Source organism: Conger conger, chromosome 5 (genome assembly GCF_963514075.1).
Source record: "Conger conger chromosome 5, fConCon1.1, whole genome shotgun sequence".
NCBI lineage: Eukaryota > Metazoa > Chordata > Actinopteri > Anguilliformes > Congridae > Conger > Conger conger.
In genome coordinates this window covers 21,118,774-21,347,820 of record NC_083764.1, presented here as the reverse complement: position 1 = coordinate 21,347,820, position 229,047 = coordinate 21,118,774, and the positions used below count along the sequence as shown (strand labels likewise).

Genomic DNA, 229,047 nt, shown 5'->3' with positions numbered 1-229,047 from the left:
AGAAATAGACTGACAGAGAATGCGAAAGACACAAAGAAGATGAGAAGAGAGTCCAAGAGAGAAAGGAAGAAATTAAATGAAAGAAATGAAAGGACACACGGTATCACTGAAGCTGTTGAAGCAAAAAGCTTTTTGCCCAAGAAATAAAAAAGCTAAGATGAAGGTAGAACATATGGATTTTCATGTAATCACAAAATTATTTGAATGCTAAAGTGTGGGAACATAGAAGTACAAATTTAAAGTCATAGAATACAAGTAAAGTGAATATGAAACTATATGTTCAATGCTTACTTGTGTGGGTTAGTTTGGGTTAGTTACAGAAATATTAAAGGTAAACTATATTCAGTTTTACTTCCTGTCTTTCGCATCCAAACATGAATTGGGTGCAAGACAAGTAAGAGTTCTATAGCCAAACCATTGGCAAATATAGGACAGGCCTATTATATCAATTACATCAAACATATCCACTTCAAGGTTGTTCACATTACAATTAAATAAATAATTTACAATGCAGATGGCAAACACTGTTCATGAAATGATCTGTTCTCTGAGAGCAGTTTTGTCTTTTTTTCTAATAATGTATAACGACTGCTGGGAAACTTATCTGTGTATGGTGTTGTTTTCCAATGCCAAGTGTCTATTTTTGGTGATAATGCATGATGATGAAGCTAACCATATAGCTAGTTTTTGCCATGAGGTTTGAACATCAGCAACAGGCCAGTAGTTGGCTGGAAAATTGAAGGGGGATTCAAAATGTTCAATATCTGCCTCCAAGTAAGAGTTGTTGGTCTGTTATTATTGTTAGCTAAAGCTTATCGACTTTTTTTCTTTTTCTTTTCTTTTTTTAAAATAATTGAAATATTTTGTGCTGTAGGACTCTTGGAACCACTTCACATGAGGTGGTTCTCATCCCCACAGAAGAATTGTGCAAAGGAGACCCTGTCCACTTCATGTGGAATCAACAAGTTCACAGGGAATTATTCAGCTTGGACACACAAATGAAATAACATTTGGATTAAAGACAGTATCTCAGGACTATACTCCAATTTTTTATGTTAAGTTCTGGCAAGCTATTTGTTGACAGAGACAGTGCATAACAACCAAAATATCCTTATAGCGTCAGCATAAAGGTACAGCCGTTTGCTTGTTGGCTTCCCATGTAACATCACAGTAATTCTGCAATGAGTTTGTTCTGGATTTACAGTTTGGCATCTCATGTCTAACAGTTTAGTTTTTCAGTTTTCACAGAATAGCTCACCTTTGCCCCTCACTAATCTGGAGAGCATACTCTATTTTTGAATCATGGCAAGAATCTAGAAATGAAAAATGCAGGTATGAATGGTTGTATTGCATGGTACTGTATTTAAGTTAATTTCTGTATATTTAATTTCACAATGAAAGACTGTGCTCTGTCTACAGATCTGCGGAAGTGTCTCCATTAGGGCTCTAAAAGAAAAACTATACAGAGGACAGCACAGAAAACACCTTTAAGTGTGAGAGTTTATCAGACCCTGTAATAATGATGTGCTTTTGCTTGTGCACAGTAAAGGAAGCACGCATACACTATAACATTAATACATGATCACTGCAAAATATGGCCTCAAATGGATTACACTTTGGGACTGGCAATGCAAGCCCATTCCCTTCAAACATGATACAGCCACTGGCATTCTTGCACTGTGCCACCTCCAGGAGTCAGCTATACTGTAGCCCTGGGAGCATGGCCGTCCTTAAAACTTGGCACCAGGACTGCAGTTCACTGAACAAGCGGTTCTGCAAGCCAATGGGAGCATTCCTTGGGCACCGAAACAGGCGTAGAGGCACTGTGGCGTATTTTTGAGGGGCACGCTTTAGCCATGACCCTTTCTGGGTGATCACAACGTCTCTGCACCGTTTCCATGCTTCTTCAGTAAAAAGGTTTTGGACTCACTCAGCACGTCCTCAGCCAGCAGAACTTATTTCCTGCTGAGTCCTGACCTACTCCCACGCTCGCTATCATTTTCTCACACAAAGAGAACACAAGAACCCTACCTGGGTATTCTGACTTCGCTAACACACGCTTAGGGCTATTTTTTATCTGATACCACCCGCCCCTGCAAATAACCGTTAAAATCTTCAAAGATGTGTGTTTGCCACCAGCCAGTTGGAACCCAAACTTTTTTATAATCTTACATTAAATCAGAGAGAAAATTGGACATATTCCCCCCCAAACAGCTGTTTATGTGATGCTGTTAGACTGGCAATTTATTTCTTGCTCAAATCCCCAAAACCTAAAAAAAGATTCTGTATAGTCAGTGCAGAGGGGCTCTGCTGACTGGCAAGACCTTTCGCACTTAAGTTCTGTGGAGCTAGAGGAACTGACACAACCCTGATGTTGTCTTATTGCTTTTTTAATAAAATACCTTATTACATCATTGATTTACAGCAATATCTATTGATTCACGTAGGACACAGCAGATTGCTGATGATGGTCGAAGAAACATCTATTTTCATCAATAGTCAAAATGAAATTAATATGACATGTAACATTATATGACATATAATATGATGTACATTCAAGCAAGTAACTAATGTTGTTGAACTTTCTTATGGATAAACTGTGATTTTTTAAAATGTTACCAACAACTAAATGAATGGTAGCGTTTCATTTTCGTATGTGACCCTGGGCTAATGGAAATACACAATACGCATTAAATCCTGTTTTATATTAGTGGATGGAGCGTTACTACAGAAGACATCACTGCCGTATTGGAAGAAATATGGCCACTTTTCTCATTGATTGAGGAGAAGGTTGAAAATAATAAACACAACCACTCAAGAACAGAACATCAATACAACAAGATGTAATGCACCATCTAACTCTGACCCTCTAAATCAGAAAGGATTTTTTTGCCCCGTGTGGAACAGCAGTGATGGACGTCTGGCATCCGCTAAAACAAATGGCCAATAATTCAAACTACAAGCTAAGCACAGATCAATCACAAAGAGTAAAAGAACGTGCAGGCAACTGGACCTTCTTGTTGTGCGAGCCACAGTAGCAATACTGTACATCACTCACGTGTGACCAAATCTGTTTACTCAAGTACAGCAAATGCACGTTCAGCACTATTTCTTGATTCATGGAGGTTGTGTGCCAGAGAGTTCAGTAGCAGCCTCACTGCTCTGAATAAACATGCTGGTGGATGGCATGACACATTTAGGGTGCTTAGATCACACCTAACTTTACATGGAGGAATCAAAGTACTGGAAATGGCTCATTATCTACAGAGGGAAGACATAAGCTCACTGGTTGTTAGCAAAGGTCTTTGTGGTGCTAACACCTCAGAGGAAAGGTGTGTGGTGTGCAGCAGTTGTATTTCTGCTATGTTGTGCTCTGGAGACAAAGGGTGCAGATATCTCAGCAAACTCAGCCCATTTCCGGACAAATAGAGGAGAAACATATTGCTTCCATCTCCATACTCTATGCATAGTACAAAAAGACGGTTTGCTAATGTATTGAATTTTTGTATTGAATTATTGCCTGTCATCTGAAATTCTAAATACATTCATTACAGTCAGTGAAGTAATCATCCAGAAAAAGGACTCGGCAAAAGATGTTTAGTCCATAAAATTTGTTGTCAGTTTACAAACATGGGAAAACAGATTGAAATTGAACTTGCAGGCAAAATAGCCAAATCAAATTTTCTCTTTGAACATTTCACAGGCAGGGAAGGATTTTAATTTAAGTTATTAACTGATCATTTTGAAATATTGCTGCATGATCTATTCAGCATTCTGTAATATATTTTTTTACGCACAGTACTATTTCATCAGAACATGCAATATGTAGTTAAATGGGTGGATTTACGTGCAGTAAACAAGTTTGTCTTAATGGTTTATATACACAAAACTTGTTGGTTTAAGTTTGGTTTGTTTTACCTTTCCAATCTGTAGTATGAGCCAACCTTCAGTGGCTTCATTTGAAGTATGATACCCAGAAATGAGTAAATATCTAGCTACGCTCTGAAATAGCAAAAAAACAGTAAAAAAAAACAACATGAACAAATACATGATTAATGTTTCATTTAAATGATTCACTTTAAACTGGCATTACAATAGTTTTTCAACTTTGGTACAGAATGTGTCATTACCCTTTGTGTTGTGCATTAGATTACTTGTTTGTGAAAAAATATGTGCAGAACTCCACACCTCTAAAACAAGTGTTCCAATTATTCTTGCCAAAGACTAACGGGACTACCTGGCCTGCTCAGTCAACCAAGTGAACGGCAGCTAGTCTGGCAAGAAGGCTGTCCCTGACAGCTATCTACTGGTGCATGCCCACAGGAATTTTTGGACCTGATAAGAGTTTCTTGTGGGGTGGGACAATTTCATCATCTCCCGCCCACACTACTGCAACTCCCTGCTTGCCGGCCGACCTGCCTCCGGCGTCAGTAGATCATTCAGAATGCGTCTTACTCACCAACCAAACCTCTCTGTTCTGCTACCTCTGCCTCCTGTCTGTTCTGGCCCACCAGTGGTGGAATTAGCTTCCCACTGCAGTCAGGACAGAAGAAACCCAAATTCTGACAAAGACTGACCTCTTCAGACTCACCTGGCCACCTTTAGATGTCCTTCCTCTTTCTCTTTCCTCCTCTGGATCCTCCTTTAGGATAATGTTATATGTATAGCTGCATGCAGATAGATTATCTGTTTAGGCAGTCCTTCTTTCATTACGATTCAGATTGTGTGTTAGGTTAACATGCCCCTTAGTGCTGGGGTCTCAAACTAAGTTCCCTGCTGGTTTTTGTGGTTTCTTATCAAGCAGTAGCTAATTTCTGCTATTTTCTTCACTCTGGAAACAAGGTTTGCATGCAGACTCTAGCCAATTGATGAATTAAATTAAGCACTTAAGAGCAGGAACACATCAAAAAAACAGCAGAGAAAGCAGCCCTCCAGGATTTGAGTTTGAGATCCCTGCTAAATGGGTCTCTGCCTTGGTAATAATGCTTTTTGTATTCCTGAGAGTATCACGGATGTTCTCCGTTGTGCATCGCTCTGGATGAGAGTGCATGCCAAGCGATTGTAACAGAATGTAATAAAATGAACTGAATCCCCAAAAGTGTGGGGGGGGGGGGGATTTGTATGTGGCTTTAACCTCGGCCATCCTACTGGCTGTCACAGATCTTGTTTCAGGAACTCCTTTAAAAACAATTACTGTATAATAATAAATCTTTGTCAGATATGCAGTAGTAAAAAAAAGAATTTGAAAATTATATTTGAAAGATGTTTTCCAAAACTGTACAATTTATTTGTTGTGACAAATGGTCCAAAATTGAGTTCAAAGCAGAAATTGAATGATTGGGAATGTTGAATAGTGGCAAACTAAAACAGTCATTTTAAATTCAAATGCGTTGTTATTTTTCCTGTGTATTTGCTACAGTATTTCTGATGTGAAAAATGCAATTTTCTTTTAAATAGAAAGGAGCCAATCTAAGTGATTTCAACCGATGGGCATCCCATTTTTTATTCCTAAGGAAACCGCACTTTGGGGATAAGCAGAATATTATAAAGTTTGTGGGTGGGTGTGGGATGAACAGGAGAAGCATTATGAAAATAGACCTGCAGACCTCTACTATCCACAGCCCATAAAGGAAGGAAATTGAACTTTTCATGACTGCAACAATCCTATTTAAATATTTCGAGGTCACAGCAGAGGCGTCTCTGGTCGTGAGCATAAGCCCTGGTGCAGCGTTTCTGGTTCTGGTTCGGTTGGGATAATAGCGATGCGTCCTTGAACAGCCGAGCAGCTCCCTTTGTCTGCGGTACTTCTGTTGAAGTGGCTTTTAAATCCCGCTTTCAGCTCTGATGGCTTTCTTTGCATCAGTCACACATGACTTCTTATAATAATCGCGGGAAGGTGAGAACACGGTAGCACAGCCTCAAAGAAAGCAACCAGCACACATTTTATCAGATTGCAAGGCCCGTGTATTCTTCCTAATACTGAACCAGGATGTGGTTTTTCCTACTGCTGCAGATGTCGTACCTGATTTCACCGTATTATATTACCGAAAACGTGGGAAGAATGTTCTGTCCAATCAGAACACTCCTGCCAAGCAGGAGTCAGAGGTCATGTTCCTGGGTACCTGACTGTACCTGAGCAAGGCTAGGCTCTCGAGTCCAAACTATGATTAAATTGGTAACCGTGGTAACGGGGTCGTTCTCTGACGGCGTCGCGGCAATGCCCCGTGCCCGCAGATTGGCTGTGGGGAGGAGGTGGAGCAGCGAATGCACACGCTCACCTGGCCATGAATGAGTTAAGGCTGCAATCAAGACATCTCTGGTGAAGAACACTAGAAGCCCTCGGCAATCCCATGCTGGCCTTCGCTGAATTCAGCGGAGTGATTGCTCACTGCAAGGTGCAATTATCAGATAGTTACCGTGGAGAATTCGCAACCATCTGCCAGCCAGATGAAAAAAAAATAAATAAATAAAAATTTTCTGGAGGACAGCAGAATCTAATGTGAAATTTGCAGACAAAAAAGCACAAATCTGTGCAAAGAAGGGTTCTAATGAAAAACACAGACCTCACAATAAGTTGTCCTAAAAGCATATAAATTAATTTATTGATCTAGTGAGCAATGGCAGTAAACACCTCATATCTGACAGCAAGCAAAAACTTGTCTGTTGACCACATGTCAAAAATTACAGCACCTCAGTCTTTTTTTTAAGAACCATTAATACTGTGATCACTTCAAATGTATTCTTTTTTTTTAACCTCTACATCTTACAAAAAATGTAATAGAATATGTAAACAATACTTCATTAATTATATTCTTTTAAATGCACATATCATTCAAACAAGATTTTTGAAAGACATATTCACTTGGGAGAAAGATACAGGTAACACACCCAACGTCGCGGTTTAATATGCATCACAAACAGGAAGCAGCAGTCCTGTCTACATTGTCCAATCAGTAGCAGACGTTTCTGAAACCACACTGAGGCCACTACTACTTAGAAGAGGAAAACTGAATTAAAACTGCAACAGCTGAAGTTTCTTTTCTACCTAATCGTAATAATCATTTGTACAAAATATACCATGTGCAAATAAAATTCAACTGAAAAAATAAACATTCACATTTTAAGTCTTAAAGGCAGAGTTATCTAGCAAACAGAACAAACAATTAAAACAAATAATAAGCATGTTCGCCGAGAATCAACAAAGCTCAATTTCACTAAAAACAAATACAACTCACTTGTGTGAAATAGGACTACTATTCATGGGAATTCAATTATTTATTTATTCACACTTTACAGAAAGACAATTTGAAATGAAAAGAGAAATAAAACAAATATTTGCTAATATTACATGGCTGTTGGAAAATCAAACATAGGATACTAGTGACCCGGAGTTTTCTTTTGGCTAACTGAAAAGTGTTGACTTGGCCCTGTAAAGTGTGCATTCAACCTTCTGAAAAGTGTTCACTTGATCTTTAGAAGTGTGCACTCAATCCTCTGAAAAGTGTTCACAAGACCCTCTTGATTTGTCATGACAGCAATATGAAAACAGGAAAAGGGTTCTCCCATCTCTCATGATTCTTAAAACAGAACCAGTATTCATACCTTGGCTTAAAACCTGTCCATTTTATATCCCAGACTTGGACAGAATTTCAAAGAAATTGAAAAAATTGCTAACTTCTTCATCTTAATAAATATTCGACCATGACGCTCACGCACGATATACCATAAACTTGGACGCTATGAATTTCACAGCATGCTGTTCAACCAACAAGCGTATAAAGCCTTGATTAACCATGGAAATTCAATTATGTGCTGACTACTTAATCACTCCATTGGCCAGAAGTAATGGGGGAACTGAAAAACACCAGAACGTCACAATATTTACAATGAACTTAAAAGTCGTGTGACAGGCCACTAGGATGAAATGCTGTGAGTTTTAGCCATTGAGGAGTTACACAGCATTGCCTTGTGGCCCTATCAGGCCTACCTGAGCCATTTCACATAGTCAATCCGACAGCCACACCGTGTCGCGTAACTGCAAGCACTGGCCCAACTGCAGCCTCTCAGAAACCAGAAACCTGGCTATGTTTCCTCAGCAATGACATATCTCATGAATATTAGATGCCCCAACATTTGTTCTTTGCATTTTAATGCCGACTGTTCGAGTCCATTTATTTTCCAGTAGAAGTTTCAAAGTTCTCTCTTTAGAAATGTAATGGCAGTAATTTGACACCACGGGGCATAAAACATGCATGAGCAGGTGGTTCATCCTGGGTTAGAACAGAAGCGCTGAACAGAGTCAGAGGAGACCCTGACGGGACAGCTCTACGTAAGACTGACGTAGATGCTGTGTCGCACTCTGGCAGAGGGAGCGTGGAGGTAGTTTGTCCATTGAGAAGATGTTGCAGCTACTTTGGTTATGGAATCAGAGTTGTGTCAAAAATAAAGGAAACGTCATACTTTTGTCACATATTTGTGTCAATATTGTCAAGCAAAACTAGGAAATAAATATTGCAAGGAAAAATTTTGAGTTTGAGACAAACAGGGAAAACATTGCAGGTAATTTTGTTTTGCAAAGAAAAAAAATCAGTTTTGTTTAGTACTTGTTTAATATAATGTTTTCTGTGATACTTCCCACTGGTCAAACTATCTCCATATGATGGCAAACCTCCCACAGACAAAAAGCAACAGGGCACCTGCATCGGCCTTATGTAGCAGTTATCAGTGTGCTGTCTGGGGATACCAGAGAACCTTTGCCTGGACGATTCACAGCCAATCTTGGATCAATCGGCTCTCATATGAATGTGGATCGGATCGGTGCAGACTGATTTTGACTAGTGTCATGTCTGATAATCAACGCTAGATGGCCCTGTAGCTACACAACAGAAGGCTAAGAATCGGGCACCGCAACCACAAGCTATACAAATACCAAAAAAAAACATTCAACTCAATAATTATTTTTAAAAAACTAAAATGGCTACTGAAATCAAGACTAACCCTTCTAAATGAACTAGAACTATACAGAGAATTTAGCTGTGGTGAACGTGTAGGACAACTTGGAATTATATATTATACAAAGAAATAAATTAATCTGAAACTATCCACACATCATTGCTCAATAAATTCACATTCTTGGAGATGGCCAGGCAGAGGGAGGTCTCTCCTCAGTACCCTATACCACAGACTGAAGATGTCAGATTGCTTACATTGGAGTCAATAGCCTTGTACAGATACTCCACTTTTGGAATTAAAACACACCTAGGAGCTCTTTTCCCTTTTTAAAGGTACTATTTCATTACCTATTACATTTGATTATCAACATTCAGTACTGCCTTGTGGCATCCCAGAACAATGTGTTTTTCCACACGATTAGGTATGACGTCTGACTGGAATGTCCATGTCATTATTATTCCGTGTGACATCACAGCACAGAGCTGCATTGACGAAATGCACTCTGGAACTAAACTATTGTAAGTCAGGTATGTCACCACATATACAGGTAGCTGCCATCTCTCTCAGGGAGGCTAGCCCCCAACACACCCCTCCCTTCTGAAGTCTCCTAATGAACCGACAGAGACAATTACCAATCAGGTCTCCACATCAAGGACCGATCTTCAAACTGTACACCTTCAGGAATATGAAAGAGAGAGAGAGTGAGAGAGAGAGGCAAAGAGAGAGAGAGCAAGAGAGGCAGAGAGAGAAAGAAAAATAGAGACTTGATTGTCAGTTGGAGAGTAACACATGGGATGATTCCGTATGAAGCCTGTTCCAAAGTGTTCCTGCACTCTGGCAGCCTAGTAGAACACCTCTTAGGTTGGGATTTAAGAGTAGACTGGTTCTGAAGTCCGGCATTTTCCACAGTATTAAGCACAGGCTGTCCGTGGTAACAAGAGCTGGCTGGATCAAAAGCCTAGAAGTTTCCATGGTAGTAAGAGAATGATGGAAGTGCCTATGGCAAGACAGAACAGGTCATTTTTCCGGGCCAGGAAGGAAGAAAACAACGGAAGAAAACAACAGAAGGAAAAGAAAGAGGGGAAAACAAGTCAGGAAGATGGAAGTAAGGCCCCAGGTGTTTGAGGCAGGTCAGTCTTCATTAAAATGTCCCAACCACTCGATTGATTCTGGAATAATCATTGCTTTGAAATGACCGTGCAGGAACCACAACCAGGCAGCAAGACCTAGTCAACAAGGTTCACCTCCTGAGAAATAAGAAAATGAGAGAATATTCGTCAGTGACAGCCACAGTGGCTAACGCTCTAGGGGACGGGCAGAGTGGGGCTGGATAGGTAACCCAGACAAGACACAGTGGAACAAAATGGCTGCTCTCCAATCCTCTTCCTCCTCCCTCTGCTCTTACTCCTCCTCAGGGGGGCCGTGGGCCACGGGGTTCAGTTCATGTCGATGGTGTTGAAGACCCACTCGGTGAACTTCTTGAGTTTGGCGGCAGCGTTCTGGGCCTCCTCCTGTAGCCGCTGGTTATCCTCCCACAGGGTCTGAATCTGGGCCTGCAGTTTAGCCTTCTCCTCACGCTCCTATAGAAAGAGGTGAGAGAAAGAGAGAGAGAGAGAGTGTGTGCAACTGAACAACAACTGGCAACAATATGCACAAAACAGAGCTAAGCAAATTAGATTATAACCAAACTTAAAAATCTATTAAGAAATTTACACTGGGGTGAACTATTAACTATTTTAGCCTCAACACAACGGAACACCTTGTTTAGCTTATGTAGCTGGACTAGGTTTTGCAATGACATGAATAGCAGTCCAAACTTCCATAGGGAGATATATAATAGAAATATTATCCAAACACAGGAGACAAGAGATTTTCAAGACATGGCCACAGATGGCCCATCCCTCCCCCTATCACATTTCATCTCAAATTCAATTTCCCTTATTGTCATGCTGAGAATACACTTACATTGCTGAAGCAATGTAACAGGGTAACAGAAACTAAAAATAAGTGAAGAGTTCAACTCTGAAGCATCTTTACTTCACTGTTCCTGAGTTTGCGTAGACACACTTGAGCTGCCAAAGCCATATTTTTTCTTTCTTACCTTCTTCAGATCCTCTTGCAGCATCTTCACCAAGGCCTCCAGCTGGGTGACCTTCCCTGCCAAGCCACCAGAGGGCTCACTTCCAGGAAAAACAACATGTAACAGGAACCATGAGAGAGCATGACAACAAGAGCGTGTAACGCAACTTCTATGCTCCCTGTTCTATTCAGTCTTATAAACAAATTATGATTATTACTATTATTATTATTATTATTATTATTATTATTATATTTTCTACAGTTAGCACTTGTTTTTATCCAGAGTGACTTACAGGGCCAAGAAGACAAGTACTCAAGAAAAATGTGGCGTCATATTACATTATTGGCATTTGGCATTCTTAAGGCATAATATAAGAATGGAACAGGACAGTAAAGTACAGTCTATTCTGTAGCAATAAACATAGTCACACCAGCCTGTACTTAATAATGGAAGAAGCCTTTGCTCACTGGAGGTGGTGGTGAATACTCACCCATGGGAATGGGAAGGACGGGAGGGCATGGTGGGCAGCAGCTCGGCCTGCTGGGAGATGGCGGCAGCACTTCCTCTTCTCTGGCTCAGGTCTCGGGTAGAGAAGAATGATGTACTTCGGCCTGAGGGAAATATATTATTATTATTATTATTATTATCACGTTAATTAGTTAAGCTCTTTTCACAGTTACAACTGCATTGACATTTTGACACTTAGGTATAACACTAGGAATTGGCCCATTTTATTTGCAGTGTTTTTTTTTGAGCTAATAAGCTGTTTTCAGGTTTAAGTTAGCTATAAATAAAATAACTATAACGATCATTGAAGTAATGACTGAAAATCATTTTAGCTAATGATTGTTTCCAACGGTATATAGTTTGGTAGGCTTGTATGTAACAAAGCACAGTAGCACATTCAAAACGCACGCTGAGACTGTTGCGCTTTGGAAAAAATAGTTATTGATTTTATGGCAGAAAAGGTTGCCTAAATAGAGGATTTCCTTTGGAGGACTTCGAAGGTATTTTACACCTCATAAGACCCATATTATCATTAAATTATGTGTCCATTTGCAGTCTCCAAATGTCCTCCAAACCACCTAGACACAGTTGTGGCTCCATCCATGTGATGTGGCTGTAGCTCCATTGTGTTTCTAAGTGCACCAGCTACAGCCACAATAATCTGTATCCAGTCAAAAACAGAAAATATTTTCTGAGAAAAAAAGCTTCTATTTTCACTGTATTTAAGCACCTGTAACTTTGTTTTCATAATATTTGGAGTCTTGAAAACAATTAATTTTCTCTCTCTTCTTCTCCCCTCTCACTCCTTCTCTCACCTTCAAAGGCCTTGGCCACGTCCACCAGGTGTGTCCAGTCCAGACCGCTGTCCATGTCGGAGTCTGGAAGGGGCATGAGGTTCAGGTCCTTTGGCGGTTGCCTACGGCGATCATGCAGGTCAGCCAGGGAGGTGTCGGAAGCCGAGAGGTCACCTGAGGGTACGGGGGGTAGGCGGGCAGTGAGAAATGTCATTCTCATTTAAAGCTCTCACTACTATTGAAGCTGATACACTGATGCCATTAAAATGCCATTAAAAGTTCCAGCCACAGTTGGATACAACTGTGACAAATAAAGGGGTAAGCTGACACATTACATTACAGTTATTTAGCTGACACTTTTTTTGAAGTACATTGATTAGACTAAGCAGGGGCCAATCCGCCCTGAAAGCAATGTGGTGATTAAGGGCCTTGTTCAAGGGCCAGTTTTAACCACCAAGCTTCCAGATCCCAGTAGCCCCTAGACAATATGCTGCCCACAAATCTTACTGTAATGTAATGCTAACAAACTGCTAAGGCTTATCTACATACTGTACACAGCATTAACCCTTTCAGTTCCAAGCCCAATATTAAGTTCCTCAACCTAAATCTCAAGGGGTTTTGGCTTTGGTGGAAACATTTTAGAAAGTTGAGAAAATTCAGTAGGGTTTTAATAGGGGCTCAAAACAGTAGTATAGCAGCCATTTTGAAAATGTATAAGGTGGAGACATATGGCACTCTTGGGACTGAAAGAGCTAAAATGTAAGACCTCTCAAACTGTCGGCGGCAAGTTTTTATGGCGATTGCCGTGGCGACAGCGCGCCTCACCGTGCAGGGCAACGCCCAGCTTGTAGGAGGGCCGGCGGAGGGGAACGCCGCGAGTGGTGGGCGAGCGGGGCACGGTGGAGCAGCCGAACAGCATGTCGCTGCCCAGGGCCTCCTCCAGCACAGAGTCCGCCATGGAGGGCAGCCGCTGGCCGCGGTAGATACTCTCATCCGACAGGGTGCGGTGGAGCGAGCGGCGGGTAGGCCCGGGGCCTGGAGAGGAAATCTGAGGGATGAAGGTGGGAGAGAGAGAGAATTAAATAATATATAACAGCGGGAGATTCTAACCAAATATCGTGTCAGTGACCACAGCCTGTCCATTCAAAAGGGACACATGCAAACCTGGCCAGGGTACAGGCTCTGGAATCCGTGTACAAGCAATAATAATTATCTATATATGTTATATTTCACGTTTCAAGTTTTTTATTTTTTTATTTATCTCATTTCTTCTGAAAATCACAGGTGTCAAAATTATTGGCACTCCAATAATATCAAAAAAGTAAAATAGGCAACACAATTTAACTTTCAAATTGCAATGACAATACAATTTGTCATTCCATCACTTCCTGTTTCACTAGAGTATTAAAAAAATCCCTTTGTCAACCATCAGCATGGGAAACACTAAAGAACTGTCAATTCTGAAGTTCCATAGGTATTCTAGGCAGGGAACCCTCGTTTTTGTAAAATAATGAAAAAATACTACAACGATCTATGAAGAACTGCCCTGCATTTCAGTTTCGCTGTGTTCGAATGTAAAAGCTTTGAACCTCAATCTGAAAACTACTCAGAATGCAGACAGAACCTTAAAAGTCCAAGGTCAGAAGAAGGTCACGCTAGCATACCTCGGTCTCCACCCTGATGGTGGTGGGGGTGTCCACCGTGATGAGCTTCCTCAGTTTCTCCTCGGCGGGGGCCTTGCCCTTGTGCTGGGGCGAATGCCCCTCCCTGTCCGTGTCCCTGGCTCTATGCTGGTGGTGCCCTCCCTCAGGCCCCTCCCCCTGGTGCCTCCTATTGGACAGAAGAGCCACAACGAGTCATCCCTAAGCCTGTTCTATAGGCCGCTGCCTGAAACCGACTTACAAAGCTGTGCGTGTTCTAAAGTAGAGGACATTAGCGTGTTAAGGTTTTTTGCCCTCCTCCATGGAAACACATGCACGGACAACTTCTCTTGAGATAATTAGGTTTATTACAATGCACAAGAGAAATGAGAGCAGTCTGTTCTCAGAATATCTCAGAAGACTTGAGTGTGTGGAGTGCAGTCCATGGTCATACACAGCAAAGAGTTGATGTTGGCTGGTCGGAGCCAAGTGGGTTCACCTCTCCATGGGAGACCCTGACTGAGCCATTCAGCAAGGATGTGCTACATAATACTGTATATGTGTGGTACTGGTGAAAGCTTGTGATGAACTGGGAAACTATCAAATTCCAGGTGAGACCACACCATTATACTTGACCTTATGCGTTCCAGCTACCCATGAAAACACATGACCTTGGGCAGGTATTGCCTCAGCAAATGAACAGAAGTTCACATATTAGTGGGTGCTGTACACCACCAGGCCAGCAGGTGGCGATCATGAATTTTGTGCAAAAGCTGGTTTACTCCCAGCGCTATTCATGCGGACCACTTTCCAAAACAGACACGAATTATGACTCAGATCAGACGGGCCCGGGATACAGGGTGTGTGCGTGCGGCTGTCTGTACGGAGGAGAGACTCCTGACCGAACGGAGAGCCTTACTTGCGCGTGTCGCCGAAGTCCACGGAGTTGATGGTGCTACCGGGTTTCCTCCAGCCGATCAGGTACTTGCTGGTGGCCCCCTGGCGGGGGTAGAAGCTCTTGGGGCCAGGGGGCAGGGAGGACTGGGAGGAGGGAGACGTAGCGCTCTCCTCCCGCGGGGAACTGCGACGGGAGCTGTGGCCGCTGCAGGACAGACAGACAAGCTGGTCTGCACAGACGTTAAACACACGCACGCACACATACTCACACGCACGCACACACTTAAATGGGCCTTAAAAGGTTTACAGCTTAACCAGCTCCCTGTCCTGTATGAGAAGGGTAAGCTGGGACCCACCCTCCAATCATATGCTTCACTGGTGTGTGTGTGTGTGTGTGTGTGTGTGCGTGTGTGTGTGTGAGTGTGTGGCCATGCATGCATAGGCATTTGTAAGTGCAGGAGAGTCCTAGGCAACTACTGCAGCTGGAGTTACTCAGATAAGAGATGTGAAAGGACGACTCAGAGCAATGGAGTCTGAGCTTCAGGGAGCACTAAATGCCTGCCTGCATTTCTTTTCTTCCCTGTCCTTCCACTTTAGTGCTGCAGGGGGCACTCTCGCAGAAGATGCTGGAATAGGAAATAAAGGTAGCACGGGGGAGTGAAGCATGCTGGGAGGGAAGGCACAAAGAGAGTGTGGGGGCGGGAGGATGCAGCGATGAGCCACTGGGGATTTAACGAGAGCTTATGTAACCGTCCAATCGGGCAGCTTGGCTTCTCAACAAACCTGTTTCTCCGAAATCCACCGGACCCGGGCTGCTCGTTCTGACCCGGTCTGCCCTAACCCAAAAAAAGACTTCTACTGTATTTTTGTTAAGTACACCCCATCTTGTGCTTATATCTCTAAGAAGCTCAGATCCTTCGCTGTGAACTGAATGAACAGCTTCAATGAAAACGTTTCATTTTTAACCCTCTTCACAGTGTTTTTGAGGAGATTTAATGTATGGGTTTGAAATGGAGGAGCGTGCGGTCACAGAGAGAGATCGACATTCAGGGCAGAGTGGAGAGAGAGAGAGAGGGTGGAATGCAGATATCCACATCTAGGTTTCCATGTATGCAATGAATTACAACCAAGTATCTAACCGAATATTGAGGACACAATATAATTGAATGGGGTTTAATCAGATTTGATCAGATTTATCTTCAGACACACAAAACTCTCAAATGCAGGAGAGGGAGGGTGATTTTCAGGGCTAACAGTCCGGGAGAACTTTAGCTCTGCAAAAACCCAAAATAAGTCCATCTTAAATTTTTCAGTCATATATTTAGACTTGACTTAGATCTTATTTCTATTACTGAGGTGAGTTTAACATTTTAAGATTTTCCAAGAGGATAAGAACATTTGTCTTGAAAAAAATAAATGATATGAAGAATTACAAGTATAACACTTTTTTTTTGCAGGAAGGTCACTTTTAGTAAGTAAACTAAAGTGTATTGTGATTGAGTCCTGGCTGTTTGAAATCTGACTGAATATGATAATAAAACAAAATTAAAACATATTTTCAACGTAAATGGGAAATGAAGCAGAGAGCACGAAGTGGGCAGCCTTTCCACGCATCCCAGAAGTCTGTGCGGCAGAAGTACCTGGCATGCGCAGCTTCCCCGATGCTGTAGGAGCTGCTGTCCCTCATCAGGGGGTGTGCCGATTTGGGGCGGGTGGGCCCTTCGGCGGCCCCTGGGGGCACGGGGGACTCGGCGGCCGGGGGGGACCTCTCCAGCATGCGCCGGCCCCCCTCCGTGGGGCTGTGCCAGGGGGAGGGGGCCCTCTCTCTCGGCCCCGGGGCCCCGGGGGCCAGCAGGGAGCTGGTGCTGCTGTGCGAGGCCCCGTACGAGGCCGCGTCGATGCCGCTGTCGGCGGACGCCCCCTGCAGGATCCCGCCGCCGAAACCGTTTATCTCCGAGTCAGGCTGCTCCGAGGGCCCCGCCCCGCCGCCCATGTCGTACCACTTATCCTCGCTGTGCGCCGAGCTGGAGCTGGACAGGGTGTTGCTGCTGGAGTGAGCCGAGTACGTGGAGTCCTGTGTGGGGACAGGGAGAGGGTTGGCAGCCAGGGCTACTACAAAAGGGTTTGGACCGACTGTGATGTATTCACACATTCGGCAGCCTGTAGCCTAGTGGCTAAGGTCCTTGACTGGGATCCAAAAGGTTGGTGGCTCAAGCCCCGGTTTAGCCACAATAGGATCCGCACACCTGTTGCACCTTTGAGCAAGGCCCTTCACCCCACATTGCTCCAGTGGGGATTGTCCTCAGCTTTGTCTAATCACGGTCTCTTTGGATAAAAGTGTCAGCTAAATGACACATTATTATTACTAAATATTGGTACCAAACCTTAAGTAAACCAGCCTCGCAAACAAACAGCCGCTAGGTTGCGGTATGCTGCATCAGACCCTCCTAATCCTAAACCTTGCTCTGAAGTGTATGAAGGGGACATTTCTCACCTGGCTGCTCTTCTTTGGGGAGATGTGAATCACCTGTTCCTGCCTCTGAATGCGGGGACCACCGGAGTATGGGGGTCCAGACTTGGAGACAGGGGCGTCTGAAACAAAGAGAGGGGGATTTTTTTTTGTATCAAGCTTTTATGTTATGTAAACCTGGAGCCGTTGCAGGGAAAGGAGCCGTGTATCTTCTAAGGTGTTATGTAAAGCAAACAGCATGCAGACACAGATGGTCCTGGAACATTCCAGAACATTCCATTCTGTTGCAGAGGCCTAAAGAGGGCAGAGAGTGGTGTTAATAACATGGCTCCTCTGTTCTCACAGATATGGTCCAAAAAGCTCTGTTTCTAGGCCTGACCTGCACCTTTCTCTCACACACCTGCTCTGAGACCTCTGACCCCCACACACTGTAGATACAGCAAACTGCCGGCAGGTAGTGGCTTCCCACCACACACTAGTCTGTATTTTTATAAGAAAAAAGGCTTTAGCACCTATAGCAGGCATGCGCATAGGAGCTGTCATGGTCTGAGAATACAGATTTAAAGGGTAAATAATGTACTTATTTTTATTATTGGTCACACTTTACAATAAGGGTACATGAATTGGCATTAATAATGTACAAATACATTCAAGTAAGCATGAAATTAACTTTTCCAGGTAATGTATTTGTTCACTACTAATATATTAGTTACATTAATATTTATACATTAGCAAATCATAGGAACGACAAACCCATAATTAGCTAATTACGAGCAAATACATTAGCCATTTTTTTCATTCAAATTCAAATTGCCACAAACTAATGTAGTTGTTAACATGAATTGATGATTTCCACATACATAAACAAAACAGGTACATTTCTCAATAGTTGGTTCACATGAGTCCATGCCAATGAATGTAACCTTATTGTATTATTATAATATATGTTTTACTGTATCAAACTAGAGATAGGAAGATCATCAGCTCAGAAGGAGAGACACCCTCACTAAAAGGGCAGGTCCTTATTTGTGAGGAGAATTTAAAGGTGGTGGGAGGGAAGAGAGGTGCAAGCAGACAGCCTGGTCAGGGGTCACATGATCTGCATGTGTTCGCCAGATGGACACAGCAGCACATAAAAAATGGAATGAGAGAAATAAAGAGGGAAGAAGAGAAGGAAAGGCTGTGCAGAATGAAAACAAGAGTGAGGCTTCGGAGGAAAACCTTATAGACATCCCTGTACACCAGCTGTAGCAGGGACTCAGGAAAACTCATTTGTTGACAGTTGTGCCACCACATTCTACCAATTAACCCACCCAGTGTGCCCCAATGTCCCTCCCACGAAGAATCAACCATGTTCTGAAGGCATCTCTGCCCCTGAGGCAGAGGGCATTCTATTTGTTTTTGCTAAGAGGGCGGAGCTATTTTTCTAATTCATGCGCTCCTTTCATCCAAGCTTCCGCCATGATGCTGGAATTTCTCTACTGTACTGCCCTCGTCTCTGCATCAAGCCCTTTAACCAGTTCAAATAATCGACTGGAAAGTGGTTTATTTTTTATATTAATTTATTTAATTATTCTTTGCATCTACCACAAGGAGTATCCTTGAAAGACAACATGATGCTGCTAAAGTTAGCTGACAGCCTACCTAGCTAGCTTGCTAACAGCATACAACTCCTACCAAATTTGCGAGCTAGCTAATGTTACTTGTTTGTCTATCTTGCTTGCAGATAAATCATAATTCTTTGCCTCTTCCATGAAGAATATCAGTGAAAGACTGAACCTGATGTATCTACTTAAGCTATCTGACAAACTACCAAGCTTGCTAACGTTAGCATACAAATTATACTAAATTAGCAAGCTAGCTAATATTACTTGTTTGTCGCTATATATTTTAACATAAGCTAGTTATTACTAAAGTTACTGAAGTTAGCCAACAAACTAACCTAGCTAGCTAGGAGGATACAAACCATACTAGCTATATTAGCAAGCTAACTACCTACACCCCATTCCCACCTTCTCATTTTGTGGGGGCCTTCCTCACCTGCTGAGCCTCTGTCTCCTCCACCCCTGGCTCCCCCCCCATCCTCTGTCTTAGGCCAGCTGGGTGTAGACTTGCCGCTTCCACTGGTCTCCCCAATGCCAGGTCGATCCACAGAGAGAGGAGAGTGTCTGCTACCCCCAAATCTAAGACACAGAGAGCAGGGAGACGGTTAGCCCAAATCTAAGAGAAACAACAGAGAATATTTGTTTCCCCCAGAGATATACAGCACAGTTTGTCTGGCTGCTACTTTTAAAGTTTTAAAGTTTAAGAGAAATACAGAACACACACAGGCATTTGCCGCACGCATACAGACATTCACTGACACACAAATGCACAAGCACACATACACACACAGCAAGTGATTAAACGGCATTATCTGAAAGGCCTTTTTTTTGGTGTTTTTTAGCTTTTTATATGATCCTGGAACTTTTGATTTGTGTTCCATACTGATTCAAGTAAAATAATTGCAATTTTGGTAGAAGTATGCATATTTTATAGTCTAACTACTATTTGCCCAAGCTGTTTGTAAAACAATGACATGACATATGTTTTTGCATAGTTTGCATAGTCAAATGACGTTGCTGAATGTTAACACAGAGAGCTGACCAAAGGAGGCGGGGGGGGAATTTTGCTCTTGGGGCAGGGACTTTGCAAAAATATCTATGTCACTGTTCTTTGTGATTAATTTGTGGACGTTTTATACTAAAACCAGGAAGAGAGCGCTGAGGCATGTGAGCCTTTAAGAGGATTCAGTTGTTGTCAACACGTTTTCACCTCAGTGCTTTTTGAAGTTTAGAGAGAAGCGTTTTTAATAAGACACGCATTTCACAAAGGATCCTCATCAAAACCAATGTTCTTCAAACACAAAAAGCCATTGAGACTTATTTAATGAGTCTCCATAATAAACATGACACTTTAATGAAGTGCTTTACTTGGTTTAAAGCCTTAATTCACATGTGTAATTGCACCATGCACAACATACACATACCATCAAATGGAAGATTAAATCAATTTCTTGTTATAATTTCTATAGCAATTACTTCTCACTAAGCTCATTAGATTCTGTTTCTCATTAATATACATAACGACTGCACAACATTGTATTGCACTGCAACAAAATTAAAATATAAATCTAATAAATAATGCAAAAGAACAATATGCGGTATCTGTGGGCGGCTAAAACCTTTAACCCTAATAAAAACAGCTACAGGACATAACAATTATAATCACCTAATTGCAATTCCTTGCAATTAAATACCACATTTCTCCCACTAAAATTGCTTACAGTGATGAGGGAGGAACTTGCCTCAACCACCACCAATGTGCAGTGCCCACCTGAGCAATGCTTGGCAGACATTTTGCACCGGAACACTCACCACACATTAGCTGAGGTGGAGAGGGAGAGAACCATTTTTAGCCTATTTAACTGGGGCATGATTTAGTAGCAGGTAAGAGTCATGTTGGGAATTTAACCAGGACACAGGGAAAGCCCCCTACTATTTGCGATGAGTGAGCTGTGTCCCAATACCTTTCACTTCTCACCTCCATTCCTCCACCCCCCACTACCACTTGGTTCCTACCCAGAAGTATGTGAAGGAAAAGAGAGGAGGGGGGGGTTAAGACAACTGGGACAGCGTATCGGCTTCTCCGTCAAAGTCTATATGGAATATAGATGGAGTAGCCCTATCATAACTTTGCCTGATGCCGAGTTCACAAATAGTTCCATAGCCGATCCCAGATCCTACACATGGGCAGTTAATGTAAAACTTGTAGGTTTCAAGTAGTTGCATGTACAGTATACAAAAATGTACATTCATATTGAGACACTAATTAATCCAACATCAATATTAGATTAAAGGAAAAACATCTCAGTATACACAAACTTAACAATTTACTATAATTCCGGATCCTGATGTGCCCAATGTCCGAACATACAGAGCGCTAATTGACCTCCCATACTGTAACTAAACTGTGACAGCTTACATTCTGTTGCCAGTTCATTGCATCTCACGTGGCTAATTCAGAAACATTTCTGTTGATTAGTGTTGTCGCTTCATATTATCGAGTTAATGTTTTGCAATATTCACATTATAGCACTGTTCACACTGTAGAACAATTATTTTCCACTGTAACATCTGAAATCAAATTTGTTGGTCATAAATATGTCCTTTGAAAATGGTTAGAAATGCAGGAATCCTTTTTAAACAAGAAACATTGTTTTTGGAGAAGTTAGATGCACCTTCTGAAGGTAGTTTTTACAATTTTGCTCCTGCCCGTGTATTTCAAATACACATGATGACTGACTCCGATGGCCTATAAGTCTTTATGCTAAGCTAATGTGTTTTTCTACAAAAAAATGAAGAAAATGAAAAACAGCTAGTCTAAGTCTGGGTAAGTTGGAAAAAGGTATATTTCCCAAAATGTTGGCGTTTTCCTTTAAATTGGCAAATTTGTCTAGTAATTAAGCCACAAAAATGAACTGCCATTTTGTTATCCGTGGTAGACAATCTAGACTAAAAGTTTTGGTGTATTCGCAAATCTTACCCTTCAGGCATGGACTTCTGCCGCCAGTGGGCAGAGCCTGTGTCGCTGGAACAGGAGAGGCTGCTGGGAGAGCTGCGGTTGTGCGGAGAACGGCCAATCAGAATGGAAGAGGCCAGCGCATAGTTCTCTGAGCCGGGAGAGATCCTGAGGGAGGATAAAAGAGAAATATAACAGAACAACAGAGAGAAATAAAAGAGGGCGCGGTTAAGCCATCCCATTCCCTCCAGCTAAGCTGAGCTGTGACAGCCCAACAAGTTATGACCTTGAAATTATATGGTTCTATCTGCGCTCCGAGCAGTTTTGAGTTTCAAGGATTCCAAAGTGAATGGGCTCCAAGCAGATGTGACCTTCAAAATTTTGAGATGTTTATGACTCAACCTCATTTTTGGTAAAAATGTCAGTTAGAACCTTATAATTCTCAGGCCGGGAAGTGGTTCTGGGCGTACCTCTTGGGGTCGAGCGGTCGGCCGTCGCTGGAAACGCTGCGGGGGATGGCGGGCCGCTCAGCGGACAGGGTCTTTCCCATGCTGCCTCCCAGGCTGACGGCCCGGTTGGGCGTGCCTGCGTGGCTCTGCGGAGAGGCGGTGAGGGACTGCTGTGGGCTGGACGACGTGCGCTGCCACTTGTTGTTGTTGTTGCGGAAAGGGAACTTGTATTCGAACGAGACGCTCTCCGAGCCCGACTTGAAGTCCGAGCCCGGCATGTTTTTCAACTCCGAGCATCCCCTGCAAGAGGGGAAGGTTGCACAATGAATTTACTACATCTTCCAGCAGTCCTTGCAAGAGACCCCTAGATGTCTGTAAAAAGACTGAGGTTAGCTACACCACAAATTCCATAGACACAGTTCTACTCAAAACTCAGATATTTCAACATTGAAGGTGAAAGAACACAATGGTGAGAAAAGGTCATTCATCCCAGCAATGCTCACCTTTTCCTATCACTAAAGTGTACCTACTCCTTAGTTTGCCTGAAAGCTAAAAGTACCGTGTCAAGCCAGAGGTGCGTTCAAGACAGAGAACGTTCACGCCAAACTATTTGCAGCAAACAGTTACTGTGGAATGATTTTAAATGAGCCTTCCATTTAGTTTGCCACCAGCCAATACTAGAATTTCAGACTGTTGCTTCTACACATCCTCCCCCATTCCCTCACTCCCTGCTGTCCCAAGGCGCTACCCTAAGCATACGTTGACCCAATGCAAAAGTTCCCCATCAGGTGCAGCCCATCACACTTGGACAGCTTACCCCTGTCCCAAAAGGAGTCCTAATGGCCCATAAATCTGTACCCCTCTCTCCTACAAAATGTTTGTAGCCATGTGTTAAACGTCCAGATAAATTCTGCTTGCCACTGCTTGCACGTGGTACAGGTATAATTCTGGAGAAGACGACCGTGGAGGTTCTGCTCCTAATCTTTTCTGCTAATTCCAAAAATGTGTCTTGCAGAACCTCATACCTGCCCTTGTCTACGTCATTGGTCCCTAGCTGGACCATGACCATGGGATCCGTCTCTGCTCAGGCCAGAAGCTTGTCTGTGCACTCCAGGAGATCTCCTGCCTGAGTACCAGGCAGGCAACAAACCGAGAGATATTCCTTTTCCTGCAGATTATGCTGTCAACACCTCTAATAATCAAGTCCTCCACTATCATGAACTTCCTTTTCTTAGAGGATGTGGCCATCGATGTCACCTGAGGCTCATCAGTCCTCCCATTCTAGGGGCTAGGTCCAATTCCTGCAAGGAATCGGTTGGACACCACCACCTCTGGAGATGCTGCTCCTATGTGGAGTGCACACCCTTTTCTGTGCTTACACCCTACTGTCACCCGACTCTCACCCTGCCAAAAATGTGACGTACCTGCGGGGCGTGGCGTCCTCGTGCGGGGGGATTATCACCACCTTGACGGAGACGGAGGTGCGCAGCAGGTCGATCATCTGCTCGTGCGTCAGCGTCGCCACAGAGACCTTGCAGATCTCCACCAGGCGGCTGCCCTGCCGCAGCCCCGCCTGCCAGGCGTAGCCGTACGGCTCCACCTCCGCCACGATGCCCTCGTAGTTGATGTGGAAGCCCAGCTGGCCCAGGCCGTTCCGCCGAAGCGTCATCTCCGACGTCTCGCAGCCCTTCGTCAGGAGCTAATAAATATAAAGTGGTCACTGAGTGTATCAGAGATGTGATTATTTTCATCTTAAGATGGAAGTACCTATTTTCTGGTCTAAAACTTTATTAACTTCTTGAACCTGGATAAATCACACCCTCAGTCGCATAACTCTATTATTTATCAAACTACATCTTCCTTTTTGTCATACAGCGGAGACTTTCCACTGAAATATATAGAAATGACCTACAATGAAATGCAATAAAGTTGCATTTGAAAACCAGGCGTACATTTTGATCAAGCCATATTTCATTCTGTTATGAAGATGATGTTTCAGGAAGTGAAAGTAAAAGTGCTTTTTCTGCAGATGAGGATTTCTATTTCCATACTGGACGACGTGATTTAAATAGGCTACGTTTGTTTAATAAAATAAAATATAAATGTCATGTGCTATTTATGTATTATATATTATATATTTATATGTCCGCTATATTTGCCATTATAACAACTGGAATGTAACCAATGTAAGCAATTTCTGGTACTCTGCTGATATATTTTATTTACAGAGCTCTGTTAATGTGCGATTAAAGTACAGAGTAACATGCATTAAATTTACTCATTGTTAGACAACAGTATAAAAAAATGCCATACCTTGAGATATGGTAAGGGTTAACATTGAAACAATGTAGGAACAGTGTGATCATGAATAATTACAAAACGTGTTACACAGATGTATTGCGTTGGGGTCAGAGCAATATAATGTTAAGTGTTACCTCATTCTTTTCTCTTCCTCAACATTTTGGAGTCTTAATACTTTGTATAATAACACAAAATGATATCGTTACTACTAATGTACCCATCGACTGCTTGATATTTTCAGAATACCAAATTTACCCAATTGGTCAAAGTGATTATTACTTGTAACTTTTTATTTGTAACTAATATTTAATACTTGTAACTAATAATTATATGTCAATTTTGTGTCCCTACATGTAAATACAAAGTTATGGAGGTCAGGAGTGATTGGCCACAACATTCACATGACAATTTTGAACATCTCGAGCTAAATGTTTTGATCTCAAATAATAATAAAAAACAATGGAGTGAAATGCTCATGTATTTTGGGTGATTATAGCATAGTAGAGGTGTGCTACACTTAGACAAAACAAAACACCCTATCACTTCAATATAGCATCGACACCTTCAAATGTCAATGTGCTGCTCAAAACTCTCTTCCAAATATGCTAATTGTCATAAATACATTTCATAGAATTGTGGGAAATTAGTTTAAAAAGTGTCAATATTTTCGGCTTTTTTTCTGGGCCAATCACATCTCTGGTGTATATAAAGGGTTTCTCAGATGCAAGTCACCAGCTAATTTCTGTTTTATCAGGCAACTACATATTTGGAATAGAACAGGGCGGGTAGTGACCTGCCAAAGTGGCTGATAGAGTAGAAAAGCTATCCAGCCACAGATAAAATTTGCTAGCATTTGGCTGGTGGCTGATGTTAATTACAGAGCACAGGGTGAGGACAGTTTTTGTGTTTGGCAGTCTATTCCAGTGTGGAGCCTTTGAGCGTGGATGTCCATTACAGAATGCAGTATCTGAACCTTTTGACCATGTCTGCATGCTTTTATGCATTGAGGTGGTGCCACATGACTGGCTCATTAGATATTTGTCTGTTACAGAATGCAGTATCAGTATGTTTCCCGTGTGTGGAGTCTGTTAGAGTTTGGAGGTCAATGACAGTGTATGGGATCTGTTTTCATGTTTTTTAGTCAGTTCAAGTGTGTTCACCATCTGAGAAATCTCCCATGATTATATTACCAAGACACAAATAAAATATTTACAGTATTATAGTGAGCGTGGTAGCACTATACCAGAAACCAGGCTATTTAATTTACTGTATTTTGAGACTTTCAGCAAATGCAAACATTTCACTTAAAATATACATTTTTGTGATTAATCTATATGTAGCCCAGCCATATCCGAGAGGGAGACTAGCATTAACCTTGACAGTTTATACAATGAAACGTACTACATTGGTTAGTGTTTTTAGATTCACTATACTGTGTATTGCATGGATTAGCTGATAAACTAGGCAGTGCACTGAGTGAGTCATCCATATGACTACAGACCAGAGCATCAGTGCATCACGCAGGATATCCTAATATAAGCCAAGTAAAACTCTCGTATGAAAAGAGTCTTCAAGAGCCACTAAGTAATGCCTCTTCCATTACCGGTCCAAAGCTAGCCATTATTATCATCATTGTTGTCATGTTCTGTTCTTCGAAACACTGAATCACCGATGGTCTAAAGAACAAATGGATATGTTCATAGAGTCGTATTAAAAACTGTGGACACCCCAGTCAAAAAAGACTTTTACAAATAAAATCTTGGTGAACAGAAGCAAACCTGAACTGTAAATGCCACAGTTAAAATTTTAAAGCAAGACTGCTTTTTATTTTCATTTCATTCTTTTTTTTTTGTAAAAAAGGGCAAAAGTTGGGGAGCCCTTTTGGATTATTCTTTGTTACTTTTTTCAAAAGATGATTACTAAGGTCCAGACAGCTTCAATGAGGCTGAACTTTTCATTCTGAAGTAAGTCAATGACTTCTAAAGTATCCAACTGCAGCGGCTGTTCTGTCTGGTGTTAGGAACCATGGGTTCCTCTAAACAGTTGTCGAAGGATGTCAGAATGAAGATGGTTCATTTCCACCAAGAAGGAGAAGGCTACAAAAAAACTCTGGAAACTGACAAAACCAAAATTGAACTTTTTGGCCACCTTTCTTTTGGAGAAAAAAGGGTGAAGCCTTTGTAGAGAAGAACACCTTGCCAACTGTTCCAGTAATCGTGCTTTTTTTGCATACGACTATATGGATGGACAAATAATAATTAGTATAATGTCTGCTTGTAGCACTTACACTCTGTACCTTTCTAAAGCCAGACATGATTGGATGATGGATTTTAATGTGGTTCATGGGATTATGATTTCTTATGCATCATCAAAAGAAGGGCTTGGGTCATTCTTATGAGTCTGACCAACTTTAACAACAAATGCATAAAATATCTCAAAAACCCTTTATATACACTCAGTGACCGCTTTATTCTGTATTTATTCAGATACATTTTTATGACTTTTTGAGTTTATGCTGCAGAGATGGTCTTCTGCATACCACTATTGTAACCTATGTTTCTTTGAGTTAGTCTCGTTCCTGTCAGCTTGAACCAGTCTGGCTATTCTACTCTGCACTCACTGCACTCACACGCAACATTTCTGCTCTTCGCCGACCGCCACCCAAACGCTTTCGAGCCTCACCTCAAGACGCTTGACGACTTCACGGAAGTCCTCGGTGTTGTTGTTGATGGAGCGCAGCGCCACGCTCTCCCCGCGCTCATAGAAGATCTTCATGGAGGCGGGGCTCCCCAGCGTCCAGCCTATGACATCGCGCACGGCGCAGTTGAACACCACCGCCTTGGCCTCCTGGTCCACCAGGATGAGGAACTCGTTGGAGATGGCCAAAAGCGCCTCCAGCTCGCTGCCTGCCCCGTGGTCCTCGGCGTGAACGGGCCAGGTGACGGCCCCCAGACTGCGTAGCTCGGCCCCCGTGTACGGCCGGCTCTTCTCCTTGCGCTTGTGCGCCAGCGAGATGAAGGGGAACTTGCCCGAGGGGTCTATGGGTGTGTTGGTCACGTGACGCTCCGCCAGGTCGCGCAGGTACTCCTGGCGTGTGCGCGTCGCCATGGCGCGGAACTTCTCCGACTTGTGGGCGGCGTTCTCGCCGTTGATCACCTTGGCCAGCAGGAAGTCCCGGAACACGGTAGACTTGGGAAAGGTGACGTCCTTGGGGATGGGCGGCCCGAAAGAAGGGACATCTCGAGACCTAGCGACCGCCACGCTGCGGAGAGACCACAGTAAACCAGGGCATGGCAGTTACAGGAAAAATAAGTGAGCGGGGTACAGAATAAGCTCGGTCCCGGACTAAATTGAGGCTTGTACAGAATATCTCCATTCAAAATTGGATTTAGTCTAGGACTAGGCTTGATCTGTGATTGCAAAAGTGGCCCTTGAATCAGTTAAACTGAAATTATTAGATTAAGAGAGCCAGGTTTTTTCCAAGGACATTGTTTAATAGGCATCTAGACATGGTGTCAGCTGAACAACTGATCTGAAAAACTTTTGCACTGCACTTAACTGCTGTATTATGCTTGAGAAGGCAGCCCCCTATTGGCCCCATCAAAACTGCTTCCAACACCAACCTGGTTTTCCCCAGGTCTCCCATCCAATCAAACAAGCCCAGCTCTTCCTAGCTTTAGTACCCTGACCTGCTTAGTCCAGGGCTAACTGAGCCCAACCTTGCCAGCTTCAGCCATAATGGAGCCATCTCTATTCATAAGAAAGCAGCAAGGTGGTGAGATAGCTCAACATATTATTAATGAAATTAATAATGCATGATGACACCCTGTTATTCATGCAATTAGTAATGTTCACAATAAAAAAGGAATCATCTACTTCCTTCATTTGTTTCGTGAACTAATGGACTAATGTTGCGGAATAATACACATTTTTAAATGAATTAACACATTTAAAAAGTTTTTCTTGGTGCGTGGGTTGTATATTCTCAAGTTTGAACAGAAAAGGTTTTTTTTTTTTTTTTACTGTCTCAAAGGGATTGCAGTAGGAGTTGGCTTAAATAGCATCCCTTCTTGAAAACACATGATATTTCTAGCCAGAGGTTTTAACTTCAACATCCTGTCTCTATACATCTCACCCCTGCAGCACATGCAGTGTACAGAAGCACTTGTTCTGTCTCTAACTTCTCTTCTTCCCTTCTTTTTCAGTAATCTACTGGAACGGACACCGAAGCTTCCTGTTCTGTCTGGAATGTGAGGAACTTCGGTGGTTGCCGCAGTTACGAGGGGTGAGACGCGGTTTGTTCCAACCGCATTCTTCCCAGATGTAGGGGGAAGGGAACACCAGCACTGGCATGAGGGGCCAGGCTTGAAACAGGCAACATCTCTCTCACCATGGATACATCTTTCCACCTTTTGTGTGTGTGTGTGTGTGTGCGTGCGTGTATGCACAATTGCGTACGTCTGTGCATGCGTGTGCCTGTCTGTGTGTGTGTGTGTGTGTCCAGGTGCGCACATGTGTGTGTCTATGCACGCTTGTGTGTGAGTGTGTGGGTGTGTGCATGTGCATTTCTCAAAATGTGTTTCTGGAATTTCACCACCCGTATGAGAAACACTGCAACTGAAGCATGTGCATCCCTCTGATGCTCTGACCAGCAGACAAGCTATTTTACACACCATAGCTGCCACAGTACAGCGGGAAAGCAGTGGTGGAATTGCATCATTTCCCCTGGGAGAAGGTCGCTTCTGAGCTCTGTATTTTTAGACCCCCTTTAACACCAAGTCAGGCTCGGTGAAGCACTTTGGATCTCTAAAACACACAATCGAGCATTGTGTGGGTGGACTCCGCTGAATGTGCTGCTCACACAAGCCCACTCAAGCTCAAACCAACGGGACCAGAACCTTATGAACCTTTTAAATAATACGCCGATCCTCTGCACTGGCAGCCATTTCCATATCCCCACTGTGGCTGTTAAAGAAACATCAGAGGTTCCTTGAACAGAAGCTACTCACCTCTAAAAGCATATCTATGGTTTCTACGGTCCCTATCAAATGGTTAATCCAGTGTGTATTAGTCCATTAAACAGTGGGGGCCTGTGGTAAAGGGCTTGAGGACTTATGCCAATATAACAGCCACTTAAATCCTCCTTCAAGTTTCCCACCTTGAAGCCATTAGGAAGCAATCATCTGAAATAAAAGGAACTGCATGCTCACGCCTCCCAGCAGCACCACACTTAGGTCCAGTTTGCGGTCAGAGCTCACACAGTCCATAAAACAACAGGGGAACGTGCTAAGAAACGCAAAGTGCTCAGATGAATGCACTGGTTTTCTATGACCCACCAGACTTGTTCCAAGAAAAACCCCTCATAATGGAGGCAGAGGTGTCAGGACCCGCCTCAAGGCTGAACTTGAGGGCATCTGCTCAGGTGCCTGCAAATTGTGTGAGGGTGGGGAACAGATTGAGGCTGTCCCTGACGATGCCTAAGGAGAGGTGTGTGACATTGACAGAATGACCGCAACCAGAAGCACCCTGGGTCCTGCCTGCGAGGAGGGGTACAGTTGGTTAAAGGCTGATCCCTGCCATTTTAGGACCTTCAGTTTGCTGCTCAGCATGGAAGACAGCATGCGACAGTACTGTGTCTCTCCCGAATGCAACCCGGTACAGTACATTCTGTATGTATGGGAATTAGGCTGTCCCTGGGGAACAATTAAAACAGCTTGCGATAAACCCGATTAGCAATTAGTACATCCATTTGTGCTATGTTCAGGGGTGAGATTGAGCGAGGGAAGGACAGGAGGCAGAGAGAGAGATGAGGTCTTAGCCTTATTCTGCTTCTTCCAGAAGAGAGAATACAAATATCCCCCTTCCTCCTCCTTTTTCCTCTGTGCTTGGTGCAGGGTAAGACCATTAGCATTAAACAGTAGCCCCTGAAGCTAAAAAGCCCTCAGGCAAAGAAGAAGCTCCCAATAACTAAGCCTGAGGAAATCCTGACCATTCCAGTGCCGACTGTGGACGGTAGCTCCATAGGGAGATGCGCGATTGGTGATTGCGTCGTCCAGGGAGTTCAGTCAGCTAGGGGTCCATGCTTCATCGCTCTCCAGTGACCAATCCGGTTGAATTTGCATTTTAAAGCTGAATATGAAAGGTTTACCTCCACTCTATGTGAGCATAGCTGTATGTGAAAAGCTGTGTTGTGAAAAGAAACAAGAAAAGTATTCGGAGCAGAGTTGTGGCTGCACACACTCTCCAGAATCGGTATTCTCATACCTACCCCATAATGTTCAAATAATGTGTTCATAATGTCTCCCCTTAACATTGAAGGATTTTGGTGTTTAAGTGACTGAAAATGGGTTAACGAGGCCGAGAGAGTGGAGGGGAGGATGATTAGAATCCAGTGTTAACTTTTCTGTGGTCCAGAAGGGCAAATCTAACGACAAAAAGACAGGGTATGGCCAATGCTTTAACAACAGAATGACAGGGAATAGCCCATATTGTACCTGAGTGCATCTGTAAATGATTCATGGTGTATGTGCAGTGCACTGTCTCTCACCTGTAGCAGGTGTTTTCAGAGCAAGGGTTGTGCACCTGCACCACAACGAATACATGCTGGAAGTGGGAGCGGATGTTCTTCGGGGTGAAGGGCTGGGCACCAGGCTCCTGGAACACGATGGTGACAATGTCGTTGCCGATGTGCCGCTTCCTTAGCAACTGTGGAAGAGGATGGAGAAGGGCAGAGAGAGGCTTAGAGCACTGTGGTAAAACTCCCCACAGACAACTGCTTTCATTCTCTTAACTAGTCAACTTTCCCAGGAGGACACAATCGCCAATAAGTAATCAGCCAACTAACCAATCACGCTACCAAACTACCAGCCAATCACTAAACTAATCAGCCAATAAAAAAGTCAAGCAAGCAATATGCCCACCAATCAACAAATTCATTGGTCAAAATCCATATGTTATTTTCAAAATCAGAAAAGTTCATTTGGGGCAAACATGAGATATTGTCCCTTGGCCCCAAAAAAGGCAGTTGAAGGCACTGCAAGAAAATGGTTAAAAAGAATGGTAAATGGTTGGCATTTATATAGCGCCTTTATCCAAAGCGCTGTACAATTGATGATTCTCATTCAACCATTCATACACACACTCACACACCAACGGCAACTGGCTGCCATGCAGCTGGCTGACCAGCTCGTCAGGAGCATTTAGGGGTTAGGTGTCTTGCTCAGGGACACTTCGACACAGCCCGGGCGGGGGATCGAACCGGCAACCCTCCAACTGCCAAACGACTGCTCTTACTGCCTGAGCCAGGTCGCCCCAAGAAGAACAAGTAAGCACTCTATATTTCCAGGGAGTGGTCAGTGCTTTACCAATAGAGTAGCAGAGAGTGGCCAATGCTTTACCTATAGAGTAGCAGGGACTGGTCAGTGCTTTACCTATATAATAACAGAGAGTGGTCAGTGTTTTACCTACAGAGTAGCAGGGAGTGGTCAGCGCTTTACCTATAGAGTAGCAGGGAGTGGTCAGTGCTTTACCTATGGAATAACAGGGAGTGGTCAGTGCTTTACCTATGGAATAACAGGGAGTGGTCAGTGCTTTACCTACACGGTAGCAGGGACTGGTCAGTGCTTTACCTATAGAATAGCAGGGAGTGGTCAGTGTTTTACCTCTTGAGCAGCAGTGTTTTACCTAGAGTAGCAGAGAGAGCAGTGTTTTACCTGCTGCTTGTTGTTGGGTGTGTACGGCAGCATGGTGGACACATGGAACATGATCTCGTAGTCCTTGTAAGTGGTGAACAGGGAGTGGGTCCCCGTAGAATCAGCTGCAAGGAAAACAACCTTACATTATCAAGATACATCACTGCACAGAAATTTACATGGCAGGGGATTAAGCCCGAAACCTCACATGTATGCTTGTTTAAGTCAGTTGCCTAATGGACTGCATCACACATCTCCCCAAACCCCCTTCATTAGCGAGATACCCCAAACCCCAGAGCCTTACAAAGGTTAGAGATCATTTATTAGCAGCATTGATCCATAATGATATATTCAGGCAGCAGTGAGCGATGTGCATATTGTCTGACTTTCTCTACTTATGGTAATGAAACATCAATAGGAGCCGATGCCTTCAAAGAACCCGAATTAAGAGCTTGGCTCATGTCCACTTCTGGCTGCTAATGGTATTTGACACCCAGTGCCCTGACTGACCAAATGCATCTTAGCCTTCTTACTTTCTCTGTCAATTTAGAGCTTTAATAGAGCAGCATTCATGCGGGGGGAGGATATTGAATACAATTAAGTGTGTGATTTCATTAATGGAAGATTTCCTGGTCTCGTTACGTCCATAGCGGTGTAACAGGGCGTAGCATCAACTGCACTATATGGTTCATTGACCCCCTCACCCAGAGTGAGAAAGAAAAACAAGTGCGATTTGAAAAAGGATGGAGAGAGAGAGCTGTGGATGGGAAGAGATAACAAAAGAGGAGGAAGCAGCTTGTGGTGCAGTGCCTGTGGCAAGGGTGAGGTTTGCCGGAAGGCAGCAGGGCAATCCGAGGACCACGCCTACTGGTTAATTAGGCACACATCTGGAATACGTTTCAAATTAGTCCAGGCTGTTCTACGCATGGTCTTTTCCGCAGTAGATGGCTGAGACCTGGGAACCACGAAACACAAGACTGGAGCTATGTTGGTAGAGACAGAGCAAAGGCTACTGAGCTGAGAGGCTACAGTTTGGTTTGGTTTATTTTTACTTTATTTCACCTTTTTTATTTTCAAGTTCACTCTCGCCCTCTCGTTCTCTCCCCGGTTCAGTGCAATCTGGACTTTCCATATCTCCCTGTGACCGGCTCGTCCATCCTCCCTGGGGTGTGTCACAGTGTGTGACATTTTGCAGAAACCCGGTATAGACAAGTCTCTGAGGATGGAGGCCTCTCTGCTATTGTAGCTGGTCATGCTGCTGGCACATCTCCAGTATTCCCAGCGTCAAGCGCTCCACAGCGTGCAGGAATCCCAGCAACAGGCTATGCAGGCTATAGTGGTGTCGCAGATCGAGCTATCCTGAAGGAGTTGCTGAAGGGGTGAACATCTGGTCATGAGGGCAGGTCATTAGGGACTTCCCTACACCTTTTCTCCTGCAGACAGATGCCTTGGATAGAGGGCTGTGGGCAGTGTTGTTCCAGGAGGTGGGAGGAGTGACCGGTCCTCTACATCAGCCACAAGCTCAGCCCCAGGGAGAGCAGGGACAGTAACAGTGAGAAGGAATGTCTCACAATAAAATAGGCGGTACTGACTCTGTTACTACCTCATGGAAAAACGCTTTGTCCTCTGTTTGGACCATGCCCCGCTCCAGTGGCTCCACCGGATGAGGGACACCAACGCCAGGATTACCTGGTGGTATCTGTCCCTCCAACGCCAGGATTACCTGGTGGTATCTGTCCCTCCAACAGCAGGATTACCTGGTGGTGTCTGTCCCTCCAACGCCAGGATTACCTGGTGGTATCTGTCCCTCCAACGGCAGGATTACCTGGTGGTGTCTGTCCCTCCAGCCATTCCACTTCCACATCCTGCAGCCATCTAAACAGTCAGCACGTCCACATGATGTAAAAGAAAATGGGACTCATTGGACCAGGTGACCTTCTTCCATTGCTCCAAGGTCAATTTCCGACCCTTGCGTGCCCTTTTGTAGGCACTTTTGCTGGTGAACAGGGGTTAACACAGGCACTCTGACCAGTCTGCGCATCACCAAACACAGCAGGCTGTGTTGCACTGTGTGTTGTGACGCTTCCCTCCCGTAATCATCATTAAAACTCTCTGCGACTTGTGCCACTATAGCCCTTCTGTTGGTTCCAACCAGGCAGGATAGCCTTTATCGCCCTCGATGAGCCTTGGGGTCCAAACACCGGTTTGTGGTTTGTCCCTTTTTGGACCACTGTTGGTTTCGGAGATGCTCCAACCCAGTCGTCTAGAAATAACAATTTGGCCCTTGTCAAATTCAACGAGGTCTTTACACCTGCCCATTTCTCCTGCATCCAACATGTTGACTATGAGTGCCAACCGTTCACTTACCATCTAATATATCCCAGGCCTTGACATGGGCCCTTGTTCTGAGATAATCAACATTATTTGAGTGGTCATAATGCTTTGGCTCATCTGTGTATATTAATTAGCAGGTTGTAGAGTTAAGTTTTTTTATTATTTTTATTATTATTGCTGTTGTTAGTAACATTTGGTTTGGCTACATAGAGCATGTCATGCCAATATTTTTAAATAGAAAGATAGAGAGGAAGAGGAAGATGGAGAGACAGAAAGAACGAGAGAGAGAGAGAGAGAGAGAGAGGCACAGGAAAGGAGAGTGTTGCTAGACAGTCCAGACCCAAGGCTACTCAGTTCCAGGTTTGTGCTCTGAATATTATAGCAACACATGCACTCTCCATATTAATCTCAGCACTGCGTCCTCGTGGTCAGACTATAAACATGACCAATAGGCAGCTGGGCCTTTTCTCACTGCTGTCGAACTAGGCAGAAATCCATAGCCAAGACTGTTGATTTCAAAGGTGGTTCACTGGACAAATTGGCCAAACACCTACGTCTTATGAATGAAGATGTCCCCTTTTTTCATGTTAATTTTGACCTTGCCATGTAGATCAACTGAAGCCTCAGTCAATGAGCCAACGTAAGCAGGGAATGTGTTGCCAATCAGATATAGGGGATCATTATATGGAGAGATGCATAGAGACAGTTTTTGTGGGAATTTAGTCAAGACTATAGGGTCAACACCTGGACTCAAAAAGCACATTTAAAGATTATAGCAAGTCTGGGCCTCAGTTATCATCTCAGGCACCCGCCCTGTGTTGGGATATTGGATTGCTATTTGGTCCAGTGGGAAAAATGCCCTCTACTGGCCAACCATCTCCTCCAAAAGCAACAGAATTTTCCCACCTGCCATCAAAGTGCTAACCAAACCTACACCCACCCACCAGTAAAGACCCACCCTTCCATTACAGGATTACAGTTATGTAGCTGACACTTTTCATCCAAGGCAACTGACAGTTGATTAACTAAGCAGGGGCTAGGAGCAATGTGAGGTTAAGGTTCTTGCTCAAAGGCCCAACAGCTGCACAGATCTTACTGTGCTACACTGAGGCTTGAACCATCAATCTTTGGGTCCCAGTCAAGCACCTTGGCCACTAGGCTACAGGCTGCCTCCAAGGGCACCCTGCTGCAAGTACAACCCCCCCTCCCTGAAAGCGGGACATACTCTTGGTGTCCAGCTGGGCGCGGTACTTGGAGAAGCCCTTGAGGCGCACACGGTCCCCCAGGAGCTGCAGGAACTCCTCCAAGGCTGGGCCGGCCGACTCGTTGTTGTACATCTCCTCCTCGCTGCTCTGGCCCGCCTGGCAGTACATCACCCCCACCTTCAGCTGGAAGCTGAGCTGCAGGAGGAACACAGGAACAACAGGTGTGATGATGTATGATGAGGAGTGATGACGTATGAAAGGGTGTGATGAGGTGCGATGATGCATGATGGTGTATGATGATTACATTACATAACATTACATGGCATTTAGCAGACGCTCTTATCCAGAGCGACCTAGTCCTACTGTAAACATACAGATAATCAGAACCCTTGAAGGGTACAATCAACTTCCAAACTAGCATACCACAGTTAACAGCTAGAATACCCTGCTGTATGGTGTGTTGTGTGTTGTGGTGTGTTGTGGTGTGTTGTGGTGTGTTGCGGTGTGTTGCGGTGTGTTGCGGTGTGTTATGTTGTGTTGTGTTGTGTTGAGGTGTGTTGATATGTGTTGATATGTGTTGATGTGTGTTGATCTGTGTTGATGTATTTTGATGTGTGTTGATGTGTGTTCATCTGTGTTGATGTGTGTTGATCTGTGTTGATGTATTTTGATGTGTGTTGATGTGTATTAATGTGCTTGAGGTCTGATGAGGTGTGAGCGGTTGTGATGAGATGTGATGAAGTGTGAGCTTTGTTATGAGGTGTGATAAGGTATGAGCTGGTGTCATGAAGTGTGGGCGGTTGTGATAATGATTGAGCAGGTGTTTAGAGGTGATGAGGTCACGGCAAGTGCCTGTGAGGCGGCAGCAGGGGAACACACCCCCTGTTCGTCCAGCTTCATCAGCTGCTCGGTGACCTTGGGCGTGTTGAGGGCGAGCCGCAGGCAGTGGGCATTGAGCTCGGGCACCAGGTACTCCAGCACCTCTTTCAGAGGCAGGCCACGGGGAGTGCCGTGTTTGGAGGTGGCCGGCACGGCGTCCTCCAAGATGGACCCACGGAGTGTGGTCAGCTGTGGATGGAAAACGGGGGGGAATGGGTCACCTGACTGCAGTCTGACCTCACAAGGTATGCCAGGTCTAAGTCTCTGTTCTGGGAGACAGCAGAACCACTGCTTCCAACAACAGAGGTCATATTTGTAGACAAATAATTATTAAATCTGGGCAGTCACAATCTCCAAATACATATTCCACATAATAAAACCGCTGTTTCCGCTTGAATCTGGAACTGCTTCGAACAGTCGTGTAGATTTTAACCTACTAAGGGATTGCAGATGAAATCTGTTACATCTGGTACAATATATTAAAGGACAACAAAGAGGTTTCATATTTTACAGTACATCAGGGGTACCCAACCCTTTTCCTGGAGATCTACTGTACCATCCTGTAGCTTTTCATTTCAACTCAATTTGGCACACCCAATTCTAATATTTATCAGCTCAAGGAGATCTCTAACTTTTGAATGAGTTATGCATTAGAGTGAAAACCCATAGGACGGTAAATCTCCAGGAACAGTGTTGAAAAGGCATGTTTTACAACATAATGTTATTCATCCTCTACTACTACTTCTTGTTGATGCTGATAATAATAATAATAATAACAACAACAACAACAACGACAACAACAACAACAACAACAATAATATGTTGCAGAAGTCAACAAGCAAGTATTTTATATAACAATTGGAATATGAAATCAATGTGCAATCTCTCTCTTTCTTTCCCTCTCTCCATCATTCTCTCTCACTCTCACACAGTAGTGTTAAACTGCCCACACCTACCCACACCTGCCCACTCCTTGGCTCTCTGAATCAGAAGGAGCTCTCTTTTATAGGAGCATAATACGGTTCGGATTCTGTATTCACAGGAGCGCTGGGTCTCGGTCGAGAGCCGGCAGCCGGCAGCTAAACCGGAATGGCAATGAGCCCCACGGGAGGTGCAATATTTAGCGCGGGACGAGCTCTGTCAGGGAACGCAAGCGTTGCGTAACCGCGCGGTGGGTGTCAGAGATGGATATTACCCTCGGCTGTCTCTTAAAGACGTGCTTGACAACGGCAGCTTTTTGGGAACTGGAAGAAAGTGAGGGGAAAAGGGGGCGGTATGTTTGGTTTGGGTTGAGGCTGCTCACCTCGCTGGTGCGGAAGATGACCCGGTAGTTGTACTGTGGGCCGTGCTCTTTGTGGTCCTCCAGCTTCTCGCGCCGGAGGCTCACAGCTACCGGACCGAGGGTCTCGTCAACGCCCAGGTAGTTCCAGTGCTCTGAGAGAGAGGAAGGGAGAGAGAGAAACCGAGAGAGAAAAAGAGAGAGAGGGGGGCGGTGAAGACAGAGGCAATCAGAGAGACATAGACATTCAAGCACTTGAGGATATTGAACCTGTGAATTAACAAGGCAAGGGAGTTAGGCCTGCAGAGACAATGGTAGAGGGTAAGATCCCCTCAGATCCACCCATAAAGTAGACGTGCAGACTCCACCATGAGAGAGACTACACCATTGCTGCCTCTGCTATAGCAGTCAAGATTAAGCAAATTTAAGGCTAACTGGCCAGCTTGCCTTGCTGTGAAATCCAACTATGCCAGCTTGGCCAGCTTGAAAATTGAGCTGGTCAAGCTGGTCATAAGCTGGTCTAGCTGGGTATCAGCAGGTCATCCATTATAACCAAGCCGGTCATAAAGCTGGTCTAACTGGGTATGAGCTGGTCTCCCAGCTACCAGCTGCTTCAAAACATAGCTTGAGCTGGTCAAACCATGTCAAGCTGGGACCTGGTCTCAACTGGGCAACCAGCTAAATCATGTCTAGCAGGGAGCTGATCTGAACTGGTCAACCAGCTACCAGCTGTTGTCAAGATGGGACCTGGTCTCAACTGGGCAACCAGCTAAATCATGTCTAGCTGGGAGCTGATCTTAACTGGTCAACCAGCTACCAGCTGTTGCAAAACTAAGCTTGAGCCATTTTTTCCAGCAGAGCGGGCCTTCACATCCAGGCAGGGCTCAGGGGCACAGGCGACAGTGCAGCATGAGCTGCCCAGCTGGAGGTCGAGTGCCCATTTTCCCTCCATTTTCATTCCGCAATTATCGTTGCGCATCGGCATTGGCCGTAGACATTTTTCCAGCAAGAGATGTTTACTTTCATCATAGAAATACACAAATTTGTTTTCCACAAATTGTGTTAATGACTCTGTGAAGTCATCCATTACAGTTTAAAATGACAAGAATCGCAATTCCCCACACCCAACACCCGCAATACAGCAAGCCACACAGAGAACCAGCCAGCCAGTACACCAGTGGACGAGCGTGTGTTGACTAATCACATTTTAATGCTGCAAAGCTGCTGCTCCTGTCAAAATTCTGCCTCATCATCTACGGCAGTCTGGATTATGACACACATTTCAGAAACAAACGATGGTGGCAGACAGCTTTCATCCTCCCATTTAAATCCAAAAAAATTTTTATCACGCCTGACAGAACCAAGCGAGTGTGCGCTCGCCGATTTCACGGTGACACTGACATCACATCAGTGCATCCAGGTGGGGAATGCAGATTTGAGGTGTGTGTGTGCGGGAAATGGAGAGAATGTTTGACAGAAACAGAAATCGATTTATAGATTTGCCGATAAATGTGTGTTTGCGTTTGTAAAAGATTGAGTGTGTGATAGAAATGGTCATAGATTTTTCTTATATTTGTGTGACAGAGAGAGGAGAGTAAGAGAGAGAGTGAGAGAGAGGAGAGAGCCAAGTGACAGTGAAATGTGAGGAATGTGTTCAGTGTTTATGAGGCAGAACCTGGCTTACTCCATGAGGATTATTTTGATCCAGAGCTAAACGTTCCTCCTCTGTACTATTCACAGGATTTTATATCTTCCCATGAAGGACACTGCTTCAGCCAGCAGCCCACGGTGCTTAGTCTCACTCTTTATTCAACAGTGAATACATATTTATTATTTCAAAAAGCCTAGTTATGAAAGTGAATATCTGGCTAAAAAAATAATCTCTTCACATTCAACCAACTAAAACAAAAAGACAGAATAAGAAAATGAGAGAAAATAAATCTGGTTCTGGCTGATGATGCTTCCTGCAGGACCCTGAGCAAATTCATCACTGACTAAATACTGAGTGTTTAAATCTTGTGCCCACCAATATCCCTTGATTAAGGAATGAATTGTGGAGATCATAGCAAAAGTAAATATTTGGCAGCAGGTGTCCTGGGAGTGAATGACTAGAGAAAGGAAAAGTATGTGAGCAAGGCCCTCCCTCCAGGAAGTCCAGGTCCACGTGCAAATAAATACTGCCTGTCTGATTGATCCACTGACCACAGCCACTAAAATTAAATCACAGCTCTATATATTTAATGGAACTGTGTAAAATTAGCATAATGGAAAAGGTTCATTCATAGAAACATTAGCAGAATAAATATTAGTATTATCATTTCTACGTTGCAGGGGGAAACCAATCAAGGTCTGTCATTGTTCATACTGCTACCCCCGAAATTTGCAGAGCTACAGTTGATGAGTATGGCGTGAGTGAAGAAAAACCCAAATATGAGCAAAATGACTGAAAAAACAGGAAGTTCTCACCTCTCAGGTAGAAGTACTTCCTGTAGTAGCAGGAGCCCAGGTCCACGTGCTCCACGATGTACTGTTTTCCGCGGTCGCTGTGCAGGCCTTGGCCATCGCGGGGGGCCTCCAGCATGGCCACGCCCGCGTTGGTGAAGTGGTGGCTGGCGGGGGCCTCCAGGGGCCCCTCCTCACCCTCAGCCCCTGCCGAGCCTCCGCTGCCGATACTGCCCAGCGTGGAGGGCCTGAGGGTCCGCTCTCCCTCGCCTCCGACCTCGTTGCGGAAGCAGGGGCAGCTGAGCACCAGTTCGTTGGACTTGTCGTCTCCGGGGTCCAGGCCCGGGCCGTCCTTGGCGCTCAGCTCCTCCTGGCTGCCGCAGGGGGAACTGCAGCCGCCTCCGCTCCCGCCCTGGGAGGAGAGGGAGGGCGAGGCGGAGGCAGCCGAGGCGGCGGACGCCCCCGTGGTGATGTTCTTCCGCTTGACAGCGGTCTGTCGGCTGTGCGCCGCCTGGTTCAGGTCGAACAGGACGCTCTGGACGTCGAAGTGGGCGAAGCCCTTCTGGCAGGTCCACGGCTTGGGAGGGGGCCCCCCGCCGTCCTCAGAGCGGTTGTCCTCGGCGTCCGACCCGGCCCTGGAGTCGGCACCCTCCGCCCGGACGCTTCGCAGCTTGCGGAAGATGAACTCCCCGCCCGTCTCCGACTTGGAGCGCCTCTTGGGCGGCTTCTCGCGCTCCTTCAGCCGGCTGGAGGGGCTCCCTCGCTGGGACCCGGCGGGCCCGCTGTCGGGCAGGTCCAGGGCCGACTGCTTGTGGGCGACGGTCAGGAGCTCGCCCAGCTTCTCCGGGGCCTGGCTGCGCTGGTCCGGGGAGCCCCCGCGGTAGCCCTTGATCATGTCGAAGAAGCTCTCCCCAGAGACGCCGTGCTTGTCGATGGACGAGGTGCTGCCGTACTCGCGGTGCACAGGCGACCAGCCGGAGAAGGACCAGTGCTCGCCCCCGTCACCGTCCAGCTCGCTGATGGTGATGTCGCTGTTGCTGCGTTGACGGATGCGTCTCATGCCCTTGCGCGGCGACCCCATGTACCCATCGGGCGAGAGGAAGCGGTTGTCCTTGCCGCGGCTGGCCGCGTGCATCTTGTTCTTCAGCGTGTTCTGGATGTTCCTCAGCATGGACGAGTCCTGGGGGCTGATGAGGTGACCCAGCTTTGACGAGAGGTTGCTCTGCGTCCCCCCGCTGCCGCCCACCGTGCTGGGTGAGTCCGTCTCCACGGTGATGTGCCACACCCCGCCCCCGTCCTTCCGCGGGGGCCAGTCGGCCACGCGGGCGCGGACGCCCATTTTGGGCACGCCGGGCGTGCTCCCGGACAGGTGGGCGCTCTCGCTGCGGGGCGGGGGCGCCCCCCCGTTGGGCAGGCGCAAGCGGCGGGTGTAGAACTCGTCAGTGGCGGGGACCGAGCCCCCGACCGACCGCTCCGTTTGCGAGCGCTTCAGGCTGGTCATGGTCCCGAGTCACCGCGCTCGGTCCTGCCGCTCGGGCTCAGAGACGCCCCCAGGGAGCATGGGCCGGGGATCGGCTCCGCGGCGACAGAGGTGGGGGGCGGGGCCGGGGCGGGGATGAGCGGATTTCCTCCTCCCTCAAGGCTCGGACCAAGCACTGCTCAGGACCTCACAGACAAGCCCTCTTCATCCTGTTCCCGCACTCGATCCCTAAAACAGGAAGACAAGCATTTTTGTCTATTACTTTGCAGGAGGTAATGCTGCCCAGACTAGGTCAGAACTGACCAATCAGGAATTACTACATAAATGGCAGATGATATATCAACAACCATTACAGAGAAGGTGGAATAGCATTGCAGTACACCAAGCAAAAAAGAAGGAAAAATAAGTATATGTGATAGTAAAGCACAATCTCCATTAACTGTTCCTTGTGAGTATCTGCAAATGAATGCCTTGAATGTTAATATTCTACGAGGAACAGAATTATTTCAGGAAGCTTTAAGTTGCCTTGTTACCTAGGAAACCCATCTCCAGACATTGCACCCTGTGGAGAGTCTTTTTTGAATGGATGGAAAACGCTACGGCGACAGCTCACATTCTGCACAGAAAGAGCTGAGAGAGTCCATCTGGTCCACGCATAGCCACGGCAGCCCGCACACTGTTCACAAACAGCCAGATCAGTGTGCTTTTCACACAGCTAGACCAGCTCACTGCTCACACATAGTCACACCAGCTTGCCATCTACACAGAGCCAAGCCAAGCCAAGCCAGACCAAGCCAGACCAAGCCAAACCAAGCCAAACCAAGCCAGGCCAAACCAGGACAGCACACTACTAGGACCAGGAGGCAGAGAAAGGCAGCAAATTACCCCAACATGGAGTGCAGAGTCCTTAAGGGACCCACACCAGCCAACCGGCAATGCTGGGCATCACGCCCAGTGGACAGACTGGCACTTCCTGGCTGGGGACTCATCTAATTTGTCCCGTTTAATGCCGTCGTCTCAGTTGCGATTTCTGCCCAGATTTTCAGATGTTTCTGCACAAGTCTGGGGGGAACTGGAGAATTATCCTTTTTGTCTCAGGCTTCCTAGAAGCTCACAAATCATCTATGACTTCTTGAAAAACTAGACTGCACAAAACGATATGAATATTCAGAAATGTTCATGATTCATTTACAACTTGAGTATAAATGGGGATATTCTTGTGTCAGCAGAAATTGTGGAGCACAAAATATCATTAATTAAACATTAATCTTGAACAATCTTATTTGTAAAAAGGAAAACTCCTCTAGATTTTGTAAAGTGGCCTTGAAATGTATTCAGACCTATAACAATTAGTTTGCTCTTGCTAGAATACACAAGCTTGATTTAAGGTCAAAATGCAAGTGTGCAATCTTACTCCCAAAATAAAAATACAATTATAATATTTTAATAAAGCCTGAACAACAGTTAGTAAAAGCACCTTTTGTCAGCAATTTCCATGCTTTATAAATATATTTAATCCATTCATGAACATTGCCAAAAATACTATTTTGTGCATCAATGTGCAATTCTAATAACACTAATAGAGAAATTATTATTACAGCACTTCTTTGACATTTGCACATTTCATGGTTCTTATGTGAGAACCACAAACAGTCAAGGATTGTGACTGAGGTCTGTAGATTCCAAAGGGCAGACCAGAACATTTTTTCTTCCTTTCAGCATTTCCTTTCAGTCTTGGATGTATGATTTTAATTATGATGCTGGAAGGTCGATTTTCGACAAGATTTCAACTTCTTATAAGGGGTAATCTCATCTGTCACAACCCAGTTGGTTTTGACTCATATCAGGTACCAGTTGTAACAATAGATGTACTATATCCTAAACACAAGCCCACTACATGCACTCCATTCTGTGTAATTATTCCATGGCATCTTGTTGCTAGAGTACAGGAAGACCAGGTTAAAAATAGTGCCATCTACTGGCATTATGTGAACAGCCATGAGTGTGCTTGTTATCAAAAACCTCCTCCTCTCCTACCCCATTTTGCTAATCCGTGCAATGGCAGAACTGCAGTACGTGTCACTAAAATGGGAAACACAGGTACTGTAATACAAGACAGACGCGCACTTCGCACATTCACATAAAGAGGAAAACATGATGCTTTTCTGGAACATTCCGTAGTACATCCCGGAACATTCGGCCAGCCTTCCCCATGCCTCTGCCTCTGAATTATTATTTATAATAATTTCCCCATGCCTAGTACTTCAGCAGTTTAAAGGACCATGAAAACACTGTCTGGACGTTTTGTCCTTATTATTTCAAAGCTGGTGGGAGATGTAAATTGTCAAATGAAATTAGCCATGACCAAAGCAAAGCTATAAAATTGCAGTACTTTTCAAATGGAATTCCTGCAAATGGCATGTCGGAGGAGCATTAGCGCTGGTGTAAGCGGCAGGGACTCATCGTTGATATATCAGCTTTTCACATATTTGCCTGGAGAGACAGAACTGTTTTTAATTCAGCAAAGAATCGCCCACTTGTTTAGTTTCAGATAAAACACACTGCTTCAAAAGGATAAAGCGAATGGGAGCAGTCAGAGATGACATGAAAGGATTGCTGAATCAAATAAAAAAATCTAATTTCATACTTTTCAACCCTGTTTTTTTACCCACTTCCGTTTCTTTAATGCTGTAACCACTGTGCTTCAAATAAAAGAAGCTTCTAATGGGGTCGTGTTTGAATTGAAATTTAAGACCATCTTACCACGTGGACAGTTTTTTACGTTGGTGTATTGTGATTATTGCCTTCAGGTTAAATAGGCAGGTCAGCTTTGGTCAATGGGTAAATTAACAGCAGTACGGCATTAAACTGGTTTTCTGTGAGACAAAAGGACTGTGATAGGTTTGCTTCAGTTGCTCAATGTGTGCTCATGCAAACTAACCCACTCACTTGCCAAACCCTGTTTATTTACAAACAGCCTGGAAAACCACATTAAATAGCTCCATATCGAACCAAACTAACCACAGAATACAGTCTCTCATTGGTAAACTCCTGTTATTTGATTTTAGGCTTCCACTTCTTCCATCAAAGTCCCGGTGTTTTGCTCAGCAACAACACAGGGCTGATTTATTTTGCTGAAGCTAGCTTTGCTCATTCCACAGAGAGTTCCACAGGCGTAAACACCGTTATGAAATTAATGCAGCAGTGGTGGAGTAAAGACTCACAATTCTGCTTCCAGTCACCGGGGAGGGATTTGATTGGACGGCTAGCATTTGGAAATGGGATCAGGACTGCCAAATACCAATGCCTATATCCTCAAAAAGATAATGTCACAATGTATTACATAATAGTTAATACAGATTATAAATCATCATACATTCATATTAAAGGTACAATAGGTAATTTCGGACTTCTAACGGTCAAGAGAGGAATTGCGGCAACAAACACGTTCAAACCACAACACTGTTCATCCCACCCCTTCTCTGTGAACGCGCTGACATTGAAACGCTATTGGCTGTGGCAATTAGAACCAATTTTCAACCAATGAGCTTGAATTATAGTCCAGTGCCGACCTGTCACTGCATATTTTGAAAGCCGAATTTAAGGACTATAAACACAGGCAGAGGGTGAGTCAGTGAGCCTTTTTCAATGACAGAAGGGGATTTACAATGGTCTTGTAACAATGTCTTAACACAAAAATACCTACCTACCTAAAAATACGTACCTATTGTACCTTTAAATATAGAATTGATATAAAATATACAATATAGAGTTGTCAGGTGAGCCCAAGTGCCGCTACCAGGTTGCTCGGGTGCAAGATTAAAAAGTAAACTCATGGTTAGCTCATGAGCAAGTCTGTAGGTATGGCCATGGGTATGTTGAAAGTCAGCTCAGGATTAGCTCATGAATATGTCTGTAGGTATGACCAAGGGTGTGTTGAAAGTCAGCTCAGGGTTAGCTCATGAATATGTCTGTAGGTATGACCAAGCGTGTGTTGAAAGTCAGCTCAGGTTTAGCTCATGGACATATATGTAGGCATGTTCACAGGTGTGTTGAAAGTCAGCTCAGGGTTAGCTCATGGAGATGTCTGTAGGCATGTCCATGGGTATGTACAGAGAGTGTTGGTATTGGCTAGCTCTATCCCAGCTTATTTACTCTCCTGGTGTTCAATTCTGGGTGGCAGATCTTTTGAGGTTTTCACAACATAATCTGTTTAAACACTCCAAATCTCACCCAATCCTGATGGCTGAAAGGCCTTAAGAACAAACAGGCTCACGGCCACAAATCGGCGTTTGACAATTTGTGGAGATTTGTTCTCCTGGCCAACATGCTTTCAGTTATCTCTTAATCAAACTCAGCTGTGAGTCGTAAATGTTCGATGCTTCAGGTCGACCTTTAAAAACTGTGAAAGAATGACTTACTGTCTACATTAAGTGGCCCTGCAATGAATCAAAGCCATAAAAACGATAAAATACCTGACTTGACTCAATACTGCGCAAAAGTACGTGGATAACACAGGGTTTTCTGGCCTTTAGAGAATACTACGTGGGCTGAGATGAGAGCCATTACAATTAAGAGGTTATTACCCAGCACGCAGTAATGTTGCACAGTACAATCAAGCATAGATACTATACAGTACCATCAGACAGCGGTGTGATACAATATCATTAAAAAGCACCAATCCATTTACTTTGATTCGTTTTTCTGTTTTCAATAAAGAATCAAATTTACAGTTTCAGCTGAATTACTGTAAGCACATATATATAAAACATATTGGATTTAGATGAGCAACCATATTCTCCAAGCTGAATAAATGATCGCCTAGCCCTAAAAACACCTACCCACAAATTATAGATATCCAGAAATATACTCTATCATATACAGCTATAATTGTTGTGAAAACATCAAATTAACAATCACAATTTATCAGGAACTCAGCTAGAGCCCAACATGGATCAATATTTGGCCCTCTTCTATTCTGACCACCACCTTCCTGTAGCACTGGGGCTGGAATTTCTACTCTGTGCAGATAGAATAAACATAAATGACAATGTTAATAACAGGCTGCTCATAAAGATACTATCTGAAGTCTTACCTGGATATTTATAAATTGAAATGATAATACAGGGTGCATTTATGTATCCAAAAATACATTCATAAAAGACAGTGAAATCAAGGCAGTACACATCTTATTCTTAGGGGTTCAGGTATAGCGCTTCCTCTTATTGAAGCACCTGGGAGAGATCACACCTGAACATCATGTGAACCTCCTGGTCACAATCACACTTAGTATGTGCTACAGGTACATGACTTCAGCAGAACTGATTTGGGATCTCAATAGGCACAAGCATTCACTGAGACTAACTATAATACACAGACAGAAGGTGTAGGGATCTTGGAGTGGGTGGCTGTGGATCAGTGTGGGTGTCTGTGGGCAAATGTGGGTCAGTATGGGTGTTGGTGGGTCAGTGTAGGTGTCTGTAAGTGTCTGTGGCTAGTGTGGGTGTCTGTGGGTAAGTCTGAGTGCACGTGGGTCAGTGTGGGTGTCTGTAAATGTCTGTGGGTGAGTGTGGGTGTATATAGATCAGTGTGGGTGTCTGTGGGTCAGTGTGGGTGTCTGTAAGTGTCTGTGGGTCAGTGTGGGTGTATGTGGGTCAGTACGAGTGTCTGTGGGTTAGTGTAGGTGTCTATGGATCAGTGTGGGTGTATGTGGGTCAGTGTGGGTGTATGTGGGTCAGTGTAAGTGTCTGTGGGTCAGTGTAAATGTCTGTGGGTCAGTGTGGGTGTATGTGGGTCAGTGTGGGAGTCTGTAAGTGTCTGTGAGTCAGTGTGGGTGTCTATGGGTCAGTGTAGGTGTCTGTAAGTTTCTGTGGGTGTGTGTGGGTGTATGTGGGTCCGTGTGGTTGTCTGTGGGTCAGTGTGAGTGTCTGTGGGTCAGTGTGGGTGTATGTGGGTCAGTGTGAGTTTCTGTGGGTCAGTATGGGTGTATGCGGGTCAGTGTGGGAGTCTGTGATGATCAGTGTGCGTCTGTGTGAGTATCTGTGGGTCCGTGTGAGTGTCTGTGGATGAGTGTAGGTGTCTGTGGCTCAGTGTGGTTGTCTGTGGGTCAGTGTGAGTGTCTGTGGGTCCGTGTGGGTGTATGTGGGTCAGTGTGGGTGTCTGTGGGTCCGTGTGGGTGTCTGTGATGATCAGTGTGCATCCGTGTGAGTTTCTGTGGGTGAGTGTGAGTGTCTGTGGGTCAGTGTGGGTGTATGTGGGTCAGTGTGAGTGTCTGTGGGTCTGTGTGAGTGTCTGTGACTCAGTGTGGGTGTATGTGCATCAGTGTGAGTGTCTGTGGATTAGTGTGGGTGTATGTGGGTCAGTGTGAGTGTCTGTAAGTGTCTGTGGCTCAGTGTGGGTGTATGTGGGTCAGTGTGGGTGTCTGTGGCTCAGTGTTAGTGTCTGTGGGTCAGTGTGGGTGTATGTGGGTCAGTGTGAGTGTCTGTAAGGGTCTGTGGCTCAGTGTGGGTGTTTGTGGGTCAGTGTGGGTGTCTGTGGGTCAGTGTGAGTGTCTGTGGGTCAGTGTGAGTGTCTGTGGCCCAGTGTGGGTGTATGTGGGTCAGTGCAGGAGTCTGTGGCTCAGTGTGGGTGTATGTGGGTCAGTGCGGGAGTCTGTGGGTCAGTGTGAGTGTCTGTGGCTCAGTGTGGGTGTCTGTGGGTTAGTGTAGGTGTCTAAGTGTCTGTGGCTCAGTGTGGGTGTATGTGGGTCAGTGCGGGAGTCAGGCTGTTAAAGGGCCCTGTGCCTGAGAGACTTCCCTCCACCCCGCCCTCCGCAGCTGAACAAGCACTCAAGAAAGTCGCTTAAGAAGATGGACGAGCTGTCTGCCGCTTGGCAAAGGGGTCAAAAAGCACTTAAGAGGGCCTCTCTCCAACTCTCGCCCCCTTCTTATCCTCCCCTCTCTCCCCCCATCATGCTCGCCCTCCTCTCTCCCCCACTACTTTTCCTCCTCTTATGCCTCCTTCTGTACTCCTCCACTACCTCCTCCCTCTCCTCTCAATCTGTCCTCAGCCCATCTCCATCACTCTCCCGGCTCGGTACAAACTGTCCTCGAAGGCCGGAATGACAGAGCAGGAAAGGAGTGTGGGAGACCAGGAAAGTAGAGAGGGAGAAAATAGGCAGAGAGCAAGAGAGGGAATTGGGGAGAGAGGTAGGGATTTCGATCCGGCTTTGTGCTCCATCGTCGTGGTGAGAAACACTCTACAACACGCTGGTCGGCACTCACACAAACGCCTCCCGCAATGAGCATTCCAGCAGAATCGGACCCGTGCAGAGAGCGTGCGGACACAAACAAAACCTGTCCCCATCCTCGCCTAATCCGGTTAAAAGGAACAGAATGTGGCGGCGTTTCAAAGAGCTCAGGAAAACGAACGTTTGGGCTCATAACGATTTTAACTCCTACGTATCAGTCGGACGGTTGGTTTTGTACTGCAATATGACTCCGTCTTCACATCGTCCTTTGCGGTAAAATAACCGGGGGAATGGTGGCGTGGTGGGGAGACGCCATCAGCCCTGAGGTGTACGCTTCTTTCACCAGTGAAGCACTTTGACATCAATCATGTCTGAAATCAAACGCAATCAAGATGTAATCAGCCCGTGAATGCCTTTTAATGTGCGTTTCTGTTGCACGAATGGCGAGAGAAGACCCTTTTTTAGACAGAGACCAAAGGTGCTGCTCTTCCAAGCTGATAGAGGCTAGACATAAAAATTTTCCCCTCCTCAAATACAGACCTGTAGGCCAAGAAGCAAGACCCTGTTCCTTGTGAAGGATTTGAAAGCACTCTCACAGAATGCCTGGACTTGGGTAGCACTGCACTGCTCACACACAGCGTACATATGCGTTCACACATACACCACCCTCACATATTTCCATATTTGCATGAGGAGGTGGAAGCAAAAAAGCTCACAGGGAGGGTATATGGACTGTACCACTTTGACTGCAGGGGTACATATTCTACATGTACTGGGCAGATAGAAAATGAGTCCTTCCGTAAACATTGAAGCTCCCTGTTAAGGTCACGGAAAAAGCATGGACCTCTGATATTGATACTGATATTTAACCCTGTAATGAACTGCATAGTATGACAGCATAAACAACACATTGAGGAAGAAAAAACTGCCCTTCATGTCCTACACAAGGACATGGACACAGATACAGGCACATGCAGACACACGCGTGCACACAAGCGCAAAAACACACACATACACAAACGCACGCACATACCAAATGGAGCTTCACTGCAGCTCAGTGAGTCATGCCTTCTCTCAGTAGGAGGTGTTGCTAGAGGCTGCGTCAGAGGTCTGCAAGTGTGTACTGTGAGTGTGCGAGTATGGCGCATTCTGACTCACTTCAATCCAGAAGAGCCCTCTCTCCTAAATATTCCCCTGAACGTCTCCTGTTTTTACATACCGCGACGGCGTTGCTCCCTGATCTCATCTGCGCTGCAGCTGGTTGAAAAACAAATTTGCAGAAACGGCCATAAAAAAAGGAAAAAAAGGCAGGATCGATTTACTTCAACAGCGGTCAGGTTCGCAAACTTTAAATTGGTTAGGAATAAAAGAGCACCGTAGCACCCTATTGAGCAACAGGAAACACCTGGGACTCGTTTCGAGGCAAAAGGGCATTTTGGCGTTAACCCCCTTCTTTCCCCCCTGCTGATTGGGCAACACTGTGCCATTCTCCCCCCAGAGGAATCCTTGCATTGGAGTTGATCACAATATCTGCATGGACAGCTTAGCAGGAGAGAACCCAGGGAATATCCAGAGTCTACACTGGAATGCAACAACATGAGTCTAGTGCGATATGGATCCCACAGACACCCACACTGACCCAACATGTGGCTAGGACTATGATTCAAATCACACAATAACCGAAACGATAACAGCAAGCCATTTAGCCTGCGGTATCGTATGACTGAATTCTAATATGGAGCAGAACTGGGCTAAATACATGTTTGAAAATACTGCAAGTTTAAGAGATATATTCATTTATTCATGTTCATTAATATGCACATCACATTCTTACGTCGAATAATTGCACATTTCAGTTAGTAAGCTTAATTGGTATTTTAGGATTTTCTGGCATTTAAACAGTTAAGTACAGTGCCATGAAAAAGTATTTGCCCCCTTCCTGATTTTCTCTATTATTGCTTATTGAATGGTTTCAAATATTTCGACAAAATGTAATATTTGACAAAGCTACAAAGCGAACCTGAGTTAAAAAAAAAAAAGTTATTATGAAACACCCAAATACTTTTCACAGCACTGTCATTTCAGATGACCATTTCTTATAGGTCGGGTATGGAGCCAGGGAATATTTATGAAGCAAAATTAAGTTTTTAGAGCTCCCATCTCCAGCAGGTAGACAAGAGAAGGTGGTAGACTGTTGATAGAGGTGTGATCCAGGTAATGGATCACACCTCTATCCTCAGCTTTTAAGAAGAAAGCTCAGGAATCTCTGTGACAAACACAAGAGTGAGTAAAGTTAAGGGGTGCCCCTCATAGTACTTTTATTATTCCTGGGAATAATCCATCACTACATTACTTTACATATAGCCACTTCATTACAGCAGGCATGGATGTTCTACAGATTTGGATTCAAATACTTTACTACCCTTTACTGAGCTTGTCTGGTGTATTGGAACCTATGAAATACTCTCAAAAAGTGCAAGCCACGCCTTCTGGTACTCTTGGTTGGCTCATTTCCACCAGGCAAGATCAATCAAGCAAAGAAAAGAATTAGAATCCAAAACAATTACGTATTATACCCAGGTCTGCTTTTTATAGGATTTAGATTGCAAAATGCATAATAAGAAGAAGGAATATTTGCGATAATTGTTTTTTAAACTTGAGATTGGGTTATTTTGCTAGGTTATGGGATGAGTCAGTGGGTAGAAGAGTGCAGATTGTTTTAGGAAAAAGTTTATTTTGAATTTGATAATACAGTTTCATGGCTGATAATGCGAAATAGTTTTCAAAACTGAGGGAGTCTGAGTTCTACAGTACTATACAATGATGAGTCCATGGTGTTTCAGATGAGCGCATTTTATGGGCTTTAATAAAGGAGCGAATAATGGCATCGGGGGTATCTTTTTCTTTAAAGACCATACTGATAGGCAGTAAGCGATATGAGAAAGAATAATTGAGTTTAAGTAGGTATATGAGGCTGAATGTGTACGATAAGGCATTATTATTCTAATGAAAAAAAAAGTTTTTTTGATTGAGTTATTTTGTCTTTGTTTAGTTTCTTAATATGCGGTTTAAAATACAGTTGAGTGTTAAGAGGATGTCCTAGATATTTGCACGAATTAGTAACTGTAAGGGGATCATTTGCTATAGTGATGGGATCAGGTGGAGAAAACTGCTTGCGTGGAGAGTAGAAAAACATGCATTCCATTTTCTTCACATTTAAAGTCAGATGACTATGGAGAGTTTTGAGTTTTCATGTGACTGTTGAGTTTTGTAATGATTTGTGTTGGGGGCTCATCAGATGTGTATAAACTGTATCATCAGCATACAGAAACTAATATATAAAATAAATTAATATATAAAAGAAAATAATCAGCCCTAATATAGAACCTTGTGGGACTCCAGGAGTGCAGAGGGATGCGTTTGAGTGGGTTGCGGATATTTTTACCGACTGATAAGTTAAAATGTTGTAGTTTTGACACAAGGAGTGAGTGGTTCACCATGTCAAAGCTTTCCTTAAGTCTATGAATATTGCTTTGACCGGTCATTTGACCATTGATAAGAGCTGTACGGATATGTTCAGTGAAGAGCAAAGCGGTGGATAAAGTTGAGCGTTTCTGTTGAAATCCAAATTGGAAATTGTTTAGAAGCTGTTTCAAGAGTTGTATGGTAAGAATGTTTTACAGCACCTTTGATAGAACTGCCAAAATGCAGATGAGTCTGTAATTAGGCACTAACCATGCATCACCAGATTTAAAAACTGGAGAAATTAGGGTAAATTTCCAATACTGAGGAAGATTTCTGAATGCAAAAGTTAATCAACCGATGAAATAATGGGAGGAAAACATAATCATTTTTCTTTTAGGAACATGGTTGTTTGACCATAGCTTTACAGTTGTTTAGTGACATGTTTTCTGAACTGTAGATATTGGTACTTCAGAGAAACACAAGTGTGTAGAATGTGTTTCAGAATTATTTTCATAGTTAAGTGGAGATTTAAATTAATTTGCAAGCTCAAGGACTGAAGAGATGAAATATTTACATTATTGGCATTTGGCAGACACTCTTATCCAGAGCGACGTACAACAAAGTGCATATCCATAACCAGGGATAAGTTCGCTGAAAGACCCTAGAGGGAAGTACAATTTGAACTGCTACCTGTACAACAAAGATAACAAGAGACAAACAAACAGAGCAAAAGTGACCAAAGTTAACTATCAAAACACTGCTTACCTAGCCAACTAAAAAACACCGATACACAAAGCAAGTCACAGAGACAACAATTAAGGTTCACAGGGAGGTAGGGAGGGATGGGGAGAGGTGCTGCTTGAAGAGGTGTGTCTTCAGCTTGCGTTTGAAGGTGGGGAGAGATTCTACAGTTCTGACCTCAACGGGGAGTTCGTTCCACCACCGTGGAGCCAGAACAGACAGCAGTCGTGAGCGTGAGGTGGAGGTTCGGAGAGGGGGAGGTGCCAAGCAGCCTGTGGAGGCTGAACGAAGAGGTCTGGCAGGGGTGTAGGGTCTGATGATTTTTTGTAGATAAGCTGGGGAAGACCCCTTAACTGCTTGGAAGGCTAGCACCAATGTTTTGAATTTGATGCGAGCCATGACAGGCAGCCAGTGGAGGGTAGTAAGCAGGGGGGTGACGTGCAAGTATTTGGGAAGGTTGAAGACCAGATGAGCTGCTGCATTCTGGATAAGTTGGAAGGGTCTGATGGCGGATGCTGGGAGGCCAGCCAAGAGGGAATTGCAGTAGTCCAGGCGGGACAGAACCATCGCTTGGACCAGGAGCTGGGTCGAGTAGGGGGTGAGAAAGGGGCGGATTCTCCGTATGTTGTATAGGAAGAACCTGCAAGACCGGGTCACCGCCGCAATGTTCTCGGAAAGGGACAGTCTGCTGTCCATCACCACGCCGAGGTTCCTTGCACTGGGTGACGGCGTGAGTGTGGTATCCCCGAGGGAAATGGAGAGATCCAGATGGGGAGAGGTATTAGCAGGGATGAATATAATTTCAGTCTTGCCTGGGTTGAGCTTTAGATGGTGGTTGTCCATCCAGCTCTGGATGTCCCTCAGGCAAGCAGAGATACGGGCTGAAACCTGCGTATCAGACGGCGGGAACGAGACGAAGAGTTGGGTATCGTCCGCGTAGCAGTGATAGGATAGCCCATGTGCAGTGATCACAGGGCCAAGGGAGCGAGTGTAAAGAGAAAAAAGAAGCGGGCCTAGGACTGAGCCCTTGTTGAACTCAATAGCAACAAATAATGGCTCAGCCATTATGGTATCTTGTTTTTTTTTTAAATTACATTTTGACACTTTTTTGTGTTCCCAGTGATTGAGGTTAATACCTGGTAGAGATTCTTTGGATGTGTAGCTGCATTGGCTATAAGTGATTGATAGAATTAGATTTAGGTTCTGTTTTTAGGATCTCAGTTGAACATTTGTTTTTCTGTCTCTTGTATATTTCATCGTCTAAGTTACATAGTAACTAGTTTTATAGTAAATGCAAAATATTTTTTTCTTCAGTTGGAGCATTCATATGATGTGAGAATTAATCCAGGGAAGAGTGAAGTGTCATTTAAGAACTTCTGAGGTTTTTGTATACCTTTACCGATACTGTCAATCATAAAAGGTTGCAAGTATCTCATCAGTATTTTCACTGTTTGCTTTCTCCAACCAATTAATATAGGAAGACAGTTTCTTTTTTGGTATTCTAGTACATTCTTGTAAGGGTTACCTTTTAGCTTAATAACCAATCACAGTGATCGCATGTCCCAACACATCTAACATCACAAGTTAGTGCTGTTGATTCTGGCACGACACTGCCCAAAATCAACCCGACACCCTCTGTACCTTCACCGAAAGCTGAGTTCAATGACAGCACAAAAAAGACCTCCAAAAAGAGCAGGTACATTTGCACCTGAGGGTTTGCAGGTAAAGTACATTAAGGGATCTGTCGGTTCCCTGGAACTCAGTGACTCAAAAGATCAGACAGCAGCACTGTAGGGAATGCAGGCCAGACGTCAGCAGGTTATACAGTTAAATACAGAGATCTTGAGTTTGGGGTTTCTCAGTGGTTTGGGGATAAAAGCTTACGTTATCCTTATGGAAGTCTGTATTAGTGCCATTAAAGAAGGAACATTAATCTTGCTGTGGCTTCTGCGGTCTGTTCCTATTCTCTCGATGCGCACCCGATGAAAACACAAATGCGCGTATGCGCACACACACAAACCACATGCACACACGCGTACACCGACACACGTGACTCAAACTGGAAGGGAAAACGCACACCCACACGCGCACACACACCACATGGGCGCGCATGCTGACATGAGCACACACAGAAACACACGTGACTTAAACTGGAAAGAAAAGAAAAAAACCACACACCCACACATGCACGCACATACCCCCCCCCTCCCATTACTACTTCCCTGCTGAGACCATAGAGCAGAAAGGGCAGTATGTGCATACCTGCTTTAAAAGAAAGGCTCTGGACACCTACACAGTACATCACAGAAGCGCAAAGTATCTGCACAGAAAACGCATTATGCCTGTTATACACAGACATGCATTATGCAAGTGCATTAACACAAAAACGCATGACTTGTGCATAGTAAAACACAAGAACACGGAGCATCGTCTGCACCTCCACTAACAGCTTGCAGAGAGCGTGCCGTCTTCATCCAACCTGACGCCACGCTTCACAGACTCCTGAACTGCATGCCTAATGAGACAGACCCTAGTCTTACCTGCATATCCAGATCCGCTCACCCGACACCTGCTATTCCTCCAGTCCTCCTGACCCCGGCTTCCGCGCCGGATCCTTCCGGAAGAGCCTTTCTTTTGTTGTGATGTCAGGGTGAACGGTGCTGATTATATGCAGATGCCATGCACAGCACGGAAGGTTCCGCAGCAAGAACTATCGAGCGAAGTCTACGCGAGACTATCAAAGACGGACATGAAGGCATTCTCGGAATGATCTTTAACGATCCCTGCAAACGCATGCCACGGAGTGGCAAATGAAAACGCCTAAAGAAAGGGGTTCTCGCTGGTGATATTTAATATTCGAGAGGATTCCTGGCTGCCACCTGCGCTCTCAGGTGTCAATAAAAGACGGGTACGGCTCTGCAGAGCGGGAAAGGAGAACGGCACGACCGTCAGGCGGGATATTAAATGTTTCATCGCTGTATCAGTCATTTATACAGGCTAAACCTGAAATAAGGCTAAACCTGACACCGGGCAAGTAGCGGCTGGTGTTAAACAAAAGGACTGCGCGGTCGCGGCTGCTAAAATGCTCCTCTAGCCTGACTATTCCCCGCTTAGGCCTGCATAGGCATGCAGGAGAGTCAACGGCACTTAGGGTGATTAGTTAATTAACCTTCTGAAATAGCACGTAAGGTATGCCCTTAATTTAAAGTTTCTGCAAAAAAAAGAGAAAAAAAAAACAAAACAGTTGAAATACAAACCACATTGCACAAATAGATTGAGCTAATCTAGCTGGCTGGAGATTTAGAAACACGCGGTGCATTCGATCGGATGATTTCCACTGACGGTATATTCACATTTAGCCCAAACCGAGCACTCTTTACACAGCGTGGGCTAGGGCATACCGTAGATTAGGCTACTGATGCAAAGACGCTTACATAAGCATTAAGAATGGAGATGAAGGGTTTCACTCTCTCCATAATGGCTTATTTATAGCCCTTAGACAGCGATGTAATTAGCTGTTACTTTTGGAACCCGGTACATTGCCGCCTGCATGCTAAGGAGCCAGGCTACTTGAATAGCTTCGGTAGTGGGAGCAAGGTGTCAGCGTTATGAAATGTTTGCGTTGGTAGGCTGACGTTAAAAGTCACTTAGCGGCAAGCTTTCCCTCATGAAGACTCCCACATCAGCGAGCTTTTGATTTAATGTGAAGGGAAAATTGTGTGTGACTTCAAGGTACATTTTTAGAAATCCTTATTGCACAAAGCAATCTGATCCAGGTCTGGACATTTATAGACATGCCTATTTCCACCTCACAATGCATTCCCGTACCGTCAAATCAAGGGTGAAGACCACTCATATGCTTTGAAACTAGCTTCCATCCTGTGACGCCCAAAGGCATGAGAATTGCACTGGAACCGCAGTGTTCAGCAGACTGATTGGCAGTGGATGATTCTATTGAAATTGACTACAAGACATTTTTGGAAATACTTAACAGTGGGGCTTATTAGCATCGGTCGTCAGTCTCTGAATCCTTTATTCTAAGCTAGAGGAGAGACGTACAGGTTGGGGTTATGATCTCAGTACCAGCAGGAATATTTATGAGAGCTTGCATTCTCCCTCTTGTGCACTAAGATATTCAACAATAACACAAAAAATAAATGAAATGCAGCATTTTCAGCACTACTTGGCCTCTTGCACAGCATTTACAAAAACCCAGGACATAGACAGGCAACCCCTTTTGATCGACAACTCTGTCCCCAAAATCCGAATCCAGACCTGTCTTTCTTTTCTCCTGGGTAATTAATGCTACCGATTGCCCAGTCTTCACACCTGACTCCCAGCTAAATGTAGGGTAGAAAACCAGCAGTTGCTGATCCCTACTCTAGCGAGTCGTCTCCAGAATTTTCCCCGCTCATCCAGGGCTGCACCCTCCCTCATACAGAGAAGCACACACCTCTCTTCCCCAAAGAAATGGTTGGTAGGAAGGCACCCAGAGAGAACTCCCGACAAGCACCTCCCTGGGTACTCTGGTTGACAGAGCATTTTATGAAGTGCTGGGTCACCGTAGCTGAGACAGGTGTAGAACAAGCTTCTCCACCCTGTATGCCTGTGTGGGCTTGCAGTGCGACATTAGCTCAGACCGTACCAATGAGGCACAGTTTGTCCGCCACCGCCCACACGCCAACAATCGCTAATAGCTCCCCAACATTAAACGCTAAACGGGCGTTTGTAATCATGCAGCTTGGTACCCCTCGACAACCGCTGCCTCATTAACATTTACGCCCTAGCAACACTGACACAGCAACAAGAAGGCTCAATTCCCAAAATAGCAAGACAGTATAATTAACAGAGTGGCAGAGATGCAGATCGTAACATGTAATTCCCGGCTTTTTGGATGCAAGGACTTGGTTTGGAGCCAAAGACCAGGATTTTCTTGAAGCTGCTATCAAATCCCTTTATCGTGGCATGTCATTTGCTAGGAAAACAAAGCAAATCCCCCATTTTAATTCTGGCCAGGAGTCAAATATCTGGACCAATGCCAACTCTATAATGGAAAACAAGCTGGACTTTGGAAAGATAAAAGTACTCTCTTTTTTGCTTGTTTTCTGTTAAGGCCAATACATAAAATCTATATTTCTGAAATATAAATTTCAGATCTTCTCTATTAAATGAGTGTTTCCTAAGGGCTAAACCAGGTTGGACTACGAAAGGCGACAGACAGTTTGAGGGAGTGATATTTATTTTTTCTCAAGTTTTTAATGAACCACATGAATCCCCTAATTAATGAGACATTGAAGCCAGGTTAGTGCCAGAGTTTGTGTGTGACTGTAAGAGAGATGGAGAAAGAGATATTGATATCTGTAGCCTTCAACAAGATTACAATGATACAGAAGAAAGGTATGCCATAACTGCCAGCAGATGAAGCAACCAAATGTCTCTCGCCTCATTTTACACCTGCGAGACACAACAAAATGAAAATCAGTGATTCCAGTGTGTGCTGCAAGAATTCCAAGTAGTTTTGCTTTACTAGGCAATTCGATTATTCAGTCAGAGCCTAAATCAAACGACCGTTAAAACCGAAGTGAAGCAAAAAAAAAGCCAGCTTTCTTAATTCTTTGTCTTCCCTTCTCCTTTCGATAAAGCACCCTGAAATGCCTTACAGAGTCCACAGTACATTCCTCAACCTTTAGGAACACCCCCAAATTTGGCCAACCTTTGGATAAAATGCTGTGAATTCAGCATACCCTTTTGCCAGAGCGAGAGAGACAGCGACTACACCTGGCAAGCTGCAGTAGCACATTATGTACAATTAGAATAGAGCAACGTGACCAATGAAAAGAGCTTAGTTTACGCCTCCGCTGTGTTCGTCCCATACAGTATACCACATGTTTGCAATCCCCTGTGGGACCGGGTTGAGAAGGTTCTGGAACGACGCCTGCCCAAAGCCCTCTACAATTTATGCCTGTAAACTTCCCACCACAGAAGGGGCATCAGGACGCACCCCATCTGACCCAAATGCAGAACAGATGACTGGGGGAAGGGGCGTCATATTAGGGGAAGCGCTGAAGTGGTCCTATACCCTCGCAACAGTATGTACAAGTTCATATAACAAGCTGTCTGGAACAGTTTTGCCGAACTACGCTACGAGCGAGCTGTGAAACGGTAAACGTTAGCCATTAACGGGCTGTTGTGGGCCTTCGCTGTAGTCCAGCCCTGGATTCTGCAGAAAGCCGGCACACATTAGCAGAAATAATAGAGGCTCAGTGTCCAGCAGTATGTAGAGAACAGCACTGTAGTAGCCCAGTACTACAGACTGATTGATGGAATCCAGTCTCTCTCTCCTCTCCCATCCTCAGTATTTCTGGGCTATGGAGGCTGTCACTGAGCTGTTTATCAGACAACCGTTTAAACACTCAGACCAGGGTAGGCAGGCCAGCTGCCTGGACCCTGGCCAGTGCGGTCTATTTATCTGCTGAGAGCAATGAGTAACCAGGAGGCTAACAACAGTAAGCACAACAGGACCAGGCCACTTCCAGTGTGGGAATGATGTAAGGGAAGCGTCAGCTGTAGACACTGTACACTCCAGCGGCGCTTTTCAATCACTTATTTTTCCCCTCCTTATTTCTTTCCTTGCTCCTTTTCTTGTTCCTAGCTCCACCCGTCTAGAGATGCAAGAAAAAGAGGTGAGAAAAGGAAGTGAAATCAAGAAAACATGAATTCAATGTTCAACATGCTGCTTCTTCAACGTCAGTTACAGATGTCACATATGCGTGCCAGATGGGTAGAGGTGGATCCACAGGTCAATCATTTATATGTCACGCATTCCAAAAAAAAAAACTTCTGCAAAGGATGTGCTCATGTTTCCTGTTAGCCTCCTAACTTGTAGCTTCTAGCTCTTATAAGGAAAATTTAACGGGTTGGAATTCCCTGAAAGATGGTGGACCTCGATTTCCAGATGAGACAAAGAACAAGGAGATAGGAGGTGAAAAATAAGCAATTGGAAACACAGCCCCAGGATTACCCACACTAGGCCACACCTCCAACCAGGAGTGTGTGACTTGTGGTAAAGTCTGTGGTTTCAGCCTGCACCCAAGGCAAGGCGGATCACCTTTTAAAGCATTGCTGAATACACAGTGTTGAAAACAGTGTCTAGACTCATTGTGTGAAAAATATACATTCCAAACTTGGTAGTCACGTCTGAACGCATCATAGAATTACAAGATTTGGACAGGAAAACCAGCCTTTAATTTCACCCTGGAGCACATGATCATCTAAGAAACTCCATCAGGCAAGATTATGTTTTTTTTCACCAAGATAAGGCAAGCATAATTCCATTGTAAGTACAGGCTTGTGCACCAGACCTGGGTCAAATACATCATTGTTTTCGATTCAAATACTTTTTAATGCTTGATTGATCTTGCCAGGTGTAATTCAGCCAACCAAGAGGACCAGAAGGCGAGGCATGCACTTTTTAAGAGCATTTCATAGGTTCCAATACACCAGGCAGTTACTGGGATCACCAAGTTCAGTAAAGCGCAGAAAAATATTTGAAAACGATATTCCAAAACAATTACAATTCAACCCAAGTCTGTTGTGTACAACCAGCGTAGACAAATCGATGACAGACAGATCAATTGATGTCAATGGAGACTATTAGGTCAACGGAAACGGCACATTCATGTGTGAATGAGGCACTGTGGACAGATGATCCGGCGAGTTGGTATGAGGACAGTCACCTTTCCCCACATCCTTTTCTCTCCATAGTCAGGGAGCTCCTCAACATCTGGGCTAGTTTAGAGTTTAAAAAATCATTTGTAATGTGGCTCTGGTCAAACAGGAACAAAAGCGATTCTGACATATTAAGACATCAAATTCGAACACAAATGCCTCTTAGCTTCAATACTGCACACAAGGGACGATGGGGTGACACAAAGCCTTCCACAATGGTCACAGATTAAAAAGGTTTCCATCCCAAAATATTCCCACAGCATATAATGCCCACACTTGGGCCATACAAAGTTAATTGTGCCCAATTAACACAACTGCCATCCATGATTAAGGGACAAAAATTCAGAAATGTTCCCTTTATACAGTACAGAAAGCCTCTGTACGTCATGTTATTATCAGCTATGCAGAGTTGCATCACAGCTGCCAAAATATTAATGGAATCAAGGATTCATAGGTTTATTCATGTGCAACTCGGATCCTGACACACATGAGACAAACAGGGTTTCAAAAATAGATTAGCTTTCTTCCCCTCAGACGAGACGCACTACTTTTCAAGAACACAGTAATTACCTGGCAACTTTCACTGCTTATTTTTACTCCTTAAATAAACACAAAGGTAATAAGACTGTTTTGGTTGAAGCGACAGTGTTGTTTTTATTGTGCAAAACCTTATTAACCTGGGGTTGGAATCGAGAGGAGAATCCAACTCCCACTTAAGAGATATACCCATAAGAGCAGCAAAACACCCCACATTGGTTCACAAACACTAAGAACTGGAGCCCAATATCCTAGCCAAATACTGACAGGTGGAGCCCAACTGTCCACCACCACCATAGAGATCAGACACAGAACAGGTCCAGTAACAATGCACAGAGAAGTCCAAGCTAATTCCATGCCCCAGTTGAGGAGCTTGCAATTGTCTACACCAGCTTGCTTTGTCCGGTCATGGAACATCATGCATCTCTCCAATCGCACCCTAAACACCCTAAACACCCCAAACAATCACTAGTCCCAACTGCTCTTACAATGAGCCAGGCTGCATAGCTCTCAGCCTACAGACCTTTGAAACCCGCTGCTGTACACCTCTGCATGAGTTTGTCAAATCCCCAGTGAAGGGGCTCAGTAATTGGCTGATTCACACAATCAAGATGAAAGAAGATGGAGCTCATTCAAGCACACACAGACACAATTAAGACAGCCAATCCCATTCCTGGCCAGACTTCAGAACGCTGTATTAATGAGAAGAGACTCAAAGGACATTGGTCATTTTTTTCCACAGAAATTGTGCACCCTTTGCAATTACCTGCTCATATGATAATGTAATACAGCCCTATGTTCATTATAATAACGCTATGGTGTTATATAATGTCTTTTCCTGCTGAATTTCCTCTTGCATTTATGCAGTTTACACTGTAAAACATTTTTTTAATAAAAAATAGTGCAGATGCACACCATCCGAATGAACATGCAATGAATAATTCACAGATTTTTTCAGGAATGAGAAAAATTTTAGTGTTTGAGGTTGATGGAGTGTGGGCTCAAAGCAGGGGGAGGTAGACTGATATAACGCACAAGAGCCCAGCTCTCCAAGACAATAACCTGGAGAAAAATTATGTATTAATTAATATGCATCTTCCAACTCACAAATAACTGAACTGCTTATGGGAGACATTCCTTAAATCTCTGTGACACAATGAAAGAAATGTATTGTAATTACTCTGCAGCCACAGGTAATTAAACTGGGGGTGAGCGAGGGGGTGTTCTCTGACAGAAAAATTGAATGTTTCAAAAAGAGCCATTTACGTACTTTGTTACGCATGAATGGATTCGCAAATTGCTTTTTGTTGTTTTCATCAGTTATCAACATTACGGACTATTTGTTGGGCTTGTCCAGTCGATAGAATTTCTGTTTAGTAGCATTACAGGGAGTGGAGGCACTCAAGCAATTGGTCAATTGGCCAGTCGAAAAATGGTCCATTGCACGAAAAATCAGTTGTGCTTAAGTGCCGTGATGCACATTTTTACATACAGTCCATACAGGCACACACATACAAACACACATTCGTATTTGACAGACGTTTCGGAAGAAGGCCAGGGTTAATGGATTGAACCTTGCCTTACATGAGTCCAAAGGAATTAATTCACCTTCCAGACACAAGTATTATGTATAATGTTTGTAACCGCAGACTCCAATGGAGGCAAAATGCGCAGATCCTTTATCTGGCTTTCTATCGCGGAGTGTCCTTCAGCAGCAGTTCGGAAGCTTGAATGAGCATGGAAAAATTGACTACAAAGAGTGATGTCACTCCTAGAACGAGGGCACAATCAACTCCCTTTCTGTTCCCTTAGTCCCCAGGAGACTGTGGTCTATCTCAGCAAGACAATAATATCTCCTACTATGCTGTGTGCATTGCAAGGGCTGCGATACGAATGCTCATAACACACCTACCCCCATTGCACACGGGTCTATGCGAACATAGTTCATCTAAAGAAATCCAGGGAAGTTCATTTGTGCGTTTGTTTTGTTACTGGGTTATTATTGCACCGAGTGCCTTCTTCAAGTGTCCAGCACCTGAAATTTTAAACAAACCTGCACCTTTCTATTTACATAATCCTTATCTGAACACATCACCACCACCACTGCCATCTGATTAACAAAGAGATACACAGAGATGGTCTTGCCCGCCAACACTATAAAGTCCCTGAAAAAATATATATAACCTGGCAAGAGCATGCATATGCTTACCATGTCAACTTCATGTTCATGGTTGTAGACAACTGATACTTTATGTGAATTGTACCTCATCCGATTGTATCTGTTCTGTAGTTGCTCCAATGACCTTCGGTATGCACTTATTGTACATTGCTTTGAATAAAAGCTTCTGTTAAATAATTGTAATGTAATTTAACGCTTTATTGACGTTGTACTTATACTGGCTGGTCTGGGATGCCCCTACTGCTCACATAACTCACATATGTTCCTTTTCACGGTACATTGAAGTAGTTAAAAAGCACTGATGAAATGACAATAGTATAATTACTGTAATGCATACATTTCATTGGACTGAGGAAAATGAAAGTGTTGATACTCCAGTTATGGGTGATTTAAGGAAAGTGAATCAGAGTGATTTATGGAAAGTGAATCAGAGTAATTTAAGGAAAGTGATTTAGTGCTCCACAAACTTGGCCCCACCCCCACAGATTTGTAGCATCGCATTGTGAAAAGCCCCATTGAAGCGCTGAAGAGGTCGGCCACACAAACAGCCATTGTTACGCTGGCATTTTCCACAACCGTCCCTTTTGTTCGTGCTAACTTTTGAAAATTAGGACAGCACATTAACATATGCCCATGCCCATTGCTACCCCCCCCCCATCCCAGGGCACGCCCCTCTCTCTCTGTCTCCCGCCCCCACACTCATCTTCCCCGGCTCCACCAGCCCGCTTGACGCTCTCCGCAATCACTTCACAACACAAGTGTTAATCTAAAAACATGAGGGCGGAGGGAGGGAGAGAGAGAGAGAGGGAGAGAGGGGGGTGAGAGAGTGAGAGAGGGAGAGAGAGGGGGGAGAGACTGAGAAAGAGAAGGGGGAGAGAGCGAGAAAGTGAGGGGGAGAGAGTGAGAGAGTGAGAGAGGGAGGGTGAGAGAGTGAGAGAGGGAGAGGGAGGGTGAGAGAGTGAGAGAGGGGGAGAGAGAGAGAGACGGGGAGAGTGAGAGAGAGAGAAAGAGAGGGAGAGAGATGGAGAGTGGGGGGAGAGTGAGAGAGGGAGAGGAGGGAGAGAGTGAGAGAAAAAGAGGGTCAGAGAGTGAGAGAGAAAGAGAGAAGGGAGAGAGGGAGAAGGAGAGGGAGAGAGAAAGAGAGAGGGAAGAGTGAGAGAGGGAGAGAGGGGGGAGAGAGTGAGCGAAAGAGAGGGTCAGAGAGTGAGAGAGAGAGGGGGGAGAAAGAGAGAGGGAGAGAGAAAGAGAGAAGGGAGAGAGAGAAAGAGAGGGAGGGAGGCAGGAGGGGGCAGAAGGTTTTCTGGAGAGTAGTGTGTCTGCCAATTTTCTGAAGAGCGAAGGGTCGCCTACCCAATGTTTCAAAATGTTATTGGGAGAAATCGGTTGGTAGACTGCAGAACTGTGAGACAGCAGGACTGGAGCGTATGTAGGGATCATTCCTGGAGCTCCAGCCTTCAGCAACAAAAGAGGCACAGAATAAAAGGCCCTTTTGCCTCCCACCTCTGATGTTCACAAGGAACCCAAACATGCAGAAAGAATCCAATCGAAAAAAAAAAAAATTCTTCAGGATTCCCGACACGCATAACCCACACTGGGGCTGGACCCAGCCTGTCTCACATATACAGACCCACACTGGACCCAGCCTGTCTCACATCTACAGACCCACACTGGACCCAGCCTTTCTCACATATACAGACCCACACTGGACCCAGCCTTTCTCACATATACAGACCCACACTGGACCCAGACTGTCTCACATATACAGACCCACACTGCAGCTAAGCCTGTCTCACATACACAGACCCACACTGCAGCTCAGCCTGTCACAGATATACAGACCCACACTGGACCCAGCCTGTCACAGATATACAGACCCACACTGGACCCATCCTGTCTCACATATACAGACCCACTCTGGAGCTCAGCCTGTCTCACATATACAGACCCACACTGCAGCTAAGCCCGTCTCACATACACAGACCCACACTGCAGCTCAGCCTGTCACAGATATACAGACCCACACTGGACCCAGCCTGTCTCACATATACAGACCCACTCTGGAGCTCAGCCTGTCTCACATATACAGACCCACACTGCAGCTAAGCCGGACTTCACATACACAGACCCACACTGCAGCTCAGCCTGTCACAGATATACAGACCCATACTGGACCCAGCCTGTCTCACATATACAGACCCACACTGGAGCGCAGCCTGTCTTACATATACAGACCATATACAGTACACTGAACTCATACACTAATGCAGATCTAATTTGAAGTTCAGCCTGTAACACTAATGCAGATTTAATATGGAGTTACAGCACACTACACTGAGGCTGCGACACTCATACACACTTAGCTGGTTGTTCTCTACTGGAAAAGGCAGCATTGGTCCCATGGAAGGCTCAGACCCATTTCTGTCAGCACACATCCGGGAGCTTCACCATCTGCTCGGTGGGAAAGTGTACCTCACTGACAGCCATTAGGGAATGATTTTCAGCCTGTGGTGGCAATACAACAGAGACTTCCCAAAGCAGTACAGTTTAAAGAAATGAATGAATAAAATGACTCAAGCAGTACTTGTAAGCAGCACTTACAGGGACGTTAGAGTTTTATGACAGGTCCTCGGTCAGGTCCCTTAGCCGTCTGTTTCACCTGAAAGGAAAGCAAACAAATGTAGAAACAAGCTATCAAAAGGGTGAAAAACCTGGATGTCCATACAACGCCTAGATTAAAATAAGAATAAGACCAAAATCAAGACCAAAATTATTAACAATAACAGATCATAGAGAGGTGGACATTAAGAACACAGAAGTCTGCAAAGCTAATCTGATCTTTGATTCAGGTCTTAACTTTGTGTACCATCTTAACAATGCTGCTAAGCTGTGTACTACCATCTGAGAAAGTGAGGCCATCACTCTCTGTTTCTTAATGTATGTAGACCACTACATACTGGAACGAGTGGTTGACCAAGTATCAGCCACAATGAATGCTCTGTAAACATTACCATGTTAGAGAGGGGAGGCTGCGATCTGTCTTTAAGCACTAAATGTATCCTAGCCACAGTAGCAAAGAGATTGTCAGTCCTTCAGTAGTTCTAAAGATCATCTTAAATGAATAATTATCCAATTACCAATCCAAAGGGGCCACTGAAGTATGATAGCTATTACATGCCTCATTTCCAATTGACCACGTCTAATATTGAAACTCATGAATGAACAAAAGGCCACATTGTATATTATGAAACCTCAACATATGAATTAACAAACCACCACATCCCGTGCAAACTCAACACATGAATTCATAAAAGATCGTATCCGATTTGATTAAAGCGATGTTAATTCGATTGAAAAAACAGCCACCTTTTATCATTCATCACCACCATTTATCACTCCATTTATCATTCATTGCAACGGCATACAGATGTCAATCAGAAGCCACGCCCATGGATACAGATCCATGTTTCGGCTCTCAATCATTTTCTTTATCGCAGCCTCGTGGGCGGTTTTTCTCTGCAGTCTGCTTAAGCAATTTTGCACAGTGACACTTGCAGGCTTGCACTGACACTGAGGTTGACCCAGGAGTAGGACCCTAGGAGTGACAGATTTACTACACTTACACTTATACTACTCCTAATTTAAATTTATTACAGCTAATCATAAATATGGTATCCACGTTTTATCACTGTAGATGAATAAATGAGAAATTACTTCCAGAAAAGCTTTGTTTTTTTATGTGTGTAAAGTCTAATTCCTTCTGTTTTCATACAAACTTGAAACGAGTCACATATGCTATCCATTCCAGCATATTGACATGCTAATGGTGCTGTTGCTAACGAGAGACTACGAACCAGGCAGGCTTATACGGCCCACCAAAAGTGTTGGTGGTAGTAGTGCTTCAGTGCTTCGTGACCGAACGCAGGGACATTGTGTAGTTATTTGTTGTTTTCTCTATAATTATTGGTCCAATTCACAATAATCCAAGTGTTTTAATGTCTGGGATAGCAAATAAGCAACTATAATTATAAACCACATTCCTTAGGATAAAAACTACCATTGAACGAATGTTAACTTCTGGCAGAAGCGGCCACTTCCCTGTGTTCGGTTCGGAACACAATGAGTCTCCGTTATATGAGATGCAGCTTCTTCCAGACCTATTAGCTAGATGTACTACTAGCTATGAGGTTAGCTATGAGATTGCTAGTCATGAGGTATTTGAATGGCACTGTTTTCTGCATTTAGCTGAAGCTACTAGGAAAGACTCATGCAATTTGAGGTCAAAGAACATAGTCATTAGACTGGCTGACTGCAAATGCAAAATTTTCGAAAAAGGATTTCACTCAGACATCTAGTTGCCCTTCTCCATCTGGAGCTTGTGACAATTAAAATTAGTGGCCTGTGATTCGATCAGTTCTCAGTAGGCCTTGAAAACAGAAAACGTGGATGTACTTGGGCGGCATGGCTTTTGATTGACATTTGTATGCCACTGTGAATGATAATTGGAACAATAAATGGCAAATGTGGTGGTGGTGAATAATAAAATCTGCCTCTGTTTTTAAATCAAATAAATACCGCTTTAATCAAATCGCATAGAGGATTTTGTTCAAGTGGTTGAGTTTGCATGCAATGGTGTTGCTTGTTAATTCTCCTGTCGAGTTTTCATTATTAGACGTGGTCATTGATAACTGTAAATGAGACACAGAATAGTCACCCCAATATTGGAAAATGTCACCGCTATTCTGCGGAAATTTCATGTTGACCCAAGAATAAACCCAATTAGTTTTGTCTTCATAGAGCTAACAAATACATTTCCAAAGAATATCATATTCGTAAATTGGATGTACATTAACATACAGTTGTTCACCAGCCTGTAATAGTAATAAAGAAGCTATTAGCCATAAATTTCCAAATTTCCCCAGTGGCACTAATAGCACTGTGACTGAGATGTCAAAGCTGCTCTGGAACTAGACAATGCCGTGTGAGCACTGCATTGCTTAATATGACTCAATTTTATTCATATTAGCTAGAATTATCATTCGTATTAGTATTATCAGAATCAGATTTAGTAGCCAGGTATGTTTGTACAAGCAAGGAATTTGTCTGTTTGGCTCACATTTAGTAACATGCAACAGCAAACACAGCTACAATATTAGGAGTAATGGTCTATAAAAAAGCACACAAAATACAAATAAAATAAATTGTTGTTACACAGACTTGATTGTGATTGTGCATCTCTCAAACAAACCACTTGTGGATGGGCAGAATCACCAATGGTAATTCAACCGAGCACAAAAATTAACGTTCACTAACATTTTAATCTACACAGATCACATCAGATGAAATATACCTCATCTCACCAACTGTTTCAAAAATACATTTGAGTAGGTGTTTTTTCCCCGTGATTTTTATAGTTTGGATTTTGTTTTGTGACTCACATGTTGGATGTTCTGAGAGATGTCAACATCTTCCTTTATTGAATCCTTTAATGAATCACAAAAGTCTGTGTTTGACAGATAATGCTCTCTGGATAGGAAAGTGGGGCTTCATTGACCCCCTAAATAGTGGAGCTACCATGTTCTGGCAGTCACTGGATCATATGAACCAATCAAAAAGCCTTTTCTCACTGATGTAATGGGGTCATTTGTTCAAAATTGTGATCACATACAGTAGCTCTGCTTAATTAGCAGTTTGCGAAGCCCCAGTCTCCCATCATCTTTGTCCTTGAGACACAAATCAATCGACCAAATCGAGAAAATAACCGGATATGAAGCAAAAAGTGGTGGGAAGTTTAAGACTGCTGTTCTGTGGGTTTTGCCATGTTCCGTGTGATTGTCATTTTTTCTCCAGGTCATCAATCAGCATTATATTTACATACACAAGAGACATGTCTTATGACCATCAGAATATGGCGCATTGTCGATAAATCTCACAGTTTTCACAAAGGAGTATCGACTACTGTGCCATCTTAATCAACAGTTAATTTATCATTACACACCAGTCATGCTGCACTGCTCTAGCAGGGGAAAATTCCCTGCCGAGTTCAACCATATTCATGAAAGTTAAAGGTCAAATAATAATAAGATAAATTCTTACGGCCCAATAAACAGCATTATTAGCTTGTCTTCACTAGAAGTGACCAGAAAAAAGAAATTCACGGTTCCTTTATTGCTGGAAAGCCCTTGCCATTTTAAGAGGATGTTAACATTTAAACCGAGCACAGGGTGAATCTGCTTTCCAGATTTCACACCCACAAAGTCACGGCTCAAAGGCAAAAAACAATCCTTTTCTAAACTTTCTCTGAGAATCTCTGACAGACGGCAAAGACTCAACTGCCTGGTGAGGGATGAGTCATGCTCAGTCATATGCAGGTGAAGGTCAATTTTTTTAACCAGTTTTTAATAACCTGTCCACCTTTTCATTTAATCGGAGCGACCAATCATGTTTGAAGACACGTCCCTGCAGTGTGTGTCACTGCATGAAGGGCAAGCACTATGGTTGGACACGCAACCCATGAGTCACATGTGTGCCCACTGTTTTTATTGTGTCTTTAATATTGCCACTGACAGCATAGATTTTTCAGCTTATGTGCTCGACTAGATCTCGAAATATTCCCTGCGGCATACTGTGACAGCACCTTTGTTAAGAGCATTACATGAAATTTAACTTGACCGATTACGCTTTCATCCAAGTGGCTGGATGTAATTTTTCAGGCAGATTTTTTCAAGCTTCTCAAGGTTCAAAGCTACAGAAGTGATCTCTACATGGCACAATTCATGACTCTAACTCTCTGGAAGAAAAAAACAAAGAACAGTAACACCTTAGCAGACCCGTACCCTGCTGTAAATCCAGCCATGCCAGCTTGAAAATTGAGCAACCTGGTCATAATGCTGGTCTAACTGGCTATGAGCTGGTCAACCAGCTAGTGCTGGTAGCTTGTCGGAGCTGGTTGACTGTTTTTTTCAGCAGGAAACTCACAGTGGCTCTTCACTGGATGCTAATACAGTGCAGGTTCAAGTGAGAGCAATACACCAAACTGAAAAGGTTCTTTCAGTCCCTAAGGTGTGAAAGGACAGGAATGGTCGATGTTAATATTCTCTTCCTCTCTATTGTGTACCTGGGTTTCTCGGGGGGACCTCTGGGTTAGGAGGCCCCTCTCCCTAATGCGCACAACACCATCCCCAGCGCTCCTAACCCCCCACAAACCCACCGCAAGGGTGGGCTTCAGCTGCTCCCTCCCTCTTCCTGCTTCACTCCATTCTGCCTGTCGTTTGGAAACCTTGAGAGAGGGATGGAGGGATTGGCACAGGAACTGCATTCTAATTCAGATGGACCCAGATTTAATTTACCGCAGATGATCGGTATTCAGAGTAGAGGGGACGGCCAGGACATTAATATCTTTATGGTCGAGGCAAAGGTGGAAATGAGAAAGGATAAAGGTTCTTAGTCATGAGCCTGAGGGACACTGGATAAAACCATGGCTGTCACAGTGTCATTACACTGCTTACTTCCCCCTCTCTGGCTCCAGTGAAGATCACCAGCGGTATATTTGGGAATATGTTAAGATGTAAAATCATATGCAATGCTTCTTGCCCTGAACAAGAGCATCTGCTTAGCATATAAATACCGTAATACATTTTCTATTTGTTTGAGCCGAGATGACGCATCTCAAAATTTGAAAGTACGGTTTGGTTTAAATTGGGTTTCGAACGCGTTTATACAACAGTCAAAATATTCATCCATTTTAAGTTGTGTTAACACTTTATAAATGATACACATGAATAAAAAGCTGAAGTGTCAAATGAATCAGTCCAAACAACAGTCAACCATGTGGGTAGACGGACTCAAGAGAGACAGATGCATTGTTATTTTTGCATTGGAGAGAAAAATCTTAGACATATCTCCTGTAAAATGCCTGTAAATTCTGATGCATTTAATCTACTGTATATAACAGTAGGAAGAAGGCTAATATCTAACTTTCATTACTGTGTGCGCAGAGAAAAATGATATTTTTGCACTTGGCCACAACCCACAACCCACTCTGCATTTTATTTTTGTCGAGGTCCTGTCGAGGTCGACCCAAAACAGTCACGTCCACCATCTGCCCAAACAATATAAATGACCTCGCAACCACCTTCCAACCAGGCTGTCTGAATGATATGCATGACCTCACACCTCTGTGCTGTCCGCCACCACCATCTCACCTTCACCCCATAGGGTTTTCACCATGCCCTGAACCTGCCATAGCACTCATGGGGGCTCTCAATAAGCTATCCTCTTTCATTCAGCCCCTTTAAAACTGCTAATTTTAAGTATTTGTTGAAGGACTGTTGAGAAGGGAGATGATGAATGAACCGCATTACCGTTTTAGTAGTACGAACACACCTCCGACAGCAAAGTTCATTCACAACTTATCGAATGATTGAACACAAAGAACCCAGACGCAGACGCAATTAACACCTCAATCAAGTATAATTAACGCATAACTGGAACAAATTGGCTACATACACACAGAGTCCCGCCTGGATACCCAGGGTTGGGGGAGCTCTAATCTAAACACACGGTTTGAATTCTAGGACCCCCCCCCCACTTCCCACCCACTCCCATTTCCCACTCCCAGGGCCTCCACACCAGAGATGAGAACATCTTCATCCGGAATCAGAGGAGAAACAATCTGTAAACCTCCATAAAACTCAATGGTATGACAAGCTATGATGTAGGCTACAAGGCTGAAGTAAGAGGCCTAGTAGTGTTATGATAACCCTGTGAAGGTCATAAGGTGGCTAAGAGTAGCAGATGTGGCTGAAATAAGAAATTGTTTTGGATTCAGGTACATTTTTTACACTTTACTGAGCTTGGCTGGTGTATTGGAACCTATGGAATACTCTCAAAGAATGCAAACCTTACCTTCTGGTCCTCCTGGTTGGCTCAAGTGCATGGGTTCAATCGAGCAAAGAAAAGTATTTGAATCCAAAACAATTACGTATTTGACCTGTATTTACATATTTATTTGAAGTATGTTCTCCCCCATGGAACATTCTTTGTCCTGGCCTTTAATTCAGTCCCAGCGGGCTCCTGCCTCTTATCTTTTCATTCTTTCTTACCCTCAAAGATGGACATTTTAATTACAACTACCTTAGAATGGATCACTCCCATACCTTTTCCCATTGCGTAAAATGCAAAATGAGTCTCTCAGAGGTTTTGGTGAGAAGAGTTGAACAGTCAACTCAAGGGCTTTGACCACAGAGAGACTGGTCTTTCGCCCTTCAGTGGTAAAAAGTATCACTGCTGTTACTTTGGTGGGGAGCCTTTCATTGAAGGAAGGAGGGTGGAAATGAGACATTGGGTATGTTTCAATACTCCTCCCTCCACCTGTCTCCTCCCCCCATATTTCCAAATAGGAGGAGGAGATGAGTGAAGGAAAAGAGGATACATTTTTTTGAGCATTGGGACGCACCCAGTGAGAGAGGGACAGGGCCATTTCCTGAAATTGCTGGTGAAGAGCGCCCATGGTGAACTGTAGGCATGCAAATATGGGCCTCATGTTGCCAACCTCACAATAGTATCACCCTATAACAAGCCTGAATGCAACGCCTAGACGCCAGTCAGTATAGAGCTATTCCTCTGTTGTCTCACCTCAACAAAGGTCAAAACATACTTAAAATGACTTTGCATCACCTCCGATGCAAACATCACAGAGAGGTAATGCTGGTCAAAAGCATCATTCAAGCTTCCTTCTCTTGTGAATATAAGCACCATGTCCATTAGAGCTCTATTCTCCTGTGGATATAATAACCATGTTTATTACAGATCTATTATCTAGTGGAAATAACAAAGCGTATCTGAATTTGCCTCTTATGGAAGCTATGTATATAACCAGCAGGTTTATTAGAGCTATCCACTCATGGAACTAACCTCCTTGTTTATTGGAACTTTCCTCTCTTTTCTCAATGTCCTCCCGTGATATAAACATCATGTAAGAGCTCTCTGGAGGACATAAACATGATGTTTATTAGAGTCCTCCTCTTCTGCAGATAAAACCAGCAGGTTTATTGGTGCAAGAGGTAGACAGAAGGGACCATTTCTTAAAACAAGCTCATGGAATTTAAGCTTTCAAGTGACCATTTTTCCATTTCTGTGAGCAAGTAATTCCAGGATGAACTCAAGTCTGGACTGTAGGAGGAAGAGCTCTTTTCTTTGATGGACAGCAGACAAGCACTGCATTTTTCACAAAGTGAAGCATTTTGTTAAAAGTAGCTCCTTTTTCTCTGTCTGTTATATGCTACAGTTCTCTTGCTGTCTATACCTGCTAAACTGCAGACACCAAGTGAAAAAGATAAAAGCCATTCACTTTTACCACTGGAAAATTACCACAATTATCATTTTAACAAGCATGTTCTCTTTGAAAGTTGAAATAATTGCAGCTTTTACAGGGGAAAGTGTCTCAAAAAGAACCTGAGGGAAAGCGCTTAGGGCACATCAAGACAATTGTACACACAATTTATTAAATACTTTGCACATATTGTATGCCCAAACAAACAAAGAATAGAACTGTGTCAATAGCCGTAATTAAGCATGGCAAATTCCAGAACAAATGCGGAATCTAATGCCATGTAGGCCGTCAAGCTCCAACAGCTGCCTTCAATTCTATGTAAACAGCAGAATATGATCATCACCTTTCAGTGCCTAAAAAGTATTAATGTCAGAATTTCTTTGGGAAATGAATTCCAGTTAAGAGAATAAAAGGCCAGATTTTCAATGATCCAACACTTCCACTGGTATAGAAAAATTAAGCAAGAACTCTGCTATGAAATGTCTCATTTGGTTCCTGAACCTAAGTAGCCTATGCTGTGTGACAGTTAATTTATGACAGGACTGCTACATTATGGTTCCAAACCAGAAACAACTTTCGACAGTCTTCACACAACAGTGAGAAAGTTTTGTGGCTGAAAAGAAATGGTTGAAACAGACCACTATCCCCGGCAGTCTGGAGTAACGTTCACTGCTGACCGAGCACATGAAAGCTTATGAATATACTCCTTAGGTAAGAAATGGCACCAATAATTACAAATTACAGGGTTTTGTGTGGCTACCTAAATCTAGCCAGTAGAGGTAATGTAGAATGTAGCTAAGAATTATGGTACAATAAGCCTGTGCATTTAAATGTAGGGATGAGTGCCTTGCCTTTAGTGACAAAGGACATTCGGCAACATTCAGTGGTTTGCGTACTAAAACAGACCATTTTTTGGTTAAACAATGCGGACATGCTGCATGACAAATATCCCCACCTTATCCATGGCATTCAGCAAAAGACAAGCTTAAATTAGCATTTCCTTCCATGGTCTTCTTCCATTCCTATCAAGCCTGTCAGTTTGACATTCAACTGAGCGACACCTCCAATTATACACACATTTTAATCAAAGCAGCGCCTTTGTTTAATGAAGATTAACAGAATGTGCTCGTGCCACACTTTAAATGGTAACAAACGAAAGACAAGCTCAAACGTGTGGAGCATGTCCCGAGTCAGGCGACAGCCATGGGAGAGAGAGGTATAAAGACTGCAGCTACAATTAGCTGTCAATCACTGAACTTTCCAAACAAGGAAATTCCGGAAAGACGTTCTCAATGGATTGGGTAAAATCAGTGAGCCATTGATAACACGTAATAGCCCTCTCTTTATTGAACCAAATTTTTGGTTCAATAAAGCCATATTCTCTCTTCTCTTTGACAGGAAGGATTAGATCGGCTGAGCTCACGACCATGACATTTGTGTGTGTGTGTGTGTGTGTGTGTGTTGGTGTGTGTGTGCGTGCACACGCGTGCATCTGTGCCTGACTGTGTGTGTTCTGTACATGGATCAGTTTACACATTTGTATTTGTACATTTTGCTTTATTCAGACAGGCAGAAAGCAGACAGGGTGATGGATAGAGAAGGGATCACAGCTCAGAAGCTTGGAACCCCGATTTGGCCAGGAGGACTTGAATCCGGCTTGAGAGTCGGCCACCCAACAGACCATGCCACACGTCATGCCAAAAACAGTGTGTATTCCTAAAGCTGCTTTCATCATTAGCATGACTGCTCCACCATGTTATTTTCGCAGTGCAGTCACCAAGCCTCCCACCCCCCGCTCGCTGCTATCTCTAACACCAGCTTGAAACCCACACACTGCACTGCTACCGACCGCCGCTTGAAGAGCCAAAAAATCTGGAACCTCCGGGAATTCATCGCTGGTGCGGTGTATCATTATTCTGCTGCCGTTGTCAAGGAAACGAGAAGGCACTCGACTGCGCATCGCATGCCTGGGAAACGGTCGCATGCGACGCGCGCAGGCGAGCTGCAGCCAAGGCGGAGAGGAATAAATCAGCCCTAATGCAGAAAACAGGCCGGGAGCAGGCCTTTAGCATTATTCACCCCCAGCGTCTGACAGACAGACACATAACAGGCCAAACTAAACCTACGCTGGAGACAGACAGACCAATCTATAAATGCAAGAGGTCAGGATAAACTTAAATGCGACTTCTCCGCTTTTGTGTTTGTTTTATTAAAGGAGTTGATCAGTGTAGTCTGGGGTCCACCACATCAAGGCTACTGAAGATTTATTTCAAGGGTCCTTGCCATAACCTTTTGGGGGGGGGGGGGGAGTGGAGGAAGTCCCTTTTCTACACACACGCTACCAGAATCTCCAAGAACACCACATCCACAGAGTAATCTAGCTTGCATTGCACAAACTATGCCTGTGACAAAGGGTTGGTCTGTGCGTGTGTATGTGCGTGTGTGTGGGTGTGTGTTTGGGGTGGAGTCTGTCCCAGCACCCCATTTCTGCATCTGTGCCTGTAAGCAGACTAATATAATATAATATTCAATGAGGCGAGCATGGAAGCACAGCCGTGTGGTTGTCTGTTTGTTGCACACCCCTTAACCCACCCTCCTGGTGTGTGTGCGTGTGTGTGTGAGCCCCGCTTGCCCCTCCTGGTGTGTGTGAGCACTTATGACAATGAATTATTCTTTGGTTTTGCAGATATAAACACACTTGACCTGAAAGAAAGTTCCTGTCACGTTTCAGGTCTGTTTTGCCATGTTTTATGTTTATTCATTTTGTCTCAGTCTCGTATTGTCTTATCATGTATTATGTTAGTCTAGGTTCGTCATGTTGTTTAGTTTATTTCTTGTTACGATTAATTTTCTCGTCATGTCTAGTTATGTTTCGTTACGATTATATTACCTTGTTATGTTGAGTGGTTATCGTCTTAGTTTCGTTTTGTGTTATGTTTTGATCTATGTTTATTGTTATGTAGACTGGTTACTGTTTAAACATACACTTTTACATGTCTTTCCGCAAACCTTGTGTTCCGCCTTTTCTCTCTCTCTCTCTTCCTGTCATTCACACCCTAATTGTTTCCATTTGTCTATTTACTAAAACTACTAACGCTAGATCAGGATTGGGTAGAACTAACAAACTAATCATGTGTTCATGTAACCTTATGTTTCTCGTGCATATCATTTACTAATTTGCTAGGGCAGGATTGGTTTATTACTAACAATTACTAATTACCTTGTTGGAATTGTCATCCATGAGAGCCATGGTGGCGCAACAGGCTAAGACGCAGAAGACTTGCGGTTACAGTTTGCTGCACTTGCACACCGGGGACCGGGGTTCGATTCTCGGTCCTGCCAAAAGCCAAGTTTGGCCGGCTCACGTGGGGCAGCAATAATTGGCTCGCTGCTCCAGAGGGAGGGACTTGGCAGGGTTATTAGATCGGCGCACAATAAGCGCCTCGGAATCACGGCAACGGGCACGAGACGAGATGGCTTGAAGAAGGCGTGTCGCTCTCATTCAGGCCGCCGAGGGACGGGGTACGGTCGGTACATCTAATACGACTACCTCCAATTGAATCAGACGAGGTACAATTGGCTACCAAAAAGGGAAAAATCTGGAAAAATAAATAAATACATTTTTAAAAAGAATTGTCATCCATCGCACCTGTTTTCTATTTCCTTGCTGCGCTCAAACTAATTGTCTACACCTGTCTACACCTGCATTTATATCCCAGTCGCGCTACTGTTTGTTGCGAAATTGTCTGCCTCTTGTTTTCAAAGCAACTCTTGAGCATTATTACTGATTGATTCACGTTAAGATCCAAGCCTGTTTTACCAACCATTGTCTATTGATTTCTGTTTCGTTGACCATCGTTTGTTTTTTGACCTCGTCTTCGCCTACCGTTTTTGTACATTTGCCTCGCTGATTGTTTCTTGGTTTCGACTTCCGCATCGCCCTCGACCACGACCCTGCCTGCCGTCCGCCTGTACTTCTGCCCCGCTGACAGCTCTCCTGCTACCGGACCTTCCTGCACGTCTACCGACTACGAGTTTGCCTCTTCCCTCGGCACCGTGCTTTTTGTTTGTTTATTGTTTGTTTGGCTGAATCTACGTGTATGGACTTTGCTTGTGTTGACTACGCTCCTGGGATTCGTCCCGAATAAAGCCCTGACGGGACTTTATCTTATCATTGTTTCTGAGTCGTGCATTTTGGGTCCAACCCCCACGCACCCGTCTCAGTTCCCCACTGTACAGGGAATTTCCTCCCAATCCAGGATTTCCCAGAAATGTTCTCGCATGGCCAAGGATAAGATTTAGCCCTGAACAGCATCTCAACATGCTTTTCATCCACTGTCCAGCAATATGACTGTCCATTCTGCTATGGCATTGAACACTGAACCCACGCCTCTCCAATCACAGAACACCCAGACTCTGCATATCTCCAAACACCAAAGGCCCCCTCACTATTCAGGCCTAGACACAATCTCATAGCCAACTGGATTTGGACAACCAGCCAAAAAAAAAAAGAAAAAAAAAAAAGAAAAAACCTGGAACCTTCCAGCCAGCCATTTTGTTGTCTGTTTGAGAGAGAAAAGGAGAAAAGGTGGAAAAGGTAAGTTTGTGCTGGCAGGAAGAAAGGGAAAATGGAGTAAGCCGTTAAAGCTCATTGTTAATAATTCAGCACAAACCTTTTCATACGGCCACTCTTCAGGTTATACTGGTTCCTCTTAACCCAGTATGAAATACCCAAGATCCCCCAAGTGTAATTCATGGTTTTTCCTCAGACTGCGTTCCACACAACTTGCTTATTTCTTAATAAACTGTATATCCCAACCATATTAAAATTACAGTCCTGCTGCTTTCCAATGCCAGATGTTATGCATCCATATCTGTTATTATTATTGGAGATGGTTAATCAACACTGAGTTCTTGTCCTGTTATGTCATCATGGACAGAAATGCAAGGAGGAAATTAATGGATTTGTTCAAAGATATTTATATCACACATCACCCACAGACGTGGAGCTCAACATATCGACCCAGCGCTGACTTGACACTGTGGAGTCCTGAGAGAGAAGTCCAACTAAGCCTCCTGCTTATTCCTCCTGCTGAGGTGAGTGGGTGATGCAGCCATCCACCATTTTGCACTTTGACAACTCTAAGACTCTACCCCCAGTGTGGGGCTTCCCATAAAACCTTTCACTCAACTCAGTTCAATTCAGAAGCTTTATGGCACAGAAGGAACAGAACTGCGTTGGCAAATAATTTAAAAATATTTCAAAAATGACATATTTTAAAATACTTTTTAATTTATCCTAAAACATATGTAGATTCCATAGGAAAATGCGTAGTAAGGATGAAATAGGTAAAAAGAAGAACCTGGATTTGCTCATACCTTGCAGACAAATCTCTCATCTCCCTCCTCACCTTAAAAATACAGGATAAAAGGAAAAAGCTTAACTTAGGTCACGCTTAAGAGCATTTTATAAAAATACACAAAGTTTAAATGTAAAAGCTGGGAAGGATAAGTGATGGTCATGCTTTCTGCTGGTAGCATTTAGCTGGTAGTAACTTAAAAAAAGATTATTATTTATATATAATGTGTATAATGTAATGAGATTATTGTAAATGTGCAGCTAACCATTCCTGTTTCTGTCTGTGTCTGTACAAGCCCTGCAGATGTGATTTGACAGATTTCTTTGGTAGTTCATGTTTACTTCTGTTGATTTTATCTTCGTGAATGGAGAAAGCAGTACCTGTACCTTTTCTCTCCATTACTTAATTCCAAGCATAAGCACAAATTGAGCAAATCGCTAAGATTCTAACTGACAAAAATTTGTTAGTGTCATAAATATATTCTACACAACATACTCTAAAAATATTAGAGTATACTTTAAAAGTATAAATATGCAAATATGCTTTAAAATATGCACTAATTAAAAGGTATCTGTTCACAGCCCATTCACTTTGGTATCTTTTAAGCTCAATATCCCAAAACCATTCAGACCAAACCCTATAATTACAAGGTCACAAAATGTTCCTCAACTTGCACCATCCTGCTCTCTGATTGGATCATTGTAGTTCTTAGGACTACGACATCAGTGAACAACTGGCCGATCTCCTGAGCTGACCTTCAAGCCCAATCAACGAAGAGCCGGGAGACAGAGCCAACTCAGAAACAGGCAACCAGGCAACCATTCCAGCGGCCCTCTTTGCACAATACTGCGGTGTCAAAATGTATGACGCAGGGTTACCCAGGCCACCCGCACTCATAATCAAAGCCCGGTCACCTGGAGCGCTCGTTTATTCTCACGAACGCTCCTCCTTTCTTCCTTTCCCACGAGGATGGAAAATTGCATTATATAACCACCGCAGCGTCAAACCCGAGCTGTCTAAAACACACCTCCATTGTTTTCCGCGCAGCACAATACCGCCCACAGTCGTTGGCTGGAACAGCTCTGCCTCTGTCCCTTTCAAAAATAAAACGGTGTTTTTCTGCCCACCATCACGCCACTTGAGCTTGCGGAAATTATGAGTCCAGTTCCTGCGGGAATCGCGTTCGGAGAGCAATTGTGGCCGAAGGGGGTCAATGCTGCAATTATCATGGACGTTGGCTATATCTGTGCCTCGCCTCGCCTCGTTTGTCGGAAATGGAAGGAAAATGCTCCTCTACTGTTTGCACACGTATTTGCACAACAATAATTCAAGCTTCGGTTTGATATGTGGAAGACGTTGTGAATTGTGCCCCCCTCCCACATGTTCTACAGTATACAAATCTGCTGGACATGGGGGCGGCCTGTAGCGTAGTGGTTAATGTACATGACCACTCGATCCCCGGTGTAGCCACAATAAGATCTGCACAGCCGTCGAGCCCTTGAGCAAGGCCCTTAACCCTACATTGCTCCAGGGGAGGACTGTCTCCTGCTTAGTCTAATCAACAGTACATCGCTCTCGATAAGAGTGTCTGCCAAATGCCATTAATGTAATGTAACATAAGAAGGTATGAATGGAATGACTTTCAATCACAATTATCAAATTAATACATGAAATTAACTGAAAACATTAACAACTGAAGAGCAGGACGATGCTGGTCTTTGACATATCAGACTGTTTGACATACCAGATGGCCTTGAAGGCATGCCTGGACAGTCTCTTTTCATATTCATATTTAAATAAATCAGATATTTAGCTGACGCTTTTATCCAAAGTTGGTTAGACTAAGCATGGGACAATCCCCCTGGAGCAATGTGGGCTTAATGCTCTTGCTGAAGGGCCCAACAGCTATGCAGATCTTATCATGGCTACACCGGTGCATGAACCACCAACCATATGGGTCCCAGTCATATACGTTAGCCGCTAGGCCTGCAGACCGTCTCTCAGAGCCCAGCGTGTGAGTGTACAGGGTGATGGGAGGCAAGGTCATGTTCCTCCCAATGTAGGGACACATTCTCTTTCCTTATAGGGCTTTTGCAAAGGATCTTTAGGACACACAGAAGAGGAGTGAGCTTACAACCACTCATCAAAACAGTGAGTTTTGTGAGTGAGTATACCAGCCCATCACCAGCCACTCATCAATGAGTCTGGCACTGGCCTGGCGCACATTAACAATAATGACGTCCTCAACCCAAGCAGGCCATTTTGTTGGGAAATTGCTTTGAAACCTCGGGGAGGTCTGAACCAAGCAGGTACCTACACGAATTGATACAAACACCTTGTATGTCAGGGGCAGGTGGCGGGCTCTTATAAGAGCATGAGGTTGGGGAATGAGGTTGGGGAGCGGTGTGTGCCCGTGGGAGCTCCCTTCCTGCGCACAGCGCAAGCAGAAGAACCTGAATGCCCACCGGGGCGGGCGTGGCTGAGACCCAGCTTCGTCCCGGCGCGGTGCGTGCCCAAACAGGCCTGGGATGAGACAGCGGTATCGCCTCATCCTCTCCACAGCTGCTGCTGCTATACATCTCCACACCCCACACCTCGCTGGGGAGAAGGACCGAAACAACAACCCTTGTGTGCCTGCCCTTACTGTGAACCTTCCGGAACCTCCCCATACACTCCGCAGCACACCTGAATCGCTGGTTAAATCCAGTCATTGGATTTGAATCACTGGTTGAACAGACTGTAAACCAAGCCGCTCTTTCACACTGCAAACGAGACCACACCTATATTGTCACCGTTGATGTGTTCAAAAGTGTACACGCATCCGTGCTTCAGGTTAACGATCGACAACAGATGATTTCAAACCCCTCTCACCTCTCGTTGTCATAACACCAGTGTTCATTAGAAGGCAATTTAAGAGATTGGTTACAATAACAATAGTAATCCTCTGGTGTCTACGGGCGACGACAGCAATGTTTAACTTGCGTTTTTATGGGGGCTGCGTTGTGTTCGCAGATGTGGTGTCAATGTGAGATAACAGCACAATCGCACAACAGAGGAGGAAGAATCCAAACGCTGAGACACCTCTGTTAATGAGCCCATTGTGAAGGAAGCTTCCGTATAACAACGTCTTGACGAGCACAGATGTTCGAATGCCCCTCTAAACTGGGGTAATTAGACATGAGCTACATTGGCAGAGAGCTTTCACCTCTCAGTTTCCCTCTTCCCGCCTCTCGTACATAATTTCCATACCATTCCATCCTTGTATAGGAAGCCAAGACCACAATCAAAGACCATAAGCAGGGTACAGGCTGGAGAGAACAAAAGTGGAGTGGCTTGTTAGTTTGAGCAAGGTCAGTGGCATTTTACAACCAAATGGACCCATCGAGAGCTTCAATGCACCAGTCTAGTGACATTAGTGCTGTTGAATTAAGATGGACGCACTAACTTTACACAGAACAGCCAGGCAGTTAAGCTTTAATGCTCTTTAAAACAGACCTTATTACCTGCGGTCACTAGGGGCACAGCCTCAAAGCAGCCTCCTCCATTAAAAACATGCAGATTAGATGGAGCAGATCCAGAGTTAAAGCTACAGTGTCCAGCTAGCTTATACAATTACTTATGATGAGCTTTAAAATTGTGCAAATAAACACTGAATTGATATTTTAAATGTATATGTCATGTTACCAGTCAGAGGCACTTGCATGTATGTGTGTCAGTGTACTGTACGACAAAGCCCACAGCACCCTTGGTTGTCTTTTTATGTGTCTGTGCAATCGGATTTTAAACAGCACAATATCAGCAGGATAAAAGCGCAGGAGGTTCATCCGATTACAGAAATATTCCCTGCACTGCATGCAAGCGAAAGGAACTACAAATCCCAGCTATCAAGTCACCACACTCCATTATAGCATTTAGCTGTCAGAATCGTTCTACAAACCTCAGCACAAGAGGCAGGATAAATGAACGCGTTCCACGCTAATAAAGCCGGCACACCGGCATTATGCAACCCCTCCACACCCCCGCGGCCACTTAACCCCTCTCCCCCTCCATCCCCGGGTCTCCTGGGGCAGACTGTTAGAGCCCGTCCTCTCTGTTCTACAAGAACATAAGAATACATAATGACAGGAACAGGCCATTCTGCCCATCTAGGCATGTCATTTACTCGGGTAAAGTGCCCGACACCGTCTATCTCTTCCTCTGCAGATAAAAGTAGCACATTCCTCCAACCAGCTAGGACCACAGCGGTCACACACGTAGACGCCCACACAAAGACAGCCGTTTTCGCTCTCTCTTCTCCACACACATATACAGACAATAGCACAGACACACACACACACACACACACACACACACACACACACACACACACATACACCTGTTAATGGCGTGCAGCCCTTTTGGCAATAATAAAACTCTGATTATACTGCATTTCCAGCACATAAGCCACCGATTTCACACTCAAATCACAAGAGCCGTAAACAAATCGCAGGAAGTCGATCGGAGGACACGACACGACTGCATTTGTTTCAAAAGGTTTTTAACAATTCCTGCACGAAGACGATTGGTCTCGAGAGAATACACGTTTCCCAGTTCGAGGACTAGGCAGCTGCTCCTTCCCGGATGGAAACAACACTGCTCGGCCAGGAGAATGTTCCAGAAGACATTTCATTCAAATAAGGCTTCCATTAAAGACAGGTGTGCAAACATCCCTCCCAAGATCTAAAACATAAACGACAGAGGAGGAAAAAAACGACAGAGGGAGGATGAACGGGGGCACGCCACGCATGCGGAAGAGGGGATCAGCAGGCGGTGGGGGGGGGGGGGGGTCTCGAGGGGCACGGACAGACGGGGTAGATGGGGGTAAACGCTTCGCTGGGATTGGCCGATGCTTTGCGGGCATGATTCAGGGCAGCACGGAGCGTCTCAGCCACCCCACGCGCCTCCCTGGACACCGGGCACGTGTCGCTCTCACGGCTAGTCGTCCGCTTCTGACAGCAGGTGACAAAACAGAGAAAGGACCCTTAAGCAATGGAGGGCCCTCGACTAGTTTCACCATGGAGACGCCAACGTGGTCGGCAGAGACGGACACACTGACAAATGCCTGCCCTAACAAGCATTTTGTTTGTTGTAATAAGATTTTCTCAAGTGAAATTCTCATCCCATTGGCGAATCCTTGTTTTTTTGTGTCATGTAGCAACATAAGCAATATAAATAAGTCTAAATATAAGACTAAGATAATTATTTGTCAGACTGACATTTTTGTTTTTTTTGCAGTGCAGGCTGTTGATGACTGACAGCAGGATTACGCAGGGAGCTGGGATCAGGCTAACATTTGCATCCGTGGTTACGAGCCACAAGCACTCGGGGGCCAACCAGATGTGCGCTTGGCCGCCATAGTAATTGGACCAGTCAGGGCCTTCCTGCTGTGCAATGCAGTTCAGTGACAATATACTCTGATCTTCGGCTACATCTTTAATAATGCTGCCCTTTGTCATTATGGTTATATCACTCTTACTATAGTCCTGCATTCATAGTTCCCTTTCAGTATTTGCTATTTTCACAATTATGTTTCTGGGGTGTCAGTCAATTCTTGTAGAACACTAGTGCTATTCTTACTTCATTGCATGCACTATGGTTTGAGAGTTGCAGGATTAGAGCATCTAAGCATCTATTAAATATGAATATAAATATAAATATAAATGTGTTCTTATGTGATTTGCTTTTACATTATGTATTCAATTTCTCCATTAATCACTAAGTGCAATCAGCAATGCAAATAGCAAATTAGACTTATTTTGTTTTCCAAATAGCCTTACATCCAAAGTAATAAAATGAATAAAATGACAGTCAGGAGAGACCAACATTTAAAAAGAACTGCTTTCAGCTAAGCCTTTGTTCAAAATATCCAAATGCTGATCTGCTCTAGAGGGAAATGTAAAAACAGAAAATAACAACAATTAACTGCTCTCAGCAGTCAAGGTCAAATGTTGTTTAATTTCCAAGCATCAGAAATTACACAGTTGTGGAACATAAGACCAAGATAACCCCTTTAAGGCGAAAATAACACCTTTAAAAGCGCAGATTATAACCAATAAATATCCCAAAATCAATCAAAAATAAGCAATAAACTGCCTTCAAAGCTAATCTGCTACACAGTCTTTGTTACTCGTTGCAGCCACACCGAAATTCAAATATGAGCCTGCTCGAAGCTACCACATACTATAAGGCGTGGGTTCAAAACCACTTGTTCCTGTCTCGCAGAATTAGAGTGAGCCAAATTAGCAAGATGTGCCCAAACAGTACAGTCAGTCAGGTCTTACTGCCGCATTGGTGAAGCTAAGGGCGGCTCTGACTCACAACACCATGGAGACACTGTTCCCTGTTCCCTGTTCATCCTCATGAGAAAAACGCCACCCATAACCCACTCAATTCCACAGCCATGGAATTGGATATAAAAATTCATTTTATAAACCACAGATCATTTCTGTTTACCCCTATCAAATACGCAGTGAAGTGAAACAAACAAAAAAAAATACATGTTGCTTATTAACACTTGTTGTCTTAAGGGTCAAAAATGACCTGCCACTATGTTTAACAACAGAGAAAACCCCCTAAATTATATTTTTTCAACATGAAATTTGTTGACAGGTTGTTTCTTCATGCAAAATAAATTGAGTATACAAAATTTTATACACAAGGATTAACCAGACATTGCTATGCTCTGGAATCTCCCAGAGGTTCAAGGAGGCAACCTCCAAGTTGATCATATTTCTTTATGATAACCAAGAGCACAATTCAGGTGCAATTCAGACTTGCATCACAATCAACAATTACCCTGCGGCATGTTATAATTTCCCTTTGAGGATGTGTCTAAACAAGATGCTGAATGTGCAGGGAGGTGATGGGAATGAAAAGGCAAAACAATTGCACATATTTTGCATGATCTGTTGAAATACACAGCATTAACCACACCCAAAGCCTTCCAGTAAATGTTTATTTAGCTTCTTTGTAAATTGAGGGGTAAGACACAGGTGTGCAAGTGTATGTGTTTTGGTGTGCATGTGTGCCTGTGTATTGGTGTGTGTGAGTGTGTGTGTGCGCCTGTGTGTGCACGTGTGTGTGTGTGTGTGTGTGTGCGTGTGTGTGCATGTGTGCGTGCGTGTGTGCCAGTGTGTGCATGTGTGTGTGCATGTGCGTGAGTGTGTGCGCGTGTGCGCGTGCGTGCGTGAGTGTTTGCTTGGTCAATCATACAAAATCATTGGATGCTGACTTCGCTGTCTGTCACCCAGAGGAAAGAGGTGACCTCGTCTCTATTGTACGCACTTTCTCCCTTGTTCCATTAGCGGGGACTCTCCAGCCAGCCCCGCCCACCAGGAGTGTGTTCGAATGGCAGAAGAGGGAACGCTGTCCCTGGAATGGTAATGCTACCATGGCAACCAGCTCAAGTCCCATGTACTTTTCATGAGTCACCAACCCTGGCATTAAAATTTGATAAAATGATCAAATTACGTTGTGCTGTATGTACATATGACAAACGTCATACAGATTCACGTTTGTCACAGAGTGCTTTGCCGCAAATACAGCTTACTTACACTAAATTCATAGTATAATATTTATATAACTCAAAGTTCCTAGCAATGTCTGGATAATAAGGGAGGAAAAGAACTTCAAATACTAAAAAACTTGGCAGGCACACCAAACTTCTAATATGCCAAGGACGGTTTTGGTCCTATGATCCGGGTCTCCGTTTTCCAAATATCAGAGACCAAACTTCCGCTTTGCTTACCTTTCAAAACAATTTTATTATGCTCCTAAGATTTCGAAAGCACAGAACCAGAGAGGCAGCATGGGCGCTCTAAGACACACATGCAACATCTGCCTATGACGTTGGCTCAACAGTCTGCGCGCTAGCAGGGTCTGCACGCTAGCAGGGTCTGCGTGTGCTGCCAGCTAGCCGTAAACTTCCAGCACGGTCCTCAGCCGGTCCGGGCTGAAGCACGCAAATCTGAACGGCTGACGACAACTGCCTTTGGAGTAAACCCAGCCCTTTTTTTTCAGGGACTCGTTTCATGCAAATCTTGTCAATGTGTCCTCTCCCAACAGGAAGAAGGTTTGGGGTCAGCCAAAAGTAATTGCTGGGATCAGCAAGCCATAAATATAATATGATATATTAGAAACTCTGGCAAACAACAGCAGTTTCCTTTCAAAGCATCATTCCAGCTAAAATTATTTCAGTCGTATAACGCTCTAAATAAGAGGTTTATATGCGGCCACTGCTTCTCCAGAAGCAGGCAGGGTTCTGACTGTAATTAAACTCTGAACTCCACAAACAGCCTCAGGACCTTGAAGTACTCAGGTGAGAAAATAACTCCAATATGTTAGTTATGCTACTAATTTTAATCACTCAGTACGATACCCTATGGGGGAAAAATGTACTTTCTGTTTCGGAAATGCATCGTGCTCAGCTTGCCTCGAAAAATTACAGCTGGTAGAGCGAGATTGATTTTGCTGAACATGTTCACAGTTGGTGAAAAACTCAAGGCAGGCACCTCAGCATGGGTAACATAAGAATGGGTTTAAAGAGATTAAAATACCTTGAAGCAGCCGAGAAATGAAGAGTGAAAAAGCAACGGCAAATCATTCACGTCATGCAGATCTGCAATAATTAAACCAGGGCCCTACAGAGTATAAAATCCTAACACCTAGCCTACGCTTTCTGAAGAAAGGTCTTCCCTCACAACCATTTGGCCTCTAAAAGCTGAGTCAGATACAGGCTAGCCCAAAACAGGTGAGGAAGAGGAAGAGGAAGAAGAAGAAGAAGAAGATGAAGACGAAGACGAAGACGAAGAAGAAGAATAAAATACAACAGAATTAAATGAATATCAAAACATAATGAAAAGTAAAGAAATGCAATAAGAGGTATTCAACTTCAATTACACAAATAATACAGGAACAATGCACAATAGAAGTGTAGATGAATCTAAGACTTGAATGTCATTTAAAAGCAAATCATGAAAATGTGTGTTTTGCGTTGCTTTTGAAAACTTTCATTAGAGGATGCCTGTCTGGGGACACCGACACACATTCCACAGTTTAGGGCCATAAAAACAAAATTAATCCTCCCCACGTCTCCAATTATGATCATGAAAAAAGCCTGCAGCTTGGCGAACATGTCAGCTAAACTGTATATTTCAGTGCTGAACTGCTTTGAAAACAAGAAAGCTTGAAAAACATTTCTGAAATGACTTGAGTGGGGTATGTGGACTTGTTTTAGTTTTAAAAAACTAAAAACTGCTATGTTTAGAATAAAATGGTCAATAGTTTTTTGGGGGACCAGAAAAGGAGCATTACAATACGGGGCTATAGGTTTATTTATTTAAGATTTATTTGGCAGGGACAGTATACATCAATCAACATTTTAGTTCACCCTCAATGAATCAGAGTTAGCCACGAGGCCAGTTTACATCTGTAGTCTCCAGGCAGCTCAAGATAACAATTACAATAAAATTACATTATATTGTAAAAAACATTAACAATACAGCAGCAATAAAAAGAATCAGTGAATGCAATGTTCACACTTTGAATAGATGGAGGTGGTACACACAGCAGCTGGAGATTTAGTTATGGGTACAGCTCTGGTCCACAGTCCAAGGGTAGTGCAGGTCTTTATATTTGTAGGCAGACTGTTCCTGTTCCGGTTCCCGAACCTAATTTTGAACCGGCCAGCGCGTTCAGGCCGAAAATAAATTGGTTCGGAACCTGAAAAGTTGGTTCTCAGCTGGAACCAAAAAATAGTTGGTTTTTCCTTGCGAACAGTGATGTCATCAGTGGGCGTGTCATATTCCGCCTGCCTTGTGCATTGAGCAACGCCCAACGTTGATGATGGAGGGTGGTGGAAATGCTTAAACTGGCATGGACGCGGGCTGGTTCGCCAGACAGGAACCAAGGTTCTGAGACTCCAGAACGTAACCAAAGCCAGAACCAGAACCGTGTCTGTCTGAAAGCAGTAAGAGAAGGCTGAACGACCATAAATACAGCCTCTCGTTTGACATAGTTATGCTGACATCCACTCAGATTGAAAGGGCTACCTGGCATTTCCTCAAAAACAAATTCATCTTACTGCCATCCGTCTCCTCGTTGGCTCTAATCAGCAACGGCAGGACATGTTTCTCTCACGCATTAGCCTCCGCAGTTATGACACGCACGGAAGCAATGTGACATAATTATGAATCTTTTCCTCTGCACCCACTTGCCACTCAAGGCAGCCCAAGCAACTTCATGCTGGTAGGTCAGCGTGACAAAAATGTTATGGAAACCAAGCAGAGGCTGAAATGATGAAACGGGACTAAGTGCAGAATAGCAGAACTATCATTTCCATATGATTTCTGTAAATTAAGCACGGATGGCTTCATCTTAAGCTATTAAACAAGTAATACCATAACTGCATGACTGACTGTGTTATGAAATACGAAAAACTAAAAATTCATACTGTGTTTTATGACTACTAATGTACCACATAGGGAGGGATAACTTCTAAAATTATTTAAACAGAGCTGTAGCTCAAAATCTGTATGGGAGAGCTCTGTACAGCTACAATATGAGACGGCTGCATTTCTAGGACCACGCCAATCAGCAAACATGTGCAAAAACTGTAACCGGCTTAAGTGCAACTCTGCAAAACCACTGCCGCGGGCAGTCTGTTAGAACACTTTAGCGGATCACAGCAGTCGCCAGACCAAACAAAAATGAGAAACGCTTTCGGCAGCAGGTGTCCGCCACCCTTCGCCCTAATTACAGCGTGGGGCAGCGATGCTAAAATGGCTGCTTTTGGTCATGCCTGTGACCACGTTCCTCCTGGCAACTATGAATGAAGGTAGCTGGCTCCACTGCAGAGCTCAGAACGTTCTCATTTCCAGACACTTCAGCCCCCTCAGTCAAGTTTGCCCACGGCTCATCTGCATTTCACAGAACGGCTATTCAAGAGGAAAAATGGATTCCAAAATAGACGCTTTTGTGCCTGTTTCTTAACTGTATGACAAGCAGCCAGACAACTTACTGACTCTGTGAAGGCGACGTCATTCAAAATCAGTGAATCAACATATTAATTAAACAACTCAGCAACAGCTATAATACAATGGTTATACTGCCAATGATGAATGACTGCAAAGGTCACAGACAAAAATCCTAATCAGACAGTTGTACTCAAACTCTCAACACAGATGTACGGTAGAAGTAGGTATTTAGCTCCGAGCAGGGCAAAAAAAGTCAAAGGGCAGGTGTACATTGCATAGGCTACATATTCTGAGGGCATTTTCAAAGGTTCTTTATGTAATTAGCATGCAGGTAATTTCAAATACTGCATATTGTAAATTAAGTTGTGTTCCTGTACCCACATACAGTACAGGTGGCCTGCATTCTAAACCGTCTAACAGTCTAAACCTTTACAAAACCTCAAAACACTTGCAACAAATAACCTTTAAAACTAACCCGACTGGAGCTTTCAAGAAATACAAAGATCGTACCGTTCCGTACTTACATTGCCCTCAAATGGTTCAAAATCAGAGGCAGAGCTAAAATTGGAATAGAACAGAAATGACAATATGCATGATCATTTGGAAAGCCATGATCTTTGACTGAGGCTGTTAGCATTTTGCGAGAGGCGGACTCACGGTGAAGAAATGTCTGAGACAAATGATTTTCTGCCTAATGCTTGCATAAATTTCCAGCCACAGATCGTTCCGAGATTTCACCCAGAATTGAATAGGAGAGACAGGCCTGTAATTACTGGGTCGGAAGGAAGCCTCAACAACACCAACTACAGTGAGAATCGCTAATTCATGTTGTTAGCTCAAAAACAGTCTATCCTTACAGCACAGCTATGACAAAATAAGGTCCACAGAATTCGGAAGTATATGTTATTCATGGGTGTTGTTCAGTACAACAAGTGAGGAGGACATAAATTCAGTGCAACACAGGTAGGCTTTTAAAAGGTAGTTGTACTGCTGTGGCTACGTTAAGCATTCCCACAGATAAATTCCTGGGTTTGTCGTCTTTTCAGGAAGAGAAATGCAGGGACTGAGATCCTGGGCTTTGGCCAGCAGAGCTGAGCTGCTAGAAGCCAAGAGACATCGAGAGGATCTGGCAGAGCTTTCAGACTTTGTTCCCGAAAACTGTACAAAAACAGCCCTCCACCAGCAACGTCTTTCCAAAGCAATGAATTTAAGATCAAATAACATCTACTTAAACAATAAGGCAGTCTCCTTGAAAAATGGAAAACAAAATCAATATATGTGCTGTACTCTACTTATTTGCTGAGCTCCCCACAGTCCCCAAAGGTACAGAGATAAAGAGAGATTAACTTGGTTTGAAGTTGAACTATTCCACCTGACTTCCGCAGGGTTCCTCTAGGAGACGACCCCACAAATGTTGGGGTCAGTTCAATTTCAATTCACTCGGTTCAAGGAATGGATTTCAATTCAAGCCATTCGTTAAAATATGATTGACAAACATAATGGGCAATTCAAGAACTGAGGCAATAGAAACCCTGAAGCTCACTGCATTCTACAGTACAGATTGGAATTAGTTATAACCTAGCCCAATTTCTGTGGAGCAACATCTAATTTTACACACAAAGGTCCATATTGAGTGATTTGCACTAGTTGCGTGTGCACTTCCAGGCATTACCCCAGATAATTTGGACCCAATTCATTCTGGTTTGACTCTGCGGGAGATCCAAGTGGCACGAATAACACACCGAAAATAAGCCTTCAACCAAAATATGACAAGATCCTCCCTCGTTTCCATTATTCAAGTCAAATGGCCCGTTTATGCCCCCTAATGTACGGTCATTTTCTTGTCCCCCCTGAGGAACCTCTCATGAGGAATGAAGTGAAAAGCACAATCCTGCTCAGGACTATCACACCTTGTTGAGTAAGGCAGAAGCACATCTCCAGGATTCTGTAATATAACCGACTACATTCTAGAACGCTCTGCAACTCTTCGCAACAAACAATTGTCATGGTTTCTTTTTATTGGTGTCTCAAGGACCAGGGGTCCACTTCAACTTGGCTGTAGTGAACAGAAGTGTAATTATTATGCGAGATGTAGGTCAAATCTTCAAAAAAGATAACATATTTGACATGTGTTTTATAGTTTTGATGACTGTTCTACATACACTTTATTAGGTATTTATTAAACTTATTGTTTATACGTATTGGTCTTCTGCTGCTGTAGCTTATCGACTTAAGAGGTTTGAGGTGTTGTGTGTTCTGAGATGCTCTTCTCCGTACCACTGTTGTTATCTGCATTACTGTCACCTACAACCAGTCTACCCCTTCTCCTCTGACCTCTCTCATTAACATCACATTTTTCCCTGCAGAACTGCTGCTCACTGGATGCTTTTTTATTGTTCACACCATACTCTGCAAACTCTAGAGACCATTCTGACATTTGGCCTGAACAACAGCTGAACTTCTTGACAACGTCTGCTTTTATGCATTTAGTTGCTGCCACATGATTGGCTGATTAAATATTTAGATTAACAGGTTTATCTAATAAATTGCAGCAATACAAGAAATTCAGCATCATGGTTGACAGTACATGACTATTGTGGACACAGCTTCTACTTTAATAATGGGAATTTGGAAGGGAGTTCACACAGGATACATTTTTAGGACAGCAATACACTGAAGATGGTCACACTCTCTGCCATACTGGGAGCATTTTATTCAATTCAATTCAGCATTGTCTGCATTTTTAGAACACTTGACCCAGCTGTTTCTTGTGCAGAAAGCACTCCAGCTATGCAGAGGGCAGTCAGGAATGATGCTACAGCAAACCAGACTTGCCACACTTCCCAGAATTCCGAATGAGGGATTAAACAGTTCCAACAGGAGCAGTCATTAGCATGCACTGCCAGCACCCAACCATGGACCAGTCCAATTTGTGAGAGCGATTATCATGTACAGTCAATCAGGAAGATGTTCAAATGTACTAATTATCTCAGGTCTTTCAACTAATAATTGTGCAATTTTACACTTGTTAGCAGTAACGTGTTGTATTTTTTGTGTGATTTGTGCAAGCGCAGTATCAATTCTTGTTGTCAATGTCCAAAATTTTACACAAACGTTTTACCTTACGTTAAAATTCAGGCTTGTCAACCTGCCACTGTGGCTAGAAAATACAAATGTACTCCAAAAAAAATCTAGGAAAATGTATGCAATTCCACAAACAACTTGAGCTTCTGTGAAGTAACACAGCAAAGCATGATTACTGAGTGATTTCAACAAAGCAAAAGATTCCCTTGAATTAGGGGAAATTGTGGAATAAACATTATGTATTTCTATATGTAAACATACATATTGAAAAAAGTTTCAGTACAGTTTACAGGAACTAACTGATTGGCTGAAGAGAAGTCTATTGTCATTAATGGTTTCACTTGATTGTCTTCCATGGATTGAACGTGGGTTGAATTATTGGGACTAAGACTCTGGCAAATCAACCAATGAGAAGGAATTAGAGCATCAAGACTGTGGCATGCAAAATAACATTATCATAAGGCATATCATATGATAAAACTCAAACACATAGAAAACAATCAAAATTCTTCTTATTAGCCAAATTTCAAGTTTAGTTTACCCCAGGCAGCCTCTTTTTATTCTTTATACATGAATATTGCTATTAGGATAGTTATGCTTATTTTAAAATTAAGACTGGTTTATCCGGGAAGGGTATAAAACAGACCTGCATTGTGATTCAGGCACAGTACTCATCACATGAAGACCCTCAAGAGCTATTTTTTATTATCTGCAACAGCGAGAGTGAACCAAGGCTGCAAATAACAATGTCTCATGGGAATAACAGTATATCACAAGCATTTTACCAGAGGAGAGGCAGAATATTACAACAGGAATAGTACCACAGCCAGCATGGAACAAACACCATTACCGGTGAAGACAGAGGGCAGGTTTGTGCCTCTGATGCTCTCCTCTGTCCTCCTTAGATAGGTCTCAGAGAGTAACACTGAACAAATATGCAACATTTGGTCAGCGAGTCATTGCTCCCTTAAATGAGAACTTATTTCATACCCACGCCCACGGTCTCGCACATACAGCAACACGGCACCAAAATGTCCACTGTGGTCATGCGGGCACATTATCGTTCTCTGAAAAATTATCAGAACCCATGCAACGTGCTGCCGGCATGCGGTCGCGTGGCATGTGACTGGCATCACCCTGCTTCCACTTGATTCTGAAACATCTATAGAATGTGCAGCCAATCTGCATATGAAAAGTGATCGTTAAGCCTTCAGCCGCCAATCGTGAACCCCCGCCCCCCATTTATTTTTTTCCCGCATGTGTTACGCAACGTGCACGCAGCCACCCACACGCTGCCTCTCTCCGCGAGCCGTGTAGCGCTCAAACGCTCTCCTCCTCGTCCGCGCCGTTCTCGCGCTGTGGGTTGATGTGACTCTCGCTGGCAATTGTGCCCAATTAGATATGGCCACCGGAGCTGTTTCTGCAGCAGTTGGTACCACGCGTATGTGGTTCTTGCGATAGCAGGGTGCAGGTTTTTAGAGATAATCCTCCTCCTCCCTGTGCCTCCCTTGTTGTGAAGATTAAGTGGTCTACCTGAGGCTACCAAATAAATTGGAGACCACCTACCGCCCTGCAGACTGCTCCTTACCTGGCAACAATGAGGCTGGCCAGGGTAATTAACTCTCCAAAGAAGTGCTAAATTATCAACTAGGTGGGTGATGACCACCACAATGATTCACTAGTAGGCTACCTGCTCTGAGCGACTTCCCCACGGGCTAACAGGTTGACAGCAGATCAAGGTGAGAGAGGAAGCGGTTATGGACTTGAATATTTCCTGCCTCCCTCCCTTTGCCGTTGGATTTATAGATGGATTCTTAGTCACTGACCCACAAGGGCAACTTCTCACAAAAGCACCCATCCTCCTCTCTCATCTCCACTGCCTGTACCGCACTGTGAACACACCGCCCACACGCCAGAGCACAGCACCGGAGAGCGCCATGATGTAACCGACCCAAAGAGAGCGCGCGCTCTTGCCGCTCCTCACGCCGCGTCTCTGCATCCCACCTGACACCTGCGTGGAGCACCCGGTGGGCCATCACAAGAATTTCTAGCCACATTTATTTTTTGGCCATTTAGCAGACTATTTTATTAAGAGCGATTGACACAGCTTATATATATTTTTTGCAAACAGCCACACAGCTGGATATTTTTAGTGATTCAGACTACCTCGTTCAATGGTAGCCTACGGCAACAGCAGCTCACCAGGGAATCAAGCCTGCAATTTGGAGTTGCAAACCTGATTCACGAAGTATTAAGCTACAATACACTTCCACGTAGATGCTGTGTGTACTTGAATGCTGCCTTGAACTTCCACTGCATTTCCAAAGCCTATGGTGTTCAAGTAACTAAAGACCGAAGGCTTCCCCAAAGCGGTTTTCTAAAAACAAAATTAAAATCAAATTCATACACCCGTATTCACGACATGTTGCCAAGAGTTAGGACATGGGAATTGTCGAAACGAAACACAAATATTTACATTATTTAAGACGTTATTTTATATTTTCCGCTGTCTGAAAAGTTGTGGAAAGCTTGTTATTCACAGGCTCTTGTGAAAAACTGAGTGGGTAGTAACGGTAGAATGTGCTTCGTCCAATGTCCAAGGTTATGTACGCTATTAGTGATGTTGGAAAATTAATTAATTAATTTTTACAAAAAGCATGTTATGCATATGTTAAGTAAAAAACTATCATTAACCCAATTACCCATACACATAATTTAATAACACCCAATAGCATGTTCCCAATACAGATTTCCACATTAAACTCCTGACTCATTCTATGGACGGGAACACTATTATTGAGTTGACCAGCTGGTTGGCCACTTCTCCACAAGGGCTATCTGCGCGTTTTCGTGTAAAGGTGTGATCTGCATAATCTATATAGGCTACGCTACTTTACCTGTATCAGAACACGACAAACAACCATGCGAAGGCTATATCCATTTTGGATAGTTGTTTTAAGCAACATAGTTTGTGGTTCGCGCTGCATTTCGCCGTCTTTGTATCTTCCCATGGACTGCTGAAAGTTGATCGATATATCGCTACCTGTCAATCATTTATGATAAATAATTCAGCCAACTGCCGGCAGGTAACAAACACCAAATTTCAAACATCCGTCAATATCTCCCAGATAGCCGACACATTAACAAAACAATGCAGAAATCTCCAGGACATTGCAATCGCAGTGTTTTCAACTCACCTCTCCCTCCCGCGGGGGTTCTGATCTAATAGCTCGATAGCTGCAGAATTCCGAGCCTCTCCTCCTCCTCTCGCAATTTCCACTCGAGCAAAAATACAGCACAGGACCCCTGGCTTATTCGGGGTTCAGTTTTTCATCGCGACTGCTCAAATTGTCCACTGCGGCGGCAGTCCAGTCCATCCCCGTGTCTCCTTGGCAATAATTGTAACTTGGAAGTTCATACAAAGTTGCAGCTCCGCCTCGCTTTGCAGCCGATGGAGAGATGAGGTCACCGCAATCCGGCTCCCCCCACACCCCCATGGAATCTCGCGAGAAGGATGGAGTGAATGAAAATGGGTAAAGAGAACAATACGAGACGAAAATGGATAAACAAGTCAACGGGGACAAAAGCCCTTCCAAAGCGTTGCTCTGGCAACAGGAAAATTGCAACGCTGTAGTCTTAGTATGCAACAGGTGATTTACCAATGAGACTAGCTTCAGCCATGAGAGCTGGCGGATTCCGGAATGTTGTGAGAAAAAAATCACATCTGTCAACCAACTGCCACAATACATCGTCTTGAAGAGGCTGCTTGCACATGTATGCATGTGTGTCTCTTCTGTTATCCTTATTATTTCCTGAAATTTGCCTTCAGGTAATTGCTTTATTCAAGCCAATAATTAAATCATTGGTTGACAAAATATGAGCATATACCCGCAAATGAGACATAATACTGTTTTATTGTTTATACATCAAATCAAAAGAAGGTTTCTACCTTGTCAGACTCAAAGGGAACATCTGCTTGAAATTGTTTATACCTTGAAATTGCAAACAGATTAAGCATTACAAATATTTGCACAAATAAAAGTAAGTTATTGTGGAATGTGAACCAAAAGCAAAATACAAAACAAAAGAAACTTGTAGACCTACTAAACATTCCAGCCCATGAGTGAGAGGTGATAGCCAATAGCCCATAGGCTGTATCTGCACATACACTAGTGATCACTTTATCAGGCATGCCTTTATAGTACTTGGTAGGACCTCCCCTTGAACAGAACAGCCTGAATTATTTTTTGGCATGGATTCAGCAAGGTGCTGGAAAATCTTTTTAGAGATTGTGGTCCATATTGACATGATTGCATCATACAGTTGCTGCAGATTTGTCAGCTGCACAATAATGCTGTTAATCTCTCATTCCACTACATCCCAGGGTGGTCTATTGGATTAAGATCTAGTAACTGTGGAAGCCATTGGAGTACACTGAACTCATTATTCATTCATTATTCATTATTACTCATATTCATGGAACCAGCTTGAGATGAGAATATAGGTAGACTGTGACCATAAAGGGATGCACATGGTCAGGAACAATACACAGGTAGGCTTTGGCATTTAAACAATGCTCAATTTGTATTAAGAGGCCTAATGCATGCCAAGAAAACATTCCTAACACCATTGCACCACTGCCACCAGCATGAACCATTCACACAAGGCAGGATGGATTCATGGAATCACATTGTCTATGTCAAATTCCAACCATACCATCTGCACTTCGTGCAGAAATTGAGATTTGTCATAGTAAGCTATGTTTTTTCCAATCTTAACTGTCCAGTATTATTAGCCTGTGCCTACTGCATCTTCGGTTTCTTCATTAGCTGACAGTTGTGATCTTCTGCTGCTGTAGCCCACCCACTTCAAGGTTTTATGTGTTGTGTGTTCAGAGATACTCTTATGCATCCCACTGTTGGAATGTGTGGTTATTTGAATTAGCCGCCGTCCTCTCAGCTTCAACCAGTTTGGCCATTCTCCTCTGACCTTTCTCATTTACAAGGCATTTTCAGCAACAGAACTGCCATTCACTAGATGCTTTTTGTATTTTGCACCATTCTCTCTAAACTCTAGAGACCATTGTATGTGGAAATCCCACGAGAGCAGCAGTTTCTGAGATACTCAAACCACTCCACCCGGCACCAACAATCATTACACAGTGAAAGTTATTTAGATCACATAGGCCTAGATCACATTTCTTCCCCATTGAGCTGCTGCCACATGATTGGCTGATTAGATATGCAAGCCTATTAAAATGCAGTGTCTAGCCTACCCATTACTGGGGCCTTCCTGTCACTGCAGCTCATTTCACAAATGTCCCACATTGTGAATAGGCCTAAAAGTGTAACACTATAAAAACAGTGAATACATTTGCAATGATCACATTGCAGTGTCAATCTAATGTAACCTATTTCTCTAGGCTAGTGAAAGTAGCCTGACCAACTAGAACGAATATTCTACAGAACAGCATAGGCCATAGATTTAATATTTTTCTAATTAAGGATCTGGCAGATGATAAAATCAGGAAGCATGCTGTATAAGAACGTGGACCTACAGAACGGCAAAACCTACTGTAGACATAAGCTTCGTTGTGTAGGCTACTGAGATTGAAAAGCCAGTTAGACTGATTTCAGGAGCAAAAGCTTACTTACTGGACACATATTGGTTGGAAAAAAATACTCTCAATTTATTAGTCTATGTCCTGCTATTGCATTAGTGTATGCATCCCCTGCTGTAAAATCAAGGTATGCCAGTTGGTCATAAGCTGGTCCAGCTGGGTATGAGCTGGTCAACTAGTATGGCCAAGCTGGTCATAAGCTGGTCTAGCTGGGTATGAGCTGGTCAACCAGCTAGTGCCGGTAGCTTGTCAGAGCTGGTAGCTGTTCAACCAGCTACCAGCTGTTTCAAAACATAGCTTGAGCTGGACAAGCCATGTCAAGCTGAGAGCTGGTCTAAACTGGTCAACCAGCTAAACCATGTTGAGCTAAGAGCTGGTCTGAACTGGTCAACCAGCTACCAACTGTTTCAATACTTTAACTGTGTTTTTTTCAGCAGGGTTCACTTAGTGGAAGTATTTATCAGTGGGAAAAAAAGAAAACCTTTGCTCATGCTGTTGCCACAACAACAGTAATAATAAAAAATGAAAATAAACAAAAATTGACCCATGTCTGACAACCTGCTACTATCCATCAACATCAACTGCAGAAGAAGAGTGGGCAGTGAGTAAACATGTGGGAAAGCTCCTCGCCCCCTCTAGTGCATGACCACGGTACTGTAGCTCTGACCTCTTTCCGTGGATGCTATCATGCGGATGGATGCAGAGGACTGAGAAGAATAGCCCCTTTCACAATCATTTGCAGGCGCTGTCAGACTAATACGAAATGACAGCAAAAAATTAAAAAGTTGTTTTGGTACACGCACACACACAGGGCCTTTGTTCAGCTCACAGAGTGGCTTAATGCAACATGGTTGCCTGTAATGAATCACGCTTAATGTTCTGCACCCACACAGCGCAGGTGATAAATATTGTCTTTTGTATGGGATGACATACAGTGAGATGTGAGTAAAATCATTAAATAAATAGTGGTGCATTATGCTTAAGGCCTGTTGAAAATCTCTAGTACGCAGCCATCTGGAATGTTAAGAAGTTATCCTCCAGATGTTCCTATGTACCACAGTTCAGACTATCTGAATATGATATTTTAATTTTGTCTTTAAATAATGAAGGTGTGTGTGTGCGTTCGCGTTTGTGCATTTCTGTGTGTATTACAATCATTTGACAGATGCCCGTATTCAGAGCAATGGGCAGTATTTAAGAATATCATATCATCACCAAGAAGAAACGGAGGCTCATGTATCATTGAGTGTAATATTAACTGAGCAAACAGCAATTTCTATTGTAACAAGGCACAATTAGACAGAAAACAGCTATATCTATAACATTATCTGAAAGGAAGTCCAAGGAAAGAAAGAAAAAAAGAACGGATATCTAAACGGTCTTCCTCGGCATGGAAGGAGGAAATGGAAATATGAGAGGTGAGAGAGATTACGATATGACTTTATGGCTGATACCATTCTTTTCTTTCTGTCTGTGATCCTTGGTCTATATTGCATTACCATACTGCCCTCTCTCTCTCTCTCTCTCTCTCTCTCTCTCTATCTCTCTCTCTCTCTCTCTGTCTCTCACTCTCACTCAATCAACCCCTAGGTATGTTGGAATTCACAACAAGCATTGTTGCTGCATCACACAATCGGGTCAATCAGTGGAATTATCATACTGATATAGTGGAGACATATGCACATGGATATTCATGCCTAATAACTGAATGGTAGTTTATGGCCACATAATTATGTTAGATGAGCCCCACAGTTAACTCTTTGCATGTGACTGATCTGAGGGTGGCATTCATGTGTAGGAGGCATAATGACAGCAGCAGCTAAACATCAAGAACTTAATTTACATACAATCTAGTTGTGAGGTCAAGGCCAATATCATTTGCAAGTTCATTAGCATGATAATGGACATGTCATAGCCACACAGAACCCAGAGCTTGTTAGAGGGTGAAATGTTTTATTTGGGCAGCGTCAAGTCTTTAGACTGTCATCAGTGCTTGTCAGGCTCCAGAATAAAAAGTGACACTTCCTAAATGATGGGCACAGATTCTCTCTCTTTTTTTATCATGATCTGATAAAGTTGTGTCTGACTTCATGTTTCTGTGATCATGCAGTCAGAGCAGGGATCCTGGATCAATTTTGGGTCCGTTAAGAATAGACCCAAAGAAAGGCTGCTTTTGTTCTCTTTTATGGAGATAGGTCACCAAGAGTGTATGGGGAGGGCAAGAAAGGTTGCGGTGTATTTAAATAGACTAGGACAGTGATAATCAACTTTGGCCCTCAAATCCAAATCCGGCTCTGGCCCAGGTAATTAGTGTTGCTGATTGCCCAGAATGTCTTCACACCTGACTTTCCCAGGTAAAGGCAGGGGGGAGAACAAGCAGTTCTCTGCCCTCGAGGACTGTGGTTTGCTAATCCCTGGTCTAGGAGATGTTTTAATTGTATCCATGTTGATTATATTAATCTGGAATTCCATAATAAAAGGAGTTAGTGCCCTTCTCTTTCCTGGGCATAGTTTTCTGACAGCACCTATCTTTGTGTAGTCACATTATGTAGTCCAAAGGCGTGCAGGTTTGGTTACTTGGGGGGCATTAATAGGGCATTGCTGCAAAAAAGCATGCATGCTTCAGTCAACTTACCCTGTATGAATAATGGTTAATAAAACTTTTCTGGGGTGCAAGACAGTCTGTTTAATATTTAGAAAGTGGGCTCTGGCATTTCTCCAAATAGAACACCAACTGAGTTCACCTGGGGCAGCAGTCAGGTCAATCACCCGTTGTGGGGTGCAGTGCTAGAATGTAACTGTTCAAATACTGAACTGTATAAAATGTTGTAGTAAGCCACTGTTATGCATTTGAAATAATCACTTTTAATTTAATCAAATTTCAGAATTCTTTTAGATTCCATGTATTTGTATCAGCCAAGGGTATATTTTTTATATATTTTATCCCCCTTTCTCCTCCACTTTGTTTTAAATTATTAATGCTATATGCTGGTGTCTAACTAAAATGTCCATTGGGGATTATACAAATTTAAGATGCATATTCCATGTTACTTCCATGTTTTCCAGTTGATTAGTTTGCTGTTTATTTGAAAAGCCTATTGGTTGAGTTATTCACTTGGATGGCTTGTTTGGACAAGAATGGCAAAAGCAGGGATCAGCATCCTCAAGGGCTGAGAACTGTTGGTTTTCTACCTTCCATTGACCTGGGAGGTGTGAAGACAGTCTGGCCAATTAGCAGCACTAATTAGCCAGGAGAAAAGAAAACCAGGACTGGATTTGTATTTGAGGGTTAATGATACCTGGGTTATAGCTTGATTTAACTTAGCACCAGTGCCTGCTTATATTTTCTCACTGCCTCCCACATGACACCCAAGAATTCACCCAATCAGAGGAGGGAAATGGTGGCTACGCTTTTAGAATTTGTTCAGTAAAACAGAAAATCGAGAATTATAAGGTTCTAACTGACATTTTTCACAAAAATGAGTTAGTGCCATAAATATTTTCTTTACAGGGCACTAAATACAGTATATATATGAAGTTTTACACAAATACTGCATAAAAAATGTAAAAGATCTTTGAATCTCAAAACCACATTATTGGCATTTGGCAGATGCTCTTATCCAGAGCGACATACAGTTGATTAGACTAAGCAGGAGACAATCCTCCCCTGGAGCAATGCAGGGTTATGGGCCTTGCTCAAGGGCCCAATGGCTATGCGGATCTTATGGTGGCTACACAGGGATTAGAACCACCAACCTTGCGTGTCCCAGTCATTTACCTTAACCACTATGCTACAGGCCGCCCAGAATGCAGATAGGACCTCATAATTCCAAGGACACAAAATGCTGTGGGGTTCGCAACCGGTGCGCAAGGGTCGCCTCAGCAAGAGATCAAGGGTAAACCCACCCAGCACTGGCCAGGCCAATAGCAATTGGATCATTTTAGGAGCTGTGATCATGAAGCCATACTCCTAAGATCAGCTCTCTTTAGCAGTGGAATAACACACTGCCTGTTCTGGAGAGGCTTCTGCTGAAACTATTTTACATTCTGCTCTGCAAACCTGAAGAGCTTAGCGGCGGTATGACTCACTCGAGTGTGAAAGCGCAACGTGGGTGGAGGATGACATCACCACACCGGGCACAAGCGCCTAGAAGCTGGACCCCCCCCCCCCCCCCCCCCCACCCACCCACCCACGCAGACACCCCCGCTGCATGTACCTGCCTAAAATACCACAGAACAGTGTTTTTTTTACCGATTGCCCTCGAAAAATCAGTCTCTTGATTCGTCTCTTGATTCTTCTGTCAAACTATAGGTGTTGGGGGGCGGGGGTGATCGACCAATGGCGTGGCAGGATTCTGTCTCAGTGTGACTGGATTTTAAGAGTGGGGTAGGCTGCAGTCACTGGGAAATCACGATGGTACTGGGGACCAAATAATCTGCGACCTCCTCCCTGCGGTTTCTAATTGCGATAGAACAGAGTTAAATAAATTGATTAGACCGTGTCATTCACGGTCTTTTAATGCTTCAAAGATTGCGTTTGATATATTAGTCAATTTTCTGATAATATGTAAACATATCTCGGTTCGCGCAGAGAAGCTGTGCAGATACTGTATTTGTGATGCCATGCTTTCCTGAGATACTCATTGTCTGTATCTGGCACCATCTTTCCACGTCTCCAACACCAGGATGGGGCAGTGACTTAGAGACATGAAGGCATGCAAAGAGGCTTCGTCAGCCAGCCATTTTACAAATTACAATCACAGCAGAAGGAGATGGAAGTTGTGTATATCTGAAGCAGGACCTCCTTCCTGTTGCTCCCTTCAGCACATACACACACCCACAAGAACATACCCACAAGCACACACACCCATACACACACCCACAAACACGCACACACACATATACACACAAGCACACACACACCCACAAGAACATACCCACAAGCACACACACCCATACACACACCCAGAAACACGCACACACACATATACACACAAGCACAAGCACACATACACCCACAAGAACATACCCACAAGCACACACACCCACAAACACGCACACAAACACGCACACACAAATATACACACAAGCACAAGCACACACACACGCCCACAAGCACACACACACACGCACACACACAAGCACACACACACACCCACACACACAAGCACACACACACACACACACACAAGCACACACAAACACACACACACACACACACACACACGCACGTGCACACACACACCGCACATCAGTAAAAGCAACAGGCAGAAGGTTCATGCCCCTTGATGAGGGATCGGGCAGACAGCTGCCCCAGATGCCCAAAGCCACTGGCATCAACTCTAGTGTGGACACAGATGGCTTGTTGTCAGTCACACTGCTGGCAGAGACAGCGGTTGACAGGAACGGGAGGAATCAGCTCTTTTTAGCATTGTGAGGAAGGGGCGGGTGGAGAAACACATTAGTTAGAAGTACTGGCAAATTGCGATGAAAAAAGAATCAAGGTTACCTTTAATCACCAGAATAGTGATATGCCTGAAAGTAGCTATGCAACCTTCTCATATATAATAATAATAATAATAATAATAATAATAATAATAATAATAATAATAATAATAATAATAGCTGATTTTAAATAACTGTGACTTTCCCGCCGACCTTATATTTATCAGAAAAGAAAAAATAACATTCACCTGAGATCATCTGAACCTGGAACCTGCTAAATGTAGATTTGCTTTTAAGCTTGCATAAATTCCAAACCTTAAAATATCTTACATATTTGTGAATTCAGAACCTATAATATTATCCAAGTGAATTTGAACAGAATCATCACTTAACCTCTACCCAACTCTTTATATTATGTTTCAGACCCTAGTTTTAAGTCTAACAAGTCAAATGTAATTTATAAAGCTGACAGTTATTAGAATGAAAACAATGAATATGACATAAAAGGTGAAACAATAGTTCCATGCATATGTTTACATGCATGCTAACTGACATTTAAAAAGTTGCAATCCCAGTCAAAATTGCATTGTATTTAAAAATATTATTTAGTTGTGTAGTAGTAATGGAAGCAAACCTATAACATTGTTGAATGGGTGTCATTTTTTTCATCCTTCTCACACGACATGTTTTTACTAATTGACAGTTGAGCTGCCAGCGACTGAAATTAAAACTTATCATTGTACGTTCAGTTGTCTCTTCATGATGCAATGCACCAGGAAGCTGGCTGAACTGACAGTCAAATGAGTCATATCAACGCCACATTCTACTGCACTGCAGCGCGGGCTTAGCTTTTTAAAAACACTTCAATATAGTGTTGAATTTTGGGATATACAAATTCTACAATCGTGCCAAGAACTAATGCGGTCAAAATATGTCCCAGTAATAAAAAGTGACACTTTCTTAAAGACTTTTTTTAAAGTTCCGGGCAAGCCGCAATGCGGTAGGTTTGAATCAGAGCTAGGAAGACCGGAGTTTAAAATTTGACCACCATCTACTGGACAGAAAGGGTACTTAAAGGGAAAAAAAAAACCTATGAATGTGCCAGGCCTAATTCAGTTATGCTGGGAATTCCTTTAATAGAGTTAAAGGAACGAGCATTTTCAAAATCATTAAATGACTCAGATGAAGTGTTAAATGTACCCTAAAGGCCTCATTTTCATAACCCGGCGTTGACTTGACGTAATGGCCATGTTTGTAATGCAGTAATTAATTGGTATCTCTACTTCCTATTCTGTTCTGAAAAAGCCAGCAATTTGGCATGGTTGTGTGGCATTAATATGCAAGGCTATCCTAAGAAGCAAAATGTGAGTCATTTCAAAAATAGTTGTAGATTAGCACACGCTTTGTCTGATAAAGCTGTTATATTTACTTCCTATACTCCTCCAATAAAGCACGCTGGAGTATGAAAAATACTTTAACATTGGAGTACTAAATTTGGAATAAAACATGAATTCATAATTTTTTACAAAGACGTATTCTTCATTCGAATACTTCAGCAGCAGAATGGACCCATTTGTCAGAGTGTATGCCCTTAATACCCACCATCTGCAGCCTGTTGTACAGGGTAAGAATGGCTTTGCAGGGGACATACATTCACTATATTGTTGCCAGTTCTCCAGCTGTGTCGATATAAATTTAGTTCAATGATTTTTATGCCAATAACCCAGCATGTACAGTAAAGGGAATAGAATAGAAAAGGGAATTCTAAAATCAAGGCTATGTCTCATACCTCATACATATTTCATCAGAGCTAATACTAATTTCCCATTATCATAAATATAGATTGGAGTCACAGAAGGACCCATGTCTCAATGAACATAAAACAACTGTAATGCTTCTTCAGTGAGGCAGGCTTTTGGTTGGCTTATATTAAAATATGGTATATTACTGTATGGAAGATGCACTTTCTTTGAAGGGCATTTCATTTTCATTTTCATTTTCATTTTTATGACTGAATGTGTTATATATGTAGTAAGTTGAGATTCAGAAATGTGATTATTATTATTATTATTATTATTATTATTATTATTATTATTATTATTAAATGTGATATGATAAAACATTGCTGAATGATAGAGGTCATTGCTGAATGATAGAGGCTTGACAGGCTTGTGCTTCTGAGTTCAATTCCATGGATTTTCTAGACTAAGGATACAAAATGGAGAACTGGATTTTTAATGGTCTCATTGGGTCTCATGCAAAAACATTTTAAGATTCTTATTTCCAATTTCTCATACTGCATACCACATCCCATAAATACCATATAAGTCTAGGCCTTTGCAGAAACTTCATTCATAAAAATGGCATTGAACCCCAAAGATGTCCGTTATAATACAGTGTATATGGTACTGTAGGTGGGTTCTGTCAAATAGAGGGCCAATGGGATTAACACGAACAAGAGACATAGTCTACCATGTAGTCAATACCCAATTGGGTAGATTGGTTTTGGCAAAACATAAGCATATGTTGGACCTTTGATAAACTTCCTCTTATTCCTCCTACACAGTCCACTAAAATGTTTCTGAAAACATTTGAGGTAAAAATAAGCAATGCAATTGCTGAATCATGATTCATATTTGAAAGAATGATATTTTCCTTTATCTGAGTTCTGAGCCAGGTGAGCTGCACTGACATGCACAGCAAGCCTCTCCATAGAAAATGAATGGAATGCATTGTTTACATGATTCATACGAAAGGTCACAACCACTAGTACATTTTGTTCCTACCTAAGAGAAAAGTCTAAGTTTGCCCTTACGAGTGGTTCCTGCATGAGACCCATTGTATTTCAGGCTGCGCCTACTAGCCGCTGTGCACCCTGGGACTGCCGCCTGGTAACCCCCACCCCCTCTACCCCACCTCAATGGAGCCCGTGTCCCAGCACCCCACAATTCCCCCAACACAGCCTCGTAATCCGGCATAAACGCACAGCTTTGCTAAGATATGCTGTGACTCCGCCCCCCAGTCACATCTTATTGCTCAAAGTCACACAGAACAACTGGCACCTTCTCTGTGTACTCCTCCAAACCCCAGAGACCGTTCTTCTGCAACTGTGACTGAATGTACATTCACCCTGTTGGCCGTCTCTGCCTGCTCCCCACTGCCTGTAGCGTAGTGGTTATGGTACATGACTGGGACCCAAAAGGTCAGTGGTTCGATCCCCAGTGTGGGCACAATAAGATGCGCTCAGCCGTTGGGCCCTTGAGCAAGGCCCTTGAGCAAGGCCCTTAACCCTGCGTTGCTCCAGGGGAGGATTGTCTCCTGCTTAGTCTAATCAACTGTACGTCGCTCTGGATAAGAGCGTTGGCCAAATGCCAATAAAGTAATGTAATGTAATTTCAGTTGAAGTTATCTGAACCTCGGTTGTAATTTTCTATACGTGTTGCGACCTCTTGTGGTAATGTTTGAGTATTACAGCTTTGATTTGAACATGGCTGCACTCCAGCCCCCATAATGCCCTCTTGTCTTATCCTTGGAGGCATACAGATCAGTATACAACCATTATTAAATAACTGAGCATTTATTTTTCTGCAAATCAAATTTGAAAAAGTCAGAATTCTTCAGCACATTTTATATCTTCACAATAAAATTCAAGTAATCTTTAGAAGCAAAGTACTTTTTCTTTTAGAAATCAGAGACAAGCTGGAACAACACAAAGTACATTTTCCTTCATTAAAATTCAGTTTTTGACTGAATACAACATACCCATAATATAACTTGCACATATACAAGTTTCAAAGAGGTTTTTCTTGGGGTTTTACCGGTCTGAAAAGCTATGGATTTCTTATTTGCGTAACATATCAAAGCCATCAGTACAAATGTAAACACACACATTATATCAATGATTACCACTTTCAAAAACTTTGTTCCAACATACGTATTGGTCTTCTCCAAAGATACATACATGGTACATACATTTTAAAACAGGGTTTTGGAATATTTTTAGTCAGCAGGCTAATTTCTATCAAAGATACACTGACTTTTTCGCGAACAGATGAAAGACAAATAAACAGGATTTTGCAGGCATAAAATCTGATTTCATTGTTTCCTGAAAAAATGTACCTCTGTAAAAGTACCCTTAGCATATTTTGCATGTTTTTGTAATTAGAGTATAGACTTTGACAGGCTATTTTTTGTTGAAGAAAAGAAAATGAATACATTTCTGCATCGCTGTAGGTTCCTGTCCACTGGGCATTACTGACATGCTTGAACTGTCACCTGACTGACATGCCATCTGTACGCCTTCCACAAGAGCAAAGTCAAAGAGAACAAAATAATAAAAATAATAAATAAACAAATTAAGTAACACCCAGCAAAATAGTGTGGTAAACAATCAACTAATGTTGGTGTGTCCTTGATGCACACAGAGTGTGCCTTTTATCAACTTTTAATAGAAAACCTCCCAACACCATTGAGGTACAAGTATATGGATGAGGTACAGTCATAGATGAATTCATATACAGTCCCCAATTCACTGCAGAAAACCCCTCGCAATAACAGAACAGGATCAGGGGTTTTTCAAGTAAAAGTAACGTGCATCAAAGGCAAAGTAAACATGACAAATGTGACATTTAGACCATGTATGACAACTTGTGGAATTATTTGTGGTAAAAAAGTATGGTATCAAATAGAAACACAATTGAATCCCTTCAATAGCACTGCTTTGTGCCAGAACTGTCAGAGCTAGCTCACAACCACACACCTTTATTCGATTAAATGGGAGAATGGAGAATGGATTAGTGCCCTCTACTGGATAAGCTACACTTATCAAAGAAACACATCGAATGAAAATAATGTTGTCAAAAACTGTTGTGCAACTACGACATAATGTACATTTTCTAAAAACAATTTTTAAAAACCTGATGCCTTTCAGCAGACTGAAAATGAAAGCCAACAAGGATGGTGAGGAAAATTATTCTAGAGGCATTTTTACACTGTAAAAGTTTCAGCATTAATTCAATTCTGAAAGAGTACATTTTACTCAGGCAAGGGTACATTTTGCTGTAGAGTACATATAATTGAGGGGTGTACAATCTTATTCAAAAAGGCCCAGTTTTTTTTCAAGCCAAACACCAAGACACATAATTGTACTTAGCAAGGGCTTGATTGTAGGCCATGATTAGTTCATCAGTTGAATCGTTTTAAGGTACAATAGGTAATTTCAGACTAACGGTCAAGAGAGGAATTGCAGCAACAAACAACCTCAAACCACAACAGTGTTTATGCCTCCACTCTTCTCTGTGAATACGCTGATGTAACCCCCATTGGCTGAAACCCCCGTTGAAACCCCCACGCCATTGGCTGTGGCAATTAGAACCAATTTTCAACCAATGAGCTTGAATTATTGAGCTGTGCAATGTTTTGGTACAGAATGTCGGTCTGTCAACTGTATATTTTGAAACCTAATTTAAAGACTATAAACACAGGCAGGGGGTGAGTCAACATGTCATTTGCCATGAGCCTTTTTTAGTGATAGGAAGGGATTTACAATGGCATTATAATAATGTTTTAACAATCTTACCTATTGTACCTTTAACTGGCACTGCAGTGCTTGGCTAAAATAAAAGTCTGCAGCCACACTGGCCCTTTTAAGATTTGACACTCAAATCCCTTTTAGCCTCTGCAAACTCTATTAGAGCTGAATTAACACTGAGTATTTTACTTAGCCAGCAGTCCCCAGGGCAGTGGCCATTTTCCACACTAACACCAGCAGGCTTTCTGTGAGGTTCCACTGGCGTCACATTCACCACTTTCCTCCTCCTCCAGGGCGGCGATATTGAGCTCATCATTGAGGGACACACGCAGGATGTCCAGCTCTTTCTGATTGGTTTGCAGTACCAGCTCCGTCAGACGAAAGAATGACTGGGGAGATAAATGAAACACTGCAATTGCTACGTGCTGGATGCTGCTCAATATGTTAAACTATAATAGGCATGCAATAGTGTCATACTGGCATACAATAGTGTGTAAAAATTTGGGCACCTCAGGTCAAAAAGCCTTTAAAAATGAAGTGAACAAAAGCAAACCTTACCTCTAAATGGTTAAACATGACACATTTCTTCAAAGTTTAAAGCAAGATTACTTTATTTACTTATTTTTATTTTTTACAGTTTCAAAGTAATAAAAAAGGAAAAAGGCCCAGTGCAAATATTTGGGAACCCTGTCAGTTAGTACTTTGCATCTTCTCCTCGGGCAGCTTGTAAACACTTCCTGTAGCCAGCGAAGAGTCTTTAAATTCTCGCTTTTGGAATTTTTTCCCATTCTTCCTGGTAGACATAAGAACAATATTCTTCAGCCTCCTTGCATGTACAGAGTATTTTTGAGATTTTCAGTAATATTCAAGTCTGGGGACTGTGGTGGCTATTCATCCGTCTTTTCTAGAGGTACATGGTTGATTTCAAGGATCATCGTCTTGCTGGAATGCTTGTAAGCCCCGCGCTAACCCAAAGATGGAATTTAGCAAGGGTGAAGGTATCTGCACGCTTGTCCTTCAGATGTTGGTGAAAAGAAGTTAGTATGGTTAGTATTAAACCAAATGACAGAGTCTTAAGGTCATACCTAAGGTCATAAAAACTACACGCTCTATGCTCATTTCTGGCTGCAAAAGCTCCCAGATTCTTAGTTTCCCCTGCTTAAGAACACAAAATAGGCCTTTGATCTCAATCTAAAAATGGTCAAAATACAAATTTAGACATTTCAGATTTCGAGACATAGTTCCCCGATGGTCATGGGGTAAGGACAGGTGGCTTCACAGGGGCAGGCTTCCACACTTTTCCCTAGGCTCCTGGATGGTTACCAAGTCCTAGGTATACTGCTGTGGACAATTGCACCAATCGCACTGAGACAAGCAAAATGATGCTGAACATCTGAACCTGCTTTGTCATAAAAACATCCCATGCTTTATGCATTTTAGTGACCTGAGAGAAATGTGACAGGGTAGGGGTGATTCGAGAGAACAGATCAGAACAGAACAGAACAGTCTGAGGTTCAACCCTTCTCGCAACCTAAAAAGGTTGTAAACTTGACACCAATACCCAAGGAAGGTCACTTTACCTGGTCACTGCAGTGTGTAAAAGTGCATTTATTAAAGGGTATTACAGTGAGTACCAACCTCTCTTCAACCTCAATGTCAGGACTGACCTTTGAACATTAGCCTCTAGAATTTCTTGATATTTGGTGGAATCCATTCTTCCTTCCACTCGCACAATATTTGATGTGCCTCCAGCTGCCACACAGCCCCAAAGCATAATGGATCCACCTCCATGTTCACAGTTGGCAAGGTGTTGGTTTCTCCAAACATACCTTCTTTGGTGGTGGCCAAAAGGTTCAATTTCAAAAGTACATTGTTCCAAAAGGCTTCAGGCTTCTCCATGTTTTCTTTTGCAACTCTGCCATGTAGGTCTTTATTATTTAAAGTATGTTATATTGTTGTCCCAGAAAATTCAGGTTCAAGTCCTGAATTTGTTCCTGGATTTGCTCATTAGCACAATTACTTAGCCAAAAGGTAGAACTAATTAGTGAAATCACCTGGCTGAGTTCATGGGTGGAAAAAAACCCACAACTTTACACCTCTGCTTAACACAACATGGCACCTGGTACACACACACAAAAAAAGATCTATTCACTCGACGCCACTCACCTCCTTGATATTGTGATTGGTAAAGGCACTGGTCTCAAAGAAGTCCATTCCGTAGGCCTTGGCGAGCTGTGGGTGTGACATCCGTATGTAAGGTTAATTTAAAAACATAAGAGTGGGTCTCTCTGTGAGGGAGGAGGGTGCTACTTCACCTTGTCTCCCTGCTCCGGTGCTACCTGCCTCTTCTGGTCCTCATCACACTTGTTCCCAATAAGGATCTTCTGCACCTTGTCTGGAGCGTACTGAAGCACAACGAGTAAGCAAGAAAGTTTCAAATTATTTTTTGGCAGCTTTTTTTAATAGCTTTTTACAGTTCTATGTCTTTTTGTGACCTTGCTTTGGTAGTAATGTGCTTTTCACAGTTGTGCCAGTAAAATTTGAATTTGAATTTGAATGAGTAAATTCCCTTCCTGAAAAGATGATAGTTACCCAATTGATGAACAAGCTGGCTCAAAAGACTGTGTGTGTGTGTGTGTGTGTGTGTGTGTGTGTGTGTGTGGGTATATGTATGTTTTGTAACTGCATTTTCACCTCGTCAATGTCAGTGACCCACTTCATGATATGCTGAAAGGAAAGCTCACTGGTGATGTCATAGACCAGGAAGATCCCCTGGAAAGAGAAAAGGGATTCTGGGATCCATTATGACCACAAGGGACTATGTACCCATTACGCTCCACCTTAAGGCACCTTATTCCTCCTTGGGTTCCTTGTGACAAACAGCAGGAACACAAGGGACTGGGTTGGGCATACAATAATAACTCAATACCCATTCATGAACCACAAAATGTGGAATCTTTACAGAGTGGTAATGGAATTGAATTGGAATTACACACATTGTCAATCTTTGGAATATGAATTGAATTGTAACAATAACATTGCAAATCTTTGGAATTGAATCGGCCATATTTAATTACTATTCTGTCCAACCATATTCATCGGGCATTGTGTATAGTTTTCTGTAAAAGAGGCAATAAACACTGTTACCATAGTACTATAGAAATGAAATAAACTTCTATGTCATTTGAATAATTTATTTTGAATAGATTATCATTTGAATCTGTACGGATTATGCAGTATATCAAATAACTGCATCTATTTGGAAATGGAAAGGTCATGGGTGTAAGGGGATTGAGTTAATTAATTAAATAACTGATTTTGAATAGGAACTAATTGAGTGTAAAATATTAAATTGGTATTGTGTGTGCTGAATTCACTCGGAATTGAAACTTAATTTAGATGACTGCTTTGGAAAAGCAGTTGAATTGATGGAATAGAATTTCATGGGAGAATAAATTGAAGTGTTAATTGAATTAGTGTAGTTAGTCTATTGAGGGGTAAAATAGTTTAAAGATATGCACATCGACCAGGGTGCAAGCTAATATGGGGCAGTAGTAAAATTGAAGTAGAGCCTGCACACCTGAACTCAATATAATTCTTTATTAGTATCAAACACCATTTCGACCCATATTGGATCTTTGTCAGGTCAAACTGAAGAGTAACTGACCTGTGCTCGTCTGTAGTACTGTTTTGTGATAGTCTGGTATCGCTCCTGTCCCGCTGTATCCCTGCAGAGAGACACAGAGCAGTGGAGCAAGGTTTAGAGCACAAGGTGGTGGGGCATCTTCAATGGTAAGGTTTACATAGAAGTATTCAAATTTACCCAAAGAACCAACATAACAGGTTGTCCTGCAACTTAGTAGTTCCCAAGTCCACAACCAAAATGTATTCAGCAAATATACTTTATGTGACCCAACCCATATTGAAATACATGTCATATGTTTCAGGCTAACATTTCCCACTTACCATATCTGTATCCTTACTTTGATTCCATCCATTTCTAATGTCTTCATTTTGAAATCAATCCCTGCAGGACAAGAGAAGAGGCATCCAATTTATCCTACTGGGAAACCTGGGAAAAAGGACTGGTAAAACCACTGGGTTTGACTGTGACTTGATTTTAAGTGAGATCCTGTAAAATTATACAGTACCCAGAATGCAGTATTACACTTCTGTCATGATATTCCCTAACATACAACTTAAGTTCAAATAAAATAATTAAAAAGGACACATGGTGGATTCTGATTTACTATCAGTTATCACTTTAACCCTTTTCTGTGTGGCTTGGCAAGATCCCACAAAGGCCTATGCTTTACCGGTTTCCATGGAGATAATTTGATTAATCTTTCTTGGGAATCAAAAAATCTTGGTTGTGATATGTTGGCTTAGAGATTATGGCCCTGATTAGTTCTATCCTAGCCAGTACCCGTTTGAGTTTGACATACCTACCCAAGTCATATTCTGTGACCTTTTCCAAATAAGGGTCTATTGCCCCGCTTTTTACCTGAAATACCTTATGGAATGAGGACAGAGATAATTCATTACACAAATTTCCCTGAAATCAAGTGCACCATCAGCAGGGACCATTCAACCAAATTGAATTTATTTCTTTGCAGTTGAACTCACCTTTTGTAGATGTTGAGTGAATCAGAAATATTGATTGCTATTTTGAAGGTATCAGCGAGAGTCAAGAAGATAGGAGCAAAAGATCTGAAAACTTCTCTAGACATTGTATATACACAAAATAAACACATCTCCAATCTACACATACCATATATCCCTGCATGAATGCATAAATAAGAGAATGTTTGACAATTTGGTGGATCCCAACACAATAAAGGCTAATGACCCCATTACACTGGGGGATACACTCTTTACCAACGGGCAGCCAATGGTATCATAAATTACAGTGCTGCATTATTTTATTTGTTAATGCTTCTTTAGATACAAGCATATTTGAATATTTGCATATATTTTGTCAAGAGTTGGGATCTATCTGGGCACAACTAACCTTAAAGAACCAAATTTCATAAACCAACAGCAACATCAAAATCATCTTTGGCTAGACCCTTGGCTGGAAATAACTTTAATAACAACTGAAGTGACAGAAATGTACAGAGACCATATTTACCTAAGAACAAAACACGCTGACAAACCCTGAGTGGATTCAACAGGCACCAGAGCAGGCAAAAGGGCTATAGACCTGCAGCAGAAATTAACAGTCGACACTCAAACATACCAGGAACAGGAACTGACTCATTGTATGGACAGCTTGAAGCACGTCCTCAAGAGCATCGAGAGCCCATTGTCATGCTAATCTGACCTTTGCTCACATTAGAGGATCACATCGGAGCTGCGACACACTGAGAGTCCATCGCGTCACCCATTTCATCACGGCCTGGATGCACACTGACCCGTGTCGAACACAATAACCTGCCCTTTCGGTCATGGCCAATCCAACCTGTACATGAAGCGCAGCTTGGATTCGGAAACCATGAAAGGCAAAACAAAATCCAGCACGAGAATAAAGTACAAACAGTCATGGCACTGACACCCAACACTCTCAGCAACAGCTCTCTAAAGGGAGTGGAGCTGAGTCAGCCGCACAAGATGCAGGGGAAGGGAAAAAGGAGACGTACTGCCACGCTGGTGCGCACAGAGCTAGCGGGTGGTCATGGTGCTTGACTTTACAATAGGTCTATACTAGATATGCTTCCTCCGGTATTCCTTCTGCAGTCCGAGTGGCTGTCCACAGAAACTATAAAGCAGCCAAGACGGTGAGACAGCTGGTGCCATGTTTGAGGATAGGAAGGGGAGTCACAACAGCACAGAACATAAAAGGAAAGTCTGCAAAAGCACTGTAGCAACGTCTCACCAACGGCTGTGATAGGATGGTGTTTGTAATTTCATGCTGTGCTGAGGCTAACAGGTTCACACTAAAAGGGAACACATCTAATCACCTGATAAACACTGTATTCGGAAGTCAGTGCGATTAACAAATGTCAAGCAGGCTCCTGCAGGGACAGGGAGAGGGACTGCATTTATAAAATTCAGGATTCAAAGGAGAATGAGCTGTTCAGGATGGGCCTCATGATCACTAAAGTGTGGCCTACTCTGTGTCACAGGGCAAGATCAACTGTTACTCCTCATTGGACCGTGTTCTCACTGTGTACCATTCAAAGGTCAATATAGATAATTGACAGAACATCACCACACATCACAAACTGAATGTAACGGGAGAGGTGTAGGGGCAGAAGATTTATGCTACATCATTCCCCCAATGTATGCAGATGTCAGAACTTTGGAAAGTACTGAAGATTCCTGTTAAATGTTAAAACCAAGATATATTTGGATATAAGCTATATTTACGTAATAATTACATGTGTGCATTACTCATCTGCTAATCTTTCAGGTTTGAAGGCAATGAAATGTAATTTTATAATAATAATAATAATAATTATTATTATTATTATTATTATTATTATTATTATTATTATCATCATTATCATTATTATTATTATTATTATTATTATTATTATTATTATTATTATTATGTCATCATGTATTATCATCATCATTGTGGGTTAATGGAAGACAATATTTGATCAATTTCTCTGAGCCTATGTCAAAATAATAACAAAATTAATTCAATAAGGCTCTGCCTGCATATGGCTTCACATCAATTATTGTATAGATTGCCATTGATACCTGAACTTAAAATGTACATGAGCATGTCTCACTTTATGAAATCCTCTTGTCTATGCATAAGAACAGTTGTGCTTCAATCTGAGCCAGACTGAACTGTGTTCACTGACTTAGGTATGACACCCATAAATTACTGTGACAGCTTCTCCATCACTGCAGAGAAAACAATATTCCTTCGTTTTTATCACTCGCCTATGGTACATAGATCACAGACAGCCACAGGATCGGCCTTGCCTCTTTTGAAACTAGCTGCATCAGTCTATATGCAAAGGCTTACTTCCTTTCCAGGTATAGTCAGAGTGCTTTTAAAATGCATGTCAGACCTCTTATGACTGTTTTCAGCTAGAACTAAAAATGGTTTTATATCCTTTATATCCAAGGGCAGGAGTGTATTTGAAAACGTTCCATCACTTTTCCAAATGGTTTAACATTAGGTAAATGTTTTCAAGGACTGAAACAGGTCTGTATAGTAAGTTGATTCCAGAATTATACTGTGAATTATTCTATGAGAATAATTTCCTATGATGTGGGGGAAATGTGAACCATTATAGCAACTTCATAGATTAGAAAAAGCCTCAGTTTATTATGTACACTTTATTAAGTATACCAAAGTGTTCACAGCATTCTGAATTGATGAATATAGCTAAAACCCACTGGATAAGAAGTGCAGCTTCACTTTATTCTTCAGAAGAGAAAATAACATTTACTGTAGACCTGCTGACTGACAGTATGATAAAAATATAATAAATGTAAGCACGCACACCCATTTTAGTGTGAATATATGCAATGTACTGCATATATGCCACCAACAAAAGTTTAAATACAATATTCTACACTGCAAAATGGATTGTCATTATCGATGCTTGCTAAACTGATATTACAAATATAGCTATACATAACTGTCAGACATGTAATGTATGGTGTGTGAAATGAATCACCAAATTACATATATTGCTTTTTCACTGGATGTCACTCGCCTACTGGGTTATAGACACGAGCGTGGTCCAATTACAAAAGGATAATGTTCATATTTCTTAGAAATGTTTCACAAAATTCAGTCTACCTAAATAGACAACATTATTAAATGACGAACGTCTCATAGCTATAAGCCCATTAAAAAAGTATTGCCTACATTTTTCTTCCATTTTTGCAGAACTACCCAGATGCTTGGAATGTCTGCAAATCCAAAATTGGGCAGGCTATTCGTGATTTTTAAAATAAAAAATCTTTATAATTTTAGGCTACCAAAATTCAAAAGGATAGGCTACGCTGGGTAATGTGCAGAAGACTATAAATTAGCTGCCTTACCTATTGTGGAAATATGAGACGGGTGATATTCATTGTCCGTGAACCTGCACAACAAACAGGTTTTCCCGACCCCGGAATCTCCCAGAAGAAGCAGTCTGAACAGCACATCATACTGCTTGGCCATAGTGTCATATAGGGTACTAGATGTTAACTCTGCAACGAATCTCCGAACCTAGCATGTATATATCCCATATCTGCCGGGATGCAAACAGCACAGATCTCTGTTTCCTTAACCGCTTCTGAAAGCGTTGGTTTCGTCTATTACAGACTAAATATCGCGGTGTTTTCCTGTTGGTTGCAGTAAAGGGTGGATCCGGTGTTTTCGTCTAGGGCTGAAGAGGCAGGGTGGCTGCTCGCTCCGGCCGCTCCACGACATCACTGTTAGTGTCAGCACAGAAATGGGTGGGGAATTGGGAGGGAGGGGAGGACTAACCCTGAGCAATATCATTCATAATTTCACGAGGGTAATGTGTGGTCTTTAAATATTTAAACGTTTGCATTCAAGATTTGGTATACCTAAAATAAACAAATAAATAAATAGCTGAATTAAATAAAGAAATGAATACAGTCCCCTCCAAAAGTATTGGAACAGCAAGGCCAATTCCTTTGTTTTTGCCAAGACAATTGAGTTTGAGGTCAAAAGATGTACATGAGATGACAGATCCAAATTCCTGCTTTTATTTCCTGGTATTTCTTATCTAGATTTATTAAACAACTGAGACCTTTTGTATCAGACCACATAATTTTTAGGTTGGCAAAATAATTGGAACATGTGACTCACAGGTCTCTCTTGTTGTCCAGATGTGTCCTATTAGATTTATTGGTAAAACAATAAATAGTTCTAAATGTCTACTCTTGTTTTAGCCTTGGGTTTTACCTGTGAAGACTGCATTTGTGTTAGAAAAGATAAACCAACATGAAGACCAGAGAACTGTCTTTGGGAGAAAAGCAAGGCATTTTCAATCTTAGACAAGAGGGGAAACCGATCAGAGACATTGCAAAAGAATTGGGGATAGCTTGTACAACAACTTGGAATGTCCTGAAAAAGAAGGAAACTGCTGGTGTATAGGTCAACCAAGGAAAACAGCAACAGTTGTTGTGAGAAGCATTGTGAGAGCTGTGAAGAAAAACTACAAAACATCAGTCAGTGACATCACAAACAATCCATAGGGCAGGGGTGAAGGTATCTCAATCAACTGTTAGAAAGAAGACATAGAGAGTAGCAATACAGAGGTTATACCAGATGCAAACCACTCATCATCGAGAAGAAGGCGTGATTACAGTTTGCAAAGAAGTACAGAGATGAGCCACAAAAGTTCTGGAACAATGTTTTATGGACTGATGAGACCAAGATTAACCTCTACCAGTGATGGAAAGGCCAATGTGTGAAGAATGGGATCTGCTTATGATCCAAAACATACAAGCTCATCTGTGAAGCACAGTGGATGAAGTTTAATGGATTGGCCTTGCCTGACTGCTTCTAGGGTGGGCTCACTAATCTTTATTGATGATGTACAGTAACTCAGGATGGTAGCAGCAGGATGAATTCCGAAGTCTAAAAAAACTTCAAAAACAACAAAAACAATCTTTGTCTGCCAACTTACAGAGAAATGTGTCCAAACTAATTGGGAGGAACTTCATCATGCAAAACAAAACCAGAAATGACCCAAAACACACTGACAACACAGCAAAAGACTTAATTAGGGAGAAAAGGTGAAAGGTTTTAGACTGGCCAAGTCAATCACGAGACCTTAACACAATTGAGCATGCATTTCACCTCCTAAAGAGGAGATTGAAGGGAAAAATACCCCGAAACAAATAACAATTGAAAGAGGCTGCATTAAAAGCCTGGAAAAGCATCACAAATTAAGAATCCAGCAGTTTGGTGATGTCAATGGGTCGCAGGCTTCATGCAGTTACTGCAGCAAGTGATATTTATTTATAAAATGTTATTTACTTTCATTTACTTAAATACTCTGTTCCAATACTTTTACTCTCACCGAATAATTGGGTGGCCTGATACCAAAGGTGCTATGTTCTAAGTAGTTTAATACATTTAGGTTTAAATACCAGGAAATAAAAGCTTCAATTCTGAACTGTTGTGTTCATCTTTTTATCTCAAGCCCCAAATGTATTCAATGTATTGCAAAAACAAAGGAATTGGCCTTGCTGTTCCATTACTTTTGGAGGGAACTGTACATAAACTGTGCTTAGCAAGTAAAATGCATCAACCAAATATCAAGGATACTATTCTCGTAAAATTCAAAACCGAGCTGCCTAGGCCTTTCTGTCCAAGAACAGACAACGCACGCTTGTTCAGCTATGTATTTGAGGAATGGAAAGGGATTCTTTTGTCTTTTGTCTTTATTTTACTTTTTGGCTACGATATCCTCCTGAGACATGCACTTAAATAAATGTTCCATGTTTGACATAGGCTAATATGTGTCTTGGATGACAAAACAGGCTGCAGTGAAAATATATTTTTTAAATTATGTATATATTGTAGGTTTCACCACAGTAGCCTTCAATAATTGTTTTTTGAGATTACCAGAGTGGGGTGTCGTGAAATGAATTTCCATTTTAGGAGCACAATATGCAAGGATAGCTATATGCAAGGAAATACTTTCATGAATGATACAAATAGTGATTAAACATTTCATCCTCTAATTACGGAAATTGATTTTCAGGAAGTGTTGATTTATCTATTAAAGATTAAAAAAATTATAATCGGACCATTTACAATTCTGGAGCCAGTTCTGTAGTTCGGATTGCATCACACATCCATGAACTTCGATACATTTCGTAAATACGTTCCAATGACATTATTTGTGCCAATAGGGTTGCCGTATCTGCAGTCTCACGTATCTCCGCCTGCTCGAGTTTACGCGAAAACTGCCAGGGCATGGGGAGGTAGCGAACGATTAGCCTCTTCAGGACTTGGAAAAAAATATTTCACCCGGTGTTGGTAATCAGTAGCTTGGTGGTTAACGTTTGCTGCATATAGTAAATGTTAATTAATTTTGTTTTGTAATGGATAGCTTATTCACGCCTTTACGTTGTTTAAGTGAACAACATGCTTTAGAATTATATAAGGACGACAATGTGGAAACCGTGACTTCAGTAGAACAGGTGAGTTTGCTAACTTGCTAGCTAGCTTTCCTTCCACACTAACGATTAACGTTGGCTGAATAGGCTACCTGGCTACTTAGCCTTACTTTCACTTTTCACTTTACTCGAGCTTAGTTAGTTAGTTAGCTCTAAGCTAGCTTAGCTTTTAGCTACCAAAATCAAATGCACTGTATTTTGCTGGCTGGACTAAACATGCTTGCCAAGGACTGGTGTGGTTAGTAACCTAAGGTTAGTTTACTTGGGAGGCTACGTTGTTAGCTTTTAGCTTGCTTCCTTGCTAGCTTGCTAGCTAATATTTTGTTTCCTTGAGATTGAGAGTTGGTTTGTCAGCTATAAAACGTTAGCTGTAATGTTGTGTGATTTTAGCTAATGCCACCTAGTCTTATTGCACGTTCCGTAGGAAAAGTGATGTTATGTGTTTGCTAGCTAACGTTAGCTAGAGCATGTTACAAGCAAAGACCACCGCGCCTTCTTCTGAGCTTCCTTGCTATGCTAACGTTAACTGTCTTGTTCAGAAGACATCGAAGCTAGCGAAATTAGCGAGAGGTTATTTTTTATTTGGTGAGCTCACTTGCTGTCATAGTTTGGACGACATTTTAGGCTGGCTGACTGAATAAATTAACTTGTATAGTTAGCTAGCTCATTCACTCCTTGTACGTTACTTAGTTAGCCGGCATTGCCTAAGCTGTTAGCTTAGATTTATAATGGCTGCCTTATTGTCCATACATATATGTGTGTGTGTGTGTGTGTGTGTGTGTGTGTGTGTGTGTGTGTGTGTGGGTGGTTAATTATGCTTGCAATTCATCAGATATGGGGATATAACGTTAACTTTGGCCTCATTTTCGTCGAGGTTCCCCAAGCAGTCGAGGCTCTTTATAATGACAGTTAGCGTCATCTGGTCTGTTGTTCAATGTCTTCATTCAATCAATAGTGGTCTCATTTGTCCGGTCCAATGAAAAGTTCCATTTCCTACCTGATCCGCTATTGTGTTTTCATTTTTAAGAATAAAGGCTCCTTCTTACGTTTTGTGAACGTTAGTTGCATGTTCGAGGAATTGAAATGAATCATTCTACCATAACTGCATGCTACAGATCTCATATTCACTATTAAAAGTTTGCATTTTATGTTTTGTCTGACTCACTTCCACGTCTGTTTGTTATCCAGAAAAAAGTGGAACGCAGTGTCCGAGAGGTTTTCAGTGTTTACCAGCAAAATCACACATTACCACAGTAAGTAAAGTTCGGATGCAAAACCGCTACAGTTTCATCTCCTCGCTTTGGTATTGCAGAGCCAGTGGATTTGACCACCTCTCAACAGGGTGCCCTACATCCACCCAAGCCAGTGTTTTGTCATGTCTGCATTGCGTTATATGCTCTGTTGCACTATATGAAATATTTTCAGCATGGCATAATTATTCCTGGATTTATGAAGTGGCTTCAAAGATATTTGACTCCGTCACTTTGTTGACCGTTTAGTTTGAGGATTTTGTGCCTATCTCCTGTGAGCTTAGCGAAATCAAACACTTGCGTTATCTAAGATGAGTTGACTTAAAAATGATAAAATACATCTAAATACAGGAAAAACACATTCAAAATTATTTAGGAAGCTTCTCAATATTGTTTTTAAACGGTGTGTTCACTGTGCCAGGTTAACCTATCATATACTGCTTTTGCATAACTAGTTATGGATATCTCTGCAGATTGTTTTACACTTTGTTGGGTTGAAATACAAGTTATTCGCTGGTGTTCCTGAAAACCTTTTTTTTTTTCTTTTTCTTTTTTTCTGTCTTCAAAGGGGCATTTATGGCATCATTCATCCATAAGGATAAACATTGTCAGATTTCATTGATCAATCCACTTTACGAGTAAACAGTGACACACTGTAAAATAACCCAAAGCCACATTCTTAAGGCCGTCGATACCTGTGCTTCTCAGTGGAATTGAGGTGAATTAATTCTACTTGTAATGACCTTCAGTTTGCTGAACTGGTGTCTGTAGAACAAATAACCTTTACCGAACAGGTGCATGTCCCTGTTGAATTGCAAGGTACAGTGCCTTCACTGACCTTTTATAATTGGTCATCCACTTTCCATTCAGTCTTAATCTCCCTCTGTCCCTTGAGGTTTCCATGGCAACACTTATGTGTAATGATTGGGATGCAGAACATGAGTAATGGCATAGTAGAGTTATTAGTCTGTGTTTATTTGTTCTCTTAGACCAGGAAATACTGCAGAAAGTGTTTTTTCCTTGTGGTTCTCTGGCCACTTCTTAGATATTTCAGCGTTTTGTTCCGTCACTGTATGGGATTAAGTCCAGCCTCTACAACAGTAGAGGAATAATTATATTGATTTATTTTTAAAGGATTAAAGTATTTTATTACTTTAATCTATTAAATGTAACCTTAAATGTTATTTCATTCCTAAGCAAAATGAGCAGGAACATCCCCAAGAGGAAGGCTTTGCTGAGGCATTCGGTTGTGTGCTGGGCTTTTTTCCAGTGAGAGAAAATATGATGAAATAATACTTTAATAACGTTTCTTCCCTCAAGGTTTTTTTAATGCTCCCCATCGACTTTGTCCATCTGCAAACTTATCTTTAATGAGATATTTTAGGTCAGTAGGCACTGCAGGAATAACTGTTAATTAAAGCCATGCTTGTTGCAAGGATCTTTTGCTCTCCTTGTAGATTGCAGGGAAAGCTCTGAATATTGTTTCTTTATAATAATGACCGCAAGATTTATTATACATTTATTTCATAATTTGTGGGCGTGCAGGATGGCCGAATTGGAATTTGGAGTTTGTGCTGAGCTGCTGACTTATGTGAATATGAATATGAAATGTGTTCTGAATCTGAATGTATGCAGTGCATTAGATATTAAAAAGAAAAACAATTTCACCTCTCCTCCCCTATGATGGTCTTGGAAGTAGGAAGGGCAGCGTTTAGCCTAGTGGATAAGGAACATGACTGGGTGGTCAAGCCCCAATGTAGCCATGATAAGATCCACACAGCCATTGGGCCCTTGAGCAAGGCCATTAACCCTGCATTGCTCCAGGGGGATTGTCCCCTGCTTAGTCTTTGGATAAAACTGTCAGCTAAATAACATTATTATTATTATTATTATTATTATTATTATTATTATTATTATAACAACAACAACAATTATAATTCTTATGTTCATCATCATTATTATTGCTATAGAATGATAAGGATAACAATATAATTAAGAATAAGGATAAGAATGATAATTGTTCTTATAATAACAATAATAATAATAATAATAATACTAATGATTACTATTATGTATTGAGTACAGAACCTGAGTGCAGAATGACCAGATTCGTAGCTGTGACTGTTACACAGGGCCATATTTGTGACTCACTCTTTCTTGGCCCTGGCCTCATCCCCCCCCCTAGTTGGGAGGTAATTGTGTTGGAGATTTAGCCCTGTGAGGGGTACTGCTAATGATGCAAGAGGCTGGTCCCTGACCACACACTGCCAGCATGTCCACCTTGCGCCAATTAAGAGAATCCCTGCTCTCCAGCCTGAAATTAACAGGAAGGTTATGGAACAGTCAAAGTAATTATGATTGGGACTCGCTGACTCACTTTATGGATTGAGTAGCCTTGGAGAAATATTCCCTCAAATCTACTCAATATGTGTGTGATATGCTTGGAACAGATACATTTATGGATATTTGAAGGTAAGTCTGCTAAAAAAGAAATATTGAACAATGACAAAACATTTTCTAGTTTTAGGGAAGATTCATGCCTGTTTTTACCTCGTATTGAAGCGCAGAGTTTTATAAAGGCTTCCAAAACTGAACAAATTGATATTCTAAGTGATTCTTTTCTTGAGTAGTCTGTAGATTTTCTAAGGCTTTCAAAGTCAAAGCTTTTCTTCACCTTAGAAGCAGGATATGAGGATATTGGTTTTGACAGACTCACTAGTGTCAGGACACGGGGCCCCTCTCAATCAACAGAGCTGGAGTTCGGCACTCGGCAGTACACAGCCATTTGTACAGCGCGAAGGGTTGAGTATGGAGGCAGGAGCTTATCCACTTTATAGATTTCTCTGCACTTTTTCCCAAACCAAGAACGAGGGGGTAAATTACAGGTTATTTTCAACAACTTGCAGCCATTGTTACTGTAAATTCTTAATCATGAATTAAATGTATTTGTACTCCATAAATATTGTGGCATAAAAATCGATTTAGTCAGAAATGCAAATATAGTTACAAACCCTACAAGTGTAGTGTTACAAACTAATTTGTTACTGCTTCTAAGGATATGAATACTGTAGTGTGAATGCAAATATAAATATCCACATATTGTGAGGTAGCTACTCCTCCAGGTATATAGTAATAATACTATAGCTCATTGGGTTTGCTGAGCTGTACCTCTTGGTAAAGGCATTTCTTTTTCCCCAGGCCTACGTTACTGAGGGATCAGCATTACGCCTATCTGAAGAAGGGGCTACGACATCTTTCGGACGCGTATGAGGTAGGCCCTGCGGCAAACGCGAGTGTGATAGTTACAGACCGGGAACCCGTCGCTAGGAAAGGCGTGTTGCGTGAGCGTGTTGGGGTCTCCTCTCTGTGCAGTGCCTGGACGCCAGCCGGCCCTGGCTCTGCTACTGGATCCTGCACAGCCTGGAGCTGCTGGAGGAACCCGTCCCTGCCTCCATCTGCTCAGAGTGAGTACCGCCGCAAAGCGGCTCGCCACCAAACGCCACTTTTCTGGTGCTCTGCCTTGTTATGGGTACTGTACCGCCACTAGTGTGTTTGGGTCAGTGATGGTTATACAGCATTTAATATTGAATGCTGGGGCAACATTGGCTCAGGCAGCAAGAGTGGTCGCCTGGCAGTCGGAGGGTCGCCGGTTCAATCCCACCCTGGGTGTGTCGAAGTGACCCTGAGCAAGACGACAAACCCCTAAATGCTCCTGACGAGCTGGTTGGTGCCTTACATGGCAGCCAATCGCCGTTGGTGTGTGTGTATTAATGGGTGAATGAGAAACTTCAATTGTACAGCGCTTCGGATAAAGGCACTATGTAAATGCTCGCCATTTACCATTTTTTTGCTGGGTAGATACCCGACTGCAGTGTTGAGCATTAGCGGTGAAGTGGCTGATGAGGCACAGCTTGTTGTTGCCTGGAGGGTCAAGGTAGGCCCTGAGGGCCCTGCTGGGGGAAGCTGAGCAGGAGCTGAGGTCTTCCCTTGTTTAACGAGCGCCTCTCTCCCCCGTACCTCAGCGTGTGCCGGTTCCTGGCCCACTGTCAGTCCCCGACGGGAGGCTTCAGCGGAGGCCCGGGGCAGCACCCGCACCTGGCGCCCACCTACGCCGCCGTCAACGCCCTCTGCATCATCGGCACGCAGGAGGCCTACGACGTCATCGACAGGTGCGGCCCGCGCGCGTCCCCCCCCCACCCCGGCGTGCACCCTCGCTCGCTCTAACCTCCTCCCCTCTCCACCCTCCCGCTCTAACCTCCTCCCCTCTCCACCCTCCCGCTCTAACCTCCTCCCCTCTCCACCCTCCCGCTCTAACCTCCTCCCCTCTCCACCCTCGCCCGCTCTAACCTCCTCCCCTCTCCCGCTCTAACCTCCTCCCCTCTCCCGCTCTAACCTCCTCCCCTCTCCACCCTCGCCCTCTCTAACCTCCTCCTCTGTCCACCCTCCTCCTCTCTCCACCCTCTCCCACTCTAACCTCCTCCCCTCTCACCCCCTCGCCTGCTTTAACCTCCTCCCCTCTCCACCCTCGCCCTCTCTAACCTCCTCCCGCTCTAACCTCCTCCCGCTCTAACCTCCTCCCCTCTCACCCCCTCGCCTGCTTTAACCTCCTCCCCTCTCCACCCTCGCCTGCTCTAACCTCCTCCCCTCTCACCCCCTCGCAGACGGAAGCTTCTGGACTTCCTGTACTCGGTGAAGCAGCCCGACGGCTCCTTCGTGATGCACGTGGGCGGGGAGGTCGACATCAGGTGAGCGCCGTCGCCGCAGTCGCGCCTGTGACGATCCGGGGAAGCGGGTGGCACGGCTGTTAGTAATAACTCTTGAGCTTGTTGTTATTATTAGCCTTTATTTATACAGGGTAGATTGACTGAGCATGCATGCTCTTTTGCAGCAATGCCCTGTTAACGCCCTGTTAGCCTAATCTACCCGTTTGTGTAATGGTTGTGCATGGCCGTTTGCGGTCGCTCTGGTCTAAGTTGTTTGCGGTCCCTCAGGAGCGCGTACTGCGCTGCGTCGGTCGCCTCGTTGACTAACATAATGACCCCCAAGCTGTTCGAGGACACACCCAGCTGGATCCTCAGGTAAGGGTATGGTGTCAACATTACACCTTTACACAAGAATTCAAATGTCATTTCCTTTTTTGAGTATGTGTGTGTTAGGGCTGCGCTATATATATCGCATGTTTATCGTCATCGCAATATGTGCAATAAACGCATCACAACAGACTGTTTGAACTGTGACGAATACTATTTAATTAAATTGGTTGGCTAGTCATGTACAATTTGTTCAATAAAATTGGATGTATTTTTTCTATTAGTTTTTTATTCAGTGGGCATAGGCTGTTCATTGTCTGGGGTCTACATTAGCCATGTACCTGAAGCAGAAAGTCAGTAGAACTCAGCTCACTTCAATAAGTCATATCATCGTTGCAATATTCATCAGCGTTATTGCATATTTCACTCATATTGCTCAGCCCTAGTTTTTGTGTGAAATGCGTTGTAATCACGGTGGTGTCAGTGACGGCGGCCTCTTTCAGGTGTCAGAACTGGGAAGGGGGTCTGGGCGGGGTGCCGGGCCTGGAGGCCCACGGGGGATACACATTCTGCGGCACGGCGGCCATGGTGATCTTGAACAAGGAGCACATGCTGGACCTCAGAACTCTACTAGTGAGTCCTGCCGGCACGCCTTATTTTATACCCACATACCTTTCACTCCACACCTGTCGATGCGCCCTGTTGGGTCCCGTGGTGCTACTGAGTACTGCGATGTGATACACTAGCAGTATGTTGCAGCTCATGATGCATGCGTGTGTGTTTCTGTCGTGTGTGTGCGTGCATACATTCCTGTTGTGTGTGTGTGTGTGTGTGTGTGTGTGTGTGTGTGTGTGTTTGTGTGTGTGTTTCTGTCGTTTGTGTGTATGTGCATGTTTGTGCCTGTGTGTTTCTGTCGTGTGTGTGTATGTGCATGTTTGTGCCCGTGTGTTTCTGTCGTGTGTGTGTGCATGTTTGTGCCCGTGTGTTTCTGTTGTGTGTGTGTGTGTGTATGTGTATGTTTGCACCCGTGTGTTTCTGTCCTGTGCAGCGCTGGGTGACCAGCAGGCAGATGCGCTTTGAGGGAGGGTTTCAAGGACGCAGTAATAAGCTGGTGGATGGCTGCTACTCATTCTGGCAGGCAGGCCTGCTCCCCCTGCTCCACCGAGCCCTTTTCAAAGAAGGTGCGCCACAGCCGAACTGTCTCCTGTACACACACACACACACACACACACCCACACACTTACTCACTCCCCGGTCCTCACTTCTAGGGAGAACCCTGAACCTTTTTCTTGTACTCAAATACACACACCTCACTGTTACCTGTATAAACATACACTTCATTGTAATGTGTAGACAGACTACCGTAATCTTTACAAATACACACATCCCATGTACATGCATGTAATGGATTTATTGTCATTAATTGGCCTGTTAGTCACTGTAATTTGAATGTATTCATTGCAGTTCAAACTGATGTAGGTAATGGAGAGTAATTGTCTGGGTGTAGTCATGACTGTGGTTGTTTGACAGTAATGGTAATTGTGAGATGGTGGTGTGGTTGCAGGGGACCCGACACTCAGCATGAGTAGCTGGATGTTTGATCAGCAGGCCCTGCAAGAGTACATCCTGCTCTGCTGCCAGAACCCTGCAGGGGGTCTGCTCGACAAGCCCGGCAAGTAAGTGTCGTTATACAGTTAGCGCTCCACGCAAACACTCGACTCACTCAACGCACGCACGCACACGAACGTACGCACACACACACACACACCAGTACTACTCATACTGCAATGGTAGTATTTTAGCAGTGTTCATAGATTTGTTGATGCAGAGGGACACTATTTATCTTGCCCTTGCTGAGTATTTAGTGTGTATTAAAGGAAGAAAAAGTATTGCTGCTATGTGCCGGTGGTAATTCATTAATTCCCTGCTTTATAAGATAGACCTCCCAGAAGATAGATGGATTATTTCTAATGGTGAAGTTGGGAATAAGTTATGAGATCTTAGTTGATGTTTCCATTTTGAAATACAGTGTATAGAGCCAACTATAGACTCCCATAGTTCATTGCAAAGTCTTTGTTAAGTTTAGCAGATGTCTGTGATGCGCTGGATAGGAATTGTATCATGATGCCAAAACAGGAAACCAGTTTTCCAACACATGTCAAAATGAGTCAGGATGATAAATTAATACAGACACCGCTGTCGGTGGAATTAGGATGAAACTTGTCACTATGAAATGGAAAACGTGATGGGAGACTGAGTTTTATATCGCCCATCTCCGTGATCTCAAAACGCAAAACAGGATGCTAAATCCAATCATATTCAGCACATAGCTATGCATTTAAACCATGAAACACATACTTTGAACCCAGACTTCAAGGCTACGTAGTTTGCTTATATTTAGCTTTTGCTGCTCTATTTAATAGGGAGCAGTATATGGGAAGTATCGTTCCCGAAACATCCACTACCTCCCTGTTCAGTGAATTATTCCTCATTATTGGTCATTGGTGTCCCACTGGGAGTTAGTTAGTGCCCGTTTGCCTTGGCCTCAGACTGCTGTGCACCTTGGGAGCTCTGTAGATAAAAGGGTTCCCCTGCATTTCTGCAGGTCGAGGGACTTTTATCACACCTGTTACTGCCTGAGCGGGCTGTCCATCGCTCAGCACTTCGGGAGCCGGGACTTCCATCACGAGCTCATCCTGGGCAAAGACGAGAACAGACTGGTGAGCTCCGGAAAAACCTGTGTAATTTTACCCTGGCTCAAATGTGCTCGTCGGTGTGCACTTTAACCACTCATTAGAGCAGGGATACTCAATCTTATCGAGAAAGGGACGGTGTGGTTGCAGGCTTTTGTTTCAACCAAGTAGTAACACACCTGATTCTACTAAGGTCTTTAGGAAAGGCTAATGGTTGATTCGTAGAATCAGGTGTGTAACATTTTCTATATAAAATAGAAAATAATAACATTTGGGTTGCTAATCTTCACAAATTGCCAAAATGGGTTGAGCTTAACTGAACCAGCCATGGTGTATTTGGAGAGAAAATATATTGTATTGCCTGAAACAAGTCTTACAATCCACCAGGGGGCCATGAAGCTTACACATCATTTGGTCACACAATTGTGAATACGTAATGGGACTGGGGAGGGACAGTGAAATGCATATTCCAGTAAGCTACCGCAACGGAAGGAAATGGTGTCTGATGCTCTCTTTTCCTTTTATTTTGTTAGGCACCAACTCACCCTGTCTACAACATTTGCCCTGAAAAAGTCGCTCAAGCAATCGAGCATTTCCATCAGCTGCCCGTCCCAGCGCAGAAGGAGGAATCCGCTAGCGCTCCAGAGCTCTCATAGATTCCAAAGGAAAAGCGCTCCCCTTCGACCTGTATACATGTATTGTATACTGCCCTCTAGAGGTGTGGAGGGAGAGACTTGTATCACTAATGAAGCTGGACCCTCCACAGCCCCAGCTGGATTTCTGAAGCCGGTGTAGTGACCGCCTCTTTTCTCTCTGTCCAATCAGCTGCTGAATGCCCCTCTGACAGATTAGCCGCTAAAATAATGGCTTGTGTTGCACTCCATTTTTAGTAAACGTCAAATAAAAGAAAAAAGTGTCCTGAACATTTTTATTTATTTTGTCTTTGGGCACTTCCTTTTACATACACTTTGAGACATTAGCCGGTTAATGTTTAATTTGATGTTCCATCACACCACGTGGCATCTCAAACATTTCCACTGTATAAAGCAGCCAAGGGTTGGACTGAAACCAACGTTTTCTAATTTGTTAATTCCCTTCCCTTGGCCCTAGTTCTATTTATTCATGATCTCAACAGGTGTTGAAACTAAAGCCTTTCACCATTTAGTGTTGGTGGTTTGGAGAGCGTGTTTGCATACCGTTGGGCCTTAGTCAGCCATCAGGCTCATCTGTTAGTTATCACACCAGCAGGGACTTAGCTATTAGTTAAGGAAGGTCTATCAGCATTTCCGGTCTGCTCGTTTAAACTGCCTCCCTTCACACTTCTTTCAGCTCCTGCTTAACTGCATCACAAGGGGTCTGCATTTTCTGCACTCTTACTATCAGTTACTACTGTCATGGTGTGGTAAATGCGCTACCCTAAACAGTCCATGGCTCTTAATACGATGCTGAACTTTATTGCCAAGATTTCCAGTAAAATCCATGTTAAAACAAGTTAAAAACACTTGTCAGACCATACTGTTAGATTTTCAAGTCTGAATAAAGCCTCGATGGGGAAAATGAGAAATTCAAAGGTTTCATAAAGCTTGTTTCCAGAATACAAAGCAGCATATCTTCATAGTGTAAACAGTCCCCACACATTTCCAGTCTCCGGTGTGAAGCTTATATTTCAGTACAGCCTGACCAAGCAGACTTTGCTCTGACTCAGTTCTACTTTCTGTTTTATCTATAGCTTGCGGTTAGATACGCTATCTATCTACAGCTGTACAAAAAAGAAGAAAAAACACAATGTAATCATAATATAAATAGTGAATATTGTGCTCGGAAATGTCTGTATTTGTGTCCATTAAGTAGATATGCGAAACGTACACTTCCAAGTTTCCCTACATAATTGGTCTGCTGAGCTAATGGTAACACTTGCACTCAATGCAGACAGGCAGCAGAGTAGGACACAGGTGTCAAACTCCAGTCCTGGAGGGCCGTTGTGTCTGCTGGTTTTTGGGGTGTTCTGGGTTCATTCAATTGGTTAAAGTATCCACACGCCTTGTTCTCAAGGCCTTAATTGGCCTTAATTGAAACTGATTGAAAGGAAAACCACTAAAACCCGCAGACACTGCGGCCCCCTGGGAATTCAGTTTGACACCCCTGGAGTAGGATTATGGTTAGAGAACTGAGCTTGCCACAAAGGCTGTTGGTTCGATTGTCAGCTTGGTCAAGTACCACTGTATGCTTGTGCAAGGTTCATTTGAACTGATTCAGTAAAATATCTAGCTCTGAATGGATTGTATGTAAATACAAGCTTGGAAATCTGGAAAGGAATGCTTAATGTCTAAAATGTTGATCTGTCAAATCAATGAAGACTTTTTTTCAAGCAGAGGTGGAAAGTCCTGTCTTGTATTTCATGCACCCATGAACTCAGCCAGCAAATTGCACTAATTAGCAAATACAGGTGATTGTAACAAAACACTGGGGAAGCATTGTACTTTCCGAACCTGGATTTTACACCAGATTTTTATAACACCAGCTCAACTAAATCTCTTAAAAAGAGAGAGCCAAGACCCAAGGCGCTTTCAGTTAAATATCTGTCCCACTGCTTCTCCTGCCGGTATCATTCTGTACCTGATAGAGAATGCAAAGTGCAACTAAATCTGGATGCATTTAAAGTTTACCCATCCAGCTTACTGCAATTAGTTCTCAAAAGTTATGCTGACTGAACTGACCTACCAGCTATAATCAACATTGCCCTCTAGTGCATGCAATTCTGTCAGACGGCAACCATATTAAACATTCCAGTTATGTCAAACATACCTGTGAAACGCATGCAATCTGTCACCAACTGTAAAGCAGCCACCTCTCAAAACTTGTCAGCACTTGCATAGGCTTGCACTGAACACCCATTCGCACTATGCAATTACAGGATCCACACAACAGGAGCTACATTTCGGTCCAGAATTGTCCAAAACAGGAGTCCATGTGTACCCCCATCACTGTGATTCTCACCTGGCTTAGGTTTCAACACGCATCACGACTTTCCCATATGTCCCCTGCTGCTTTCTTCTCATGTTTCGAAGTGAAATAAGGATTTGAAGGACTGCATTTAATCAACCGATGGACTTTCATCGAACCGCGGACAATCCAAAACACTGATAGACGCACATTTTGCACTGCCAAAGAGCCACAAAATATTCTATAGCGAAAAAGAACATTCGATAGTTTGAGACATTCAGTGGCCATATACTTAATCACAAGACACCTCAAAAGGATAAAATAGTTTTATTTATAGTCTCATTGTAAAGGTAGGCCTCAACTTGCAAGACAATTGTTGGCAGTATGTACAACATACCTGTAACTTCCATGGAATGGACACAGACAAACGAAAATCTATTCCGTACACACTAATCGATGTTGTAATAATGGAGGGAAAGAAATGATGCGCACATCCCCAGCACCTGCAAAATGCTTCACGGGGACTCGTTCGGTAGAAATGAAATCTGCAACATTTAAGTGTACAGTGTATGCACAAAACACTGACCTGGACAATTATTCTTTACTGAAAAAATAAAATAAAGGTAACTACCTTCAATCATATTGATATAACATTCAGCATTCTTATTTTGTGTCTTGGGAAAACTACATGTAGCATATTAGTATATTCCCATATGGTATGAGAAACGCAATATACAAAACATTTTCAAATATGCAATTGATGCTTTAAAAAATAAATCAGAACCCTAAATTATTCAGCCATCTAACTTCCTTCACTAGATCAAGCTAAAGGACAGCACAGTACGTAAAGTACAATTTGGAAGTTCTATCAATACATCACCTTCAATATAGGGAATTTAATTTTTCTTAAGAAACAATTTAAAAATGAAAAACTTCAGCCGTATACAGGGCCTGAGGTGATTTGCTTACACGTTTACATTTGTTTCAAAGTAACTTCACATTCTTTTGTGGAAAAGTATAAATATTAAAAACTGCTCATCTGGACAATTTTTCTAAGGTAAGCAAGTAAAGTTCTAAACACTTGACAGGTTTTGTTTGTGGGGTCTTAAAATAAAAACCCGCACGGCTGTTTTTGTTCTTGCAGTATCTGTAGCTGTAGTCTTCTACTGTATGTGACTGGGTAGGGTGCCTACTGGGGTACAAATGCACAAAGTCCTTAAATAGCAAAGCTGCCTCACTTGGATTTTTTTTTCTTTTTTTTTGGATAGTTGTCATTTCTGACAAATGATTGCTGGAACACCAGGGAGAGAGGGATAAAGAGAGAGAGAGAGAGAGAGAGAGAGGCAAAAGAAAAACAGAAGAGTAACGCGTATTTCTACAGTGGTCGTTCTTCTGTCACACAGTCGTCCCTCCCTCTCCTGTACCAGCGTGAGGAGGTCGGAGCGACTGAGAAACGGGAGGGGTAGCAAGAGTCTAGTCGAAGCACACGGTGGGGTGGACTTTCCAGGGAGGGGGGGCGGGAGGGGTCACCGGACCGGACCTAGCTGGGCTCCACCCGTAGCTTCTTTCTGTTGGGGGGCTCCTCGGGCTCGGACTCGGAGCTGGAGTCGGACCCCCCGTCGAAGGCGGACACGGCGCTGCCCTTGGGGTTGGTGTACAGGCTGCTGTCGGAGGAGGAGTAGCTGGCCTGGAGCTGTGTGGAGCCCTTCACCTTCTCCAGAGCGCGCACTGAGACCCAGACAGGAGAATCAGGTGACCCACCCTCCCCTCCAATCAGCATTTACTGTACCGTTCATAGTCTCCACAAGCCTGGCTTTAAAAATCACAATTATAATTAGGCTTCCTGTAGAGGAAAACGAGATCCTTTGTCCCGCTGAGGAAAGTATTCACGATCTCCAAACAGACTGCGTTTAAATAGCATAGCAGTTACGGGACCAGAGTCATCCTTAAATATGATTCAAATTCATCACCAAAAGATAGAGACAAAGTACTGGCTTTGTTTTACCTCTAAAGGGTTGCAAATGGCAAGATACAAAATAAAGCTTGATTGACTACCTTCTAATACACAGAATTACGAAGCCTGCTCGTGGCTTTGTAGTGTAAAATACGCACCTTAGTCAGAATGCTTACCAGTACATCAAAGTGGCACGTTTAGATTCAACGAAGCCCTAACCGTATGATCCTGGCACGGCTTGCACCACCCACTGACTCTGACGGGCGTAGCAGGCTTCCCAAACCCTCACCTTGCTGCTCCAGCAGTGCGTTCTGCCTCTTCAGGTCGTCGATGTCCTGTTGGTGCGTGTGGTTTTTCCGTCGCATGTACTGGATATACTCTGTGGCTTTGTCTAGGATTTGGGCTCGGGAGGCCTGTTTGATAGATTGCTGTCAGCGACAAATGATAAACTAAAATATGACGCAAGGTTACATCATCACATCACATTGCTTAACATTTACAAAAGCATTTGCAATTTCTCAATCTTCCTTAGCACACTGCTCAACATTTAACCATGGTCTTTATTATTATTATGGCAGATATTTATGCGATAAAAGTTCTATGCAGCTACATAAGAGACTGATATTAGTTTCTATACCCATCAGCAGCAATAGCCCAGTCGGGTCTCTTACATAGCTCTACTGGACTTTAACCATGCAGATATAATGCATTTGTAATGTTGGTTACAATCTAATTTCCCATCATAATCACAGGGCTGAACAAATGCCATGGTACAATACTACACTTATAAAGATTAACCATGTCTGACCACCATTCTTATATTAAACATTTACCATGGTTACACTGTCCTTGTAACAATACTAAGCCAAACACTTTGCCATACTGGAACTAAACATTGATATAATTCCATGGACGTAGTTACACTGGAACAAAAATTTGTGAATCTTCATCTAGAGTTTTCCCAATTAAACACTTTATATGGAGCTTTTTGCCCCAGCAATGAATCTTTGGACCATTTCTGGAGCGCCTGCAAGACGGAAATGCAGTGGACTTTGTTCTTGATCAGATGCACTCCACGGTGTAACAGTATTCAACAGCTTTACTATTAACAAGCTAGTCACAACAAAGAAAACACTTTCTAAATACAACTGGTCACCCAGTCTGTCCGCTATCCTCAATTGCGAACATCACTAAATCCCATTCATACAACAACCCCTTGTTGTTAACTTCGTTTCAAACCATCGATTCAATCAATTTCAGATGACCGCAAAGTTCAGCATTTTGATGACATGTTTCCTGTGATAACCCCACCCATGACCTTGACCCTTTACCCAAACTGGCCCAAGTGAGGACTAATGGGATTAGAAGGGCCAAAAGAGCCACCCTTGAGGAAGTGAGATCGTACAACTGAGGCACCACTGAAGCCTGGAAGTGTCCGTGGAAAAGATAAGCGCTGACAGGCACAAGGCCTACCATTAGTGCGACTATGGAAATGTGTTGGTGCATGTGAGTGCTTAAAGCATTTTTTTCACTTTCTGGAGTTTTTGAGGATTAAACTTTTGTTGGCCCAGACAGTTTTTACATGCAATTAAAGTTATTTTAGATATTTAGAGATGTTTTGGATGACCTCCTGGCTTTAGAAAGGCTGGATTGCTTTACATTGCTTTTAGCAATGGCACGTTGGCGGCTTAAAGCAAAAGTACACTTCAAGTAACTTCAAAGCAGCTTGTATCGCTACTTCATGTCTCCAGATGCTGTACGTGCACGTATCACCTCAGTATTTATTTAAATTCTGGCTTTAATAAGTACGGTTAGACAGTGTAGCTGAAACTAACTGGTTTTACAGTCAAACACGAGTGAGTCAATTTTCATTTGTAAGTCATTTGGCTAACATGACACATGGAATGGCAGGCAGTTGACCTTTGTAAAAAGAGCTACATCAACAGTCATACAGAACAGACGTGCAAGCCTATTTTATGAATTGTACTAAAGGAGCTTCCTTCAAGGGTGCTTGACCACTGTAGTGATTTTCAGCAGCGCAAACTGCAAACCACTGTAATTTGAGCTGGAGTCTAAGCAGTGAGGTCATTACACGTCACCTCTCCCTGACACTAAAAACCTAGTGCTGCTGGAAGAAAAATCTGAGAGCTGTGTGGAAAATGAGCAGAATACCCTGTCATTAGGTTTGATAATTCCCAGGACCATGAAAGAAAGGGCAACAAACTATCCCAGAATGCCTTATGGCCACACCAGTTACACCCATGCACCCGATCTCCATGGCTTCTTCTCTCGTGCTTGTACTTCTCTCACTGAGAAGCCCCGGTTTAGGGGAGCTCGTATCTCAGAAGCCTCAGGTTTCGGGCCTACTCTTCCAGGCCTCATTGTCTACATGACAACGTGTACACTGCATGTGTTTTTCTATGACATTTAGTGCTCTGTTAAAAAGGTTCACAATCTCTGGCCAAAGTTGGATAATTACTTTCCCATATTTCATTCTTCAGTGAACTAACATTCAACAATGTTTTTTTATTCTATTAAGTGACATTTTTATGCAACTAATACTTTTGTATAATACATTTATCAGTTGTACATAATTACTGAGCAAAGCAACAGTGAAAGGAACAGAGTGTATTAACAATTTAGGAATTTGCATTAATGCCAAAGCAGCTATTCTCAAAGGAGACCTGTTATGGTAATTTACTATCCTTAACATTTCAGATAAATATAAATCCAGCTCATTAAAACAGGTTACATGCAAACATACCATGTGCTAACTCTCGATCGCAAAAACAACATTGCTAAGAGTGAATGAAGACGGGCAAGTAACAAACAGGTCTTCCATATATTCCTAACTCGCTGTAAAGTCACGCGAGCGACGGGTTTGACTAACCTTCTCCCCTTGCAGTGCAGGCACAGAGTCCCGTAGACTGTGGAAGCTGTCTTTGATGTGGTCCCTACGTTTGCGCTCCAGTGCATTGTGATGTGCTCGTTTGTCTGCCTGTAACAAGAGAAACAGAGTTCCTTCAGTCCCAGTCAACCGCAGTGTCCTTCGTGAGATCCTGACCACGGCGTGTGCTCTGCCACGGCTAGCTCCAGTTCAACAACAGCATATCGCTCAAGTGAAAGCTCATCATAAAGCGCTGGACTTGGATCAAATGCCTGCAGGTGATTTCATACAGCTTCCGTTCACGTTGAAGGCCAGAGTCTGTCCAATCCTTAAAATAACCCATTTCACTTTCAACAATAAATCTGGTGCATGGAATCGCATTCGTTTTAAGATTTTTTTCTTACACCACCGAACGTTTGCTATGGCTTGTTTCAGTGGCTGCTGAAGCTAGGAAATGTTACCAGATGTAATGGCTCTCAGGGATTAAGGCATTTAAGAATGCACTGTGGAAGGACTGAATCTGGCCCCAGAGCAGAGCCACTTTTACTGGCTGGGTCGCAGGATGAGGGCACAGCTTGCATTCCAAAACGTGACACGGATGCATGCAACGGCATTCGCTATGGTTGTCCAGGCACAGCAGAGAGACCTGGCCAATTCAACATCAACACAGGGAACCGGGAAGCCGTGACAAACACCGCACACGCACGCACGCCCACCCACGATATCATCACACGGGGTTGCCTTTTAGGAAGGCTGTGTAATCCTGGTTTGTGTCACTGTTTGGAGTCATTTAGGCGACTGTGACTGGGTTTAAGGACCTTCTGTATGGTCCCTCCCAGGAGAAGCCACGTGAAATGAAGGCACTGCTACTTTTAGATATATGGAGGTTTTAAACAGCCTTAAATTTACTGCTACAATATTTACCTATTTTAACATACAGCACTGCAATGAGACTCTGAGTTGTAACTATCCTCGTAATAAACGGTAGGGAGCAATAGAGTGGTATGACGGAGGGCTATGCACTTATGCACCGAAAACACATAGGTCTACAGCTACAGAACTCTTGCTAAACTCGAACATCATAGCTTTGTGCGAACGAACGTTAACTTTCAGAAAGCCAGCAGAAACATACTACCAGGCAAGCTAATGGGTTGAGTTTAGTAAGTAGCATGCTTGCTTTCCATTTTTTCCCCCCACCAAGCTAGCTAAAACAGTAACTAACTAGCTAGCAAGCAACACAGAAGCAGGAAAATGTCACCAACACTAGATGCAACTATTTAGCTGGGTTGCTATCACAATCTCCTGATATGCACTGTTTCTTAATCCTTATCCCCTTTAATCGGTTTTTCATAACTTCTAAACACAGGGGAGTTAATTACAAACAATCAAAAGCTACCATTGAAGCCTGATGATGGTTTCCCCTAGGTATTAATAGTGGAGAATTAACATCAATTCCACTGAATTCACAAGCGCCTCTGCAAGCAGAAAAATCAATTAAGCATCAGACCAAGATCTCCACGGAAAGGGCGAAAAAAGGTATGGTGGTGCCATTTAATAAAACTGCCATTGTGCCATGCTTTCACCAGGGACCTCTACCACAAAACAGGATTACCTAGTTAACTATACTGAGTAAAACCTGAAACCTTCATGTTCCAGATTTCAGAGTGTTCCGGGTTTACTCAGTGCAGTTATCCTGCTAACTCGGTAATCCTGCTTCATGATACAGACCCTAGGTCAGTTGTAGACTATACCGTGCGAATACCACAGCGTGCCACTTCACACCATCACTGCTTATTCTCTGAGGCACTCAGTATCATTCCGACCAGTATGGACCAGTAATGTTCTGAACAAGTGTGTTTGATTCAGTTCACTTGCTTCAAAAAACCTCTCAAGTCTAGCTGTGTCGAAATAGGCGCTTTCAACTTTGTGCTTTTTAAAGGTTATATTTTAAAGGTTATATTGTAAAGGGTACACTGACCATTTCTACACAATGCAGTCATGTGCAGCTTATAGCTGAAGAGTCTTGCAAAATGACAACAGCCTGAGAAGAACTACAGTTACAATCCTCTTACAAGTCTGTTTGGAAGCATTAGGGTTTTAAAGTTAACAACTTTAGTGATGGGGAAAAAGGAGTCAGATAAAACAACGTGAGTACAAGAATCAAAGAGACAGTGTTGGGCAGCATAATTCATCATCACAATCAACATGGCCTTTGTACTTCTACAGAAACTACTAAATGAAACGACAGCAAATGCTTCGATATATGGAAAGTAGTTTGGTGCAGCACTTAAATACTGAAAACAGCCCCCATTGTCAAATGGGGCCTTGCAATTTTTTTCAGAAAAATGATTTCAAACCGTAATAATTTGTAACATTATCAAAGTATTTTTTTGATCAGTGTGAATCAATTTCTTTAAAAACAAAAGTTCAGTGATTCTAAACTTTTGAGCGGTGTACTCAATAAAAATAATCACACATTTGTTGTCTAGGTTTTGAGCAGATTACCAGTTAAGTTTATTTTCACTGAGAAACAGATTTTCTTCACGAATAAAAGGCTCTGTTGAAGCTGTGAGAGCAGCAAGTACCAAGCTGCCAGACCAGTTTGACAACACCGATCTAACAACTGGAGCTTTGCTCTCAAAGTCATATAGAAACAGCATACATAGGGCGAGGCACAATCAAGAATCGCAACCAAAACAAAGCGGTCACAATCAGCAGATGCGTTCAACGCTCAATGCTTCAAGTCAAGTTAGTCAGGAGACGACATGTAATCGCAAAGGGATAAAGTGTGCTTTGGAAAACTTTTACACATGAAAGCACTATACAAATAAATAAATGTTTTTAAAAAGATAAGAATTATTAGATGTTCTTTAACATGTTCTTACACAGTGGTGGCACAGCCAATAGCAGTTTCATCTGAAATTACCACACCCTACGTCTGCATAGAAACAAGATGAGGAAATGTCACTAGGTCCTGGGACAACCTGTTTTGTCATTCCATTTACAAAGCCCTTTGTTCTACACAACTCGCTTGATCGGCAGCAAACATGATTGTGACAGGGATGAGCAGTATGACCAGGGTTAAATTGTTTGTTAACCTAATTCACTTCCATTCAGATCAGAACCCTGGAGGAAATGGAGTAGTGTACAATGTGTCCATTAAGTGCAAGCCATTTACAAATACCAGGTGGCTACAAAGCGCCAAATGCAGAAACATTTGCGTATGTGTACAGTACATGTGCGCATGCATGCGTGCGAGAGAGAGAGAGACAGATAGACAGCCATAACGTGAAACTGATCTATAAAACGTGTCATACAATTCAAAACCAAACCTTCGAGACGCATACATTTGGAATGGAGGACATTTTTTTTTTTTTTTCAGATATTTTTTAGGCCTTTTTCAGCTTTATTGGACAGTATATAGTATAGAGAGACAGGAAGAACAGGAGCGAGAGAGAGGGGAAGACATGCGACACATGTCAGACGGTCGGATTCGAACCGCCGACGTCGCGGCTCACAATGAGCATGCGGTCAGTGCTCTACAGGCTGCGCCACCATTAGTAGCCTTATTTAAAACAACAGCAAAGCAATTGAAGCCCACAGTGCAATGGTGTGGCCTTTCTCATAAAATGAAGTTCTCTCCAAGCAACAGAGGTTATTAATTAGTGCTAGCTAAATTTACCAATAAGATCGGACTACAGCAATGTAGCTGTGCAAGAAGCTATCCAAATTACGCATGCAAACGGCACTAGCCATCTAACACAGGATTTTACATCGGAAGCTGGCCAAGATTTAAAATTCAGGTCATTCCTAGAGTTAATGTTACTTAGCTCAGTAAGAGGTCTTTAAATCTAGTAAATTTTGTCATCTCAGTTGACCAATGCAGTGGTTACTTAAGAAATGCTGATGCTTACGCATAAAATGTTTACAAATATGTTCATTCAAAGTGAAAGACTGCTGTGGTTCAGCTAACAGGCTAAGGAATAATGCAGTTAATAGTTTGCTAGCTTGGTCAATTACAAAACCAAGGTAAAGTCATTGAAACTCATGCACTGAAGACATGTATAGTTAGTTAGTATAGTATGGATCGTTCTTAATACATGTCACAAACCTTTGGAAAAACTCCTTTGTTGCTTTAGCAGTATGTTTGGCATCACTGTCTTGCTGTAGAATGAACCACAGGCCAATTAGTTGAGGTATTGGCTTGAACTTCAGCAGATAGGATGTTTCTATACACTTCAGAATTCATTTTGCTACTACCATCAGCAGTTATATCAATGAAGATAAGTGAGCCAGTACCTTCGGCATTGATAAATGCCCAGGCCATAACACCCCCACCACCGTGTTTCACAGATGTGGTGGTATCTTGGATCGTGTTTCACAGATGAGGTAGTATCTTGGATCTTGGGCAATTCCTTTAAGTAAGTTACCAATAATCACAGTAGCGGGTCTTATTTCCTCCTCTGTTTTTGTGAATGAGACCTCTAGTTTTAAGTACTCTTTCATCTTTGGCCGCTTATGCCAATTTTTTTTTTTTTCTTCTCTATATTTATATTAATCCGTACCATTAGCAGGAGTGGTAATATATGCAACATCTAAGTATTTTATTGTATTATTATTTGTTTTTTTAAATCTCTGGGAAATGGGATTAAATTTTGTCTAATGCTTAAAATGCTGCATCAATTCACATCCTCTTTCACACATCTCAACCCGTATATGCCTAGCAATTTGCAGTGTTGGCATCATGTGAATGGAGCAGTCGATTTTACGTGCAAGATGTTCCTCCATTTTGCCAATTCGGGACCTAGTAAGACATACGGAAATCTTCCACCACGACTCAAGTGTGAACAAAAGTAGCACCATTCCAGACAAAGTAAGCAAAAGGTTACAACATTCTTATGAGAGACCTTTTGCTTTTGGCACCCTTTATTAAATACTTTTTCTTAAATCTTAACAATTCTTGCAGAAATATGAGACATTGATTTAATATATTGGAACTACACGGCGTGACTGAGAGGAAAATTAGAAAAAAATGAATTTTATAAACAGTGCTGTCCTTGCTTGACACAGCTCTGTCTGTGCTAGAACACCATCACAAAATTCGCCCTGATAAACATCCATGCCAGGCTACTCCAGTCTTAAGTTGCTTTTTACCTAATGCAGCAAGTTGGCTTGTACCACACATCAATATATACCCACATACTTAACTTTGCTTGCATAATTCTTTCCATTGCAATTTAGTGAAAACAACTCCATATACAAGTACTGATTTTTAGTTGATAAACCTTTCCATATAATTGAGCTATACTCGCTAAGAACCTTACCATATATAATATCAAAATGACATTACATTAGTCTACTGCCAAAACTATTATTCTGCAAAAAATCTGGCTGTTTTCAGGACAAACTTACAAAACATTAATATCGGTCCTGCATCGCTTAGGAGGGTAGACATCCTATCGTGCCTAATCTATCCGGATTGTGTGAACAGACTAGACAATGAATCTTTCCATACAGGAGACCTGTGTGTAGGGAAAACCACTATCTACCCCAGATAATTTAACCTGGCATTCTAGTGGGTTCCATGAGTGAAAGGGGCTACTGGTAACGAGTTTGTTACGGTTCAACTTCAAATGCTACTTCTGGTTTTGTACATCGATTGGTCATCCAACTGCTCACACAGAAAATCTGAGGTACTGTTCGTATCTGTGTATACAAATAAATGTCTAGCCTACATATTTTTGTTTTACATACAGTAATGTGCAAAATTGCGGGCACCCCTGGTCAAAAAGCCATTTACAATTAATATCTAAGTGAACAGAAGAGACCCAGACCTTAAACATACAATGTTAAACATGACACATGTCTTAACATTTTAAAGCAATATTACTTATTACAATTTTTCAGTTAGGACTTTGTAACAGCTTGTAAATGCTTCCTATAGCCAAGTTAAGAGTCTTTCAATTATCGCTTTTGGAATTTTTCCCCATTCTTCTATATACACCCCCTATATACGCCTGGTCCAAATCCTGTTCACCTGCAGCACCTGGAGTAGAAATGTAATGTTTCTCGAGTGCTGTTGACAGCAGAGAGAATACCATTAACATGCTGCCCAAGATTTGGGACACAGCAATTTATAGGTAACACCAAGGTGGAACCCTGTGCCTTGGTCAAACCCTATGTCATAGGGTCACACCACGATGTGTGACATGTATGAGCACTCAAAACTGCAGGATGTAATGTGTCGGGAGGGACTGCTAAGGTATTGATTGGGTCATATTTTACTTTTCTTATGGAGTGACTAAAAATGCAACAGGTTCAATGACAGAAAGAGCAACATCTGGTGAATCTGTGTGTAGCTTCTGTGTGAAGGCTATTCATAAATGGTAAAATTCTTTAGCATTCATATTGCTATTCCATCTGTCTATAAACACTGGAAACATGAGTGATTCATGCTTACTAAGGTTTTCCAACCCAGTTGAAATACTGGCAACTATGAAAAAGCACCTGTGTGTGGGCTATAATATTATATATTTATTTTAATCTAATTTTCACAAAGCAGTGAATAACAGAAATCTGGATTAACCTCAACCTTCAACCAATACATTGGCCACACACATAAAGAACATGCATTTCATTATCAGAACTGAAACTGAAACCTATGGTCTCATTTGAATACTTGACATTCATTATCTCTTGTGACAGCAATACTCCGGTTTGCTCGTTGCCCGACCCAAAACATAGCATTTTCAATTTGCATCTTAACTCGCCAGTTGGCAAGCCGGGTCATCAAATTGTTACGTTTATCAAGCAATCCGTCACGAACACGCTAGTACGTGGTAATATTGCATTATTTTAAAATTGGACTGAACTGAACGTTGCATTGCCGTTCACGTTAGCTAACGTTATATGCAGCACGGTCAACTCGACAGGCCATTTAACTAACATTGACTAGTCAGACTAGTTAATAAACACTACAGATAGCTACTAGATAGCTTCCTGGGTTCACAGGAGAAATCGGTAGGCACAGTAATACAGTCTAAATATAGGGCGCGCTGTGCCTTGTGGGATGGAATTGCCATTTCATGCATATGAGTATTCTCAAACAAAAACCGTTAATGAATGCAGGACATACATCATGGAGTACCTATAAACAGAGGATGCATGTGACAACTGTCCAGCAATAACACAGGTAGATAATAGCAAGCAAGCCTTGCTAGCATGTACGTTTTCCCCCACATAGTCTACGCCTCGGCACTGGCCTTTGAAGCTATAGCCAGCTTGCTAACCAGAAGTTCAAGCTCGTTTAGCAATAGCAACAACACGACTGGATTTCCCTAGCTAGCTCACGCTGCTCTTCCGTGGCCCAGTCAGAAGGAGTGTCTCGGTTCCAACACCGCACCACTGACTCAATAGTCAATACCATTTCCTTTTTACCCACCCGGAAATTATTTGAAATTTTAATATAGGACCTATTTATCTGATTAAATCTAAACGGGATAAATCTCTCCGAAAATTACGCACCACAGAGTGAAATCTCGGTGATTCTTCCTGTAAAAAAACAGAACAGAAAAGTGCAATTGTATAATTGTAAGGAACGTTAATAATTGATTATTCAAACTATCTTACTAGTGGCAAATGTGTGTCTAGCTAGCTAGCTAGCTAGTTGATCATCTGAAGCAGATCGTCTACGTTCGCTAGCTAATTTTGCATTAGCCTAGCTATGCGAAACGAAACCGCGTTGGAAATCTTTTTTCGCTGTAGATCTCTTCCTTAATCTAACTACCAATCAGCAGTCACAAGATCAAAAACAGAAACGCACATTCCGTCCTTATTCTCGTGATTTACTTAGAGAGCTACATGTATAGCTAGCTAGCTACCGAGCCAACTGGCTGGCTGGCTAGCTACCTATGTGGATTGTCCATTATATGTCAAGTACAAAGTCTGAATCTTCTACTCACGTCACTATCGACCTCGATGTCATCGTTGTCACTCATTCTTCTGAAAAATATTTATTATAACTTGGTTAACAGTAGGACCTAAAAACAAAACAAAATATCCAGAAACCTAAACGACACGAATACCCCTAGTAAGTATGACTGCAGGGACGGAACGAGATCAACGGACTGTCTCACACGTGACTCGCCTACACACGGACATTTACAAACCCGTGACACGCTTGAGGGAGTCTCAGTAAGTATGTGGGTATTGTAGTTCTGAATAGTTCCATTTCTGTATAGTACTTACGCTGAACCGACTGGTTCAGACGATATTTCCCAGCGAGCTCCACGCTCTTGGCGCTTCCGGGCAACAAAAAGTGGTGTTTTCCCCGAAAGGCCTATGGGATTTGTAGTTCTTAAAAATGAACACATACAGGAGGCCACGACGAAGACACGTGTATAGACATTTCCATGCTAAGTTGTGACCAGTCTAATGAGGCGTCTTTGGTATAGTTTGTTGAATAATTTGAACCATATCATAAAATACCATAAAATATCTAACATAATTAATATAAACAGATCAAATTATTTAACATATTTGTAAATCTATATATTCACGTTCTGTAAATATCTAAAATAGCACATAAAATCTGCCTGGGCCAACTGAAGACATACTAACTGAAATAGTATATTTTTTAAAACAGAAAGTGAGCTTTGCTTTTAAAATAATTATTGGCTAAAACAGCAAATCAAGTGACTGATTATGAATGCTTAGCCTACTGGTTAAATGGGACCTAGAATAATTAATTAAACAAATAACCTGAGTAAGACAGTCAGTTAAGTTTTTAGAGCAGACATTTGCTAAATATTGTTCATTACAGAGCTGTGTGTTGTCATACCTCTCAAGTCTCATGCATTGGCCATGAGACTCAGGCATTGGGGCCAGACCTCTCAATTATCATGCATTGGGTTGACCTGGAGTTTTGCAACTTGGTTTCAAAAAGTAGAATTACTGAGTTAGCACGACAAGTGTACTAAATAATACCCAGACAGGAACTTGGACAGAAGGAAAAACAGCTGTTCTGGGTTTCACGGTTTTACCCAGCACAGTTATTCAGCTAATCGTGTAACCCTGCTTCATGAAATACCCTTGGTGTTTGTAAAATAACTTGGAAAAATGTCCAAGAGAAAGTTAAGTAGGTCTAGTACACAGTCATAATTCAAGTTCAATTTGATACATTCAGTGAGACAACTGGCAAGAAGGGCCTTAGTCAGGGAGGCGACCAAAAACCCAACGGTTTCAGCTTTGAAAGTCCTCTGCAGAGATGGGAGAACCTGCCGGAAAGGACCATCTCAGCAGCACTCCATCAATCAGGCCATTATGGTAGAGTGGCTAGTTGGAAGCCACTCTCGAGTAATATGCATATGACAGCCTGCTTGGAGTTTGCCAATTGGCATTTAAAGGACTCTGAGCATATGAGGAAAAAGATTATCTGGTCTGATGAGACACAAATCTAACTCTTTGGGCAGAACTCTGTCTGGCAAACACCAGGCACTGCTAATCACCTGGCTAATACCATCCATACGGTGAAGCATGGTGGTGGCAGCATCATGCTATGGGGGTGCTTCTCAGCAGCAGGGACAGGGAGACTGGTCAGAATTGAGGGATGAATGTAGCCAAATACAGAGAAGTCCTTAAAGAAAACCTCCTCCAGAGTGCACACAACCTCAGACTGGGGCAACAGTTTTAGCACAACAATGACCCGAAGCATACAGCCAAGACTATGCTTGAGTGGGCCAGCCAGAGCCCATAGAACATCTGTGGAGAGACCTGAAGATGGCATTTCACAGACACTTCCTAGCCAATCTGATGGCGCTTGAGAGGAATAGAAGAATAGCATAAACTGCCTAAATCCAGGTGTGCAAAGCTTGTTCAGACTTACCCAAGAAGATGTGAAGTTGTAATTGCTGCCAAAGCGATTTCCAAAGCGAAGCACCTTACTAAACTGAATGTGTGTACGCTGGCAATCTTTAGAGATGAGTGGTACACCAGCATCTGCACACTCTACATATCTTTGACTGGATGGACCGACCGGACAGGTGACATTCATTTTTAATATACATAATATACTCTCACCGAGCACTTTATTTGGTATTTATTAGACTTATTTTTAGACTTCTACTGCTGTAGCCTATAGCTTTAGAGTTATGATGCATTGTGTGTTCAGAGATGCTCTTCTGCATTCCATTGTCTGGCCATTCTCCTCTGATATTTCTCATTAACAAGGCATTTCTGTGTGCAGAACTGCTGCTAACTGGATTAATGTGTGTGTGAAAATACCAGCAGATCAGCAGTTTCTGAGATACTCAAACCACCCTGTCTGCCACCAACAATCATCCCACGGTCAAAGTCACTTAGATCACATTTTTTCTCCATTTTGATGGTATCTACATGATTGTATGCATTGCACTGCTGCCACACAATTGGCTGATTCGATAGTCACATTAATAAGTAGGTCTAATAAAGTAAAATAAATACTTTATTAGTGCTCAGTGAGTATATTATTGTGTGCGTATGTGTGCAAGTGCGTCTGACATTACGATTATTTTAGAGCAATTTTGGTAGCCATTTATATACAAGTCTTAGGCATTGGAGTTATCTGAACTTGAGAGGGCTGTTTTGTTCATTAGAGATACTAAACGAATATGAGTTCAGTCATAATTGAAACAGAGAATTTGCACACAGTGCCAGAGCTGAGGAACACTGTAAAACATAGAATCATGAATCTTTTTCAATTCAGAGAGCATGCACTAGAGGGCGTTTCCAGTCTTTACAATTCATTGATGCTTGGGAGACTTTGCTGCAGATATTGGAGAATGACTAGTGAAACTTTGAAATATATTTCATATGAATAAGCCCAGTTGATTTGCTAACATTATTTATAATTCAAAAGTAAATAGATCATTGATAACAAATGTTCAAAAATTTACCTTATACCTACTGTCAAATATGGAGGTGGGTCATTGATGCTTTGGAGATGTCTTGCTGCCAGTGGTCCAGCAGCACCATTTAAGATCAGTGGCACAGCAATGGCGAATTCAACAAAGTAACAAGACATTTTGGCAGAAAATCTTAGGTAGATCGTAGGTAGTTTGTCCAGCAGGACACTGACCAGGTTAGAAAATAACTAACTTTTTGAAAAGGCACTGCTTTGGGAGAATGCTTGCACCCAAAGAAGAGAAGAGAGGTATTGTTACTGGGCCAAAATCAGTTCAGCATGGACGTGGCAGCCCTGATAGGACACCTGCTCGCGTCCCAGGTGCCGGGTGAGAACTACGGTTCTTGCTTCCCAGAAATTGGCATCATGGGTGATGGCCGGAGAGGGGTCCCTATTGGCAATAAGGCTTTGCCAGGAGGATAACATGGGTAAAGGGGTTTGTCCCATTGGGACAGGTATGTATATCCACTTCCCTACCCATGCCACAGTCACGTCTGCAGGATTCACAGTGTTCAGTATGTCATCACTGATAGCAAGCAGCAGGTACCTTTCTCCCAGGAGCAGTGTGCCACGGTAGGGGCAAGGTTGCTGTGCACTGCTCCCTGAGAATCAGGACAAGCCCTCTCATCGTCACTGGGACCTGATGTACTAGTATTAGCAAAATATTATCAAAAGTAAATGGAGCCACAGCAGAGTGAGCAAACTCTACTACTTGGTGCGGGCGGGTCCTTTACATGCTTCACAGAAACTTTGCATGACGTCTAACATTTCTCACTGCATTCTGGCATTTCTGTTTCTATCGTCTTATTTGCTCCTGATGTCACCACCAACACCACCATGCCCAGCCATGTTTATTGGGAAACATCCATCCATCCATTATCTGAACCTGCTTATCCTGAACAGGGTCGCAGGGGGGGCTGGAGCCAATCCCAGCATACATTGGGCGAAAGGCAGGAATAAACCCTGGACAGGTCGCCAGTCCATCGCAGGGCACACACACCATTCACTCACACACTCACACACTCATACCTACGGGCAATTTAGACTCTCCAATCAGCCTAACTGGCATGTCTTTGGACTGTGGGAGGAAACTGGAGTACCCGGAGGAAACCCACGCAGACACGGGGAGAACATGCAAACTCTGCACAGAGAGGCCCTGGCCAACAGGGATTCGAACCCAGGACCTCCTTGCTGTGAGGCGGCAGTACTACCCACTGCACTCTTTTTGCATATGGGGTTGAATGTAATCATTTATATAATGCTAATTGTTGTGTAAGGGCGGCACAGATGGTGCAGGATAGCACTGCCGCCTCACAGCAAGGAGGTCCTGGGTTCGAATCCCCGTCGGCCGGGGCCTCTCTGTGCGGAGTTTGCATGCTCTCCCCGTGCTGGGATAGGCTCCAGCCCCCCTGCAACCCTGTTCAGGGTAAGCGGGTTCAGATAATGGATGAATGGATGGATAATTGTTGTGTATTGCACCCTCCAGAGGTTGATTAGGGAGGTGAACAATGAAATAATGTTCACCAAATTAGATAATGCTTTTGGCATCAGTAGAGCCTGTTTTCTTTTGTGTGGGTGTTAGGGATCTGACAAATCATCGGTTTTTGTAAATGGCTACCATCTTGAAAACAGTTAACTGTGTAACTGATACTGCCCAGGGGTTGTACCTTATTTATGAAAAAAAAAAAACTGAAAAAAAAAAACTAGAATATCCTACTGACAAAAAAATCTATTGCATTTTCAAACTTTATTTTGGGCCATCTCAAAACTGTTTCATTTAGTTAGATAATAGCCAATAAACATTAACCCTGCTCTTTAACCTAGTTGGTGGAATGTTATCTGGTTGCCCTCTATCCTACTCCCCCTATACTGAGTTTATAACTTTATGGCTTGGGAAGAACAGCAAACAGAACGTGGTGCAATTTGGTTTTGTTACATGGAGCACATGTTCCTTGAAGGTGCAGGTTGGAACTGACTGTATTTAACAATTATATGTACAAGTATAAGTATACAATAACTGAGCTTGAGTACCTCTTAAGAGTATTCATATATATATATATATATATATATATAGTAATACCGCAACACGCAAATGTATGAATAAACTGCTTACCTAGCCAAACAAAACTAGCAAAGGTGTCATCCTAACGACACAAGTAAATAACACAGGTAAAGACAACAGTTAAGGTTTACAGGTGGCAAGAGATTCTGCTGTTCTGACCTCCATGGGGAGTTTGTTCCATCACCTTGGAGCCAGAACAGACAGTAGTCCTGAGCGGGAGGTGGAAGTGCGGAGAGGGGGAGGCGCCAGGCAGCCTGTGGTGGCCGAACGAAGAGGTCTGGCAGGTGTGTAGGGTCTGGTGATCTTTTGGAGGTAAGCTGGGGCTGACCCCTTAACTGCTTAGAAGGCTAGCACCAATGTTTTGAAATTGATGCAAGCCATGACAGGCAGCCAGTGGAGGGAAGTTAGCAGGGGGGTAATATGAGACACAAGATCATACCGCTCAGTTCAACATAAGGAAACTTTAATAAGTAGATTGCCATTTCAGCTGAATCAGTTCTGCCTCTCACAGTCTCCAGCTTTGCCCTTCTGAGGGCAAGGTTCTCCCCCCCCCCTTTTTTATTATACATAAAATGCAGGCCTTCCTTGACTTACATGACTTATTCACACTGACACTTACAGGGAGTGAAGATAGTGGACATTTGGAGGTTGATCTGCTGCTGTGGGTGTGCACAGAGGATCCAATCCTACAGCTGCTCTGGCTATTTCTACATTTTCATCAGTCATTTCAGGAAGATTCAGCTGCCTTCAGGTCTTTGGAATTTCCTTTCAGTTTTGTGGGACTTTTGGGAGACACACACTGGGGTTTGGCACTTTCATTGTTTTGTTTTGTGACTGTTATTTGTCTATGTCTGTTACTTCTTTGTCTAAGGTTGGTGACCCTTGTATTTAGATTTAAATGTTGATTTTTATGTTGTAACTTAATAAAATCTTAATTTTAATCTGCTCGTGAGTTGTACATATTGATGAAGGTTGATCCAACAGGTTGCTCTGCCTATCAAAGAATTTGGCGATTTAATAATTAAATCAATGATAATCGATATCTTTGATAATAATGAATAAATTAAATCAAATGTATTTTACATGTAGGATAAGTGTTGATGTGTTTGTGTTCAGTATTCAGAGTGCCAAACATTAAACAAGGGTGTTGGATGTTAAAATTGCTCAATTCAGAAATTGACCATATTTTACCTTAAACTTCACTTCTCCGACATAGGCTACATCCAGGTATGTCATTTAAAAAAATGCATTGGTTAAAATTATAATTATTTGTGTTTTCATTCCTCTTCCCTATGGATTATGCCTGACAGACTTGATTGTCATGTGCCCAATTTGCTGCTATTCAGAACTTTGTTACAGACACTGATCAACTGAAACAAGCGTGACAGTGTTCCTTTCGGTTCACAGAGGACTTTATTTGTTGACACGCAAATTCAAACCACCAGCAAAATTAGCATAGCTGTCCATGCCGTATATATAAAAAACAACACTGGCCGACATCATTGGACAAATGTTGCACGCAACATTAAGTAGGCAAGCTGGAAAATAAAGGCTATAATTATGTGCAACCACTGTTCATAATTTCATTAAATCCAACAATTTTTTTTTTTGATTGAGTATTACTTAGACTCTGACATGACAGACATTCTCCTGTTGGCAGTTGATTTTAGAGTGCTTGGATATGCTGATTGTTTACGAACATGTCAGAAGATTGTTTGGCAAGCGATTAGCTCGCTAGGTGAGCTCATTTACTTTGTTCTTAGCTATCTAAACTAAGATTCTGATGGAGTTAACATTACTCCCAGCATTTGCAGGCCTAACCAGCTGGTCACAACAAACAGCCATTGTTAGACGCTCACATTAAAACAGCAAGCTAAATTAGATACCTAGTACTAAGGTCTTATTTAAGCGCAATAGCCATCTGAGCAAAGGGACCATAGAGAAAACCTGGTGAATTATGACCCTTTTGGCATTCCATACAGAGATTGCCACATTTGTGGATCTATAACTGTTTGTGTGTGGCATGCATTGAACTATATGGATTGCACAGGAACTATGACTTGATCCGCAAATGCAAATTTTACATTTGAGACTGGGTTATTGCAGTGGAATTGTAATACTAATTTTTGCTTTTCATATACAAATATGCATGCATTTGTACAAATCAGAAGACACAAGACACAAGTTGAGAGATATTTGTGTGTGGATATATAAAACACTTTATCTCTGATTTGTGGGTGTTACGCACATTTGTGAATAATATTGAGACTAATCTCTCCCCATAGATTTGGTAGCAATGTGAAGATGCAGTGATTTTTTACTTACCACCCCCCTGCCCCTCATAGCCCCATGTGAGACAGGGAGGCCATGTGACAGGTAGCACACAATCTTTTATGGTAGATAGTGTAACTTCAGGAGATCAGGAGACACTACTGTGCACAGAAAAGGTAGACAAGGGTCTTTGTACATGAAACAGAAACAGACAGACAGGGGCTGAAAGTTCTGTTTGTAAGGACCGATATTTTGTAATTTGCGCTTTTAGAGAGAGCAATTGGAAAAAACAAAAAAACAATATCTGCTGAACAGTAGACTTTGGTTGATATTGATGATTCAGGCTCTGGCTTTTGTCCTTTCGTACTTCTTTAACTTGTATTGATGGTGTCTGTCACAGTGCAGATCCAGGAAGGAATAGATTTGGGATGGATGACACCACAAACCAGACACCAAACCCCTGGGGCAATGCCACCACTCACAACACCACCCTTCCCAACAGCACCTTCGTCTACGAGTCTCCCTTATCTCCTCTGGTTGATAAGGTCTTGAACATCATCATTATCATCATCCTCTTCCTTACCATGATATCCCTGGGCTGCACCATGGAGATCCCCAAGATCAAAGCCCACTTCTTAAAGCCGAAAGGTGTGGCCATCGCCGTAGTGTCCCAGTATGGCTTCATGCCTCTAGCTGCATTCCTGCTGGGCAAAGTGTTCCAGCTGGACTCCATTGAGGCCCTCACTGTGCTGATATGTGGCTGCTGTCCTGGTGGGAGTCTGTCCAACTTTTTTGCCCTGGCTATGCAAGGTGACATGAACCTGAGGTGAGTTTGGTTTCTTCAAGAGGTCTGGTGGCCTGCTCATTACCAATTATATCTTCAAGCCATCTTAAAACACTTTTTTGTGGCTTCTTGAGCAATGAGAAAAACATTTTTTAACGACTGCAGTTTTCAAACATACAAAGGTGGAAAGTCCAAGGGTCAGAAAGTACTCATTAGTTCTACCTCTTGGCTGCAGAATTGTGCTTATTAGTAAATCCAGGTGATTGGATTTGTACAAAATATTGAAAATAAATAAATAATTGAACCTGGATTTTCCACTTGCAAAAATGCTCAAGACCTTAGGGCACAGATAACTCTGAAGCAAATCCATGATAGGGAGAATGTGTAGATAAAACAGCCAAAAATTTAGACATTTTACACATCTTATATTTTTGCTAGCATATTTCAGCATGTGCAGTAATGTGTCATTTTATTAAATAAATAATTTCACTCCCCTTTTTAATGTTTTTGGGACCAGAGTTCTGTGCTGCAGACCTGGGTCAAATACATAATTGTCTTAGATTCAAATACTTTTGAATTGCTTTGGTTTATTGTCTGCTTTATTAGATGCTACAGTGCAGTATAGAAGTATAGACAGTCACTTGTTTTTTCTCTCATATTTTTCAGTCTCATAATGGCTTCCTTGACTTTCATCGGCACAACTGGTCCTTATGTTGACAAACATTATTAACCCATTAAGTATCGCCCCTTTTCTTGACACACACTTGAAAATACCCTAAATGAAATGGTTACTATTTTTGAACCCTTTTGACTACAGGCATAATACATCTCCTGAAAGGAGTCAGAATTAAATCCCCTTTCAAATTTGAGGATAGTATCACCAAAAATGAACATTCTGCATTTTTTCAAATTGATGTCTAGGCAGTGGAGACTCCAAAAGGACTAAATTATATTATGAGTAAAATACTCAATTTTGACAAATACTCCCCCTACCTGTCTCTCAACCTCCCTCTCCTTGAAGTTCTCCTCAGTCAGCAACAGCTTGAAAAAATCATAAAAAACAATAATCACAATAGTACAATCCTGTATACTAATATATTCATTGAATTGATTGAAGTTTTTGTCAAATACCCAACCCCCATCAACAAGTCAAACACATTCCACAATTTCACCTGCTATTTATTATTCAAAGGCAGGCTGGCTCCATGTTTATAAGCATACTGAATAATAATAAAATATTTGAGAATGTATTTAGATGCTCACCAATATAAAAGTGTCATATCACTGAAAATGCCCTCAATTGTGGAGTCAACTGTGTTTTCACTGTCTTCCTCAGAAATATTTCCTCATATGTGAGACTCCTTGGAACTCCTCCAACGGAAGTCCTCTATTTAGATGTAAGCATTGCAAACGTAGGCATTGTTGTAAAACATCATCCTTTTTTGGCATAAAATCACAAGAACTGTTTTTGCCAAAGCGCAAACAGTCTCAGCGTGTGTATTGCAAATGCTACATTGTTGTTACACAGGCGAAAAAATGCTTTTTACGCAAGCCTAACAAACTATACATCATTGGAAACCTAATGTCATTAGCTGTCACTTCAATCACATGAGTCGGTTCTTCGATGAGCTAGTTATACTGAATTTTCTTACACATGGATGGGGGTAACACATTCTTTCTGCAACTATGTTACTGCTGCTGGCCTGAGATGCTTGTATTTTTGCTCATCATGTTCTAGAAAGCCTATACAAAACATGTATATGCACAAGTACATTTGTAGAAGTATACAATGCCAAAATAGACAACAATGATAATTCCTCTAGAGAAATTCTAACAATGGAAATTCTAGCAATGTTTCTCTGAGTTAGCACATTTTTAGAATGAGAAACTACCTTATTTCTTGTTCGATGTGGATTTCCAAAATGCAGAGATGGTTTTACCACCCATATGTTACAAAATAAGGAAATGTCGTCACTAAAGCAATGGCATCTTAAGGTTATACAGATAGAACCGTGAGTTTTAAGACTTTAAAAACGATATATCCTGTTACCATAGTGATTAAAAATTGCACAGTGAAAAAAAGGACCGGCAACTCCAAAGGCCAGTCAGAAACAATGAAGAAGCCAACTATCCATTTACTTTTGGTCCCCTAAAATGGGGGCCTGCATATAAAAAAGGCCGAAATTCGTACACAGATCATCCAATATGGATGGTCTGCACTTTAACCTCATGTGTATTGTTTCCTTTCAAATTCCAATGTGCTAGAGTACAGAGCCTAAACAACATGCGTCACTGTCCAAATACTTATGGACTGAATTGTGTGTGAAATACTCTCAAAGTGCAAACCTTGCCTTCTGCTCAATCTTGGTTGGTTCAATTACACTAGGCAAGATCAGTCGAGCACGGAAAAGTTTTTGAATCCAATACAATTATGTATTTGACCCAGGTCTGGTGACTTCTTTATCTCCCCCAGCATTGTGATGACTAGCTGCTCCGTCCTGCTGGCACTGGGCATGATGCCACTGCTGCTCTACCTGTACAGCCAGGGAATCCCAAACATAGAAAGCATGGTGCCCTATGCTGGAATCATTCTGTCTCTGGTCATGACCCTGGTGCCCTGTGCCATTGGCATTGCCATAAACCACCGCGTGCCACGCTACTCTCCCATCATAATCAAGGTGACACACTCCACAAGCTCTCTGGCTCCCCACACACTTACACCATAGCAAAGATGCTGTGATAAATAATGCTGGCTAACTTCAGACTCTCTACATTTACATTTTTAAATCAAATTCTGTGGTTAACGATTCACATGTGCATGGATCTGCAAAACCACTAATGGGATGCTTGTCCTTGAAAATATTAGGTAAGCCAAAAATCATCTGAATATATGCACAACATTGCTACCGTTCAGCAGATGCTCTCACTCAAGTGAAATTGAATATTTGAAAGTTTGGTATCTATTTTTAGCACTGAAAATGCCACTGAAATATACCAATACAGTTCTGATAGTAGGCAGAGCCTGTGTATAAAATAGGACATCCGTGGTCAGGAAATTCACACATGGCTGTCAAAAGCCAGCCTCACTTTATCTACAAAGGCACACATGCACATGGAATACATTAATCCAGTACTGCTTTGATGTGATCTGCAGGTTGGCATGAGTATTTTGCTGATCGCCGGTGCGGCGTTTGTCCTGTTGGCTGGCATCTCAATCGGAGACACCTTACTGAGGATTTTGTCGCCTCGGCTGCTGATCACAGCATCCTTAATGCCAATCAGCGGCTTCCTGTTTGGGTACACCATGTCCACCATCTTCAGGCTCAATGGAAAGTAAGTTTACAGCATCGCACGCTGGTCATTTGGAGTGCAGCCATCATACACAGTGTTTTAGCAGCATACTTAAGCAAACAGATTAAAATTCTATCTTGCAAGGTTTGGCACTGAGAATTCTTATTGTATATTTAGGCATTTAACCAACACCAATTCACTATACATTGTACTGTATGAACAATCTTATCTTGAATCCTATCAATCAATTACAAAATACTTTTAGAAATTTATATTATGGTCTTTAACCCCTTAAGTATCACCCCTTAAGTATAGCTTAGACATTTGGAGACTCCAAAAGGACACAATAAATGATATTATGGGTCTTATCCCTCACTACGAGCACCTGGCGGTCGAGCTGCACATTCACGCCTGTTTTCCGTGCTGGTTCCTCAGTGGTGGAATGACTTGCCTACCACTGTCAGGACAACAGAATCCCTCCCTCAATTTTGACGCAGACTAAAAACACACCTTTTCAAACTGTACCTTAGTCCTACCTCCTGATTCCTCCTCCCCCCCTCCCCCTTTCTGATATCCCTATCCCTGATGTCTAACCCAAAACAAATATAATAATAATAATAATTTTTTTAAATTGAATTGAATTGCACTTATGATGACTGTATATTTAGAACAGCACTTCATGTGTATTTTACTAGTTTTGGATGTATTGCTTTAACTTATGAACCTATGCACTTGTAAGGTGGATTAAAAGCGTCTGCAAAATGACTAAAATGTAAATGTATGTTGATGTCTTATGATGTGTAAAATACTGTATCCTGGATGTTACCCTCCCCCTACCTCTCCCTATCATTGTCCTGTCCTCAGATAGCAACAGATCAATAACTTTGTCAAAATAAGTACAATAATAACATCTTGTATACTAATATATTCATTGAGGTCCACTGATTGATGTTTTTGTCAAATACCTAACCCCATCAACAAGTCAAAGCCACAATTTCACATGCTATTTATTATTCAGAAGCTGGCTTGCTCCTTATTTGTGGGTCAACTGAATAATAATACAATATTTTTTGAATGTATGATCACCGATAAAATGAGGTCACAATGATGAAAATGCCCCCTATTGTGGAGCCAAAGGAGCCCTCCAAAGGAAGTCCTCTATTTAGATGTAGGCATCGCAAATTTGTTGTAAAACATCAATAAAAACTCACCTCTCCATCTGAACTTGCTTTCTCCTATCTCAGATGCAAAAGGACTGTCGGTGTGGAAACCGGCTTTCAGAATGCCCAAATTTGCTTCACCATCCTGAAAGTGGCCTTCCCCCTGGAGGTCATTGGACCCTTGTTCCTGTTCCCGTTCATCTTCTCCTTGTTCCAGACCGTTGAGTTCTTGGTTTTGGTGATCATCTTCCGGTGTTACAAATGGTTCAAACCACCGGCCAAGGGTAAGTAAGTGCCTCCAGCCATTTTAAAGAACATCCATGCATGTATGAACTCAACTGTCAGGAAAACAATTCTGTAGCCACCTGCATCTTCAAATTTAGAGCCCAGATCCCATTTCCAAGAACAAGCACTAACTCTGTCCCTTCCCTCCCACAGAAAAAGAGGTATATCAGACTGTGGACCTGAAAGCAGAGGAAAGCACCATTGAAGTTCCACAAGAGCAAAGTCACTGGCCCAGTCCCGATCCACATACTTGAGCACTTCAAATGCCCGTGCCCGGGACACCATTCAGAGTCGCACTGTCCCGTTTCTTATTCTGCAAGTGCGCAAGGTCTCTACCGCGCACTCCGTGAGCCCTTGATGTGGCTTTCATCAAAACAGACTTCGCTGAAAGGCACTGGCCATAATTCTGGCCATTCTTTGCGTCATCATCTCGTTTGACACACTGTGTTTTCTGTGCAAGAACTACTGCACAATTAAGCACAGTTCTGTAGTACGAACGATGGCAAAAGAAAATCATTGTCATTTAAGTGAAACCAATCAAATCACACATTTCCTATCTCACATTAGAATATAAAACAACCATATACTTATGAATGATGCTCAATAAGTCATGCGACTTCTTCCCTGTAAATTAAAATGTTATTGTTGCAATACCAAGCATTGATGCTACTGTAGTTATTCAGCTAAGCAAGCAGCAAGCTAATGGAAGACAACATGAGTTGTAATATAATTAAATATCTAGTGCTTCTTGTTTAAACAGGGACGATTGAGACAAACTTTCGGCACCACATGTTCATGGAAACCTACTAATAAAAACCTGCAGATTATCTTTTTTATGGAAATATAACTTCCTGGATATGGGTATGCACTTTGTTGTACATCACCCAAATGCCTACAATGTAATGTAATATCAAAATATTGGCAATAACTTATCTTTTTATGGTTGTGTAATCAGTATCATTATACCTCCAGAACTACCGTGAAATGAGTAAGATATTGCTTGTTGCAGAAAAGGCCACTCCAGCCTATAACAGACACGTGAATCAAGATAAGTGGGGGTGGTAGGTCCCAGTCCCGTCTGGAAACGTCTTTCCATTCAAGTTGATACAATGTTAAAATGTTTATATCAGGCTGCTGGGTGGTCTTGAATACCAGCAAACTCATCCTATGGTCAAAAGTGGCCACAGTCTGCTTCCACAAACAACTCCATGGCTGCATGACCAATGAACTAGACTTGAAAAGAATTAGCATTACACCAACAAACTCAAAACATGACCACCTGCCTAATATGCTGTTGGTCCTCCGCTGCTGCCAAAACAGCTGACGCATCGAGGCATGGACTCTACAAGACCTCTGAAGGTGCCCTGTGGTATCTGGCACCAAGACGTCAGCAGCAGACGCTCAAAGTTAGCACAACTCAACTCCATGTCCTGCAGGCCATAACGTCTGCCGGCATTTGCTTCAACCGAGCACTACACCACCTGATTTAAATGAGATTATCTGAACCAAGTTTGGGTTCACTAGTTCACTAGTGCTGCTTTAAGTCCTGTAAGTTGCGAGTTGGAGCCACCATGGATCTGACCTGTTGTTCCAGCACATCCCACAGATCTGGGGAATTCGGAGGGCATGGCCTCTTTGTCATGTTCCTACAGCCATTCCTGAACAATGTGTGCAGTGTGGTAAAGTGCACTGACAAAGAGGCCACTGCTATCAGGGAATACCATTGCCATGATGGGGTGTACCTGGTCTACAGTGATGTATAGGTAGGTGGCAGGTGTCAAAGAATGTCAATGAAGGGTTTCCCAGCAGAACATTTCCCATAGCACCAACGGCTTGGTCTTCTTCCCAGAGTGCATCCTGGTGCCATCTCTTCACCAGGTAAACGCCAAACACGTACCTTGAGACCCCACACGCCTTACCATTTCGGTGATATTCCCACCCAGTTGTCTGGGTCTTTATACCCGCCAATTTCTCCCACATACAACATGTCGACTACAAGAACAAACTGTTCGCTTCCCGTCAAATATATCCCAGACCGTGATATGCACTGTTGTTACGAGATAATCAACATTATTCACTTCACCTCTGACTGGCCATAATGTTTTGGCCCATCGGTGTATTCTCAATGTTTTCGAGAAGAGCACTCCTTATCAGTCTACAAAATTGACCCGGAATGAGCAAACACGTGTGCATTTGGCACTACAACCTGGGAGGTAAGAGGGGTTTAAACTGCATTAATGAAATGTTTCTAACCAGGGAAACTGCTATATTCAGGAAATTGAGGGTTGGAACTAGTAACAGAGCAACCCATGTGCAAAATGTTTGTAAAAAATACAAGAAACACAAATGGAGTAGAAAGAAAATATTAAATGCATAACATTTTGCTGAAATTCTTACATGGCAAAAAGCTAGTGAATTAATTTAAGGCACTTCAGTTATTTCTAGTATATCACTATAAAATGGGCCATATTCATGTAAAGAAAAAGTACATATGATTTTTATAGGTTTCATTTTGTAAAAAACATACCAATAACATTATTTTTACAAGCCTTTTGCACATGGGAAATGTCAGGAGCATTTCCAGCACAGCATGGAGTCAAAATATGGTTTTGACTTGAGCGGCTATAATCATACTATGAACTTTCTAAAAGCAGACTTTGAAAAATATAATGCATTATTTTTATTTTTGCTTTATTTTTCATTATAAAAGAAGATTTGCTGAGCATGACATGCAATTAGATGCTTGTTAACCATTTCAGTCAGACTTTTAAGGTGATCCTCCTTCACAACAGGAACTGAGTGTCTATAGTAAAGTTCATTTCAGAAAATTATGTTCAGATCCCAATCCTGAACACGCTATGCATCCTCTGAAAAATGGCATCTGGTTTCATGTTTAAAAGCTGTGCATCTGCTTCAGTGCATTCATAATAAAAGTTAACACAAAATGGAACACACAACACAATAACACAAATATCTCATTTATATGTTTCCACGTCAGAACAAATAAAAGACCACTTTGCACACCTCAAAAGAAAGCTTTAATTAGAAATAGTTATATACACTGTATAATTAAATTAAACTTTATACAAATATTAAAATACTATCGTCACACCCATTGCAATGTACAAGTCCAAAGGAAAACCCAAACGATTTAAAGCAATGAAAGGAAAAGAAACATCCTATACAACACTGATGACACTTTTAGTTTTTTCTTTTTTTTCCCTTCCAATTTTGTCTAAAGCCCCATTTTAAGCCCATTCAAAGCCCATTCCAGTTCGACATTTCAGGAGTACCATGTCCACAGAGGATTTGATCTGGAAAGAACAGGAAATGGGCCATTTTTTTTTAGCACTGCCATACAATACCCCTCTGAACTTATTTTGTATGCGTTCCTTTCCCTTACAACAAAACATTAAAAAAAGAATTAAAAACAAATAAATTATCAAAAGAAAAACGGTATCTTTAGGTGCTCAGGCTTCTTTATAAGTTTCATATTAAGCTGCTGTAAATAAAAATGTTTTTTTTTTGCCGGTGGAAAACAAAAGACATTATAGACTTCACTTCCGTTGCTGGAAATGGAAAAAATAAGAAATAGACGGCGTAAATCTGTTAAAGATGCCACAAATGGCCGATGAATGTAAGGCTGCTGGGAGATGGAGTCTCTCTTGTGTGTGAGTGACCCGAGACGGATGTTTTTTGCGAGGCCGGGGGAACGCTGTGCACGGGCCTTAAGGCGATGTCGTTCTCCCGCCTCGGAGGAGCTGCGCGGCCCAGAGACAGACGGATGGAAAGCCCGGCCAATCCCGGGCAGCTAAAGAGCGCCTGGCGGTCAATCGGGAGGCTTCGCTGCCACTCTGGGCGGGATCGGGGACAGGAGCCCGGACGAACGCGTAGCGTAGCTAGACCGGTTGGAACACAGTCACCCAACTCGACCGGAAGGGGAGCCGAACAGCGGAACTGGGAACCGCTACGTCCTGTCGCAGACGAGCACAGCTCCTCATAGCCGACAGCATGGCGTTCAGCCTTCTGCCTCGTAGACGGCATTTCCAAAGTCCGTTGGCTCGACCTCGCCACTTTGTTCTCACGGCTGCCACACAGCGGTATACTGAGGCACAGACAGATGTGCGGATATTTGGATAGAATTAAGCGCCAGGATCCCCCCCCCCCCTTCCTTCCCCGTTCCCACACGCCCCTACGCCCCAGCCCCCAAGACAACATCCTTCACTCACCTTAGACGGCGAAAGGAGAAAACGGCGCTAACTTGATCGACGGGGAAAATAACTTCTCTACGTCAACAGTATTAAGTCCCTTTTCTTACACGTCAACATGACAACACTAACTGGTTGTGTTCTCTGACATGTCCTGCCCCTAAAATAATTTAAAAAAAAATTTAAACAGCCAAAGTCAATGTGAAGTAGCTAAGCCCTCGTCATTAACAGTAACAGGCACGTCGTGACACCACTACCAAACAAAGACAGGCAAGATAGTTTTAGGCAAGTGGACAGTACAAAAAAAAAAGAAAGGAAAAAAAGGGAAAACAACGAACAGAAAACAGGAGGCGCGACACAACCATTAACGTGACAAAGGAAAAAAGCAGGCGAATGTGCCTTTTTTTCGTGTCGGCCCGTTGTGCGCGCAGAAAACCCACGGCCACGCCGACGCGGCCTTCATGCATCATTCACAGTGCGTTGCCGCGAGCGACCTGGGAAAACGCGCTTTGGTGAGAACGCAGACAGCATGCAGCGGAGCGAGGGGCCGACCGGGGGGGGGCACTCGTTTGACGACGCCCTCGGTTCACTAGCTCGTAAGCGCGAAAGAGAAAAACGAAATGGCCGTGGTAAACCTGTGTACGCATTCATCCTTTAGCTCTTTTTTGTTAGTTTCTTTTTTCTTTTTTTTTGGCCTGGCAGACACTATGCGCTTTCCTCTCAAGCCAGCTGCTAGATAAAGGGTCTGTCGAGTGTATATCTGTGTATTGTGGATCTGTGTATGATTAATGAAGTGTAGGCCAGAGTCTGTGTATATCTGTATATAGTAGAGACCAACGCTGGGTAGGTCGGTGACTTCGAGGCCTGGAAGTGGATGAGCTTCTCCCTGTGGGTGAGTTTTCAGGCCAGAGGACATGCCCTGTGTGTGTGTGTATGTGTGTGTATATGTGTGTGTGTGTGTGTGTGTGTGGGCAGGGGTATAGGAGTTTAAGATGGAGACTTGGGGGCATGACAGTCCTGGTCAGCAGCAGCAGGAAGGTCAGAGCAGCAGGGCAGTAGAGGGAATCAGGCCTCCTTCAACAATGGAATATCTGCAGGACACAGGGAAAACTCAATTACCCACAATGCCATCATTAATTCTGAAACCGCATGAATATTCAACACAAGAAAATGTACTTTAACCACATATTGTCATTACATCACACATAGCTACAGAAAGAAATAACAGTACCCAGAATATCTCAATTATAAATCACAGGACAGAATTATAAAGTGACCCATAAAAAATTATCGAGCACATGCCTAGATCTGTTTAATATATCATAAAAATTACTTCCCATTCTCGTAAGCTAAATAATTCAAGCATAACAACATATTTCATTTATTTTATCGGACTACGTTGGTCCCGTAACACTTCAGTGAGCAGACATTGCTGAATATGTTGGCCAGAGCTAGCTTACCTTCCTACTGTGTAGTTCAACTATTCCTAAAATCAAGTGTAATTGTTGGCATGAAAGAAAAATCCTTTGTCCAGTAGCCTATCATATCCATCGGATATTGAAAGCAAAAATTCCCTGCTTTAAAAGGACCACAAAGATTGCCCTGTGACGTATAAAATCAAATGCATTGGCAAAGTTTACAGTTACATAAAAATACAAGCCAAATTGTACCAAGTCGACTATGGTATCTGCATTTATATATTTACAGCGTTTCCATCGGATACCCTGCCTAAAATAGACCAGATTTATTGTGTCGCTACCACGACACGGTGTTATCATGTTACTGTGCATCACGCAAATATTGGACATTAATGTGACCACAGAATTTTGAGTGCACAACGCTGTCTGTAGCAAAGTTCTGAATAGCAGCAGATTGGACACATGCCAATCAAGTCTGTCAGGCAGAATCCATAGGGTCTAAAATATCTGAGACCTTCACATGCACCGTTGTTACGAGAATTGTTTCTGTGAGTGGTCATAATGTTCTGCCTCAGCAGTGTACAGACATGCAAGAATCTCAATCCCATACAATAACACTCGAACACTCCCTTACAGACAATTGCCCACATCGTCCCACGCCTGCGCACACACACACACGTACACACGCACGCACGCACGCACACACACACTCACCATCACCGAACTCTTCCGCGGAGGCGAGGGAGAGCAGGCTGTGCTGGTCGCTGCTCTCCGAGTCCTGTCTCTGGGGGCGGGGGGCTGCGGCACACGGCTGCTCGCTCACCCAGGAGGGCGAGGAGGTGGAGGAGGATGAGGAGGATGAGGAGGAGGGCACCTGGTGAACCAGCACAGTCTCTGACAGGCGAGGGGAGGGGGAGAGGGAGGGCGTGGGGCCGGGGGCCGCTCGCTCGGCGCCCGCCTGTCCGGGGGCCTCCCCTCCCTCGGCCTGCGGGCCCTCGGACAGCACAATCTGCACCCGCGACTCCGAGGGGGCCACGGCCCCGCCCCCGCTGCCGTACACCGCCTCCTCATAGGACGGCAGTGACACCTGCACCCCTTCCACCACGATGGACACGGGCTGCCCGGGCACTCCCTGCTCCCGCCTGCCCAACACAAGGAGCACGGTTACGACTGTGACTGTACGCAGGATGAGCTAGACACTGACTGGTACTACATGAGGGTAAACAGACTGTGACTAAGCAAGATAGGCTGAGACCAACTGTGACTAGGGCAAAAAAAGACTGTGACTGTAAGTAGGACAGGTCGGAGACTAACGGACTGGAGCACTAACTGATTGTAAGCAGGACAGTGTAGACACTAAAGACCAGTTCCTGCGTTGGCGACAAAGTGCCTACAGACAGAACTGTGTCTGACTACATTTGCGAGTGAGCATTGTTACCATAGCAACCAGCTTCTCCACAGACCCGTCCATTTTGCTAGATAGCTATGTGAACATTTTCATTCATGAAAACAAGCAGCTAGTGAAGATGAGGGTGATTGTGAATGTAAACAGGATGGGGGTAGAGACTAACTGTGACAGCAAGAGGGCAAAGACAGGCAGAGCAGCCGTATTTGATATGTTCTCAAGGCTAGTGTGCCACAGTAATAACCTCATATGGAATAACTGTAACCTTGTATAGAATATGGTGAATTTTAGCAATAAGCAACTTTTAACCCTTCCAGCCCCAAGAGTGCCTTATGACATTCAAGCGTAACAACTGTAAAATCCCAAGAGAGCCATATGGTAAAGCTAGAACCTTTGGGATCAGCCACTTCATATTGGGCTTGGGACTGGAAGGGTTCAAATGGATGGTGCTGATCTGAGAACAGTCGCTGCGTGAGTGCGGGGGCTCCTCTCACCGGCTGTGGTGGAAGGACTTGAGTTTGGGCTGCAGCAGGACGAAGAGCACGATGAGGAGGAGGATGAGCGCCACGGAGCTGGCGGTGGAGGCCACGATGGAGAGCGCCGGTACTCCCAGCGGAGAGTTCGGCTCCTTCCCTGGGGAGCAGAGAACAGCCAATCACTGCAAAAAGCTCCAACACGGGGGCCAACCAGTGCACAGATTCCTGTTACAGGAGCCAATAACTGTGCACTGCCCTGGCACAAGAGCCAATCGCTGTAAACAACCCTAACATTGCACAGACTTGTTACAGGAGCCAACCACTGTACACCGGCCTGGTGGAAGAGCCAATCATTACTGCCCCACCACAGGAACCATTTTAAGTTTGTTGTTCATGGAAAGTAACTCCTTCCTCTTTAGCGTTCGCTTTTTTGTGGCAGCGACAATAAGGTGCTAATGATGCAAAACTGCAAATTATGCAAAGACCATACATTACTATTACATTATTACATGATATTTAGCTGATGCTTTTATCCAAAGTGACTTAGTTGATTAGACAAAGCAGGGGACAATCCCCTGTGGAGCAATGTGGGGTTAAGGGCCTTGCTCAGCTGCACAGGGCTTGAACCACCAACCTTCTCGGTCCAAGTCAGGAACCTTAGCCCACTACACAATTCTGAAGGTGTGCGTAGACCGTGAGGTCCGTTAGCGTCGGTGGCTAACACCGACCCCAAGGAGAACACTGACCTTGGCTCAGGTGGCAGCTGATCTGCATGGGTGAGTCCCATTCCCCGTTCTCGCAGGTGAGGTATTTGTAGTCCCCTTTGAGCGCGTAGCCCTCATCGCAGAAGTACTCGATGACAGTGCCAGGGGTCAGCCGGTGGCAGGGCGAGGGGTGGCAGGTGTAGCCCCCGTTCTCTGGCTCGTAGGGCGGCCGGCAAACTGCCAAAAGACACAGGAGAGTACGGGTAAGCCATGCAGAAACCCCTGGGTTGAATAGTGGGTGGAGGCGACGTGCGCTGTCACCGAAACTGGTTGCATTTCAAGGATATAACAAGCCTTGCTTTCACTTTCTGTACTCTTATCGTATTTGCCTTTTGTGGCTTTTAACGCTTACATGAGGAGAGCTGTATAAACATAAGTCTCGCATTATTCTCATGAAAAGATAGATAAAACAGACCACTGACTGTGGTATTTCTAAGACTTTTTAAGAATGTGGTTTTTCAACAGGGCATCCTTGAAGGTACTGTAAGGGGTCCCTAGCCAGATGTACTATGCAATTGCCTATATTTAGATTTGGGGAAACACCACAACAATTATTTATTTATTTATTTTCCTTATGATGGAGGTCCCCTGGATGCCTTTGAGCCTGGGTGAGGATCCCAGGATCAGAAAACATACTTAAAGGTTCCAAGAAACTTGCCCCGCCACAAAGTTCAGGCTGGGGACCCCTAAAAGAGCACAAGGTGTGGAGGTGGCAGAGGGGGTGCTCGGGAAGGGGTGCGGGGCATGTGTAAAATCAGGTTCAAATACTTTTCTGTGCTCGATTGATCTTGCCTGGTGCAATTGAGCCGGTTTGGATACACAAAACAAGCACAGTAAAACCACAGAAATGAAGCATTTGACCCAGGACTGGTAGGGACATTGCTGCCCTGCTCTTGCATACCCTTCCAAAAGGTGACAACTCCCCTTTTTGAGGTTGCCACTAGAAGGCCTTCTTAGAAAAGGACTAAACACCATTGAATCCCATTGGCCATAATGTTTCCTTGCGTGGCTGACATGGAAGGATTAGCACGACACGTTCAACTTGGGGGCGACTTCCATCCTTCCTTGGGTGGCCATCCAGTGACAACCCTTCTGTCTGGCTTTTACACTACATAACATCTACATCTATGATGGAGGAAACCGAGAACTTTCCTACCGGTTCCTCTCAGAAGAACAGAATTGCTGAGCCTCGTCGTCCAGCACAAAGCCTAGCGCGGTGGATTTCCCCCTCAGGCGTGAGAAGAACATCAATCTCCCCTTACGTGACAGGAGGACAGCCGCTGTGGGATCGGCAGAAAGGTCGTGACCCTCCCAGAGGAGGGCCTGCACGTTTGCCCTCTGATCCCACGTCGATGTGCCTCGTAATCGCCCGGCAGACGGGATGCCCTTCTCTAAGCCCATGCCTTTCTTCGGGAGAGGTGGGCTCAAAACCAGCGTGCGGGCGCTTGGTGCGATGTTGGAACGGCGAGCCGTAAGGCGTAGGATAATACGGATCAGCGACCCCCCTGCCTTCACCCTGCTTCAATCCAGTCTGCCATATGCCCGTCGACACCCGGAATGTACAAGAACAAGGGGAGGGGGGGCACTGATTTATCCACTATCCAGCGTGCCATCTGTAAGTGCGATTGTGTGCGCGCATGTGTGCCTGTCCATATGTCCATGTGTGCGTGCGTGTATGTTTTGACTCGACACCAGAAAAACACAGTAACGTGCAGTTCAGTTTCACCCCTCCCCTCCCTATGTTCACTGTGCCTTCCAAAGATTACGGTTGGCCTCTGACTGGCTGCCCCCAGCCCCCCTTCTCCCAGAGAGCCCTGCTGCAGTCCTGGCAGGCACACGCTGAGACACGCAGAAACCTCTCTCTGTATCGACTCCGCCTCCCCCCTCCTCCGACAAACGGGAAAACGGTGCGGTGGCGTAAGATAGCCTCGGAGAACCGTTCGGGAGTTACCTAACGAGCGCGTTTTTTCTCTCGCTCTTTGGTGTGAAGGATCGAGAGCCGAGGACTCTGGCGTGCGACTGGCGGGTTTTAAATCCCCGCAGCACCAGACACGGGGAGAGCGGCCTGTCCGCATAGTCGTTTGTGGTCCTGTTGAGATGTGCAGGACGAACCCGGGCCTCAAATTCACAGGTTTTAATTATTTGGGTTCGAGGCATGTCTGTCTATACGAGCGTCTATACGAGCCTGGGCTGTAAGTCAATAGCCGCTGCCCCAATGGTACATTCCCCAGAAGGCAAGCTACAACCACACCGTAGACCAGCGTTCTATCTATATTTCTGATGAACCACTATAAAGTCAGATATTTACTAAATCAATACGGACACGTATTCACATTAGACGTCAGCGACGGCAAATAAAACCGACCCAGCAGCCGGCAGTGTAGTACGTCAAAGACACGATACATGTACAACAAAATAAGCGAATGAGCATTGTTTTGACATGCCGCACCGTAAGGCAAGCCCAGGGATGAGAACCAGCTCTCAGATTGGGAGCAGCCCCGGCGCCATTACACTAGTGCTAGCCTTTAATCAAGCCTGTGGGAGCCGCGATCGATATCTTCCAGAAAAAAAGGAGCGGGAGGGGTGAGGGGTAGCGGGTTGCGGAACGGGCAAACGAGCGAGCCGAGGCCGGTGTTGAGAGGCCGTGGCTGGAAGGCGAACGCCAAGTCTTTCATCTGTCATTCCGGCCTGTCGTACAGCAGGGGGGGAGGGTGAGTTGCTGGAACGTTCCGTCCTTGCGTTATTCTGGAAGGTTCAGGAATTATGCAAACAGAGAGAGAGAGAAAGAGAGAGAGAGAGCGGCGTGTCGTGGCAAGCTCTGGGGGGAAAGATATATCCTTGTGTAATCGGAAAGATTCCTGTAAAAATTATAATTATAATAATAAAGACAAAAAAATAGGATTGTGAGCTACTCTTTGGAAACCAAAGATAATAGACACCAACCAAGTGTGAACTATTACTACCTAGCTTGACCGCTATTGTAACTCACCAATCACAATATACCATTACAATGGTAGCCGTTTGCTTTTGAATTGTTTTTCGATGTCACAGTGATTGATAATGACCCAGAAAGCCTTCTTAAAGAGATGAAGGCACAGATTGGCTTATCCTACATTAAAAACACAACAACAGACCCAATCTGTTACTAACGGCCACGGACCGCACCAAAGGGCAGACCGCGTGGGAGTGGGCCTCTGAGCTCCATCAGTAAATATGTTTTCCTCTTTGTGTTGTTTGTTTTGCTGCTCTCCCTGTTGATCCACACATCCCCCCCCCCCCCCCCCTGTTCTTCCATAATCGTGCGGATTTGGTAGCTGGGCTGGTTCCTCTGACGGTGAAAAGCACCCTTGGTGCCCGGGGCAGGGAACATATTTGTTTGTGCTGATAGGGCAAGTGGTGGGGGAGAGGGGGGGAGGGGTTCTACGCCTATGAGAAGATGTCTCCTTCCTGCCTTTGTTTGATGGGAAAGGGGGGGGTTGGGCAGATGACAAAGGAAACCATTGTCAGCTCGACGCTCGCCTTCCGTCGATTACCGGCCAGTTCAGGGAAGAGGTGTACGCCTGAGGGAGGGTCCGCTCTCGCCGCCCTGCTGGTTAGGCCTCACTTTCACACAACGCCATCTGCTCTGCGTGCTCAAACAACTGTACTAGCACAGTATTCATAGGGGGACGTGCCACAGTTTGGGTACTCTGCTGCTGATTTGTGAGGCAAAAAAATAATAATCACAGAGCAAGGGCAATGCTTTTTTTACATTAGCTTCCCGTTTGACTACATTTTCATGTCAGATATTGGGGGCAGAGTCATGCTGGAAATACGGGCTACCACCAGCCATAATGAAGCTAGATTAATAATCAACAAAATACACATTTATCTGATGGACAATCTTTTTCCTTCTCTGTGAAAAAGCTGAAATTGCTATACTGACGCAAAGTCTATTTTTCTCCCCCAAAGGTAACTTGAAGACTGATAAATAAAAATTTTATCCTGAGTCAATGATTATGGTGGGGAAAAAAGTAGTGGGAAAAATGATCATAACAGAGCTAGAGCACAGATACAACTCTTCTTCAGAGATGAAGCAGGATCGCCAGGCAGCAGTCTGCCCCCCAAGAACAGACCTGGGATCAATTTCCCCAGAAAACGCCTGAGGCTTGGGTTCCGGCCAACGACCTTGGATTGTAACGGCACAACAAAACTGGTCTCCATTTCTCGTTGGAGCATCTCCGCGAGTGTGGAGTAACATCAGCCGCGAGAGGAGACGCTGCTGGTGTCTATCTGCTGAGCCGTAGAGGGCAAGCGCTCGCAACGAACCGCTAAAACTGGTGTCTGCTTACAGTGCCGGCACGCGCAAGGGCTCTGAACTCAGAGCCTTTAGGAGAAACACACAGACTGTACAAGAAATATGAAGAAAAAAGTGACCGTTACATAGCTGACTATGCATGGGCTAGCGAGAAGCATTTAAAAACTTACGTTTTATAGGCGCCGCCATTTTGTGAAATTTGGAGCCAGTAGGGAAGCATCTGAGAGTGTGGCTAAGTGCGTGAAATAGTGATGTAATCTGTCCCTGACTCATCTACAAAATATTGCGGTGTTGTCCTAATAACACAATGGGCACATGGGCAAACATGAGAAGAAAAGAATACAGATTGGACTACATTTTCTTTTGGGAAGTCTTATTGACTTCACGTTTTGACCGCAACTGTACCTTTGACTTGAACGGGTCTGAACGACCAACACTAGAGCCAACCGCAGTATTCAGCATGACCAGGAAATGAGCTTCAGAAAAAGAAGCCTGGTTTTGCTCGAGGAGTGCCCGGTGTAGTGTCGAAACTCTCCCACGGAATCTTGTTCCCCTTAATGACCCACACAATGATGTCACAAAATGGCGTAAGGGTGTCTGTACATTTTAACTCAATTTCACATTAAGACATACACATTATGAAAGCCAACACGATTCTCCAGGAATATCAGATGAAATATCAGACGAATAGTTTGCAGCCACGAAAGCAGCTTATGCGATTGTGACCATTGACAAGCGGAAGATTTCCGTATAGAAAATGGACAAACCATTTACTCGGTATTCATCTCTTTCTGTGGTACCATGTGCCAATTCTTTCTCTGGAGTGAGCCAATTCCAAATTTCTCTGAAATCATGTCTTTGACGCAACACCGGCACAGTGAGGGTAAAGAACAGACCCGCTGGTCTATTTCTGCACAGGGGACAGACAGCTTGCGGCCAACAGTGGTGCTTCATATCAAAGTACACATAAGGTGTCTACTCCAAGAGCTCTCAGGATGTACGAGAGACAGTGGGGGAGAGAGAGCGAGCAGGAGCTCGAGTAGAGAAAGGACAGACGAACAGAGGGTTAAAGAAAGATGGAGAGAAGAGTAAATAAGAGGGGGGGGGGGGAGAGGGAACAGGAAACACGGAGGCGGTGTGTGACTAGCTGACGAGTGAGCAGGAAGGCCAATGGAAAGCAGAGCTGCTGTTTGGCTGCTGCGGCAGAGGGAGGGGTCTCTCACCCCTTCCCGTTCGGGGTGACGCCTACGGGTTTCCCAGCCCGTTTCGGCTCCCACGCACTCTCTGCGGAGCAGACGTCACAAAGCTCTCGCAAGCACAAAATTACCAGTCTCCTCCACATCCGGCTGCAATTTCATCATAGGCCAGACCAGAGGGCAAGCACTTCCATCCTGCCTGCCTGCCTTCCCTCTCCTCCCCCCTCCTCTCTCTCTCAGTCCTGAGCCTGCGCTCTTCTCTCGCCCTTCTGAGCGACAGCAGCTCAGGGCCTCTGGGCTCTCCAGCAGGAGCAATTCACACAGTCCTGTGCACGTGGTGAATCTCTCCCACATGCACACATAAACACTCAGACAGTCTCTCTCTCTCTTTCTCTTTCTCTCACACATACAGTCCCTGTTGGCCCTCCCCCTTTTCCAGTCCGGGGCGAACACATGCATTAAAGCAGCCGGCACGTGCATCTACGAGCACCGCCCACATACCCAAAGGGAGGGAGGGAGGGAGAGAGAAAGAGAGCTGCAAGTCCAAATACAGAAGGCCTCCTTTGTCACACTCGTCCCACTCTGCCTGCTTTCAAAGGAGCAGATGGGCATACACCGCTTCCCTACCATCCCCCCTATTTCAGACAGCTGTGAGCCAGGAATACCTTCCCTTCAGCTCACGGCAGAACAAAGAGCGCTGGCCCTCAGAGCTCAGAGCCTGTCTCTCACTACTGTGAGCTCAGGCCCACAGAGCTCAGAGCCTGTCTCTCTCTACTGTGAGCTCAGGCCCACAGAGCTCAGAGCCTGTCTCTCTCTACTGTGAGCTCAGGCCTACAGAGAGCTCAGAGCCTGTCTCTCTCTACTGTGAGCTCAGGCCCACAGAGAGCTCAGAGCCTGTCTCTCTCCACTGTGAGCTCAGACCCACAGAGAGAGCTCAGAGCCTGTCTCTCTCCACTGTGAGCTCAGGGCCACAGAGACAGCTCAGAGCCTGTCTCTCTCCACTGTGAGCTCAGGGCCACAGAGACAGCTCAGAGCCTGTCTCTCTCCACTGTGAGTGCAGGCCCACAGAGAGAGCTCAGAGCCTGTCTCTCTGCTGTGAGCTCAGGGCCAGAGAGAGAGCTCAGAGCCTGTCTCTCTCCACTGTGAGCTCAGGGCCACAGAGAGAGCTCAGAGCCAGTCTCTCTCAACTCTGATGTACTCCCATGGAGGAAGACATTCTTTTGCATTGCAGAATGGAAATTTAAAATGGCTGCTGCAACAGGAAATATTTACTGTGGGCTTTGCATCGCGCAGGAAGGCCTCTGACGCGCTTGCGGTGGCAACAAGCTGCTATATTTACAAATGCAAGCACCAGGGCGTGTACAGTTCTTAGTTTCGGGTGGAGTAATGCTGCACTCTGCTCTGCAATTATGAGGTTCAAGTGGGAATAAAAAAATGATTTGCCTTTGTACAACCGCCTCTTGGTTTCCTTGTTCATTCTGACCTTCGGTTGAGCATTTGTTTGACGACTTGGGAGCTCAGGCGGTACAGCAAGTTGGAGTTGGAAGCCGTCAGCAGGCCCCGGTATTTCCCTGGGACTTATTTTAGTCTGCGTTTTCTAGCGAAAGAGAGAGAGACACACATGTGGAGAAGTCGTTAATGTCTGGCCGGGGTAGGGGCGACTTTGGAGGGGGGGAACTCGTGTAGTCTGCACATGCCGAGCAGTCATTCGTTATTCACCCGTTGGGCCAGGAACCGCACTGACAGAGGCAGGAACCCGCCCTCACATGTGCTGAGGCCCGAGGCTCCCCTGCCAACAGTACTGCTTGAACCTGCAGTGCTATAATCACCTCACAGGAATTCAGCACCATCACAGCTATAATAATAATCTCACAGTAATTCAGCACCATCACTGCTATAATAATAATAATCTCACAGTAATTCAGCACCATCACTGCTATAATAATAATAATCTCACAGTAATTCAGCACCATCACAGCTATAATAATAATCTCACAGTAATTCAGCACCATCACTGCTATAATAATCACCTCACAGGTATCCAGCATCATCACAGCTATAATAATCACCTCACAGGAATTCAGCATCATCACAGCTATAATAATCACAGTACCCTTGGAACTACAGATAGGCCATATGGAGCACCAGGGTGGTGCAGCAGGCACAGGAGATCGTGTAACTCTCATTCTCCGCAAGCACCCTCAAATCTCATCTTTTCAAACCCCCAAAGATACACAGTACACACTAGCATAATGCCGGGTGTACACCAGAGATATTAAAAAATCCCTTCGCACACAGAACCGGGAGCGTGACTCTCTAGCTCATCTCTCCTCGCAGTCGAAGGCACTTGTTTATTCGCTGCCTAATCCACCTCCATCTGCCAGCCACAGCCAGCGTTCAGACCTGCTGCAGTGCCCAAACCCCTTCACACAAGCAGAGAGCTCTCATCGCTCTTGAACATGCCCTTACATAACCCTCACAATTAGCCTCATGCGTATCACTGCACGTTACTCTGCTACTTTCCGTCACACGAGCGCCCGGCGTCTTTCAAAGAGGCGGATCTGGAGGAATGTAATCGTTCTGTACATAACGTACTTGATACAGAACGAGATAAGATTAGTTGGTCATAATTGCGGTTTAGAGTGGCACAGGGTGTGAGGTGTTGATAATGATTTCACTGCACAGAGTCGTATGTAGGGCGGAAGTGGCACTGAGTAGTGTTGGGCGGAGAACACAGCTGTAGACCTGCGGGCTTTGGAAACTAGGGTGCGGACGCGGCGTTGCGCGAATGAGGTCAGAACGGCACGTTGACGGGCCGCACTTCAGCAGGGCTGGGTTTCTCGCTGTTCTTCTGAGCTTGGCTGGCGGGTCCGTCTTATGGTCACGGGGTTCGTTGTGAAACCGCTACAAACGATGATGACAGAAACACTGCTCTTTAAGAAGTGGCTACAAATGAGAACGACAGAAACATTGCTCTTTATGAAATGGCTACAAAGGAGAACAGAAATACTGCTCTTTATGAAATGGCTACAACCGAGAACAACAGAAATTCTGCTCTTTATGAAATGACTACAAATGAGAATGACAGAAATACTACTGTGTGAAACCGCTAGAAACAATGACAGAAATGTTGTTCTTTCCTTCCTTGATAATGACAGTCGCACTAGAGCTGTGCGATATGGCCCGTAATCTCAATCACGATAATTTCATACATTGAATAACGTCAAATACACAATTTTTGTGGTTCAAAAACAACACTTTTTAAACTGACATCACAGCTTCCTGACGATAAAGGAATGCTTCCATCCACTTCCTCTTATCTCCATGCATTACAAGCAATTTCAGAAAATGAAACAACCTTTTTATGAACATTTAAAAATATTTTACATTTTAATTCATAATTTAATAAAACACTTAAACCCCTTGAGTCTTACTGGTGAATTTTTTCAGGGTGCAATTTTCAATCACCATGGTAACAGAATATGCCATTTGAAAGCATTAAAACTCACATTTCTATTTGTACAATCTATTTTAAGATGCCATTACTTTAGCGGCAATAGTTCCATCCATCCATCCATTATCTGAACCCGCTTATCCTGATCAGGGTCGCAGGGGGGCTGGAGCCTATTGGAAATCTACATACTACAATAAATAAGGTAATGTCAGTATCCTTTTCACGTGTCCAATGGACCAAATGCATAATTGTTTCTCATCCTAAAAAGGGGTAAAATGGTTCAAGAGTAGTACCATTTTATTTTGGGTATGTCATTGTTAAGCTTGTGTCAGTACTTAAGGTGTTAACATATTGACAATTAACATATTTATAATGAAAATTGTAATGAACATTGTACCATTAACATTTTGCACAAAGACAAATATAGAACGTTTGACTATCGGATTTTTAATATTAAATGTAAACTAAATCTAAAAATCTTATACGATAGCCTACATAAATATTAAATTAAAAAACAGAATAGCTCAAATACAATGCAGCAGCTAATAAAACTACATATACTTGCGTCACAGGAGATGACTACCATTAGCCGCAAATAGCAAATAGAGAACACATTCTCTCTCTCATCGTAACTTTAATAAATATACTGCCAAGTATTTTGCCATTTTTACTTTATAAATAAAATTATACCAACATATGTCCACAACAAATTTGTATAACAAATACCTTTTACTGATATATAGCTAGCTAACTGTCACTTCAGATGTCAGTTGCTGCTGCTAGCCGGACACGTGCCAGATTATGGTCAGAAGAGACATGACATTATAGTGCAGGTGTGTCTCAAATTAACAGATTTTATGTTCTTGAATTCCAATTGTTAGTGCACTTTTAAGTCAAGTTTATACGAACAAGAACTTCAATTCTGAATTTGTAAACAAAGTCTGGACGAGGTGGAAACGTGACTGGGCATTAAGAAGTAGGCTCCTGGGTGTTGTAGTTTAAATGGATGGTTTAGTTGCACAAGAGTATCAAACATACCGACATTAGCAAAATTAGGTTGGTTGGGGACACTTATCGTTAATAAGAATTCATTTTGTATTAATTGCCCAGCCTTAAGTCGTACTGTTCAATATGAAATAGCTAACTTTTTCACAAAAGATGGACAACAGAAAAAAGTTCTCTTTTTAACAGTTAATAAATAACAGAAACTGCTGTTCATGAAACAAAGGTTGTAAAAGTAGAGGCTAACCCAAAGGCTGTATAGATACCAGAAAGGTCATGATACTCTTCCTGTGTCTTTGCACCCGGACTTCCAAAGTACCCACGATCTTACCATCAGGGCTACTTAATACAGGCCAAAGAATAGAGCTGAAAGTGGGAGGATGAAGGTGAAAACACCGAGTCATTTGCCCAGGAATGAGAGGGCAACTATTTGTGGAGAGTGGAGACAGTACTGCTGTCATGTATCAGAGAAAGAGAGGAAGCGAGGAGATAAAGAGGCTATGGGGGGACTATATTTAGAACATGGTGGTAACAGATCCTTGTTTGGCACGATGTGAACATGGCAATAGTAGATAAAATAGCTCTAGCAGGCCACACGAATAAACCGAGGCGTCTGTAGCTGCTGCTGCTTCCTGTTAGCCCTCTTTGGAGGGGCAGGGGATGCTAGGAGCAGGGCTATCCTGCAGTGTGTTACATGCCTTATGATGAGCAGCAGACTCGGAATGAGCTGGGAAAGCTCAGGGCTGAGCTTTGCCTGGCCCTCTGCTTTGGGCACGGAATGAAAATGTCAAATTGGTGGCTAAGGACTCTCATGCTAACACACACACACACACACACACACACACACACACACACGAAAGTGTCTTTTGTCCTCACATTTTAAAAGGAATGAGCGCAGCAACTTATTGGTTTAAACTTTTCACTCCATTACTGGCACATTGCGACAATCTGGTTCTTTCAGCATCATGTGAATATCCCTTTGATTTAGACCAGTTCCTTATTCCAGGGGCAGTATTGCACCCCAGATAAAATTGCCCATTTCCCGTGACAGCCAAAAACTCAAAACAAAGAACAGCTGGAGGGAATTTTTGCTAGTTATGTGTGGGACACCCAAAGCCAGGATTTTACAGAACTGTACTATGCAGTGGAGTAGAAAAGAGTGTTTTTACTGAGCCATTGCGCTTCCAAACAGTTCCATTCACACAGACGCAAACCTGGGGCACAACCACCAGGTCAGAGATAAGAGTTACCACAACCACCTGTCACTTCAGAAGAAAAATCCGGAACATCGGATACCACCGCTGCAAATATGAGGTTCTACATAACAGCAGCTTATCAGATGCGATGTGCCTGTCGCAGAGCTGGTTAAACCAAGCCTGGCAAACGCAGACCGTGACCAAAAAATCCAGTTTTGCAAAGCTGACGAGTCTCACTCCGCTTCAGGGTACACTGTAAGCGTAAACAGACGCAGCTGGCTAAATGCACAAAATTTCATCACCCTGTTCAATTTCCAATTTGAGAGCTGAAGTGCTAGAGCTCTCAGTCATCCTGAATGACAATGTGTTTTTGAATCTCATTTATTCCGCAGCACCATGTGGTCGAATAATGGATCCCAAGGCACACTGTTTCGGAACGGAGTTTCAATAAACAAAAGGCACATGTTCCCGGTACCCAAGATTCTTTCAAGGAAACGCTGAGGGGAAAAAAAAACATTTCCCGGATCTTGGTCCTAATTCCAAGTAGCATGCTCTAATGGCTCTGACCAGCAGTCAACGTTTAGCATGGCCACACTGTGTGCCATTAGTCACAGACTTTAGCTACACTATGAAGAAAACATCCAAATTGTTATCAATGGAACACAAAAAATAAGCGAGTTATTACAGCCAGACTCCAGAGTACTTGAAAAAAATGTTCATCAAACATGGACAGCTTGTCATACAGCCTTTAAACATTAGTTTGTTTCAAGCCCGTCAAGATTACACAGTCAAATGAATCACTGGAAGGAGATGGAGCATTATAGAAAATGTCTAGAACATTTTAGCATGGGGTCAGCCTGGGCTTCGCAAGATCGGATTTGCAAAATTCATTTCTGTTAAGTGCGCTTCGCAGTGTGGGAAACTGAAAGGGCATCTTCCAGAAAGTCAACAAATGACTCCACACCACTTCCCGTTCTCAACTTCATCATAATTCACTCACTTCCTGTGAAACCAGACAGCACAAAACAGCAGATGGGAGACTTTGAATGGCCAGACAGTTTAGTATGGGGCATCCCCCCACCCCTGAAAGTTAAGAGGTCAGAGCAGGGGCCAACTCTCACCACAGTCACCGACCTTCAGTATAGCAATCATGTCAACAGCAATTCTACACAAATTTGTCACCAGTCCACAATGCTGGCTAAGGAAAATGTCAGCGAAGCGGCTTGTGATTAGAGCAGCCGAGACACAAGCAGCTGCTTCACACAGCACAAGGACACACACGCACGCACATGCACACACACAGTTTTCTGACAGTATTTGGAGAGCCAGCTGAGGACACCCTGCCCCCCATGCTTGAAACCCCTTCCTCTTGGATTCATTAAAGATGAAGGTCGAACTGGGCACGTGCAAGGTTTCTCGGCAGCGTTACGTAAGCCTGTGTGTACGCGGTGTCCATCTTATCTTGCGCAGCATAAACCTGTATGTATGCGACGGCCATCTTATCTTGCGCAGCATAAACCAGCATGTATGTGACGGCTGTCTTATCTTGCGCAGCATAAACCAGCATGTATGTGACGGCCATCTTATCTTGCACAGCATGAACCTGCATGTATGTGACGGCCATCTTATCTCACGCAGCATAAACTAGTGTGACGGCCATCTTATCATGCACAGCATAAACCAGCATGAATGTGACAGCCATCTTATCTTGCGCAGCATAAACCAGCATGTATGTGACGGCTGTCTCATCTTGCGCAGCATAAACCTGCATGTATGTGACAGCCATTTTATCTTGTGCAGCATGAACCTGTATGTATGTGACGGCCATCTTATCTCACGCAGCATAAACTAGTGTGACGGGCATCTTATCATGCACAGCATAAACCAGCATGTATGTGACGGCCATCTTATCTTGCGCAGCATAAACCAGCATGTATGCGACGGCTGTCTTATCTTGCGCAGCATAAACCAGCATGTATGTGACGGCCATCTTATCTTGCACAGCATGAACCTGCATGTATGTGACGGCCATCTTATCTGGCGCAGCATAAACCAGCATGTGTGTGAAGGCCATCTTATCTTGCACAGCATAAAGTTGCATGTATGTGACGGCCATCTTATCTTGCGCAGCATGAACCTGCATGTATGTGACGACCATCTTATCTTGCACAGCATAAACCTGCATGTATGTGACAGCCATCTTATCTTGCACAGCATGAACCTGCATGTATGTGACGACCATCTTATCTTGCGCAGCATAAACCAGCATGTGTGTGACGGCCATCTTATCTTGCGCAGCATGAACCTGTATGTATGTGACGGCCATCATATCTCGCGCACTATAAACCTGCATGTATGTGCAGGCCATCATATCTCGCGCAGCATAAACCAGCATGTATGCAATGGCCATTGTATCTTGCGCAGCATGAACCTGTTTGTACACGATGGCATAGCATAAACAGGGTGGGCTGCTGAACAGCCACTATTTACAGACGGTGCGTTTTACAAATCGATTATAGCTCTGAGCCATCGGCGCCCCTCAGAGCACAAGGACAACGTCCTCCACCAGTGGCACGGGAGGGGGAGGGGCTTCACCATGGCAACACAACCTGAACTGCTAGGTTTCCGCCGTGGAAAGGAGACAAGGACTGTGTATGTATGAGTGTGTGCGTGTGTCCCCCTTCTGCACCTGCCGTATCTTCCTTAAGCTTACCGCAATGAACGTTGCTTTTATTGTGAAAAAACATTTGGTCTGAGAAGGCACCAGTGACATTAGTAATCTGCATCTCCCGCTGCCTACGGAGTCAACCTCTCACCGTCTGATCAGCTCCAGAGAAAAAGTCAAGCCACAATATCTCAGTCCACCGAAGACTGCCATCACACGACCCTCACAGGAAAGTGTGTAATCGGGCCTCTGACCACACAGGACGGGAGCAAATTTATCCCGCGGCCGGATGCCGCACAAAGAAGACGATCCAAATACGCCTGTCCTCCAAACCAATTTAGAGCGGGAGCTAAAGAGCAAGGAGGGGGTGACGGGGGGAGCATAGCTCTGCTGAAGAGCAGCAGAGGGATCGGGGGAGGAGAGGGAGGTGCACTCGGTGCAGCAGTGGGAGGGAGGAGGCGTAGCGGCCACCGCGGGCGGAGGGGAGGCTTACCTGACGCGTGCGCCGTGGACAGGACAGCCAGGAGGAGCAGCAGAGATGCGGGAGCGAGGGCCAAGGCTCGGGTCTCAGGCACTACCATCCCATGGCACATCTTCTACTCCGGTCGCGAAGCGGGGGTCCTCTTCGGCTGAACCTGGGGGGGGCGCGGGGGGGGAAGAGACCATCGTCAATGCCGCCGGCTCTTAACATTCCCCAAAAAACAATCTCCCAACCTCCCTCCCCCCTGCTCCGACCCCCCACCTCCCTCAGCTTGACAAACATACAGAGAAAAAAAATAAACACCCTTCATCTCTGAAAAACAGTTCACGTGTATGATTTGCAACAACAGATGCCTTCTGTGTGACACAGTTCCAATGAGACAGAGAAATGCAAACTACGTCCAACGTTTTCCATAGGCGCAAACAAAACAAACTAAGTGAAAGTCGTAGATGGGTGAGGACGAAGGGGTGAGTTAGGAAGATTGAGAATACAATAAGCCGGGTCTCTCACATATCGGATATAGTTCTCTTTTTAATGTTGTAATAGAGCCAACAAAAGCCGTGCGAGTTTGACAAGCTGAAGTACCAGTTTCCTGTACAGGGAAGTATTGGCCAGTTGAGACGCCTTCCTCGAACAGTCTCTTCCCATACAAAGCCCTAACCCGGAACCCTGCCAAATCCGGAACACGAACAGAAGCAAAAAGAGCCGTCCCGGGTTTTTACTCAGTGCCGTCATCAATGTAAATCAGTAATCCTGCTTTGTGAAACCACAGAAAATGTACCCGAAACACGCCGGGCCAGTGCTGGCACGGTCAGCCAGCTTCATACACTGCTGATACACTTCAGGGTGTATCAGCAGTTCTCATATGGGATAAGAGCCTGTGACCACTCGAGTTCAGAATGAAGTGAGCCAGCCCCTTTGCTGAGCATACGGCCCCCGTCAGTGTGCTCTCGGCTCACGTGTGTTGAATGTCTCTCTGCCTGCCCTTTCCCAGAAGCGAAAGCGCCCCACACCCAGCTCTGGAATGACACAAAAGGCAGCAGATTCTTCCTTGTTTTGGTTTCAGGGAAAGAGGTCCCACGTGACTCTGCGACCCTTGGCCTGTCGTTAACTCTTTGCCGCCTGCTGCCTCTGCGAGAGAGCTCGACAGACCCGGGCCCGCCCGCGGTGGCGGCCGAACTGGCCCTTCGCCAAAGTCGCCGAGTGGACCACGGTCAGCCTCTCGCATAAATATTACCCTGCCCGGTTTGCTGTATCTTTGCCCTCAACAGCCTGGGGGCAGACGGTGGTGTCAAAAGGTTAACTTTGCATTGTAAGCTCGCGCCTGCATGTTTGCTAACCGATCATGGAAAACAGAAAATGTAAAAGGAAGCAGACTCATATACTGAAAAGGCAGCTCTGGCTCCCAGCAGATTTGGTGTTGCGGTCAGTGTCACTGTTTTTCTTGCAGGAGACCAGGGTTCAAGGCTCACCTGAAAGTTCCTTCTTTGTTCTCCTTTGTTTTGCTCACAAAAATAATAACTTCTACAGTAACAAATTATATTTTTCATCTCAGTCCAGGAGATTTGGGGAAAGGCAATCTCAACTGAAACGGGTCCATTTGAGCAACTCTCGGTATAGAGGGTAGAACGGAGTTCGCTTGGGTCGTAACATGGAGCTCGCGGTGCTGTTGAGGGTAAAGACCCGTGTCGGACGCCCTGACCCATCTCCCCGCCACTCGCAGGGATGCGGCCGGCTGAGGAAACGTGACTCCCTCGGGCTCGCAGCTGCTGCGGGCTTCCCCCCCGGTCCTCGGCGGGGGGATGGAGAACGTGCAGCTGTGTCTGCAAAAGCAGGCAAGCCAGTGGCCGCCAGAGATCACCGCCCCACAGGTCAGAGCGGATGACTTCAGGGGGCCTGGGGCGCTCGGCCCAGCATATTTTCAGGAGAAAAAGAGTGATTCAGGCTTAACGTGACCCAGCAGTGGTCAAAAGACTACAAAGCTGTGAAGAGGGTTGCACAGAGCTGGATGGTATCGATACCCACTACAAGGGCATCCTTCTCAGTTTATTATGAAACCACAGGAAACGGGAGGTGCTGATATTTACAAACGGATACACATACAGATATACATGCAAACATTGATATCACTGACCTAAAAATCGTCAGAAAAGTCCATTCATACAGAATAGGATTTAAGACACATTGAAATGTATTTTTAGTAGTGCAATATCTACTCATAAGTTCATTCCAAAATAGATCATTTACAAATAAATAAACATTGCATTTTTTTAGTAAGATATACTCTGAAGATCTGCCTTGAGTGGTCTTCCATTCTAGTGGTTAATGGGCTAATTCCAACTTGTTATACACAAATGATATTATAGAATGTAAAATTAATATCTTGGTTTTCACCCTTCAAGTATAAGTTTGCAACACGTCACCCCCAGGGACTGCAGAAGTCCAACCTTAAAGTTAGCAGTAATCACGTTTGCTACAGTAGCTAACATGCTAAGTCACACGCGCTGGCACGTGCCTCAACAGAGCAGATTACAAGCAGACACAAAGCAAGCGAGAACAACACTGCCAATGCCTGCTTACCACATCACCAGCTAACATTATGTTAGTTAAAATGACCACAAATCTACTTTGATATCGTTGCCCCTCTGCGAAATTGAGTTGTATTTTAAAGCAACGCAAGCTACCATAGAAAGCAAGCAATGTCAACAATGCCAACAATCAAGCTACACAACCAGCTATGCTAGTCTAGCCAATTTATCATTTTTTATATTTGCAGTGAGCTAGCACTCCCTCTCGTACATTGGTAACTTATACCCGCGATAATAGCAACTCGTGCTCATCTCCAATAAATGACTGATGTTACTGTTCGCGAGCTAAATTAGCTCCTATTGATTTGTTGACGCAGACAACACTGCCACCAATGTTAATGTTTAACGTTATGCTAGCAAATTTAAAGAGCTATCTAGTTAATACCTCCGCAAGCAAATCGGTTAAGAGAAATGACGTGGTAAACTAGCTAGCTAACGTTAACATACATTGTTTTCTGGAAAGGTAAGTTAGCTAGTTAACCTAACTAGACGAAGGTGTAAAAATATTTCTGCTGATCAATACATTAGCTAGCAATACAGCAATTGGTTAGAGTATCTAGCTAGTTAGATAATTTAGCTAGTTAATCTAACGTTACCTACACAGTTAGCCAAGTTAATTACCTACCTAGTCTAGTGCATAATACGTGTCCGCCGCGATGTTTACCCTAGGCTAGCTAATATAACGTTATCCACAACCCAACTACGTTAGCTAGTTAGCTCGCTTGCCAGATGACTGTCGATCCAGTTCGCATTAGCTAACATGAATAACGTCGTTGAAGATATAACACTGTGGTTGGCTAGCTAAGTTATCTCTAACTTAACGCTTCAGCATGATCTATTGAAAGAACCAGCTAACGTTAGCTAATTTACTCGCTAGCTGGTCGATTCAACTGTATTCGCAGTTGAGTGCTTGTTGGGCAATGGGCTAGATGCGGCATCTCTAACGTTACTAAGTGTAGCTAGCTAACTTGGGAAACGTTTGCTGCTAATTTGGCAACAGTCACCAGTAGGCTAGTGTGGCAGGCCTACGAAATGGCTAACATCCTACTGTAGGCATCTAGGTATGTGACGTTAATGTCTCGCTAGCTTGCGAGAAATAATAAGGCAAAACACAGCAAAATACTTTAAAGCACTTACCTACACAACGACCTACTTTAGGGACCCCCCTTCTCATTCACTGTCCGGACATGTACCCAGAAATGGAGAGGAAAAGATAATTATTCAAGACTATGGATAATGTGAGTATGCTATATATTATTTACTATTGTTTAACTAGCTAGCTAGCTAGCTAATTATGGAGACAAACGCACACGGAACTGCGGTTCGGAATCGCTAGCTAGCAAATGACAATGGCGGAAAGACACCCTAGAGCTCCACCAGCTGCCTCGCTCTCGCACCGTCTCCATGGGAACAAAGGACCTAGGTAAGTAGCATACATAGAGCGCAGCATATAGAAGGGGGCGGGTCGTCCACGAGGCACTTTGGTAAAACCATTTAGGGCGTATCTTTTGTCAGTGTCAACACGCAGCCTGCTCCAAGACTTCGGATTTCCCTTGGGTCTGATAGCCATCCTATCCCTACACAATTATGGGCAAGAAAATGAACTACACGCATTCCTAACTACAAATACAAAATACTATAAGTGTCACGTAAATGTATTATTGCTGCATTATTAGAATTAACTTTATTATTAACACCTTGCATGCACCTGCATTTGCATCCAAAACTCCAATGCATCCAAACATCCAATGTAAATATCTTTACAAATAATATTTTCCATCTTGACAAAGAGCATTGCATTTCTGCAACATTACTGTTCATTATAATCTTTCAGAATTGCAATTAAATTAAATGTGTACGTGTTAACACATAAAGCAACTATAACATGCTGTATGGATTTAAGAAATAATGAGACAATTTTTTTTTCTTTTTTTATCTACATTAATAATCTGGCATTATGGCCACATGACATGACTTTCTGCTGGGAAAGCCATCAATTGTACAGTGCTTTGGGTAAAGGCACTATATAAATTCCAACCATTTACCATCAGTGATTGACAACATTTACCATCTGTGATGTTGAACAACTGATAGGTTAAGTTACTAGTAAGTTTGTCCATAATGGCCAATTAAGTGTTGCCAGCATTCCAGCAACGATTTGTACTGCATTGAGGGAAGTTGTGCATTTCATACAGTGAACAAAGGTTAAATTTGTGACTGTCCAACAATAACATATTCAGTGATAGAACAATAACTGCCACCTAGTGGCTAAAAGTTAAACTTTTACTGACACAAATGAAAAATCATTTGCTCTCTAAACAAAGACAAAAACAATAAATAAGTACATAGTATAAATATGTAGTATCGTATTGAAACTGGGATAATATATTAAATATATCATATTGCATGTTGTACATTATATTGCACATACTATATGGAAACATTATATTAGTATTGCTACTCTGTGAAATAATTATGTTGCTCTGTATGGAATCTTGAAATTACAAAATGCAAATATTAAGCCTACATAAAATAAATATTACATACATATGTATGTATGAACACATTTACACACACAGTACTTACCTGATATGCATACAGTTGATAACAGTTTGACAGTTTATTTTATTGAGATGGTTGTCATAAGACAGAGTGTGGTCACTTTAGAGGGAGATGGAAAAATGCTTTTAATGCTTATGAGGGAATGAAGTTTGCTTTTCCCTGTGAAACATTAATGCTGTGATCATGTGCTCCTCGGGGAAAGTCATAATTATGGCATGTCACACATTCAATTGCTCTTGGTCAGAAATGTACACAGGAAAAATATGTATGCATTTTATTGGATATTACTCACGCATACAAATATCACCGCTCATATTTTTTTTACAATCAACATCGTGCTCATATCGGCTTGCTAACATATGAGAACTATGTATGAACAGTAGTTTCACTTATGCACCCTGCTGAAAAAACTGCTCAATCTAGGTTATGAAACAGCTGATAGCTGATTGACCGGTTCAGACCTGCTCCACACTCAACATGGTTTGACCAGCTCAAGCTGTTTTGAAGCAACTGGCAGCTGGTAATTTCAAGATTTTACACCAGCACTGCTTTATTGACATGAGTCGGCTGATTCTAGCAGGCTGTAACCGCTGGCTTCTCACTAAAAGGTGAAGGTATGCACAAAACATGCGTCAAACATAACAAAAATATGCTAAAAGACTAATGCTACATGCTAACTGAGAATACTCACATAAAATAGTTATATAGAGTGGGCTCTGGAATTATTGGCAACATTGATAAATGATTCAATGGATTCAACCAAAGTCTTACATTGAAAAAAATAAATAAAAATTCATGGATTATTGGACCCCATGATTTAATAATTTGTGCAACCAACCTTGGTAAATATGACAGCCATTCCCTATACTGTAATTGGTGATAAGGTTTGAGACATATTTGGAGGGATTTCCACCACCTTGCTTCTGCCAAAACTTTCTGATACTTTATGGAATTCATTATGCTATTGATCTGAACTAGTACCCCTGGACCACTGACAGCAAAACACCAAAACATCAATGACCCACCACCATATTTGACTGAAGATATGAAGTGCTTCTTCTGGTATGCATTCCTGTGCTGCCAAACATACTGATAGTGTTTATGGCCAAAAAGTGAAATTTTGATCCCATCTGACCATAGCACTCTCTTCCAGTCATAATTACAATGACGTTCGGGAAAGTCTAGACGCTTGGTTTTGTTTATTGTGCTCAGTAAGGGCTGTCTTCGTGCCACCATTCGAAAGAGTTTGTTGGTATGGAGGTGGCATTTTATGGTTCTTTTTGAGGCTTAGTTACCCAAAGATACAACCAATCTCTTCTTAAACCTTGATCCTTTGGTTTTTTTGTCGCTTCCCTCACCTTCTTTGGGAAAAATATGCACTTGCGTCCTTTTCCTGGCAAGTTTTGCCATTACATAAGATTTACTTTAATTTATTGCTCAAACTGTGCTAAGTGGTGTTTTTAACCTTTAATGTATTTTTTCTGTACTCATTACCAGACTTGTGATGGTCATCTGTTTCTTTTGAATGGACAGTTCTTTGGCTATTCCCATACTGGTGGATGACAAAGGGATTTAGCATATTTGTTAGTTCATTTTATACTCAGGAAGTGATGGAATGAGATAATATACAGTCCCCGCCAAAAGTATTGGAAATGCAAGGTCAGTTCCTTTGTCTTAGCTATACACTGAAGACAATTGAGTTTGAGGTCAAACTATGTACATGAGATGAAAGATCAGAATTTCAACTTTTTTTAATCTAGATTTGTTAACACTTATGGGTTAGCTAACTTATCTAGAACATATGACCTTTTGTATCAGACCACCCAATTTTTAGGTGAGCTAAAGTATTACAACATGTGACTGACAGGTGGTTATTGCTCCCGAGATGTGTCCTGTTAGATTGATTGGCTAAACAATAAATAGTTCTACTCTTGGTTTTAGCCTTGGGTTTTGCGTATGAAGACTGTATTTGTGTTAGAAAAGATAAACCAACATGAAAATCAGAGAGCTGTCTTTTGTAGAAAAGCAAGACATTTTGTGGCTTAGAAAAAAGGGGAAATCCATTGCACAACCATTGTGGATAGTTTGTATAACTTGAAATGTCCTGAAAAAGAAAGAAAGCGCGGGCGTACTAAGCAACAGACATCAAATAGGTCGTCCAAGAAAAACAACAGCAGTTGATAACAGAAACATTGCGAGAGCTGTGAAGAAAAACCCAAAACATCAGTCCGTGGCATCACAAACAATCTCCACAGGGCACAGGTGAAGGTATCTCAATCAACCGTTCGAAGACGACTTAGAGAGTAACAATATAGAGGCTATACCACAACCATTCATGAGTAGTAAGAATCAGAAGAAAGCGCGGGAGTACTAAGCAACAGACATCAAATAGGTCGTCCAAGAAAAACAACAGCAGTTGATAACAGAAACATTGCGAGAGCTGTGAAGAAAAACCCCAAAACATCAGTCAGTGGCATCTTAGACTTAGAGAGTAACAATATAGAGGCTACACCACAACCATTCATCAGTAGTAAGAATCAGAAGGCGAGATTACAATTTACAAAGAAGTACAGAGATGAGCCACAAAAGTTCTGGAGCAAAGTTGTATGGACTGATGAGACCAAGATTAACCTCTACCAAACTAATGGAAAGGCTAAATTGTGGAGAAAGAAGGAATCTGCCCATGATTGAAAACATACAAACTCATCTGAAATACGGAGGAGGTAGTGTCATGATTTCTTCAAAAACATTCTGTCTGCCAATTTACGGAGAAATGTGTCCAAACTAATTGGGAGGAACTTCATCATGCAGCAAGACAAACACACTGCCAACACAAAAAAGTGTTCATTAGGGAGAAAAAGTGAAAGGTTTTAGACTGGGAAAGTCAAACACCAGACCTTAACCCAGTTGAGCATGTATTTCACTTCCGGATGAGGAGATTAAAGGGAAAAACCACCCAAAACAAACTGAAAGAGGCTGCAAAACAAAATATCTTTTTATCTCAACCCAAAATGTATTCACTGTATTGCAAAAACTGGCTTGCTGTTCCAATACCTTTGGAGGGGACTGGAGTTCCATTAGACTGAGGCTGTGTCCCAAATGGCCCAAATAGGCCTACTAATCCATATATAGTGAATGTCCATAAAGTGTGCTATATAGTTTACTAAATAAAAGGCGAATTTGAGTGAAGTGAAGTCAATCGATCAGCATCATCCCATAGGCTACGAGCTGCTGCATATAACCACAAAACCATTAACAAATATATCATATCAGACCTGGTTCTTAAAACATGGCTCTAGAGATATTAAAACAATTTTTTTTACTTGCTATGCCCAGTTACGATGCAGCTCACTTAACCCTGCTGCGTTCAATTTTTAATTAGGCTAACATTTTTATTTTTAGGCCTACACATTTTTATTTTATTTTATGAAACTCCATGGACTTAGCTTATTTTATGTATAAAATAACACATTTTATTGAGTAAACATCTACAACACAACCCCCCTACGCATTTATATACGAAAATTTAACAGAACATAGGTTTAGAAGAATGGCGCTTTTAGTCGATAGATGTAGCCAACTTGTTCATTACAAATAACGTTAATGTCAACTATAAGACATTATAGTGTTTTACCTAGGTAACAAACAGTAGACCACTTACTGGACAAACAGGGTTTTGGATTATCGAACAATGAATACAGCATATTAGGTTATATAAGGGTAGTTGTAGGCTACACTATTATAATGTTCAATGGAAACGTATTTGTCATCAATGTTTGAATTGCTCCTGGACCGCACCATCTTCCCTCACAGCTTAAACAGAATGAAAAAGGCTTGTGTATAATAAAGTTAAAGGGAATATTGTGGTTCGTATCCACCTTTCTAGTGACCACATTGTGGGATATTTCTAGTGCCCTCAAAATGTGAGTAAAATGTAATTTTTGAATTCGCACACTAAAACACGATGGCTGACAGCCAGTCTAGTTTACTATTTAGTGTATAGAGAGCCATTTCAGACACAGCCTGAGATTAATGAAATTAAGCACAATTCTATTTCCAATTTAACTTTTAAAAATGTTTTATTGACAATAAATGTCATCATTTCGACTCCGATGGTTTTCAGAAGAAAAATAATTTCAATAAATAATTTGGCTATTTAATCATTACTTAAGGATATAATTCCTACACGGTTCACCCAATATAGATGATTGCTGTGATTTTCCTGTTTTTGCCTTTTATTTTTATTTTTAAGAACTTTGAGCTGCAGTCTACATGAAAGGTGCTATACAAATAACGCTATTATTATTATTATTATTATTATTATTATTATTATTATTATTATTATTATTATTATTAAAAATACTCAAATTAAAGCTGAAAGTCTGCACTTTAACCACATAGTTGGTTGTTTGCTGGAGTACAGAGTGAAAACAACAAAAATTGTGTCAACAAAAACTGTGCATAAGGACTGGGGAGAGGCTAGATCCACCCCTGGGGCCTGCATCCCCAGCATGCATTGCGGTCCCGAAAAATACCGAGTCCGACCAACCACTCGTCCCACGTCAATTGAAGGGCGTGACCGGAGGCAAATTCAAAGTAAAGTACTGCATATTGTACAGGGGTGGTCTACTTGTTACTGTAGGATAGTTAGGCTATATCTGTAACATATTTGTAACGGGGTAGAACTAGGATAGCGTTATGTTCTGTATATTTATACCACGGAAGACAGAGCTATTTGTAGCCTATAGGAGCCTGATAGACTAGCAGTTATACATGCAACGTTACCACAGCCCGCATAGCCAGACCCATCTCCACACTTCGTTGCTGGAGACTCAGATACCCAGCACATATATAAAGGCTATATACTTACAGCTGTCTGTATCACACTTATCCAATTGTATTCAAGCAACATAGCATGTGCGGAGGCATTTGTAATTATGCTATTATACTTATTTTACTTTTCAAGGAGACATTGCTTGGATCTAGCCTCTCCCGTTCGTTCGTATTTGTATGTGCGCAGTTCGGTATATAGGCGGGATTCTTTAGACCGCATAATAAGAATAAAACGTTTTTAAAAAAGATAAAATAAACGGCTGCTGGCCTATATATATGTGCTGGGTATCTGAGTCTCCAGCAACGAAGTGTGGAGATGGGTCTGGCTATGCGGGCTGTGGTAACGTTGCATGTATAACTGCTAGTCCATCAGGCTCCTATAGGCTACAAATAGCTCTGTCTTCCGTGGTATAAATATACAGAACATAACGCTATCCTAGTTCTACCCCGTTACAAATATGTTACAGATATAGCCTAACTATCCTACAGTAACAAGTAGACCACCCCTGTACAATATGCAGTACTTTACTTTGAATTTGCCTCCGGTCACGCCCTTCAATTGACGTGGGACGAGTGGTTGGTCGGACTCGGTATTTTTCGGGACCGCAATGCATGCTGGGGATGCAGGCCCCAGGGGTGGATCTAGCCTCTCCCATAACGACTGCCATGCACTTCCTGGTGTTTCTCTGTCCAAGGGTGTGCAAACCGTCGAGACATCGCTCTAGTTATTTGCATATCTATGGTACAATCCTCTGCCTGGGCGTGCTTTCGTGTGAAATAAGGTTATAAACACCAATTGTCGGAGGGGGGCGCGCTGTTAGGATGTATGTTTTCGGCATTAGAAACACAAGAACCGTTCGACTTCTGACACACATTTTCTTTAAAGATATTTCTCATACAACTGCAAATATGAGTTCTCAAGTGCTCCTGCGGGTTCTCCCTAGTAGCAAGTGCTTGTTCAATGAGCCGATTTGGATCAAAGTTGAAGGACTAGTCCCGGGACAGAGCGTGGAATTGAGAGCAAGACTCAGAGATGACAAATGTGTAACATTCAAGTCCTCTGGCACGTACAAGGCAGATCCAAGAGGAGAGATCCGTTTAGACAACGATCCTTCCCTCGGCGGCAGCTACAGTGGAGTTGCACCCATGGGTCTCTTTTGGTCCATGAGACCGGAGACTCCCCACGTGAAACTACGGAAGAAGGATGTGTTAAGCCCGTGTCTTGTGGATATCGAAGTTCACGACAGCGAGAGGCAGGGGCATGTTCTCGCCAGAGAGACTAATCAGAGAGGATTCATGGTAGAGGGTTTGCGGCGGATACCCGTGAAAGAAGGAAGAATAAGGGGTATCCTCTTTCTACCGCCTGGTTAGTCTGACATTTTAATTTATTCAAGGTAGTTGAAACGAGTGTTGCATTTCGTTGTCGTTTTTTTGGCATAACGTCAGCTAGTAGAAGGAAGAACTGTTATGTATACAGCTATTAGGCTATACGGGAGAAGACCTACGTTTATTAAGTTCAATAGCATAAATCCTTGGAACGTAACACAACCTTCCTGCAGGAGAATATATTGTACAATACAGTGGCGTGTAGCCTACGTGTAGGGTGAATTCAGGTAATCTGGAACATTGGGTCGTGTGGGTGGGACACCTAAACTGAAGTGCTTTTATTTCCTGTTCTAAGCAAGTCTAGTCAACAGGGCGTTTACTGTAGGTTTAGCATGGATGTCATGTCACTGAAATCACATGGCTTCATGGGGGTTATGTCACAGGAAGGGGCAGGGCACTTGTCAAGCAGGAAATAATGATAATTGCATGGCAAGGTTAGTGACATAGGATTCTGACATGATTAATGTTAGGGATATTAATCTGTCATAAATAAGAGAATGTGTCAAATTATTTTCCAAATTATGTTTGTGCTCAATTCAAGCAACAAAATATGCATGAGTGTTAAAAATGTGGTTTACTTTTAATTATTTTAAATTATTTAATTTAATTATTTTTTCATCCCATTTTATCAAATATGATAAAGAATGTGGGATGGCATGCTTTGGGTAATCTGGGACAGTCATTCCTCTCTCTCTCTCTCTCTCTCTCACACATATACACACAATTTTGTAGTTGTTCATCATGCATACGGGGACAGAGACCAACCCAAAAGCACAGAAGAGTGGCTGTCCTGTCCAATCTGCAGCCATTGGTATCACCTGCAAGGACAGTTTGTTCCCCAAGTAGCCCCAATTTTAATAGAATGGAGAACTTAAATGAATAACCTAACTAATAATACATTAATTGAATTGTTACTTGAATTTTAGTTGATTTAAAACAAATATTAATCTATTTTAATGCAATGATTTAAATGACTTAACATGGTAGATCCGTTAATCCCAAGTAGAGCTAGAAAATATTTATCCTGATATTTTCTTTATTTAGGCTAGTTCTTTATAAAAAAATGGTATGACTTTTTATATATTTATATGAATTAATGACATTTCTATTAATAATATACATTTTATTATTCTCTAATATTTTCATAATGCTTTTTAAAAACGGGTGACATTGAGCTTGGCATGCATAGTCAGGTGATTTTAGGCTATTACAAGTGTCCCAGACTACAAAGTGACCTGTCCCAGATTACCTGAATTCACCCTACACCCTATGACTTCCCTTGGGATTTCTCATGAAAATGGCCAGTTTATGGGTTTTAGTGATAAGCTATTTTTTCCCATCTCTGTTCTAGGTCCAGGTCCATTCCCAGGCATTGTGCATATGCATACTTTAGGTGGTGGTTTGTCAGAGGTCACTGGATCCCTGCTAGCAAACCAGGGCTTTGTGGTTTTGAGTCTGGCTTTCTATGGCTACGAAGATTTGCCCAAAAAGATTAAGAAGTTTGATTTGGAATACTTTGAAGAGGCCATACTGTTGCTGAGGAATGTGCCTGAGGTGAGTAGCTTATAACTGAAGCACCAGTCAGTCATTAGAGGGAAGTATTTGATAAATATGTCTGTGTGCACGATTGCTTCGCAAGTGTACTGTATGCAAAGAGCAACATGTTGAACTTGCTTTCATCATCATTTATGTGTCTGTTACAGACACTTGAATCACAAATTTAACAGTGTTGAGAGTTAAATTAGTACCATTCACCATCAAAAACAATGTGTTTACGATTCGCAAACAAACACAAATTGATTTGTAAGGTCAAAACTTGTAGACTACAGATGCGATTTTCAATGCAAGACACTTGTATTGAAAGTAGGCTACGAAATGTGTTTCACGATTCGCTACACTACACTAATTTAACACCCTGGAACTTATGTTGAAACCATGTTCTATTTATCTATACATACAGTAAAATACTGCATTTAGATTACAAGTTGCGTGACAAAACATTTAAAGCCACATGAATATCCCAAAAGTATTCTCAGGTGCCGTGTTATAAAAGGTATATACAAAGAAAAAAATGCCAGCACCTGTAAAAAATTAGAACATGTTCTTTGAAAAAAACAAAAAACAGTTTGTCCTCAAGCTTTTGATAATAGGAGGGGAGAAGCGGCACAATCGTAAAGCTTCACAATTGTAACAACCCACACGGAAATCTAATATATGGACATACACTCACTTAGCACTAGTAGGAACACTATAATAATACTGGGTAGGGTCTCCCTTTGCTCTCAAAACTGGTTTAATTATTTGTGGCATGAATTCCACAAGCTACCTCCCCGGAAAAGGGAAACCGGGGCCCCCTTCTGGAGCCAGACCCGGGAGGGGAGCTCGTCGGTGAGCGTCTGGTGGCCGGGCCTTATCCAATGGGGCCCGGCCGGGCACAGCCCGAATTGCCCTGTGGGCTCACCACCTGCAGGGGTCGGCATCGGAGTCGGGTGCTTTGCCCAACATGCAGTGGGCAAGGGCGGGGATCTGGGCGTGCTGATCCTCGGCATCGCAGACTGGTTCTGGGGACATGGAACGTCACCTCTCTGGTGGGGAAGGAACCAGAGCTAGTGCGGGATGCGGAGCGGTACCAACTAGATATAGTTGGGCTCACCTCCATGCACAGCACTGGTTCCAGAACCAAACTCCTGGAGTTCTTTTCTGGAGTTGCTCGGGGTGAGAGGCGTCGGTTGGGTGTGGGGATACTCACAAGCCACTGGCTGAGTGCCACTGTGTTGGAGTTCCACCCGGGGAATGAGAGGGTTGCCTCTTTGCAACTACGTGTTGCTGGGGGGAAAGCTCTGACTGTTGTTTGTGCTTATGCACCAAATGGCAGTTCAGAGTATCCGGCCTTCTTGGAGTCACTGGGCAGCATCCTGGAAAGGGTGCCACCCGGAGACTCCATAGTTCTGCTGGGCGACTTCAACGCTCACGTGGGCAATGACGGAGAAACCTGGAAGGGGGTGATTGGGAGGAATGGCCTGCCAACTGGGAACGTCTGGCGGAGGCCCCCGTCCATGAGGTCTTCAACTCCCACCTCTGGAGGAACTTCTCGTGCATCCAGGGGGAGGCTGGGGACATGGAGTCCGAGTGGGCCATGTTCAAAGCCTCCATTGCAGAGGCGGCAAGCTGGAGCTGTGGCCAGAAGGTCATTGGTGCCTGTCGGGGCGGCAACCCAAGAACCCGCTGGTGGACATCAGCGGTGAGGGAGGCCGTCAAACTGAAGAAGGAGGCCTTTTGGGCTTGGCTGGTCCAGGGGTCCCCTGAAGCAGCAGACAGGTACCGGGTGGCCAGAAGGGCTGCGGCTTCGGCAGTCGCTGAAGCAAAAATCCGGGTATGGGAGGAGTTTGGGGAGGCTATGGAGAAGGACTTTCGGTTGGCCTCGAGGAAGTTCTGGAAAACCATCCGACGAAGGGAAAGCAGGGCTTGTCACAGGCTGTTTTCAGCAGGCGAGGAGAACTGCTGACCCGGACTCGGGATGTTGTCGGGCGGTGGAAAGAACACTTTGAGGAGCTCCTGAACACCACGTCCTCTGTGGAAGAGGTAGAGCCTGAAGACTCGGGGGAATCTGCACCTATATCCATCCAGTCCACATGTGCTTTGTGGACTTGAGAAGGCTTTCGACCGTGTCCCCTGGGGAACCCTGTGGGGGGTACTGCGGGAGTATGGGGTACCGGGGCCATTGTTACGCGCCATCCGGTCCCTGTATAACCAAAGTGAGAGCTGTGTCTGCATCCTCGGCACAAAGTCAAGCATGTTTCCAGTGGGTGTGGGACTCCGCCAAGGTTGCCCCTTGTCACCAGTCCTGTTTGTGATACTCATGGACAGGATCTCAAGGCGCAGCCGAGGTGAGGAGAGTGTCCGGTTTGGTGACCTCAGAATTGCGTCTCTGCTTTTTGCGGACGACGTGGTTCTGCTGGCTTCATCGGACCGTGACCTTCAGCACGCACTGGAGCAGTTTGCAGCTGAGTGTGAAGCGGCTGGGATGAGAGTCAACACCTCCAAGTCCGAGGCCATGGTTCTCTGCCGGAAAACGGTGGATTGCTCCCTCCGGGTTGGGAACGAGCTATTGCCTTAAGTGAAGGAGTTCAAGTATCTTGGGGTCTTGTTCACGAGTGAGGGTAGAAGGGAGCGTGAGATTGACAGGCGAATCGGTGCAGCGTCAGCAGTCATGCATGGTGAAGAGGGAGCTGAGCCGGAAGGCGAAGCTCTTGATTTACCGGTCGATCTACGTCCCAACCCTCACCTATGGTCATGAGCTTTGGGTAGTGACCGAAAGAATGAGATCGTGTATACAAGCGGCCAAAATGAGCTTCCTCCATAGGGTGGCTTGGCTCAGCCTTAGAGATAGGGTGAGGAGCTCAGACATCTGGAGGGAGCTTGGTGTGGAGCTGCTGCTCCTTCGCGTCGAAAGGAGCCAATTGAGGTGGTTTGGGCATCTGATCAGGATGCCTCCTGGGCGCCTCCCTTTGGAGGTTTTCCGGGCTCGTCCAACTGGGCGGAGACCCCGAGGTTGACCCAGTACCCGCAAACATTCCTTTGAGATTCTGTACCATTTTGACATGATTGCGTCACGCAATTTCTGCAGATTTGTCGGCTGCACATTCATGCTGCGAGTCTCTCGTTCTACCACATCCCAAAGGTGCTCTATTGGATTCAGATCCGCGGTGACTACGAAGGCCACTGAAGAACGTTGATCTCATCGTCATGTTCATGAAAACAGTTTTTGAGACAACTTTTGCTTTGTGACATGGTGCATGCTGGAAGTAGCTATTAGAAGATGGGTACATTGTCAACTTGAAGGCATGCACACGGTCAGCAATAATACTCAAATATGCTGTGGCATTCAAGTGATGTTTGATTAGTATTAACGGGCCCAAAGTGTGCCAAGAAAACATTCTCCACACCATTGCACCACCGCCACCAGCCTGGACTGTTTACACAAGGCAGCTTGGGCCTGTTGGTGCCCAATTCAGACTCTACCATCTGTATGCCTCAGCAGAAATTGAAATTTATCAGGCTACGTTTTTCCAGTCTTCAACTTGTCCAGTTTTGGTGAGGCTGTGCCCACTGCTGCCTCAGCTTTCTGTTCTTGGCTGACAGAAGTGGAACCTGATGTAGTCTTCTGCTGCCACTAGCCTCAATGTTCGACGTGTTGTGCATTCTGAGATGCTTTTCTGCTCACCACAATTGTACAGAGTGGTTATCTGAGTTACCGTAGCCTTTCTGTCAGCTCAAACCAGTCTGGCCATTCTCCACTGACCTTTCTCAACAGAACACTCACTGGATGTTTTTTGTACCATGTAAACTCTAGAGACTGTTGGGTGTGAAAATGCCAGGCGATCAACAGTTATAGAAATACTCAATCCAGCCCGTCTGGCACTCACAATCATACCACTGTTTAAATCACCGAGATCACATTTTTCCCCCATTCTGATGGTTGATGTGAACCTTAACTGAAGCTTCTGACCCGTATCTGTATGATTGTATGCATTGCACTGCTGGCACATGATTGACTGATTAGACAATCGCATTAATAAGTAGGTGTCCAGGTGTTCCTAATACAGTGAATGTACACATAATCCCACATATGTCCATATATTAGATTTCCGTATGGGAAACTCATTATCTCATCCAACAATATAAGCATGGATGTGCAAATGTGTTCATAACTAGACTGCAAGTTTTAGCTCTGCATTAAACTCAGCTTTTGAAAGTTACTCTAATGAATTGGAAGTGTGAATACCATTTATCTCCTGGTTCCAAGTAATTGCTGTATTTTGCTTACTCACCTAAATTAAAAAGCAATGAAACAGAAAGTCTATCCCCATGTGGCACATTTGTAACGTGCCCTATTGGGATATTCACATATGCTAGAATACTAAAACAAATTACAGTGAATCAGATTTGCTAGCTTGCAGTTGGTTTGAAAAGAAATTTACAACATAGACATTTGAGTTATGGCAATGTTTTGTTTCTAAATACACCCAACTCCGATAAACAGTTCTAAATATGGATTAATGGGTAACCCAGATGAAAATAAAATACACAAATTTAATACAATTAATTTAAGTATACTTACAATATTTCCAGATGATAATGATGATTTTTAACCTACCCTTTTGAACTTGGTGCACTAGAGTTGTACTAAAGTAGTACTTAATGTGTAATTAAGTTATAATTAGTGCACTTGATTGTACTAAATTGAGTCACCATTAACTTGTAATAAAATACATTTAAGTATATTTCTCGACACTTTATCTTAATACAAAAACACAGAATTTATGCAATTTTAAAGGACCTGGGTGGTCATAACAAATACTGATTAGATTTTTCGTTCTTGACTGTTTACTGTTCTACATGTTTCAATATTTAGAAACTTTTCATTTGATTATTTTGAAAGTACTTTTGCTTTATGGAATTATGTTACAAGACTTCTGCATAGTACTGTATGAAATTCAATGCATAAAACCACGATTGATGAAATAACAATATAATTATTGAAAGAAAATGAACACAATTAAAAATAGCCATCTTGCCATCTTTATCTTGATTTTTTATTTATTTTGTTATTCAACTTCTCACAGATTAAATATACCTTTTACTTTACACAAAAACTGAAACTAAGTTAATTAACATTATGAAGCTTAAAAGTGCCAGTGCTAGCCGGCCACCTAAATTATAAATTGACTGCCTGTCAAAACAATAATCCATGATTAATTGTTAATCCGTTCCAATTGATTTTTTCTGTCGTGGAACACTTTTTTCGGGACACATTCATCCTCCTCGTCGATGGACATAAGCTCAGCCATCTTCTTAATGTAGTTTTAGTCGTGTTGGAAGTATCTTAAGTTTTTATCCTTATTTTGGTTGCGGAGGACCTTCGTTCAACGCCTAATGAATTTTAAGGACCTAAATTCAAGATAATAAGAAAAAACTTTTTTTAAAAGTACATTTCTTATAATGTTTTACTAACTAACTTATAAAGAACTAACTTATAAGGAAATGTTTAGTTAACTTTTTGGGAAAATCTTAACTTAAGATGCTTTCAACTGTTCACAGAGAAATATTAGAAATATGTATTTTTTTAACCCACACATTCATGTGGGTCACATGCTATCCAGTGAAATGAAAATAAACTTTTTATAGGTATACTAAAATATCACTACGTATGTGATTTAGTGTACTTGCTTGAACTTAAACCAAAGTATACTTTCTTGAAGTACACTACTTTTCGGTATAGTGATGTTAAAGTTCACTTTCAGAATGTATAATAATAATGGCATGCTATCCTGGGATGAAAAATAAAATACACTTCTCATAAGTATACTGAAATGCTTCTGTACTGTACTTGTTGTGGCTTTTAATCGCATTACCTTTGAGTCATTAAGTAAGAAGGGAAAAATGTCACTATTGTGCCGGTTCTCCCCTACTTTACCATAAATGTATAGAACTGAGCTAAAACTGTGAACCCAAATGAACTGTTGCACCCCTAGTTTTAATGCTGCATACATTTCACATTGAAGAACAAAAGCCCTAGTTTTAATGCTGTCTACTTTTCGCTTTGTAGGTCAAAGCACCTGGAGTTGGCATACTGTCCATCTCGAAGAGTGGCGATTTGGCACTGTCCATGGCCTCTTTCCTGACTGGAGTTTCAGCAACAGTCTGTGTCAATGGTTGCAATGCTAACACAATGATCCCCCTGCACTACAGGGGCATGGTCATCCCACCTCTTCTCTCAGATCCAAATAAAGCGAGAGTCGCAGAGTCTGGGGTGTTGGATATTAGCGACGCCCTTTTGGACCCCAGGGCCCCGGAGAACCAGGGATCCCTCATCCCCATCGAGCGAGCCAAGTGCAAGTTCCTGTTTGCTGTATCAGGGGATGATAGAAACTGGAAAAGCTGCTCTTATGCAGAGCAGATGATGAAGCGACTGAAGGATAATGGGAAAGATGATGCTGAGGTGGTGGTTTACCCGAAGGCAGGGCATTTTCTGGAGGTTCCCTACATGCCACATTGTGCCACTGGCATGCATGCTGCCGCGGGCAATGCTGTGGTGGCGTTTGGGGGTGACCCCAGTGCTCATGCTGAGGCGCAGGTGGACCTCTGGAATAGAATTCCAGCATTTTTCAGGAAACACCTTGACAGCAACAATGACCATAATTCAAAACTCTAACTTCCATACACTTATGCCTCCTAATACATATGTACCTGCACGTACATATACCTCTAACCAGACAATCTAAAGGAGTACAGCTGTGTACCCTGTGTGTGAAGAGGCATGGGATAGCTACACTGTTTTTCTTGCCTTCATTGTTCGCTTATTAAGCAATGTTTTTTGCTACAGCAATTCAACAATCTTGCTTGATGTATTCACAGCTAGCTCCCTAAGTAGTTATGTAAAGAATAATCCACAGAAAAGTGGTTGTTAAAGGTTTTAATGGATGATGTAGATTAATAAGAGCCTCCATGGAGCGGTTGAAATCTTTTTAACAACCACTTTGTTGATTAGTTGATTATTCCACTTATACCATGGTCTTATACCAAATATCATAATATAAGCAGTGGTCATTAATCATTTTGGGCTATTCGTCCTCAGAATAAGTACTTCAAGCCATTAAGATGGCTACTGTTTCAGCATGTCGCTATGGTTATATAACCATTTTATGGCTAAAGTAACTAATTGTAAACTGTTTTCAGTCATGAACAAAAACTGTTAAAGATTGTACCCTCAAGTTTGTATATTTTCATACTTGGCAAAGCTAAGCCCGTTGGGTGGCTACGAGTTAGCCAACTTATTTTTTCAATAAAATTCAGTTGGATGATATCCAGAGGTTGTTCAAATATTTCCGAAGGTTAGCTAGCTGGCTAACTCTGCTTTGTGAACTAACCCCTTGGAGCGGTGTATTGTGACTCACAGTGCTACTATGGGAGGATTGTGGTCTACCAGTACAGGTCAGGGGACGTTTGTATGGGAAAGCTGCAATGCAGTAGGCCCTGGAGAATAAGCTGGATAGGGATTCCTTGTGGTAAAACGGGAACACATACACTCACTGAGCACTTAATTAGGTATTTATTTATTTATCTTTTCTTTTCTTTTTTAACTTATTGCTCGTCTGTTGCTGTAGCCTATCCACTTAAGAGGTTTGACGTGTTGTGTGTTCCGAGATTTTCTTCTACATACCACTGTTGTAATGTGTGCTTATTTGTGTTACAGTCACCTTCCTGTCAGCTTTGACCAGTCCGGCCCTTGTTAATGAGAAATGTCCGAGGACAATGCATTTTTGCCAGCAGAATTGCTGCTCACAGGATGTTTTTTGTTTTCACACCATTCTCTGCAAACTAGAGACTGTTGTGCGTGACAATCCCAGGAGATCAGCCGTTTCTGAGATACTCAAACCACCCTGTCTGGCACCAACCATCATTCCACGGTCAAAGTCACTTTTAAAAATCACATTTCTTCCCCATTCTGACATTTGGTCTGAAACTGCTGAACCTCTTGACCGTGTCTGCAGGCTTTTATGCATTTGGTTGCGGTCACATGATTAAATATTTGCATTTACAAGTTGGTGTACAAGTCTACCTAATAAAGTGCACAATGAGTGTATTCTTACTCTTTTGTAGCCTTAGGTTGACCTGAGTCTGTCCATCTGGTCAAAGGTGTCAGGTCCTTTTCTGTCACTTACTAAATCTACTGGGTAATGAGGTCAGGATCTCTCTGTCTTTCACTCATAATCAGTAATGAAATGTACAAATGGGTGCTGGGACATCAAAGCCTTGGGCATGAAGTCACTGGTGTCGGGACAGGGGGAGGGATGGGCTGGACACCCTGGGAGTGTGGAGGGTAGTAATTAATTGGTGGATACAGTCCAATATGAGTGACCAATGATTGTCAATAAAGATGGATCATGCATGCAGTTTCCTTGGTGTTCTCTTGGAATGCCCTTGTGAACTCTCCCTGTGTACACTGGTAAATCAATTGTTACTGATTGGACCGTCTCATGTCTTGTAGTTCCTGAGTCTGTTCCTGAGTTGGTCACCACATCAGTGTAAATTAATAATAAACAATGGTGGAGCTCTGAAATGTTGCCTTCATTCCATTTAAATAGGCCATATAGCCTGTTATTGTATCAACATTACAATACAAATCACCTAGCATATTTACCTATAAAGGTTGGGCTTTTTTCTTTGAACATAATTTTAATAAGCTCCTTAAAGCTGGCACCCTGAACTTCTGGTTCAGGTTTACTTTTATTTTTATTTTAGTTTGGAAAATAAGTGTATTTCTGTAACTGTAATTTAGTCATTTCTTTATTTTAATACAGTTGGATGTAATTGAGAGTATACAATTGTACACTAATTTCTGGGGAGCCTATTTGGCAGCAATTGTTGCTGAATTTGACGTGTGGCCCAAGCATCCATACACTGTCATAGCAAAAATTAAGCATTGTTATGAAATGTTGGGGGTATTCATTTAATCAAAACTAATTCATTTAATTTAATTTAAACATTTTCTTTTTGCGGCGGCACGGATGGTGCAGTGGGTAGCACTGCCGCCTCACAGCAAGGAGGTCCTGGGTTCGAATCCCCGTCGGCCGGGGCCTCTCTGTGTGGAGTTTGCATGTTCTCCCCGTGTCTGTGTGGGTTTCCTCCGGGTACTCCGGTTTCCTCCCACAGTCCAAAGACATGCAGGTTAGGCTGATTGGAGAGTCTAAATTGCCCATAGGTATGAGTGTGTGAGTGAATGGTGTGTGTGCCCTGTGATGGACTGGCGACCTGTCCAGGGTGTATTCCTGCCTTTCGCCCAATGTATGCTGGGATAGGCTCCAGCCCCCTGGCGACCCTGTTCAGGATAAGCGGGTTAAGATAATGAATGGATGAATGGATGGATGGATGGATTTTCTTTTTGCTTTCTTAACAATTTTCCTCACCATGGCTTGCCTCTTTTTATACTCGATTAAGTTCTGAAAGTTATGAGTTCTTTTCAGAAGTCTGAAAGCTTTTATTTGCTTTTATTCTTCACTGCCTCACCACATTCTTTTGTCCACCAAGGTACCATTTTCTCTATACCCCTACCACCTTTCCTTGGAACGGATCGCTCCGCTGCTACCAATACTGCCTCACATATCCTCTGCTTTACTATTTCAATACCTTGTCTCGTGTCAATGTCCATCATTTCTCGCTCACTGAACTCAATTTATCCCAATCTGCCAATTAAAAATTCCATACCTTTAGTCTCTCTGTGGTTTCCTACTCTCATCCCTACTTTAATTAATATTGTATAGTGATCACTACACAAAGTGGATTCTCTTACCACTTCCCATGAGCATTTCCTCGCCACAAATTCAGAGGCTAATGTTACGTCTATCGCTGACTCCTTACCTGTATTCAGATGTATTCTTGTTCCATTTCCGTCATTTAAACGTAATAATTTTTTATTCTCCATTAGTTCTTCAATTACCAAACCATTGGCATCATTATGATCTCCCCACATTGTACTATGTGCATTAAAATCTCCACACCAAATTGTATTTCCCTCTAAATGTGTTTCTATTTTGTTAAATGACTCACCTTCCATTCTTCTACAAGGGTTATAATAATTAATTATTTTACCCCCACATTGCTTTGTGACGTTTCATTATCATGCTGGAAATGGCCATTGGAAGATCGGTACTTTGCCGCATTGAAGGGATGCACATGGTCAACAATAATACTCAAATGGGCTGTGCCATTCAAACGATGTGTAATTGGTATTATTAATAAATTACCTACACTGTTGCACCACTGGCACCAGCCTGGACCGTTGACACAAGGCAGGTTGTGTCCATGGATTCATGTTGTTGGCTGCAAATTCTGACCCTACCACCCGTATGCCTCAGATTCATCAAACCAGGCTTTTCCAGTTTTGGTGAGCTTGTGCCCACTGCAGCTTCAGCTTAATGTTCTTGGCTGACAGTAGTGGAACCCAACGTGGTATTCTGCTTTTGTAGTCCATCCGCCTCAAGGTTCGACATGTTGTGCATTTCTGCTCACCACAATTGTACAGAGTGGTCAATTGTACTGAGTTACCGTAGCCTTTCTGTCAGCTCGAACCTGTCATTCTCTGTTCACCTCTCATGAATAAGGCGTTTTTGTTTGCAGAACTGCCACTCACTGGATGTTTTTTGTTTTTCGCACTTGTGGCTGTAAAGTAATTTAACCCAGGAGCATGCACCATTAACTCCCACTATCTCCGCACCCATACGGGCAGGAGCCTGTGGGGGAAGACTCAGGCCTCCAGCCGTGAAACTCGTTACGACGGGGCAACATTCTTTACGGCACAGAGAGGTTGGGAGGAAATACTTCCTGCTAGGCCCTGACCTTCTCCTGAACCCCCCTTTATTGCTCTCTCCCTCTTTACTCAGTCACTAAATGATGTGTACAGCACTGGATGTTTCATGACAAAGTCAGTTTAGATAAGATTCATGTTTGGTATTATTCTGATTGTTTCAGTGCGACTGGTGCAATGGTTTTATTTCTGCAACAGCAAGCCCTGGACATCATAACCAACCAGGAACCAGAGAGAAACTGTGTGGAGCTCTGCCCCAGTGAAAGCCATGTGCCTCAACCCCCCTGCGTTTCCTGGGGAGGCGTGGCTCCAAATTACAGATGGGTGACCCATTTTTAGGGTTAACATCAAAGGCCAGATTTTGGATTTAAGGACAGTAAACTAAGCAATCTGGGAGAATGCAATCAGCCTCCCGTGCACACAGTGCACGTAATTTCTATGTACAGGGTGTCTGTAGCCAGACTCCCGTATGTAGCTTTTATTACCAGGTATGACTTTTAAGACTCCGTAATTTGGTTTCCATTGTAATGTTTTTTGATTTGGAACTAGTGTGTAATTACGTATGTAACCTGCCTGGTAAAATAAATTGTTAAAACTTGATCTGTGTGGTTTCGCTTACTGACACTCAAAGTTATACAGGGAATGCTTGGTTTACCCCCTGGAACTTGTCTAGGGAGGATGAATATTTACGCTTAATGTATCACGGCGTATAGCACCCGTAGACCTATGATGGTAAATCCATCGCCTCCGCGTGGTAGTTCATTCATGTCGAGCACAGCCGTAGCTAGGTTGGTCTGCTTGGGTCCCTAGGCTGTAAACAGATATACCCAAGAGTAGCTATTCCTGCGACCTCTGTGATGACTATAGATATCTAGTCAGTTCGTGAGACGTGCACATAACGCGCAATGTGACATGCGGCGGTACCAGCCGCTGTTCGGAGAGTAAATCTCAGTACAGGATAAATACGACATCCACTAAATGTGGATAACTAATCTAAATTATTATTCTAAAATGGAGTCAGATAAACGAAGGTGAATCTATTGGCCCTATTGTGAGGATTCTTGGTCAGCCCGGACCAGTAAAGAGCGGAAGGCAGAGTGGTACTCCTGTCTTTGTATCGTGGTTTATTTATTGGCTGATCTAGAATCTCCGCATAGGGGCCACTAATTTTTAACCCTATTAGTATTCTTTCAGCAACACCAGAAGGATGAGCACGCTGATACCTTCAGCCCTTGCTAAATTCCGTCGTTGGGTTAGCGTGGGGTTTTACAACAGTATACTGGCTGAAAGTATACTTTAATTTAATTGATTCTATACTTTGAGTAAGTAATTAGAAAAAAAAGAAAAGAAAAAGCATTTTGCCTAATTTTCCAGGATTAAAAAAAAAAGCAGTTCTCATAAGTATACTACAATACAATTTAGGGAAGTGAAATTCAAATAGACCATAGATATAAAGTATACTAGTATTATGTGTAGCACCTCTACTCTGGATTCAGTACAGGCTATACATCAATAACCTAGGATCAGAAAGCAGAATGAAGTAACTCACTGTGCAAGACAGTTATTACTAAGTGGTAGAACTGGCAATTTCATTTTACAATACGTCAAATACGTGTGGTTATTCAGATCAATAAACATACAGGAAAAATCTCAATTTAAGATGCGTTGTCCAACTGGCCACATAGAAATATTAGGTATTTTATAAACCACACATTCAGGTGGGTTGCATGCTATCCAGCGAAATGAAAGTACTTTTTATACCACTGCCGTATGTGATTTGGGGTACTTGCTTGAGAACTTTTTGAGAACCAAAGTATACTTTTTATAAGTACACTACAGTACACTTTTCAGTATAGTGATGGTAAAGTGCACTTTCAGAAAGTATAATAATAATGGCATGCTATCCAGGGATAAAAATAAAATGCACTTTTAATGAGTAAACTAAAATAGGCTACAATTGAAACATTGGACAATGTTTACGTTTGTTTACAATGTTTTTACGTAAATCCTTTTGATCACCTGAAACACAATGTGACTTATTGTAGCAGACAAGTGTACGCTCTGTGTATGTGACATTTTGTAGCTTTTCATTGCATTATTTTTGAGTCATTAAGTAAGAAGGGAGAAATGTTACTTTTGTGGCAGTACAGAAATGTACAGAACCGCTAAAACCGTGACATGAAAACTGTGAACCCAGATGAACTGTGACTTTTATTTCTTTACTGTTGCACCCCTAGTTTTAATGCTGCATACATTTCACGCTGAAGGACAAAAGCCCTAGTTTTAATGCTGTCTACTTTTCGCTTTGTAGGTCAAAGCACCTGGAGTTGGCACACTGTCCATCTCAAAGAATGGCGATTTGGCACTGTCCATAGCCTCTTTCCTGTCTCAGCCACAGTCTGTGTCAATGGTTGCAATGCTAACACAATGATCCCCCTGCATTACAGGGGCATGGTCATCCCACCCCTTCTCTCAGATCCGAATAAAGTGAGAGCCAGAGTGTCTGGGTTGCTGGATATTAGCAATTTCCCATGGCCCTGGAGAACCAGGGATCCCTCATCCTCATAGAGCAAGCCAAGTGCAAGTTCCTGTTTGCTGTATCAGGGGATGATAGAAACTGGAAAAGCTGCTCTTATGCAGAGCAGATGATGAAGCGACTAAAGGATCATGGGAAAGATGTTGCTGAGGTGGTGGTTTACCCAAAGGCAGGACACTTACTGGAGGTCCCCTACATGCTACATTGTGCCACTGGGTTGCATGTTGCCATTGGCAATGCTGTGGTGGCGTTTGGGGGTGACCCCAGTGCTCATGCTGAGGCGCAGGTGGACCTCTGGAATAGAATTCCAGCATTTTTCAGGAAACACCTTGACAGCAACAATGACCATAATTCAAAACTCTAGCTTGCATACACTTCCATACACTTATGCCTCCTAATACACCTCTAACCGGACAATCTAAAGGAGTACAGCTGTGTACTACGTGTCTCAAGAAGAGGCATGGGACACTGTTTTTCTTGCCTTAATTTTTCGCTTAATAAGCAATGTTAGTAGCAACAGAAATTCAACAATCTTGCTTAATGTATTCATTGGGTAGCTAGCTCCCAAAGTAGTTATGTAAGGAATAATGCATGACAAAGTGGTCGGTTTTAATTCACGATGGAGAGACGAATAGTCCACAGAGTATGTAAAAACCCTTTAACGTCCACCTCGGACTGGCAGGGGTCATTAAAGGTACAATAGGTCATTTTGGACTCCTAACGGTCAAGAGAGGAATTGCAACAACAGACAACCTGAAACCACAACACTGTTTATGCTTCCCACCGTCTGTGACTATAACGCGTAACAGTTCAGTGTTCTCGTGCACTGTTTTGGAAAGCTGACTGACAAATGTAACAGAACCTGCCGTCTTTTCGTAGTGTTCTGGTAAGAAAATGTTCGCCGAAAAGGCAACGTTATGAGATCATGACTTTGGCGTCTTACATAACACAATGCTCATAATGCTTGCAACTAGGTTTGTATTCCCTCAGTTGGAAATTTATAAATCAGGTTGCATGATATTTGTATGCTAACCTTACCATATTTGCATGGGAGTGTCATGTGATCGCCTGGATGGGTGGCCGCCCGATAAATCAGTGTCTGCTTTCAAGGGTGGAGTTTCAGCGCCCGTTACCTTCTGGGAAACACAGGCTGGAGATTCAAGCCAAACACGTCCAGTGACGTCACAGATCGTGTTTGCCCTTAGATGTTTTGCACAATATTTAGGAAACGGCTACACTGACAGTGATTTTAAAAATGCCTACACACAGTATTTAAGCATTTAATCCAAATAATCTCAGCTGAAACAAGCCTGACAGTGCTCCTTTAAGTATTACCTTGCACATCTTCTCTGCTTTCTCTAGTTGCAGAATGTGATGGGTATGTTTACACTTCATAGCAAGGACCTGCTGAAATGCAAAACAGCCTACAGTATAACTTGGGATTGGTCAGGCAAGCTCAGTTTGCTGAGAGGAATTTCTCCTTTGAGTGTGATCTTTGTTTTGTGCTATTGACTGTGTGTTAGGAGAATAGCACACAGAGCATTTGAAAATGTTTTTCATTCACTCGAAATAATTGGGATAAATATTGGGAATGTAAGTAAAGAGATGAATATAAGTTGTGTTTTGGTCGTGTCAGATGAAATGTCTTGCTGTGAAATTCTGTTTATGGCATAGCCTAATTTAAAAATGTCTTAATTATGCCTATCCTCTCTCTCTCTCTCTCTCTCTCTCTCTCTCTCTCTCTCTCTCTCTCTCTTTTATATTTTCCAAGAAGCCTGCTAAACCACCAACTCACTCCGGTGTCCCCAAAGGAGGGAATACACACAGTGCAGTTCTAAGACCTGATCCTTGCGACATCTCGGCTACACCTCCACACTGTGGCACGAGCAGTAGGCTATACACATAAGAAAACCCAGACTGTTGCCGACGCAATGAGGAATTTTACACTAACTGCCGGTTTATTAGCAAAGTAGGACGGGAAACACGAGCATCAAGGTTCTGCATATATAGAGAGAAAGGGATTCCGCTGCAGATTCGTATTGATAATACCAGATAGCAACAGTTCATTAATGAACTCCAGGAAAAGGTATGTACCCGATGATCTCCATCTGTTACTCCACTGATGTTTAGGCGGAATGGTAACATTATCAGAGTATTCACCCTTTAGATACAAATTGAATTAAAGACGTTTTCGTGATTGATACAGTAGCTTTTACTATTTCTTCAATGTAATAATGGATTTTCTAGATAACGACCTGCCTACACGTTTACCATGCGATGCTGTTATGTGAAATATAAAGTAAGTCTGCTTGTGAATTATGTTAGGTAGTGTTTTTTCAATCCGGCGTATGGGGTTTTGACACTGATTTCATATACACCACAGAGGCTTGACTTGGAAATCGGGCTTGGACGTCGAAAAGGTCTTTCAGCGCTAGAAGGGTTTCATCTGTCTTCGCTGGTTAAGTAGATTGTTAAGGGAAGGATTGGACTACGAAGGAAGTGAGGGAGCCGCGGAAAAGTAAAATGACTTAATTTGCTGTTTTTAATTGTATTCTCTCTGAAGTCTGCTTACATATGGACTAGTAGTGAACGGACAGTGATGCAGTAGAGCAAAACGAAAGAAAGAAAAAAGTAATGGCCACCATTTCACTTAACAAAGCTCCTCTTCGTGGTATTATTTTGACAAAACAATTAAAATAGTAAATCATTCTGCAATAGATTTTTTTTTTTTTTAATGATTGATTGATTGAATGAATGATTTTTTTTAAAGCAATAAAATAATATAATTTCATAAAATTAAATAACATTGCCAAGTGGTTATTAACCTTCTGGTAAGGGCACATTTAAAACCCTAAATCATGGGACTTTATAATGAAAATGATAGCTCAGGGAGTTGGAGCTCCAACTCTGGAAGTTCAAATGTTCATTTCACGCCAGCCAACATCATCCTTGATTACCATAATACGTCGACGGCTCAGAGGGACATGACAGAGCAGGAAATGATGCATTTGCAGACTCGACACTACAGTCAGGAGCAAACGTACAGGAACTTCACCACCAGCGTGCAGGTTTTTATCTTCATTGGCTCACTCTTAGGTAAGTGTGCACATAATTGTGTTTACTCGTAAGGTGTTAGCTATGTGTACTTTCAGGTGATCATGTTATGTAAACTTTACCTGCATAGATACCTTATTGTAAATTTATATATTTTTACATGTTAAAATAATTTGTATGATTAATTGAACAACATTGGCATATTTACATGGGATTCGGTCACATTTCCAAGTAAACAGAAAATATTGGTGCGTTATTTTAAATATTAGTGATAAAATATGTCAAAAATGGCCTCAAGAAGTGTACATGTGCCTTAGCTATAGCTTTTGTCACTGCCTCATTGGAACTGGGGTGATTGTATGCATACTCCCACTGTGCCTCAATTCCAATTACACTGGTTCATAAATACAACGCAAAATGTCGCAATCAACATGCAAAATTGCTTAGTCAATAGTGCTTTTCATTAGATTCCAAGGTTATTTGAAGAAAATCTGACCTTCTAACGTAGTTGAGGGTCCTCATCCTCAAAACCCATATAAAACACAAAGCTTTCATGAAATATTCATCCTCAAATTATTGTACATGTAAAATATTGTAAGAATGGCAACAATGATGGCAGGTCTGAACAAATTATATCCAGGACTGTTTAAAAGGGGAAAATCTGGCAAGAAAACATGTTCTTTCATAGACCCAGGCATGTCCCCAGATCCTAGATTGGAACTCCTGCTATAAAATATGAAATAATGCAGATTTTAAAAACAGCAACTTTGCAACTGAACTTTGAAAAGATTGGAGTATCATTGTTCAATTACTGATTATTTACAATAATTGTAATGCATTATGTAGCAACTAATCATTTTGTGAATCCTTCTGTATTTGTAAAAAATAAAAACCAGAAAATAAAAAGAGATAACCCAACAGTCTTCCACTACAGCCAAAAACATATGTTTTCTGCAACATAGCCTAAGCGCTATGAAAACGCTGGGTATCTCAGCTGCTGATACCTCATGTCAGGCATACTTTGTTGTACTGTCACTGCACACATAACTGGGTACTTTGTGTGTGGAAAGATCGATGCTGTGGATATATCAGTCAGACCAAGCTGTGGTAACCAAGGCACCCTATAAAAGCTCGGCTGCAGTTCACTGATAATGCTCAGAGTGGAAAAGGAGGCTCTCTGAAGGCTGTGACCGTGACATTGAACTAATGGTGAGCCTCTTGACACAACCCCTGCTTACATGGTTGTTCGGGTGATGTTCAGTACAGTTGGAGAAAGCAGATGCACACTTGATGGAGTGCTCTGTTACCTGAACGTTAAAGTGCAATGTATGGAACATGAAGGGGCTGTGCTGTGGGCAATCACCGGAAAGAACCCTAGCCACAGGGTTCATACGTTGTTCATTTAATCACAGAGTAGGTACTCCACATTTTATTGGAAAATTCAGTTCAAGCTGTTTAAAAAATGTTTGAATGAAGCAAGCAGAAGGCTTTTTAACAATAAGGAATTAACACAGATTAACTTTTAGAATATGATACATTTTCTTTGATGCATTTAAATACAATAAATGCAACTAAACATGTCAGCATACACACACACACACACACATGTTGCCTTCTGTAGTTTCCTTCTATTTTGTATGGGATTTGATGACAGGACAGATGACAGAGCCTTTGTCTTCCCTCCAGCTAACAGCACGGTGCTATGGTTCACCTGTCGCACCACTATAATAAAGCCTGTCACCAACTGCTTGGTGAGGAACCTGGCATGTTCTCTTGTGTGCGTGTGCCTGGTGTGCCTGCCCTCGGACATGGCCCTGAGCGCTGGCTCGCTGTGCTGCTGGAGCCTTCTCCCCCTGCTCCTCTGCAAGGTCATCAAGTTCCTCCACAAGCTCTTCTGCTCTGTCACCATCCTCACCTTCACCGCCCTCGCAGTGGATAGGTAGGCTCACCTCTGCTTCTGACATCGTGGACAGATCGGACCAGCTATCGGTTATACTAAACTCACACACACCAGGTCTACCCTATTCACGATGAACAGGCAGGGCCAGCTACCAGACACACACACATTCACACACATTGAAGCACGCACACACACACACACACACACACACAGACGCACACCAAACCTCTCTAATCTCCAGCACCTGGTGGATGCTATGCTCTCACACTGTAATTATGCCTTCCATCATGTCACCCCAGTTTTCTTCGCCCTCTAATGGCTGCCAATTGCTGCATGCATCCGTTTCAAGGTGCAAGTGTTGGCATTCCAGGCTGCTAAAGGGACTGCCCCACTGTACATCCAGACTCTGATTGCTCCCTAGACGTCAGCTAGACCACTCTGGTCTGCCAGTTCTGGTCGCCTTGTGGTCCCCTCTTTACAAGCACCAGGTGGCCAAGCTGCACGTTACTTGCTCTCTGTTCTGGTTCCTCTCCCTCCTGATTTACCACCCCCACTCTCCCAATATGGTTGAAATATTAACTTGCCCTGTGGTCTAAGAAATCATACTTTTATTAGAGAGAATGCTATCTCCACAGAGAGTGTCTATTTCTGCACTGCTAAGGATGTTTTAATTTGAAAAAAGTGACTAGCATAAACACCAACTGTGAAATATAGTATGTAGGCTGCTTCCCTTTCAGAGGTCATTTGTTTGTTCCAAGGTTAAGCTCTGGCTCTATGGCTGAACATCTTATTCACCAGTCAGGAGCAGCAATGCTCTCACTCAAATCAAACAGCACTTCAGTTTGCTAATTCCAGACAGCCTTGAATATTTGAACAAAACCCTGTGCAGCCTTGGTTCCACACCATCCATTTATACATCCGATTACCCTCATGGTCTACTGTCACAGGAACAATAAAGGCTTTTGTTTTTGTCAGAGTTGTTAGTAGACACAGGGTCTGTCAAGTGTGGCTACTATGACAGAATAAATCCTGAGTATATCATTAAAATATTTTAATATATCCTAAGGGCTGAATGAATGATTACAGGTGCATCTCAAAAAAGTTTAAATATTGTGGAGAAGTTTTTTTTTTCCTGTAATTTAATTCAAAAAGTGAAACGTTAATATATTTTAGATTCATTACACATAAAGTGAAATATTTCAAGCCTTTTTTGTTTTAATCTTGATGATTACGGCTTACAGCTCGTGAAAAATCCAGTATCTCAAAATATTAGAATATTACATAAGGATTTATATATAAGAAAAGGATTTATAATACAGAAATGTCAACCTTCTGAAAAGTATGTTTATTTATGCACTCAATACTTGGAGGCAATCAGCCCGTGGCACTGCTGAGGTGTTATGGAAGCCCAGGTTGCTTTGATTGTGGCCTTCAGCTCATCTGTATTGTTGGGTCTGTTGTCTCATCTTCCTCTTGACAAGGTCACGACAAGAGTTCCTCTGTTCAGGTCAGGCAGGTTGGCTGGCCAATCAAGCACATGGTCAGCAAAGTAGATACTAGTAGATTTGGCACTGTGGGCAGGTGCCAAGTCCTGCTGGAAAAGGAAGTCAGCATCTCCATAAAGCTTGTAAGCAGACGGAAGTGCTCAAAAATCTCCTGGTAGACTGCTGTGTTGACTCAAAAAAATAAAAATAAATAATCTTTTCTAATTTTGTTATTCACGCCTGTATCCTTTTGGTTAAGAGTAATCTATATTGACAGGAATGCCATGGTGATTCATTGCCAACACAAACAATGCATTGTTTTTCTCACACCAGGTACTACTCTGTTCTATACCCATTGGAGAGGAAGATATCAGACACCAAGTCCCGAGGCCTGGTAATCTACATCTGGCTGCACGGCGTGGTGGCCAGTTTGCCCGTGTTCGCCTTGAGCAACGTGGTAGATGTCTACTCCGTGTCCGTGTGCATGGACACCCAGAGCTCCCCCTCAGGGAATCTGGTCTACACCATCATCTACAACCTCACCACTGTGGTTCTTCCCCTGGCCGCCATCTTCTTCTTCCTCGCGCTGATCAGGCACGCGCTGAGCACCAGCCAGAAGAAGAAAGCGGTAGTCGCAGCCCTGCGGACGCCCCGGAACGGCACGTCCATCCCCTATGTGTCACGGCGTGAGGCCGAGCTCCTCGCCACCCTGCTCTGCACGGTTCTGGCCTTCATGGCCTGTGGCTTGCCGTACGCCGCCCTGCTGGTGTACCGCTGCGCCCCGGGCGGCCCTCGTGACCCGCCCATCTCCCTGCTGCTCACCGCCGTCTGGCTGCCCAAGGTCTCACTGCTTTCCAGCCCTGTGCTGTTCCTCACCCTCAACCGCCCCGTGCGCAGGAGCCTGCTGGGCGCCCTGGTGTGGACGTACCGCCACTGCAGCCGGCGTAATGAGGTGGGGGACGGGGACGCGGCCGGGGACGGGGACGCGGCCGGGGCTGGGGCCGGGGCCCGGTCCGGCAGTCAGCTCTTGGAGATGTTCCACGTTGGGCAGCAGCAGATCTTCAGGCACAGTGAGGAGGACCAGGAGGACCACGCCACACCAGCCGGGTCCAGGGGGAGTGGGGAAGAACCGCAGCAGGTGTCGGGGGTGGCCCTCGTGCCCATGGTACCTCCGCTGTATGGCTGTGCCAACTCTGCCGCCCAGGTGGCCCCGGTTTCGGGCCCGGAGGCAGGGGGGGACAGGTATGGCGGGCAGGCGGGCTACGGGCCGTTCGAGCTGCCCCCACAGTGGCTCTCAGAGACCAGGAGTAGCAAAAAGAGGCTGCTCCCCCCGCTGGGGACCACCCCCGAGGAGCTGATCCAGACCAAGCAGACTATGGGGAAGCCAGAGCGCAGGATCAGCAGAAACAACAAGGTTAGCACCTTCCCCCCAGAAGTGTCCTGAAGTAGCAACCTCCTCCCGACAATATCCACACCCAGCGCCCACTCCCAGCACCCAGACTTGATGAACATGACCACTTACCGTATCAACTGGTCAGGCCAACAGCAGTGGACCGCGTCAACTCCAGCGGACCTTGCACTGGCACGAGAGAAACTTAATGATTAGCCAACATACCTGCCTTCATGTGACCTTTGTGAAGCAACAGAGTTGAACTTCAACAGACTTTGGGACAGAAACATTTTAGCCAGCTTTGCTTTGCAACTCAAAATCATCATTGGTTTCCAAACCATGCTACCAAGTGTCAACTTGAAACTTTTAGTTTTTAGTCATATCAAATGAAATGATCAATCTCTCTTTCCTCCACAGGCTACATGTTCTGAACAGCCACTCCATGAATTCAGACTATTAACTATGACAGTATGGTATCCTTTATCATCCTTTCCACTCATCTATTCATTTATTTCATTCTTTTTCCTTGTTAACATGTTACTAAGTGCCAATCGACTTGTACTGTATAACCTTTGCTCATCAACAACCTGTACAGAAATCAATATCCACTATTTCCTGTCAGTTTCTTTCCAAACTCCAGGGCATTTCCAGTGGTGCTTTGAGTGTGCTAAACTTGTGCTAAACAAGTTGAGTGTGCTAAACTTGTTCCATCCAGAGCAGTAACAAAGGGTCCCAGATGAGCAGCATGGTTCAAACTTTAACCTCGTGTATTCTTTGTTGGTGGCATTGCTCCAAGTGATATATCAAATCCAATGGCATTTCTTTTACTAAATGTTGTAGCTTAAGCTGTTGATAAACCAGCTGAAGCTTTTGACACAGACATCCAATTAAATCTAATTAAACCAGCTGCTGTTAAAATGCAAAGCTATTCATTGTGGAATCCAAAAGTAAAAAGTCCAGGGCAAAAAAATATATTTGTGGTTCCTTAAGCAGAAAATATATCAAAAAAGATAAGCTAGTGTTCAATGGATGTGCTTCAAGAAATGCAGGCTACAAAAAATGCATTTTTTAGACGGCCTGCATTCTGTAATGATCAGCAAAACTGGTCTTCAGATTTAGCATTCTAAGAGTCAACTGAAGTCCAGGTCAGCCAGGAATTCAGTCATATGGCATGTATCCCACTGACTTATGACTTGGTCGCAATATCACTATCCTGAAGCCACAACAGGAAGAGAGTAATCACTCTGGAAAAGATAAATTACTGCAAATTTCACTTCAGGAAGAAACATAAATTATTTCCTCCATTTGTCAGTAAAGAACAAGTGCTGAACAGGTGGAAGTTCTTAAAACAAGATGTTGATCGTACAGTATACCAATAAACATCCCTGGCGGGCTGTAGCGTAGTGGTTAAGGTGAATGAGTGGGACACACAAGGTTGGTGGTTCTAATACCGGTGTAGCCACAATAAGATCTGCACAGCCGTTGGGCCCTTGAGCAAGGCCCTTAACCCTGCATTGCTCCAGGGGAGGATTGTCTCCTGCTTAGTCTAATCAACTGTACGTCGCTCTGGATAAGAGCGTCTGCAAAATGCCAATAATGTAATGTAATGAAACTAAACATTCATTTGTCTTAAATGCATGCATTATGACAATCGAGATGTTGAGTTTTGAATTCAAAAACAGACTATGCAGCCTGATGATAGGTTGGTTGGTTTTTGGTATTCCATTACTTGTTTGTGCTTTTCATTGCTGAAGTCTTTAAATGGTCCTAGTGGCCCAAGCAACGTTGCTTGGCAACAACTGATCAATCTGCTGCACAGCGAGTATTGATTGAACTGAACTGAACTGATTCCTCATTGTTTGTTATGAGATCCCTCTGCAATTATGTAATGGTGAAAGCAATTTACCAGAAGATGGTTATGGCGTTAAAAGCAGCCCTGCATAATTTGTTCACACAAAGCAACTTAACATATTTAAAATTGTACCATGGTATTTGCAGTGGGCTCCAGAATTACTGAGATAAACTCAAACATGCCGATGCCCGGTCTGACCAAAACTTTCAAATTTGGTCTCATTTGGTCATTTAAAATATGAGTGAATGAAGATGCGACCAAATTGACAGCAGTATGGTTTATGTTCTTCCGATCATCAACAATTTCATGGAGCCCACATTTGTCATGTCTATGGACACAGTTGGTGGTAAGCTATGGACCTGGCTATGGTACATTTATGGTACATACTGTGGTACATGCTACTATAGCATGAAATAGTAAAATGTCATGGAGGCCGCAAAATTGGTGAAGGTACAGAGACCCTGAGACAGATCAGTGTACCTGGATCAGGCCCGTTTTATTCATACAGTGATAGCTGACCATTGGCTCTTGTGTACACCACAAGTTAGTGTGCCACAACTGGTTCTGTCAGTGATGAGCACAGGATGGTCAGAGGACTGGGTCCCCGCCTTAAACCAAAATACTGAGAGTGACTTTCTTATTACCATTTATGCAGATATGAGAATGAGTTGCAGAAGGCCGGTATCTCTAGTTTCTGTTGACAGCCATGTCCAATCAGCGGAATAATATTAATTATGTAGTGCCTCTTAATCAAAATGACATTTCAATTATGTGAATCTATATCTGCAAATACTATTGCCCACTGCTTCACCCATAATTGATTCACTAGTTTTTATTGTGAAAACACAATGCAAACCTACAAATATTTAAAATCTATTAGTATGCTGATAGGGAATTTTTCTTAGTCATTAGTCTTGGATAATTTGGGGGGGGCTTCATCACCCAGGTGTGTCTGAGCTTGGAATAAGGATGAGAGGTTCATTTTTCTTTGTGAAGCTTCTGCACATTCCCCACAGCCTGACTGAATTAAACCAAGATGCAGTTCTACCCAGCCTACAGCTGCGACCACTTGTACTTACCTTTTACTCGTCTGAAAAACAGCGATGTAGCATTGATTGATCTAGGAACGGCGGTGTCTGCACTTGACACTGAAGTTACCTGGTCCTGGAAGAATCTCCGTCAAAGCTGGTGGAAACCCACATAATTCAGCATCCCACCCAATCATTGGTCCCAGTTGTGTGGTATTCTGAGCGAGAAGGTCTGTTATGGACACAGGTTAAATAAGAAAATAAAACTTACCATCACTTAAAAAAATTAAAAAGGAAAGGCATGTATATAATTTAGAAAATAGTATACAATTTTTAAATTGAAAACTTTTGTCAGGGAAATTACATAATTGCCAAATGCCAATAATGTAATGTAATGTAATGTACAATGGCATGTAATAACAGGCAATTCATTCCAGGAGGTATGTGATTATTTTATAAGACTAAATATGAATATTATAAATCTGCCTACTTCCACATAATTCATTCTGTAATGTCTGAACTCTGAAGAAGAGGTAGAGAGATTACAATAGACAAAAATCACAATGGCAACAGCATTTACCCATACCTCTGTCCTATGTATTTTTTTAAGCAGACTATGTATTCATGAAAGATGGGCCTGTATTTAAATAATTTCATATTTAATTCCCCGCATGGCTCAGCCAGCAGTGGTTGCAAAATGAACTGTCCTTCTAATTACATTATGATGGCAAGTACTGCAGATAAATGAGTAATAGAAACTTACAATAAAAAGATGCAAACAAGTGACAAGACATCAATGTACCCTTAAGACGCTACTTGTACTGCAATAATATTAATTTAAATCAAAACACTAATAATACATCTGCTATATTTGTGCTGAAATAAGTATATTTACTATTTAGTAATCTTGAGATTTTTTTTTTTTACTTTTTCATTATAATGTATAATATAACCATCACATTGATGGCATTTGGCAGACACTCTTACATACGATGTATGTAAGAGCGACATACAGTTGATTAGACTAAGCAGGAGACAAGCCTTGCTCAAGGGCCCAACGGCTGTGCGGATCTTATTGTGGCTACACCGGGAATCGAACCACTGACCTTGCCTGTCCCAGTCATTTACCTTAGCCACTACGCTACAGCCCACCCAGGATCTCACACACACTCAAAAAGAATACCCCTTGCTCTGTCATCACAACTCCTCCCCTTCATAATATTGTCTACATACATGGGAGCCTTTTTTTTTTTTACAATAAGATGAATTGGCATGTATTACCGTGGTTGTTAACTAACTACTGAGAGGTGAATATGTACAGCCTTGTTTATCTATTTGTACATCATTAATTAGTGTTAACAACTACATGAGGCAATTGGAAGTTTGTCCTATGGTTTGCTAATGTATGCATATACATAATACATTAGTTAACAAATACATTAACTTATTAAAAGTTAATTTAATGCTTAATGTATGTATACATCAATTATTTATGTTAACAACCATATTAGTTAATGCCAATTCCAATGCCAAGTTTTGACATATTCATATACCCTTATAAAGTTTTTTTGGGGGAAGAACATATAGTAGAGGAGACCAGAACTCCAGACTATTCTGAAGTACTTGCTAAAACACAGGTGTGCAAATGCCTCTGGCCAAAAGAACAGCAGCAGTAAAAATTCATCCTTTATTATGAATTATGGATGTAATTAAGCTTGAGATAGTAGCTGAGGTAATATCTGATGTAACAGAATCCCAAATTTTGCAGTTGATTTTGCATATTATATTACAAAGTAGATTTTCAGTTACTTGCACTAGATGGCAACATTACCTCAAGAAACAAAAGTTAAGAAAATTTAGGTCTGGACCAATACTTTGTTCACCTTCATATGCTGGGATCATACAAGCATCATTATAAACTGAACAGTAATTATTAGTACATTAAATTAAATTAAATGTAATTAAATTGTATTGTTGCCACTAGACTGCTTAATTTGAAGAGTTGTTACTGGCTTCACCTGGATGTAAAAAATATGAAATGCAGTGTTATATAAAGCATACTTTGGAATGCTTTCTTTTTCTTATTAAGCCCCTTTAAATTAAATGTTTTATTTTTGTAGCAGAAACTCTTATCCAGTGACTTACACCACTTACATTATTTACATGAAATTCAATTATGCAGCTGTATATTTGCTAAAGCAATTCTGTTATGTATCTTAAGCAAGTGTACAATGGCAGTACCCCCCGGGAAATTAAACCTGCCGTAACCATTATGCTACTACACTACAGCCCCAACTAACAGTCAAAGAATTAAAAGCATGCCAGGTATAATGAAACCTGATTCGACCATTTATTTCTCCTTGGAATTTATTTATTGTCAGTTGTGGAGGCTGGGTTGTCCCAGTCCATTGTGTTTAAAGGTATGACTTCTCACAGTAGCATGACTGTAGCTCAAACAGGTGGAGAGATATAGTAGCTAAAAGGTATATCCCTCCAGGCATCCAGAGGAGTCTGCAGGCGGGAGGTGAAACCACAGATACAACAAACCCACCAGATACCCAGCTCTGTATTCTCATTATTCAAACTAATCTCTTCCTACCATTGAAGTTGAAGCATTCCACTTCGATGCATCTTCTGTATATTAGTGTGACCAAGGCCAGTGGATGTTCCGTACTGTAATACATCACTGGAAACGGCCGTAACTCAAAATAGTTTTTCTTAAGATGCAGTTGCGTTTTATTCTGAAGAATGAGAAAATAATAGATGTTAGACTGTTTTGCACAGCCCAAATGCATTTCTCTAATGATAATCCATTACACACGTATTACTATCGCTCAAAAATACAAGACTGATGAAATTCAGGTTTGTGTGTTTGCTTGTCTTAAGACATGGGCCTATAGATACATGTCTGGTAAATGGTTGAAGCCATTGCAGTTTCCTTGATGTGATTATGTATGGTATGGATAGGACTTCTCACAACCACGAATGTGGGCATTTTTATGTTATGTCCCCCCTAGTTTCTTATTTCCATTTCAGGAAGTTGGCAACCCCAGTCCCAATGTTAGCACGTGAAGTTTGGGGTTGCTTAGCACACTGATGTGCATTATCCATATAATAAACGTGATTAAATATAATTCTGTACAAATCCACATGTCTGTGTGTGTCTGAGGGGGGCTCTGATCACAATTGTGTGGTTACTGTCCCATCAGTTACACACAGACACAAAAACACACACATGAGAGCAGGTACACACAGTCCATAGGTTTGATCCACATGTACACACAGGTTTACACATATACGCACGCACACACACACACACACACACACACACACACACATTCACAAATATGAGAGGAAAGACAGAAGGAGAAAGATAAGAGGATAGAATAGTAGGCCTATAGGTATGGCATTTCTACTGATTAACTGTTTGGTTTATTGCTTGGGGCTAGTTGGCACAAGTGCGCAACATTAATTTAACCATAAGTCACCATGTTTTACAAAACATTTGTGGGCATAAACATACTCATATTTATAACTGAGAAAAAATCCTTTCATTTGCTCCGGGTTATTCTAACACAAATTATGCCAGAGAAATAAGGCAAGGAGTGAAAAGTGTTCAAATCATCCTCAGTCTCCCCTACTTCCCAATAATGCATTCTTAGTTTTGGAAAGGACTTGGGTGTAACATAGGTTGTTCTCATGAGTTCAAAGGCCACAGGGACACTAAAGTAGAACAGTGCGTGGGGATTTGGAGCTGACCCATTGAGAAACGCCTGGTGCCAAAATAATTCATTTTAAATGGTTTGCTCCACCCCTGCTGGCGGGCAACAAGCATTGCATGCACACACACAAGAGGAAAGAAAGAAGGATATAAAAGGATAGAATAGTGTTCCTATAGGTATGGCATTTCTACTGATTAAACATTCAACTTCAACTGTATTTTACATTATGTTTATTATAGAGTTTGTATTGCTTATATTTATTATAGAAGAAGATTTCCTTGTTTGAACCATGTGGGCTGATTTGTCCTCTGCATTGATCATAGTAGTTACCTAGGAGCTGTGGGCAGCTACCGTGGGAATAATGTGGGGTTAAGGGCTTTGCTCAAAGGTTCAACAGCTGTGCAGATCTGATCATGGCTACACCGGGGCTTGAATAACCAACCTTCTAGGTCTCAGTCATGTAGCTTGCTAAAGGCTGCCAATATACACTCACCGAGCACTTTTTTTGGTATTTATTAGACTTATTTTTTAGACTTCTACTGCTGTAGCCTATGCACAGTTATGGTGCATTGTGTGTTCAGAAATTCTCTTCTGCATACCACTGTTGTAATGTGTGGTTATTTGCGTTACTGTCAGCTTTGACCTGTCTGGCCATTCTCCTCTGACGTCAAGGCATTTCTGTCTGCAGAACTGCTGCTCACTGGATTTTAAAAAATATTTTTGCACCATACTTTGCAAACTCTAGAGACTGCTGTGTATGAAAATCCCACAAGATCAGCAGTTTCTAAGATACTCAATCCACCCTGTCTGTCACCAACAATCGTTCCACGGTCAAAGTCACTTAGATCACATTTTTTCCACATTCTGATGGTTGATGGTTAACTGAAGCTCCTGACCCACATCTACATGATTGTATGCATTGCACTGCTGCCACACAATTGGCTGATTAGATAATCGCATGAATAAGTAGGTGTAATAGAGTAAAAATGTTCCTAATAATTTTTAGTAACTGCTTGTCAGATGCCAATAAAAAACAAAACAACTTCTGTCAGCACCTCTTGATGAATTTTTAGAAGTGCATTGGTAACACTTTACAGTAGGGTTACATGAATTGGCATAATTTCTCATTTCAGCTTGAGCCATGGTAATATCCAGAATAAACGTGAATAACTGAATCCATGATTTTCTAGTTATACTGCTATTTGTTATATCACAACTTAGATGTTATTTTAAGTTACTTGCACTTGATGGCAACATTACCTCAAGAAACAATTTACTTTCAAAAACTTTGGTCTGGACCAGTACTTTGTCCTTTGTTCACATTATAATAAATTAATTACAAAAAGCTATGTTTGATGTGAAATGTTTGCATTTGCTGAAAGCCTCAAAAGACAGGAAATTCAACTGACCAGCCCTAACACTAACATCAGCCTGCTCTCCATCAAGGTAAAAGTGAACTTTTTGGCCACCACCAAGGTAGTTGGAAAAAAAAAAGGGTGAAGCCTTTGTAGAGAAGAACAATTAGATATTAATTGTAAAAGGCTTTTTGACCAGGGGTGCCCAAATTTTTGTGCACTACTGTAGTATATTTGTCCAAAAATCCTTGGAGAAATTTGAGTGGACCCTGTAGATTCCTTCTCGGGAGGATTTGACCATACTTGGCCACATACTCCAAGCAGCTACATGTCCAGTCCATGGTAATCTCCCGGCTTGAACAGTGCAACTCCCACCCTGCATATCTGCCAGCCTGTGCCATCCAGTCACTACAGCTCATCCAGAATGCATCGGCCATCTTGTCTTCAACCTTCCATTGTTCTTACATGTCACACCCCGGTTCAAGTCACTGCACTGGCTGCCAGTTGCTGCCAAGATCGGAATCAATATCCTCACTCTGGTCTACATTGCAGCCAACGAGACAGCCTCTCCCTACCTACAGGACATAATTCAGCCCTACACACCAGCTCACCACAGGGTGGTGGAACGACCCCCCCCCCCCTTCCTATACAGTAAGAACTGCCCATTTTCTGCCGCAGTCTGAAGACTCATCTCCTCACACTGTACCTTGACTCCTCTGCGGAAGTATCCTAATCTATCACCAATTATTTTATATTTCTCTGCCTCATAATGGTTTCCTTGGCTTTCATTGGCACAACTCTGGCCGTCATATTGACAGTGCCTATAACCCTATAACCGACTCAAATGCCTAGAATCAAGACTAAATACAGAATGATTTCTTATCCCTTTACGAAGGAAGCGATTGAATACACTTTACTAATCAGAAATTGCTGGGAGGCCAACTGTTCAATTACTTTTGACCCATAAAATATGGGGGCTGTGTATATAAAGGGATGTCACTCCTATACGGATCACCTAATATGGATGCAAATAACCTCACATTAAGTGTGACAGTCTGCACTTTGACCTGATATTCGTTGTTTTATTTCAAATAAAATGTGCTGGAGAGTACAGCGAAAAGAACAGAAGTTGTACCAGTGTATAATACTTACAGACTGTACTGTAGAGTCATCTGATTTCAGTGACTGGATGCAATTGATGCCAGATACTCACAGACAAGCCTGTAGCCAGTGTTAATAAATGATGTAAATCAAGGATAGATTTCAGCACCCAGGATAGCTCTCTGGCCCATCCCTGAATTATTCATTTAATTATGTTATTATTTCCTAAATATTTTTGAGTGCACCGACCTGTTTCGTTTTAGACCGCCGCTTCTTGGATCTTCCGTTTGTGTGTCTTTGACCCGCTGTTTTTACAGGTTTCTGTTTTTGGATCGTGACTTTGTTTATCTGCCTGTCTGAACTGCCTTCTCGTTTTCGACCTTCCGCCTGTGACCTCGACTACCCACTGGATTATCTGTGCTGTATCTATTTGCTTGGCTATTGGACCTCTGCCTGTACTACCACTCACAAACTGCCTGAACTCTATTACATCTGTTTGCTGGTTATCAAACTTCGCCTGTCGACTCTGCTGCCAAGTTAAGATTTGGCAAACTATATTCCTGTGGTCTCGCGATTGGGTTCCTTGTTCTGAAGCCTGACAGTGCAAAGACATCAGGTTGCAGATTGGACTGTTATCTCCTCTGACTTTCCCAATCACAACATCACCATGTAAAGTGAGTGAACTGATCCATTGAGTGAGTAAAAACAGCCTCAATGAAAGGGCAATGGTGAAAACATACAGTCACTGCTAAGCAACCACTGTCTGTGCTGTGCCATCAATGTGTTCTTTTTTCCGGTAGTCAAGCAAGATAGACAGAGATTTCAAATCACAAAGGTCTGTAAGTCTTTAGAGAAGGAGGCCCCAGCCAAATACAATGGATTGAGTCTGCTTGGTTACTTCACCAGAGAGAGGCTTTTCTTAGGAAATGGTTAACAATTTATTAATGAATATAGAAAGAGCTGCACACAAGTACAATTAATATACTTCAGTTCAAAGCACCACATCATTTCTGTCTGAGTTTCTCTTGTACACTAATATGTACACGTGCAAATTTTACTATCTTATTTTACCATTCTCTAACAGTTTTCTGTTATGGGTCTATTTTTAACCTGTCAGAAGATTTCCTCACCATATGATTTAAATGTTTATGTACAGCCCCTTTGCTAGGCAAATTACATAGAAACAAAAACAATGATGCTAATGAATAGAGGATTTATCAGTTAGGAACAACCTCACATTAATTGTCTATATGTAAGATGATATCACTCTCTGGAGTTACACTGGGCTCCCTTTGTTCTGAACTCATCATACTAACAATGGTTTTTGTCAGGAGTTGTACTGTACAGTTTCCTGGGGGTTTCCTTTGGTGCCAGTCACTTCAGAGCCATAACTTGGGTAAATGCTTGATCATTGGTTGTCTGATGTTGCTGTGGGAGACCCAAGGTTAGAAATGCCACAGAGTGAAGAGAGGGAATTTGAGAAGTGGCTCTGCCCTATTGAGTGGAGGCAGGAGTGTCATTGGCTCCCTAGCATTTAACAAGTATTCAAGAGACAGGAGATTCATTGTCTGAGCCCACTCACTGCTGAGGAGAACAGCCTGCACAAATCTGCCACTTAAGCAAATAAATGTGACCTCACTTATCACCTGTAGTTTTACAGTAAGGCTGTACTGGCTAAAGAAAGGCTCTCATGGTGAAATAGGGGTATTTATTTAGAAATATTTCTAAATTGTCCGGAGCCTTGATCACCAGTCATCTAGTCATCTAGTGCTGTGAAGTGTGATTTATTCTTCAGTAGGGAATTAATATTTATGCTAACATGAGAATATTTCGATTTTTGCAACTAAGTGGCATAGATTTACATGACGTAACATGTAAAATATACGTATGTTCAGTTTCAAATGAGAATCATGCAACCATTTCTTCTTAGTGCACTCATTTTATGGCTCTTAAAATTTAGATTCAGTCTGTCGTTGTTAGACTGTTGCTATGCTGTTTCTATGCCAGATCCTCTACTATAGTGCACTAGATGTCTCTGCAAAGTTAGCTAGCCCAATAAAACAGTTTTTAACCAGTGTCAATAAAGCAAGGTGATGCTTTCAACAGTGCTATGTAGGAACATATAATATAGGTTCACAGACATTGGTAGGTCTATGAAATTGTGTCCTAGTAGTTGTAGTGATTTGTGCTCAGCAGTCAAAGGAACACAAATTCTTGGTAATGTTTACCAAATCATTTACTGAAGAAACTTTCTGCCCCTCTGTTTCATTTGTGCAATGCTTTGTGTGCCATTTCAGCTGAACGCCTTTGACCTTATCATTAACATTGCTTTTGGCTAGACATTGAATTACTTGCATTTCATGGCAAATAATACAATAGTGCATATTCTGAGTGCATATTCTGACTGTGTGCGTGCGTTTGTTTGTGCGACACAGAGAGTGAAACATGGTCCCCTCTTGGTAATGTGTGTGTATCTGTCTTCATGGGAGAGTCCTTATTTCCATAATTTGCTTTTAATATTTCATAAAGGCTTTTTTGTTCCTTTGAGCCCCACAGACTTGGCCATGTGGTGTGGTCTGTGTCTGTATCCAATATGACTGTTTTCCATGGCAGCTCAATTTCATGTGCACTCCAATCATAGCATTGCTCAAACTTGGTTTTTGCACTGCTGTCAGAACAAATTCACTCTGACATAGATCTTCACACATGTGAATGCCATGGCAACAGGTTCTGTGTTGCCCTGGTCATATTTATTTACTGTCATGTCATCCAAACTTCCCCCTCACACACAGTTATCCCATTTGTCTATTAATTTGTTATTTGTTTATTTAAATCAAAGGGAAATATTGAAATATTAAAACTGAACCCTGAGAGTCCTTCAGTCACTGTCAAAACAACATGTGTACAGTGCTATTTTCCATTTCTGGAATAAATAATAAATAATAAATGTTTACAGTACTCAAACACAGGAGCCAAAATACACTGTCCCTTGCATTTTAGAACAAAAATGTCCCCTTTAATAAGGTGGTCATCATATGGTTTAACATACTGGGTAAGAAAGGTCCAAATTCCAGTGACCAGCGGAATAAAATAATTCTGGAATTTGTGCAAATTTCAAAGCACCAGAAACTCCTCTAAAAACTATTACACCTGGCATAGTGTTATGAAATTACATAGTTGTTCCAATGATATTCAGTGCCCAGCCATATTCAACTTGGCATTGTTAATGGCTCTACCCACACACAGCATATGCACTTAGGAATGCTAGTATTGGCAGTATACCTGAATACCAGCGCAGAATACCAGCTTAAAATGACATGGCATTGGGCTATTAACATCTCATGTCTAATAAAAACTGCAAGTGGGGATTTGCTCCCTAAATGTCCTCCCACCTCAGTTCAGCTCAAAATATTAAGTGAATTTAGGTGAAATTACTTGTTCAGCTCAGAGGCTGTTTTTTACTCTGTGGAAGATGTCACCAAAGTCAAAATGTCAGTCTCTCTTGTCCATTAAACAGTGTGTATTATTATGACCTATGTTTGCTCCATCGTTTCTTATTTCTCTCAGAAGGATAGTGCAGGAGAAAAGGAGAAAAGTAATAGTGGAGGTAAATTTTCCCAAATATACAGTAATGAAAGTACAGTAATGTTCTCTTTGGGTACCAATGAGCAAAAAAGGTACAAATTAATTATATATTGTTGTTTATACACTCAGTGAGACTTTTTTTTTTTTAGACTTCTACGGTTGTAGCCTATCCATTTAGTTATGATGCATTGTATGTTCAGAGATGCTCTTTTGCATACACTGTTGTTATGTGTGGTTATTTTCGTTACTGTCACCTTCCTTAACTTAACATTAACTGAAGCTCCTGACCCATATCTACATGATTGTATGCATTGCACTGTTGCCACACAATTGACTGAATAGATAATGCATGAATAAGTAGGTGTAATAAAGTAAATATATAATAAAGTGCTCGTGAGTGTATATATTAATTATATTCATATTATCCCACTGAGTATTTGTGCTTTCTGGTTCTTGCTTCCTTCTTTGTAACTATAACATTTTAACATTGTGCTGACCAGCCCCATAACATGTGCCAACCAACCCTGTGTTGGGGGTGCGCAACATGACTTTAACCATCAGTCACCAATTTTTACAAGACATTTGAGGACGTTAACATACCTTTATTTATAACTGAGACCTATCCTTCATTTGCTACTGGTTAGAATATTTTAACATTATGCCAGAGAAATAAGCCAAAGAGTGAAAAGCATGCAAACCATCCCTTGTCTAATTTCCAATATTGCATTCTTGGTTTTGAAACATGGTCTGTTAAATATGATTTCACAAGACCACAGGTAGGCTGAACAAAAGTGTAGCGCGTGCCAGCTTGTTGCCCACCGGCAGGGGGGCAGCAACCCATTTAAAAGGAAAGTAT

At 42.9% G+C, this 229,047-nt stretch overlaps 8 protein-coding genes and 1 long non-coding RNA gene across 14 annotated transcripts; 4 read left to right on the top strand and 5 right to left on the bottom strand.

Moving 5' to 3' along the window:
* Positions 1–6,574: 6,574 nt before the first annotated feature.
* On the bottom strand, positions 6,575–41,981 carry sipa1l1 (signal-induced proliferation-associated 1 like 1). Its single transcript, XM_061242902.1, has 20 exons — positions 40,505–41,981; positions 38,063–38,193; positions 36,760–36,948; positions 35,901–36,075; positions 32,363–32,466; positions 31,198–31,355; positions 27,333–27,912; positions 23,774–24,048; positions 22,371–22,649; positions 21,925–22,068; positions 19,381–19,523; positions 17,365–17,462; positions 16,511–16,944; positions 14,893–15,075; positions 13,998–14,163; positions 13,159–13,381; positions 12,355–12,507; positions 11,523–11,643; positions 11,054–11,132; positions 6,575–10,532 (listed from the first exon to the last, which is right to left on the bottom strand). The coding sequence occupies exons 1-20, from the start codon at positions 41,979–41,981 to the stop codon at positions 10,389–10,391; spliced, it is 5,256 nt and encodes a 1,751-aa protein (XP_061098886.1). The 3' UTR covers positions 6,575–10,388.
* Positions 41,982–42,059: 78 nt separating this feature from the next.
* On the bottom strand, positions 42,060–97,000 carry LOC133128129 (uncharacterized). Its single transcript, XR_009708723.1, has 3 exons — positions 96,822–97,000; positions 66,437–66,494; positions 42,060–42,188 (listed from the first exon to the last, which is right to left on the bottom strand). It is a non-coding gene; the product is annotated as an uncharacterized LOC133128129 (long non-coding RNA).
* Positions 97,001–108,247: 11,247 nt separating this feature from the next.
* Positions 108,248–118,589, bottom strand: rab15 (RAB15, member RAS oncogene family). Of its 2 annotated transcripts, none has more exons than XM_061243190.1 (7): positions 118,233–118,589; positions 114,186–114,246; positions 113,887–113,947; positions 112,914–112,991; positions 112,535–112,624; positions 112,386–112,451; positions 108,248–110,608 (listed from the first exon to the last, which is right to left on the bottom strand). In XM_061243190.1, the coding sequence occupies exons 1-7, from the start codon at positions 118,354–118,356 to the stop codon at positions 110,447–110,449; spliced, it is 642 nt and encodes a 213-aa protein (XP_061099174.1). In that variant the 5' UTR covers positions 118,357–118,589; the 3' UTR covers positions 108,248–110,446. The 2 variants fall into 2 exon arrangements, with proteins under 2 accessions (XP_061099174.1, XP_061099175.1); XM_061243191.1 differs by lacking the exon at positions 108,248–110,608 and adding an exon at positions 110,915–111,234.
* Positions 118,590–121,076: 2,487 nt separating this feature from the next.
* On the top strand, positions 121,077–131,245 carry fntb (farnesyltransferase, CAAX box, beta). The gene is made up of 12 exons (XM_061244035.1): positions 121,077–121,361; positions 122,526–122,590; positions 125,786–125,858; positions 125,960–126,051; positions 126,610–126,756; positions 127,249–127,332; positions 127,579–127,665; positions 128,121–128,250; positions 128,666–128,798; positions 129,182–129,293; positions 130,223–130,337; positions 130,844–131,245. Exons 1-12 carry the CDS (start codon positions 121,263–121,265, stop codon positions 130,964–130,966), a joined length of 1,260 nt encoding a protein of 419 aa, XP_061100019.1. The 5' UTR covers positions 121,077–121,262; the 3' UTR covers positions 130,967–131,245.
* Positions 131,246–133,564: 2,319 nt separating this feature from the next.
* max (myc associated factor X) lies at positions 133,565–146,246 on the bottom strand. Of its 4 annotated transcripts, none has more exons than XM_061242613.1 (5): positions 146,056–146,246; positions 145,619–145,645; positions 138,098–138,205; positions 135,497–135,635; positions 133,565–134,981 (listed from the first exon to the last, which is right to left on the bottom strand). In XM_061242613.1, the coding sequence occupies exons 1-5, from the start codon at positions 146,089–146,091 to the stop codon at positions 134,794–134,796; spliced, it is 498 nt and encodes a 165-aa protein (XP_061098597.1). In that variant the 5' UTR covers positions 146,092–146,246; the 3' UTR covers positions 133,565–134,793. The 4 variants fall into 4 exon arrangements, with proteins under 4 accessions (XP_061098597.1, XP_061098598.1, XP_061098599.1 ...); XM_061242614.1 differs by having other exon boundaries at positions 135,497–135,620; XM_061242615.1 differs by lacking the exon at positions 145,619–145,645.
* A 7,548-nt stretch (positions 146,247–153,794) lies between these two features.
* On the top strand, positions 153,795–159,140 carry LOC133128825 (hepatic sodium/bile acid cotransporter-like). Its single transcript, XM_061242633.1, has 5 exons — positions 153,795–154,192; positions 156,624–156,828; positions 157,305–157,483; positions 158,686–158,885; positions 159,040–159,140. The coding sequence occupies exons 1-5, from the start codon at positions 153,795–153,797 to the stop codon at positions 159,138–159,140; spliced, it is 1,083 nt and encodes a 360-aa protein (XP_061098617.1).
* Positions 159,141–163,068: 3,928 nt separating this feature from the next.
* On the bottom strand, positions 163,069–185,431 carry LOC133128589 (sushi domain-containing protein 6-like). 2 transcript variants are annotated; one of them, XM_061242230.1, is made up of 6 exons: positions 185,174–185,431; positions 181,461–181,602; positions 167,140–167,334; positions 166,412–166,550; positions 165,227–165,654; positions 163,069–164,185 (listed from the first exon to the last, which is right to left on the bottom strand). In XM_061242230.1, the coding sequence occupies exons 2-6, from the start codon at positions 181,558–181,560 to the stop codon at positions 164,160–164,162; spliced, it is 888 nt and encodes a 295-aa protein (XP_061098214.1). In that variant the 5' UTR covers positions 181,561–181,602; positions 185,174–185,431; the 3' UTR covers positions 163,069–164,159. The 2 variants fall into 2 exon arrangements, with proteins under 2 accessions (XP_061098214.1, XP_061098215.1); XM_061242231.1 differs by lacking the exon at positions 185,174–185,431 and adding an exon at positions 184,662–185,106.
* A 6,692-nt stretch (positions 185,432–192,123) lies between these two features.
* acot20 (acyl-CoA thioesterase 20) lies at positions 192,124–202,940 on the top strand. The gene is made up of 3 exons (XM_061242381.1): positions 192,124–192,797; positions 194,169–194,371; positions 200,427–202,940. The coding sequence occupies exons 1-3, from the start codon at positions 192,254–192,256 to the stop codon at positions 201,030–201,032; spliced, it is 1,353 nt and encodes a 450-aa protein (XP_061098365.1). The 5' UTR covers positions 192,124–192,253; the 3' UTR covers positions 201,033–202,940.
* Positions 202,941–212,411: 9,471 nt separating this feature from the next.
* LOC133128824 (G-protein coupled receptor 176-like) lies at positions 212,412–216,135 on the top strand. The gene is made up of 2 exons (XM_061242631.1): positions 212,412–212,713; positions 214,492–216,135. The coding sequence occupies exons 1-2, from the start codon at positions 212,412–212,414 to the stop codon at positions 215,600–215,602; spliced, it is 1,413 nt and encodes a 470-aa protein (XP_061098615.1). The 3' UTR covers positions 215,603–216,135.
* Positions 216,136–229,047: the final 12,912 nt, after the last annotated feature.

Coding starts and splice junctions, on each gene's coding strand:
- sipa1l1 (XM_061242902.1), bottom strand. CDS start 41,981: ATGACCAGCCTGAAGCGCTCGCAAACGGAGCGGTCGGTCGGGGGCTCG. Junction 19,524..21,924: donor CAGAAGTCCATGCCTGAAGG/GTAAGATTTGCG, acceptor TCTGTGTCTTAG/ATTTGGGGGTAGCAGACACT. Junction 17,463..19,380: donor AGGAGACAGAGGCTCAGCAG/GTGAGGAAGGCC, acceptor TCTTTGTTTCAG/ACGCCCCTGTCTCCAAGTCT.
- rab15 (XM_061243190.1), bottom strand. CDS start 118,356: ATGGCCAAGCAGTATGATGTGCTGTTCAGACTGCTTCTTCTGGGAGAT. Junction 112,992..113,886: donor AGTACTACAGACGAGCACAG/GTCAGTTACTCT, acceptor TTCTCTTTCCAG/GGGATCTTCCTGGTCTATGA. Junction 110,609..112,385: donor CCAATCACAATATCAAGGAG/GTGAGTGGCGTC, acceptor TTATCTCCCCAG/TCATTCTTTCGTCTGACGGA.
- fntb (XM_061244035.1), top strand. CDS start 121,263: ATGGATAGCTTATTCACGCCTTTACGTTGTTTAAGTGAACAACATGCT. Junction 128,251..128,665: donor TGGACCTCAGAACTCTACTA/GTGAGTCCTGCC, acceptor TGTCCTGTGCAG/CGCTGGGTGACCAGCAGGCA. Junction 128,799..129,181: donor CCGAGCCCTTTTCAAAGAAG/GTGCGCCACAGC, acceptor GTGTGGTTGCAG/GGGACCCGACACTCAGCATG.
- max (XM_061242613.1), bottom strand. CDS start 146,091: ATGAGTGACAACGATGACATCGAGGTCGATAGTGAC. Junction 145,646..146,055: donor ACATCGAGGTCGATAGTGAC/GTGAGTAGAAGA, acceptor GTTTTTTTACAG/GAAGAATCACCGAGATTTCA. Junction 134,982..135,496: donor CGCACTGCTGGAGCAGCAAG/GTGAGGGTTTGG, acceptor TCTGGGTCTCAG/TGCGCGCTCTGGAGAAGGTG.
- LOC133128825 (XM_061242633.1), top strand. CDS start 153,795: ATGGATGACACCACAAACCAGACACCAAACCCCTGGGGCAATGCCACC. Junction 156,829..157,304: donor ACTCTCCCATCATAATCAAG/GTGACACACTCC, acceptor TGTGATCTGCAG/GTTGGCATGAGTATTTTGCT. Junction 157,484..158,685: donor ATCTTCAGGCTCAATGGAAA/GTAAGTTTACAG, acceptor CTCCTATCTCAG/ATGCAAAAGGACTGTCGGTG.
- LOC133128589 (XM_061242230.1), bottom strand. CDS start 181,560: ATGTGCCATGGGATGGTAGTGCCTGAGACCCGAGCCTTGGCCCTCGCT. Junction 166,551..167,139: donor CAGCTGCCACCTGAGCCAAG/GTCAGTGTTCTC, acceptor TCTGCTCCCCAG/GGAAGGAGCCGAACTCTCCG. Junction 165,655..166,411: donor AAGTCCTTCCACCACAGCCG/GTGAGAGGAGCC, acceptor TGTGTTGGGCAG/GCGGGAGCAGGGAGTGCCCG.
- acot20 (XM_061242381.1), top strand. CDS start 192,254: ATGTATGTTTTCGGCATTAGAAACACAAGAACCGTTCGACTTCTGACA. Junction 192,798..194,168: donor TATCCTCTTTCTACCGCCTG/GTTAGTCTGACA, acceptor TCTCTGTTCTAG/GTCCAGGTCCATTCCCAGGC. Junction 194,372..200,426: donor TGCTGAGGAATGTGCCTGAG/GTGAGTAGCTTA, acceptor TTCGCTTTGTAG/GTCAAAGCACCTGGAGTTGG.
- LOC133128824 (XM_061242631.1), top strand. CDS start 212,412: ATGGGATTTGATGACAGGACAGATGACAGAGCCTTTGTCTTCCCTCCA. Junction 212,714..214,491: donor ACCGCCCTCGCAGTGGATAG/GTAGGCTCACCT, acceptor TTCTCACACCAG/GTACTACTCTGTTCTATACC.